Genomic DNA, 234,319 nt, shown 5'->3' with positions numbered 1-234,319 from the left:
CATGGGTGTGAGTTTAATTGATTTGAATTCAAAGTTGTTTTCTAACAAACTTTAGTCGAATCCCATCGTCATCAGCATTTTTTTTTGCATTTTTGAGCCCTTTTCACAGTTCCGAGCTGTGTTGGTGTGCTAACACGTTTCTGTTAAGCGATTCGGTAAAGGAACGAATCCAAGGGCGTTCTATCTAGAACACTGTAAAGCCGTTGCTGGCCACAAGACCACCCCGTCCCGCCCATCACTTAGCCACTAAACCCTAACTAGATGCCAAGGGTCACAAACGTCAACCACGCGGACAACATCTCCGCCCTCTTCATCCTCAACCGTCCCTGAACGTTATGATCTGGTGACACTTCTGCACGCTATTCTTTATGGCAAGAATATAGATGTCTTCACGTTTTCCTCCTTGATCGGCGCGTGTTCGTTTCCTTTCTTTTGGGTCCACCTCCAAGATGTTTGCCACGACTCGACATCCTCGGATTGGCTTCCTCCTGCTTTGGATATGCGGAGTACTCTTTGCCATTGGCACTTCTGGGCATGTTCTTGAGCGAGGGGGAACTCAGAAACCGCTCTTCGACAGCGAGCAGAATCCTCTGCCAAGCAAACCCGATTCTGCTACCCTCCCCGCACTGCTAGATGCGCTGGACGTTCTGCAAGGAGATTATTTTGCAATCTGGCAGGGGATTTGGCCAACATCAATCGATTGGACATCTGCTGTAATTGGCACGTATCTATCTGCTGCCCTATCTACCATCTCGGCGTCCTTTCCGAATCTTCCCTCCGAGAAAAACGCAGAGAACATAGTCAACAAATACTTCTCGCAGTTATCAGCCTCATACTTCGGACAGGATGCTTTCGCTCTGCGTCAAGAAGCATACGATGATATGTTATGGGTGGTGCTGGGCTGGTTGGAAAGCATAAAGTTTATTCAACTTCATTCTAAGGGCCATTATGCCGAGGCAGAGAAAGCGGGGTCTTGGTATGGCGAGGGATGGATTCCAGCGTTTGCACATCGGTCTAGGATATTCTGGGAAATGGCATCTCAAGGTTGGGATACTGAGCTTTGCAATGGGGGCATGATCTGGTCTCCATATCTTGTGCCCTACAAGAACGCCATTACCAACGAGCTCTTCATTGCGGCCTCCATATCGATGTATCTATATTTCCCAGGCGACAACAACAGCTCTCCGTTCGGATTCTCTTCGCCCAATTTCGATCCGGTGGATCGCCCTGGCCGAGCTCGTGATCCTCAATATCTTGTGGCTGCCATTGAGGCATACAGATGGCTCCTCGACAGCAACATGACAGATGCAAAGGGACTTTTCGTTGATGGATATCATATTTCTGGGTGGCAACGCGAACGACTCGATAAAAATCGCACAGGAAATACTCGCTGTGATGCTCGCAACGAGATGGTGTACACGTACAATCAAGGCGTCCTTCTCTCTGGCCAACGTGGACTCTACGAAGCCACAGGGGTGCGATCGTATCTAGAAGACGGCCATAAGCTAGTCTCGGATGTGATTGCCGCCACTGGTTGGGATCTGAAGCGTGGAAACTCGTTCGACAAACTCGATGAACCGGACTGGCCAGGGAGAAAGTTGGGTAAATGGCATGGGCTCGGCCGTTCTGGTATTCTTGAGGAGGCATGCGATGCTCCAGGCTACTGCTCCCAAGATTCACAGACCTTCAAAGGCATTTTCTTCCATCATTTAACCGTCTTCTGTGCTCGATTGCCAGACCACCTTATTCTCGATGGAGTGTTTGTTGGGAAGGATGTCGATACCGGGGAGCCTGGTAGCATTGAGGAAGTACGGAAGTGGCACGATGAGCAATGTGCCCGCTATGGACCTTGGATTAAGCACAATGCGAAGGCAGCTCTGACTACCATTGATACAGAAGGCCGATTCGGGATGTGGTGGGGTGCTCCACCACACACGAGCGCAGTGCCAGACGTTGATGTCGACTTGCCTGCTGAAGCAGTTGACTACCGGAACCATGGCGTGCCACAGCAATGGAAGAATAAGCCACGATATCAGCGAGATATCCACGACGGAAGTGATGACATAAACGAGAACTCGGCCAGAATTGGAATTATGGATTTGAATGATAGAGGAAGAGGTCGGACAGTTGAAACCCAAGGCGGGGGGATCAGTGTTTTGAGAGCACTGTGGGAGATTGTAGATACCCGATGATGAGTAACACATGAATGCATGGTTGGATGATGATTGGGGTTGGCTTTGGGGGACTACCGGTATTTCAAGCATCTTATATACAAAGGCGTTTTATGGTTGGTAGATACATGGAGCAATTCACACCATCCCTCCAAGCCTCCTGGCTGACGTTGCCCTTGCTTGCGTTCTTTCCGCTTTCACTTGAGCTTTCCCTGAGTATTCAATTACCTCACAGTTTGCTTGCTTGCCACACAACAACCACCACCACTCCGATTCCTAGGAACACTGGGTTTGATCGCTCTCAACCTTTCATCTGAGGGGCATTGAATTCACTCCATCGCTAGCTGGTGTCTTCGTTCTTCAGCTTCTTTTTCCGCTGCCCTCTGTTACCCTTCCTCGTGTACCAACTTCGACCTCAACATCACCATCTCATCTACTCCGCCCAACCCCACCTCTACACATCAACGTATTTGCTTCTCATTCGCATTCATTCCAATACAAGACTATCACTCGTCATTAGCCGTTCTGGATAACCTCGTTCACTTTGGCTTTGCTAATTTTGCCGCCTGGATCTTTCAAGACTACCAATACCAGTTTTTCTCCTCACCTTCGCACGTTATACGCAAGGAAACCGGTACAGCCTTGGCCGTGAGGCGACAACTCAACTCCCTCCTTACGCTCTTACACCTCTGAACTCGATAAGCTCTCCATCTGCCAAGATGAATCAACCGGCAACAAAGAAGGTGAAGACCGACAACGAGCCCAAGAAGCCACTTATCTTCACCTCACCTGGAACACAACCTGATGTTCGTCTCCGCGTTTTCGATCAAGATTTCCTCGTTTCCTCAGGCTTACTCAAGATCAACTCCGCCTTCTTTCGGAAATTCCTCGAACCTTCTGGCGGAAAAGTTCCAGGTTCTTCAGAGATATATCAATATGAGTGGTACACTTGCATTGATGAAAGTGATACCAATTGCTGGTCTCTCAGTAATGACACAAAGGTAAAGTGGCACATTCTTCCTTCTAACAAATGCTGACTCGGGCTTCCAAGTTTCGTGATGCCGGCACCTCCAAATTCACAGGCTCTCCTTCTAAACAGCAAGAGACTTTTCGGAAGCTCCTTTGCGCTGTATTTAGCCGGCCTTATGATATTGGCCATGTTTATGATCTTCAGGTCATGACAAAACACGCTGAATACTACTGCTGTCTACCCATCGTATCGCACTCCCTATGGGGTCCCTTGGTCAACAGCCCTAAACTCGTCCCAAGCATTGGACAAAGTCCTTGCCTCACCCTCGTTGCCGCTTGTAAGCTGCGACACAAGCAGCTCTTCAAAGACAGTTTTATTCATTGCCTCGGTCCCTGGAAGAATCCTGAGTACAAGCGGCTTGAGGAGCTAAAAGAACTCAAGTTGTTTGCAATGGCAGAAGGCGCGCATATCAAAATGTGTGCCAAACTTCTTGAGGTTCAACAAGGCATGGTTGACATTTTCGCTGACGCAGACGACTGTTTTAAGGACACGGGAAGGACTATGGTGGATCTAGCCGATCAAGCATTCGACGATAAGCATAAGGTACTTCTGCCTCGGTACTACCGTTTATGCCACGACCATGACTACAAGAGCGAAAAGGGCGCGGCAGCTGTCAAAAAGCTTTTGGGCCCTCTTCTCAAAAAGAACCTGGTTCTGGATAAGAGTAAGAATAGTTCCGGACAAGGCGAGTTCAGGGACTTTTTTCTATCTTACCAAGTCAATTCCTATCCCTGGGATGACTCTCAAATTGATTGGTAAAGTACGTAACTGGAATTAAGTTCGATTCAGCTCTACTAACTTTTAATGAGGTAGCCCGAACAGCTATTGATTCCATAAATACTGGGTTTCAAGTGGTTTCTCGACGATTGGGCTAGAACCGAGCTCTCGAGATCTGACACATATGGTTCAAGAATTCGGTATTTGGGGGGACGAGGCCTGGTTTATTTGCATATTGAACACGGGTATCTGTGCCTCAGCACAGGACATTTTCATTGATTTTAAAAAGGAGCAGATGGCGCTCCGGACATGGGTCTATGGGATAGGACTTCGGCATCAGGGTAATACCGGGAACGCGATCAAAAATGCGAAGAAGTTTCTTGAAACGAAGGTCTACTGAGCTCTTCCGCTCCTCCGTTGTAACTTCAAGCCCACTAGCCACCCGCATTTTCGGCAGGTTTTTTCTCCCAATTTGCTCTTGAGGTTCGCAGCAACTCCCTATCCTGGAGTTCATTCTGCATTACTTTTCAGTTCCACCTTAAACTCGGCTCTCTTTACCTTTACATGATAGCCCGCATTTTGGCTTCTCTTACCGTCCCTTGCCAAAGCGTTCTGGCCAGATCACCTTCAAGTTCACATCTAGAGATTGACTTTCATCCACCTGCTCGTTAGGGAAGCTGTAGGCACTGCCAACTATTTTCTCCCTCCCATGGTTAACCCTTTAGCCTCTTCCCTGTTTTTCTACCTCGACGTCTCCGACACCTTCACTGCACTTCCTCAATCTCCAACCTACTTCTGTACATTGACTAACCTGCCTCTCTCTACAGATTCGGATAATCCTCAACTTTGAAGATTTATCTGCAAGACGAGTTGACCACCTACACCCCTTCCCTACCTTAAATTACAGCTTCTCATACTTTCGAAATCCCAGTACACGACAACAGTGCTACCTGGCCAAGGAGCTGTCAAGCACAGTACCTTCGCCTTTGGCTTTCCACATCTCAGAGCCCCAAACTCCAGAATTAGGCCCCATCCTTCGTCTTCCCTCTTCCACTTCAGTCAACCTGCATCGGCATACTTCAACTCCCCCTGCTTCTTAATTCCTGCAGCCAAGATGGATCCGCCACTAGCAAAGAAGCAGAAGATTAATCCCAAGAAGCCTATCACCTTCAAGAGTGCCAGCATGAAGCCTGATATTTACTTCGAGGTGTTTGGTCAAGAATTCCACGTCACCTCTATGGTCTTGAAGCTCCGCTCTGGCTTCTTTCGAACCTTCCTCGACCCTGCTGGCGGCAAACTCCCAAAGTCAACCCAGCCTGGTTTCGCAAGTGAATGGTTCACGAGAATCGACGATGATGGAGCATGGGAGCTTTCTTCTGACCACCAAGTATGTGACAAGAATATTGCTCGATTATTGTTCAGCACAATGCTTAACTGGAACTGATAGTTCCGCACCATTACTCTTTCCGAATTCAAGGGGAGCAAAGACCACGAGGAGTTGTGCTTTCAGAAACTCCTCTGTGCAATCCATGGACGAGCATATCAGCTCGAGAATGCCGATGAACTGGTTACTATGACGGATATGGCACGTTACTACCAAGTTCGTCCTGTGGTCTCTCCAACCGTTTGTGCAGCTACATTCAAAACCCCCAATTTCTACACCACCATTATGAATGACCCTTGCTCAGTTCTGACGTCTGCCAAGACACTGCGGAATGATCTCCTCTTCAAAGATAGCCTCCTTCTTTGCCTTGGCCCGTGGTCAGAACCAGCGTTTTTGAAGCTCTCAGACCCAGAACTGCGGAAGACTGCTGCTGCGGCACACGCTAGGATCTGTGCCAAGGTTGCCAAAGTCCAACCAGAGCTGCTGTTGGTAAATATCAAGTACCAGCCGACTGGGCAGACAAAGGAGGCGAAGCAATCCTATCAAGATCCCGCTAGGGTTCTTGCAGATGTGGCCTACAGCTGCCGGGGCATTCGACAGCTTAGCAAGGACGGATGTTGGCATGACGTCCTCCTTCTACCAATTTACTATCGGAGGTGTTCGGAAGTTGGTTCACAATCTCGCGATTGGACCACCGCTATTCGAGAAGCGGTTGCTCCTTTGCTTACCAGCGATCTCAGGATGGCATCAAACGTATTGGCAGGAGTTGGACAGTTCAAGGATTACTTCCTCTGTAAGTCATTTTCTTACTTTAAAATCTTTTTCGAGGCAGAAGTCTCTCCACGATCTACCGCAACCGCATCTATTTTACGTGAACACCTTCGAACAATTAAATAAATCTTGATCTCTGACTTTTGCCAGGTCTTGATTTTGATGATTCTGATCTTCCTTGGGGCCCTGCCCAATACGAGTGACACATCTAGGGTGAGTTCTTCCGTGCTTGTTGTATCTTCATCTAAAAGCGTATTGATGGGAAATAAACCATTGGAGGCTATCAATTGCCAACTTGATGCAATTTCTTTTTGAACGGTACATCCGAGTTTTTCTTTTCCATTAAATGTGGGTTGGCAAGAGGGTTTTTACCTTGGCGGGACATCTTTTGATCTGCTCGGGTTGTGCATAGTGGTTTTTTCTCTCGATTTTCCAGTTAAGCGCTGAAGCAGAGTTGAGCGACGCACTCCTCTGCTTTTGACTCGAGCTGAGCGGGAGCTGTTGCTACAACGTTCTCGAAGCTAGGATCAATAATACAGAAATTCTCTTTCAAAATTATGGATTCCCCAAGTTTTTTGCTAAATTTTTGTGGCTTCAATTTGACTATCACCACAAATTCTGACTAAGACTTTCTCATCTTCAGACAGTCTGCAGATTCGATGCCTGGATACAACCCCTTTTCATTTAGCGAGCACGTGACCGACCATCTCAAAAGTAAACAAATGCTGACATCTCGCTCACCCTCGAGCGTCTTGGTGTACATGTTAAAGCATAGCTGTTTAAGTTGATTAAGGCTCTAGTGATTACCTAGTTCATAGAAGAAGAACTCCTAAATGAAAGCACTTCAAGCAAAGTCTGGCATTGTCTTACTCAAGAGCTCAATCAGAGACATTCAAACAAGGACACATCTAGAGAATGCTAGAGTACGCGAGAAAACATATGAAATCTTGGCAGCAGAACAGGAATTATTTATGTGAAGGGGTGACGCTGAACATGAAGGTCGTTGTCACCCAGGAGGCTGCGGCTGCCTCTCGTTACCATCACGTTAAGCTAGAACACCACAAGGCGTGACACAGCACGAGGCTCAATATCAATTATCACATCTGCAGCATTTGGAGAAGGACAGAATTATAGAAACTTCCCGCCCGTGCTTTTGTGCTTCTTTGAGGCGGGCCGGTGATATGATTCTATTATTCCTTGATGGTGCATTGAAAGAAGCATTTTGAACCCCCAGAATGAGACTAGCTGCGGAAAGAGAAGCACGTAGCACCACATTTCCAGTTTATTTAAGAGAAGTCCCATGTAATCTTTCCAGACTTTCAGTTTGGGTTCCATCTGCTGCACGTGTCCGTCTGCCTGCAAACCTAGGGTCTTTCCCGTGAGAACACTTCCCACTCTCACTACAAAAGCCTCCACTCGGCTTTACATTGAAAATTACTACTCCACGTTCTTCCATCTCAACCTGGGATATCCGGCGTAGCCGGACTCTCATATTGCCCCAACATCATCACTAAACATTGGCAATGTCGGATATTCCAGCTCCTGTGATTTCTGACACCAAACCACCAATTGTTTTCAAATGGCCTGGACTGAAGCCAGATATTTGCCTCAACGTCTTTAATTAGGAGTGCCACGCTCATTCGGTGCTTCTCAAACTGCACTCAACCTTTATTAGGGCTTTCCTCGGCTCACCAGATAAGAGAATCTCATCCGAGATTTCTGGAGCAAAGCCATCTCGAGGATTTCGATACGAGTGGGTTACGAAAGTGAACGAGGACAAAGCCGGCACTTGATTGCAGCCCCAGACACCCCTCAAGTATGTAGATACCTACCGCTATCAGAGTGAATTGAGCAATGCACAAATAGGTGGCATCGACTAACTTCGTGCGCCCGGAGCCATCTGACTTCTCTACGGCCGAACAAAGCCCCGGTGTTGAACAAGCGGCATTCGAGTTTCTAATTTATGCAATACACTTGAAGCCATACGAACTCGACGGCGGCAGCGACTTGATTCTTGCGACTACATTCACTGATTACTACATAGCCCTTCCAATACTGTTCGAGAGTCTGAGTGACACATTGTTGCAAGGCAACAGCGCTGTTGCTGCCTGCATATTAAAATTATGCGGAAGAGCTTTTCGCTATCCCTTCGTCCGCTGAGACATTGCCACATTAGCGGACGAAGGGATACAGTAACCAAAGCTACGACTTTCCAGTCTGAGCCAGGACCCCTTGCTAGCGTGGACTATGTCTCGCCAGACGAGGGGATACCGTGGGTTCCTCCAAGGATTGGCAAGGTGGGTAAGGCATTCCCTGAACAACATAGAGTTTCTCGGCTTCAAGGCTACGCTCCCCCCCTAAATAAATGTAATAGTGGGTCCCCAAATCCAGCCTGGCACGGTCCAGTTGCCATACCAAAAAACCCCTGCACTTGGACCCACTGTTACATTTAATTAGGGGGGGAGAGAGTAGTTATTCGTTGCATTTTCGCCCTGTGCCAGGGCCCCTTGCTAGCGTGGACTATGTCTCGCCAGACGAAAGGATAGTTTAACCTTTTGTCCGCTGAGACACCTAAAATATACAACTGTGCGTTTCTCTCCACTCGTGACCCCGTTGGTGTCACGGCGCCTTACATTGCAGCGGGTAGAGCCTTGAAAAGGGCTGCACGAGGGGACACATGCAATTTTAACAAAAGACACAAGTAAGGGCGGTACAACCAAGATCGACAGAACACTTGAACGTCTACCTTCGCTCACACAAGGTCGAGGTATAATAAAATTCCATCATGATCCAACTTCTGAGACTCACCATCTGCTTCTTACTCTATAGTATCAACTTTCAAGATGATTTTGATCAAACTCTTTCCAACCTTGTGGGCCTTCACCTCACTCATTATCTGTCTAGACGCTTCTTCAATCCTCGAACAATCTAGGAACCATCCCAGGTCTCACCCCACTGCTGGAAATACCCGTGATTCTTTCCTACAAAAGATCTTGCACAACTCTGCTGATTATGGAAACTTCTCGGCGGCTAGTCCCAGTAAAGTGCCACTTAAGGTGGGCATCATTGGTGCCGGCGCTGCTGGTCTCTATTCTGCAATACTGTTGGAAAGCTTGGGTATTGATTACGAAATTCTTGAAGCCAATACTCGCATTGGGGGGAGAATATACACGCATCGATTCGATGAGGCAAGATGGTTGAAATCCAAGCCAGGACAGTCAGACTACTACAACTACTACGTAAGCTTAGTTCAAAATTCGGGAGGTGAAATACTCACAATTCTACCCAGGACGTGGGAGCCATGCGTTTCCCAGGAATGGCATGGATGGACCGAATAATTGGTACTCAGAACAGCTCACTCGTTTCCTATATCAACGCCAAAGTCAAATCATCAACAGACAAAGTAAAACTGATTCCATATTACTTCCAAGCCAACGACACTTTTCGGCTTTACAATGACAAACTGGTATACAACCAAGTAACTCCTTCTGCCAATACCTTCGGTGTTTCGATATCAGAAGGGGGTACGATCTCCGATCCGAAGTTTTCTGCAATGTCTCCTGGTACGGTTCTGGATGATGCGTTAAAAGACTTGTTGACAGCTTTGGTCAAGGACTTCGACACGGGATTCGACAAGTTGATGGAATACGACCAGCTTTCTGTCCGTGCATTTTTACTCAAGCAAGGATATACATCCCAAGACATCGACTGGTTGGAGACAATTGACGATGCGACAGAGCATTACGATTGCGGATCACTGTCACAAGCAACACTTGAGGCCTGGATCTTTGACGAAACGCCTCTAAACAGCTGGCAAGCTGTTGAAGGCGGCATGGATCGTATCATCAATGGGATGGTTAAGATCCTCAAGAACTCGGTGGTGACTTCCAAGCGTGTCACAGGGCTAAAGCCAGGGGCTAATGGCTCGGTGACTGCTGTCATCGATGAGACAGAAGAAAGAAGCTACGCGCATGTCATCAACACTCCTCCACTTGGAGTAGTCCAAACAATGGATATGACAGGATTGAATCTCGATTACGCAAAGAAGTCAGCAATTCGACAATTGAGGTATGATCCAGCTGGAAAGATTGGAATGACATTCAAGACCCGATGGTAAAGTACAAACTAGTTTCCCAATTCCCGTTCTATGTTGACTGGGTATCGAGGTGGGAAAATCTTCCGGGCAAATTCAAAGGGGGACAATCCTTCACCGATTTGCCCCTCCGCCGTGCCGTCTACCCTAGCTACGGCGTCAATACCACAAACGCAGCAGGTGCCATGATAGCATCCTATACCTGGGGTCAAGACTCAGCACGTCTTGGAGCATTCTATGGAGACTTTACCAGCATTCCCCACGTCGTCTCCACCACAATTCGAGACCTTGCACGACTCAACAACGTCACCCACCAGTTCCTTCTTGATCAGTTCGTCGACTACCACGTATGGAATTGGTACGGACATGAATTCAGCATTGGAGCATTTGCTTCGTTTGCCCCTGCTCAGTTCTCAACTGTCATGCCGGCGCTGCTGCAGCCTGCGTATTTTGGGAAAGTCCACTTTGCTGGGGAAGCCCTGAGTTCTGGCCATGGGTGGATTATAGGTGCGTTGAATTCTGCATATAGGGCTGTGGCTGAAGTTCTTGCTGTGGAAGGCTTGGCAGGTAAGTTGCAGGAGCTGGTTGACACCTGGGGTTTGGTTGATGAAGTTGATATGGGATGGTACAAAATTGGTTGATGCAGAAGCGGAACTTCCAACAAAGCAAGTATGAGATTGTGACAACACGTGCACGGAACGAGTTCTTGTTGATAAATCAAGCTTGCTTAATTTAATAATACCGGCTCACTTTCAATGAAATCCACTCCTCTTGTCGTTCCTTGTTCTCGCCGCGTGAGTACCCAGCAGCTGGTGACTCCATTAACCACAACTTCAACTCCACTTTCTCTTTTCTTCGCAACCATTCCATCATCCAGATCTTCAACATTGCTGCGCTGGTGATAGCCCTTCTATCACCGCACATACAACACCTTTGATCTTCAGATTCGTCAGGGAACACTTCCAAGGTGGCAACACCAACACCCGCGAAGAGTCAGGAAGCCTCCAAACCCAAAGTTTCAATGGTCTTCAAACAAGCTGGATGTTCATTCAACTCTTCTGAAGCTCTATTCAACATTCTTCAGGAAGTTTTAAGATTCCCCTGATAAGGCGAATGCAACCAGAATGAAGGCCTTCAATCTCATTATACTCTGAGGTTTCGGAACAGTAAGGAAAAGCATACGGACTGAAGCAGACACAAATAAAGGCACCGCCACTCGCAAGCACATTCCGTTTCAGTCCATAAAGCATTTTACGTCCCGCCCTACGAGATCTACGATTGGGAAGAATTGGAGAAAACGACGTGACTGGCTGATTACTACTGCGTCTTACCTCTGTCTGTTGCCTACATTGGACAGAGCGCCACCAAATTCAAAGCTTGATCCGCTCGCTGGGCTTTTAGCTAGTTGTCAGGACCGTGGATTTTTCCATGGATACGAGTTGGAGGAGGATTATTCCGCTCTCGTACGTCTACCAGGTGGCTCTCGACCAGGGAAAGGTCATTTAGAAGATCGGTTCCTTTGCGCACATGTCGACGATGAGGATATTCCGTGAGATGTCAATGAGATTGGCTGGTGAAAATACGAGGCACGAAATTGGATATTGAAAAAAACTCCACTGGGTTGGCGGACGAGCTGTGTAGACATCCTACTGTAGAATTGTACCCAAACTACCTGTACTTCGCATATTGAAGCAAGCTTCCCTCTAGATGCACCAAAACCTTTCGAATATTGAGACAATATCGCCTCACTTTTGAGATTGCCATTCTGGCGCATTCAATTCACTCAAGATTCTGCTTCCAAAATCTGGAGTATTTAATACCGGTCTTGGCCTCGTCTTCCCGCCGCCACCACTCCTCAACTTTAAACAACCTCCTCTCCAGCGAACTGGATCAACCCACCAACAACGGTACATTAACCAGTCACATTGTTCCCAGAAGCTCAATACATTGACTTCAATCTTCCCTCTGACCAAAGATGGCACCGCCGGCCAAGAAGCAGAAGGTCAACAACTCAAAGTCTCTCATAGTCTTCCAATCACCCGGTCTCAAGCCAGATGTCTCCCTGAAGGTCTTCGACGTTGAGTTTCACGTCAACTCAACCCTGCTGAAGCTTCATTCTGCATTCTTTCGCACGTTTCTTGATTCGGCCGATAAGGTTACCTCAGCTTCGACCAATATCACCGCCAATGCTGATTCCGGAAGTGGTTCAACTTCTGATACTACCCCGCCTGAGGCCTCTGCTACAAGAGAGTCTATGGTTTATGGTGAAATGAAATACAAGTGGGTCACGAAGGTTGACGAAGGTGAGAAGGACAAATGGCATCTCGTCGCGGACAATCCGAAGGTATGTTCAGATATCTTGCGCTTCGCATTCAATTGTCTAAAAGAAAGTCGCAGAATGAGCCTCTCGATCTTGAGATCTTTACTGGCAATAAGAAAACCTAGGCGGAAATGTTCGAGAAACTTCTGTCCAGCGTCTATCTTAGGCCATACAGCATCGATTCCATCCTCAAACTCACGGACTTGACTGATATGGCGGACTATTACCGGATGCTACCAATTGTCTCTCACACACTCTCAAACGCCCTCCTCGACAGCCAGGAGTTTATAAAACAGATAAATACAAACCCCTGTGTCGTTTTCAAAGCTGCCGCTAAGCTGCGCCACAAAGTCCTTTTCAGAGAGGCTCTCGTCTGGGTTGTCGCTGACTGGAGGTTTCCGGCTTTCAAGGAGGATGGAGAGCTTCTCAATCCCAGACTTCGACAAGTTGCCAGATGCGTTTATGGTGAAATAGCCACAATGGTTTCAAGATCTACCAGCAAAATTATGGATGGCTTTCTTGCCGCTGGATGCACCGAATGGTTGGAGAGCTTTGGCAAGGGAGTCATTGACCCACAGAAAGAGGAGCATTGGGACGCATGTGACCTGTATCTATCCGATCGACCGGCTTTGAGTTTGCCAAAGTTCTTCCAAAACATAGTCTACAATGATGACTTGCCATACGATGTCTCGATAGATCCATTGTATCTCTCCGACCTGCTTCGGAACAATCTTGTTCTTGACCAGGCCGGAAGAGTGGCTGGCGAAGGAGACGAGAAAGACTGCTTTCTTTGTGCAAAAATTGAGGATGAGGACCTGCCATGGGACCCCGAAGAGCATGACTGGTAATTGTTCGGGAGCATATTGGAACATTGAGAAGCTTGCCTCTGGTAATCTCCTCGTGGTGATATTGGAACATTGAGAGGATCGAGTGGAAAATCTTCGGGCGGCATTGAGAATCTGAGGGATGAATTGGGCGAATCTTCGTATTGCTGCTGGTATTTTGAGACGACTTGACCGGGGAATCTTCGAAATGCCATTGGAACATTGAGAGAATCCACTTGGAGATTCTTTCAATAATCATGGAAACAATAAGGGGAGAAAATAGTAGACAGAAAAGCATTTTCAGAATCACACAATAGATTCCCATAAACGAAACAAGTAGTTGCCGCACTGTTCGAGCTATATGTGTAATCTGTCTTTGAGATATTCACCTATGCAATTAAATGATCCTTTTTCAAAGTGAAGCTAGACTTTGTGATCTTTGTGGACGCAGAAAATTCACTCTGGTCCTATTACTAGCGTCATTGGCAAGGTCTCGCTCACTCAACTGGAACCAACTAAATTTCCCACTCTATCTGTGACCCCCCGTTCACATATCTTTCCTCCAACCACAGCAAGGACAACTCTGCATTGTACCAACGAAAATCGGTCAACCTCGCAGAGAAGGGTCTGGTGAACATCGCGACCTGAAGAGTCCACTTCCGGTCGCTCTCCACGATGGCAACAACCAACAAGGCGGACGAGCTTCCTCAAAGCCCGATCATCTTCAAAGCACGAGGTATCGTTTCTGACGTTCGTCTCAATGTCTTCGGCACATCGTTCCACGTTCACTCGAGCATCCTGAAGCTCTATTCCCATTACTTCTTTTCCTATCTCGATGCTCCGGGCAGCGCGACTGCTGTCGCCGGTACCGCTTTCAAGTATGACTGGACTACAAAAGTGGTCGATGCAGGAGGAGATTGGCAGCTTGTAAGCAATAACGAGAAGGTAGCGTTCAGTTCCTCTTGAGATAAGACTAAAAGTAACGCCAAAGGACAGGCTGGAGACATCAACGTCAAACACTTCAAAGGCAACTCCAAGATCCAAGCCCTTACGTTCTATAAGCTCATTTGCGCAATGTACAGCTTGCCCTTCGTACTTCGGGGCCCCGACGAGCTGATCTTATTGACGGCGATGGCTCGATTCTACACTGCCCTTCCGGTTCTTTCGAGATCACTCCTTAACGCGATCATGCGAAGCCCAGATTTTCTGTCCAACATGCAGAACAGGGCAGTAGAGCTACTGATTGCAGCTAAGGAATTGAGACACCCCGAGCTTTTCAAAGACTGCCTTCTCTTGTGCCTTGGTCCCTGGGGAGCCCCTAAGTTCAACCAACTCGAAGATCCCCAGCTTGAGAGCGTTGCCATTCATGCGAGAAACGAGCTATGCCTTAGTGTATATGAAGCACAGGCACGCATCGTTAGCGCGATGGGTTATGGCAACTATACGGACAGCACTAAAATTGCGCTTGGCTCTGTGGAGTTTAATGCAGCTAAGAAAGTCTGTTTTATCTGGGATGACATCCACCCAGGGGGCGATCAAGTTTGCATGCCATGCTACTACCGCGAATTGCTCAAGGCCAACATCTCATTTTTCCAACCCTTGATCAAGTCGAGCTTTGAGCCGTTGATGGAGGATCGACTAAGCCTCATCAATGCAAACAATTTGTACAGACGCAGCTGCTACTTCCTCGGACTCGAAATTCGTGACGAGGATCTTCCTTGGGACCAGACTCAAATGGACTGGTGATCTCTTGCCAATTACCCAACAGTAAGCTATATAATGAGTCCTATAATTTCTGTCCCTGACTGGAAACTAGAAGCGATCCAGTTTGCACGCGCGGTTGGAGGATCAAAGTTCCTGCAGCTATCGAATATTGCATTCGCATCCTGGCTGAAGCATCAATGTTCTCATGCGCATGGGACAATGAAGACACGTTTCAGCACTTGCCGTTTACTCGACTTCTTTCCACTTGTCTACTCGGCTTCTTTCCACTTGCGCAGCAGTCAACTCCAGGACTCCTTCCTCCTCGAATTTCTTTCTTATTCGTCTCGCTTTGCCTAGGGCCTTGGCCTGAGGAGGGCAGTTCACCGAGCAGCAAGTGACGAAGAGGCACTTGACCAACCCTCTGCACCCCCTTGCGCTCACTCGAGCCTCCTTTCAATTTCACAAAAAAAAAAAAAACACCCCCCCAGCAAATAGTTCCCCTTCAGACTTCCCTTGTCAATCATTTCGGGTTGCGCAGAACATTGGGTTAAACAGCAGAGGCTCCGTTTGGCTTTGCTATTCTTGGCAATCTGCTCACTCGGGGCTCGCTTCTCGATTTCACAACAATTTGCGAACTCAACTTTTTTCCCTTTCTCTTCTCTTCAGCTTTCCTTTCTCGTCCATCTTGATGGCGCCAACATTGCGAATGAGCATTGGGAAGTAGCAGCATGGATTTCAACTCTCCGGAGGGAGATCGGTACATTGCGCTGGGTCGGTATTATGCACGCCGACTGGCGTTTGGAGGAGGGGTTTCCCATTGGCTTCGGTGGACTGCCTCTTTCTCGTTCTTTCTCTTTTTCAGCATATTGCAGAGTCGGGCACTTACAGCAGCTCAGGTTGGTAGCTTAGTAACGAGCTAAGTCTTTCACACGTCACCTCGTGTCCCCGTGTTCGTGATCATTCCTTCATCATCCGTTGCATTAGTTCGTAACCCCTCTCAACGCCATAGCGCCCAAAACCAGATTCTCCAACTCCTTCCTCTCATCCCCATTCCTCATCCCCACCCCATTGACACTCAGCCCCTCGATCCCCCCATTAACCTGCCCATTTCTCTTGGCACCTCCGCCTCCACCACCACTATTCAACTTGTAAATCTTCTTTACACGTGGCACATCTGTCATTTCAGCTAATACAGAGTCCTCGAATGGGACTTGTTCTCCTTCGATGGAGGATGTGAGGTGGGCTTGGACTTCCGAGGCGGAGGCTGGCGAGGATGGCGTGGAGACTTTGATGATTAGGAGGGAGGTGGTGCTAGTTGTTATGCCGAAGCGGCGGAAGGATTCTGCTATCTGGGTTGGAGTGAGTTGAAGGATACGAGGATCAAGACACAGAAGGATCAAGACAGAGAAGCTATCCCCGCAGGAGAAGCCAAGTGTGTGAGCGAGGGAGTTGGAAGGAATCGGGAAGCGACTCCGAAGCGGTGAACATACATTATTATTCGGAGACAGGGAGAACACAATTTCGGAATGGACATTTCGACTCCGCAATCTATTCTCTAAAAGATCGCTGACCGCCCGATAAGCGGCAGCTAGGGCGTGTATCTTTGAGACAACCTATCCACGCATCAGTGACGTTGAACCATATCACGTGATGGAACCGGAGAAGGAAAATCTTTTAGATGTCAAAGGCGCAAGAAAAAGCAAGGCTGCGGCAATACTTACCACGCCAGCATCAATGAGCGCATACTCAAAGTTCGTATTCCCATCTAGGAGCTGCTGCTGTAGGAACGAGGCATTTGTGATGTCTCGATATAGCGCGATGTGGATCTCATGGCTGTAAGGGAGGTGCTCGAGGCGAACCGTTTGGAGGAGTGCCATGGAGTCGGTGAGGGCCGCGACCAAGCGGGGGGACACTTGGAGACGTTTGATTCAGGGTGATGAAGGAACGTGCTGCAGAACAGGAACAAGAACAGGTACTGTACAGTAGTGTCTCATTCACAGCCTTGTGGTGTTGAAGAAAGACCTTCCTGGGCCTTGGCAGATGATATGAGGGACGCAGCCAGGGACGCAGCCTTGTGGGCTCCGCGTGAGGCGAATGTGATTGGACGGGGGATGCGTTGCGCTAGCTCCGGAGGCTTGCAGCTTCCCACAGGAGGGAGCGTGCGGCTGGGAATCGGGAAGGGATCGACGATTCCCAGTGGTGTGGCCCCGGTGGGTGGGAGGACGGAGTCAAGGTGGCGAGGTGGTGAGGCGACTGACAGCTGCTCAGCAACTTCAGCTTGCTGCAGAGTTTCGTATTTTTAGCTCTGTTCCTGACAGCTGATCTCGTGTTTTCCTCTGTTTTGGGGCGATTGGAGGCTTGGAGGCTTTCGAGGGCAAAAGGAAGTATTGAATGAAGCCCTTCGAGGCTTCGACCAGCTGTTGCGCCGCTGCCCTGCTGCCCTGCTACCCTGCCTTGGGGTGAAACGGGCGGGGGAGTTGAGGGAAACTCAAAACGAGTGAGGCCGAAATAGTGTGTAGTGTGCAGTGTACAATGTGCAGTGTGCCCTGTGCCCAAGTGCCGAATCTCCAACCTGCAGTATCTACCCTTTTAAATGGAGGGGTTTCCAGGCTGGCACAGACCAGAGAGACAACAGCACGAGCTTTAATTGGCTTGGAATGCCTGTCTGTGGCTGTCGCGCTCCATTGAAAAGGGGAGAGACGGTGCAGCGATGAAGCTTAATTATCTGCGAATCCTGGCCCTCGGGAGGCGAGGCAAAAGCGTGCAAGAATGCTTGACAGGAGAGCGCATTGAGAGCCAGCCGCCCCTGCCGTTCGTTGGAACTTGGATGCCCCTCGCAGACAAAGAGCACGCCACCGGGTGGGAAACTCCTATCAGAAGTCAACCGTGACAGTCAGCTGCAGCTTGCTTGGTTGCGGGGTGGACAGGTGGAAAAGGGTGGACACCGGAGTCTGGAAAGGATTGCCTGCCAAGAACATGGGAATTCCCCGCGATCCACTGGAGGCCTGAGGTTCGGAACATTGGCCCGCGGCCGGCCCTGCGCAGCGGAAAGTACAGTAGTACAGTACGTAAATCGAGGCATGGGCATCTGGAAAAGCATTTAGCCTTACGCAGTAAGCGGGCACTGTGCTGCAGTACTGGCTACTGTGCTACTGTGCTAGTACTGTGCTAGTACTGTGCTACTGTCCCACTGTCCCACTGTCCCTCTGTCGGTCGCTAGCGTCATTAAGCTCATTTGAGCCTCTGATGTCTCATCATTTCATGCTCCCTCCCACCCGCCGTGGAGAAGGAAGAAGCGGGACGCAACGAATCTTGGATGCCCGCTTGCCTGGGCTCAACGTCCAGTCACAAGGCCGATGCCTCTGCGGGCCTAGATGTGTGGATCAGGCCCAAGATTCTCTTGATATTGGCTCTCTGCTGCGCGTGTGCCAAGAACCTTTGCACCCTCCGACAATACTCGTGCTGGGCAGTCTGCGCCAGGGCATCCCGTGGGGGATTGGATTCGTGGAAGGTGACGACCCCGTCGCCCATGCAGATGGTCGCCGACGGCGGACCCCTTGATCTTGGCTGGGGAGGGCAGGCCTGCCGGGCCAGACCCCCAGGAATCCAGGATGAGCATGATGGACCCTGGCAGACATCATTTTCCCTTGTCTAAAGGTGGATTTTCCAGGGCCCGGAGATACATCTTCTCCTCTATATCCAACGCTGGCGGAATTCTGCAGACGAAAGTGCCTTTTCGATTTGAACGTTTGACGGTCACGAATACAAGACGAGGCGTGCTTCTCCTTCCCCCGTGGTCCTCAGTGCCGCTGCCAAACGGCAGTCGAGAATCCTAGGCCCAACGCGGCTTAGTGCCGAGGCCAAGCAGCAGCGATGACCTTTCACGGCGGGCACGATTTCTCGTCGCAGTATCCTCGAGCACGCATCAAAGAGGAGAGCCACCCTCTCGCGCTATATGCGACACCTCCCATCCAGGACCTGGGCGTGGGCGCTGTCGGACCAACTTCCCAGTTCCCAGAAACTCACATTCGAGGGCTTGAATATCGAACGGCTTCTTCCTTCAACACCACCACGGCTTCTTCCGGCGCATTTGGGAGAGTTGGATGCGAGATGCCTCAGAAGAGATCAAGTCCTGGAGAGGCCAACGGCACTCCTGCAAAGGTTGCTAAAGCTGAGCACCCCGAGGAGTTCTCGAATGCTGTCAAGAAGAAGTTGCAATCCTCGACGAGGACGGGCCAGGCGTGCGACCGGTGCAAGGTGAGTTCGATCTGTGGACAGACACGACTACGACCACCCACGTGCATTGCACAAGAGCTGATCTTTCATCCCATGTATATAGGTACGAAAGATCAGATGCGATGGGCTTCCCGGAGGATGCTCGCCCTGTCTGCAGAACAATACAGAATGTCGTACGACCGACAGAATCACTGGTCGCGCGACCTCACGAGGCTATGTCGAGGGCTTGGAGCAACAGAACCGCGACATGCAGCACCGGATTCGCGAATTGGAGCAGCGATTGATACAGGGAGGTGCAGATATTAAGCCTTCAAATGATTATCATGATGGTGCAGCTTCGAGTTACGACTACAATCAAACTTCTACTGCGCAACCTCCTGCATGGAACGCCGGAGCGCCTTCTTACACCCCGCCCAATAGCAATGGCAATGGTATAGCCACACAATCGCAGGAAACGAACATGTTTCGAGCTCTGCCAGCTTTTCGTGCGGGGTTCCCGGGAGACAATTACCTAGGTGTATCTCCTGGTAATTCGAACTTAAGCTCCATCAAAGGAACTGCACTGTCCATCTTGGGGATGGAAATCGATATTGCTGATTTCGACTCTTTGGATATGGACGAGCCTGACCCTTCAGTTTTCCACCCTCAGCTATACAACAAGTCGTACCAGGCCTTTTTACAGTCCGCATTGAACATCAATCCGAGAATTGAGAAGGTCGATTTGCCTTCAAGAGAGGATGGTTTTACCTATGCCGACTGGTATTTCCGTGTTATTAACCCGTATCTGCCTCTCCTCCATGGACCAACCTTCTTCAAACTGGTATGCTTCAAACTCTCAATATGCACCACAAATACTGATTGGAATAGTTGACTCGATTCTATGATGATCCCTCTTTTAGGCCAACCACAGCTGAGACGGTGATTGTTCATATGGTATTTGCCACCATGTTCTTTCAATACGCAGCCCGAAATTGGGAAGATGCAGCACAACAAGCAAGTCTGACCAATTCGTCAAACATGCACTACCATTACTCTTTAGGCATGTTCTATCAGCTCTCCTGCAGCCATACACTCCAGGATGTCCAGGCTCTGACCCTGATTTGTTCCCATTTGCGAAATTTCCCCAAACCTGGTGCTAGCTGGATCTTAACACAAACAACCATGTCGATAGCAATCGAATTGGGCCTACATCGTTCGGCAAGGAGATGGGCTTCGGATACTGTTCCAAACCATCTGGATATCGAGATGAGGAAACGAACTTTCTGGGCCCTCCTTGCCATTCACGTCACTCTCAGTGGCAAGCTCGGGAGACCAATGGCATTCAGGATCGAAGACTTCGATGTCGAGATGCCAGAACCCGTTGATGATGAGTTACTCACCGAGAACGGATTAGACACATCTAGACCGGGCAAGTGTGACCACAACATAGGCCTGCAGGCTTTTCGTTTCCTGCCCCTCTTTATGGAACTGTATAGCACTATCTATGCCGTTCGACGTTCCCCCGAGAATTACATATCAACGATCAACAGATTGGAGGCAAAGTTGCGGGCTTGGCGAGAGGGATTGCCACCGGATCTCGTCAGAGGCCAAGCGGGCGAGAATGAACAAGAGGGCCGGGTGTTCGCTCTCTACGTTCAGATGTGGGTGCTCGAATTCCGACTCCTCCTTCGGCATCCATCAGTCTCGGCCACCACCGACGAGACTTTCAACGCCGAGAGCATGAGGATCTGCGTGGAATCTTCTCGTCAAATGCTCGGCGTAGTACGTCAACTGCAGAAGTTCAGAAGTCTTGATACTACGTGGTACAACAGTGCTGTCTATGTCTGTGCGATCACTACAACTCTCTTCGCACAGTGGGACAAGCGGAATGAGGCATCAGCTACTGATTTGGCAGCTCTGAGAGAGGAGATGGACATCTGGCTTGATATCATGAGTGATGTTGGGTCTTTGCTAGGTATGTAAAAGAAATTGTGCTCCCAAAAATTTTCTAAATAATTTTAGGATCCGGAAATCGTCTTCGAGAGGCTGTCCGAGTCGTTACTGATGGGACACTCAACCACTTAAGCCGTAGCCTAACTGGCAAAACCACTGCCTACGTTACAAATAATAATGGTACCGTTGAAGACACCAAGCCATCCGCACCGGCACCAACTCCCACAATTGCCTATAGCACATCTACGACTGCCCAAGGTTACCCTTACTCGAACAGCCCTCCCAAAAATGGAACGAACAACTCATCATCATACATGTCTCCTGATGATGCCCCACTACATGACAGCACACCGTATCCTACCGCCACCCAGTACTCTACATATCCCGATTCGGCCCCATCCGTTGCATACACGCCGTCACAACCTCCGAATACCTATACTGCATATCCTCCTGGTAGCGACCCAGTGGAGGCACCTCTTCTGGCAGCCTTTGCCGCACAAGCTTCCCAAGTTCACGCAAGCCAGAACCCTGCACAATGGCGTACTCAACCAAATTCTGTGAACTCAACCAGTCAATCTTGGCAACAATGGACTAGCACCATGGCAGGAAATCTTGAGGCTCAAGATTGCTACAGTGCCAACGCACTGATGCAACTGGGTAGCCGAGACTTAGCTGACGGAACATCTGGAGCAAATGGGCAGGGAGGAGATGCTCAGACAGGTGTGGGAGTCGGCCAACTGGATCATGGTCATTTGGGCACATCGGTTCCAATGGGTGGAATATGGCCTCTGAATGTCTTCGACATCGGACAAGGACAAGCAGGGTCATGATAACCCGGCGTTCTATGGGTCTCAAAAAGGCGTTTCTCACTGGCTTTGGCTCTGGCGTTCCACATGAGGGATGGATGGCGTCTATGTTTATATTTTCTTGGGAGGGAAGCCTCCTAGCATACTTCTTCGGAATATCGGAGCTCATGGCGTAGAACCAATTGTATCGACTTCAGCAGCTCAACCGGAAGGGAGAAGAACCTTTGATCCGTTGTATGATAGGTAATATCGTGTTATTATCAGAATCTGCCCAACCTGTTTTGACCTACGTGAAGAGACTGCCTGCCGGATGCACATTTTTCATCGCTCTAGTGAGCTATTTACATCCAGCCAACTTTTCCACTCTTTCTTTCTTCGAACATTTCTTATCCTTTATCTTGCCAAGAGTATCTGTCTCGCTGCTGGTCCGTGTAATTTCTGATCATGACAGTGAACTCAAAGAAAAACTAGCAGTGAGCATTGTGGCTGATCACGACAGTTGTCCTGCTGCTGCGAGTCCCTCCAAACATAATCCAATAATCTGCCCAGTTCCTCTCGGACGGTCGGTGCGTTGCAATAGGATATCTATGCATGGTGGATGGCGTGACCCCTTGGCAACCCAACGTCCTTGGGCTCGATAGCATAATGTCAACAATGAATCAAGATCCATGGAAATAATGTAGCGGTATCTGATTAGGATACACTCACTGACCATGCGCATTTTGCGGTTTGCCAGTAACCGACACCCTTTCCATCTAGTGGATTCCATTCCTATGTGTTTAGCCTCGAGCCTCCACCCTACCTATACACACGCCGATTTGATGAATGCCATGTCGACAGACGAGGTTCTCACATTGAGAGGATACAAAAAACACATATAGCCTCACTATCTTCTCGGACGGCTCTTCTATATAATGTGCTGTTGAATGCGCTTCCACAAATGAACGTGCACGAGAGCGCATACCCAACATATACCCTAGTCTTCAGCTATATTCGGTAGGCATAGTAGCCCCTCAAGTAATATTTAGACTATCACCGGCACAATTCCGTGGTCTTGTTTGCTCTATCGAAGAAGGCCCGTACTCTCCTATACGACGTGGCTCGGCCAACAATGTCTACGTAATTCCCACCCCTATTTATCTCACTACTCCTATGCCCACACTCTCCGCAGTTGCATGCTCTTTCGTCGCTGCCTGGATGCTAATAAAAAGATGGGGTTGTGTCATTGAAATCAATTGGGAGACACGCCAGGGAATCTAGACCGGGTTGAGGAGTCGATCAAAGGTACGTATGGCACTACCATTGAAGGCACGAAAAATGGTTTATGTCATGATTAGAAGACTCTGGGCTCTTTCTAAGTTTCATGTGTGGGCCGCTTTGGCACTCATTATTCTTATCGTCGGCGGGAGTAAGTTCTTCACTGCTCAAGTGAGGTATCCAAATGAGCCTATGTCTAGTATCTGTAGGTAATGGCGTTGCCTTTGTTCTGATGGGTCCAGATCGCTGATAGAATTTCCCTGGGATGTAGGCGAATGGGCTCCCGTCGTCGGGACAGGCTTTGCTGCGCTGGTGGGATTTTTTCAGGGTCGTTTGAATCAAAGGGAGAAACATCGAAATAGGATACTGGCCTAAACCAGCGAGCTGTCCAATCGGGGCGGGATTGCGGAGACGGGTGCCAGTGCCGTGGGTGGCGAACGACCTTCGAGCATGCCAGAACTAAGGGTACGAGGAATCTCGAACTTTCTTTTTCCAAGGGAAAAATACTAACAGAAATCTAGGAGCACCCATGGGTGACAAAGAATGGGACTGGTTCTCTATTGTCTGAAGCAGAGAACCTTGAATATTTAGTGGACTTCCCTTCTCAATCAAAGCCAGCCATTCTATGACGCCTAAAATAAGAAACCTTGGAAGCACAATCCCTCCACTCATCCGATTTTTCCGAGGTAATGGGATAGTGATTATGACATAGATGAAAGTTGTTGAAAAGTTCAAGAGTTTGTTGGATAGAAGATCTCAATCGGATTGAAAGGATCCAACACCTGACACTCCCACTAAGTTCGGAATTTCTAATCTGTTTCGGACTAGAGCCCATCACAAAATTCCTCGAGGTCGTTGTTGGCCCTGCAGAGACTTCTGGACAAGTGAAAGAGTCAGGTTGTTCGGATGTCTTCCTCGAGATACCGAAGACCAGAAAAAACCATCTCGTGCAGGGTCCAATTAATCGCGATTCCCACTGTACATTGACTCAATGTTTCAAGGTATTGAATGCTGGAACGTCGATGCCGGGTTGCCAGCTCCAACCAGCTTGTGAGGCAATGCTGCAATTTCAAGTGCTAAAACATTAGCTCTAGTGTTGGTTCAAAGCATCAATGGGTAGCTAGTAAGGCTTAGACAATTAAAATTTTGAAGAAAGCCACTTGGTGACGAGAACACGCATAAAACGATGCTTCAACCTGGCTGCTAGTGGATTATGGCTCGCGCGGGAAACACCATAGGTCACCTATCGCGGTAACCTATTGCTTGTGGATTAAGGAGCCTTCAGTCAAGCACTCCCTCTTTTCCATCGGTAAAAAGGAATTTTATAAAATTGTAAATTGCTGTTGATGTTGGAAGGCTGGGGGAGGGAAAAATGCAGGCTAAGATTGGGGTCGGTTTAGAGTTCGCCGAGCCTATCAATTGATCCTTGCCGAAAACGGCCACGCTAGTCCCGGTCACCATAGCAACGCGACAAAACTTCAGGGACCATCAACATCGTAATTGCAAACCGACTTCTTGTTCACGCCAACCTGCGACAACGACACAACGACATCACATTCTCTGCTTCCTTCTTGTATCTATCATACCATCCGAAAGTTCTGCTTCGATACATATCACGACGAGCTACGACGTCCTCGCGTACGTTTTGTTTGCGCCGCGTTTGCTGAAGAGGTGGATGAACATAGTTTGAGGATCATTCACAATGGCCCTCGCAGATGCAGGAGCATCTTCAATCTCGGTCACTGGTAGGGGCGCTCTCAGTCAGAGTTTGCGGAAGCTAACAGCCATCAGTTCGTGTTCGACCTTTCACAATTCGAGAAGCCGCGCAATTGTAGGTCGTCTCGCTCCTAACCAACAACAATGCACTGACAACACAGAACCAAATGCGATGATGGCACACTATTCCTCGGTGATGGCTCCCTTGCTGGTGTTCCAACACCAAAGCTTGGGCAAAAGGGAATTCGACCTGTGATCAAGGTCCTGGACGACAAATGCCTGTATGTTTCCTCGCGGCGTCTTGGTCTTCGCAAACTGACAACCTCAGGATCTTTGACCCCCCGGAAGACAATCCAATCCAACGATTCTCGCGATCAGTAGTACCAAATATGGGCAAGAGAGTCAAAGACCAGACGTTCGGCTTCGATCGGGTGTTCGACGAAAACACAACACAAGCGGAGGTATACGAAGCCACAACACGAGGTCTCTTGGATAGCGTGCTTGATGGGTACAATGCGACTGTTTTTGCATATGGTGCCACGGGCTGTGGGAAGACACATACCATCACTGGAACCGCTCAACAACCTGGTATAATCTTCCTGACCATGCAGGAGTTGTTCGAGAAAATCGCAGAGCGAAGCGACGAGAAGCAAACGGAGGTGTCCCTGTCGTATCTTGAGATTTACAACGAAACAATCCGTGACCTTCTCGTACCTGGAGGAAGCAAACAAGGGTTGATGCTCCGCGAGGATGCCAACCAAGCGGTGTCAGTGGCCGGTCTCTCAAGTCATCATCCTCAAGATGTCCAGCAGGTCATGGACATGATCGTCAAAGGAAACGAGTACCGCACAATCTCACCAACAGAAGCAAATGCTACCTCTTCACGATCGCACGCGGTTCTTCAAATCAACGTCGCCCAAAAGGATCGAAATGCGGATGTCAACGAACCTCATACGATGGCCACATTGAGCATTATTGATCTGGCAGGCAGTGAACGTGCCAGTGCGACAAAGAACAGAGGCGAGCGACTTCTCGAAGGCGCGAATATTAACAAGTCTCTCCTCGCGTTGGGCAGCTGCATCAATGCTCTCTGCGATCCCCGAAAGAAGAATCACGTACCCTACCGGAATTCCAAGCTCACACGACTGCTCAAGTTCTCTCTGGGTGGTAATTGCAAGACAGTAATGATTGTCTGTGTTAGTCCTTCGAGTGCGCATTTCGACGAGACGCAAAACACTCTACGATATGCGAATCGAGCGAAGAACATTCAAACCAAGGTTACTAGAAATGTATACAACGTCAATAGACACGTCAAGGACTTCTTAGTCAAGATTGATGAGCAGATGGCCTTGATCAATGAGCTCAAAGCTCAACAAAAGGATGCAGAGGGTGTTGCATTCATCAAGTTCAAGAAACTGACTGAAAAGCGAGATGGCATTGCAAGGGATGGAGTTACGCGGATTCGAGCAGCGTTCGAGAATTCCGCTGCTGAGAGACAAGAAAAGGTCAACAACATGAAGAAGCTTCGGCAAATTGAACGCCGGATCGCCCTTCTATCTGCATGGATCGCAGCCTTCGACGGAATCTGCGATTCCCGAGATGAAGATGACATGCCACCCAGTCTCACAGCAATGCGTAAGACAGCTCAAGGAATTTTGCTGGAGCTTGAGAACAGCAGACAACATTACCATCAAAGACTGGATAAGATTAACTGGGAGCGCGCGATTGACTCAGCGCTGCAGAACAGTATCCGTTCACTCACCGAGGTCGACGGATCAGCGGATGGATTAGAGGTTGCAAGTTTAACTAGGGAAGCAGAGCTGTTGAAAGCCAATGCAGGCCGAGAAGCATTACGAGAGGTCATGGAGCAGGAGAAAGGTGGCAATGCGGGTCTTATGCAAGTGCTGCTATCTGCCCAATTCGACATAATTTCTTCTCTCAACGACATTCTCAGTATGAGCGAGCATGATGCGATCCAGCACGCAAAGAAGGTTCTCACACGCTTGCTTCAGACTTGCTCTACAGCAGCATCTCAAATTGTCAAGCCGGACGGCTCGCTGAACATCGTCGACGCGTTCCCTCCGACGAAACGTGGGACACCAAAACGAAAGAAGCAGCCAAACTTCACGGACTCAGCATCTCACCCAGTTCCGGTTATGCCATCTTTAGCAGCGGCAGCGCCTCAAGTATTCGCTTCGCCAATGAAATCATCGCCAAGACGACGAAAGGCAGTAGTGGGCAAGAAAGGAATATCATTCACGCCGAAGAAGAAATCTCCATCCAAGAGAAGTGTGAGGTGGCGGGATGATACCGAGTCTGGAGCTTTGGCAGAATTCGAGAAAACTCCTCAGAAGCAGCTTTCCACACCAGAAGTTTCGTCCGTCGAGCAAAGCGTCGTGCTACCAGTGCTACCTTCCTACCTTGCTGGTGATGTCTCCAACGACTCTATCGGGTCTTCGCCAATTCCAGCCGCCCCAGAGCCGTCGATCGATATCAAGCCCAAAGTGAATCGCTTCCAGGCTGGCTTCCTCTCGAAGAGGTCTGAGGGTTCACCGCCTCCACCAACAATTACCAATCTCTCTTCCTCCGATACTGATCAATCCCCTCTCCGTACCATCGATGCCAGCAACGCGGGAAATCGGTCCTCGTTACAAATTATGCAAGCCGTGGCAAATGACATTACTCCCACTGATAGCGGCAACAATTCTTCTTCGGAAGGTGAAAACAGCTGGCAAGCTGACCGGTCAGACAGCGTCAGGATTAACATGGCCTTGAAGCGCTCTGGGTCTGTTTCTCGAGCATCAAACGTACATGACTCCGCAACCAGAACCCACCGACGTGCCAGAAGCCCAACTGCAGCGACGATGGCAGGATCTCCTCCAAATGAAAACAATCTTTTTACAGCTAGCCATGCTCGAAGAATGGTCAAGAGCGAGAAAGACACTTCATTCCAAGCCAGCGTTCTCAGTCCTCGGACCGCCCCTGTCATGAAAAGCAATCGTCGCACCACCATTGGCGAGGGCAGACAGGTCAGTGGCAGCATGTCGAGCGGAGCTATCCGTCTTACTGGAACCATTGGCAGTACACCCAAGGCACGAGAGAGTGTTGTTGGTTTGATGGGCAAGGGCAGTTGGCGTTAATAATGCTTGGAGACTGTTGCTACTATTGGGTGTATGATTATTCGTAATTCGTGTATTGTTCTTGTGAGAGCATTGCATTGGAGCGCTGCATGATGATAATGACTTTCTTACATCTTTCTTCTCCTTTACAGAGTCTCAGTTCGGCGTCTTCTGTTAGGCGTTTGGCTGGCAAGAGATTTCATAGTGGGAGGACTGTACTGTATTATTGTTTCGAATCAAAAGACTTTACAAACTAGCCTCGAAATCTGGATTGTGTCCAACGATATATCTAAAGTTTATGCAATGTCTATCTACTGATTTCTTGAAATTCAAGCACTGTGCTGGAAGTCTCCAGCCTAATCAACGCTCTCTGGATATGTGTAGACTTCGTCGAAAATCAAGCTCTATCTTCCGCGAACGATGAAAATGAAAGGCCCTCCAGAAGGCCATGAGTGTGGTAAACAGCGCAACTCTGCCTTGGGAATCGGCACTATCATGACTCGCCTTGTTCAAAATTTTCCTCTTCCACCACGCTTGTTCTTCTTCTTGGAAGAGCCTTCGCCTTCGTTTCGACTTCTGTGACCCCCTCCACCGCTGTTTTTCTTCAGATTAGGCATTGCAGTCTTGTCTTCCTCCATCACTCGCTGTGATAATGTTCCTCAATAATCTGAACATATTGCAAAGCCTTTCCCCATACATCGGGAAGCCAGTAATTGTCGTTCTTATCCCAAGTAGGACAGAAGTCTCCTAATTCCAAGTGCTGTAAGGTAGGAAGCTCATTAACGACATTTTTCACTTATCTGCTACCCTCTCCTCGGCCGACTTTCCTCCGTTGCTGAGCGGGGCCATCGGGTCAGGTTAAACTAGTTTTGGACTTGGGATTACTAAACTGTCTGTAGCCTGAGGACTCATTGGTGTTCACATGCAGCATTCGGACCTTGGTGCAGACGTTGCGGATGAGAAATGTGCGTGTAGTGAGGAAGGATTTGGCAAAGCTGAGGCACTTCACGATTGTTGGCCCGTGTTGCGTGGGCTTTCTTGTTGTCTTGAATTCCCCTTCTAATTTGATGGAGGTGATTAGGGAGGCATTGCGGCGACCTGTGGTGTTGAAGAACTTGCACAAGGGGTCGTCGAGGGGGTCGGTCTCTTTTACTTGCTGCTCTCCTTTGGCGCAATGTTCATCTGTTTGAGCTCGGCCATTGCGCTATTGAAGACAAATTTGTTGTGCCCATAAAGAATTTCGGTGCCTTCGGCGTGGATTTGCTTGTTCGTGTACTAGAGGTTGATTTCGATGAAGACTCTGGTGAGAATATCTTGGATGTTGACAGTCTCAACGATTCCAGCGCGGTGGTGGATGCGGTGCTGAATGTTGCTTCACTGTGGGATGTTGGTGATAGTGTTAGGTAGCTCAGTGGCACCACCGTTAATGAGTCGCTGTTGTTCGGCCGTGGGACTGACAGTCTGGAGAGATTCCCGAGGGCATGACAAAGAGGAGTTGTAGACCATGTCTCGGACCTCTCGAGGCTGATCGAGGAAACGGAATGGGGGTATCCATTCTTGATTGTTTGAAGTGGTTGATGCCGAATAGGAGCAATTAAGATTTGATTTATTGCAGGTGTTGGTGTCGAATGGGTGTGTTGGGATGCCTTTAGCTTCCATCTGATTGAACTTTTGTTGTCATGTACATGAGCACTTCACTTTATGAATGTACCAATTCTGGTACGAACATTGAGATCGATTGCGTTCACCTTCAGTCTGGTGCGAGCCTTTGTTATTAAACAAAAGCAAATAGCTTTTATGAATGTATCGTTTCTGGCACCATCATTTAGTTGGGTTATGTTCAACTTCCCCTGTGGGGGTACCTTGCTGTAAGAACGTACCACATGAGACACGAATAATAACGCAGATTAAGAAATAAAAACTAAAAAGAATCGAAAAGTTGGATTCCGACTACCCAGAAAGCTCGAAGCCCCTCAGGAAAATAAGTTGTAGGTGAGAGTAAGGGGCTCAAGCGGAGAAGACAAGAACGGTGGGGCTCACCAAGTCAACAGTGCCACATGGAAGAAGAGGGTAAATGCGGGAACCATTCGAGTGTTATCTAATTAGCCATCCAACGTCACCAATCCCACCTTCACCTTTAATCTCGCGTTATTGTTGTTGGTGTTTTGAACTGGTGGACTTCTTAGATTACTCATACGTAGATGTGCTTCACTTGTTACTGTGCTCTATGTTCTGAGCTACTTTGAGACCATACGCAGTATTGTCCCGACTCCTGGCTCAAGTACTTGTCTATTCCCCCAACTTGCCCCGATTCACAGAATCTATGGAAATGCAGGAATGATTATAGGTCTTAACTGGCGTCACATGGAAATACGGTCAACTTTGAATTGCAGAGCTTTGGAGGAAATTAATATATTTCGAAAAGAAAGGTTTGCTAGAGGGGACTTTATTATTGAATGTCCCCTCGAGTGTCATTGATGGGCGAGTTTCTAACCTCCGCAGGAAAATTCCGTGATAGTGGGAACATTGAGTGTTCAGCCAATGACTACCTTAAAGAGGGGTCGGCGAACCAATCCTAAAGGAGGCTTTAGCTAATCGTTGCCTAAAGGACGGCTCAACTAATAATTATTTAAAAGGGGATTCAGAGAATCGTTCCTTAAAACGGATTTCCTCCAATAATTGCAAGGAAAACTCTGAGCACATGACTAATAGAGATTGCATTACTTACACTGCTTTCTTTCACGAGGTATCTGACTAATGACTGTCGTTCTAAGATCCGAACGCAAAGTCCACGTGCATTTCGCACTAAACACAATGACTCGCTTGCATACCCGGGCACTAAATCCAGTTTTTAAATAAGGTAGAAATATCTGAGTTGCTTTTCGAGAACGTGAGATAAAGTTAAAAGGGGTTTTGGAGAGAGCATGCAAGCCAGTATGAGACAAAAGAAACCAGACAAGAGAACGAAATAGCAGCCCTGTGCGAGAACTTGCACGGTCAGTTCGCTTGGAAAAGATTCATGTATATTATAGTACATAGGTAATATCAAGTTTTAAGGAGCAATTAGAGGAGAAACATTTGAAATACTTGTGCTGAAGTAAATAATTTTGAAAGCACTCTGAGCCTTTGTTTACTTCGACCCCTTTCGGAAGCATGATTAAGCGAGTATGAAAGGGGTGAGGATCAAAGAGAATTTAAGAATGAAATGAGACTGCCATTGCCAAGCAAGGCTAACAGATTAACTCAGGGATATACCGTGATTCCTCGCAAACCTTGCGCCCCCAGAATACCAAGTTGCCATGAGAAGAAGTTGAAAATCACGTGATAAACCGCAATTCGCCACTTCCGCCGACGTTGCTTTCTTATGTTTTAGATGTTTTTGACACTGCTCATTACTCTTCAACAATAGGTGGGCAGAATCAATTCGAAACGTCATCCAAATCCATGATAAGGAAGTTTCCAGAGCATGAAAACAAGTATTTGGAATATTGTGTTGGAATCTCACTCTTTGGAATCATCGACTGTGGCTGAAGCATCCCTGTCCTCCCATTTGTCAGACCTGGTGGACCCTCCATGACGACCTAGATGTGAGAGCTACAAACACAGCCTTCTTCCCTCTACAAGCTTCAATTGCTGCTTCATCAAGCTATAAATCGCACGCTTCTTCCAAGTCAACTCTTCAACCTCACTAACACAACGGATCAACCACTCAACTTGCCATTCTTCAAACTACGCACTCTCTCCCTCGCCATCCTCGTCTTCCTCATGGCCTTCACAATGCCCAGCTTCATCTCCCGGCTCACACGCCCCTTCACAACCACCACCCGACTCGGTCTAAACCCCGAATCCTCAATCGCCTCTCCAGAAGGCGCTCAGAAAGCTACCATCGCCGCAGGATGTTTCTGGGGCGTCGAGCACATGTATCGCAAGGAGTTCAATGGGAAGGGATTATATGATGCGAGAGTAGGATATATTGGAGGTAATACTGATAGTCCGAGTTATCGCGCCGTGTGCTCGGGACGCACTGGCCGTATGGTTCCCCTTCCATTCATAAAAATCAATAGAAATATGGGAACTGATTGCTAATGTGAAATAGATGCCGAAGCCCTCCAAGTAACCTTCGACCCCGCACAAGTAACCTACCGCCAACTCCTCGAATACTTCTACAAGATGCACGACCCCACAACGTCCAACCGCCAAGGCCCAGATACGGGATCACAGTATAGGTCAGGGATCTTCTATCATAATGCGGAGCAAGAGACAATTGCAAGGGAGGTGACGGAGAAGGCGAATGAGAAATGGTGGAAGGGGAAGATTGTTACGGAGATCTTGCCGGCGGGTGAGTGGTGGGATGCAGAGGATTATCATCAGAAGTATTTGGATAACAATCCGGGGGGGTATGAATGTCCAAGTCACTTTTTGAGGAGTTTTCCACCGCTAGATTAGAAGAGGCGTGAGGGTGGTGAGGGCGGCGAGGAAATGATTATGGTGATGATGAGATGACTTAGAGTGTAAATGGTATTGAAATTAATTGCAGCCTTGTTTTTCTTGGGTCACATTTTGGCCAGAAGATGGTCTTTCGATGTTCATATTTGCAATTCAGGTCATTGCTTGACCGTGGTTTCTCATTACAAAAGAGAGGAGACTTTCCACGTCTTCTTTAATAAAACAGACCCATCCCCATTGCTCCGGAACTACCAAATGTATGCATTCTCACAATTCTCATTCCACTCCTCTACTTCCTCCGACCTTGCTGCATCATCAAGATTTGAACCATCCGGATGAAGATGTTCAGGAAGTCCAACTCCAAGCTAATACTCTCGTTCACTGCGTCCTTCTGAATAATGCCTCGCTCAGCCAACCGAGCATGCATGAGCACCTTCTGGACATCATAAAGAGTGAAGCCTCCGAAGACTGCCAAACCTCCCCAAAGCCAGATATTCTCGGTAACAGCTAGTGTTCGTACAGCGGTGGCGGGAAGGACAAGTGGAGCGAATCCAGAGACAGCGACGAGTGCAACTCCTGCAAGCAGAGGCCCGCCGAGGTAAAGGTATTTCTCTTGCTTAGCAGTAGCCCCAACAAAGGAGATGGAACCCATCATTGCCAACGTGTAGAGACCGGCGCGTGCGATGAGGGCGGGAGGAGCCATGAAGAGGAGAGGCGCAAGGAGGGCGCCCTGGGTGGCGTTGAAAGCTCCCCAGAAAGCGTATTTCTGAACGTAGTTGTCCAGGCTCGTAGCTCTAGTTGCCATCATTGTACCAATACTCAATCCAAGACCACCGATCATTACAATCCATGGGTTTGTCGCCATCATTCGATACATGAACCCGCTTTGAAACATAGTTCGAGCAGAAAGTCCGATGATACCAATTCCCAGACCAGTGTGCATGAAAGTGTCGTTCAGGTAGGCCCGCTCATATGGTGGCATTCCTCCATCTTCTCGAGTTTCCCGGTTGAAGACTAGATTTATTGCGACAAGGGTTCCTCCACTGTAATCGAATTAGTACGGTTACTTCCTCAAGCAAATCCGAATCGACGTAAGACTTACAACAATGCCCCTCCAACGACAAGCTTTTGAACCAAATTTCCACCGCTTGGAGCTGCCGCAGCAGGTTGCTGATAGTTTCTTGACTGTCGGAAGGCATTGCGAGCTTTCGCGAGAGCGTTAATGGGTGTGGTGGTCCGTGAAGTAAAGAAGTTGGTGGCGGGTTTGCTGTGGAATGATCGGATCGCAGGGGACCTGAACGCTGTCTTTGAAGCTCCCATCAGAGCAGAGGTGAGCCTGAACGGCTGGCGCATCGAAAAAGCCATATTGAGACGATATTTGGTGGTATCAATCAATGATGGTTGTCGACACGGACTGAGGTTTTATCCTTTGGAGGAGGCGATGATGTCGACGCATCTCGGATTTAAGTGGCTCGAAAGCTCCAGAAGCACCAAGGGAGAGCTTTTGCTTACATATCCCTGCAAGTGCCACGTGATCATTGGCCAGGCAAGACCTGATTAAAATTCTTACGCAATCGGAAACGAATCTTTGACTTTGCTTGAGCCCACGCTCATCGACGACGACCAGTTCGGACCTGTTGCGTCTCTCGACATGGTGATATTGACTGTATTTCCATTTTTTTTGCTTGAAAGCCATCACTCCAGGGTAGGTTTGGATTACTGATGATAGAAAATCTCATAAGCAAGTGGATGGAGAGAGGGCGGGAAAAGTAACCTACAGCACCACCCTAGCGCAATCCACCACGCGCCCTTCCTCCCATCTAGAGCCTCCTGATACACGCCCGTATTTTCCGTATCTTATAGTCCAGGCCAGAGATAATAGACACCTACTTTTTGGAGGGGTGGGACAACCATTTGTATTGAGAACTTCTTCCCTTAGCACGTGAGTTCAGCAATGACTTGTGATCCAATCTCACGTGTTGGAATTGCGCGGTTTTACTTGGTGCGTTCCAGCGGAGAAAATACCTGCTCGATTAACATGAGGGGGAGGGGGACAAACCAAGCAGCATCCTCACATCCTTGCCGAAAAAACAACATATCTAACCAGAAGTTCACAGGAAAGATCTTTATCTTCCTTTCTTCATCACGACAATAACAGAACGGAACGAATGTCGTTTCGAAAGGTCTGTGCTACAGTACCAAGAATGGAAAGGGAACAAAACACATGCTGTTCAAAAATAGGGAGCGGGAAGAGAAATACCTTTTAACTCATCCTCGGCTTATTGGACTTCTGATATGAAGTCCCAAGATACAATAATGTCAGATCACTGGGCGTTTTTGATAAATGATTTGGAGATGTGTAGAAGGTAATTAAAAGGAGGGGGAGCGGTTGGTGGGAGATGTTAGGGAAGGAGAGGCAAGCTTTGTGTTTAGCCGTGGGCGGGTTTGAGAGCCGGGCGTGGCTGTTTCGGGTGCTTTCCCATCGAGCCGAAATCTGGGGATGGATGGCGGGGACGTGACTGGGTGAGATGAGATATGGATTTATTTCTCGACTGCGGATGAATGGGGGCGGGCGATTGAGCCTGAAGTGAGCGGAGTGTGTCTTTAACTTTTCATTGAATGACCGTTCCTCGTACAATATATGAAAGCATGTGGAAGTTCAGTGTACTTCCTCGAATCCTTCGAAGGTTTCCACTGGGCGGAGATCAGCGACCCTTTTCCCTTCTAGAATGATGGTGCTCAGCTCCAATCTCGAGCATCTTCTCTCTAAGAAATCGTGGTCCAAAACTTCCTTCATGGATGCTCGACAAGGCACCGAGTCAGTCAGACAAAAGGACAGAAATGACTTCAGCTCCTTACTCCACTTGTCAGGTTGTTTGAGAGCTGGCGTGCCTCGCCTTGCGATTATTTTCAGAGCTTCGAGCGGCTCTTCGCTCAAGAGTGGGGGCTCGCCTTCCATCATCTCCATGGTCATGATCCCGAGAGCCCAGACATCGACTTTGAAGTTGTAGGTTTGGCCTTTGCAAACCTCAGGAGCCATCCAGTATGGTGTGCCGATCATCGTCTTGAACTCCTCTCTGTCCTCCTGGCAGAATCCAAAATCAGCTGCGAAATGTTAGCTTAGTTTCAAATATCCGAGTGGAAAGAGGGCAGACCCACCGATTTTAACAGCCCCGTTACTGAAGAGGAGGATGTTATCACTCTTCACATCCCTATACACGACGTTCTTGCTGTGGAGATACTCGAGTCCTTGAGCAACCTGCTATTGTTAATGATCTATTTTGAAGTGGTATAATCGTCTTCCTAGACAGATTGGCCCTGGGGCACTCACCTCCTTGCAGAACGCGGCCATGTGGTCTTCTCTCAACGTAACACGGTCAATCAAGTCCGTCAGGTCCCCGCAATTAGCATATTCCATCACAATCCAAGCTTTATAATATCCAGCCTCCCAGACGGCTTCGTGGAATCTGATGCAATTTTCGTGATTCAACGTCTTCATCACTTTGACCTCCTTAATGAGTGTCCTTCTGTTGTACGGCTTCGATTCTGAAAATACCATTTCCTTCAATGCAAAATACTCATTCGCACGCTGATGAAAGAGAGGAGGAGAGGCGTTTACTTTCATCGCTCGATACACCTTAGAGCAGGAGCCTTTGCCAGCTATTGCGCACTTGCGGTAGGAGTAAGCTGTTGGATAGGCATCAAATACTTCGAGCATCTGTGCCTCCTCTTTAGGTGTCAACTTATCGTTGTCCAGTGGTTTCAGGGGTATTTTGCGTTTTGCGAGCCATCTTCGCTTCCAGGATAGCAAGAGGTAAGCTACCGAAGCAACTTGCCAAAATGAGACGTCCCCGGTCAATTGTACCGAAATCGACTGGCTGAAGTCCAAGAAGAACGACAGCGATGTCTTCGATGAAACGGAGATTTCGTGCCCCATCTTAGTTTGGCAGACTTGTTTTGCAGGGCAAGAGTTGCTGTCTCTGCTCTCAGGATGAGTGTCAAGTCTAGATATTGAGCTTCTGCTTGTTAAATTTAGAAAGTATCACAAACAAGAGTAATTCAAATTAGGACTCACATCAAGTGTTCAACACCGGTCGCCGTTGGCAAGTTCATCTTCTCAATCTCCATGTTGATATCCGAGTGCAGCCGGGATAGCTCTGGTTTACACCATTGTTCTCAAGAGCTTCCACACATTGAAAGGTCAACCGGAGAGCTTGGAGGTTCTGAATGAGACGCTGGCACCCAGCTGAGGCGCTATCTTGGTTATGGAGAGCCCTGCCGATGTTCTTGATTGAGTCAGGGACGGCAATGAGGTATCATATTTGTGTCCTCAAGGTAGCAGTTCTAACAAATGTGAGGGAGGGAAAGAAGAATGAAGTCGAATTGTTGGGGTTGGAAGCCTCGTCCAGCGTGTCAATGCTCCGCGCCGCAATGCTGCGGGGTCACAGTTGGTGTTCCACGAGGCTGCATGGAAATCACACATGATTCTCTTTTGGACGCGATCGAGGTGCATTGATTGGATATAAGGATTGGAACGCTTGGCACAAGAGAACTTTAAATCTGATATCTGAGCTTCGAAGAGTTTGCTCGATGGGCGTTTACTTCCAAGAAAGGGTATTTCCGAGTCTCAGGAGTCGATAATCCGAGTTTTCTACTGCTGGCCACAACAAACTTGTAGCTACAACATACAGGGGTTCGCTTGAAGCCTGCACCTGATGTTACCTATTCTCTTTCGGCCCCCGATACCCGACCCCCTTTTTTACCGACGACTCCTCTTTTGGCCATGACTCACTCGAACGCAGCCTTGTGAAGAGTGACTCTGAGTGGTTGCTGGTGGTACGGCTGGGCCATTCTGTGACAGGTCCAAAGCCTTGTGATCCCGGCTGCTTACCTGCACAATTTGAAATCACCGACGGGCCGGAGATAAAAAAGCCCATGCGGTTTTTGCGGTTCTGCTTTGGATTTGGGTGAAGCATCAAAGAAAGAGAAGGGCTGGGCGTCGGGGTAATTGGAGATCAGGAGATCATCAAGACGTGGAATGACTTGATTTTATAGGAAGTGAGCCGCGATAGTGGATGTAGAACCACTACGACGCGAGGGCGAGGCAGATGGTGGTCATTGATTAGTAACCAAGAAAGTTGATGGCGGTTGGCGCCAGACGTGCATATCCTTGTAGATAAACCCGCTCCATAGACATAAATGCCTCCAGCACCAACAAGGCTTAATTTAATGCCGAATTCGTTATCTTAGGCCTGGAGGCAGAAGTTCTCCTACCCTTCTTCCTGTGGTCTTACCCAAACACCACCAAATCGAGACGCATCTCCATGACAGAGAAGTGAACCCACGAGGTATCAAGCACAATGTTCGCGACAGAAAGGCCACCTGCCCCGCAGGCAGCAGCAGCCCCAGCCTCAGCCTCGACGGACACAGCACACTCTTCACCAAACCAGAGTCCCATAGAGCGGAAGGCGTCGGCTCCCCATGGCCTGAATGCAAGGAGCTGCGTTACTTGCAGGCGGCGCAAAGTGAAGTGTGACAAGCAATTTCCTTGCTCGAATTGCTCGAAAGCTGGCCAGCAATGTGTGTTCCCAGCACCAGGTCGCGCTCCCCGAAGACCTCGAACTGGTGGTAAGGTGGTTAGCGAACGCGAGGCTGAGCTATTGAAGAGGCTGCGGAGGCTGGAAGGCGTGGTGGAAGAGCTGAGTGGACAAGTCGAAATCGAAGCCATCAAACATTCCCCATCCAGCGACAACTCATCCTCACAAAGAGATGGGGATCCATCGACCGATACAAGCGGCAAAGGCACGGTGCGAGTTGTTGGCATGGACGAAGGAAGTGGAAACAGGCGAGCTTGGATCACAAGAGCATTCAGAGTTGGGGATGGCCCACCGAAGACAGCCTTCAGCGCGCATGAACCCAATAGAGCCGGGCGGTTAGTTTTGGAGGAGGGGAAGAGTCGTTATGTGGCATCTCCATTCTGGGCATCGATAAACGATGAGGTCGAAGAGATTCGTGAGATGCTGGATGATCAGGAATTCGATTCGGACTCGGACACACCCATTCCTCCTTCTGATGCGGTCACTGAGCCAAATCACCAGAGTTTCATCATGGGATACAGCAGCAGTGATGTGGATCTAAAACCTCTGCATCCATTGCCTTCGCAAATACCCTTCTATTGGCAAACATTTCTGGAAAATGTTCAACCGCTCGTCAAATTACTGCACACACCGACCATGAGCAAGGTCATCAAAGAGGTTCAAAATAATCTGGATAGTCTCAGCAGGAGTACCGAGGCTTTAATGTTTGCAATTTATTTTGCTACAATAACATCTATGAATGCTAGTGAGGTAAGCTTTAAAGCGGTTCTGCGTTGGAGCTTCCTGTTGACACTTTTTAGGTTCAAACCAACTTTGGGATTGAAAAAGAACATCTTCTCAAGCGGTATAGATTCGGGGTCGAGCAAGCTTTGGCCAAAGCAAGCTTCTTGAACACAAACGAAATCGTCACAGTTCAAGCTCTCGTGTTATTCTTGGTCTGCGTTCGAAGACACGACGATACACGCTTTGTCTGGTCATTGACCGGGCTTACTTTGAGGATTTCTCAGTCTCTGGGTCTTCACAGGGACGGATCTGTATTTGGACTTTCCCCGTTCGACACTGAAATGCGCCGACGTCTGTTTTGGCAATTGTGTATACTCGACACACGAGCGTCCGAGGATCATGGCTCAGACCCTTCAATTCTTGACTACTCCTTCGATACTAAATTTCCACTGTCAATCAACGACAATGACCTCGATCCCAACGCCACAGAACCCCCTGTTCCTCGAGAAGGAGTCTCTGAGATGACTTTCTGCTTGATTCGTTATGAGATTTGCAACCTGACTCGGAAGTTGACCTATACCCCACCAGGCGAGACGCCATGGAAAATTGCAGGAAAGCAGCCATTATCGCTTGAAGAAAAGGAAGAGATGATCAGAGATTGTGCCAGACATTTAGAGAAAACCTATCTCCGATACTGCGAAGATGCTGGACCGTTATACTGGGTTGCGGCCACGGTTGCACGACTCATCCTTGCGAAGATGTCTTTAATAATCTATCACCCATTGACACAGCCCGGCAAACCAAATAGTCTCTCACGAGATATCAAAGACCGCCTCTTCATGGCGTCTATTGAAATCATCGAATATTCCCGTATCCTCGAATCAGAAGCAAGCACAAAGCAATGGGGCTGGCTCTTCCACACATGTAACCAAACTATTTCTTTGTCCTATATCCCTAGCTCCTTACCTCACTGGTCAAGAGGATGTTTCATGCTTCCGTCTCGCTCCCGACTCGCTCCCAGCTCTCTCCTCCCTAAAGAAATACATTGCTAATTCGTTGGTAGATATACAATGGCATGCCATAGCCTATATCCTCGGTGAACTCTGCCAACGGCCCAACTCCGCCATCGTCGAGCGCGCATGGCGCGCCGTCGACGTCGTCTTCAGCACTTGGGACGGCGCGATAACACACACCAAGTCTGGCATGCTCTGGCAACCCATGCGCAAGCTGCTCGCCAAAGCCCGCCGCAAGCGCGAAGAGAACATGCGCACAGCAGCAACAAATGGCAACTCGACGCTAGACCTTGGAATCGATCAGAAGTACATGCGTCCTGAAGCGACAGCGTATTCCTCTATAGGCTGCAACAGAACCATCGCCCAAGATCGCCTTCTGCCTCACATTACAAACACAACTATGGACCGAGGGCCCAGTAATCCCGGTGCCCAGGCCCCCTCTTCAGAAGCACCTGATGCCAATACTGGTATGTACGTGGATGATTCCTCCATGATGCAGCCACAGGTGGTAGGCATGGGTATGCTGGCCCCTGATCAGATCCAATTGCAGCTTCAACAGCAGCAGCAGCAGCAGCAGCAGCAGGGAATTCAACAAACGCCTTGGCTTATGGACAACAATGCGTTGTTAGATCTAGATATGAATGCCCTGGATGGAGATGTGAATTGGGAGGGGTGGGATGATCTTGTAAAGGACTTTCAGATGGAGGTTGATAACCAGCCTGATAGGGTTGGCCCAACTCTTGGGGGGGTGGGGAGTTGGTGGTAATTTGCATTCGTTCATCTACGGATGTGGAACTCGACATACGAGCGGGTTTGACTGGGGTTGGATGCGGAATTGCGGGAGCATTGGAACTGGTTTATAGGAAAGGAGAAATGGTGTTTATAAGAATTGGCTTTGGCCTGCTTTGGTTGGAGCGTGGATGATTCGCATGCAATTTACGAACGATCTTCACTCTGGAGGTTACATTACACTCTACTACGAACGCGCAATTATCTCTCAATCGGAAGCACTTTGTGAGTTATATATTTCCAATCCCTATGGTATTTCCTATGATAGTATGGTATCTACAACAAACTGTGCCCTCCCGTCCCAAACGCCATAACGCATGCTCCCATCCAAATGCTCTTTTGTCACATTTATACTCGTCTAATCGTTCGCTATTGTCACCATCTCACACCACAATGATATTCCCCACCACCAGCCCCTGACTCTCAATATGGTATCTTCTCCTCAGCCCTATACTCCTAGTCTTTCGAAACAGCTCCTCAAGTTCATCTCCGCCTCCAACCATCACCATGCAAATCTGGTGGTGTCGCACTAGCCCGCTAGGGGTGACTTGCACCTTATCCAATAAGGGCCTGAACAAAGAAGACCCACTTCCCGCAGGCCACCCTTCCTCTTGCCATTGATCATTCTCATCGGTGACGCCCGAGATGAGGATCACCAGTTTCAGCGATCGAGTGGTGGGCGTGAAAGATGGAATATTAGACAGCTTCTCCGAGAATGTACAGCCTCCACGTCGCATGACTATTATTTCGTGCTTCTTCGCTGCGTCGTCGGGGAGTTTGGTGCGGCAGCCGTCACCGGCGAAATAGATGTTTGACCATATGAGGCTTTCTGACCTCGGTTGGCTTGGATCTGGGGCGTCTGGGACGTCGATTATGGGTGCGGCGCCCATACCTGTGGAGGCGATGGCGGGGAGGGTGATGAAGGGGTAGGTCTGTGGTGTCTCGGGTTGTTGCGGGAGGAGCGTTGCGGCTGGATCACGGAGAGCGGATGTTACGTGATGGAGGAGGGATGAGAGCATGGTTCTGTATTCGGCTGCGAGCCCAGCGGAGCTGATTTGTTCCTCGAAGACAAGGTCAGTACTGGAGTCCTCTAATATATCTTGTTTAGAGTCGGAGGACGAGTCGTAGAATTCTTCAACGCTGCCAGGAGCGCTTGAATTGGTGCCGATGGGGCTCTCCAGTTGAAGGACAATGTCAAACATCACGGAGTCCCGAACTCGAGTAAAGGAAGGGTCGGTCATTTCGCCGATCACATCTCTGGGGATGAAGATTTGCTCGTCTCGGCCCAGAGCCATGTTGGCGATATTCCAGACGCGCCAGGACTCCATGAGCGGGCCATCAAGTGTTCTAAACGGAGACGGCGATTCAAACACCATGCCCACCTTCAATCCGGATAGGCTTTTGACAAGAATACCTTCGTTCAGTCGAACAAGCCCTTGTGGACCGAACACGATAAAGTTGGATTGAACGCCCTGGGGAGTCTGTAACGGTGTGCTGACGGGAAATTCGATGCTAAAGGTATGTTTCATTGGAAGACGGGCGCAGGTCCCATTTACTGGCATGAGTGATTGTGGCAGTGTCCAGGGATAGTAGGTATGATTTGTGACTATATCAGGTTGAGATTTCGTGTTGGCCGTCCTCCCCGTCAATTTGGCCGGTTCTGCTTCTATTACGTGATGATTTTGAATGAGATGCAGGCCTATCAAGCTTGCTGCATGGAATATATCAGGCCTAGCTGCGGTTGCAGAGATTGTGAATGGAATTGGTGGAGGAGGAACTGGGCAAGTGTCTCGCGGTTCCTCGCCAGTATGAGGTTGGAGTTCTTTGCTAGCAGATCGCTTTCGCTTGATGACTAGATTTGTCTTTTCTTTAGGGATGATAAGAGGATGTCCTTCGGTGGTGAAGACATACGCAGCGTCGAGTGAGTTCAGCGGATGGTCCGGGTCCAGTAAGAGGTACAAGTATTTCGCTGTCTCCCCCAGAAAGAAACTTTCCATTCGATCGCTCATCTCGCCCGTGCGAACATCTTGAAGCCCTGACCAACCGCAAGGAGTCCAGCATCTGCGTTTGATGTCTTCTAATACCATCTCACCCACGTGAAGATACCAAGGATCTCGAGTCGCTCGATAGAGATGGTAATTCGACTCAATGAATTCTGGTCGTCCAGGCCACCATCCAAGGCCTCCTTCAACATGACCGTCCCGGACAGACCATCGTTCTGGGAGTGCTGAATATCTCGTCCATAGGGCTGTATACAGCAGATTTGTCTCAATAGCTTCCTCCACCTCTCCAGCTAAAGTCAACAAACCAGGATAATATGCGCCAAGACTGTCGATCCAATAAGCTTGCGGTGATCCAGTAGCCAAGTGAACATTAACGTAATGTGGATGATGAATGCCGCTATACAGATGTCGCTTGACAGCTGCATGTGCTTGCTGCCAGGCTGCCAAGAAGGCTTCGGGAGAGTTCTGTTCTTCCGTCAAGGGCGTGTAAATGGCATTCGGATCCAGCCATGATTGGTGAGGCTCCTTGAAAGGCACCGTCAGGTTTGGTTGGTCGTGTCCAGAGAGTAAGATATGCGTCTTCAAGGCATATTCAAAGAAACTGTCAGTGCCTGCACCAATCCCAGCATACGGCCCGATCCACTCGCCATTTTCAGCATCAACTCCAGCTCCAATAAGACCAATAGAGCTTCTTCTATTCCAAACTGCCCAAAACGCTCGTTTGGCTAGTTGTTCAAATCTCGGGTCATCCGTAAGTCGACTCAAAACCGTAAATTCCAAGACCAGACTTCCGGCTCCAGCACTGCAAGTCTCCGTGATTTCTGGTGCACCTTCTTGAACGTTTTCATCCGAGTCCGGATCCTTGTTCAAGGGAGAGTTCTGGTAGAACGGGATTCCATGACGCAGATTGACCCTTGGATACGGCATACCAGTTGCAGTATAGAATGCGGGGAGCAATCGTTGAGCGAGATCCAACGCAAGTCGTAATAGTTGTCCATTATATATAAATCCATTGGGCCATGCAATCCCCGGAATCTCACCTTTCTGAAGTTTGTGCTTTGTAGCACCTTTTGCTCGGCGAGGTGTGTATCCTGTGATGGGCAACTCCCCTGCGGCAAATAAATGCGCACTCAGCAATCCACCCACCCCTCTTATTACGGTTTCGAACACTTGGACCTTGCTGTCGACGTCAAAGCCCCGCCCTCGTAATCCTTTCCCGGAAGGTCCGCTGGTCCCATCCCCATATTGTAGAACCAACGAAGCAACCCCGTTTTGAAAGTCTTGAAGAGCTTTAGCCCCAGTTGCAGCAGTATCCAGTGGAGCAGATGCGAGGATAGCGAGCGTAGAAAGACTATCAATCAAGGTGAGAGAATAGTTGCCGAGGACATCATTGAGTTCGACATTCCGCGGGTTGCGCGAGTCTCGAGTCAAGGGAACACAGGTTACAGGACGCAGCTATGAAATTATCAGTAAAGTCCTGCTTCACCCTCTGCGGCGACTTGCCTCGTCTTCCGGAAATGCGACGCGCATGTAATTATCGAAGCCGTGATAGAACATTGCAACCGTTTCTTGTCGCAACTCTGCAATGCGGACCTGCGTCATGGCATTGGCGGTAGCCAGCCAGATTGTCGTAAGGGCGAGTAGAAGCCATCGTGACTGGTACGCTGCTGTCGAATGAGTGCTGCAGGACATACCCATCAATCCTCGCCATCGCAGTGGCATCACCGATAACTATCTTCCGGAAGGCATGTGAGCTTGAGAAACACAAGGTCGTAGCCTCGGGAGAGGTTCCTAAGTCCGAGCAGAATCCCCTCGATATCCCTCAACGGAAGAAGCTATTGTACATTCGTGTAGAGAAAGAGAAGTGAAGTGGGAAGAGTTGGAAGCTTATAAACCCCACGATCTGGCTGAAAGCTGGCCGCATGAGACCCCCCTGTCACCGAGAAAAACAGCCACCAGAGCTTTCTTTTGTTGCACACGTGACCATTACATCAAGCTTCACTTCATCTTCATCGTGTGCTTCGATACATCATCACTGTTCAAATCAGCATCATCAGTTCAAATGTTCAGATGAAGCCTGAGGTCGAGTTTCTGCATTGATACAGCTATGTGGCCAGGCTTGCAGAGTTTGTGGGGTCACAACCTTTCCCTCGTTCCCAAATGCAACTGCCTCCCGCTCGAATGCAGATCAAAGGGAAATGCCAGCGAAATACCCAGAAAAGAAAAAGTACAAAAATATTCAGATCCAGCAACCCTCTGTCTGTCCCTGGAAGTTGATCAGAAGCCAAAAGAAAATCTGATAGCCTTGTCAGCAGGTTACACTCATCGAAGTTCTCCCGTACTGATCCTCGCACCATTCCCCTCCAACCAGCCAAGATATCAGCTTCGGATACACCATCGCTGTATTCACAAAGACTCGGATCATTTTCGTTGATGAACCGGACTAATGCCATGGAAGGATCGGTCTTGATTAGTCCAAGCGACATTCGGAACCCCCTTTGCTAGCAGGACAGTTGTCATGGTATCTCGGCGGCGATGTAGAGTAATCGCCTTGATCTCCCAAACGCTGCTCGATCCAAGCCCTCCTCTCTGCTCCTTTGCTGGTCGCTCTAGAAGGGTCGTTTTTCGAACTCGTTGGAACCACAATATCTGTGGTGGCTATTTCGTTTAGTATTTGAAAAGCCTGGTATACGGACCTTACTCACTCGAAGTTCCAATATGAGATCCACTTCGGTGAGAGTAAAACGTACTTGATGCAGTTTCGGAAAGAATTTGGGCCTGCATTTGGACGATGCTCCTCGCTCATGACTATGGTAGTCATTGCCTCCCCGCAGCGGCCGCAAAATACGTCTTGTTCAACACACATTTTGCTGTTAAAGTCCATACGCTTCCTGTGATTGTGTTGTTGTGGGAGTTGGTTCCTGGGGTGTTGATGTGCGTGTTTGTGATTCCTTTTGTCTTCGCGGATGACTGTAGATGGAAGAGGGGGTCAACTCAGAATAGATGCGAGTCAGATTCGGAGAGGATGTCTTGACAGGATGGAAGTTATGGAAATCTTGAGGAACATTCCGGAATAATAACAAATCTTTGTCTGCTTGTTAACAGATCCTCGCAAGTGAGAGGGGTCTGTTGTCAAGGGTCTTGAAAAATCCGTTCCGAATTTGCGAGAAGGAGCCGGAGACGGAGAAAAGGGGGTGTCATTGTTCACAAAGCACGAGACAGAATCCGAAGAAGGAAACAAGAGGCTCTTTGCAATTTGTAGTTCTATCTATCAAGTAGGATGAGTTTCGTGCCTCGGGTCCCATAGGTCCTATACCTATCGAAACGGTCATCCCGAACGTTCTACTTTCCGGTATCTGGTGGAGGAGCCCCCACCAGTCAATCAATTTGAGAATACTTGAAGTACTGGAGCTTCTTACGATACAGGGCAGTCATGCCTCTTGTCAAATGTGTCCACCGCCACATCAATTTTTCTCCACCTTGAGCATTTCCTATGGCTGTCTTCCTCCCCCTTTTCCCTGCGCTCTCATCTATATATATTACATATCACGATCTCTGTCCAGGTGATACCGCAAAAGCTGTAAGTGATTTCTGTTTCAAAGCATATTCTAATTTGTTGAAAGTTTCTTGCCCTGGAATGTTGGCAGGATCTGAAAGGCCCAGGTGTTTCAATTTGTAAAAGAGGTATAAAACTCTTGAGTTTGTTTCGAACTCAGCATTTGATTCAAAGCAGTGTCTACAAGCTTGCTGGGGGGTCCGATTCTTTGTCGACTAGTAAGCTATTAAACTGATGTCAATACTCACACTCACTGGCTACACAGTTCTCCAGCAAGCGCTTCCATCCAGAGATTCGAAATCTCTTATTCAACCGCTATTTCTGGACTGAATATAAGGCGAAATCTCAACCGCGCCTGCAGATAATGTTGCACCTGCTACTGATAACGAGTGACCCAGCGTGAGGTTCATTCCTTGGCTTTGTTATTCCATTGAACTGTTGCTAACACTCACCAGAATTCCTCACGAGAAGATCGTAAAGATCCATGTTGGCAAGGCTCTTTCCACTAAGACTTTCATCATCCACGTCGATTTCCTCACCAACTGCTCCCGGTTCTTCTCCGCTGCATTCAATGGAGAGTTCATCGAAGGAATGACGAAGACCATGACCTATGAAGAAATGACCCCTTTAGCCTTTGGTTTGTTCATTAACTGGGCATACACACAAAAGCTGATAAATAGTTGCAGTGTTAGGGCGGTATCCGAACTATTCAACTTGAGGTGGGAATTTGAGATTGAGTGTCGAGACTTCTCCGGAGAGATTCCAAAGAGGCAAAAGGAAATGTGGAGTGCATTCTGACTTGCAAGCTCAAAGACATCATATATTGCTTGAAGGGACCACTTAATATACCATAAAAACACAAAATAGGCCTTGACTTCAAACAAAACAAAAACACCAGGTACGAAACTGCAAAAATACGAGCTTCATAAACCATAGCAAAGCACAGCTTCAGCTCCAATTCAAGTCACCACAACGTCGCACCTACCAACCAAACTGCTCGCAGTGCAAGGTGACACTCCTTCCAGAATTCGCCACAAGGTCTCCAACAACTCCACGAGTTTCCTTCATGAGGCTTTCAGGGCCACAAGCAGAGACGATTGTCCTCTCATGTTCATCAATTGCATCCACAATAGTCCGAATGGTAGCACTGATATCCGGACGGCCCAGCATGACAGGCAGAGTCGATTCCGAAGCAGTCGGGGAACAACTGCCTGGGGCAGATTTCTCTGGGTCAGCGATATGAGCGCCAGACTTTTCAAAGTTTGATGCTTGAGTCATTACTTGATGGGGAATTTGTCTCTCGCTTGTTGGGGTCCTCGCGTTGAAGGTTCGTGTTACGTAGATGGTGAGCTTCACCAGAGGAGAGAGGCTTAATTCAACGAGCTCCTTCTCGAACCAATTTTTCATTTCTAGAATATTTGTTAGGGTGGTCTAGGATGAGTTGTTAGGGATCTTACCGTGGTCCTGAATGACCCAGATGAAATGAATCAACGGTTTCCCTCCGCTTGAAGGGAGCTTGTGGATGAGATTGAGGGCGACACCAATAGTGAAAGTTGCCCCACTACCACCAGCGACAAGAACAACATGTTTGAACTTTGCGAAATCGGGAAGGGTACCATATGGGCCATCGCAAGAAGCTATAAGCAGATCACCGGGCCTTTTAGACGCAAGGGAGAACAAGTCTCTCGTAAATCCATCTTGCGAAGAGATGACAACTTCGAGAGAGCTTGTTGACAGGATAGTGAAAGGGTGAGTCTCCATCGCTCGAACCTTGGGGATCCAGAGAAAGATATGAGTGCCAGGGACTGACCGCCATGGTGTACGTCTCATGACAATGCGAATGCCACCTTGTGGGAGGGGGTAGGCATGTACGCAATTCCCGAAAGCATGCACGACCATTCTGAGACCTCGAAGTAACCTGTCAGATCCCCAGATACAAGCTGAGAAGATGATAATGTAGATTGCCTTCATCTGAAATTCTGGCCGATGCATACCAACGGCGATGATAACAAGCATAAACATAACGATATGGACAATGTAGAAAGCCTCATATCGAATGCGTCTGAGTGTTAGCGCTGTCGTCAACATAAACAGCATGGCGAAGCCAGCGACAATGCCCATAATTTGCTCTGGCTCGAGCAAATCTGAGAGTGAGCCTAGTTTTGTGTTCGTCGTAATGTACAGAACAGCATGGAGCATTGCGAAGAGGACTGTGCAGTAGCCCGCGGCTTGATGTAAGATATTCAACCGTTCGTAGGAATATGCTGTTAAGAAAGCCAGAGGGGTATTTTTCAGAGCCAAGAAAGTGATGAGAGCAATATTGCATGCCGTGATCCTGCAATGATATGAGTTAGCTGAAAGGTACGCAAAGTCGAAACCATCTTACCATCCCATTCTTGTGGCCCAGTTCCTGCGTACACTGAGGTCAAGATATTGAAGAAGCAGAGTGATGTTGATGGTAATGTAGGCTGTAAAGACAAGTGCATGGCCCAGACTAGGAAAAAGTGGCACCTTGCGGAGAAGTCCGCTTCGGACAATCCTAGATATCCCATTAGATAGTTCTAAACATGAAGAACATGAAAGTACCGTGCTTTCTTGATGAGGTTTCTTGCCAACATTCCACTGCCATTTGGGTTGGAGTTCATCAACAAACCACCGATAAAGTGTGCAGCGGCAAGAATAACACAGAGACCGGCGATAGATGCTGCGAAGTAGACAGCAGTCCTCTCATTTGCATTCTGCGTCTTGGCTCTCATCGATGCTCGAGACATTTGGAGACTATGTGCAGCACTCATCCTTGAGTGGCAGTATTGAAGCTATTGGAAATCGATTGTTTACAAAAACAATTGCTACAGGATGAAAGAGGTGATATCTGCACAATATATCGGCAGTTCCTCTTACATTTGGGAAGTTCCCACCACAAGATCAGCCATGGCCAAGGGAATGACCAGTTTCTGTCCAATCTTGGTTCACTTGATAGCGGGCCCAGCAGCATGCCATTCAGAAGCAGGGGATAAGTGCAAGAAGCAAGATAACCACACTTCGCATCCCGCACCTCCATAATCTGTCTTCACCCTGGTATGGAATCTTCAGAGATAGAGATAAACGCTACTTGGTGCAGAAGCACGCTTAGTCGGGTGCCATCAACCTCAACATGACCTATGCCTTTGAACAATTCCCGGTCCAACCATTAATCCGAGCCCAGTTCTAATAACGGAGATCAATAATGTTGTAGGTCAGACATGATTTGTTAAATTGGATTTCTCGGACGACATCTTCTCACACTTGTGTTAAAGCCAGTCAATCTTCGCGTTGTAAAGGAAGACTAATAAATTTTTGGAGATAGCTTCCACCTGAAAGGTTACATTGAATGAAGTGACATGATGCAGCAGTCGAAACCGGAGTTCAACCCGAGGAGGTACAGTCGCAAGGGTCCCCTGGAATAGGCAGGCGGGTGATATTGGAGTACATCAAGCAAAGATCGGCGAGGACAATTGCAATCAACTTAAAGGGGAGAGATTCCCGTGCGGAATATCACTCGTTTTGAATTGAAGGTGTCCAGACACTGCAAAAAGCCGAACAGTCCTAGTTACGCGGCTGTTGAGTCTGGCATGGAGACAAATCTGGTAGGTCACTACGAGATAGCCTCAAAATCCGCTAGGGGATCGTGGCACTTATTGGCACCTCAACTTCGGCAGTCGTGAATGTCATGCATGCGCCCAGGATGGCTTATCTGTACCTTATTTGAACAACCTTCTTCTTTGTGCAATGGTCATGCGTTCTTGCCCAGCCCCGCCATACAAGTAACCTAGAAACAAGGGGTTGCTCGTGGCTTGAACCAGTAGCACTATCGTGGTTCGGTCGCTCGGCTGGATCACCAAGAACATTGAAATTCACCCGGCTTGCAAATGCGCTGTTATTCACATGCAATGAATCCCATGTGTCGAGACGGCCAATGCACTTCCTTGGATCATATTCATGATGATTCAATTGGATGGGCCACCGTCAAGGACTGGTATCCTCACCAATTCACACCTTCCAGAACCGACTCTACACCCGTAAGGAAGCGACTTTGATCCCTGAATCTAGACGGGGTCATAATCATCAAGGGGCTGGATTGACTGAACGTTGTGGTAGCTGACAGGAATCCGGGGCAGATTCTTGACCCTCAAATGAATTGACAATAGCAGACCAAGAGCACTGTAGCTTTAAGAAACTAAGCGCTGACAACAAAACTTCCCAGATGACAATGTTGGTTTTATTTTTGATAAAAAGGTAGCCCGTCTTTCGCCATCCAAGGACAGCCATCGAATTGGACTTCCGTAGGGAAGAACCTGACTAGGTTAACGTCTGGGTCTGTTGCTGAGCACATAAGCACTCATCCCATGGTCGATTTGAAGAAAGCAGAGCCTATTGAGTAAAACATTAACCAAGAGCAACTCGCCACCCCAGACCAAGGCTGCCTCGGCCAGTCCGTTCTTGCTTAGTTCGCGAGCTTGAAGGTCTCTATTCAACAATGATACAGTAGAAACTCGTAGATACAGGCAACTTTGCCGATTCCAGTTTTGGGAGGTGAAAGTAGAACCGTTGCCAAGACAGAGAAGAAGAGAAACCAGAATTCAAAGTCAAGGTGCGTTTGAAAGGATGCGCTACTTGGGACACTGAGGGTTCAATGGCGCCCAGGGGGAGTGATTCGTGAAATAGGGGGAATCGTGATGTTCGTAAGGGTATCGTAATCATCTATCGCATCTACCATTATCCATATCCATCAACCTCACTCCTGTGGCTGCCAAAAAGCCGCTGAGTCGTTTTTCTTCGTCCCCAGGTCCTGGAATCCAGCAAGGACATCTTTATCCACGTTTACCACCCAATCTCTCTGAAATGCTTCCTCTCCACCACAAATGATAACCATCTGTCCCAATATTTCCTTCACGAAATTAAACGTATGGATGGTATGGACCGGGTCACGGCCAGCATGAAGTCTTCTCCGCACGTCTTCTGGGCCTTCGAATTCGTTTCCTTCATTGGCAAGCCAAATGAGGTTATCACCACCATCATCTCGGCCGCCAATCATCTCACTGATGACAGACGCCCACATGGCAAAGTAATCTTGCAAGCGCTCAAGAATAATGGGTGTCATAGGTGGTGATAATTCGAGAAGACGAGTGAGAGCCAGACACGAGAGCTTCTGGCGATCGATATTTGCCATGCTGTCGAAATGGCGGAACCATTCTGTGCTGAGCCATCTCCAGACTTCAGTAACATCTCCAACAGATGACATGACGGTGACGAAGACCGATGGATCAGCGAGTGCTACGCGTGCAAGGATGGTAAAGTAGTCGGTTTCGACAACATCGTCAAGCTTAGGGTATCTCCTACCAGGTCCAATTGTTTGATGTGCTTCCCAGGCATCTCGGAGACCTTCGAAAATCTTTTCGGTATAGCCGCTTTCATGGAGATCTTTAGCGACCTGTGTAACACCGTTCGAGCCTCCTAATGCCTCAGCTGTCCGAACCATGTTCTCGACAATTGCAGTAACCAGACCAGCAAGCTCCCTCTTGCTAACCCCAAGCAAATTTGTCATATAAGCGAAGAGTCTTGGTCGGACAGCATTGTCTAGCATAGCTTCTGGAGCAAGCAGAATATAGGAATCAACTATATTCAGGACATTTCGAAGGTTGTCTGATCCGATTTCCAGTAGAGGAAATGTACATTCGGCTAGTGTTAACACCTCAGGACTGGCAGGGGACGGCGTCTGAGTGAGGATGGTCAACCACAGATCTAGTGCTTCTTCCATGAGGTAAACCTGCATCTCCGAACCTGGCTCGACGGCTCGCTGAATAAGGGGTAGAATCATTGCGTGGTACCTCTGAGCCTGTTCCTTCATGGCTGTCACTAATGTTGACATGAGGGTGAGAATAGCCTGCTTGATAAGATGCTCTTCGCCAGAGCTTTCCCAGAGGGATGGTAGTATCGAAACAATCTCGTCGGCGAATTGAGAGATTCGATGCTCCAGGCGCACAGCGATAGCTCTGATTGTGTCAAGAATCGGCATCCTGATTTCAGTGGTCACCTCCTCCATTAACTGCAGAAGCTTATGTAAGATATCTTGAGCATATGGAAGAAACCCATCGGGGTCAAAGCTGAAGTCATCGCAAACAGCTTTGAATTGTCGCGCAGCGGTGATACGAACCACATGATCATTCGTCTCATCTTCCCTCTCCAACAGGTGCTGGAAAATCTGGTACACAAGTGGTCGGTTCTCCTCAGAAACTTTGATTGTAATCCACTGACCGAGAAGAATCGCGATTCTTCGACGCAGTACCTTGTATCCAGGACCTGTCTGCTGAACGTCGTTGACCAGAGTTGACCTGAGGAACGAATCGAAATCGAAACTTTGGAATACAACAGGTGCCGAAAGACCCATTGCAGTGTAGACAGCATCCTTGGTGACCACCGTGCTTTCATTGGTCCTTGCCACAGACTGGAAGAACGAGAGCAGGGGCTGGACCAAGAGATGCTTGAAGTTTATGACGAGGTCCATGAACAGTTTTTCTGAGCATGGTCTGACTTCGAATTCCCAAGTATCACCACCACCTTCCTCTCTGACCTCCCATTCGTCTGCATCTTCTTCCCAAGCTTCTAGATCAACTTGGCGGAAGACGAAAAACTTTGTCACGATCACGCTTGCCACCTGACCAACGAGCTCATCAGTGAGAAGCTGCGTCTTGACTAACGCCACAGCCTCTTGTTGTTCTACTTTGACTTCAGGCGTCTTGTACTTGAACGACTGCACTGGGCTGAAGACCATCTTTAAGCAAGCTCGCAAGATATTCAGACCCTTCAAGCAGAGCTTCTCCATAACTGGTCTCTCATCTTTGTCCGTGTCATCTCTTCGAGTTTTGGAGCTGAAATCCTGGCTTTCAGATCCATATAACTGTCCAAACTTGGCCACTAGACCCCAGTATGCTCGCACCAGATCCAAGGAGCTGGGTAAAAGCGCAAACGCCGCAGGATGAGAGTTAGCCATCTGAGCATGTAGCTTTGAGAACTGGACTAGATGTTTCTCCACCAAGTCCTTTGCGGGGGATACCAATACCGGGGGGTCATGTGAGACCATGTCCAGAAATTGTCCAAACTGATGTTGAGAGTGTTCCCATAGCTGCTGAACGTCCTTTGAGTGATTGGGATACTCATAGCCAGCAATTAGAAGCCTTCGAAGAATCTTGATAGCAAACAAGCTATTTTCCATGGCGTCCATAGCTCCTCCTTCATCATCTCCATTCCCATTGAAGAACCCGACCCAAGTTGCAACTTTCTCTGTATAAATTTCATTCAGTAGGAAGACGATCTCAGGTGCAACAGATTGTAGACGGATCTGGGAAGTGCGTAACCGCGCCGTGGACAATTCCTTGATTACTTGCAGCAAGATTAACATGCCCCTTCGTAGTTGTAATTGATTTGTATGGTTGACGGTTCGCAGGATTTTGATCAAACTCGTCAGAACGTCGGGCCAATCCAAGGGATAGTCAATGCGAACAACCTTGGCCACGACCAGGGCATTTTGCAGAGCAAGATTTGTTTCGACCTCTCTTATTCCGCCATCCAGTAATTGTGAACGCATCTGAGCCTTTTCTTCCGGTTGGATAGCGTTCGTAGCAGTTTTTCGCCAGTATTTGTCGATGCCATTTTTCAGTTGGATAATGGCTAGGTATCGGATTTCAGAGGGCAAGGTCTTGTCGAGGTAGACTGCCTGTAAAGAATATGTCAGCTTCCGTTCACTTTTTGGGGACTTAGGAAGGCAGCATACTTGCAACAGAGGGTAGTATCCCCTCTGTGTCTCCCATGTCTGAAGCTGTTGCGTGCCAGTCTGGATGCTGAGCTGTTGGGAAGAGCTGGCAGACTGGAGGGCTAAATAGACCTGCTGCGGCGTGAGAGGAGCTGCCTCCCCGGGCACTTCGATTGCAAAAGACATGGCTGAGCGTGTCCCAAATGAGCGAATGAAGTTGAGGTTGTATATTCTTGGTTGTGGTGTTGTCAAAAAGTATCTGATGCGAGACACGCGAGGCTGTGGACAGACCCACTTCTTTTACAAGGGTCTCAACCTTGTTTCCTCCCCGGACATATTATCCACATACGAGATTCAATGGGGGCAAGTTATTTCAATTCGAAGCTGAGTGTAGCTCATTCGACTTCTCAATCTTATTACCTCCTATTCAAAATGGTTCTGCCAATGATTAATAAGGCTCTTCGTTTCAGCAGCCTTGGCGGTGACTTGGAGCTCTTGGAGAAGGAAGTACTTCCTCTCCCAACGAACGAGATCCTTGTCAAGGTTCACGCTGCGTCAATCAATCCTTGTGATATCCAGCTATGGAGATCAGGATTAATTGCCGTGGTAGCAGGAGATAAGGGGATGGGGAAAGATTTCTCAGGTACTGTAGTATCGGTTGGCTCGGGCGTGAAAGGATGGGCCGAGGGCGATGATATATTTGGTTTACTGTTCCACGTTGTGTGTTCTCGTTTTATGCCGCAAGAATTTTACGATTGCTAAGCCTCTTAGTTCGGTCAAAGCACTTTCAGCGAGTATATCAATGTCGACCCATCAACGGACCCAATTGCCAAGAAACCCGGTTTCTTCACCCACGAGGAGGCAGCATCGATTCCTCTGGTAGCTCTTACAGCGTATGCTTGTCTTGAATGGCTCCCTCCAGCATCAAATACTCAGAGGAGAGTAGTTATCCGAGGAGCTTCAGGTGGTACAGGTACTTGGCTTGTCCAGTGTAAGTCTTCATCCTCCCCTCTTGCACGTGACAATGGCCCCTCATAATTTGATCTCTCAGCTCTCTGAGTACTTTGGCTAGCCCCTAACTCTATAATATTGAGGTCTTTCTAATTCCCAAACAGTAGCAAAAGCAACCTATAACTGCCACATAACAGCCATCTGCTCCTCCAAAAATGCAGAATTCGTCGAATCTCTCGGCGCGGACGAAGTGATCGACTACACAACCCAAGACATCACTCAAACCCTCTCATCAAATATCTCATCCAACCAAAAATATGACCTAATAGTCGACTGCGTCGGCGGAAAGGAGCTGTTCTCATCCTACGAGCAACTCCTGCACCCCAAAGGCACTTACATAACCATCGTCGGCGACAAAACCAATGTCCGTTGGCTCAGCGGGCCCATTACCTACCTCTGGAGCCCCACCCAAGTCCTCCGATACCTAAAAGGCTATATCTGGGGTCCACGCTACGCATGCGTTTCTTTCGTTACCGATTCCAGTTGCCTAGAGGCCGTGGTGAGGCTTGCGGAGAGAGGAGAAGTGAAGGCTGTTGTGCAGGAGGCTATCCAGGGTTTGTTCGATGAGAGAGAGGGGTGGAGAGTAGCCGTCAGGAAGATGGAGGAGGGCAGGGTTAGGGGAAAGGTTGTGCTTCCTATTCCTTGACGTAAATATTTCAGGGAGAGGAGTGGAGGAGCAAATAAATGGAGGAAATGGTGTTAAGTGGCCCAGTGGTATTCTTGGTACCTTGCATCAAGCCAAACTGCTGGTATACCGACTCTGGACTGTTTTCCTAAAGAGGGTGTACGGGTATTGGGGGTACCCGGATATTTGGAATTCCAGATTACATTCCTGATTTCGGCCAGTCATGTTCCTTCGTTCTATGATCAGTGGAGTGTGGGTAGCTGAATGCAGCTTAGCAGTACCTCCGTCTCCGAGTGTGGTAATCAACAATGTGAAGTTTCTTGGCATTGTGGCAGGCAAATCCAAATATATGAATCTGCTTCCCCGTCTCCCCTTCAAGATTCACGGAAGCTCTTATGTCTGTCATAGAATTTTGAAAGGTGTTAAATTTTTCATTTGAGAACGATTTATCACAACCAAGCTTTTAAGCTTTATCTGTGCCAAATATTCCTTCAATCCTGACAAAACTAACAAATTATGGAAAGAAAGCAAATCCAGTCCATTCCCAAAGCCTCCGGATATCAAATTTTATATTCCCAACAAAACGCCAACCCAAAACATCAAACAAATTTTCCACACGAGCCGTTATCACCCACTTGCATCGTCAATCCCATGCCAAACCCCCTGCTCAACGCCATTAAACAGCCTCTCATAACTCACCTCCTCCATCCCCGCCATCCAATCCACCGCCAGATCTGTCACATCCTGCACCCTTACTTCCGGCTCCCAAATCTTCAGTCCACCAGGTGGTCCAAAAATTCCCGCTCTCTCCATCCCGGGCCTAGGCATCGCAAAAACAGTCCTAGCAATCTGCTTCGTCTCCTTTTCCGTCCGTCTGCTAACCTCCCAGACCTCGCTGAACGTCTTCAAACATCCGAGTCCTAACCGAATCCGATCTCGTGTTCTGTACCATTCTGAGCCGGTGAGGACGTATGCGCAAGCGGAGAGGTTGGCGAGGGTTGAAAGCACGATGCCGCAGATTCCAAGGGGTGTGTGGTTGATGATTGAGCAGGGGAGGGCGTACAGATTTACCGCAGCTTCGGCAGCTTCAAGAGTCTTTTTAGTGTGTAGCCAGTAGGATTTGTCTTCGTTGGTTGTGGTGTCGTGGTCTGGGGGTGGTGGGGCGCAGTGGGAGATCTTCTCGATTGGAGAATGGTAGAGGCGGGAAAGGGGGCGGTGGATGTGGACAAGAAGTATTTGGAGGAAGTTGTGGGCTTGGAAGAGTATTTCGTCAATCTCTTCGTTTTTGTCGACGACGCTTTGTTTTTCTTTTGGGAGGTGGAGCTTCCAATTGACGAGCATGGCATCTGCATTGGCTACAGCAGATTCTAGGTATTCTCTTGGCGTCGTGTCCAAGGGAAGAAGGGAGCCCGAAATCCGGACTAGGTCGATGAGGTACGCATATGAAGAGAAGACTGGCGTCTCGTCTTCAAAATCTCGAGATTCGTATTCGTCCAACGTTTTGGATCGGGGGATTATCCCCTCGTAATCACATTCTTCACACGGGATCTCGACATCTGCTTCGATGGAATGTAACCTGTGCATCTGGTTAGTATCCCGCCATTGTTCCAAGAATATGTTAACATACGTGAACATGGGAGCCCTTCTCATAGCCGCAAAATATGCATCCGAGATATACAGGCCCCAGAACGTCCTCCTCCATGATTCCGCAAGCACGGGATCTCTCTCCATAGTTGCGAATGCTCGGGACTGCATTCGCAGGTCAAGAGCGAGATATATGGCTCTATCTAGAATAGCACGGCCTTGTTCAAGTTCTCCGTCGCAATGAACAGCAATAGCTGTCAAGAGCAACATCTGAACTGTGAACCCATTCGGAGGCAAATTAGGGACATCAAGCTGGCTCATAGCCGCAGCATAGAGTTCTACCGATGAGACTTCCAAGGCATACAAAGACCCAATGTACTGCATGATTGGCAAAAGATGCTTCAGAGACTCCGGGTCAGAATGAAGTCGGTTGCGAAAATGGTACTGAGGTAAGAGATATGGATGCGCTTTATGGAAGAAACTAATCGGAATTAGCAAAGCCCCATTCATTTAAGGGATGCGGGTACGTTACTTATAGTATAAATCTAGTAGACGTGCTGTGCTTGACCCTTTGCCGCTCAATCTCGAGATGGAGCTTGTAGGGCTCAAAGAACCATCAGAAGGTGGTCTGGAATAAGAAGCGGTTGAAGAACCTCCGTTAGAGTAGATGCCACCATGGCCGCCACCGTAAGGAGGACCACTTCGTGGACTTTCTCTACTAGTCTCACGCATCGAAGCTCGTTTTTGTGGAGCATTTTTATCTCTCATGCCTCTGCGAGATTTGGCATAGAAGCATGGTTTGTCGTCTTGAAGACATCTACTGCAACTGGGAGTTTCCGCTCCACATTTCACATGACGACTTCGACACTGATAAATGGTCAGTCGACTTTCGTTTGGTACCTTTGTCAAGAGGACTTACTGGTACACACGCTAATGATACTCTGACGCCGCCTTTTTGAACTAGCTCTTGGCTCTGACTTTGTCCACTCGATGAGTCGTGCGATGGCGTCGATCCTGTTGATCCAAAGTCGAAAAACATAGACATTATGTCCTCACTTTCGTGTGACGAGTATCTGTCAGATCCCGTGCCGCTGGAACACCTGCCATCCATTCTAAATTGATGTCTGGACAATTGCCTTGGCCGCAAGAGAATGCTGAGTTTCCCGGTGTAAGCTACGCCGTGGACCGAGACAAGATTGCTGTGTTAATCACAAGAATATTTATTAGTCGCAGCGGCTTCTCTAAAGCTCGAGTGAGAGCTTGCAGTAAAGGTGGAAGTTGAAAGAGATTTGAGAACAATGGGTTGGGTGTTAGAGGCAAATGCAGTTGTTGTATAGTTTCCGCTGCTCCGGTACTAGCCAATCAGAGCCACTGTTCGGCAGGTTTCGTCTCGTCAGGACTTCGTACAGTCAGCGAAGACTAGTCAGCAGAAGGGCGGATGCTTTGAAGCTTGTTTTGGATTCAACTTTTGATCCCTGGCCTGGCATCCGAGACCTACCGGGCTCTCCGCACTACTAACGTTGTGCAACCGGGAAGGTTCTGCACAGGCCTCAAAACCTTCTTTTCTCAGCTCCTCCATTTTAAAGCCGTTTCTAGAGCATCCATTCTCCCCTGTGTAACTTTGAAAAGCGATTACTCTACGACAACAAGATTTTACTTGCGAAGAGCGTCTTTGATGATGTCGACTATCACATCGTGCAATGGCGGGGTCTCGTCTCGCACCCCATGCTTTCAACCACGGGTCTCTATCCTCAAGGTCCAAGAAAATGATAGCGGCATCGGCCGAAGATTTTACGAGCCCTCCAATATCGCCTGTGACTACCTGATGTGGCTCTCCGGTGGGGCAACAGAGCTTTGTGGGTTGGAACCGGATTGCAGGTACCTGCAGATGCAATATGACTGTGTTCGAACAGGGACGTGGCAGTTCTCGGAAATACCGTAGCTGCTGTATGCATACCATCGTACACATGCATCCCTGATCTTGGCTTGAGGAAAGATTAGACAGATGCACTTGCAACTTACCGGTAGTTCTACTACTTACTTTTGGTCTACTTCCAAAACCCTTCCTTTCTTATTGGCATGACTTCATCAAATAAGTTCGCCGTGTTTATCTACGAGGCTGTCGACTTCAGAATGTAGGCATTCCCACTGCTTTCTCGCACCTCAACACAGATCTGATTTTGCGGCCCGACTTCTCTTAGAGCTCCAATCAGAGGATTCTACAGTCAAACAAACTCATCGCTAGCAGGGCTGAGATCCGATGGGGGCGACCGTCTGCTTTGGGGCAGCGTCGCCTCTCTGTCATAGTAGAGGAAAACCGCGAACAGATTTACGCGCATATCGGAGATAGATAGGAAAGCATCTGAGAAGAGGAGAATTTGATTGGAGATATGTGCGAGGTGCGATATTTCGCCCCAAGTTGAACATAGACACGAAAGAAAGAGCAGCATACCGAAACAACCCCGACTTCTACAGCCCCCAGCTAGTATGCTCCCGAGTGAAGAAGCGGTCAACTAGGAACTAATCAATGCGAAATACCAGCAAAAAGAGGTCTTCGTGTCACTAACATCGAGAAGAACAGGGGTATTGGCGGCTGTTCGCACGACTCTCACACCGCGCTGACACGGGACACTTCCGATGGAGCAAGAGCTCGGAGCTTGAGAGCTGGATTCGACGTCATTGTCTCAATGCTTTCCCAAAATCCGGTCCATCAGAATCTAGCCAGTTTCATTCGACGCGTCTTCGTTCTGTTGGTGGGTCGGGTACTGCACCGGGTATTTGAACCCTTGTGCAGGATTTGGAGGATGGTCGTTGGCCGGGACCCAATCATGAGCAGAGTCGTATACGGAGGTACAGCCCATAAGTATTACGACGCCACTTGCAGGGATCTCAATTTTACCACCTAATGTTACAACCACAACGCACCACCAAAGCACAAAAAATAGATTGATGTATAGATCCCCTCTTAGGGATCATTTTAGTGTTTAAATAAAGGCTTTTGGTTGTGTATAGGAAAAGTTTGAGTGTTGAAATCGCGTGTGGCGTTCAGACCCTTGTAGTGGCGTCGTAATACTTATGGGCTGTACCTCCGTACAAGTCCGCCTTCCGAACCTGCATCCGAAGATGCTCTGGCCAGGCTCTGGGATCGTCGGGGGTGGCCACCAATGTGCTGCAGATGGTTGACTCATCTTCTTCCCAGCATCCTGAGGAGCAACGTGAATGAGGATCCCCGCGGGGCCAATGCTTGGTAATCCAAGAGCAGAACAGTTTCCTTCTGTTCGTGGGGTAAGTGGCTAGGAATCCGAGACTAGTCCCTTCTCGAGCATGGGAGAGGCGTTCGCACCAAGTGCCAATCAATGCAGCGTGACTGGGTGGCAAGGTTGAATGAAGTTAAGGACACCTGGCAACTGACCTGGCTGACTGTTGAGTCCTCCTCAAGTTCTGGGACAATGTTCAAGAACTGAAATGAGGCATGTGAAGTGGCTTGAACTGAAGGCTGGTTCAGGCTAGGGGTCGCGAGTCGCGAACTTGTGAGCCTTCCATCGCTCTCGAACAATGCCAAATCCAGACTAGTGGCCTTTGAAATAACCTCGGCGCAAATCCGCAATGGCGTAGCTCTCCATGGGCTTGTGAGCGCGTTGGTAAATTCTTACACTTCATACCGAACCAGAGCCTTCTCAATGCTCCCTCGATGACGTCCAACGATTTCGCTCTCGCACAGCAGAGGCTCGCAGCACGACGGCAAGCACGAGAGGCTGAAGCACAATCTCGCGTCGCCGCTCAACAGCAAGTTTCACGAGCCTCAGACCAACTGAGCCGATTACCCTACCCTTTAGGACGACTCGGTCAAGCTGGAGTAGCAACATGGGACAGCATCAGAGGAAGAGAGGGCACCCGGCCAGCGTTCAGGGTTGGGCAGGTTGACGCCGAGCTCTTGGATGAGGAGCTGCTGTCGCTGCTAAAGGCACAAGTTGGAGAGGCGTTGAAATATTTCGGATCACATTTGCAAGATGATTGGTCTGCGGAGATTATGCTTGCCCTGAGAGCAGTGCTGTTCAAGCTCACTGTCTGGGATCATGATGCAACATACGGTGCCGCATTGCAGAACCTGAAGTTCACAGATGCGAGGAAGAACGGTCCAGTTTTGGTCTCACCATCCAAGGTGCAGAAGACGCTTTATGGACTATTTACCGTTGGTGGGAAATATGCCTGGACGAGATGGGAGAACTGGCTTGTCGATAACGACAATGGCTATGATCAGCCAAGCCCCACCCTGCTCAAGCTATCACGAGTATCAGACGCCGTCTCAACCGTGCACTCCACAGCAGCTTTTACTTCATTCCTCGTATTCCTGGTGAACGGAAGGTATCGAACGCTTCTGGACAGAGTGTTGAGGCTACGGCTGGCTCCTCCGACCAGTCAGGTCAGCCGCGAGGTCTCGTTTGAATATCTAAACCGACAACTGGTGTGGCATGCATTTACAGAGTTTCTGCTCTTTGTATTGCCATTGGTTGGAATTAGTAGATGGAGAAGATGGCTTGCCAGAGCATGGCGGAAAACGAAATCTATCATGAGGAGTGGTGGCGAGGATGAGGAAGAGATCAAGTCAGGAGAATTTGCTTTCCTACCAGAGCGAACATGTGCCATTTGTTACCAGGACCAAAACGCTACATCGACGTCCGAGGCTGAGGCTATTGCTAATTCTGGAGCATCGGGAATTATTGGCTCAGCTCAGACAGATATCACAAATCCCTACGAGACCATCCCGTGCGGCTGCATTTATTGCTTTGTCTGCCTAGCTGGTCGTCTGGAGGCTGAAGAAGGAGAAGGCTGGACATGCTTAAGGTGCGGACAAGAAGTGAAGGAATGCAAGCCATGGAGTGGGGACGTGATCGAAGAGGTTAAAAAGACAGCAACTTCGTCAAAAACGGTTGGGTTTTCAGAAGGGCCCAAGGAAATGGCGGAAGTTGAACCGAGTCCAGAAGTAGACGAGATAGCCCACGATGTAGATTCGCAGACTTCAAAAGATGACGACTCTGCCTCCCAGTCCTCGGAACTTGGCGAGAGCGAGGCTTATGATGAAGAGGAGGAAGGGGCTATGGATGACGACGACGAATGAGTTGATGCTCCAGTCACATTGAAGCTCATGCAGCCACAGCATAATCAGTATTATCAGGCGTTAGAGATGTTTGAGGCAAATGATACCACTATCCATTTCACTGGGCTTCTCCGCGTTTCGCCTTTTCAAACTAACTTAGGTGAGTCAGGAATGTTCCCCCATATCCGGTCAGATTGCTATCGATCACCCAGACATTTGGTACTCATCATTGTTTGTGTTCTGTTTTCTTCCAAATGTCGATGCTGAATATCACGTGAGCCCAGTGACCTCATTGACCCCCGGACGGCACTTGAGTAATACACTAGAGGTAGCGTCTGAAATCCCCATAAACCTTATTTCTACCTGCCTCCTCTGAAAAATATAGTGACAAGGAAGATTAATACCATTCAGATTCATTGAGAAGTCTGTTTTTGGGAATGCTGGTCATTCCATGAAGTTGGCAGACTAGAAATGAGAGGAGGGAAAATCTAAAGAATACAAGACTACGGCCGGAACGATTTGATAATATCGCGACTTCGGGATGTGGTCACAATTGGAACCTACGGCACCACATGTGGCCTACTTGACTCTCTCTATGTTTCTGATCATATACGCTCTGTTCTCGCTCTTCATCAGAAATGTATTGCATCTCTCTGAACCACCTTGTGAGTCTCTTACCCGAACTGCTCATTCTTTGACCTCCTTATATCACAACCGCCACCTCGCCTTCACTGGAAATTCTGGACTAACCTCATGTCAGTGGCCGTTCTCTATGGGATCATACTTGGCCCTAATGTCTTGAATATCGTAACGCCCCGCCAATGGGGAATGAACGACCAAATTCTCCAAGAAGTCACTCGCATCATCGTTGGAGTTCAATGCTTCGCAGTTGGTATCGAGCTACCCAAACACTACTTTAGAAGACACTGGCCCTCTGTGCTCTACTTCCTGGGCCCAATCATGACCTTCTCATGGGCCATAACAGCCTTCTTCGCCTACTTCAGCTTCCAAACCAACTTACCAACCGCCTTAATCATCGGCGCCTGTCTAGCCCCCACAGATCCTGTGCTCGCAGCAAGTGTCCTCTCGAAATCACGCTTCAGTCAGCGAGTTCCCAAGAGGTTGAAACACCTCCTATCCGCCGAGTCAGCCTGCAACGACGGCATCTCCTTCCCATTCCTTTATATCGGCCTCTGCGCTCTAAAATACTCCAGCACAGACGAGGCAGTCAAAGAATGGATCCTAATCACCGTCCTCTGGCAATGCGTCTTCGGCATCACCCTGGGTCTCATAATTGGAAATTGTGCCAACAGACTCCTCCGTTTCTCAGACCAACGAGGCTACATTACCAGACCATCCTTTGTTGTATTTTACCTCCTTCTCGCCATCCTTTCCGTAGGCGTCGGATCGTTCCTCGGCAGTGATGACTTCCTGGTGGCTTTCGGAGCAGGTATAGGATTCGCCCACGACGGCTGGTTTGCCAAGAAAACAAAAGAACTGCCTTTCCCAACAATCATCGACCTGGTTCTCAACAGCACTATGTTCGTGTTCTTCGGCTCCATTATCCCCTGGAAGAAATTCCTCCCTAGCCACGTAACCCCGAATTGTGGTATCTGGCAACTCGCTCTCTTCCTGATTCTCGTTCTAATCTTCCGTCGGATACCTGTTGTGTTGGCGATGAAGAGATTCATCCCTGATATTAGAACCTATCGGGAAGCGCTCTTCTATGGGCATTTTGGCCCGATGGGAGTAGGAGCTTTGTTCCTTGCGATGGAGGCAAAAGTGGAACTGGAGCCGGGGGATGGAGTGCCATCGCCGCGTCCCGAGCACAAGCATCCGCTTGGGAGTAAGGACAAGCCAATATACCTTGTGTGGCCGGTAATCTGCTTCGTGGTGTTAGGGAGTACGATTGTGCATGGATTGAGTACGGTGGCGATCAGTCTGGGTGGAAGTATCGCGAGGAAGAGTGGTGAGAGAGCGCCACTGTTGGGACAAGAGACGGATGCTCTGGAGCATATGGACCATGGTGTTGGCGATGGGGGTAGTGAGCCTGATGTCAGTGGGACTGACGAAGACTGAAGTCTATGCAAGTATTGCAGCACTGCGCGTTGGCGAGGGGGCGTTCGGAATGAGAATATATGGCAATGCGAGATCCGGAGCCTTCCATAGAGAGAACCGCCTATCCAATAGACACACTTTTATCCTCCAAATCCGCAATCTCCTATTCTCCGCTGGCGTGGTTGCGGAAATTCCGCCCCGGCGTTCGGAGCGAATTATTTTTCGGCTGGCTGGAAGCCCTTTAAAGTTTTAAATAAGCGGTTTTGTCGTCGCTATTGCTTCACGGCCAGTTAGCTGAGCACACTACACCTGGAGCTGTCTCTCCTAAACACTGCTAACAGTGACGTTACCGTCGGTGACGACTTTGGGGTAAGAAGGGGTCCACTCCTTCTAATTACCGTGCGATAGCAAAACCTTCGAAGACTTGTCTTCAAACCAATCTTTGTAACCCATTACGCATTACGCGTCAAAACTCGAGTTTAACTCAATCTTTGGAACCCACTACGCATTGCGCGAACCCTCATTTTTTTTGGTATTTTTTTTTTTGAGTATATCTGCAAGCGAGGGATCGCTTAGCAGGACTGCGAATCATCAACACTTCACGTGAGCCAGCCTTGGACTATCGTGAAACACGAAAAAGTTATAGGTCGAGATCTAACAGTTCGAAAAAATCCAGTGCTTTAATCTCATTGAGTTTCGCCTTCTCAAGGCTGTGATCTTTTGAAGTGTTATGCTTGACTATGTACGCTGCATTAAGGGGTAAAGGCATTCGGAAATGATGCCACATAATCAAGGATCCCAGCGCTATTTTTGAATATTGCAAGATTGGAGACTGCGTGCATGTGAACCAAATAGTCCCATTTTCCTACCACTCCGCCGTTCCCTTCGATATCAGCAGGCTAACACCACAAAGCCAAGAACTAGGTTCCTTCCTCCCATACAAACTTCGGTTTCTTTGAAATCTCTCGCAGCCACCTTCGAAACTTTCCCATTCTCGACTCAGCTTCGAATGTCAGCCCTACACATTCGCGACGAAAGAAGTAATCATTCCCTCCACCAACAATCGTCGAATGGACATGAACAATCTTAGAAGAAAACCCCCGCGATCGACCAGCTCCACCAAAGGCGAGAGGGAACGGCTATCATTGCAGAGTAAACCCAGTTAATGAGCACCATTGCGTCAATATCCTGAAGTTGAGTATCTCCCCGCAACACTCTTGTTTATGAGAGAGCTGACTTGGAGTTTAGTGAAGCCTGAATTCTCTCTGGCGCTCTCCCGGATGCTTTCGTCTCTCACGAAGTTGTGGTGTCTTTCACATTCAAATATAGTTTCTTTTCATCCGGTGTCCGAGAAGCAGGCATTCGTCGTAATCGTAGGTGCATTTATGGAGGCTCGAAGCCTGAGGTGCCTGCCTTTGACTTGCGTGATGTTCATTGGGCAGATCTGCGATTGGTTACATGCACTATCACGGTCTATATGCAGAACTGTCCCCTTTGTACCTGTCCCCGTCCTTCTTCTTCAGGTTTCAATCCAGAAAGGAATCATCACGCCCACTCAAATCAAGAAGTAGCTAGCAGAAGTGGTGCACCGAGCAAACTTCATTGTTGGAGTCCTGCCTCAGGTCTGAGAACCTCAAGGTTCAAGGTAACCTCGGAAGGGATCATGGTTGGGTGGGGTGAAGCACCTGAAGACTCTACTGCTTATAACTTCTTCTCGAATTGAGGCTCGAGGCCCTGTCTCGGCTTCGTTGTTGACTTCGGACAAGCTCCTAGGAACAGGTGGAACGGAAAGGAGAACCGCTATTCAGCAGTGTCTTGGCCCTCTCGCTGGTAAGGCATTCAAAGTCAGCATTCCCGTCTATGCGAACGCATTCCTATATCTCGAAATGAACACCTACGAAGAAAATTCCAAGAGCAGACCTGGAGTGGGCCCTTCTGCCCGTCGGGGATGGACACGAAGTCAGTCCAGCCGCTTGGGTCGAACAACAAATAGCGAAGTCCCACAAAAGATCACCTCATCTTGAAGGTAACAAAACAGAACCCCACCGCCCTCAACTCGGAAAGAAACCACCGCCTTACAGTCGGTCCTGTAGACCGACTATTACCCTTGCAGTTTCAGTACAGGGACTAGCAAAAGTGTCCACATCACGAGTTTATTACGTTTTGAAACCTCGCCTCTCGAAGTAGGCTCTTCGCCTCGCGACGACGAAGGGAAGCGTAGGAAGGGAGCGTGACTGAATATGTGAATTTTTGAAGGGGAGATGGCTCTTAATGATTTGGGGGGAAGGGCGGGGGAGGACGGGGTGAAGTTTAGCGGAAGAGAGAAGAAGAGAAAAGAGGGAGGAGAGTTGAGGAAATGGGTGAGAGATTACCACGGAAACTTAGGAGGCTTTTGGGGAAGGGGCGATGTTGGGGATAGTGGGAAGATTCAGGGGGAAGGAGCGACTCGAGTGAGCCATGTTGCATCTTCTCAATTTCCACACATCCCTCACTGAGTATACGCTGATGTACTCGGGAAGACAGCCCGTTCAGCTGACAATCCAGTGAGTTGATCCCAAAAATGCAGCCTTGTCCGAACCTAAATTACAGCACTCGGGTTTCACTGGCGGCAAATCGTAATGTGCCTTCACCACCGGCACTATTTTCTACTTAAGCCGTCGAAAAGCATTTTTAGCCTTCGTGATCAAGTCTTTCTTTCTTTGTGCCCATGGCGGACGTCATTCCGTTACCCCTTTGTCTCACTCGGAAGCGAGCGCGAAACGGGAACCCTAACAATAGTCCCCTTTCTACCCTGCCTCACTTTGATATTCACTTTCTCTCTCTCTTCGCCTTCGATCCCACCTAAGTTGATGCACTGTTTCTCTTGACCTATCACGTGTTTTTGTTGCACGACGTACGGTATTCAGTCCCACGAATTGAAAAGAAAGGCGATCGACGAACCGACGATTACAACTTAACCCCTCTATCCCTCCTCCCGCTCCCTTGCACTCCCGCACTGGGCTCAAGAACAAGGCGGTTATTTATTCAATACTCGTATTCGCACTTATCAAAAGTTAGAAACATCCTTTTAATTTCTTAATCTTAATCTTCGCCCCCTCTACTTTCTTTATGCGTCTCCTCTTTGTCTTCGACCCCGCAATGCCAATTCCCAGCATATCACTCTTCACGAAATAACATTGAGAGTGAGGTAGGAATTGCATCTCAATCAATTCGCTGTTCTTTTCTGCATATCAGGTATTGTGGTTACCTTTGCATTGCAAAGGTTCTATGGACGGAAACGAAGGCGAAGGTCATGTCGATTGAGCATTCGGCGAATCGAATCGATATGAATTGTAGGGTCAATACAAAAAGTGAAGCAATGCGACTTAAATCCTTGAACTTTCCTTGCTTTATACCCACCAATGACGTAAAAAATTTATGAAATAGTAATTATTATTCTGAGATATTACCTTTAATACATTTCCACTCCCATTCCCAACGTGTCAGATCAAAGACGAAGTCGAGTGTGTCGACAAAGACAAAGCGACAAAGGAAATCGAATCTCCACTACGGGCGGTGAGCGCTAAGTGGATGAGGCCGCATTTTCTACTCGATAGATCGTATTGTTTGAGTTCTAGAGAGGTAGGCTAGAAAATATGATTGAAGTGGATTTTGAAGCAGGGAGGTTGGGGTTGATGGCGGAAAAGACCCGAATAACCTGATTAAGGTTGTCTTGGGTTGGGTTGTGCTTGAAATGGATCAGCTGTACAAGATACTCGGGGCTGATATCCGATTAATGCAAAGGATAGAGAGGGGTGCATGCAATGCAAAATTTCATTAACGAATGGCAAGAGAGCAGACTCGGACTCAGTCCTTGAACGTGATAGTTTTCGTCCGCATCCATTCCTCCAAACCAATTGCTCCAAACCTCCCAAATCCGCTCGCTTTCATACCTGCAATCATCAATCATCGTCCAGAAAAAATGGTAGGTGATTGGAAGGTGAGGGGAAAACTCACCACCATGCGGCAACGCCGTCTCATCATGCACCGTCATGCCATTAATATGCACCGCACCACTCTCAATCCCCCTCGCCATCCGCAGCCCCCTCAGTAAATCTCTCGTGAACACCGCAGCCGAAAGTCCATACTCGGTATCATTTGCCAGCTCCAACGCTTCCTCCTCACTACTCACCGTCATGACACTAACCGTAGGCCCAAAACTCTCTGTGTAGAACAGATCCATGCCCTTCTTCGTCCCTTTCACCACGACTGGCATCATCTTCGTACCCTTACCCTCTTCATGATTACCGTGGAGGATCGTAGCTCCCTTCTCAACGGCGTCTTTGAGCAAGCGCTGGTTTTTGGCGACTCCGGCACTGTTGATTAAGACAGGAGGCTCTGCCCCCTCAGGCGCGAACCCAGCTGCTGCTTTCTTGAACTTTTCTTCGAATTCCTCCGCAATCTTCTCGTGGAGGATGATTCGCTCGGTACTCATGCATATCTGCCCACTGTGCTCGAAACTTCCTACAGCGCACTCCTGCGCCGCAAGGTCGAGATCGGCATCTTCCCATACGATAGCTGGTGCCTTGCCTCCCAGTTCCAGAAGAACGGGCTTCAGGGTTTTCCCGCAGAGCTCGGCGATGATCTTCCCGACTGCTGTGGAACCGGTGAAGTTCACTTTCTTAATGATGGGGCTTGAGATCAGGTGTTTTGTGATGGAGGCTGCGTCTTCGGGGCGGTGGGCGAGGAGGTTCAAGACTCCGGGTGGGAGGCCGGCTTGCTGGAGGGAAGTGACGATGCCGGTTGAGCACATGGGTGAGAATTCTGGGGCTTTCAGGATGGCGGTGTTGCCTGCTGCAAGGGCGTAGATTATTGCTCTGATGCCTAGGATGTAGGGGGCGTTCCAAGGAGCGATGGCGAGGATGACTCCGTATGGTTCTTTCAACACGAGGGCAGATACTCCTTCCGTCGCTGTTTGAGGGATTGAGCCAGAGATGGAGGAGATTCTCCCAGCAACATCGCGCAGGATCTCAGAGGCGAGGTTGAGGTTGAATGCTCCCCATGGTGCAGAGGCTCCCGTTTCGTCAGCCATATATTTGGTCAGTTCTTCGCGACGAGAGTCCATAATCTCGGCTGCTTTGATGAAGATATCGCGTTTCTTGGAAGGAGGAAGAGTCTTCCATTTTGGTTGGGCGGCTTGTGCTGAACTGAGAGCCGCATCGGCGTCGTCGATTGAGGCGGAGGAAAAGTGGTGTAAAAGTTTACCTGTGGCCGGAGAGTAGACGGGGAAGGAGTTAACTGTTGGATGTGGTTTGTTGGATATTATGAGAGGGTGGGTGGGGACTGGTGTCCCGTTGGAATCATGGGCGTGGCCGTTGGTGAAAGACATTCTGATGCACAGTAGGATACGATTTGGAAATGGATTGAAACGTCGAAATTTGGAGCTTTGTAGTTGTGGAGATAAAGCTATTGAAATGCCCCACTTGACAAAAACCAATACTGTTTGAGTGCTCAGAAGGGATGGTGCTGATAAATAAAAGCCTTTGAAGCATTGCACCTCTCACTCGGGCCATTGACCTTTATCTAAGCATCTGTAATGGTACTTCCGACGCCGTTGAGTTTTCGTGAACGATCAAGTCGCAACTTGACCTGTTGGTGGTCCCGAACAGCTCCGGGGTGGAGGAGGGTTCCGCAGCGGGGTGTTTCTTTCTTCTAAACGTAAAGAGGCGAGCTAGTCCTATTCGGGAATCCATCGCGGCAATCCTCTACGGGAGAGTTGGATGGATATGAATATGGGATGAAAATATTGGCGAAACGAAGAATAGGAAAAAATTGAGAGTACAGGTGTAATAGTCGTTAAGTTTAACTGAACGGGACGGGTGGTGAGTAATAAACTTGCAGATCCAGGTGCCGCCAATGAAGAAGCTCGGAAGGAAGATCCACCAAAATCTGACAGCTTGGCTTGACTGGTGACAGACTTATGTCATGGGAATTTTATCTCTTGTGGACAGCAAGGACTGGGAACGACGCTTGTCCAGATGAAAGGAAGATAGTGTTGCATGAAAACATCTGTACCATGACATCTCGTTCCGATTTTGATTCTTTTCTTCATTCATCCCCAAATAACATTAGCTAATAAAGCTAGCTCGATTTTCGTGATCGTTTCTAATTCTAGAAGTGAAGATATTCCTCTTCTGCCTTACTCAAAGGGAAGAGTATCCGCTTTATGTTCCCAACCGTCATAAAATCATCATATATCCATACAATAAAAAAATATACACATCAACTCTTCGTCCAACCCGCCAGAGACCTAGCTCGGAACCATGCAAGCCGCCCCATCACACTGAGGTGCGAACTTCCTAGATGTAATGGGCTGTGGAATCAACTTATTCGCCAGCAGATCTTTGAAGTTCCACTCCGGTGCGCTCTCCGTCTTCCAGCACCAGAAGATCCACCCTATATGAGCCTCGTAAGCATCCAACTGCGCCTCGACGAAGTATTGTAAGTTTGTCTTATCGACCTGCTTCATGGTAGCTACAGTGCCAACGTCCTTTCCAACGCAGTCTCCAATGTAATAGCTCCCTCCAGTCCCGGTGAAAGTACCGTCATATCGAGCTCCGGTTCCGAGACCATTCAACCACTTCGCGCAGTCTGTTTGTGCCCCTGTCCACTCGCCGACTATGGCCCATTTGTCTGTGCCAGCCAATTTGCCCTTGTTCGAACATGCGTTCGCCACGTGCTCGCAGGGCGTCCTGGAAAGTTCGCCCGGAGTGAAGACTTGATAGATGTGGGTGTCGAGCATGACGTTGCCAACTCCTGTTGCACTGTTCATGAAACCGTTCCAGTATCCACCGATATCTTTGAACGCGTCGTGGATGACGGTAACAGTATTGGGTGTCTTGTCGTGGATATATCCATACCCATCATAATAGAACTGTTTGGTTACGTCCATCTTGATGTTTGGACTGAAACCTGCAGGCTCATTGAGAAGTTCGATCGAGGTCACAATATCCATGAAGTTGTTACTCACGGCCCAGTCAACAAGGTTGTGGATAGCAGTCAACGTTGTCTGTACAGTATTGCCCGCTTGCCACTGGATTGGGCCAAGGCGCCCGCTGTTGTCGAAGCCGTTTTGAGATCCAGGTGCTGTAATAATAATGTCAGAAGACTGTTTACTTCACTTCTGAAAGGATCCTACCTCCGTGCAAATCGAGTAAAACCTTCAGGCCATGGTTTCTCGCCCACCCAAGGGCAGTCGCGAGGTACGGTAACTGTCCCTGTACGTATGGGTCACCGTCTTGCGGAGCAAGAGCCCAGTAGCCAATTGGGATTCGGACTGTATTCAAGCCAGCAGCAGCAATCTGCGCAAAGTCGTCTTCTGTGATCCAGCTGCCCCAATGTTGATCCAACAAGGTTTGGGTTGCGCTCTTCCCCAGACTTGCTGAGAGTGTGTATTCGTCAATGACTCCACCGCCATTCGCATACGGTTCGAAGATAGAAGGAGTTATCCATGGCTCCAGAACGAACCATCCACCTAGATTGACGCCTCGGATTATGTAGTTGTTGTAGTCGATGCCGTCTGTGGTTCGTTCTTGTCTGCTAACGCGTTAGTAGCAAGAGGGAAAGGGGGTCTGGAAACCCTTACAAAGGTGACGCTGCCACCGTCAATGACAGACAAGCAGCTGCAAAGGTGAGATCTTTGAAAAAACCCATTTTGATCATCGTGTGCTGAGAAGATTCATGAGGGAGAGTATTCAGAGCAGACGTTCTAACGAACGGCGAGGAAGCAGGGGCCAAGCAAAAAAAATCAACTTTGATATCAGCCTGAAGCTTGGATGTGGCTAGTGAATGCCTGTTGGGATGGGAGCAAACAGGGCGACAACAAGCTTAAGTAGAAGAACAGCGGGGCTTTACGAAATGCTTTCCCCGCAAAAGTAAATAGACCGAGAGCCAAGGCCCGGGAGGCGCGAAGCCAGGCTGATCGTTGCTGCAAACGGGAGGAGACTCACCGTCAAGTTGGCGCGAACCTGTTGATTTGGACCCACCATATATCACGTTCACAGTTCATATCACTTGAGCCGGAGGGCGCTGTCCCTGCTTCTGGATCGCCATTCATGAGTCGATGACTGCAAGATGTGCTTCTTTGGTGCCAGCGCAAGTGCAAGAGTGTCGTGCAGCTGATGCAGGTGCTTCTTTCCCAGGGTCCAGGTGGCTGCAGTGCGGCTTTGAAAGTGGGCTTGGCATGTGTGCCAGTCAGGAACACGCGCAGGTTGAGGTGCATTCCCCCGCATTCGTCTGATTGGTTGCGTGGCCATGGTTCCGATGAGATCCAGTTATCGCAGCCATTAAGAGGGCTGTAAGGCTGGCTAAGGGGAGATCGTGTCTCTATCTGGTGACCTGAGCATGGGGAGTCAAATCGATGCAAAGTTGCACTCCGAGTTTTCGAGCTAGTCTCAACTTGTACCATAGTAACGCGAGCTGGTGGATGACATCGCTTTCAGCGCCTGGGACTGGTGCGTGTTCATCCTGGTTGAGATCGACAAGAACTGGCGTCATGCTCGTCACGTTCCTATGCGAACTTCAAGTTGGAACGCCCCTCACTTCGGCTGATCATAATTTTGTCGCTTCTGCATGGACAATGCCGAGGCGTCAATCAACGGCGGTGGCGAAGCACGGTCCAAGGGGCGTTCAGCGTTCTGCAAGAAAGTCGGTGATACTACTGCATGTACAGTGAAGTGACACAGTATTGGTACTTGACCCCGCCAGCTTGCGTTCCTAAAACATCTTGATACCTTGACAACTTGACATTGAGGCACAGTGCCGACCCTCAGATACCAATGCGAGTTTTCCATGGGGCAACCTTGTAAATTACAGGCAGAACATATTGATATTGATAAGGCACTCTCCGATGCATTCGGTACAGTAAGGGTCTTTTAATAGCTGCTGAGGTACAGGAGCTGGCACAGCAATAATAATGGGGGCATCGTCGCACAGGAGCTAACCTGGTGGCAGACAACCTCCACTCCGAAACACGAGCCTTTCCGAGGCTGACTAAGCTAAACCCCCACAACGTTCCTGCTACTAGGAGCGGCCGGCCTATACTTTATTTGCATTGACTTCAAGATTGACGTTTCATCTGACTCTCAGGTAAAGTCAGTGAAATGGTCTAAGGACCATCTGATGATTTGGTCAGCCCCGAGATCGTCTCGCAGGCGGCGAAATCACGCCTCTCTCTATTATCTTGGGTCTCAACACTTCCCTCGTAAACCTCCATGCAATCGCAACAAAAGTCGGCAAATCCCCAAGATCGGCGACCCGAGACAGCATCGAAAACTTTAAATCATCCTTATCGACTGCGCCTGTTTCACAGTTTATTTGTAGCACTCGAGATGCGTCTTGCAGAGACTGTGCGCCGTTACGAGTGCTCAGCCCCTTTTGATGCCTTCGCAAAGCCTCCCATAAATACAGTACCCAGATCTTCAATGCCATTCCTCTCGTCATTTCTCCAATGCCACAACACTTGTGGAATCTCCTGAAAGGATTCATGCTTTGATTGCCGCGGAACGTTGGGTACAAGCGCGCTTGCGCCTCTCGCTGCTTTGCACAAGCGGGGTGACAGAGCCGCCTCCTTCCCTCGAGATCCGTCCTTAGGGATGTCACAGATCATAAATCTGAATGCGGATCAGACTTTGGAAGGGCCAGATCTTATTTAAAGTTGTCCCTCATTCGATTTACTTAATTGGATTTGGAGCTGCCACCATGCCGTGGGTCGACGACGGAAGGACACGGTCACGTGATATGGTAGTGAGTTGTGTTTCCGTTTTATTTCACGCTCCTTGAGAGGGTCCTGCTTCTGATTTCTGTTTCTTCTCCTGTTCGGCCTTCCATTGTTTCTCCGCTTGGACTCGACGTTGTATAATCGACGGGTCCAGGAAAGGCTTTGGAGTTTGAAAGGAGAACTCGATGACTGGTGCCGAGTGAGTAAGAAATGGACTTATGAGTGCATGGACTCACCTGGAATATCAGGTTCTTTGCCTGTTCTCACAGATACTTCGTCCTTTGAAGCGGGCTTCTGCGTATATGATGTAGCTCGGAGTTGAGGCTCTGGAAGACAGACCGGGCCTTTGAGTAGCTCCCTCTTTGGAGCCATCTCTCCTCATCTAGTATTGCAATTGATCAAAATGTAGTCAATGATTCGTTGAAAGATGAGGTAAAGCAGGGTGTGGTATATATTCACCCCTTTGATGATGTTTTCATCGGGGAAGACTTTCCCTGTTCCAGCCTCATTACTTTGGCGGTCGCGTAATTAGCGCCGAGAAAAGCTCTCCACTTGAACTCGAGACCCCTCCTTCGCGATATCGGGCACTCACATCAACCCGAGCGACACCGGACACCTTCAGTGCAAAGCAACGCACTTGCGTGCCTTACTCAGGCTTTGCAATCAAAAGCAAGTTCCGCGGCAGTACGGAGTGCCTCTGACGCCCCGCATGGAAGCTGGTCAAGGAGCCATGGGTGGTGGGGCTGCGAGCCCAACGACGAGCGTCCGTCCAGGCACAGGAGGGAGCTACAACAAGAGGAAGAGGAGCGGCGCCGAGTTCGAGAGCAGCCCTGGCTCTGGCGGAGACGACAATGAAGATGAAGGGGAGAGAAGACGGCAACCTGGTGTCAAGAGAGCTTGCAATGAGTGTAGACAGCAGAAGGTGAGTCAGAAATGAGAATCGTAAATGCGACTCGACGACGACCCCAGCCATTGGGAATCTTTCAAAAACAAGACTGATTATGTTCATCTATAGTTGCGCTGCGATGTGATCCAAGATCCCTTCACGACTTGCTCGCGCTGCAATCGATTGAAGCTTGAATGCAAGATTGAGTCAAACTTCAAGCGCGTTGGCAAGAGAAGCAAGCATGCAGAGATGGAAAAGCAAATTGAACGGCTCCGACAGAGCCTACAACGCGCCCAAGCTATGGGATATGTGATTGAAGATGAGGAAGAGCTTGATTCCCCAATGGCGAATGGCGTATACTCGAGGAATAACCAATCGTTCATGGGCTCAGACGAGGCTGTCTCATCACTCCTACATCTGAAGCAAGGCGGATCTTACAACATGCCTCGAATTGCGCGGGAGATTGAGAATGTAGGATTGACGGAAGATGCTATCAACCACCTCTTCAATGAGTTCTGGTGCTATTATCATCCGTACCTCCCATTCCTCTCTCCTCAACAAACTCCTGATCAATACTATCAACAACATCCTCTCCTATTCTGGACAATCATTGCAGTTGCAGCTCGTCGCTATACTGCTGATCCGGGATTGCTCACTTCGCTCATTGGCCCAATCACAAGATTACTCTGGACAACTGTTGGTGAGGTCCCAAGTAGCCATTATGTCGTTAAGGCGTTGTGTTTGCTTTGCACATGGCCCCTCCCTACAAGCACTACGTCTACAGATCCAACACACATCTTGTGTGGTGTCATGATGAAGACCGCCACTGGAATTGGACTTCATAGACCGAGTCATACCCAAGATTTCTCCCGCGTATCTGTCGAGCTCAACAAGGAGCAATTGCATGATCGAGTAACAACTTGGGCTGTTTGCAACATTGTCGCTCAAAGCATTGGTACTGGCTATGGTCAACCAGCTTCTACACTCTATGACTGGACTCTCGCCATCAGACCCGGTGACGACGGACCCTTCGTTCTGTCACCAGAGCTTGAAGCACGTCTACAAATCGAGCGATTCTGCGACAAGGTCTCCAAGGAGATGTACAGCAACGCAACTGATCCGCGAGGAGTGGCGGGTGATGAGCTAAGAGCCATGTTGACTCGAGTATACCGACGAGAATATAATGAGCTCCAAGTCTCAATCATGTCAAGACAGGATCTATCAGCAATCGTCAACCTTCATCTGAAAGCTGCTGGCTTGCATCTCCGCCTATCTGCTTTCTTTGACTCAAGCACAACTCCAGGATACATGGATGACCTAATGGGCCTATGGCGCGCGGTCCTTGCGTTCTTGGACCTCGTCTTCGAGCTCGAGTCGCCGACGGCAGATAACATGAGTGGAAACATTCTTCGTTTCGCTTCGAACTATATCTTACAAATGATCAACGCAGCATGTTTCGCTCTCTTGAAATTACTTAGCTCGTTCTTCTCTCGAGAGATTGAATTCGAGCGAGGCCGAATACTCTTCCACCGTACCATTCAAGCAATCCGAAGCATGAGCGTCATCAACAACGACCTCCCATGGAGACTTGCGGAGTTGATGGTCCAAATGTGGAACGGAGCTCGCGTCGAGCAACGGAGCCGACAACAACAGATGTCCAACAACGGCAACGGCAACGGCCAGGACGCCCGAGCCGTCATCGACGACAGCCTCCAACTCAAAGTAAGATGCAGAATGAGCATGAGCCTCGTCTTCGACTCGATCTGGCGATGGCGCGAGGAGTTCCAAGCTCAAGGTCGCGGAAACCTCGAAGGTCAGCTCTCCCCGTTTCCCCCGTGGTGTGTGAGAAGTGAGAAGCAAGCTTACGCCTATTCCATAGCAGCCATGAAGAACCCTACAAACCCCGACAGCGCAGCCGAGTCCTCGGCGTCGTCGACACACATGGACGCAACACTCATGCCTCCGGCTCACCAACTGCAGAACCACCTCCTCGCCGCGGCGGGTGCCGTGACTCCAAACCATGGCTTGCCGAGCAGTAGCATGATCAGCGGCAGTGTCGGCTACAGCGAGAGCAACTACGAAGTCTTCGACCCGCTGAACTGGATGCTTGACGGCCTCGTCGATTTCCCATACTCCTACGCCGCTATACAAGGCTTGGAGGCCAATGGAATGGGTTAGACGGCTCTTTCTCTCGCATGACCCTGCTACGCCAGACCAAGATTGACGAAGCCATGAACAAAATATATGGCGGGCTAATTGACCACGAACATGAAATGAACGTGCTCGGTCGCTGTCGCACATGATCACAAATTGGCTCGATCATCGCGAATTGCTCCCGTTTTTCTTTTCTTCTACTTACATATGAAAGCGTACACAGTCGCCTTGCTAATACACCACACGCGAACGATAAATACGCGCTGGCCCTTTTTTCTTTCTTCTCGCGTTGCTTTGCTTTGATTTGGAGGATGAATACCCTGATGGATGAAACGCAATTTGCACGACCTGAGATGAAACGGAGGCAATGCATGTTGAAGGCTGAATAATTTTTCTTTTCTTTTTTTTATATTGGGATTCGTTTGAGTGTGGATAACTAAAGTGGTAAGGTAGCTAGCTAGCTACTATACTACGTAGGGCTGCATTCAATCATTGGGCTGGGATTTGATGGAGTCATGATTGGAGAGGCGTTGCTGGCTTTGAGTTTGATGGTTGGGGTATGGGAGTAAATAAAAAAAAGGGGAGAGCGGAGAGTTGCGGAATATCAGGGGGCGAACGGAATTAAGTCAATGCAGCCAAAGATGTAGCCAAAACAATGAGATCAGATTTCTTGTGCAGGTGGTGGGTGCGTGTTTTCCTTTCTGCGTTTGATTAGAGGTAAGTCTTGTGGGTGTGAAAACTGCGGGTATGTGGCTCGTTGAGAAGAGGCTCTGCTGAAGGAATGGCACCGAGGGACAGTGGGTGCCAATCTATTGCATGTGTGATGGATAGTGGTTGCCAAGTCGTGCCTGCTGTAGGCGGTGTATGGGGGGTTCGGGATTGGAGAGAAGGAGCGTGTGGGGAGTGAAGGTCGTAGTCGTTGTCGCGTGCGAGTTGGTGGAGGATATGCACAACGTGAATTTTGCCCAGGGCTGCAGAGTTGCTTGATTGATGGTGCTGTCATAGCATGGCCTCGAAAGGGGCTCGCCGCTGGAGGGTAGCTGATTCGGCTGTTGGTTGGCATGTTGTGGGTTTGTGATGAAGGTCGAGTACCGGTCTGCCGTGCGCGACTGAAGGCCGCTGTAGAACTCACAGCAGATCGACTCGTGGCAAGCTTGTGCCCTGCGGCGAGAACGTCGCGAGCGTGTTTTGCCGACTTTTAATTGTTTTGATGTGGCCAAAATCTGTGTTGTTTTCGCTCGGTTTGGAAGGTGGCCGTGAGATTTGGCTAGTAGGCTCGCGCGGGTCGACTGAAAGGCCTTGTTATGATGAGCCGGTTGAGCCACATTAATATGAGCTTTGAGAATGGCCTGTGGTATAAATATCGAGGTGTGGTGTCATGATTGTTCTTTGGCGATTGGATCCTTTCCATTGCTCATCGTTTGTGTCTGAACACTTTGGCTCGGGATCATTCTAGAACATTTCGCCTTTTGGGACGGGAAGTTCTCCGTGGTGCCGTCTCAGGAAGGTTATGGTGTTGATTTGTCTCCATTCATCGGGGTAAAGGTGATCGGCGCGGTCAGACTCTTTCGTGTTGAGCGTTGGGTGTTCGAGAAGCGGAGCTGTGATGATGTGCGAGAAGGCCAGAGAGATAACGGCAGACTGGCAGTCCAGTAAATCGCCGGAGTGATGCAATTGACATTCATCTTGTTGCTTTCTTTTCCGCCGTGGGTATTTTCCAAAGTCTACCAGCCGCATGATACTCGTGTCGCGCCGTGTCGTGTCGGGTCGGCGAGTCAAGTTTTGTTTGCAATTCATTGTCGTGGGAATTTCCATCGCCATCCGTCATTTCCATCGAGACACATGTATCTAGCCGATCTTGATGATGTGATAAATAAGGCTCGTGTATGCAATATTGCGTGTCGGATTCGATAGCGCCTCCCAGACTTTGTTGTAGGTGGTAGTTGCGATGCAATTGTCTCGTTGAAGGGGTTTTACGCCAAAAACCGAAGCCAATCTCGGTCATGGGTGAATTGCGCCTCGTCATGCAGGTACTCTTGTTTCGTCAACACTTTGCTAATCCGAATAGAGCTGCACAGAGGTCATCACAACTCTCGACGTGATCGTAGTTGGGAAGGGAAAGTCTCTGTCGGCAAGATAGGAGAGGACCTCACCCAGATGCACGGAACCCACTTCAGCGTTCGCACTCTTCTTCTATTCTCGGAATACTTCTGATGTCTCCTATTTTGAGGTTGGTTGTCCCCGCACGCCTCATTATTGTAAGGTCAAGGCTGATATCCGTGTACTCTATCCGCAAATCCGGGATCATACTGGCAAGGCACAGGATCTACCTCGTCACCATATTGGCCTGACTCAACATGTGAGGCTTCCTTTGGTCGGCAATGGGTTAGCCACTGCCTTTGCCGTTTTCCGTCCCGCACCAAGTGGTACCTGCAACATAGGCGCCCATGTTTTGTTGTCTGCGAATCAGCCTGGCTACTACGCCAGACCTCTCCACACACCTGCATCGAGGGGGCCATAGCCTCGGTCAAACTCCAGGTCTCGCGGTTTTGAAAAGGTCGCAGTTGCATGAATTCAATTTGGATGAGAACTCAACTTACTCCCAGGAACCCAGAAAACCCAGGAAAGCGTTCCTCTGCTCCTTCCATGCGCAGTCGGCCGTTTCGGAACTCTGAACTGGTACTCGAAGCTGCAGACCCAATTCCCAGCAATCTTGGTTGACGCACAACGACCAGGCACTCGGCTCGAGTGTCATGCTCTCCCTCGTATGCCGATCTCATCGGGGCTAGATGCTTTTCCGCACAGCTCGGTGCTGCCCGCGTTCATTGGATTCTTTTCCGAGCAATGACATGGTGCTGGTTCCTACAGAAGGTGTTTCCCTTGGGTATTTATCCACGATGTTGATTTTCCTGGATAAGGAGCTGCTTTTAGAATTCCTAATGAATGACCAAGACTCTTAATCAATTTCACACCTGCGCAGTGGCTGAGTCTGCGGACTTCACTCCATTTGAGAGATGGATCGTTGCCGATGGGACGATCCCTCGGGCTCGTCCCGCCCCTCCGTATAGCGACAGCTCGGAGAGTTAAGTGCAGCCCGGCTCATGGGACCCAGGCGGGCTCGGTGGACAATTTACCCGGCCTGCAAAGCCCTGCATTCGTGATTGGTGTGCCGACGCTTCAATGAGATTCGTCAGATGGGGGTCCAGCATGAGTAATGGGCGCTGCCAAAGAATCATGGGGCCTTGTGGCATCGACCACTGTAAGGGGAAGGCTGCCGCAGCTCGATGGGAGTGTCTGCCTTATTGGCTCGGGGGCCAGATGCAGACCGCGTGAAACGGGTTTTCTGCGAGAGCCAGGTGCGCCCCCTTTTCCACTTGATCGACGGTACCGCATGAAATGGGCATCATGTGCTCACGGGCCAATCGGGCGGCGGGATGACGTTTTTTTTTGGGGGGGGGAACCCTCCTCTCGAATTGCTTCTGTAATATCTGTTGTGCTGGGCGATATCCGGACTGTCCGATTGTGTTCGGACGAACGTGTGTGGTCGAAGATACGATTGCCGCCTGTCCCCGCTGCAGGTCGGCGTCAATTGCGCTTCTGCTGGCCTTTTCCCCACCACGCGCAACACTTGCCAACAGTGTGTGCTACGCGGCATTTTGATTGAGGGGGGAGGGGGGGGGCTGAAGTGTTCCTGGATGGCTTGAGGTGAAACTGAAATCCCATCCCAGCGTTCTGGGCGTGCTTCGAGTCTCAACCGATAAGGCCGAAAGACGTCAAGGAAGGATGGGGGGGAAGCGCTGTGCAGCGTCCTCCAGGAGCCTGCTCGGATCGCTCAAGCCTCATGCAGCCCCATCACAACATGAGAATGCGATCGCGCTGCTGGGAACAGCATCTGCTGCGATGTCTGTGTGTCTGCGGTGTCTGCGAGGGGGGGGGGGGGTTGTCAGGCATCCAGGTCGGCTGGGCGGCGGCCCCAAGGGCAGGGTGGGCATCAAGGTAGTCTGACTGAACTGCCACAGTTGGAAACAGACGAGTCATCGCCGCGGTCGCGCGGGAACAAGCGCCAGAAATACCTCGACTGCTGCAGCTCTTCCCGCATCGAGTATTTACACCCTGCAACGACCGCACGCACCTGGCTGGATCCAGCAAAGGCCCAGCAAAAGCCCAGCAAAAGCCTGCCAAACGCCCGCCAGCTATCGCGTTAATTTTGCAGGGCTGGTGTTGGTCAGCATCGACTAAACACCGGCAAAGCTGGTGTGCTGGTGAGCTGTGCCGCGACTGCAGGAAAGCACAATATGGAGCGAGGGAGCGCGCGGTTACGAGGACGCCACGCTGCTCGCAAGGCTCCCCCGCCCCTGCCGCCATGCACCAGCTGCCGCTCTCATTGGCCCGTGGGGCTGCTAGTGACCCGACAGCTTGGGGGGCCAGGCATGGGGTCGACCAGACTGTCGGGTCCGGGGACTTGGTCCTGATCAATCACCGCCCAGCCGTGCACACCACCGCGCCGAAACACTCGCTGCAGCCCCCAAGGGTGCCCGGGATTTCCTGTCGCTGCCTGGGTGCCGCACTGTGCGATTCGATCGGTCGAGTCGCTCCAGGTGAGCGATCCGTCCTGAGTTCTGACAAGGCTGATGGCACCGTTCACGCGTTGCGTACTGCGTACAGTCGCGGGCCGCATCCAGCTGGCCAGACAGCCAGACCGCAAGACCACAAGACGGCTAGATAGATAGACCGCCAGACCGCCAGAGAGCCAGAGAGCCAGACAGACAGATAGACAGACAGACAAATAGGACTTCGGCCTTCGGCCTCGCCGTGCCGTCGAGCTGCACCAATTCCCGCAACTCTGGTCCTTGCTATGATGCCAGCCGAGTCAGGAGAGCACTACCAATCGCTGTCGATTTAAAGACTGAGCATCAAAGGCACCTACCTGCTACCTACCTACCTACCTACCTGCCTACCTACCTGCCTGCCTATCCATTGCACGTAACTCTGCTGCTCTCTGCCCGTTGCTCAGCTGCCCGTCCCGGCTGCGCTTCATCGCCTCTCGCCTACACAGCCACTCCCCGCTCGTCAACCAACGCATATTTGGCGCTGTCACACACGCCTCGCACCCCTTCGACTCGACCTCCATTCTCCCGCACGGCCATGTGGTGAGTGGGTGGTCGTGCTGCCCCCTCGCTGGTCTTGCAAAAGTGCCGTGCCCAAACTCGCTTCTCGGCCACCAGTAAGAGCACCCGGCGCCTACCTGACAGGGCCATCCTTGAGGCGACCAGAGGGTAGACCAGGCCACACATGCTCAAGCACCCTTTCCTCACTGCCCACCTATTTCGGCCGTTATTCAAAGACCAGGGCTCAGGTTGCTGTGCCCCGCCTCTGGGATAAACTTATAGGTCTTCAAGGCAGCTCTGCAACTCAGACTCCTTCGCCCTAGCAAAAACGGCCCTTTCCGTCGTCTCCAGGATCTTCTCGCGAGGCAGTGTCCTTCCTGGAGGATGTCTATATAATTTTATCGGCTCTTCTTCATGGTTCGATGTTTGTTGATATGAGCAAGAGCTCCTCCTATCTGCCTCTGATTCACCAATACCGATTCTGTTTGGATATTCTCAGCTCGGGCATTCACCTCTTACGCAATTCCTGACCAGCTTCCTCGATTTTCAAGCTCATATCGGTCTGTCTGGTCGGCATTGTGAGTCAGCCAGGCAGCTTTATCATGACCATGTCCGAACATCTTTATCCGACTCATTCGGGAAGACCACAATCGCAAGCCCAGGACTTGACCCCATATAGTGCTGTATGTCTTGAGGAGTGCTACTCAAACCATTGGAAACATCTGCAACGAGCCTTGTCTGACTCGAATAATCAGGTCTCATCTTTCAACCTTCCGGCCCACTACGACTCTACTCTCATTACTCCCGTGTCCCTGACCTCATCTCCATCTATGCCAACCAAGTCAGCTCCAGCGATGAAGCAGGGAACAGAGATCAAACTGTCACCAGCAACTCTGTCTCCTCGTTATCATCTGTTTTGCCCGGATGATGACTTCGCAAGTCCCCGCTACAATCCGCCAATGAAACTCAAGGACCCTTCCGGCATACTTCAGATCTCGACAGCAGACAGTTCTTTCCCTGCATCACCATATGTTTGCAACTCTCCCTACTATGGATCGTTTGGAGTTTCCGCAACCCCTCATTCTGCCAGAACGACAAATTCATCACCGGTTGTACACACCAGTCCCCATAGACACTCTGCCGGCGGTCTCAGCAGCACTGGTGGTCATCATTCCCGCCAGCAGACTCCAGCAAGCTATCGAGCCAATTTTCAAGCTCCCATATTGATTGCCCCCAGTCCTGAGACTCTCCGGCCGGCAACGAACTATGACCGTGGACCCTACCGACAGGACTCGCTTCAGTCACATCGATCGGCGCAGTCACCTCCCCACTCCCAAGGACCTCCAAAAGGGCCTTTTACACAGAACTTGAGTCCCATACATCCACGAGGGAAAAAGAGAAAGGAGCCTCCTAGTGATTACGATGAAATTTTGCGCTCTGGCGACATCAACGAGGAAGAGAAACTCCTACTTGAATTATCTCGCGGCAAAACACCATGGAAGGAGGTCGCTGCCAAGTTCGGCAGAATCACCGGGCAAACCAAACGAGTTGCTGCTTTGCAAATGAGGAAGAAACGGTTGTTGGAAAGACTTCGGGTATGGTCAGACACGGAGGTAGTTTCCTCACCCCGTACTACCTCCTGGGGCCTATTTGAAACAAGGCTAATCAAACAACAGTTAAAGGCTCTGAAGCTTGCGCACGAGGATCACGAGAAAGGCAAGTGGGCTTCAATCTCCAAGGGCATGCTGAAGCATGGTACCCAAGAGAGATGGTCACAGGAAGCAGTGCAGAAGAAATGGAATGAGATGTACCCAGACCAGTCCTCGTTCAGCTGCCCTGAGTACGAGATCGTGCCGAGGAATTGCCATCGAGCTTCTTCGGATCTCTCAGTTGGCGATCTCTCGGCAGGCAACAGCTGTTGGTCTGACGAGGGGGACAGCAGCACTCATAGCCTGCACGAGTGTGATAGTGCGACATTGTTGTCAGCACTGTCCCCTGCCACCATGGATGAGGTACGGACTCGAGCTCTGAGTAATGCGAACGCTCAAATTCAACTACAACAACAGCAGCAGCAGCAGCAGCAGCAACTGATATTCGAGCAACAAAACCCACATCAGAATCAGCATCCACCGCAACATCCAAATCAACATCATCATCAGAATGGTTGGGATTCAGGACCTTAATGTCCACACCACTCTTTTCAGTTACGTTCGCTCGATTATGAGATATCTTTTTGCCGAGGGAGTTTCTTCAAAGACATATTTGGTAGGGAAAGGATTAAGAGAACATTGAAATGGCGCTGGGAAGATACCAACTGGGCGGTTTCTTTTTTGGGGCTCACAGTCAGCCAGCATACTTTTCATTGTATAATTATTAGGGTAAAATTCATGAGATATGACTGCTTTGAATACAACAAAAAATGGGATCATCTTCCTATTTCGACTCGGTTCATTCGCATGCCTCAAAATGTTTCCCCTGAAGAAAAATCTGCAAATTCCACCAAAAAACTAGGAAATGGGTCAAACGGTTTGCTCCAATGACCGCGTGAGTTGAGCCGCCCGGCGCCAAATTTCTGTGCCCACGCTCACCGCGCCAGAACGGCCGAGTCATCACACGCCTACAACAAGGTGCCTTTCATGGGCGCTTATTCCCATGCTTGAGAGGCGTTCCAACTTTCCCTCCCCACAACGGGTGGAATGCACGACCGGGGTTCTTCCCTCAGAGTGTCTCACTGCGAGGATCAGCTGTTAGAGTTTGTGGGCAAACGCCACCAAGCACAACCTAATCACTTTACGATGATGGGATAGCATGCAACTTTGCCTGACCAGCTAACAGTCAATGTTCTTGATGCAAGTCATCTATCACCACCTATCAAATTCCGAGAAACAAGAGATAAACAACAGAGCTTGATAGTGCCTAAATTTCCTTTTCAGCGGGAGGGAATTGTGATCACTAGGCGCAGCAAGAGTTCCGAAAGTAGGTCTTCTCCGCTCTCCCCTGTCACATAACGGTTTCTCCAAGTCCCAAGAGCTGGGGGCCGTCGTGCTCGGCACTGGGCCTGAAGTTCTCCGTTGGGGGGAGGCTGCCTACGCGACGTTGCTCCCCCTTCTACCCGCACGGCGCAGCTTTTCTCGCCTTCTAATTCGCATACTGAAGACGGAGAAAGCTGGAGGTACCGAGATACTGGTTTTCATTTATGATTTTGGGGCTGCGTGTTAAGTTTGTGCTCGGCAACCTTTCCCTTCCTAAAACCTTATGGGTGTTGGCCGTGAACTGGTCTGTGACTCTGTCCCCCTTCCGCCTCCCGAACCTTATGCATCCGCCAGCTTCTGAGCACACCAGACTCTGGCAACCTATGAAGGAGAAGATTGGCTCTCTCGAGCCCTTTCCCATCCTGCAGTTTCTTCCGGGGCCACTTCCGTCTTGGGAATTGGGTTTTCCCCCCATCACAACAGAACTACAAGGAGAGAGACCCGAGCCAGGATTTCAAACGGTAGCTTTGCTTCCGGTCGTCTTCCTGCTTCTGGGAAATGACGAGGAGATACAGGAAGAAAATGTACCGGGGCCACTGCCTGAAATGCCGTCCCTTGCCCTGTTCTGCAGTCTCTGACTTGACGTTGACACATCACATCTGGGATTTAAACCTCGGGAGGCAGGAATCAAGTGAGCTCGAATGACACATGACGAAGACGGTCGCTTGACGAGATATACAACAACCGTTTCCCTCCTCCACAGTACCAAACATCCAGGCACCCGCAGTTCAGAGTCACAACCAAGGTTAGCATGGAGAGGTAAACCGGGTGTCTGGACTCTCAGGCGTGCTGCACTGCTGCGTTGCAACGCTCATACCGGCCGATCTCAAGACCGACCTCGCCTCTGCATCGCCGCTCGATCGATGTCCTGATCTTGTGGCTTCCATGAGTGATCTGACCCACCTACGTAAAAGATGTACTTGTGTGTAGGACAAAAAAACCGCTACCCTGAAGTGTGTTTCTAGCACGTTCGCCTCCACGAATTCCAGCTCTCTTATTCCCTAGTGCCACGTCTTGCGGCGTCTGTGGATCCAGACAGGGCATGGGTTTATTTACCTCAAGTCACCAAGTACCGGTACAGTGCTGTATCACATCCAGGCCGGGCAGGGATCCGGCATATTGTTCCGCCCAATCGAGCGATTTGGCGCTTGCGGCTGTGTGGCCATGAGACATAAGCTTTCTTTTCGAGGGTGGGGGGCCCGCTGGAGGAGTGGTGATCCATCCACGACCTCGCCGAGGAGGCAGGCAGCCATAAGGGCTAGCGTGCGGGGTTTATCTTCCGCTGGTTTGAGGGTTCCAAGTTTTCTTGCTCTTGCAGAGTGAGGGGAGGGCACGAAAGAGCTTTCTAGCGGGGATGTGTTGAGAAAAGGGGGTTATTTTAGAGAAGTGTATTATACCCGCGTCTTGTGAAGCGGCCTGAGAATCCCAAATCGTGCTGTTGACGATGCTTTGAAGGTCTTGGCGAGGTGTTTTTCTGAGGGTAGAGGTATGGTGATGGATTGTGATACCGACAGCTTGGAAATTGGTGTGATTTCAGAGGCAGGTCGGCCTTAGGGGCGCACCCAGTCAGAAGCAACAGAACACGAGCAATGCCTCAGCTGGATTGCAAGACCCGTAACAAGACAAGCTTGCGAATGTGATTGTAAAGTCGATATTCATATTATCTTCGGAGTCCTGATGTCTGCTATGAAGCTTCAGAGATAGACCTTGGGAACCTTTATATTTGGATTTCACTCTGGCCGTTTGCCAAGGACTTGTTTCTACTTTTAGAATCCAGCGCAAGAAAAGAGGTAGCCGGTTTTGACGTTGCTTCCTACTCCCGATCGGAAACAAAGATGCTGAGGTCAGGACAAGAAGACAGAGGTAGACTGGAATCGTGGCCTCGAGCTTCTTCTCCATACCATGTTTGCAGCCTTCTGAAGACATCCACGGGTTTTCCCCCATTCCAACGAGCTACAGAATTAAAGAATCCCTCTCTAACGAAAGTATCTTCCAATCTCCAAGCCCCCGAGAGAGAACCAGTGTAGCGAGTCTCCTAACATTATGTTTTCTGCTCACTAGTGTCTTGGACGGCGATAGCTAACAGAATGGTGAACAAGCAGGATCCGTCTTTATCCAACAGCCTTATATCTTCTACGATGCTCGTCCCCCTATCGGTAATGCGACACACAACTTTTTCCAAGGTGTAATGCCACGAAAGTTACTATGTCGCCTCTTCCTTTTTCACCGACCCACCGAAGCACGAACCTCCATAACACTTCAAGATTCCAGCACTTTATTGGGACGGCGATACTCCAGCACTCCCACACCCAACTAGAGAATCTTCAGCTACAACTGCCCTTCTTCATCGCTTCTATAACAGGCTTTTGTGCGATGCTGCAACCAGAAGCTCCTATCCATATTCCGGCCTTCGCCCGAGCATCCACTTCCTTCTCCATTACCTCCTCGACAACACCCGCCGAACGACCCTCCGTGCATTTAAGAGGCACAAGACATCATATTCAGAGCCATAATGGACATCGTGGAGGATTGTTGGCGTTCTACGGAGCATACGGTTCTAATCGCTCTTGCGTCCGCAACTTGGAAGCCGTCGAGCTTCTAGAGTTGTATCTTGTGCTTGAAGTCACCATTAGCTAGAGGGAATAGCGTACATATAATTGAGTATCTGATAGACATCCTGACGGTGTGTCAGCTTGTGGGAGTGCTTTACAAGAGAGAAGTGGGCTTAATCTCAGTGTCTCAGATGGTCGAGAAAGGCCAACCTAGCTACAACGCAGTGATTCCTTCCGTGACATGAACTCAATTTTGATCCCATATAGAAGTCTACACCATTTTAAGCTTTTGGCAAGGGGTGCAACAGAGTTGGCAGATAGCCAGCAACAACCTCGAGCATCGCTCAACTTTCACGTTCCTGCCTTCTACGGAGTTTCGCACAGATTTCAGAAGTCGGGGGCGTCGAAGAGAAGCGCTCATACCACCGCCGGGAGCACAAAGCACTAGAGAAGGTAGTAGGCTACCAATTTATCCTCTTCGACAACGCTGTTTGCGAATTGATTCACTTCCAATTTTCAGGCAGGAATCAGGCATCAACACCCCCCCTTTTTCTGTCCGAATTCGTCCGTGCACTACTTCGCTTGTGCCTGGCCTCGCCTTCCTCAATCGCAAACCACGACCACTGAAGTATTAGAATGGTTTGTAGGAATTCGAACTGCACAATATCAGAGGTTCCAGTCATTGACCCGAGTACCGAAGAAAAACAATGTCGTTCCTCGTGTCCACCCCTTTGTCAAAGCCAGAAACCCTCGCAATGGCCCTTGGGAAATACCAAAACAAATCCCGATATTTAGCAGTGGAAATCAGATGAAAGACTGTCGACTTTCATCCCAACTGCAAGAACAAGCTCTTACCGCAGGAGCACATTGACGTTTTGAGAAAGAAAGGAGAAGCAGCTTAGCGAGCTGACCAATCATAATTGAGAGATAAATCATGCCCACCGCCTGCCTTTCATGGCCTGGTTTCTGCCCGGTTCAAAGCCCGTCCCATGTGGACATGAACCCAGACTGAACGTGACTCGTCCTCGAGGATGCGCACATCCAAGATGGCCTCTCCTTGAAGGCCAATATGTCCTCCAAGATGAATACAAAAGGGAAGATTATGAGGAAGCTGCTTGGCCAGCCAACCACGACCACTCACGAGAGTATCGATACGAGCAACGTCGACTCGCCCCAGCTCCGACCGAGCGCATCGCAGAATACGATCTACCCCGCAGGTGCACCCATCACCTGCCTCGATCGGTCCGCGGATGGTCAGCGAGCAGTGATAGCAGGACCCAAGGTCTTTAAAATCCTCAAAATCGATGGATCAACTATCACCCAAGAGCTCGACCTACGAGCCATTATCTCCTCCTTCGCAACAACTCACGACCTTTCCGCCGCCACCTCAGATCAACTCAACATAAGGGCAGTGACATGGTCGTATGGAAATCTCGAAAATATAATAGTCACAGCTTCTGGAAATGGAAGAATTACAGTATATGATCTCAATCGCCTAGGAGAAGGTCTCGAGGTTGGGCGCATTCAGGAACATGCGCGGCAGGTTCACAGACTCGCCATTAGTCCTTTCAAGAACAATTGGCTGCTCTCTGCAAGTCAAGATGGAACCGTGAAGAGTTTTGATATCAGGACTCCAATTCTGGGACGCAACGGCCCAACTTTCCGAATGCTGCAGTCTTTCAAGTGCAATGCGGATGCCGTCCGGGACGTCAAATGGTCGCCAACAGATGGGATGGAGTTTGCCTGCTGTACAGACGCTGGAGTGGTTCAGAAATGGGATATCCGGAAGCACAGCGCCCCAGTCCTAAAGCTCCCTGCTCACCAGAGCTCATGCTTCTCCATATCATGGCACCCGGATGGAGAGCATCTCGTCAGCGGGGGTCTAGATCAACTATGCCATATATGGGACATGTCGAAGAAGGCCGACAGGAATCAGAAACCCCGATATACTTTTGCAACGCCTGCTCCGGTTTCGAGAGTATCTTGGCGGCCGGCATACTGGTCTGCTACGGCACAAGGCAAAAGAGCAGCCCAAATTGCGGTGGCCTATGATGATGCCAATCCGGCCAAGAACCAGACGTCGAATGTGCACATTTGGGATCTTGCGAGGCCGGCTATGCCGTTCAAAGAAATTGAACAGTGGACTAGTGCGCCGTCAGGCTTAATTTGGAACTCGAGAGATCTTCTGTGGAGTGTCGACAGGGAGGGCCACTTTACACAAACCGATGTAGCTTTCGTGACAAAGCTCATAGATCGCAGGAGTCTATCAAGCTTCTCCATTTCACCTACCGGGCATAGTCTTCTGCTGCTGGAAGAACGACTATCCCCGCGGCGGGCTCGGCCATCTATCACGTCGCCAGAAGTATCACCAAACTTTCAACATGATGGAAGTGGACCTATTTTGAGTGTCAGCAGGAGTGATTCTGAAGAGGATGTTGTTGGTAGTTTCTTGGGCCCAAGGCTGCGGAAAGGTCATCGAAGGCGCAATAGTGGACGATCAGGTCAAGCACTGAGCACAACACCTCCTAGCAGTACCGGGATGACAGAAAATAAGATCATGTCTCTGAGTGATGCCGTGGAAGTGACTGGGATCTACAAGCCTCAGCAGGTTTCGGCTCTTGGGCATGCACCATCAACTGCGAAGCGAGTCACATACAAATACTTCACAAATCGGTATCTGTTTCCGCTTGCTAATATGTCCGATGATCGGTTACTGAATGTCCGGACGACTTCGATCACGGAAGCATACGCTAGGGCTGCTGAAGACATTGGCCATTTCCGTCTAGCCCAAACCTGGAGACTTCTGGGCTATACAATGAGTCTGCTGCTCGTACGGCGCGCCGAGCACCATCGTCAGGCACGACTAACCGTTCAGAAGCCTGAATCAAAGGAAGGGCACCGGGAAAATCCTTCTTCCGCCTTGCCAACTCCTTCTCAAACACTACGAGGGGAAGAAACGCCTCGAAAGCTACCTCGAGCACAAACTCCTGTTGATAGTCCGGCATATCGAGGTACAATATCGATGATTGCTGAAGAATTGGAGAGTACCTCGAATGTTGCAACTCCGCTTGTTCGCCCCGTCCGCGATTCCATAGCTAATGAAACGCGGGAGGCTATGCATACTCCTATGATCGACGAGGAAGACGATCTCAAACTGCCTGATGCCGTTTATCCTTCTACTCCAAGCCCAATACCTGTCCCTGGAGCTAGGCAGCCACCTGAAAATTCGGCGCCGAGTGTTGAAGGTTACGACTTCTATGGCATAGAGTCTTTCGCGCCTCCATTGGAATTTGGCGCTCCTCCAAGAAAACCTCCCCTGAGATTGGATTATCCGCAGCCCAGTCACCCGCCTCGAATCCAACCACAGCGCCATGATTCTGGAGAAAGTTTCCAGATGTTTTCAACGTCGGGAGATTCTGGGCATGGCCAATGGATGAGCTCCTCTGGTAGTGAAGGCCAGAGTGCCATCAAAGAGCACGGTCGCTCTTTGCGAGATAGAGTAAATAGCTGGGAGAAGAATCTCTTGGCAAGCTCGAAGCATCGATCAAGCATTGACTCCGATGCTCCCACACGATCCGAGATTTCGGACGGACATTTCACTCCCCATTCAAATGGATCTTACGAGTTTCTCGACGGGAAACACCATGGCTCGTCATCTCCTCCAGTCTTGCGCCTGCATGAAGTATCTACACGACCGGTCCAAGACAGAACACCCTCCAAAATCCCAACCAGAACAACAACACGCAGTCCCTCCATATCTGAAATGACATCTGAAGACCCAAACCTAATCAACTCCGATTTCCTCCCTTGGCCAAATGACCCCCCTTTCCTAATTGCGCCAATGGACCCCACTCCCCTGATCCAGCGGACCTTGAATTTCGAGTCTCAAACCTCGGCCCTCAACGCCGCAGTCATGGTTCTGCTCCTCCGACCCCTCCTCCCCTCCTCCGCAATTGACGAATTCCAAGCCGGCGCAATAATAAGACAATACCATCAACGTCTCACAAACCTCAAACTTTTCACCGAAGCGGCGCTGCTGCGTAATCTGTGCATTCCTAATTATCCCACAGTGTTCGCAACAGCACAAGAAGATATCAAGATCGGCTTCTTCTGCACGGATTGCCACAAACCGCTTGAAAACGACCCTCTGGTCCCAGGCTCGGAGTGGAAATGTCCACGCTGCAAGAACGAGATGGCTCCCTGCGTCGTCTGCCTGAACCGCGAGCTCGAACCTGATGTAGAATTTGAGAAAGCAGATGTTGGGTTTCAGTCAGGCGTTTGGTGGCTATGTCCCGGCTGTGGGCACGGCGGCCATAGTTCTTGCATGCAGGCCTGGCATTCGGGGCTTGAGTTTGGGGAGGGAGAGAAGTATAGTGGGGGATGTTGCCCGTTGGAGGGCTGCTTGCATCCTTGTTTGCCTGGATGGTGGAGAGAGAAGAGGGCGGAGGAGAAGAAAGTTGCGCGGGCGAAGGAACTGGACTTGTTGGTTAGGGAGAATAGCAGGCAGGGGAGTGGGAGGGGTCCGGTTGTAGGTGGCAGGGGGCAGGGATTGGTGAGGAGGGATAATAGGGAGGTTAATCAGAGTAAGGCTGTCGAGGGTGCGAGGGTTACTTTGAGTGCTGGGAATTTGTCGGGTGGGAGTGGGAGTGCGGGGACGGGACCGGAGAGGAAGAAGAGTGTCAAACTTGTTGCCCCGGGCGAGGAAGGGTTGGGTGATCATGGGTTGTAGATGAAGACTTGGATAGGAAGGCACTTTTTGAATTGGCGTTGGAGAGATGACTGGATGATACCCGTCGACGTTGTTGCTTTGCATGGCGAGGCGTTTGGGCAGAGTCAATGTTGGATATAATCACGAATGTATAACGATGCGTCAACGATGTTAAACGATCATGGAACTTGTACATTGGATATATGCTGTGTTCAAAACTTCTTCCTCTTTTTCACAGGCGCCTTGGACTTCTCCTCCAATTCGCGCTTCAGTTGAAGGCGTTTCTTATCCGCTCTCTCTTCCGACGTCTCTCGAGGCGGAGGCGTCTTTTCTTTCTCAGGCTGCACGCTTGCTCTTCCCCTACTCTCTTCTGCCTGCGAAGGACTACCTTCCTTCTTTGTTGCAGGCGGCTGGTGTCTATGCCCAATTGCACCGAGTTTTCGGTTTGGAGTTGCGGAGGTCGAAGCGTCAACCTGTGGCTGGGCCTCCTCGGCAGGAGGTGGCGTCTCAGCTCGTTTCTTCCTCCCTCCGATCTGCCCAAGCTTCCCTTTCTTTGCTTTCGGCGCTTCTGGGGCTGGAGTTGTCTTTGCAGGCGGTGGAGAGATTTTTCGTTCGGGCTCTGGCTCTGGCTCTGGTGGTGGTAGCTCTTTTTTCCCTCCGATCTGTCCCAGTCGCTTTTTTGGCCGGATTACCTTTTCATAAACAGGTGGTGGTGTTGGAGAAGCTGTGCTTTTATCGGTATTCGCTTTGAGGGGAAACGAGGCCTCACCTGCTGTGTCTTCTTCGTCGGGAGGGTCGATTTTTGCGGCTGCCTTTTTGGATCCGATGGCGCCGAGTTTCTTAGGCTTCTTCGGCGAGGGATCGGCTTGAGGTGGAGAAGCTGGGAAACTGTCTGGTATCTTTGACCTTTGAGTGGGTGCATCAAGGCCGCCATCGTCGTCAGTTGAGTCGTTTATTACTGGATTTGAAGCGGCACGCTGTGGTGACTTGGTGAGGTGCGGAGGCGTTGCTTGAACCTGGAAAGCGTCGTCTTCGATGGTTTCCTCTTTTCTCAGGGGTGGTTTTGATCTCAGTGGAGTGTTGCGAGCTCCTGATGCACCGTTGGTTGAGAATTTGCCACTATCAAGATTGATCGTGATACCTTTGATAGACTCCCACCAACTCTCTTGGTCCTCAGATCCAGCAACACTGCCCGCAATCCCGAAGGTATCCGCGCTATCAGCCGCAAACATATCTCCAACCAGCGCTGCAACATCCCGTGATATCTCGTGATTTCTGCTCTTCTGCCACGTCTCCAGGTCGAACTGCCCCAACCCTTTGACCCTGCCCTCGGCACTTTTGCGATCCACCTTCCGTCCTATCCTCCCCGCTGCCTGAGGGAAAATCTGTCCCAATTCAGTCCCTTGCCCCTCCAGTTTGTCTAGTAGTTTCTGTATTACATGATCCTTGTCCTTCAGCACCTCAACTAAGCTGGCCACATCCTGCGTCTTCGCATGCTGTGCCTTCAGTAACGGGACCATAAACTGACTTGTCATTATTGACTGCGGCGCGGCGGCGAGCTGAACAGGCCATTGCAGCGGCGCAAGGCCTCCAGGAAGCTTGACGTTGATGTTGAGAGTAAGAGAGGGACGGTCCGCATCGGCCCTGATCGTCAGAGCTAAGGTTGTGTCCTTCCCGCCTGCAAGCCCCAGCTTTATTTTCTCTAAGAGAATCTGCAGCTGTTCGTTATCGCTGGGGTCGATGCTTGTGTCCTCTGCACGGCTGCGTCGGATGATATCCCGCCGGTCCAGACATTCGCTCCAGATGTACGCAAGGTCTGTCAGGTGGACCGTGTAAGAGGCGGCCGTGAATGCTTCGGAGATCAAGAGAGCCGGCAGATGTGCGCCGGCAGATGCAGACAGGTGGAGAGGCTTCCAGGCCATTGCGTAAAATAACCTGTAGATTTAAAGGGTCTGCTGTGTTCCTCGGAGATCAGAAGATCCGTGTCGTTGCCTCGCGAGGCTGTGGTACGTTCGGGGCGAAGGGTTGGGAAGATGTTGAACGAAAACGGTCTGAGGGCGGCAGACTACATTTATGATACACCACGGACCAGGGTGATGGCGTGCATTGCATGGTAGCACACAGTGGTAGAGATAATGTGGCCACGCGGTGTTTTGAAGGTTACATGGCAACGTGTTGTTGATCTTCATCAAGGTTGCAGCCTTGGAATTAGAGTAACTAATCAGCCTCGTATCGCGTATTTCGAAACGGAGTTTGCCATGTGACGAGGACCTTTGGTCTTCTGCTGATCTGGCGAAAGGCGAAAGAGTTATTATATATGAACCGGTTCTTCTTTGATACCAAGTTCAGCTAGTATCAATAGTTGGGGGGATGGTTTTCAATTTCAGATCAGAGAGGTGGATCACGTGATATATTAGAAAAGGGGTAGCTTCAGGGGTTCAGGTCCGAGATGTTTAGCGATGACTTAAGATAGAAAGTAATGTATCATGCTATCATAATTTAATACATCATACTTTCCAATAATGCTGCCCGTTCCCTAAGCTTAACGTAAAATTGATCTCGTTCCAAAAGCATCCCTCATTGCTCCCGGCACATCTTATCCGCCGTCTAGAAAACGAATGTCAGAGAGGGAGACGTAAGATTTGAAGACCATACTCACATAAGAAGACGGAGTCGTGTTGACATAGGGTGGAACATTCAAAATCCTTTTCGCAACCACCAGCTTCACCTCCGGAACATGTCGTTCCTCAGGCGTAACATTCTTGTTCCTGAAGTCTCGCAAATCCCTTTCCGCTCGCTCCAGGGGCAACAAGTCTTGCGGATGAATATACTCAACTTCACCATCGCCCCCATCTTCAAGTTCTGGGCTTGGTTTTCTGTTCTCCCATAATCCAGAAGTTCGATTCGACCAGGATCCCGATCAAGTCCTCCATCCGCGCCATTATGACTTAACAGCACCTCCTTCAAGCTTTTGAACTTTGCCAAGTCCCTTCTCAGCCGATCTCCACTACTCTCGTTATGGCGTTGGTCTCCATATCGACCGTAATCATAATCAGCCCATCCTTCAATGTATTTGGTTCCCACTCACTCGACTTTCTCCAGATCGGCCATGACTTCCGGTCTCAACGTATGACGCGTCCAAGTACCACCAAGAGGACAATTACACCATTCCCAAAAGGCTCTGATATCGAAACTGTACCAAGGGGCAAAAATAGATTAACGGGTTTCAAGTCCGCATAGACATTTGGCGTCCCGAAAGCATGACCGGTAACGCTGCAGCGCAATTTTCGGTGACCCTCGACAGACACTCAATGCTGCCGGATTCGGTGTATGAAGATTCTTTGGAAAATACAAGACCGCTACATCCTCCGCCCAAAAATCACTGCTGTTTTGCATTTTTGCCGGCCTGGACACAAAGTCCGAGGTCCTGGCAAGGAGTACTCCCAAATTCGATTTCTCAGCTCCATTGGTATTTTCCGAACTTCCGGAATGGAACAATAGCAACCATTCTCTTTTTCTGCTGGACTTCAAGTCTGCGCTCGAAGTCAAGAGCTTCGACTTCAGCGGTCTTGCGTTCCTCGTCGGCTTGGCTTAATCGACAGATGAGGTCGTATTTGGTTCCCTTGTGATCCAGCCTTCGATATTTGCACTCCTCTCGGAGGTCGGGTGCTTTCTTCCAGTCATGGCTGGCTCCGTCGAACACCATTAACCGTAGATTCTGAAGCGCATAGAGGATTTAGGGAAATTGTAGAAGAGGAGAGGGCGAAATTCGTGAGGTTCACGGAGACGCGACTCGTTCAGAATGTCCCGTTTTCTTCGCCTCGCTCGCTTCAAACCTGCGCTCAAAAAAATACAAGCTCAAAAAACATAGAAAATAGATTTAGCAAGCAAAAGGCCAGGACCCTCGGGGGGTCCCTTAGAAAACACTCATGGTACTTTTCAAGTCGCTCCACCTCAGAGTCGAGTACTGAAGTGGGTTTTCGTGTGTGATGTTGGTAACTACTGGTCTAGACCTATCAACCTTCACTTTGAGTTTGTAAAACGTAAGTTCCCACACCGGTCTACACTTAACCCCCTTCTCAAAGCTTGTTGTGTCCGAAAAATGCTTATTTGAGTGTGTTAGGGTGGGTCCGCGAATTGGGAGAGCACACGTGATGCTTTTCTACAGAACACTTCCTCTCGCTTGGACAGTCAAAGGAAAGGGTTTCTTGTCATTATACATATTACTTTCAAAACTCTCCCAATAGCTACTTTTCATCTTAATTAAATCCCAAATATTTCGTGTTGCAAGTGACATCCAAATTCGCCTGTGGAACATTTAAGCAATACGCCTCATCCGTGCCGTTTGGACTGACAACATTAATCGCACTGGCCACAATATTATTGCAGACCGTTGAGCTTGAGCAAGCAAATGTGCCAATCTCAGGTTGGTATTTCTTGCTCGTCTTGCCATTGAAGTTCTTGAAGAGGATGTCCGTGATGGTGAGCGGAGATGGGAATTGGAGGCAGAGAGTCAAGTTGGATTGCCCGTAGCATTGATCAACCTCGATTGCGTAGTCCACGTTATCGATTATCATGGTGTCGTAGGTGATATTCTTGACCATGCCTGATCCGCCGCCGCCTTGGAGATCTCCACTCAAGGCTGAAGGAGTGTTTGGCCAAACTTTGATACGGGCTCCGTCCTTTTATTCTGTCAGTATTTGTTTCTTTTATTTAGTGGACGGAAGACCTACAGTTGCGTTGTGCAGCGATGTATTGAAAACATAGATGTTTTCCACGATGTCAAACTCCCCCTTGTATTGCCCAAGAGAACCAACCGAGATGCCGTGGGAGCCGTTACACCACATATTCTGCACCAGCATATCGGTACTGTTGGGCTTGAAAGACACGCAATCTCGAAGGTATTAGCAAAAGAGTTTATCCAGTCAGTAGTACTTGCCGTCTCCATTGTTCACCACAGAATTTTGGATCACGATATCTGAACTACGATAGGTATCCCAGCCATCCGTATTTTTCGCCACATTGGCGCTGATACTGCGTCCAGCGATGTTGATATTGTCAAAAATGACATTGCTAGAGTTGGCAACGAAGTGGTAATATTGAGGCGAGTATCTCAGCACCAAGTTGCTGAGGATTGAGTTGTGGAGACCGTCGATGCCGATCAAAACCGGCCGGAGAGTGTAGACGTTTGCCGCATAGAGATCGTACCAGATTTGTCCGTTCCCGTCGATGGTTCCGCCGCCATAGATGTTGACATCGTTACCTCCAAGCTTGAAGAACGTGGTCACGTTCTGAAAGCCGAATCTAAAGGAATTTGCCTGCCAGTACACGGTGTCGTTTGTAAACTGGATGTACGATTGGATATCTGTAGAACTCGGTCAGCGGATGTCCTAGACAGCGGTGATTTAACTTACCAATATCAATGTGGTTGAGGAAGGTGAGGTCGAGGGCCGTGCCGATTGTATATTTCAGTCCCTCAGCAAAGACAACATGACCTCCGTTGTTGCAATTATGAAGGGCATCGAGGATGTACTTGGAATCATCAGTCACACCATCATTGTGACTCTTCACATAGCAGACCCGGTTCCGTGGAGGAGGAGATGGCGGAGGCTTGGAGGGATGAAGCGGATGGCACGAAATTGAAGGCCGTGATGAGGTATGCTCTGGAGCCGACTTTCCCCCAGCTCCTTTGGCCCACTGCTCAAAAGCAGCCCACGTTGGGCTTGCAACTGCCACTGTTGCCGACGCAATAGCTAAGATTGTCGTGAGCTGGAACCGCATCTTGACAAGTTGTACGGTAAGTTCAATGCAATGTCGTCTTGGGAATGAAGCTGCAGCAAGTCGTAGCTGGGGTTATCATGTCCTATTTATTTCTATTGGTATTGCTCCATGGTAGCTCCGCGACGCAGCAGCGGCGGGCTGCAAACTCTAGGATGCGGTCTTGGATATTTTTCCGGAAGGCATCCTGTCCCCAGGAACGTGACGATGGTGACCAGGATCATTTACCACTTTCAGCCAACCACCGCATCGATAGCTGTGGAGAACAATTACTGATGCGGCCGGCTGGGTGAAGAGCCTCGACCCCGCATGGAGATTTCCATTTAGACACCGTTTCATTTGATGCTATTCGTTGAGAGAATTTGTTGCCAGGTACGGAGGAGGCTACCCTTGCAGATCGTCGAGCTGGGAAAAAACGTCATTGGTGGAAGTTCGCCAATGCTGGGGACCGACAACCCGAGCTGCTGGACCTTGAGGGGTTCATGAGCCACTCCGAGGAACAAAATGAGACTTCAGATTGTGCTTGCGGTCCATAGAAAATTTGTTCCGAAGAAGAGGACTGTCGTGTGAGCGGATGTCGGCCGGAAAATCTGACGATCGATACTATCCCCCCTTTCAACGTTCTCGAATCTCGATGGGTGGGTATGGATGATGGATTTCATTCTTGGATTGGATAATATCCATGGGTGGTTTTTATAATCTCAATTTTAGGGATATCTAAAAACTAATTAATACCCTGGTCCTCTTAGCCTTTAATAAGCTATTTTAATAAGAAATTTTTTATTTAACTTTTGTCTTCACGAAAAATTCTGGCCTGAATTCTAGAAGGCAGCACAAACCATCCATCCATTGAGAACGTCGCCCCCTTTCATTAAATGTAGCAGTGGGTCCTCTTGACTGGGGTCTGTATGGTAGAATGTCTGTGCTCTGTGGACCCACTGTTACATTTAATTAAGGGGGGGAGCATAGTACAGTGGACGACGGGATTTCGACCTCCGAGGAGGATAAACTTCGTATAATTCGTTTACTTTGTAGCAGGCACAATAATTCCAAGACACAAAAGATCTGCTTTACTTTAAGAAGTACTATCTCAGCAAGATCCAAGAATTCTATTAGCTGGTTTCCCTGTTAGGGCAGGATCTTCCGGAAACTGTTTTGGAACTATTACGCCGAGGGGGAAGTAGGAATTATAAAGTCAGGAGTAGACCTAGACCATTTGGCATATGGAGTAGAGGTGACCTCTCTCAACCGCCCCAGTGTGGGGTTGAAACTGAAGCAGGTTTAAGCGAGCCCTCGGTTCTCGGAATAGGGGGAATCTCCGTAGATCAACAACTCGGATAGATTGCCATTTGGGTCACCTGATCTTGAGAGGGATCGAGGAATCCCCAGACCCCAGACCCCAGACCTCCTCCACTTTATCCCCCAACCACATCCCGGCAGGCTGGAAGGGAAGCAAGGCAAGGGCACGCGGTTAGTTCAAACGCTGCAGGCGCCTCTTTCCCTGTTTAAGCGCCACCCAACAGTGCCACCACCCCTACTTCAACACCTATCCGGAATTCTCTGCATGGCATCCCAGGCCGATCCCGGGACGATTGCATCTGCACCGCAATCGGTGACCAAGATCCCAGTTGCCAATAGCTCTCCCGAGCCAGCGGGTGAAGATCTCACAAGTGATTCCTCAGTTTCTTGGGAGCAAATCGAGAGTCTCCAACCGAGGGGCCGGGTTCGGAGAAATCCAGGAATCGGGGAGGCCGGTGAGGGTCAAATAGCAAACCAGCGCCAAGAGCGGCCGGACCATGCTTGAACATGGTACCAAATGCGGACCAGGGGTTCTTGAGACTCAGCCTTCCCCAAACGTGCAGGAAAACAGGCTCCGGCCCGTCCGTGGTGCTTGGTATCGGCCTGCTGGTGTCGAAACGCGTTGTCTCGGCCGTCTGAAACTGCCGGCAAGTGCAGGTGGCTGGCAATGGCCGAAGATACTCGGGAATGACAAAACTGCCCAGGGCGCCGCTTGTTTCTCATGTCGGGGTGAAACCCGAATTGGAATAACGTGGGGAAGTATACGAGGTGCAAATCCCCGATGATGCGATCCAATTTTTGAGACGAACATCCCTTGAGATCACTTTCCTATCAACGTGGCACAAGATCTTGATAGTGTACCAGAGAATCTAAAAGTTTGTGATTGAGACAAGCTGTCGAATGAAGGACTGGAAGGTTTTAATCCGAGAGATTTGATCGTGGGGTCCTTCGTACATTATTGCATGATGCCTGGTCATAAATATCGGCTCTACAATCCTTGTCAGGTAAAGCTGCAAGTCATTCCATTGATCGATGGAGAACACCGCTCACCTGGTGTTCAAGAACAGAGGAACGAATTATTTCAAAGTGTGTCAACACGTTTTTCATGGACCAGGATCTTAGTCTTATATTGGTTCAAGGATTGATATTAACTCTAGCGCCAGAGCCGTGAATTGTTACGGGTGAGCACTGTGAGCTCTTGCCGTCCCGCACTTGCTGAAGAAAGAGGGACCCTCTAAACGTGGGGCGGGAGGAGTGATCATCCAATGACCAAGAATGCCAAAATCCGCCGCCATGCAAATGCCATGCGGCGGAAGGCTCCCCGACAGCCGGTGGCTTGAAATTGTGTTACACTGCGCTTTGTTTCGCCCCAATACAGACGCTCAATAATCCGTGGTACAAAAGCTATGCAATGTCCAATACTTCCGATGCTCCATAAGGCTGCCGGTGACTTCTTCACCGCTGTTAGACTTGAACCTGTAAATGCTCAAGCTCGTTAGCTGTAGGCATTGCGAATACTGTTTGGCCGCTGGCATGGCATCCATCAGGCTGAGAGCCAACCAAGTTTCTACCCACACCCACTTGAATCACTTGCATCTGGTTGAACGACCTCGCAGGAAACGATCTATCAAAAAAGAACATTATGACTGTTATCTGCCGATCATGCTTCACCTCACTTACAGCTACCAATCCTCTTCAAACACGTCCTGCGGACACATCAAATTAGATCCTGCATTCTCGAACCCTAGAACACGGAACGCACTCCATACCCTCAAAGAACCAAGATCGCAGATCCACGAACCAAAATTCAAAGTCACAACGATCAACGCATAGCCCAATTATTCCATGTTCCTGCTCAGCATCAATGACCAAAAGCAAAATGCGTCTATCGTCTCTCATAGCAGACATCCTCCACTGTACACGTCGGAATACCAGATGATCCCGCCCTCCCGGACCTTGATTCGGCTTTGTCAGTAAGGATGATTGGACATCGGATGCCCACTGTGGAAGTGGGGCTCCTGGCCGTTACTGAAGAGCGGGCCGTCATCGATATAGACACCTTGAACATCTTCCAAGCCACCAATCATTTCTTCGAATGGCACCTCGGGCTGTTCGAGCTTGGGGAAGAAATAAGGGGGGGAGAACACAGGCTCTGGGTGTGGCGGCGTCAATGGTGATCTTTGTCGTTGCTGAGGAGCATGAGGTCCTCTTGGATACTGCATGTTGGAAGGCATTCCGACGCCAGGAGTTGGTCGTCGCGAGACCGGTCGCTCCTTAAACCTTTGCCTCCCGTGTCTGGCGTCTCTTAGGGCGTGGCTTCCCTTTCGTCCTGGAATTTGCCGTGCGGGTGCTGGGGTATCCATCTTCATGAACTTCTTCGTGTTCGTCCCCTTTCGATACCTCGTAGTAGATTGAACACCATCTTTAATGGCGAAGTCTTCAAGAACCCATTCTGTTGACTTTTTGGTCTCGTCTCCAGGAACTTTTCGCTCAGTTTTCTTGAAAGCCTGGAACCCTGTAAGCACTGTAGAGAGAATAGCACCATATGTAACGCCTTACCGCGTTCATGGACAAGTTGTGTCGAATACTGTTCATCCAACCCTTCGTATCCGAGCTTCCTTTAACTGTGTTCTCTCGAAACCATTGATATATCTCCTGCAAGACCATTGAATGATTTGATTTACTCATGAGTGCCCGATAGATCAACTTGGCATAGGGTTCATCGGTGGTTGGCTCTTCACCCTCAGTGGCTGTCATCTCCCGAGAGCTGTTGCCGCCATCTTCAGAAGTTTCGCTTGATGGCAGTCTGAAAGGGGATGGTTTATCGAACAGTATGCTGCCAGTAACGACGTCATGATCTATCACTCCCCTTGGACTTGTGCTGATGCTAAGCCGGGCAAAGTCTCGCGAGTTGTCTATAGTATTGAAGGCAGTGGTTGATCTTGCGGATGACAGCAAGTGAGCGCCAGGCTTACAGGGTGGATTCACCGTGTAGAGGGAAGAACGCTCATAGCTATCATCCAAGGGCATGTTGTGGTCGTTGTGGATTCCCATATCAGGCATGCAGCGCGGTGTGTCGTCGAAGCTCATTCCCCGTAGGAATTGCGCATCGTGTATGTTGCTGGTGATTGTTGGTGAGTAGTCGTAGTAGCTATTGGTATTCACATCATCGAAGTTACAGGATATTTGATTCGGATCACCCCACTGAAGCGAAGCTTGAGATATCGACATCTGGTTGGTGAGGCTGTAGCTGCCAGGGAATAGGTTCAGTGCTGACGAAGGATGGGGAGTCATGAAGCTTTGATCAGACTGTGTTCGAGGTAGGCCATCAAAGGAGAGCGGTCGATGGGTTGATTGCAGAGAGTCGGGCGTCTCGGAATACTGGAAATTCATTGCGAGCCCGTTGTCTTGAGGTCGGTGGTAGTACTGCCCCGGATTCATAGTGAAACTGAAAACACAACTCGCCGCTTGTGATGTGGCTAAGAGATGAGTTGGTCCTTTCACTTGGATTGCTGAATTTTACTGTACCACTGAGACAGCGATCGAGTTCGGAGATTTCGAATAATTAGGAATAGCAAAGGAAACCGATATAGATATTCAACGAGAGTATCTGAATTCGGCACTTACCCGAACAAGGCCACAATGACAGGCATGCAGGAGGGCGTGCCAACACATGGACACAAGCTCCTGAAGTGTGATGCAAGCCTCGTTTGTTCGGAATGGAACAGGAGAATATGCCGGAGAGACTGCCCACCCCTATCACCTAGGGGGGTTTGAAGCAATCGCTTGCCATCTGGTCAGCACAAATATAAGGCACTAAACTCTGCACGCGGTCTTGTCTTGTCATACGCTCGGCAGCCTGCAGTTTACAACGGGTAGATGAATCAGGAGAGAGAAAGGTAAATTCCTGAGCTGGGAGAGAAGTGGGGTTACACGACCAGCCTCGAGCAGGCTTAGCGCAAGCAATTGTTCGGCCGTTTGAGTGGCCTACCTCAATTGGTGCATTCGCTTCTGGCGTTCTTCTAGAAGTGTGTGGCTCTCCTATCCCTACCCATGCAGGAGAAGGCATTGTCAAACCATGCTCCTTGATAATTGGTTGCTGCAATGAGAAATGCTGCTAGCAGCGGGGACCTGGGATTTACCTAAGAAATTGATGAAGGGGGGCACAGGGTAGCCACATCTACAGCAGGGAGGAATTCCACAGCGGCCCAGCTGCATTAACAAAGTCCATAAGCCAGGGGGCGCTGTTCGATTTCTGATAGAGTGTGGGGTTGGCCGCTATTATCTCGCGGTTCTTACTCTCTTGGTCATCAATGTATGCACAAGACCATGGCGTGGCTCATCAGGAGCGGGATCTACCTACCATGCCAGAAGCGTTGCTTCACAGGGTTTCTTGTGTGACACATAACACGTGCGATTGGTCTGGGGTATCATTTTAGTCAGGAATTGTATTCTGACTCCTAAAGGATACTTTTACTTCCCAGATAAATGTTTCGAAGTCTGTTCCTCAAGCAGACTTCAAACAATCACTTCCGATAGTATATCTAAACCATGAGTCAGCAAATACTGGATGGATCTTATATGGTTGATGTTGACGAACCTTTTTGTATTGAAAGTGCAATTGGAGAATGCCCTACATGCCATGTATCAGTTTCCAGGATCAGGGAGAGAAGTGTGTGGGGCTCATCTGAGGGAGCTTGAAGATCGTTTGTGGAGGACAATACACTTACCTTGTCAAAACTGCTGCGAAAGCCGCGATCTCTCTTCGCACTGTAATCCCATTCTTTGTCCACTATACGGAAAGCAATATCTTCGTAAGGCGGTCCTGCAATGAAACGAATCAGACAAGTATCTTCCTCTCCAGCTGGGGCAAAAGATTCTCCACGTCTCCGACCATGCTCTCTGATGATCTTGAAGGTTGGTGCCTTGGATTTGTCAATCAAATCGGGATAGAAGATATTGAATTTGTATCCCTGAACGACCTTGGGCGGTGGGTTGTCGTGATCATAATGGGTTTGATTGTATTTGTTCCATTCATATCCCATCTGCACACGATTGAAGTAGCGAGGTTTTCTTGGTCGGTATTTGTCTGCCCATTGGGGTGTCGATGCAGTTGTGACAGCTTCTTCTGCGGTGAAGATTTCCTCATCCTCGTCGATTCCACGAGCAACCTCTCTCTCATACAATGCTTTTGTTGCCTGAGAAAAGTCTTCGTTGACAATGGTAGAGAATCGCTGGGTTCCTGGAGGTGCAGAACTCGTAGCTGCGCTAATGGATTTACTACTGGAGCTTGTACCTTTTTCAGTAGGTGATCGTCGCAACGGAACATAGCCAAGTTTTAGGACTCTGCGACGCTCGGCAACAAGCTTCTCAAGAAATACTGATTCATCAATAACCTCGTTTGACTTATCTTCAGAATGTAGTTTCAAGAGTGGCTCGGGATCATATTTTTGGGAGTACTGAAATATCGGTTGTCGTCGGACAATTGGTGAGACATTCGCTGCGTTGTCTCGGACATCAGCGCCTTCTTCGACAACATTGATAGGTCCAGCTAGCATCTCCTGTAGCCTCGAACGAACGCCTTCTGCATCCTCTTCTTGTTGTTTTCGGAGTGTGTCGAGTCGACTGTCGAGAACTGATTGATAGACCTTCTTTAGCTTCGCCTTCGCTTTGTAGATGAGGAGATTTCGCAAAAGTTGCTCCCAGTAATCAACATCGATTGGTTCGTTGGATCGGAGCTTTGCGCGAATTTGTTTCTCCAAAGCCTCCAACTGCTCGTATGTCTTTGGTCCCAATAGCTTGTCAACGTCTGCTGCCACTGAACTCACGGCGCGTCCTTCACGGCCTACTGGCTTAAGCTTTTCACGACGATCGTTGCATATGATCTGCATTGTCTTCCAGTAATCTTGATTCTTCTTGTTCGTTTCCAGAGCAAGGTAGGATGCGATGTTCATATCCAGCTCGACCAACTGTGCGTCATTAAGACCCTCGAACACCCCCTCCGGATCAACAACATCGTGCTGAACTTCCTCTTCGTCATCATCCAGGAGATCTCTGTCGGGGTCTATGACCCGGAGAATGACTGCAAGCCAGTCGATGGGTTTTGCTCTTCCTTCTCGAACTCGGATATCTGCCTTCTTCTTTGCCTGTTTCAAGACGAAGCTATCTTCTTGTGATACCCACTGCCGTGTTTGCTCATCTTCCGTCTGGTTGTTTCGAGGAGGCCGGACGTCTGGAGTTCGGCTTCCTGAGCCCGTTGGTCGATTCGGTTTCGAGACGCGGGCGTTGTCGTCTCTCCGGGGGGCTGTGACATCTCTTGCTGGTGATTTCCGACCTGAAATCATGGCTCTCCTTCCTGGATCCATGATCGCTGCTTGGGATAGAGAATACGTTAGGATTGATACCGAGAGCACGTAGATCGAAGTCCCAAGGCTTTTTTTCTGAGTTCAGCTAGCCCCGCCTATGTAAGGACACTATTTTAGCGCCAATCTAAAATCGCGTCGCCTCATTGGCTTTCCTCCACCCCAGGCCGAGCACAGACAAGGCTGTAGCCTGTAGCCCACGGACCACACTTTGTTGAAGACCATATCAGCTCCCTCCAACAACCTCTTCTTGGCCTCCTCGAATATTACGGCACGCTGATTTGAGCGTACGACGACACGTCGATACCGCTGAACGCACTCGCCCTCCTCGAAGCTTCCGTCTAACAATGGCGATTCTGCATGGCTGCCCCGGCGTCAAGGTGACCATTGTGTCGAATGGGCAGGCTCTCAACGAATATCCTGACGAGGATATGGCATTCAACAATAAAGACTACTCTGCCCCACTCTCTCGACGGGCCATGGCATATATTGAGTGTACCTCGGACACTGAGTTTGGAATTAAGTGGGAGATCACTCCCGAGTACAAGCCGGAGGTTCCTCACACGCACCTTCGATTCCGCTCCTTCCTTGATGGCAAGAGAATTGGAGGTGACACCGTCAGAACATCCCCGTCTAGCTCTTGGAGCGCTACGATGTCTGATACGTGTGATCGTATCAATGATCACGAGGTTGTTTTGCGCAAGTTGATCTTCAAAACTATCAAGAAGGGTAGGTAGTCCTGCATTTTGCAGAACGTGCAACTTGGCGCAGGATAGTCATATCTGATGTGTCTTAGTTGACGATATGGATTCTGCAAGAGTCAAAGCCGACGCTAAGCTCGCAGATGGACTTGGTGAAATTCTGGTTGTTGTCCACCGCTGCAACAAAATAGGCTCCGTACAAAACTCTCGTCGGCACAACCCTGCTCCGAGAACTCAAACAACGACTGAAATTGCAGAGAAAGCTCTCAAGGGCCGAGCGATTTCGCATGGCGTTGGGTAAGTAATACTGCGCTTAGTTGGCCGAGTTTCTAACCCGATGTTCAGCTTTGGACCAGATACGCGGGTTCATAGACCCCAACACGCCTCAGCCGCAAAAGTGTCATACGTCGATGGCGTGCAACTCCCTCTATGTATTTTCAGATTCAAGTATCGCTCCCGAGGTACGCTGTATCCTTTCTGCTTCGCTACTAGTATACTTACTGGGACTCGCAGAGGCTCTCCAACAAGAACTCATAATTCCTCGATCCCCTTCGCCAGATCTTGTTATTGGCCCTCTCAATCTAAGAAACGAGAATAATGCCAATGCGTCTCTCTCAAAAGAGGAACGCTTGGCACAATTGAAGGTGAATAGCCGCACTTACTCTTTCCCTCCGCCATGTTGACTTTATGCAGCGAGAAATTGAGGAGATAAAGTCCGAAGTGAAGGATGAGGAAGGAAGCCAAGCACCCCGAAAACGGGAACGAGATGCTTCTGGCGAACAGGCCGGGGGACGGGCCAACAAGGCTAGTCGACATAGTCGTGCCGAGCCCATTGAGTGTATTGACCTAACAGAGGACTGAGGGTTGCTGTCATACATGATGCGTTCTACTTTTTGGACTGCTCTCGTTTGTTTCGTTCTGGAGTTGGCTTTGCAGTTGTTCTCACAGTCGTAATGGGCTTGTCTAGGCCAATGGGGAATAGGAGATGGTTCTTGCTTTTACAGATTTCATACGATACCCAACAATTAGCCCATCGGTCATCAGTCGAGCCTAGTATTTTAATTGGCTTTGCTGCTTTTTCAATGGGATAAATACTTCCCACAAAGCAAGAGTCAATTCGTGCGAAAACCTTGATTTGATACACTCGGATTACGAATGCTACATCATCCCAGGACCCATATGTGAACATTATGACCGAGCGCCAACCAGATGCAACGAACCAGATAGCCAGCCACCCATTCATACAATTCATGGTCTCATCCAACACTGAGCATCACACACGCTAAATCGCCACACAAACACCACACATACATAGCATCATTTGCCGACCCATCCATACATAACCCCGTGATTCCATTCACACAGATCAAACATGCCTTCCTCCTTCCCTCTTGTCAACCAAACAACAATCATTGCTCGTAAAATCATCACCTCAAACTCGGCTCCCTCAAACTCCCCTTCTTCGTCTCAAACACCAACCCCTTACGCCCATAAACCCTTCTACTCCTGTCTTCCCCACCGCCATCCAACCACTTCTGCAAATTCTTACACTGGCTAACATCAAAGCTCTTCAACTTCGTGCAGCCCTCTACCACAGCTTCAACGCCCACACCCGTGACTCTCACACATCCGCGAACAGACAATTCCTGGAGCTCGAGGAGATGCAGACCGATGCTGCGGAGTGAGGAGTCTGAGACAGCGGAGCCGCAAAAGGAGAGTTTGAGGGAGGCGAGTTGAGGACACCCGAGGGAGAGGACTTCGGTTGCAGTGTCAGAGAGGGCGCAGCAGAATGACTGGATTGTTGTTAGGACACACTTCACGGAAGTCTCAAGCGAGAATGAAAGCGGGGGCATACCAGATCCAACTCCCGTAATCCCTTGGCAGCATTCGTCAAGTACACAATAGCGTTGTCCGTCAAATACGTACAATCCGCCAGAATCAACCTCTCCAATTTTGCGAACTTGTAGATACTCCAGTGCTGGAAACCGCCGTCTGTGATTGTAGTACAACGCGTAAGATCGATCGATTGTAACCTCGTGTGAGCGTGAACAGCCAAATGAGCCATAGAGCGATCAGTGACATGCTTGCAATAACTCAACGTCAATCTTTTCAAATTCGGACACCCAACGACTGTTCCCACGGGAGGAGAAGCCGTAGCCTGCTGCACCTGCTTTAACCTTGCATTTGCCTGCTGAGCTGTACTTTCCGTAACAACCCAGCCCACGATCCGCGCAAGCAGGTTATCGCTGACTTTCCGACAGTTGGAGAGATCAATTTCTTCCAAATTTTTCGCATTGTTGGCCATTTCGAGCACGGCGTTGGCGGTGATATCCCATACACTTTTCATTTTCCAGATGTGCACGTTAGAGCCGCATTGTGAGGAGAGGGTGGCGAAGCCATCGTCAGTGATGTGGAAACAATTGCTTATATCTATTGTTTGAGCGCGTTTCCCGACGAAAGGGCATATTGCGTCGGTCAGGGCTTTGTTGGTTACTTGGCGGTTGAAAAGGGAAAGGTCGAGAGTTTTGCAGATTTTGGGTGAAGTGGTGAGAAGTTTGGACCAGTGGAGAGATATAGATCGTAGCCGCATAAGCTGGTAGATGTCCAGATAGGAGAAGATGAGAATCAGGATTCCGTCCGGTAATATACCTCTATTATACTGGCTTGGCCGCCGTTGAACGATTTTCGGTCTTTTCGGACGAAAGCTGGAATCAGGAGGCGTGATTACGTGAGTGGATTTCGTGGCAGGTGTTGGAGTCTGTGTTCTTGATCGCGTCTTGGGTCCTGGGCTGGACTCTTCTGGAGGAGGTGTCTCTGGGAGTGGAGGTGCCATGGAGCCTCGTCTCCCAGATCTTGCTCTCATGTTGTCCATGTCAACACTCAGGAAGGGGTCTGGATCCAGAGGTTCCAAGACCTCTTTATCCTCTGCGCGACTTGGCTTATGAGGACTCGCCGGCTTCGAGGGTGTGAACGTGACTTTGGGGAGAGCAGATCGAACAGGAGTCGATAAGCGGTCGTCGATTTCCAGCTTGTTGATGGACGGTGAATCCGCATCAATCATTGTCACGTCTTGGTCATCTGACCTTCCAATCCGCATCTTCGCAGTTGCTTCGACCTGTTTCCGTATATCTGGTGAACAACGTCTCCAAAGCTCCTCAAGCACGTCCCCACTGATCATGAGGCATTCAACGGTGGTTATAGCTCGCACTGTTGCCGTTCTCCTCGGGGCCAGGGCCAAGCTAGCCACTTCTCCAAAATACTGGCCTTGCTTCAGCCTTGGTCTGATAAAGGACAGCCGAGAGCCCGGATTGAAAGGTTGCCCATTCATACTCTCGTGAATAACTTCTGCTTCGCCGCGAACTATGAAGTAGATCTCGTTTCCAGGCGAGCCTTGCAGAATGATATCCGTGAAAGGCGCGTATGTTCTCGGCTGAGCATTCAATCCGAGAAAATGGAGAATCTCGGGGGGTAGTGTCGAAAATAGAAGCAGTTCCTTGAGCGTTTTTCGAACGTTGACGAAGCCGCTTCCCAAAGCACTTCCGGCAGCCGGATCCTCAATGCCTTGAGGACTGGGTGATTTTCGCTTTTTCGTGTTTATCGCCGCCCCCTTTTCAATCACCCCAACTTCTCCGGTTGAGACTTCGCCTGGGGCCGCCTCGCGCGCAAGCTTTCCACCTCGCGAAGGAAGGGTAGTCGACGACACCACCTTTGGACCCCATCCGCTTTCTTTCCTCTTTTTATTCAGGATTGTCAACCGCTCTTGGGCTTCTTCCATGATCGCTTGTTCCATCTCCGGGAAATTCGGCAGTTCTGCCCGGAGATCCTCCTTCTTCAGCACGACCAAGAGACATTTTGTTCTTGCGATTATGGTCGCCGTTCGGGGCACATCCATAAGGATTCCAATTTCGCCAAAGAAAGCTCCCGGCCTCAACTCCGCGTACGTCGCTTCCCCATCTCGAGATGTGACCGCCACCGCACCCCGCACAAGCCAGTACATGGCTTTCGCCTCATCTCCTTCAGTGAGAATGACATCGTGTGGCGAGTGAACCTGGGGCCGCAAGTGCTTGCCAATAGCAGCCAGAAACGAATCTGGTGCAGAGAGGAAGAGGGGAAACGATCGGATACGATCCACCAAGTCAAGCGGCATATCAGGGATCGTTGACGCCGTCAGAGGGGACGGGCGCACAGGACGGGCCGGGTTCGTTTCGATATTGAAAGAACGGATCAGGGACAGCGAGTCTGGGATTGGAGCTCCATTTGTTCTGAATGGAGAGCTTGGCCCTCCCCGATTCCGGCGCATGGCGAAAGTATGTGTCTCAAAAAGGGTTCTCTCCGCCGATTCTCAGATGTGTATTCCACGGCCTGTCGGCCGTCTTGCCGTTTGGCCTACCAGATTTGAAGGCCAGGTCTGCAGACAGACTTGAAGATATTATGGAGCTTTCAAGTCTCGGCGCGCTTGAGAGAAGATGTGGTAGATTCGCAAAGTTCGGAGTCGAATTGTGTGCAATTTTCTCTCGACATGTACAGAAAAAGTTTCGCAGAAAGGTCGTCTCTTTGTCTGGTCTGTTTCCAACACACAGGGGATCGTGCGCCGCGTCTGCGAAATATTGTCAGCGATTTCTTTTTCAATATGCGGGGATTCAAATGCAAGAGCTCAACGTCAGAAGAGGCTGAGGGGCGTAGATGAACGCACATTGTACCGGCTGAGGGGTAACTGGGAATCGCTGAGGTCTGGAGAGGGCCAAAAGTCTCCAAACAGCCAAGGGGTTGCCCACGAAGACGGTGAAGTGTGTAGAACTAGATGCACGGGGCACTCTATGGTTGAAGGGCTCCAGAAAGTTTAGCACGAGACGGACCGGTCTATCAGCCTGCAAATGGACTGGGCTTGGCTGGCGAGACGAGCTGCGGAGCTGCTGTCTGCGGGAGCAAGCGCTATGACGATTATGGTGTATCGTGATTGACGAACATGTTTTCTTTTTTCATGCATTGGAGTCCCTCAGCAATCACGATGCAGCAGAAAGGAGAGCCTTCGGTCCAGAGTCCCTTTGCAGCGCAGCAATTGAGGCTTAGCTTAGCATCGTGGAAGCCATCTTTTTGCCTCCCCCCCATTTATGCATTTTCCTCAGCTTCTGAATCAGCATCTCGGCACCCAAATCGTCGATTTTCCAGGGGTCTGCTTCGCTTGCGCACTCCCACGCGCTGAACGTGCCCGCCAGCAGATTGGCTTCTTCCATTTCGCTTCTAGAAGGTGGGTATGTCATACGCAGCCTCCTGATTGGCGACCGACCGAGGCCACGGTTCGGTTCCCCCGGTTAATGGCAAAAGTTGAGACATTCCGGGAAGTTATAAAACAGAGTATTAAGAGGATACAATTGCATTGATCATTTTGTTGGGCGAGCAAAAGTTGGTCAATGTTCAAGGTCGTGTCAGTGTTGGAGTGCCATGATTGGTAGGTGAGAAGGCTGAGCTTTTCAGGGGCTCAAACCGGTGAACTTCGCACTTCTGGAGGTTTCTCCTGTGTGGCTGACTGTGGCGAAAGTTCTGAAACATTTCGGTTTCTGTGAATATCTTTTGTTACCCCAGATTAGCTTGAGCTGGGATATAAAACTATAAATATCGCCTCAAACTTTTAGGTACCAGCCGCGAAACGAGGGGGCTGTTGGAGCTATCATGGTCCAGTTTCCCATTTCTTACTGCTTGTGAGAGCTTGGCTGATAGGTTTCCATGTTGTGAATGGGACACAGACGAGTTGGTGTAAGAAGTACGTATCTGTTTCTCAATTCCCAAAGGCATGAAACTTGGGGCAGTGTTGACATGAACAGCAAACCCGAAACTATAACGCGGCGATGAAGTTCACGATGACGGATGCTAAAGCCGTGACTGCGGGGGGTCCGACGACTTGCACAATTGCTCAGATTGTAATGGAGGGGCCTACTGCTGGGAAAGGGGGAAAGGCAGAGGTTGACGAAGACTTTCGGAGGGGCTTGTTCGGGAGCCTGGATGTTTTTTATTAGATGAAATTATGGATTCTGTGAGATGGATAATTGAAAGATCGTATTTCCCTTGAGATTGCTGATCATTGAAAGCATCAAGTGATAGTCTCTTGGGATGGAGGTGCTTTTGAGAATTTGAGACGCCAAGACATCGAGAAAAATTCGAACGCGAAGCCCAAATATGGCCAAATCAAGGGATCTTGATCAACTTAGACGTCTGAGTATTGTTGAAGCCATGGAGAACAGCGCCAGCTATCTCGTGAACCTTTCGCATTCCTTAAGTCAACAGAGGAAACGTCATCTTCTCTGAGAAGTCGCCCTTGGGGACAGTCGCGTTGCCAACAAGGGGAAGCTCATCAGGTTGGCATATTGCCCCGACTGGTGGCAAGTCGCCAGTCTGGAAATAGTTGCAGATGAAACCATAAGTACACACTGATGGCGATTGTCCAGTGCAGTGCTGAGACAGAGGTTAGCCTTTTCACGTAAAGGAAGCACATCAGCTTAAGAGGTAGACTTACTCCTTCAGAATTCTGCTGGAGGACAACGGAGCCGCGGAACCTTTTAGACATAGCATGCGCGCTGTATATCCCGTTAGTTCTGTAAGAGTGAAAGTTTGAGAGATTTACTTTGCCACGGGGGTAACAGGATCTAAAGTATTCCCAACCCACAGAGAATTGGATGTAATGTGTTATCCTTGATTTCATCTGATCTCAAATAAGTTTGGTTTAAACTCTCGGAGGTAAGGGTCTTACCCGCTATGATCCTCCACTTTGGTCTAACCTTCCAATGACTACAAGGCATAGTGACTGACGACCAAAAAGTCCAAAGTATTTGCTTTGCTGATAAAGTGCTGTGATATTCCCTTTGAAATCCACTTTCATGGAATTAGAAATATCCCTACCATCTGAACAAAGTATAACTCTGGTTACCTCTTCGCCTCCTGTCGGTGGTTGGCATGAGCTACCTCCGCTCTTCTCGTCTTTGGCATCAGTCAGCGGGCAAGTTCGCTTGTAAGCATTTTGCTTGTACACTGCAAATGCGGTACCGTTGCCATGCACAAGATCCGCCAGAAGCTCCGCCATCTCTGGAAAATAGTGTAATGGTCGGTATAGCATTGTTCGAAACATCGACAATACGTCCAAATAAGTGACGATCGCAGGACTTCAGGTAGAATTTCCGGGGACAGAAATCGGATCCTCGTGGAGAGACGAGATAAGTGACTCCACTAAATTCTGAATATCGGATGATGATGAATTGCCGATGTTCATGGCACACTTCTCTGGCCTTGCTTCACTGCAATACTCGTAGAATTTGGACATGATTTTATCAGTGTCGTTGAGATTCCGCATCCACCCTGTGGGGTAGTAATCGTATGCGTCTGCCACACCATCTAAGACCATTCGTCCAACGCGTTCCGGGTACACGGCGGCGAAAGTTGCGCCAAGCACCGTTCCGTAGGAAAAGCCCCAGTATTGAAGTTTCTCGTCGCCCTTATACCGTTTCGTTCTGTCGAGCACCGCTTCCCAAGCAAAAAGATCTCCATTTTCCTTTCTAGAGGTAGTCGACTTTCCTTCCTTGCTGGCAAGCCACAATTCCGCTGGCTTGTTCCTCCACTCGGCATGTCTGTCGATTATTTCAACCATATCCCTGACTACAAGCACAGTATTCATATGCTTCGCAATCTCGTTACCCTTAGCACATGTTTCCATCAATGCCTTCCATCTTGCCCATGCTAAGGAGAGCGAGATATCAGAGGTGTGATCAATCCCACCAACTTCCTCCTGGTATCTCCAGAAATCGTAGGACAATGCATCGTGGAAGCATTCCAGATGAGGGGTAGTGTTGTTCACACCACGAGGATCCCACGAGATGAGGTCGAAATATTTGCCCTCTTGAGTTGTCCCAGCAGATGAGAGCGGGTTGACGGCTTCGGAGATGTTGACGGCTTCTCGAAGCATGAAGTTGATCCCGGAGCCACCCGGACCTCCTACTTTACATTAGAACGAATACACTTAACATAATACTAAAACGAGTGTGAAGCTACCAGGGTTGAGCAAAATCGCGCCACCATATCTGTAATCAGTGATAGGGACTGGAGCTGGCATTTTCATAATAGCAATTGCGACTCGAGATCCGTTAGAGCTCGTTGAATTCCAGTCTATTGGTACACTCAGGCGTGCGCATTGATAAGTGCCAAAACAGGATGTATAAACAAGACTTTCCGAAGGTTTGATCTGTTGATGTTAGCGTCTGGTGTGAAAAGGGGAAGGAGCCATTGACTTGCCTGGCTCCAACTGAAATCATCGGACTGGAGCGGTGAATTAACAAAGGGTAGCCACCTGCTTCCCTGACCTCGATTCATATACCAAGGCAATCCAATGCACGTAAGAAAGAAGAACAATCCCCATTTTGGAAGCTTCCGAGTCCTGCGGGGTTGGGGGTGGGTCGCTGTTGAAAGCTCGAGCTTCTCCATCTTCAAATCTTCTTGAACTTGAATAAAAGAGTTCCTGAGATCTTTCTGGAAGCCCACCGTGGAAGTGTGGTTTGTCCGATAGAAGGTTTATCCCCAGGCAGATGGATTGACGCGGCAGGCCATGACGTCCGAATATATTGAGCCACTTTGTGTACTGAAGATGCCTGGATATCTTCCTGCAGCGAGCTCAAATAGGCAGGTTGCTTCGCTTAAGGCGGCTTGGGGGAAGGGGGGAAATCCTACCCACTTAAACTTCACTTAAGACTCGACGCATGTGTGTATTTTCTTCCGCAAACAATTCTCTCTCATTCAATCAATTATCCCATCGTTCCATCATTTATCATGCTCACAGTATCTCTTCATCATTCTACTCGGATCATGTAGCGCTTGCGGAGTATCTACAGTATATGTTAATTCGCCTCGGTCCAGTTGGTGCTCCAGTTCCAGTTTGGGGCAAAATGAATGAAATTTATAACCCAAAAACCGCATGAAATACGGTTATGAAGTCGAATCAATTATCTTGTTCGGAAAATGGAGAGTGTTTAGTCTCCCGCTCCCATTTCGAGGACCTAGTGGAAGGAACGAATGACCTTTTCGACAAACAATTTCGACCCAGAGAGAAGAGACTAGAGGACATCTTGAAAAACCAACCCCGGTGACTTTTCACTTGGGTACACCACCTTTTAAAGCTTCATCCTCAATTTTCTCGAGAACAAGGAACGTGTGGGGAATGGCGGAGGCATTTTGTGTGAACTTTGGTCCACATTCAGCCAGAGCAAATACGGAAGGACAAGTTGCGCAAAGAAAAGTAAAAGGCTCGTAATACGGTAATACCAATTAAGTAAGCAAGCAAGATAATCCTCGTCGGATCCGTCGCTAAGAAGAACCAATCCCCAACAGCTCAACCAATGAGTTAATCTAAGATCCAGCTGCAGAAAATGAAACTTGCACCTAGAGACGTGTGCAGCAAGTTTTTGCTCAAGTTATCAAACGTCCAAATTGTAGCCCTTCCTTGTGGGATGTCAGGAGAAGAGCCTCGCTAATGCCTCGGCGCCAAAAACACCACGGCAAGAACCACAAACGACCCCAAACAACACCCGGCCCACAACTTCGTCCAGAGCAACCCTTCGAACCCAAAAATATTAACAGCCTGCAACACCGTCCCACGAATAGGATCCCAAAAGCAACTGGGTGCTTCTCTGCCGGACTATTCTCAAGCGTCTCAATATCTGACCAAGCCGACAGCGAGCTCGTTGCCAGTTGATCAGCAGAGCTACTTGACGGGGTGAGTTCCCATCGAAGAGGTGCATAAAGAGGGAAAAGAGCACTTCGAGGCGTCGGCTACACACATGAAGGGCGAGCTGCGGGAGGGGAAGAGGAGGCTGGATTGTGAGATTGGTGTCGAGGCTCGAGGTTGGGTCATCGTGTTTAGTGCTAGGAGGATGCGGCCGAGGAAGGCGCTTTGCCAGGAGACTGGGGGGGTGATGGTGAAGGAGTTGAGGGGATGTCTTGAGGAAGCACGTGGGCAATGGTCCCAGCCTTATTGGGAGAAGCTACCGGGATCTGTAGCGAGCCCGACTGGTAACGTTGCTAACGCGATTACAACAATACATATGTACACAAAGGGAATCTTGGTTGATGTTCTGTTGAATCAAACTTGACACTGGCAGGAGAGATCTTTCGTGGGATGTCAAGGAAGTTTTGGAGGCTGAGCCAGCCACGACGCCACCCACTTCAAGCGGACCAATGACACATGCTCTCCCGCAGTCCACTGGCAGGTCGATGTGCTAGAGACTTGGAAAGCAAAAGCAATCGTGATGATGAGTAAGCTCTTGAAAGAAGTAGTCAGACGAGGTGAGGTACATTTAATCAACGTCTCCACTTTTCTGCCTCTAGAAAAGGGGTTCGCTTCGCTTAGCCCCCCTTTCCCCACAAAGCGAGATCGGGCTGGCAAAGCCATGGCGTTTAGGGCTAACCTAAATTCGGGGAGTCGAGCGTGAGACTTGATCTGCAAGGATTGGCGGGGCTTGCCTCGGAACCTTTTTGCTATTTTAACCTTGGGATAGAGAATGCTCGACTAAAGGACATCTCTTCTTTTTAAGCTTGTTTTAAATACACTTTTTGTTTGTTTGTTTGTTGACTCGCTTAAGACAATTAGCCTCCTTTCGGGGTGCTTACAGTAAGCTCAGACAAGTTGACTCCTTAAAATTACAACATAGAAAACTCTTTCCGAAAAGGAGAAGGAAATCCGGACAATTATCCTAGACACCGACACCTAAAAGCAATGTACCAATTTGCGACTGCACAAGCAATATCTGGCTACCACTTTTATGAATACTCCCACACTCGCGAATGGATACTGCGATATTCTCGCAGCTGTATCCTGGACTTGCCTCAGACCAAAGTAACCCGCGTGCTCTCAACCCCATCACACAAGGTTTGAACCTGGTTTGAGCCAGCACAATCACAGACATACCCAACCCTCTCGAAGTTCATACCACCATCAATCTGTCTTACCACCAGCAAGAGCGGAGACCATTTTGGCATGTCTCGGCGACCCGGAACCTCTGGCAACTGCTTCTCCTTGAGCAATATACACCAAAACACTTTATCCGTTGTTACCAAACCGCTATCGTCGGGAGAAAAGACGTAGCAGATCCTGACCTCTCCTTGCCGCGAAAAGAGCTTGCCATTATTTCCCATTTCGTGGTCTTTATCGATCTGGAGCTCTATCATTCTTCCCTCCAAGGAGATGTAACCCCCTTTAACTTGCCCATAAACATCATCAGATAGACATTCGATACCATAATCCAGAACCCGGACGTCCCAAACGAGCTTGCGCTCACTAAAATAATCGAACCAATCGTAATCCACCCAGCTGTTTTGAGACGCCCAGGACCAACTCGGGGCCTTATATGGCGTCACTTTGAAGCTCTGTATCATACCGCTTGCCCGCCAGCAAAGCCTGCAAGGAAGATTACCGCTCCATAGGCCAGCAAGGTAGCGATCTTTTGTGCGAGACCCAAATCGAGCTGCCAGGCCTGAGATTGGTGGTAATTGTCCTTTGCGAGGCTGAGTTCCCTTCTGGAGTATGAGATTACCATACCATGCCACAACTTCATTGCTTCGATCCACAGATCTCTGGTGAAATCTTCTCGTCGCAGTTGAGAGGTGAACTTTAGTTTTGGGTTGCTGTCTAATATCCTTCGTTGGATACCAAGGTCCGGGGTCGTCTCGAGGCGACGAGTTTCTCGACATTCAAATGTGACTTGGGATTGACCAAAACTAAGAGTCCGTGGAGCCAGAATTTCCTCTTGGTAGCACCAAGCTCTACGCGACAGCGTGTTTCTCCCCAAAGAAGAGGAGTCACTGTCAGCTCTGGGTCGAATCCAGATAGCATTGGAAGGTGACGGATGTTTCTCACCCACTTGGTACATGTGGGGGACTTGAATGGATATTGGTCGGGTATTTAAAAACAACTCATAACCGTTCGCAGCAGACGTTGCTGCAATATTGAGTATGGCGTTCCTGTAGACAGAGCACATTTTTGCCGACTCTCGAGTCTGGTCCGAAGGTGAGTCTTGAATGATACAGAGAGAGTCGATCCAAAGGTATTGGAGACCGAGACTTCGCGTCACGTTGATGGCATCTCTAAAAGTCTGGTTCAAGGAAGAGAGGGGGATTGATCGCTTCCGATAGTTCAAAGTATTCATGGTGGTTTGATTGTGTTGGGTCCCGCCCCAACAATGACTTAAAGTTGCGTAACGTAAGGATGTAGGAGCCTCTTCTGTTTGACCGGTTTGAGGGTTGGTTTCCTTATGAGAATCTGGGGGGATGCCAAGTAGCCGATCAAATGGCAATTCTCCAGCCTCTACGAAAGACAGCTCTTTCAAGTCATCCTTGGGACCAACATCAATGTGTCTGGTTGGTGAATACCCACCCATCAAGGTATGCCTACATTCCTCGTGAGAGTCCAAACACTCTTGCACCCACCTCTCCATGATCTTGCCCGTACTTTCGGACAGTGTATAATCACCCAAGTGCTGGCGGCTTATCCATATTCCCGTGATTGCTCTCTCCGCATCAAATGCCTCCGGTAGATCGGGATCCCCAAATTCGTACAATTCAAATTGCGTGCGCAAATTCCAGTCTTCACCACTACAACAAAATCCCCAGCAACAGTCGCTATCCAAGCTCAGTTTGAAAACAAATGGTCTAAATTCTGAACCCTCCTCGTCATATTGCAGCAGAGATTTCTTTCTTTGCCACGTACTAGTGATCATTTTACACAACGAGCATCCATCGTTGGACGCCCTACATAAATCGGCAGGAGTCTTGTGGTGGGAGAACCTCAGGTCCGGGATTTTCAGGTACTTACCGACCCCAAACTTACGAGGGTGGCTGAAGTCCTCTGCCACTGATAGAATAAAGGCCTCTTGCACATTGAGCCAAGTACCGAAAGACTGACAGGAATTGCAATACGAGATATCGCAACAATCGGGAAGAACTTGGGATTGGCAGGACGAATGATCTGTGCTGGATGTACTCGTGAGCCAACCCTCGCGACCCTTTGAGATTCCTCCCTTCGCTCATCGGTAGCTGCAACTCCAGAGTCCCACAAACTTAGCGAGCTGGCTCGATCCAGCAGAGGAATTGGCTGCGAGTGTCATGTTGATTCTGCGAGTGCGATGCGATATGTGCTTCGTGATCTAAAGTGTTCGGCGAGGCAGCTTCGGGCGCCGCCGGGAAAGAAGGGACTCCAGGCCTGCACCACTGGAGAAACTTCTAGCTTTATCTCAAGAAAGGGTTGCCCTTAACTTAAAGGGCCTTGAAGATTCATTTCGGTTCTCATGTCTCGATGCCTAGAGTACCCTGGCTCAAAATGTGATCTACAACTTGACTACCCCCAAAAAGCGCCACATCCGTGGCATTCAAAGCGAAGTGAAGGGCGAGTAGGAGGGGCAACGCTTCCATTACACCACAGCCTCGCGTGCTCCCCACTCGGAAGGCTTTCAGGGAGAGCTTGAAAATTCAGGGGACGAATGTTTCCATGTTTATGGTACAATATCACTTCTGTAAATGTGATATTAACTGTATTGTGAATATTGAAAAGGACGAGGCTACGTCAGGCCGCAAGATACAGCCGCTTCATTTGTTCTTTCCACTCGGAAGGTCTGCTGAGTTGCAGGGTGGTGGCTTTCTTTGTAGCCGCGAGGCTCTTTCCCTTCGCCGCCGGAAAAAGTCGTTATCCCGCAGCAAAAGATGTGATATTAGAATATCATTGGTTCGTGCCCAAATATGAACATAGAGAACACAACTCTCCTCTAGTCCTTCACCCATCAGAACGCCGTAACATCCCAAGACCGTTTGCTCCCTCAACTCATAGCGGAGCAATTAACCCACCGAGCCATCAAGACAACCCAATCAGGCAATCGGAGCGCCCATGTCCTCCATCTCCTTAACATACTTCTCCCAGTTCTCAATTGTCGCCCCATAAAACTCCACATGCGCATCCGCCAACGCCCCAAACTGGCTCTTGAACTCAATCCTCTTGATGCGCTCGAAATCCTGCACTTCCTTCACAACCTCCTCATCGAAGGCCTCAGTAGTCTTCTTCGCCTCTTCGACTTCGCGAGTCAGTTCTTCTATTCTGAGTTCGAGACGTCGGAGACGTTCGCGGCGGGATTGTTCGTGGTCGACGCCTCGCACGTCTTCGATCTTGCTCCGAATGAAGCCGCTTGGCCCTGTGAGGCCGCCTGCGCCATGGGTTGCGGCTAGGACATCTCTGTCGGAAGTCGATTTGGTGAGGTATTCGGTGAGTTGTTCGAAATCGAGTTGTTTCTGCTCTCGGGCTTTGAGGAGGTTCTTGACTGCTGCGCTGTATGCCTGCATATCTCGTAGACTGCCGAGGTAATCCTGATCTGTGTGCTCCTTCAACGTCTTCATTCCTGCGGAGGTATCTTCCACGCTGGCTGCGAAGGCGTGAACTGATTGCTCAACCCCTTGCTCCATGGTAATCAACTTTTGGAATTGCTCTGCGAGATCTTTGTAGTCTGTCTCCAGATCTCCTTCTCGTCGGGCTACCCGAGCCACAATCTTCTCTACATGGCCAAGATCCTCATCAAGCTTATCTGACTTCTCCCGGACTTCAATGAAACGCTTGTCTGGCTTGTGTACTTTCGTAAATGCGTTTATGAATGTATCTGTGAAGTTGTCGAAGACGCCTACTGGTCCTTGCTCCGAAGCTGATAAACCTCTCTGCTGGCGTGTTTTCATTGTTGCATTCCAGTCCACACTTTCGAGGAAGATGGTGAGGAGAGCAGCTCTCCGAAGAACGGGATGGAGCGCTAGTCGTGTAAGAAATCGTTGAAGGGAGTTGGCTCGACGGTTCATAAAATCGGGTCCGAATCGATCGCCCCGGACATATTCCATCTTGTGCTTGTCGGGTAGGGGAGGAACGGCACTCGCTGGATATTCTTTGCATAAGCACTTCCACAAGAAAACGAAATCCGTAAATCGCCGGCGAACAGTCGTAGTTGGCTTCTGGAAGGTGGGGAAATTCGTCTGTCCATCTTGTCAGTGATGGCCTCAATCTTTCCACAGAGGACAAACGTATGTAGTAACCAAGTAGGATACATAAGCGTCCTTTGACCCATCATTTTCCTTATTGGGACTTGAGACTGTGCATTCGAGAACCCCCCCCTCTACTCCAGCAAGATCCATCGGATCAGCATTGCGCCCGAGTTGCCCTCCGCTCTCACGTCTCTTCCCATTTGGGTTCCCTGGCCCAATATTGTCACTTTCGTCTCTAGGGCTTGTAGAAAAAGGTGCAGCCCCTCGACCGGCTGGATTGTTCTGCCATGAGATGTTTGCGAAGTCGTCGCGCTCCATCTTGGCGATCGCTCTGCGGGGCAGCTGGAGTTGGTTGGAAGCCTTCCTTGGGATGTTGTAAGTCTATGGGGTAGGGGAATTGTCGATGGAGCCGTTTATGAGGCTCTAGGTGCCATTATTCATAGGAAATTTAAGAAGCAAACAAGGTGCTGCAGTCTTGGTGAATGCATGCTCCAGATGCGAGATGGGGCGGCGTCATTGTCGGCTTGCACCTGCAGTACGGAAATCCATTCAGGCAACCACGTTGTTTGTCGAATGACCGTTGTTCGCTTGGTGGCTTTTGGCCAGCGGATTGTCTCACAATTTCTCAGGTCTCTGAGATCACAATTCACTCTCTGTCAAGGAACACTCCATATGTTTGATCTTGAGTTGAATCTTTTACATTGCTGAACTTAAACGCCCAGCCATTCTAGCGAGGTTCTCTATGATTCGTCCTGTCCCTTTATATATCCACATTCCATGCATTTGACCCAGTCCCAGAATGCTTTAATACAACAAAAGAAATGTGCGATTTGACGCATCCCGATTATCGGATTAAGATGGCTTCTTGTCAGAACTTAAAGCCTCCATCTTCTTGACCTCAGCTGGTTCCTTCTCACCTTCGACAGCTTCGCTGGCTTGGTCATTGTCAACGTTCTGGGCCTCTGCCTCCATTCTGCGTTCCTCTTTCTCATCAATATCTTCATCATCACGAGGAGTGGCTCTCCCAGACTCCTTGTTTTCCTCATCCTGCTCATTCTCTTCTTCAATGAGATCTTGTTGCTCCTTGAGAACCTCAAGACGCTGCTTGTTGGTAGCTGCACCCTCTGCATTATGGACTTCCAGTTCAATTTCGTGGAACAACTCCTCAGGGATAGATGACAATACACCAGTAAGCGCGTCAATCTGGGAGTGGAACTCGGAGTCGCCCTTGCCTTGAGAATACATGAAAGCATTGCTCAAAACCAAAAGTGTAGATGGTACTCCATGCTTGAGTCGTAGGTCCAACCAAGATTGAAGATCATCCCGTAGTTGGCCAGGAGATACCCCGTGGGTTCGAAGTCCACGGCTCATGCAGGCAATTTGTAGTTCTGGGACTGACAAACTGTCGACACCTTCGTAGCTGATTGCGCGGTCATCCCTCTTGATCTGCCTCATACGATGGCGAATTTGATATCGGAGCATCATATCCGTGCCGAAAGTGTTGAGGTTCATGTATCTACACATACCAACAAGCTGAGGTCGAGACAGATTGTCTAAAGTTAAATCATCCTTGAAAATCTTGCAGACTTTGATGACTTCCTCTGGTGTCGGTGATTCTCCAGTTGCACGGACTTTCCTGAAGAATTGTGTGAACTCCTCCTTCTGTGCATTTGCTGGGGTCAATGGCAACCCAGTTTCCTTCAAAGTGTTCTGAAGGAAATTGCTGACTTCTTTTCGGGTGGCTCGAAGACTGGTGGCCTTCTTGTCTTTTGATGTCTGACCTTCGTAGGTGCTAGGAAGAAGATTGGGGAACAACTTCAAGGCGACTGGAAGCAAAAGCTCAGCGAATGGTACCAAGACGAAGACCGAAAATGGAACTAATCGGGCAATATCCTGAACCGTTCTTTGTAACTGTCTGTGTTCTCTCCGACTGAGTTCGTATCCAGCGGCCATTTTCAAGGCCAATCGCGTACTAATCTTGACCTCAGTTGCCAGCAACTTTGTTCCATCCCAGTAATGTTGTGCCTCCCGTTTGACCTTCTGCATCAACGTCAACTTCTTTTCTTCTTTCTTGCCATCCTTCTGCTCGACGGCCGTTGCCTTCTTCCCTGCTAACTCCGACAACGTCAGAGCCTCAGTGGCATCGGTTTTCGGGACAGCAGTAGCCGTATTCGCCGGAATCGGATCTATCTCATGCTTTTCCGCCTGTTTTGCAGCGGCTTTCGAGGCCGCATTTGAAGCAATCTCAATGTCCTTGAGTGGCTTCTTTGCCTGCTCAGCGTTGAATCCTGGCGGCGGACCAGCCGGAGGTCCTCCACTGGTATGTGTATCCGTCGATACTCCACGGCGAGGGATCAAAATGGCCAGCGCTGGCATCTGGGATGGGAGATTTCGAGCATTGCGACGCAGGAATGCTGTGTATGCAGAGGATGGACCGGATCGAGGAAACGCGCGTGCTGTACCTCATCAGTTTACAACATTCTCCTAGAGAGACTCTCAACAAGATATTCCGCCTTACCTCCGGTCATGAAGGATGCTTGGGCCGCATTGCGGACGACGATTCTGGAAGAGGCGCTCATCGTTGACAGTGAAGTGTCGTCAACCAGGGGTTGAATAGGGCCGGCCTAGAGTCGCAAAGGTTCGCAGCAGATTGTGGTGGTTTAATGTTGATAGAAAGGTCCGACTGGGAGCATCATAGTGATGGATTTTGCAGAGGGGTGCTTACAGACCCGAAATATGGATCTTCGAACATGTGTTTGGCTGCCAATCGATTTCGGGCGGAGTTGGGGTTTTGCCTCCGAGGCACGTGATGGAAATGGAAATGCAGCCAGAACGTCATTCCACCGTTTTGAAAATGTTGAACAACGAGTTCAGGGCCATTTGAGTTTGAGTTCTCTCTAGTTATGTCTTGACCGCCTTACTCCTTTTTCGAAGCTGTTCCTTTTTGGATTCCCAAAAAAGACATTCAGGTACAACAGGGGTCTCCGGAGTCCGGACGCTCGGGGATCTCCACTCCTCAACGCGCGGTCAAGGCGCCATAAGCCCAGCCCGCTTCTCAACAGCTCGGTTGCAGGCGTCATTAATCACTATCCCCCGCTTTCTGCCATTTGATATCGCACCACAACTCCTGCAACGTCTCCTGTTTCCTCCCTCCCATCTGTCCCTCCCTCCCTCTTTCCTTCATCATCATTCTCTGGAAGAGTCATTCACTATGGATATTCTCTAGCGCACTTGAGAATAGCTGATTTAGCTTGATTGTCAACAGCATTTGCCTGCCGGGAGCAGGATATTCGACTGCGCTCCGCGCGACTAAACTCCGGACAAAGGGGATCGAGATAGGCAGCACGACACCATCTTTGCTTGTACGATTATATTGGGTTATCATCCAGGAAAGCAAAATGAGGTTATCAAAAGCAGCGCGTATTATTTTGGTCGGCGCACCCGGCGTTGGGAAGGGCACACAAGCAGAACGGCTCCTTCAGCGATTTCCCCAACTCTCCGCAATTAGTTCCGGAGATCTGCTCCGCGATAATGTCAAGAACCAAACTCCGCTCGGTATTCACTTCTTTCTCTTCTACTAAGGTCAAGCAGCTAATTCGATTCACAGGTATCAAAGCCGAAAGCACAATGAGGTCCGGCGCTCTTGTCCCAGACGCCATGATTCTTCGATTGATCCTCCACGAACTCAAGACCCGAGGTTGGCTCTTCCCACCCGGTGGCCCTACGCCAATGACACTCTCTTCAGCATCCATGTATGCGGCTCAAGAAGACTTTGATACTGATTCCTTCGTTGAGCAACCATCTCTTGCATACATGAGCGCCCCACCACAAACGTCCGATGACCCTTCAGCATCCTTTATCCTTGATGGGTTCCCTCGAACAGCGGGCCAAGCTTCGCAACTCGATAATCTGATTCCTATCAACTTGGTTGTTTCTCTGAAGACTCCGTTTGAGGTTATATTGGAAAGAATTGCAGGAAGATGGGTCCACGCTCCTTCAGGACGGGTTTACAACACCACCTTCAACGCGCCCAAAGTGCCCGGCAAGGACGATGTCACCGGCGAGCCATTGACGAAGCGGTCTGATGACGATGAGCAGACATGGAAGACGAGGTTAAGGAAGTTCGAGGAGACCAGTGAGCCTCTGCTTGAGCATTATGACCGGAAAGGCGTTCTATGGACTGTCGAGGGGAACAGCAGCGATGAGATTAGCCCCAAGCTGTATGATGAGTTTGAAAGACGGTTTGCTACTGGTGCTTAGAGGATAGAGAGCGATTGATGGGCTTGGCGTTGATTTTGGGAATTGGATTCGGACAGCGGTGATCTTGTAGCATATTTGTAATTTTGATTATGATCTTCATCTTCAACTCTACCATTGTTTCATTATGAAAGGCTAGGAGATGCTTTCTATATTTACACTACTCTGTACGGCCAAGTGAATGTCGGCTCAGCCAATCGAATGATTTGATAAAGACCATTGGTCAATGTAGTTCCATTGTTCAAGACGTACAAACCAAAGCCAGTGCTTCTATAATCCATTATGTTCTAGAGTATTCAAAGCTTTTAGTACCTTCACAACTCTTGCAACCTACAAATCTTTGGGGCATTAAGGTATCTCTTAGTCGCTCTCCTTTCGTTCTACTGACGCTGGGACTGTGTGGCGTCGAAAATTCCAGGCTACTTCGAGTCTAATTCCAAGCTCGTCAAGCACTGATTCAACTCCTCTTAATCAGCCTAGCCTACATAAGGATTACACAGTGGGTTAGCAGTATTTTGGCATTGCGCCGCCGCGCTGCCATACAATCTAGTCGAGGTATCATAATCGGGAACAGTTCCCAAGGCGTCTTATCTGGTGTCGTCCGTAATGATGCTGCATTGCCTGGTGCTGATCTGGTAATGGATCGCTGCGCAGTTGAAGATGTTGTCGCAGTAGTTGAGGCAGCCGTCGAAATCGGTGCTTGGGATAATCTCCTATAGTCCGTAGAAGTTTACGTACGGACTGCAGCAGGCAATGCTCTAGTGGCGACCGCAATAAACGTTGTATGGCCCGGAGTTTGCGGAGCCGCAGGGGATGGCACATGCTTCCGGTTAGTCGTGATACACCGAAATCTGGGCCGAAAATCAAACCCCCATTACTTTCTTTAACAGCCAGCACACTTAGGTTCCCTTAAAAAATAACATCAATCAATGTGCATTCCATGGGATTACCCTCGATAAAATTGTAAAAACTTGATTGTCATTGCTATGGAAGTTAATATACAAACATTGATTTTCGGTCCGGATTTCGGTGTATCACGACTAACCGGAGGCGCGTGCCTAGATTTCTGCCCAAGGATTTATAGTCGCTACAGTACTGTAGGGCCTCCGCGTCTCTTCTTTCCTCAAATTATCCTTCTCTGGTAACACAGCGGTCTCGGTCAATTGACTATATTACCTTTGATCCGTGATGATTTACCGATGAACAAGCAGCATTTTCTAGATATAGAAGAGTTCTAGACCTCTGTATCGTATGCTAGCTTTTTCCTTGCGCCCTTCCGACTCCCATAAAGCTTGACCGCCAAAAATACCAGTAAAGTCACAAATATTACAGGTACAAGCGCAACAAAACAGACCCAGATATTCAGACCAGAACCGTTGATCTGTTGAATATTCATCCCAAATATACCCGTGACGAATGACAGAGGCACATAAATAAATGCCAGAAACGTGAGCTGACTCCCTCGCCGGGCTTGATCGATGCTCAGACTAGACTGTTCGATGCTCAATCGACTGTCTTGTACGCTGACAGAGCTCATGAATAGCTGGAATGTCTCCATTAGGAAAGCTTCGAGCTTCGTAGCTTCCTCGATCAGGCGTTTCCAGTTGTCGATTCGGATTCGTGACGACGAAGTCCACAGTGGATGTGTTGCAAAATACTCCTTCACTGTTGCCGGAATATACATTTCCGTCTCAATTAATCCTGCCTTGATGTGGGCAAGGTCTTCTCGTCTGTCATGCAACTCCGAGTTGATCTCCAGTTTAGGATTCCGGATCTCCCTAAAACTGATCCGCTTGATTTCCTTGTCAAGATATCTCAAGTTTTCTTCCCACAGACAGCTTACTAAAAGGTATATCAAGGGATGACAAGGGAGAACATCCTGACTGGCATTAATCTTGTAATGACCTTTCCTGTGCTCTCTGTAGTCAAAGAGAACCCTAAGGTGCCAACTATGCTGGCAGAAAGTCTTGAGATTTTCAAATACACTGTATTGGTTCTGAGAGACATGATACAGCTGCGGCATCTCGACCCCTCCTACTGGTTGAATTCATGAATCTCAAAGTAGGAAGTGATCGTGAATGAGTCTCGAGAATATTGGAAGGGAATTTGATCGGTGCATCAACAAGAAACAAATCTGAACAAGGATGCTTATTAAGGGAGATCTGCCGTGTCTGGAGGGGAATTACTTACACATCGACATAGTAGGCTGACAATAAGAAATCCGAGTATTCGATTGCATTGGCCATTTCTTGTCCTTGAAGCAGTGGCGATAGATGAAGTTCGGAGAAGAGTTCAGTTTCTCAAATGCTGAAGGTTCAAGGCCTGGGATCTCGTTGTGATATTCGAATACGCCATCCAAGTGCCCAGAACTATCTTTTAGAAAACATGGTGCTCTGGATGCCAATAAATCCTTTGGGGCAGAGGACTCATCATCACCTTCAGATGATGAGTGGTCTGGCGGGGGCCAATCCCACTTCTTCGACCACCATAGTTTGTCCTTGTCCGGATTTGTGGCATGCTCAATAAAGAACATTGGGTCAATCCCCCATTCTGTACCAAGCGCTTCAACATATTCCGTAGATATATTCTCGATAATGCAAATACTCGGCTTACGACTTTCTTTCAAGCCTGCTGATTGTGCAATAAGGTCTTCCGGGCTAGTGATCGGGTAGTTTTCAAGAGTGTTTGTGTATGCAACTTGAGTCAGACATGATCCTTTAGACTCAAGTGACCATTTGATGTGAGGGTGTTCGGCCAGGAGGCTCTTGATTCTGGAAATGTATGTTTCATGGACTTGTTTCTTATGTGAGAAAGTAGGAGCCGGCTGCAGATTGGTCGCTGAGTCCATCGCCATCGTCTAAATCTTGAGAACTGCAAATGATTGTGGGGTTGTTGCTTGAAGACACTTTGAGACTTGGGAAATTAGAATAAGCGTCAAGTAATAACAAACCTTATTCGCAATCCTGAGGTGAAGAATTATGAAGGCACGGTAAGTGTGCGGCTGAGATGTGCTGTCAATTGCCATACACGTGATTCTCCCCTTTTGGTTAGCTCAGCTGAAGAGGCATAAACCCTCCGCTGAACCGCACTTCTTGTACTTTAGACATCTCAATTTACATCAACTTTACCCTCATATTTTGAAGCCTAATTACATGCCAAATACTGCCTTGTTCATGCAATTGTCATGTGCTGCCTAAGTAGCCAAAATCAGGAGTCAGGATAAGACCAGCGAAGTGAAGGTGGGCACGGGTGGGTGCCTAATGAGCCCGGTTCATTAGTGTGTGCGCACAGGGCGCATTTTCCTAATCGATAGGCTCTTAACAAAACACTACCGCTTACTTCGTATGCCTCTCAATACTGTAAGTCCTCAGGCAGAAGTCTACACTGACTGTGCAGCAAGGTTGCTCACTAACGCAGGTATCTAGGAATAGGCTAGCCATAAACGGTTGGTGTCGCAAAAAATGTGGGTCGAAAAAATATTAATGAGAGTTCAAAACTGAAGTCGATTTCGAACTTTACTGTACGGTGCTTACTATTTAGGTGGTTAGTTAGCCGATGGTGGTGGTGACCTCGATGGTGAGGGTTGTGTATGCTGTTAATTTGCTGGCCGCCGACACGGTTTACTCTGTTATAGTGATGCTAACTGCTTCTATAGTCACCGTTGAAGAGACACAAACGATAGAAGAGGTGATGGTAACGGTAACTGTTGAGGGGGACGGCGTGACGGTGTATTCGGGGAAAGAAGAGAAGTCAGCTTTGTGCGATGACACTGTTGCTGTACCAGCGCCAGTCCCAGTTATGGCACGTAGACAATTGTCCTCTATCTGTCTTCTCTTTTCCGGTCCTGGGAGAGCTTTTGTACGTACCGCATTGCACACCGGAACAGTCATAGCAGACACAGAGGCCCCGGTGAGGGTCTAAACAGCGGCCGCGAGCCTCATTGTACAGTAGAGGTGAAACAACTGGTGGTTGGTACAAGAGTATACTTCATTACTTTCCGCTCCCAGAACATTCGCGAGATTATGTTTTTATAACTTTTATTTTGGTCGGACCCAGGAACGACTAGGCGCAGCGTTTACAGTCATTTGTTTGGAGTAGAGACTGGGCAAATTGAGATGCTTTCTAGTGCTGAGATCTCCTTTACCTCGCTCAATCGCCTTCGGCTCTCGTGACAAGCTTGAATGTCAATTATTCGGGTTTGATACTCGCCCAAATTGGATCACTCCCCCTATTATTGGAAGGTCTATGCCACGTTCGGTGTCGACTAACGAAACGCGGTACTCGCCTATTCCACGGTCTGGGAACTATTGTGGGTGGGGACTAGAAGCTAGAATCCTTACCCTGCCTTTCAGCTGCACCAAACATGATCCTTTGGGTCTCCTATCTCGTAATAAGTTGCAAGATTACTTGAGAATGCACGCGAAGCGCCTTCGATATCAAATTGTGCCACATGTAGGTTGGTATGCTCCCTTCGGCTCGCGCAGGCTCCGGTAGGCCAGCCCCTGAAATAAGCGAGAGCTGATGAGGTCGAAGGTGTGCGAGGAGCTTCTTCTAAGTGGGAAGGTATTGTAATATAGGCCCGAGCACAGCACTAATTAGTCAGCTCTCCTTTTCTTAGATCCAGAGGCTCTCTACGAGCTTCTAATCAGACAACCATTTATGCAAATCACTGTTCCTTACTCTCTGCAATAGAAGGGATGCTTGGTAAAAGTGCAATATGTTCGAGCGAAGGCGTTGGTTCTGCGAAATGGGACTCTTTGGGTTGAGGTGATTAAATGCGCAGTTGAGAAACGGCGGATTTGAAAGCCCAAGAGGATCATACTTCCTTCCTCTTTAATGGGTTATCGTATTCCCACTTGGTACATGCTGGGTGGTGAAGTGAAGAGGTAGCTAGGATTTCAATGTACCGAAGAAAGTGGTAGAATGAAACTCTTCACTTGCTCATAATCAGAGATTCAATACCATGGCAATGGTCAAGTAACTAATACAGAATCTTCGATGCAAATGCTCCTATTTAAACGCCTAGTCACTAATCCAATCCCAAATGGCGTTCTTCCCAAGGGCTTATACACAGCCGCCTACTTCTGCAATAACTTCCGTTCCGCCTGCGAGGTCTTCTCCTTGCCGGCCTCTTCTTCATCTTCATCGTCCCCGATCACATGCCTCCCCTCATCGTCACTGTCCTCATAGAGCCTCTTCTCCTGCTCATCACCACCCTCGATACCGTCTACATACTCTCCCTCACTCTCGTCTTCGCTGCCTGCTGCGAAAGCATCGTACAGCTCGCCTGCTCTTCGCTTGCCTCCCTTCTTGCCACCAACTTTGCCGCCGCCGTTCAGGCCGTCTGCTTCGTCTTCCTCGAGCAAGTCGAACTCCCATTCATCTCTGGGGTTGTTGCGTAGTCTCTTGCGACGGGCGATCCAAAGGTAGATGCCTATGGCGGCCCCGAATATTGCTATAAGAGCTGCGGAGCCATAGATCCAGATTTGGGTCTTGGGTGAGGCCCCAAATGTTGGGAACAAGGATGGCAGCCAGCTGGAAGAGCTGGTCGTTGCAGCGGGGTTACCGGTAGAGGTAGGAGTATTTTCGTCCTCGGTTGTGCCCGAAGGCTTTGAGTTCACAGGTCTGTCTGGGTGGTCCGTAGGATTTGCCATTAGGTTGGTCTGGGTACTGACAGGAGCCAGTGTTGTAGTAGTCCCTACGATGGTGGTGGTGGAGATGACTTGATCGTGGTTGTCATCATCATGTTCGGAAGGCATTGGGAGGGGAGTTGCTTTGGAGGCGTCGATGGCTTCACCCCAAAGTTTGAGATGCCAGTCAACGAAGGTGCCATTGAATTCGTTAACAATAGTGTCTTTGACAACAATGGTCCATGTACCGATTCCAGATTCACCCCTATGAAGTGTTAGTTGCAGCAAAAGTTGAAATCTCGAATGACTTACCAATGAACAACCGACATGAACGTCCAGTCATCATAGCCTTCAGCAGCGGTATCCAGTTTACGCGTTGCAGAGAGGTGGCTGACGACTTTGTCGGGACTGACAAGATCGACACTTAGATCTCCTCTTCTCGTGTGCGCCACATTCATCGTGACAGTGACATGTTCAAGGCGTTCGAGATTTGCTGCTTGTAGCATTTCGGGAAGAACTTCAAAAGATACTGCCAACCCTTCTAGTCCTTGTGGGATCGCCTGGTTGACGTGAATCCATGGAGAGTAATACCAAGCTTGTGGCTTGACATTCTTGAATGTCTTGGCAGCTTCAATTGTTGCCCAGCTATCGATTTTGCCATATCCAAAAGTATGGCTATACTTCAGTCCAATACTGGTATCTTGCCAGTCTCCTGTCTCCAAATTGACAGGCAGAGCAGTTTGCATAACTAAATATTGCATGTCTCTCCACGTCAAATCCGGCCGGATTTGTAATACCAGGGCGAAGATACCAGCTGCTAAAGGTGCAGCTGCTGAAGTGCCGCCATGTCCACTGTAGCATGCATTGGCACCGACATCAGTGGTGTGCTAAAGAGCTGTTAGATGAAACCAAATGTATATGAGGCTTCGACTTACGATAGCGTCTCCACTTCCACTGCTGTAGGTTACGACTAACTGTGCGGAGCACTTCTCGGAATAGTATGGGTGAAGGCCTTTTCGGTCAATAGCACCAACGGTAATGCTATAAATACTGTTCGTGTACCCATCGAAATTGCAGTTGTCCTCGTTGCTGGCGCCATTTCCAGACGCAAAAACGTAGATGGACCCTTTTCCTGCTCTCCCATTCTGGACAGCGTTGAGCATTGCTCGCTTGATGAGTATACCAGGGGCGTCCATAGATCTTCCATCATCTGGAGGGCCCCAAGAGCAGGAATAAATTTGATTATGCTGGAATGCGTAGTTCATCGCCACAGCTTCATCCGCATCACTGATCATCTTGGAGAGAATCCGAATGCCTGCGATTTTCGAGTTCCAAGCAACGCCAACCCCGCAGACATTGTTCTTCACCGCGGAAACCTCGCCAGCACAACGTGTGCCGTGCCTGTCGTCTGCTAACCGGGGCTTCGGCTCCAGAACATTGTCGTTGAAGTCGTACGACCCCTCTGCAAAATAGTTGTCTTTCAAGTCGTCGCTATACATGTCCAACCCATCGTCGACTATCGCCACAGTTGCGTTGTGTCCTGTGATGCCCTGCATCCACACATCCGTTACGTTGACATCATGACCGACTTGCACCGGGTTGAGGAGATGCCATTGTTCGTGGAATATAGGATCCTGTATCCCCAGAGCTGCCGCAACGGCAGCTTGCTTTGCAAGGACAGCCTCCGCCGGTGATTCCTGTCGCTCTTCAATCGGCGCAGCATATCCCGCAGGTGGCGGAGGTAGCGGTCCCCTCTTCTCCATTCGAGCCTTTATCTTCTGTTTTTGTGCAAACTTGACTCCATCGAGGATGTCTGATCCACCAATGGATCGTTTTCGCCGCCTCCGCTCTTTCAGTGCTGTATGTACAAGATCCCCTTCCTGCTTATGACATGAGAATATGTGATGATCTTGTAATTCCCCAAGCTTGCCCTCGTACGTGAAGCCTAGCTGGAGGGCTACCTGCGAAGGTGGAGTAGTCGAGTCGAGATGGAGAACATAGTAATCTTGAGCGTCGTAATCCCGAGTTCGAAGATTCGAGGCAGATGCCAGGTAACCCAGACCGATGAGGCCCAGAACAGAATGTAATCTCATGGCGCGACGACGAGCACCAAAGAAGTGTGGAGAATCAGGGTCCAAGGAGAACCTCGAAGGTGCCGAAGGAGGTTTTTAATAGCGAGGTGTCGAGGTTTGCGCATGGATGGCGGGCGGTTTCAATACGGTGAACCGGGGAAATCACCAAAACGGGTGCCTTCTAAGGTAATGAATTAGGAAGCTGGTACAGCGGGCTGTGCCACATCGCCCGTTGGCTGCAGAATTGAGAAAAGAGTGAAGCTGGCAGATTTGAGGAGATGTAACAAGTACCGTGTCGAGGATGTTCAATTTTTCGATGTTTGGGGTGGATGGAGGGTGGATGGATGCTGGACGCCCAAGCTGAGTGGCCTTGGCGGTTTCACGAGTGCATTCGACGCTCCCGAAACAAAGCGGCCAAGACGCTCGGAATAGCTGCACAGCCACAGAAGCCACAAAGAGAAACTCCTTCAGCTAATCCTTGCACAGCTTTGCTTTTCTTGTTTTATTGCTTTCCGTACGTCGACTAGCCTGGTGAGCCAGACGAGCGTGCCAGCGCACAGACGCCGCCGCAAATACCAGCCTCATATAATTTTCTGGGGGAACCAAGCTTGACCAACCTCCTAATATTGCAAGAGGCACTGGATCTCTGCACTTGTTGCAGCCCCAACTTTCTGGGTTTGCTCTCCACTCTACCATGAGCTCATCATGCATCTGCGAGGTCGAATTCCCAACTATTCGCTGTGAATCGTCTTCCTTCCGTCCCGGCGCAATAGCAACGAAAGTGTGATGATCCATGACATTAGGTTACAAGTTTAACTGCTAAAACTCGACAGCAGATCCAAAAAAATCCTCCAGAATAGTTTGAACTTCACCAATTTGAAACGGTAGATTTGCGAGAGTTTCTTGAGCCTCACACTATCCAATTCCAGCCCAGACTCGAATAAGCGCCATCGTTGTCGTTCGCAACCAGCAGCTGCCAACAATGGCGGCTCCATATTGGGGGAAGCTACCACCGGCCAAAGTCACTCGAGGAAACTCACTTAGACGAGAAGATGAGCAAATGCCCAAAGGAAACAATCACCTTGCAATAGATACAAGCGTGGCCGGCGACCGTCTTTCGAATCGGTACTCTTTCCAACCGCAGACTCAATCCAGACAGAACAGGTACTCAACACATACCGACGCACCCACGCTATCTACACAAAGCCCTTTTGCTTCACCGATTGCTTCAGAGTTTCGTGGAGAAGGGCTAGCACCTCGGCCTCCATCATTTCAAAAGGGCGTCTCGGAAGCACAATACAATAGGGACTATCTTGAGAAACGGCGACGTCGAGAAAGTCGAAATAGAGACGAAGTTTATGACGAACCCTCCGCTATACCCCCACCAGCTGCGCCAGATGCACCGAGACCTCCCCCTCCAGTCAGTTACAAGCAACCGTATATCAACGGCCCCCCTTTGGCTCAGTACGCAGCCCCCACGCGAGTAAGATCCACGAGAAGGTCCGAAGGACCAGTGAGCCCTGGCAAAGCCGCACCAGAAGAATACTATCGATCACATACGAGAGAAGAACATAAATCTGTTGATGAGGAGGGTGTACTTTCTAGAAAGGTGGAACCGAGCAACGGAAAAGCTGCTGTGCGATCTAGTGGCAGTCAGAGAGAGAGGCCTGAACGTCTTGATTCCTATGATTCCCAACCGCGGAAAGGCTCTCTCTCCGAGGCGGACGCAAAACGACGTAAGCCATTCCATACTTCTTTTTGGTTTCTTCGGTCATCATCTCCATCCCTCGTTCGTTATGGGACATCTGCAAAGTTACGATATTTGAACTTGGGACGGCAGTCAGCTTCCAATGATACCAGGACTGGTTTAAATCATCACTGAAACGATAATTACTAGGAATGAAATAATCAACGCTAACTTCACCTAGGCAGAGAGTGGGCACCGGACAGGTCTCCTCTACAGAGGCTAGAGCTGACTCTTGACAGCATAACCAAAGAAGAAAAACGTGCGCGTGTCGAGGAGGCCGAGCTTCTTGCAAGGGAGGCGAAGGCAGGTCGTGGTGGTGAAAAGGCGCATCAGAACTCCGTCCGATTCAGAAATAGACCTGTAGCAAAGGCACCTGAGCCCGGTTCCCAGTCGCCACCCCAAAGTCTTCCGGAAGCAGGACTTGTCCGGAATCTAAGCACCAAACAGAAAGATCAATTGCAACGGAGTGGTACGATGGAAAAGAAACGGCCGGTCGAGTCTGATATTCCCTCATCGGGTGATGCCAGCCGAGGGTTTGACTATGAGCCAGGGGACGCGAAACCAGCAAACTTAGGGAAGGAAACTGCCATAACATCGACTCTTCAGCGTGGACCGAGCTTTCGCGATCGATCCTATCTTCCCGTGGCTGCGGGATCTGCTGTAGCTGCAAGTGCTGCACTGAGTCGCAGTGGGAGCAATAAGCTCAAGAAAGCTCCGCCTGGTGATCCATGGTTACATCGACGTATGGAGGGCGAGAAAAAGTACGCAGAGGTCACTGCACCACGGCAACCTCACCCTTCAGTCAGTGACCGTCCGCAAACATCAACTTCAATGGCTGGACCCTCACGAGACACTGCCTTCCGAAGTCACCCTCAGGTCAAGGAGAAAGAACTTCCAACAATACCGATCGAAAACGGTAAAGCTCCTCCTCATGCACGTGAGTTATTTTTTTTTCATGTCAGATCTCGAGGCGTGATCACATATTGGGAATTATCGGGTATTAGAGAATATCTCATGCTTGCTTTTGTCCCGATTATTCGCCGGAAATACATATTTCCATTTCGGGGGCATGAACTAACATTGTCATATAGTTGACTACCTCGTAGGGGACGAGTTAGAGAACAAACCCGTGCGTCGTGGAACTTTAAATAAGATTGAACAGCTTACAGGCGAAAAGCGACCTATGCAGACCTCAACATCTGCTCAGCCCGGGAAAGAAATCCGGACAGAACTTGTAACCGTCAATGGCATTCAGTATGCAGTTAACCCAACTGGAGACTCAACGCAACCAGCAGCACAACCAGCAACACGCCAGCCGCCGACCGCTCGCCATCTCCTCCCAGATCTCCTGCACCACAGACACGAACAAGCACATGGCCAGGGCGTCTACATGCCATCAAGGCGCCTTGATGAATGGAAAAAGGGTGGCGTTGCACTGCTGGCAGGGCCATTACTCGACCTTGACGTAGTTGATCAATCTGAAGCAGAAAAAGACAAAGCATGGTGGGAAGCAGGAAACACTGGAAAGAGGTAAGTCCCTACTGAGCTTAAGCCGTCTACCATTCGCTTCTTATATTCAGGTGCGGTATCTAAACCCTGTCCTAACTTATTCAGACGACGGAGCTCGACCAGTCAACGGAAAGCAGAAGCATACGATGGCGAGTACGATGATACCAGTGGTACGCCCTTCCAAAAATCTTATTCGAGCGACTGTGCAAGGTGTATCTTCGAGCGGGATCAAGCGGACAAGGCAAATCTTGACACGGTTGAGACCACTCTAGGAATTGAGGGCGGATCAGCTGGGAACTCTCCTCAAGTTGAAACGCCCGGCACCCTTAAAGCCAAAGCTTTTACTTATTTTCATTCCCCCAAATCCAATCTACCTCCTCTCAAGCCCCATTTACTGACGTGTCCACTGCGGTCTATCCGCGCTCGGCCTGATATAGCTCCCACAAGATTCAAGCCACCTTTGTTCCTCAAGAGCGGGCCACTACTGCGTTACTGTGGCTTGCGTCGAGATCGGCCTAAAAGTCGATCTGGGCGAAACCACGTGCAGCCAGAGCGAGAGATTTGGAGGGGCAGCGTCATGATTGTCACCCAGGATGCTCACTCATCATACGAACTTGCTCCCACTCTCAGACTGTTTCTCCAGCCAATGGAATTATTACCTCCTCCACCAGCGCAGGTAGATGGCGAAATTGATGAACTGGCTCCTGAGTATATCGATCCAATTGCTGGACTTCCGAAAATCGGAAGAGATGGACGAACTCTCTACATCAGACCTGTCGACCACTTAGATGAAGCAAAGGATTTGTCTCGGGAAGACTCAGCTGACGGTCTCTACGAAATCAACAGAAGTCCCGTCGATGGTGCTACTGATCGCAAGCAGACATTGCAATATGACGGGGAGAAGGCTGGAAAATACAAAGAAGTGCGCGGTTTCCGTCTCCATGCTGAACAGGGCGTCACTTTCTGGAGGTTCAACCTGGAAATTGAGCTTCGTGACCAGCAACAAAGGATCGCATATCGCATCAATCGAGGTCCAGCAACTGGCTTCTGGGTTCCTGCTCGAGATCAAGCTATGAACATCATGTTCCACAGTTGCAATGGCTTCAGCCATGATGTCGACCCCGATCTATACTGTGGGCCAGATCCGATGTGGCGCGATGTCTTGAATACGCATCAAACTCAGCCATTTCATGTGATGCTCGGTGGCGGCGACCAAATTTATATGGATCGCGTCATGGAGGACACGAAGTTGTACAAGGAGTGGGCAGAAATGCGGGACGAACACCACAAGGAGAAAGCTCCGTTTACTCCTGAACTTCAGGCAGAGCTTGAGGCATTCTACCTGAATCGCTACTGCCTGTGGTTCTCACAAGGCCTTTTCAGTATCGCCGTTTCTCAAGTTCCGATGATCAATATCTTCGATGACCACGATATCATTGACGGGTTTGGCTCTTATCCGGACCAATTGATGAGCTCACCCGTATTCTCGGGCCTAGGAGCAATCGCCTTTAAGTTTTATATGCTGTTCCAACATCAAAGTAGCATTGATGAGGGTGAAGAAACTGAACCCACTTGGGTTTTGGGAACACAACCAGGGCCTTACATTCAAGAAATGAGTCGGAGCATTTTCACCCATTTGGGTCGAAGCATCGCCTTCCTTGGTCTCGATTGCCGAACTGAACGAATGAACGATGAGATAGTCAGCGCTGAAACTTATCACAAGGTCTTCGCTCGTCTTGGGAAGGAAATTACCAAAGGCGAGACCAAACATCTCATCGTGCTAGTCGGGGTACCGGTTGCATACCCAAGAATGGTGTGGCTTGAAAACCTGTAAGCATTGTTCCCATCCAAAATAGTATCACTGACTGACATCTTGTAAAGTCTCACTTCGAGAGCCATGGAACCCATCAAAATGCTGGGCAGGGCAGGGCTTTTAGGTAAAAGCCTCCTCAATCATATGGATGGTGGTGTGGAAATCTTAGATGACCTTGATGATCACTGGACTGCAAAACACCACAAGGTGGAACGCAACTGGTTCATTCAAGAACTACAAGATCTAGCGGCCGAGAAGTCTGTTCGAGTCACAATCCTTGGGTATGTCACACCGTGCTAAATTGTCCTTTACAAGCAGCTAACTTGAATAGCGGTGATGTCCACCTCGGCGCAATTGGTCAATTCTATTCGAATCCAAAGTTGGGCCTCCCTAAAGACCGTGATTTCCGGTACATGCCCAATGTTATCTCTTCAGCAATTGTCAACGCTCCGCCGCCAGACACGCTTGCCGATCTTCTAAACAAACGGAACAAAGTCCACCATCTCGACGGCGACACGGACGAGGACATGATACCGATTTTCACTCATGATGTCAATGGAAAACCAAGAAACAACAAGCGTCTGCTTAATCGGAGAAATTGGTGCTCCATCCGACAATATAACCCGGAACTGAGTCCACCTCCTACACCGCAGACAGATGGAAGTCCCAGCCCTCCGCCCAAAGGAGGATTGTTCCGGCGTCTTTCAAAGTCTCGCGGCCCAAGTTACCGTTTTGATGCTGCACCAAGCGCACCACCTCTATCCAATCCAGGTTTCTTCGGGAGAAAAGAGTCTACTTCACGACGTGGCTCTGTCGACTCTCAACGTCCAGGGGTCCTGACAAGAACTCTATCTCTAACTCGCAAAGATTTCATGCCAGCTACACTGTTCCGTCGAAACAGCAAGCGGAGACCAGATGATGGTGGTATCAATGGGTATGGTGCCGATAGTGACGACGATATATCCCATTACCAAAACAGATCAGGAATTAGAGGAGGGAGCGGGGGCCGTGACGATGATGACGGCTACTTCCCAACTATGCCGGCACCAACCGGACGAGTAGCCGAGCATCCTGTCGAGAACGCCTCAACCTTCGTTGCTGGAACTCCGGTTCTGAAAGGGCTTGGTAGAAGCCAGTTTCATCGCACGCCTACTGGGTTGTCCCAGAAACAGTTAAGGAACGGTGACGTGCACGAGATCAACCTTGAAGGCGGATTGGATATTTGCTTGAACATGGAAGTGAGCCCTAAGGACCCCGCTGGAATCACAATGCCATATCGATTACTAGTTCCAGCACTTCGGTACGATGAGGAGGAGGAGAATTTTGATCAAGAAAAGATACATATAGGTGGTTTGAAGAGACTCTCTTCAGTGATGAGGAGGAAGAGGTTAGACAAGGGGAAGGAAAGGGCAGAACCAATGTGAACAACCTTTTGGTTGCTGGTCATTGTGAAGACTCGACGAGATGATGAGCTGAGGAAACATATGGAAAATATGAGATGATAGATGGATTGATATTACGATTCAGCGAGCGTGCTCTCAGGCATTGTTTGAATGAAAAGATACTGCGATTCAGCGAGCATTCTTTCAGGCATTGACTGGCTCTGTATGAACTATCCTTCTCCTCCTGCAGAGTATGCCCTGTTGTACAGTACTTCAGGATACGTAATTTCGTAAATTCCCACATGTTCGTTATGAGCATTCAGTGCGAGTGAGGCCCCCTACTTCGTACTTGGCTACCTATCGGGAGTATGAGGTGAGACTCTGGATGATCTGCTGTGCTCCTGAAACGACGAGCTTCCTAATTAAGACTTAGCCGGATCTTAGTGACATCCTCTCAGTTTCGCAAATACAAATACAAATCCCCCATCGCGAGTCGCGGCCCGCATTCTTTTACTTGACTTTCGGCCGGCTCATGGAGTTTGGAGCAGGGATATATTTGTCACCTTGGCGTAAATATAAAAAGAGTGCCCGCTCTTGATCGGAGAATTGATCCCCTCCGTTTGACACTCTTCACGTATATAGATAAACTTAACAAAGCCGACATAACACCCTCGTTCAACGCTAACTCGATAACTTAAGCACAAACATGGCTCCAACAATAAAAGAAGGAACCGTCCCATTCGATGTCCCAGCTGCCGGCAAGCCATGCGAAACCTGGTACAAGATCGTGGGTGAGCTCTCCTCCCCCCGTACTCCCCTCATCACGATACACGGCGGGCCGGGAATGAGCCACGACTACATGATCCAACTCTCTGAACTCAATGAACTCTATGGCACCCCAATCGTCTTTTACGATCAGATCGGCTGTGCTCGATCTACGCATCTTCGCGAGAAAGCCGGAGACGAGACTTTCTGGACCGAGCAGCTGTTCTACGATGAATTGAACAATCTCGTCTCAAAACTAGGCTTAGTGGAGAAGGGATACGATGTGCTTGGTCACAGCTGGGGCGGCATGGTAGGTTCGACGTGGGCGGGCACTAAGCCGAAAGGCCTTAGGAAATTGATTCTGAGCAATAGTCCGGCGTATATGACCGGCTGGACGGATGCGTATGCGCGGTATCTTGAAGAATTGCAGGAGCCGGAGAAAGGCATTATCAAGAAGGCGGAAGAGGAGAGGAGATTTGATGGCGAGGAGTTGGAGGAGGCGATGATGGTTTTTATGAAGAAGCATTCTGCAAGGGTCATGCCGCCGGAGTTTTTTAAGAGCTTTGAATTTGCGAAGGAGGATGATACTGTGAGTGATACGATGTGAGTATCCTTCTTTTGCGTTTTAAAGGATAAGGGAGATGGCTGATTGGTGATTAGGAGCGGAAAGAGTGAGTTTGTCGTCAGAGGTGGCTTGAGGGAATGGACCGCGGCGGAGAAGTGCAAGGGAATTGAGGTTCCAACGTTGGTCATTAATGGAGTCAATGAGGGAGCTAGTGATGAGGCTATCAAGCCGTTCTTGGACGGGATCAGGGATGTGAAATGGGTTAAGTTCCAGAACAGCACCCATATGCCGTTGTACGAGGAGAAGGAGCTGTATCTCAAGGCGGTTGGGGACTGGCTGATGGGAAAATAGAGCTGTTCGTTCGTGAGTAATGAACAATTACGAGGTGTAGAGTATCTTGCTCAAGTGGCCGCCGGAAAATAAGAATTCCAAGTGTTCCATTAAAAGATGTAGTTTCCAATCAAGGAAATGAGAATCATAAAGCCCAAATGGCAGCATCCGCTTCTCTCATAGTCCCATCAGTCTCCAATTTATTCTTTGTCAACATAGCGGACTCCTTTGCGAATTTCAACTCGGTAATGGCCGTTGAAATCTCATTAATTTGCTCTTGCAAGGGCTTCTCCCCACCACGTTGAGCGGCAATCGCATCTTTCAAATTATTGAGCCTGTCAAACAATTCAAACACCGAATCTTCAGCTAGACCCAGGAAGTAATGGTAATGAAGATGAAATGGTTCTAACACATCTGGACGGAGAAGTGGTTCAGGCTTGTTTCCTCGGAAGGTTGCGTCGACCTCCTCGAGCAATTTGCGAAATTGAAAGGGGAAACTTTTCCGGTATGCTTTCTCTATTCGCTGCGTGTCTGTCTCGAGAATCCCCAGGCTCACTCTGAGCATCTTAGCATGTGATTCGGGATAGTGCTTCTCGTTGTCGACGTCCGAGAGATAGCTTTCATACAAAATTAGGGCCTTGGCGTTGAGGGACTCCTCAGATGGAATATTGAATAGTCGAAAGAAGGGTTGGAGGATGCGAATTTTTGATAACCAGATCGTCATTGCAAGCATTTGCATTTCGGTCGTCAGGCTTTCGGTTCGACGAGCCACCAAGTCAACGGCCGATATGATCCAAAACTCGCAGTCCTCATAAGTGCCGGCAGCCATATTCATGTCGCCCTTGTAAAGCTCCACCCATTGGTGCAAGGGGACAAATGGGGAACCCGAATAGGCAGAGGTAGATTCTCCTCCGAAATTTATATCGTCGGACCTTCCTGCAGAGGACGAAGCATTCCAGAAAAATGGCATCGAGGATTTCCAAACACAGTAGTACAATGCACCGATGCAGCTGAAAGCAACCAATATCAGAAGCATTCGCTGAAAGGTTGACCCGTTCGGTAGTGCTTCAACAATTGCGTCAGAAATTCTCTTCAGACCTTCCGCGAAGGCATCTTTGAGAGCGAGCATGTCTTCATCGTCCTCGTCGGGTATCACCTGAGGATCCAACTTTCCGTGTGCTCGAAAGGTCTGCTGTAGTAGAGTTTTAAGTCGAAGTCGCAGATGCGGGTCTATCTCGGGATTCCCAGGCAACGGAATGCGTGGAAGATCCTTTATTATTACCAGAGACAATGCACGGACATCGCCTCGGTTTAGAGGACCCCCTTTAGCTAGGCGAATCTCATCAAGCATGAATCTTGAGGAATCATAAAGGTTCGTGAACTGAAGTACTGCACCGACTGGAGGAGTATAACCACCCTCGGCGTCTCGTGGAGCCTCGTAATAGCCATTCATAAGGTGGTCAAATTTGTCTTGCGAGCCTTGATTATGAAGGGAATGACCACCGTTGTTTTTGCCCCATTCGAGGTAGTTGAGAGCTGCTATCGCGACGTCGAGTTCATTGAGAACAATTTTGGCTCGAATAGGGTTCTGTAAATATCATTAGTTCGACATGGCTTGAGGCAACAACGGATGCCTGCTACGAACCTTGATCCGACACCGAGTTTTCTTTCCAACAGATGATTGGACAATAGGAGAAGATTTGGATGTATCATCTTGTGTCTTCTCGTCTTGTTGCGGCTCCAGTTTTTGGGGGTCTCCTCCGGTGACCCCACTTTCCGGCTTTTTGTCGGCTAGCCTCTCAACAGCCGGTTGCTCAACGTTAGGTGTCTTAGCTCCCGATCCACTATTTTCTGTCTTTTCTTGTGCCTTGTGATCTTCTGTATTCGTCACTTTCTCTCTCTTCGATAAGGTATCTGCTTGGACTTCCTCCCAGCTCTCAGGTGAGCCGCTATCTGCCTTGCTGTCCGCAGGCATCTTGGTTCGCACTTCATGAGCGGCCGTGTTCGAATGTCCAATGCTCTGTAAATGAGTCAACAACGATCCATCTGTAATAGGCTTAATATCCATACCCCGGCCTGGATGCCTGAAGTGCCCTCTGCTGGAATCGCTGTGTCGGGCTGACTATTATCCTTCACAAGAGATTTCCCTCTGTCACGGTACTACTTCTCCGGCATGATCGAGTGTAGATGCTGCATGGATAGCTGTGCTAAGTCCTCTGGCTGCAAATTAAGTGGTGTATAGGGCATTTATGCCGAGAATGTAGATGTCAATAAACAATTCGTCCAGGAATGTACACTACTGGGGAGAGGAAAACTTAGGAGATGCCATTGTTCAAGCCCTTGCTAAACGTTCTAGAATGTTGCAAGAGTAGTCTAGATGTTGTAGCGGTAAAGTCCATGCACGCCGGTGAATTGGATCACTCTTCTTTATTGACACTGCGAGATTATGCAGCCCCTGTCTTTGGAGCGAAGCAGCCATTACGTACCATTAAGCGAAATCTTGTAATGAGTTTCACATATTCAACATTTTTGTTGCCAAGAGATCTCCAGTCGTAAACTAAAGTTTCTAGACATACACTTTCTTCAAAATTGTTTACGTGGTGGTCTTCTACCAAAAAAGAGTGAAGTGCAAGTCTTTTTGCATCCTGAGCTTAAGCGAGAGGACTTTGTAGATATTCGAAGCAGGGCAGCTTACTGTAAACGAATCTCCATCAACTAGAAAATGCTGCTGCTCAAATACTGGCCAGAGAAGCACCTCATTCAATCGGAAGGCAGGGGAGGCAAGGTTATATTGTACACCGGAGGCGATTCACATACAGCCTCGATTACTACTTGTCAGCTGCTTATTCTGAGTGATGAAAATGAAGACACACTGGGCACAGGGCTACTCAGCCCATAACTTTAATATGGCATACGGCGAGAAGATCGGCACTCGCCAAGGAGGTGATATTTGCAACTCGATACCAGCAAACGTCTCACAAGCACGTGAGGAGATCAAGTGTGAAACCTTTGAGTAGTCCATGGAGCGCCTGACAATAATCTCACACCACGTTTGCGCTTGATTCAAACCAGAGGATAGGAATTGCCTCCCAGGAAGCACCCAGAAGCCTCTTCCATAGTGTGCTATCTGTACCTTCAAATATGCCAAAGCGAAGCGCTTAGCTCTAGCTTAATCACCATGACCACCGACGATCTGAAAAGTTTCTATCAATACCTCACCGAACCGGGTGCTCCGTAAAAGGCCTCTCTTGAAAAGTTGGTATCGCAAATAGAGCTTCCTGAGGCAGGCTCCTTGGTGGTATATGCGGAAGAAGGAAATGTTATGGGGAAGGTCCTCACGTAAAAGCGCTGCTTCTTCGTGTCTGAAGTTTTTACGGATGGCTCGCTCCTTCTTTGCAGGTGTTGCAGAGGCATGTGAATCCGAATTTCCCTCTGATATGGGCTGAGTGACATCGGCACGCGCCACACCCATAATGGATTTCCCTTCCTGCCACGATGTCGCCGATGATGTTCTTGCCCGTGTCGAACCAGCGGCCGAACCCATAGTTGATGGTGATTTCCTCTCCTGCATTGATGTTTCGGATGAGGCGGATTTTGCCATCTTGCAGTCCATGATCCCACCAGTATTCGGCGTTCGGAACACAGTCATGATTGATCAGACCGATGGTGGGAAAGCTCGCCCAGAATAGGTCTCCAAATTCGTCCATAGTTGGAAATATATTCGATAAAGCGCCTTGCTCTGGGGTCTGGTCCGCGACATCCCCTTTGTTTTCGTGAAGCCTGAAGAATTCATCACTCATCGTTGGGGGGTTTGTTAACAAGGACCAAATGTTCGCCAGGGCCATATCAGTAGGGAATCTGTGGAATGGGTGTTCGGCGATGATTCGAGTCCCTTTAGGAAGGTTTCTAATAGCGACTAGACCAGCCCCTTTCCCCTCAATGTACTGGACAGCTACGAACATCCAGAAAACTCCCTGGAGGCCCATAAAGGACGGTATGGTCATTGGAGGGTGCTTTTCTGCCGCGACACTGCAACAGGGAATCATGATAGCTTGAACAATGCTGCCCCCAAAGTTTTTGCTTGAAAGGTATGCCGATGTGTTGCTGTGTGTGTTTTGATGCAGAAAAGAAAAGCGACACAGAGACAAGTCTTCCTAATTGCTAAGTGAGAGATAACAGAAGGAGCTACTAGCCAGGAGTTTTGCAGACCTTGGCTACCATATGAGGAAGGAATGACTGAACATGGCACCTTCCGCTCTCTTCAACGCCAAGAACTCCATACCTCGCAATTTAATGCAGTAATGATAAAGAATAAGCCCAAAATGAAAGCAGGAGACTGTAACCACGGCATAAGAGTGATCCCTGTCACCAAAGCCAAGAATATTATATCATTTTCGCAAAAGCGCGATTGAAGAGTCTGCAGTGAGTCCATCTACCGTTTTTATACATAGAAACTCCCATAAACGAAAGGAAATGCCAAAAAAGTGCATAAATCGCACCTTCCTCGGAAGCCCAGAATCTAGCTCAGGTAATCCAGTCCTCGAAACAAATTCATCCACAGACAGTTCCGCCTGGAAAGTCGCTGGCTTCGATCCTTGCAACGAGGAGGGGCTGATAGTTGCTGGCCATGCTGTAGTTCCGCTGGCGCATCTAGAAGTTCTAGCAGGCCTAATCCGTTTGTAAGCCCAAGCCAACGACCTTCAGCAACGAGATGCTGAATCCAAGTTCGTTCAGCGTTGATGTGAATGTCCCGGAGTACACTCGCGCAGGCTTGGCTCCATACTTCTTCTCCAACTGAACTGCAATCTCCATAGTGATGGCTCCCAGCTCGAGTCCACTCAGACCCTCGAGATTGTTGACCAGGAGAACCAGCTCATCACCGCAGCAATTACCGAGAACGAACGGTCTTCATCGTTCCAGTCCAGAAGTTCTTATGGCATGGTTTCCACAATATCGAGCAGGCCCATCTCAAGCTTGTGAGATCCAAGAAGCTAATGTTCATCAAGTCCGGTCCCCGACCCGAAACGTTCTGTGGCTAAAAGTTCGTCTGACTGCTTGTCTTGAATTGGCTGATTCGGTATTTTGACGTGCGAGATAGCAGAGCCAACAGAGAGAACCTGATCAGCAGTCAATCCGGCAACTCGGATGTCATCATCCAAGGTTGCTCTGGGCAAGTATAGCAGGGTACTCAGACAAATGGATGATTTAAGAAATGTTACCCAGTAGCAGCAAAAGCTCCGGCAACTTTTAAAACCAACACTATGCCGGCAATTCCGCTTCCTTCATGCTTCTGTGCCCTGATTCGTCCACGGCCAACACCATCCCCGACAACCACAAGCTCTGTCCTGATCCCAGAAGTTTGAACTTTGAGATGGCCGCTTTGAAGTTGGTAACATTGCCTTGATTGCTCGTCATCAGATTGATTAGATAGGAAGATGAACAATGAATTACTCGATGATTCATAATAATCGCAAGAATTCCGTGCTTTGCATCCACCTTAGTCAAAGCAACTTCGATCTGCGCTTGAGAAGAGGTTGACAAAACCTCCCCAGACATAGTAGCCGCAGCAAGCATTCCTCCGCCTACGTGACCTGTGAAGGAAGGTCCATGGCCGCTCCCGCTTCTAGAAATAATGGAGACCTTTGGAGGATAAGCTGACAACTTTGTTCTTGTGTCAACAGACAGACTCGGGACTGTAACTGCAACACTCCGCAGCCCACTGCCGATAAGTATCGCCTGATTGATGATGAAGTGTTCATCTACTTAAGGATCAGTCTTGTGGTATTTGGAGTTGAGATGGGGACGAACAGCCAATGCTTCCTGTTCGGGTTGAGATCCCAGTTAGTGGTTCAACATACGGGTGCAGCAGCGGGTTGATGGTTGGCATTGTTTTGGCGAAAATCAATAAATGCCTGGATTTTCAGTATCAAATATAAGTCTGCTGAGACATTGGACCAAAGGGGGATCTGTGGCGGCCTTTGTACGCATAGCGTTTTCGGGCGAAGGATGACATGTTGAGCACTTCACAACTGTCAGCCCACTTCAACCGACTGCGCTCGCAGCTTCGGCTTTCGCAATGTTTGAGCTCTTTCCAACAAAAATTCACACAACTTGAGAATTTGCACGTGATATCTTTGCGTTCTGGCTTCCTGGTGGATATTTGACCTGCTGTCACATGTCCGCGCTCACTGCGCAGCCACGAGAGTGCGCTTTCACACTCAAAGGTTGAAAGGTTGAACAGCATGCGGTCAAAGAGGCTGCATATCGAGACTGCCTTGAGGATGAATCTGGGATCTGACCTGCTCACTCGATTAGAGGATTCGGAATGTGATGAAAATATATGAAAGAGAAGAAGGGTTGGCGGTAAGGTCAAATTAAAGCTCCGATAATTAACCTTAGCGCCTTGGTAAAACACCACCTCGCGTCTCCCAACCTCACTTCATCACTCCATCGCCAGCGTTGCCGTCAAAACGAACATGGGATCTTACTCTCCGAGATCCTCTCCTTATGTACAGAAAACGTGTTCCCGATTGATCTCAGCTTGTCACAATATTGGCTACTAGCCTCGACTCTCGTTCTCTGCTCCCCCTGACATCGCGGGGCCGGGCAGGGCGCCGATCGACTTTAGTTTAAGTCGAAGTCGAATTTGTAGGTATCTAAAGGTATTTGGAGGTGCTTATCAGATTTTGCGGATCTAGCAAGAGGAGCAATCGTATCAGCAAGTGCGGATATAATACGCAGTTCTGATCGCACAAGTCTGGTGAAACAACAGCGATGCGTCACACAGACTACGTGGGGTTTGCTGAGACCTCTTAAATACTTTCCGAATCGTTTGAGCAATCCCCGCCTTTAGCTCTTCAAGACCCGACTTTGTAGCTCAAGACAGCTTCTTCGACTGAGAGGAGAATGCAATTTGGCTTCATTTCTAGCTCTTGTCCAGGAGTTCTTTCAATCGTTGCAGTTGTGACAGCTTCACGCAAGGCACCACGAATGACAGCACAGCTCGGCTATTAAGCTGGGTTCATATCGAGGGTTGAAGATCGACTCTGCAAACTATGAGTCTCAGGGACCAGGGTCGTCCTTCTAAACCCAGATATTTGAAAAAGGAAGGAGTACCGCCCAAATGTGCGCCTCATTGAGATCCAGCTTACTATTTTCATGTCAGAAGGCCTTCAAGCGTTTGCAACACTCCAGTCGTCTGGTATCCTGGTGCATTTGCCGGCCGCGACCCTCCACCAAATCCTCAAACCTGGAAGATGCGGGGTACTGGGACGATATAGACCAATCAATTCTGCTTTGAGAACAAGATCACCGGTTTAACTTGATTTTTGAATTGTCATTCTATCAATTTTCGGGACCTTTCACGCCATAAACGGAGAGTTGGTAACAACAGCTGTTGTTTTTACACCCCTGAACGCGGATGTCTCAGCCGCGCCGTCATCCCTCCCGGGGTATCAACATTTTCTCTCATTTGCCAAAAGGTATATGATGTGTCGTAGGTCGCATTACTCAAATGAATTTCAACTTTACACAAAGTGGTCACAATCATAAAATGGTTTCAAAAGGATTCAGCTTTCGGTCCATTGGGATAATGAAGCCCGAGGGTGTTCCTGGCTCCTCAGCTACTGCAATTGGAGTTGGCCTATTCGTTGCCTTCGGTGGCATATTATTTGGGTGAGTATCTAAGTATTGGCAAACTTCTGCTCCTGTTAATGGTTGGGGTAGATATGACACCGGAACTATTGGAGGTATCATTGCTATGCCGCACTGGTTGAAGACTTTTTCGACTGGCTACATCAATCCCGATACCAAAGGTCCCGGGATCACTGCCAATCAATCCTCTCTGATTGTATCAATTCTCAGTGCGGGAACTTTCTTTGGTGCATTAACTGCAGCACCCACGGCGGATTTCACGGGAAGAAGGATGGCTCTTATGATTACACTTGTTGTTTTCTGCTTTGGTGTTCTCTTGCAGACGATTTCGGTTGCGATCCCTCTCTTCGTGGCCGGTCGTTTCCTTGCTGGGTTTGGTGTTGGCCTGATCTCTGCATTGAGTAAGTATCCATCACTCGAGGTGTTTGAAATAGGACTAATGATAATTTAGTCCCTCTTTATCAATCAGAAACTGCTCCTAAATGGATTCGAGGAACGGTTGGTAAGTACAAGATTCATCTCAAAGCATGCAGCGCGTCCTAACGATATATAGTCGGCGCATATCAACTTGCCATTACGATCGGTCTCTTGATCGCAGCAGTCGTCGACAACGCTACCAAAGACCGCGCAGATTCCGGCTCGTATCGCATCCCGATCGCCATACAATTTTTTTGGGCCATCATACTTGGAGTTGGCCTCCTTTTTCTACCCGAGACACCTCGTTATCTGATCAGAATGGGCCGTGACGAAAAGGCAGCCAAATCACTATCTCGCCTACGTCGACTCCCAATTGACAATCCATTCTTGATCGACGAACTCGCAGATATCAAAGCGAATTATGAGCACGAGTTATCCTTGGGCACATCTTCATACAAAGATTTCCTGACCTGGCACACATTGGGCAAACGTCTGATGACTGGCTGCCTCCTCCAAAGCCTTCAACAGCTCACCGGCATCAACTTTATATTTTACTACGGAACTTCGTTCTTCACGAATTCGGGAATCCAGAACCCATTCGTTACGACTATGATTACTTCTGCGGTCAACGTTGCGTCTACATTCCCCGGCCTCTATCTCGTCGAGACGTGGGGACGTCGTCGTCTGTTACTCTTCGGTGCGATAGGCATGTTTGTATCACAAATGATTGTCGCTTCTGCTGGAACAGCATTCCCAGGCACAACGAACATGTCTGCACAGAAAGCTCTTGTTGCTTTTGTCTGTGTCTACATCTTCTTCTTCGCCTCATCCTGGGGACCAGTTGCCTGTAAGTCCGCTTAAGCCAGCTTCCCACTCTCATCCCAATCTAGTCCTCAGACCAAAGCTAAGTCGCATTCTAGGGGTTGTTACCGGGGAAATCTTCCCTCTCGGTGTCCGGGCAAAAGGCCTGTCTATGACCACAGCTAGCAATTGGTTGCTAAATTGGGCGATTGCCTACTCCACGCCCTACCTTGTCAATCCTGGCCCAGGCAACGCAAATCTCCAAGCAAAGATCTTCTTCCTTTGGGGTGGATGCTGCCTCGTCTGTGCGTTCTTCGTATGGGCTTTAATATATGAGACCAAAGGACTCAGTCTCGAAGAGGTCGATGAGATGTATGAGAAAGTTGATAAGGCGTGGAAGAGCAACGGGTTTGTTCCCTCAAGGGAGTTCAGGCAGGAAGACAAGAACACTGGAGCAGTTGGAAGTGGCAAAAAATTGAAGGATGATGTGCCAGTGGTTGATCACTCATCTGAGCATACGGAGGTCAATGGTGTGACTACCGAGTCCTCGGAGTAATCGGACGAAACGGTTCCGATGGGAGATGTTGATAACGTGTTCAGTTACTAATGACCTTATGTACCAGTAGTATCAAAGAATTCTTTATCATCGAGATATCAGTCCTGAGATGAATAATTGCACCATGTGCCACCAATGTTCCGTGGGAGCATGGTACAACTAATTCCCCCGGTTCACCAAGTCCTGCTTATCACGTGATTGTCACCTCTGTTTCTTGGGCCGAAGAACTCTCCCACCCCATCTTTGCAGTCTACTGCAACGATTAAGCTCTTGTCCCTGCCCAAGAAAGTGTTCTGCTATAGATTCCATGACAGGCCGACACCCAGAAGATCTCCAGGTCCCCTATCACGTGAAACGGAGTGAAGCGAGGAAAATAAAGACCTTACTTTTCAATGACAGTGGGTCATCTTCTCGAATACTTCATTTTCCAGCGCCGCAAAATCGTTGCAACGGGTTCCGATACGACATCAGGCCATGTCATATGTCAATTATCTCGAGACAAGCGTCTCGTACCATCTCCAACGTGTCATTGACACGCCACCTTTTGGGCCTTTTAGTGGCCTCGGCGGCGTCAGGGTCCCCAAGCCCGCATGCATGAGCCCCGCCATCCGTCGCGCTCTCAACTTTGCGCTGCACATGGGCAATCGTGATCAGACAAGAGGTAGACAGAATCTCTTGCGCGTGTTGCATGTTCGGTGATCGACCCTATCCACTGCAAACAACGCTTCTACCTCAACTAAGCAGGGAGCATGGGGATGCTCTGACTGCATCATGATCTTGTTGCATCTTTTCCTGCACCTGGACTGCTCGACTCGGCCAGGATCGCCTCAATAGGTTCTTCGGCAAGTCATCCCATGCCAGAAGTCACCCCATAAACCGAGGATCGCGGTATGCTCGTTCAATCGAGAAAACAATAATCCGCTGCGGTGGGTAAGTACCTGAGTTCCAGCAAAATTGTCTGCAAATATCAGACCACCTCTTACCCATCCTGCACGACTGCATGACCCCTCCAAGGACTGATAGCTAAGCTAACCCCTCCCAAAATTTCATTCATAAGGCGAGAGCTGTCCACTGCCCATTCCCTTTCAATTCCTTCAAGCAACTCCCTCTCAGTTATCGAACTATCAAAGCTGCTCAAGCTTAATTATCGAAACCGCCAAACAGCATTTAAGGCTGTGAAGTGAATACCCTCACTTCCAATTACCCCGCCATAGCAATTGGACCCTAAACAACCCACCAACAACAGTTTCACCGAATCATCCGAGAAGCATGGACTCAATGCCAACAATGGTGGCACCAGCTGCTCAAGAAATTGAGCCTGCTGCAAAAGATGTTGAGGTCAAGAGCATATCTCCTTACGGAGTTGCTCGCTCAACAGTTTCCGGGAAGCCCCTCGACGCTGAGGAAATCCGCAAATATGAAGCTTGGTTCAAGGCCAGCATGTACCTATGCCTTGGCATGCTCTACCTCCGCGAAAACCCCCTCCTCAAGGAGCCTCTCAAGGTCGAACATCTCAAAGCTCGTTTACTGGGCCACTGGGGATCTGACGCTGGTCAAGCTTTCACATGGATGCACTTCAATCGTCTTATCAAGAAATACGACTTGAATGCACTCTTCGTGTCCGGCCCAGGTCATGGAGCTCCAGCTGTTCTCTCACAATCATACCTCGAGGGTGTCTACTCGGAAGTCTACCCAGACATGGCAGAGAATGAGGAGGGCATGAGGAGATTCTTCAAGCAATTCTCATTCCCAGGTGGAGTCGGATCTCACGCCACGCCCGAGACCCCAGGTTCCATTCACGAGGGTGGTGAACTCGGATACTCAATTTCCCACGCTTTCGGTACGGTCTTCGATAACCCGAGCTTGATCACATTGACGATGGTTGGAGATGGCGAGGCTGAGACCGGCCCTCTTGCTACCAGCTGGCACAGCACAAAATTCCTCAACCCAATGACTGATGGTGCAGTCCTTCCAGTACTCCACCTTAACGGCTACAAGATCAACAATCCTACTATCCTCGCACGTATCAGTCACGCAGAATTAACGGCACTGTTCGTTGGTTATGGTTGGACACCATATTTCGTTGAGGGTAGCGACATGGAGAGCATGCACCAAGCAATGGCAGCAACACTTGAGCACTGTGTGTTGGAGATCAAGAAGTGCCAGAAGCAAGCTCGAGACTCCAAGAAAGCATTCCGCCCCCGCTGGCCCATGATCGTCCTTCGAAGTCCTAAAGGTTGGACTGGTCCAAGAAAGATTGACAGCAAGCTCCTCGAAGGTTTCTGGCGGGCACATCAGATCCCAATCCCCGATGTCGCCTCAAATCCCGCACACTTGAAAATCTTGGAGGACTGGATGAAGGGCTACAATGCAGATGAGGCTTTTGGCAAGGATGGCAAGTTGATTCCAGAGTTGAAGGCTCTTGCTCCCACTGGAAATGCTCGCATGTCTGCCAACCCAGTCGGCAATGGTGGACTTCTCCGCAAGCCTCTGGACATGCCAGACTTCCGCAAATACGCCCTTCCCAACATAGAACCTGGTATTTCGAATCTCGGCAGCATGGTCAACATGGCAAAGTTCCTCCGAGACATTGTCGCAAAGAATATGACCAACTTCCGTGTCTTCGGCCCAGATGAGACTGAGTCCAACAAGCTCGGCGAGATCTATAAGGCAGGCAAGAAGGTCTGGATGGGAGAATACTTTGAGGAAGATTCAGATGGAGGAAACTTGGCAATGGAAGGCCGTGTGATGGAGATGCTGAGTGAGCATACCTGCGAAGGCTGGATGGAAGGCTACGTTCTCTCAGGACGACATGGTCTTCTCAACAGCTACGAACCCTTCATTCACATCATCGACTCTATGGTCAACCAACACTGCAAATGGATTGAGAAGTGCAATGAAGTCGAATGGCGTGTCAAGGTCGCCTCCCTCAACATCCTTCTCACAGCTACCGTCTGGAGACAAGACCACAACGGCTTCACCCATCAAGATCCTGGTTTCCTCGATGTTGTCGCAAACAAGAGCCCAGAAGTCGTGCGAATCTACCTCCCACCTGACGGAAACACTCTCCTCTCGGTCACAGATCATTGTCTCCGCAGCACCAACTACGTCAATGTCATCGTTGCCGACAAGCAAGACCATATCCAATACCTCAATATGGAAGAAGCAATCGAGCACTGCACCAAGGGAGTCGGAATATGGGACTGGGCCAGCAACGACCAAGGTGAAGATCCTGACGTCGTCATGGCATCCTGCGGCGATGTCCCAACCCACGAAGCCCTCGCCGCTACCGGACTCCTCCGCGAACTTCTCCCCCAACTGAAGATCAGATTCGTAAATGTCATCGATCTCTTCAAGCTCATCTCATCTGTGGACCATCCCCACGGCATGTCAGACAAAGAGTGGTGCTCAGTCTTCACGCAAGACCGCCCCATCATCTTCAACTTCCACTCGTACCCATGGCTCATCCACCGCTTGACCTACAAGCGACCCGGCCAACTTAACCTCCACGTCAGAGGCTACAAGGAGAAAGGCAACATCGACACCCCTCTCGAGTTGGCCATCCGAAACCAGACTGATCGGTTCTCGCTGGCGATGGATGCCATTGATCGGATCCCGACGCTACATAACAAGGCTAGTGGTGTGAGAGAGAAGTTGCTGAATATGCAGATTGCGGCTAAGACGCAAGCGTATGAGAATGGTATTGATCCGGCATATATCACCGCCTGGAGATGGCCGCATCCCCCAAAGGAGTAAATCGGTAGATGGCGGGCAAAATTGCAACCTTTTGATACCTGTGGATAGATTTGAGGTGGTAATGAGGACGAAGCAACGAGGCGTTTCTGGGTACATAGCTTTGGAAATTGAGAAACTTTTGCATCATCGTTCTGTGTGCGTGCTTGCATCCTTCTGTTCCAGGTGCCTACAATATCTGTACATCTCTTCTTCCACCTCACTCGTGGTGTATTCTCTGCTGCTTTCCATTTTCGCTTCACCAAGTGGCCCAGTCCACCTCTGTCCCGAAAGCCGATCCCCAACGATTTCCTGTCCTTCCTTGTTGCACATCACAAAGCTAGGAATGAAACTAGGAATGCGGGCCACCTCTCCTCTCAAGCTGGTCTCAACTATTTGAAGTCTATTTCCAATCTTTACTTCCTTGTGGCACATCCAAAAGGTTCTTTGTCCCAAACTCTTGGAAATTAGCTTCCTCTCTTACACATAATCCCTTCTCGACCCCGAACATTCTCCAAATCTTTCTCCCTTTGTATATTATCTGATGCGTCGAGAAATGCGAAGATATGATGGTATGCAGGGAAATTCGCTCCTACCCACGCCATGATTCGAGGAACGGCCCGTTGAAAGTTTCCCGCATACAACTCCTTAGCCTCCGCTACCATCCCCTTATTGCAGAAGCAAGATCTAAAAGTTGATGACGTCAGAATCCTCCCACAGTCTTAGCGGCTATTCAGTGGTTTGTTATTATACATTTTAGAACCAAACCGTTGAACGGGAACTAGGTAGGCAGGGAGGGGCGCTTTAGTTCGGCACCACGGATCCTGCCTCGCCTCAAGTTCTCTCAGGCGATATACTTTCTGCTTTTAGTATATTGTGTTTAGCGACAGGAGACCCGGTAGTATTTGTGTGTAGGGGTTCTATACTAGGCTTCCAACTGAGAGACGAGCAATCTGATTCTTAGATTTCTTGCAAACTGCAAATTAAGCGAGATGCCCCTTATTTTCAATCCGAGGTCGCTTTTTCTTCCTTTGCATATTATACTGATGTAAAAGAATAAAATCGTTGCCGCTCAACTTTGAGCATCTATCGGACATATACTCGTGTATCCAAAACTTAAATATTATTATTTTCAATTGACTTGGCTTTATTTTGATCATGGCCTGGCCCCTATCCAATCAACTGTACGCGAACTCAAAAATTTCAGCTTGCAAAACGGACGCCAAATCTCACGCACACCTAGATGGCCCCATCTGGCCGCTCGGAAAATGGATGCAGGTGAGAGAGCACGGACCCAGAGCTAAGTACACAATGCCTCTATATTCGTTCTGAAGCCTTTAAATTCCGGATCAACAAAGTACGCCCTGAACATCGGATGTCATTTATGAAGCAGCGTACATTGCCCAGGGGTTGTTCCGATTTCAAGCTTAATGTCGTAACAAGATTTTCTCGCGCTGTTCAATATCGTGCGTGCAAAACATGACGTTCCGCCTCAAGTTCTAATCAAGAGAGACAATGATAGCAAGGTCAAAACAATGCTCATGTGGTATCATTACTATCAGCAAATCATCTCTTGATATTCTCCCTCAATCCCCTCGTCCTCAAACTCTGCACATGCGTATCTCTAAATGGCACACTCGCCATATTAAAATCTCTGTTCCCTTTGCCAACATCAAGCTTCACACCTTTGGCTTCTGCACTGCCATTCTCCAACGCCTTCCTAACAGCCTCGCTCTGCGCCCCTACAATTCCGGAATCCGCACTCCCCCTCCGACTCCCGATCTCGACCTCCCTCCCAGTTATTAGCCCCCTTATCCCGCCTGCTTTGCGAGCAGGTAACTCGCTGCTCCCTGCACTGCATACATAAAGTACGTATTTGAGATTCGGGAGCGTCTGTCGAATATCCATTACTTTTAACCCTTGGCTCTCGGCTAGCCGTTCAATGTTCTTGTTTAAAAGGAAGACGCCGTAGTCGAACCGGAAGCGGACTGTGCCCTTCATGTACAGGGGGAAAATGCGCTGATTGTCCTGCAGGATGGAGATGGAGTCTTGTATTATTGAGCGAGAGCCATATGAAGTTATTGGGTACGGAAGCGGGACTGAGAGGTAATATTGTAGCAAGTCTACCAGACGGGCAACATAGCCAAGGGCTGCGGAGATGATGTCTTCATCTGCGTCTTCGAAGATGGAGTTCGGGAGGGGAAGGCCGCAGATGGTGAAGAGGAGGGTGTGGGTTGTTGCTTCTATGGGGTAGATGGCGAGAAGCTCTTCGCATATTCGTCTTCTCTGGCCATGAATTTCGGATGTGGTGGTTTGTAAGAGTGTTTTGCAGTTCGAGAGTTTGTCTTGGGCGTTGTTTATATCCTCCAGATATTTCAGTTGTAGTTCTTTACCGGTCTTAATAGCTTCCGTGCGTGATGATATTGAGGTTTTGAGCTCGGCACGCCTGCGTATGGAGTTTTTGAGCAACTTGCGTTCAGAAGCTACGTAGCGTGATGCAAGAGCCACCTCCTCCTCTGCTTGTGGGGATTCATCCACAGGATTCGAAAGTAGAATTTCGTTGATTTGAGCAGCTAATTCTTCGCGGGTGGCGAGAGCATCTTGAATCGATTCGTCAAGATTGGACAGGCGCATGAGCGCACTATATGATGATGTGGGTAATGAGGGAGCGTGTTTCGGGTTCGGTGGTTTTGACGCGAGATCAATTGTGTAGATTCCATCGATGAGGTGGAACAGAATACAATTCGGTAGAAAAGGGTGGTTTTCCAGAGTCCCAACAAACTGCAGCGACTGTAGACTGACTTCTTCTTCAATAAGAGGCACAAAGTCTTGTCTCTTGACCCATAACCTGATTGTAAAAGTATCGAGTCTCGTCGTCGCGGGCCCAAATCCGGAGAGATCAAAGAATCGAAACGTAGGATTCATAGCCCTTTCCACAACCTCGCTGATGTATATCGGGTCCTCCTGTCCCTTCGCATGCAGTGTAAAGAACGTATCGGCTGTCCTGCTGTCGATGACATCTTCGAGCTTCTTTTGCCGCAGATCCGGGCTGGCACCACTCCAATTCGTACTTCTCCTTCGCAGTTTCGGTGGTCGCAGGTCTCCTGACGATTGCGCATGGTGGAGCTGTGGTTCGCGCAGAGCTTCGAGCTTCTGAGGAGTTTTATTGAGAGCTGCGTCGTCAATTGTCTTGCCGCGTGGCCGGGAAAGAGTGAGATTCCGCAGGTATATCCCTTGCAGATGCCGTAATTTTCGATTCTGGGGCAAGAGTAATGGCCGCGATAGTTCGGAGGCCATACTGTTGATGAGAGAGGATTTGAAGTGATGTTGCCTCGATCGAAAAAGGTTAGCTGTGTCGGAGAATGAAGATGCCGAGGGTCAGCCTCGTCTCGTGAGGCTTAGAATTTGAGATGGATGGAAAGTGGTTGATCAGCAAAACTCGCAAGCAAATCTGGATGACGAGATTTCTCATGTTTATTTAAAGGTCTGGTCGAACATCGCAGGAACATTCATTATAGGAAAAATTTATATTTTGAAATATCAATAAAAAGCCTGCCCTGACCCCTCATGATTCCCATGCCACGCCAACTCATTCATCTCCTTCCAATAATCTGCCTGGGCTTACAGTCATCCTCCACAACAGGATGCAGCATGATCTTATTAGGAAGATCTGGTGTATTAAACAAATACCCCTTACTCCAATCATAGCTAACTGCATAAGCAAAGAGCTTTCCATTCATATTAAACGCCGTCGCAGAAATCTGTCCCTCAACACCTGGATACAGGTTCAGCCTGCACTTAGTCTCATTGTCCCAGAATTGGAAGGTGCCGTCAGAACCGCACGTGCTGAAGGTACCATGAATTGGATGAACCGAGATATCGTTGATGGTCCACACGTTCGTTACATTGTCGGTTGGTTTGTCTTTTTGGCGGTGGCATTTGAAGGAGTAAGATTTGCTGACTAATGTTAGTTGTGAGTATCATTAGAGAGCTTGAGAGACTGACTTGGAATGGTCTTGATCAGAAGTGTACTGGAACGAAACTCTGCCCTCAATACTTCCAAGGGCAAAGCCAGACCCATCGAGAAAGCATGTGACGACCCTGCTCTGGTGGTTGAGCGGACTCTGTCTTGTTCTCCATATCGCACCCCAGTGTTCTAGATTCACAAAATGGTTTTGCCGATCTGCAGTTACAACAACAAGCAGCTTGTTCCTCGCATCCAGAGCATACACCCATTCAGGAAGAGCTAGCTGCGCTGCTGGGGTTGCTAATCTCAGGTCCCAAAATTCAACTGTTCTATCCCAACTACCTGTAACCACCATAGGGGCATTGGTGTTTGGCGCATCGAAGAATCGAACAGATCGGATAGGAGCGTCATGGGCGGCAACTTGTTGCGCGGGAGCTCCGTTCGCACCGAGATCTAATATTCGAGCAGTTTTGTCTGCGCCTGCTCCGACAACCTTTTGACCATCCTGACGAAATACATCATCAGATTTTGAAGGTGAAGAGAAGAAGAACACTGACTCCTGACCAGTGGCAACTGAGCACTGGTCCCCCAAATTCAATTGCAGCTGCAACGACGCCAGTCCGGCTTTTCGTAATATCGTAGATGCGGACTTTGCAGTCCCAAGATCCAACAGCAAGGTAATTCTCGACTGGTGACCAAGCCAACGAGGATGTACTGTCGTCTGGTGGGGAAATAAGTTGTCTATCATTGCTCAGATCACCGGGGACCTGGCGGGGGCAAAGCCATATTGAATCTGAGATGTAAGAAGTAGAAAATGTCTCGCCTTCGACATGATTAAGGATGCAGGAACTCGAGCAGGTTCCTCCCTTATAAAGAATTTGCGTTCGATCCTGCCTTGCAGGGCGTCAAATCGAAGATTCGCATTAATCCCTGTCATGAATGCTGAACCGCAAGCCACAAGTGAGGAGCGATGGAGCTTCACGTGATGAACTGCTTCGACCCCACTGGAGATGTTCAACAAAGGATTTTCCTGCTCTTCAACTGACATTGAAGTTTTTGAGGTGATACGTGCCACCACCATGTATTGGTACATGGATGTAGGTCAAAATAGCAACTCTGCTATCATGTTCCGACTCCTGATCTTCCCTGCCGTATGGAGAGCCTACCTTGGGAACTGTTGAATGACCCATGACCCATCAGACTTGAAGCAAACAACTTTTTGAATGAGCTCTTTGCTATGTGCCCCGCCAAGCCAGTGGTTGAGTGCAAGCATTAGAACGCTCCTGCACCAAATCCTCGATGCCTCAACATATGTACTTCCTCCAAAGTGGTATCTCGCCCATTATAATTCGTAAAACGCGTCGCAGGTAGAGGAGATGCTGTAATGCAATGCTGTCTATGTTGAATGCCGCCCAAACGCCAAAGAAACCCAGCAACGAAGTTCGAACGGTGGTGTTATTTGCCCATCATATCGTCCTTGAGAAGTGTGACTACAGGAGCATCGAGTTTGTCCCGTCCCTTTAAGAAATCGAGTTCGAGAATGAATAAGAATCCGATCAGATCACCGCCCAGTTGTTTGACGAGATTACCGGCAGCTTCAGCGGAACCACCTATTGACTTATGTTAGCTCATATACTTACCCACGAGGCGGCATGTCTCGCAGGACAGCGCTCTTACCAGTGGCAATAATATCATCAACCACCAGCACCTTCTGCCCTTTTGCTACAGCGTCGCTTTGAATTTGAAAGAAGTCCTGACCATACTCCTTCTCAAACACAGCCTCCTTGGTGGGACCGGGGAGCTTTCCTCGCTTGCGGACTGGTGCAAAGCTGGCACCCAGTCTTAATGCCAGACTGGGACCAAACAAGAACCCTCTTGCATCAAGGCCGACGATAACATCCGGTTTGACACTATTGTTGAAGAGGAGGACTTGTAGTTCGAGAGCGCGGATGAGTGAGGTGTGAAGAGAGTGAGACGCAAAGAGAGGAAGTATATCAACGAAATCTATGCCGGGGATGGGAAAGTCAGGAAATTGTCGAAGAGCGGCCCGCAGGCTTATCTTTGTACTGGCGAGTTCGGAGGCACTGGTGGCAGAGGAGGTGGGCTGGGACTCGAGTCTCGTGGCATTGTCTGTGGTAGCTGATGTGCTTGCCGGAGGTGCAACGTGAGGTTGTTGCGTGGGCATCGTGGAGAGAGAAGAGAAGCGGCGGGAGGAGAGGTGAGGTCGGTAGTCAGATATGCAAATTGACAAAAATTTCCTGGGATGGGGAAGGCGACGGTCGTTCGGGGGTTTCTATTTGGCTTGGATTGGCGAAGGATAACTCTGATAGTGGGCTACCCCTACCAGTGGCAGGGAGAGGCTGGAAAGAGCAAATAAGGTAGGTAGCAGCGCGCTGCTGGATGGGGCAAATCTGAGCCGTAGTGCGCCGCGAGGAGTGGATGGCTGTGGCCGTGGCCGTGGATAGGGTCCGGATGAGAAAGGGCCAAGAGAGCAGGGCAGCGGCGACAGCAGCCACCTTAATGCACGCTGAATCGTGGGCGATGGGTGGTGAGGTGATACCCGTTCGCGGAGGCGGAAACCGTGCTATGGAGGGGAATGGCTGCGGAGGGCTGCTGTGGAATGGTGGTGGTTGTGAGAGGAGACGGTGTGAGCGTGGAGGGGTTTGTTGCATTGGAGCGGCAAAGCCCAGAGCTTCTTTAGTTTTTTGCCTGACTAGTAAAAAGTCTGACAACGCATATCAACTGCATGCACTGTATCTCAGCTCAGCTCTCTCTTGCTCGTATCTCACTGTACACTTCAAGAGGGGCATTATGGGTGCAATATGCACTCCACAACAGACTCGTCGTCCACTCCACCCCCTCAACATGGCGCAGAGCCCAGATATAAAAAATATATACCAAGTGACACATTGTCTCACCCAAAGCCCCGATCCCCACTACAACACCGCATCAGCTCCCCGAATTCCGGCTTCCATGTCGTGGAAACAAATTTCTCGAGCAGCCAAAAAAAAAAAGCGTTGAGCCGATGAGGTGATTCTGCCATTCTGCGCCTCTGCGCCTCTGCGGCCAATCACAGCTGTGAATCCAGTCTTCCTCAACCTCATCCTTCCCATTTATCCCCTTGGTGGATGCCGACGCTCTGCCCCACGTCGTGGCTGACAAGCCGCCAATTCCTAAGAGTCATCCGTTTTTCACATGTCCCTTTTCCCGCCTGCCCTATGGGGCTGATAAGCATCGAGCACTGCACGCTTTCTTGCACTCTTCTTGCTTTTGCTGAACGAGCACATCGTGGTTCCACGTGGCGGCCTCGCCGAAGCTGGGGGTATGAATGCCCAAAGTAGCACAGAAAACAAGAGCCATTCTACAGGCGTCCAGGGCCGTCAAGGAATCCGGCCCAACATGCCTGTGTAACGAGAAGACTCGAGGCCCTTGAGCTTGGGCTTGGCCGATGAGGCACGACATTGCTGGTCGCATAATCGTTATCGATAAGTATGCATCAGGGGGGAGCCCGAGCAAGCCACGCATGATCCCCATATGCAGCTTCCGATCGGAGAAGATGTGATAGAGTTTCATGTACTATGAGGTAAAAAGACGCATAGGGGCGGGTATGGCTTGAGACTGAAACTCTGGTTGTTTTGATAAATGCGCTCATTCTGTCTGAAATTCGGTTCGAGCTCTTTGCGAGATATCCCGTTTATCATCACGTGAAAATGGACCTGTTCGAGACTGTTCTCCCCAGTAATGTATCCGCTGAAGATTGACATTGCTTGAATAGTCCCACCCGAATCACATCCTAACTAGGTCCATGCTCGGCACCATCGAGATCGGTTATTGTACTAATTTTAGAAATATGTACAAAGAGAGTAACCCGGTAACCCCTGAGCAAGTCCATTGACTATTCACGGAAAGAAAACGTTTCTTCTTGTGTCTGACCGTGCAGTTTCGTTAATTTTACAAGGAAGATTTGACAGTTGAGACATTTGACAAGTCGAATTGAAATGTGATCAAGTCGGTCGGGGTTTTTTTGCAACGTTCCGATCCGATAATCTACCTGAGCCTTCATCCCACCATGGCCCCTGATTGTAGTAACTCTGACTACCATATACTCCGAATCACCCTCTTTTCAACATCAAAAATTCCTTGCCTCTACCAACACACCTTCGAGAAGGTGGAAATATCATAGCAGACGCTGACCTCACTATAAAATCTGGGGGCTGGACGCCTGAGATGCCGCAACGTGGGGGTCGGGGTTGTCGTCGTTGGAGTGGCCGCCACTGTTGATGGTGATACTGGCTCTGGGGAATTTTTCGAAGTAGGTGCAGGATTGTGGGGGATGCTGGAGTGGTAGACGGAGTTGCTGCGGATTATGAGCTCGAAGATGTAGGCGTTGTAGAGGATGCAAGGGGAGATTGGAACGTCGGTCACCGGCAGCACCGTCGATTGAGTACTCTTATCCCCCCATCGGAACACGGAGTCAAGGTCCCCTTGCACGTTTATCTTGGTTGGTCTTCTCGGCCCCATACACGAGGTATATCGTCAAGTTCTTTGAAAACGGAACTACAATGCGAAGGCTCCTCTCTGAGGCTAATGACTTCTCATTGACCGGCAAGGTCTCATGAGGTGGAAACGACTGTGTTGACATGATAACGATGGTATGATTAAGGGTGGAAATCATCCCTGTGCTGAGGAGAACCCTTTGAAGTATCTCTCTGCATGCACAACAACTCGACGTCTGGATTATCAAGGACCAATTCCTCCGCTGATGGCTGAGAGATTAGATTTATGACCAATAAGAAACGACTGACATCTAAAAAGAGAAGATGAGGCTGAGGATGCAATCAGAACAAGAAACACAGCTGACTGAAAAGAGTTCCGTGGCTGCACTTGGCAACGGGAGAGAGCTGTACTATAATAACGAAGGGAGGCAAGGAGAGAATCACTTTTCAGTTTGGAAGCTAACAGTGGCTGGCAATTCAACGGCAACATCGCTTTGCATGATCTTGTCTCTGCTATTGCAACGATCTGAGAACTAGCATTTATCATGATTAGTATGAGACAGAGGCGGCTGAGCTGGGTTGTCATTCAGGGAAAAGCAAACACACGCGGCCGCTTTCACGTGTCGCGCGTCATTGGTACCGGGATTTTGCCGTGCTTCACAGCTCTGACAAAAACTCTCGAACATTACAAGGTTTCACTCCACTCTTGCTTTGATAAGACGATGTTGAGATACGCAGCGCGAACTCATACATATAGCCAGAGCAAGCAAGTCGAATAATGGAATGCCGTCCTTCTTTAACTTCCAGCAAGGTTCTGAAGCGCGCGGGGGACTGGGCACTGAATCCTCCCCTTTACTCGGACGCTTCCGCGCTGTTCCGGATGCTCAGAGAATAGGGCGGAGGAATAGCTATAGGAGCACTCTGTTTGGGAGCTTTGCTGGCCGAGGATTTGGATACTCGCGGGTTTTTGGCGATGGAGATGAAAGCGATGAGGGCGACCTTCTGGAGAATGAGGATATGGGAGCTTTGAGACGATGGGGAAGAGCACAACGAGATCTATGGCTTGAACCGAAGCAGGCAGCGGTTGGAAAATTGGTGGATAAGTGGTGGACGAGATGGGCAGTGTTGGTCATCCTGCCGGCTGCGCTGGCGGTAGGCTGGTGTGCTCTGCCATTCCCACAATACGATTTACCGGATGAGGACGGAATGCTATTCAAATTTGATGAAGGGCACAAAGTACCAGGTCACGGAGAAGCCCGCGTCGAAATAAACTTCTGGAATTTCTTGTTTGTCTATTATGGATTCTACAACATCACGGCGTTGATGTGGATCACAAAAGTGTTCAATATCTACAGTCTCAACTGGTCAGTCTTCCCGATTGCCCATGCTCTAAGCCCTTACTGACTTTAGAAGGTGGCCAGAAAGTTTTGGTTTCCCGTTGACCGTGTCGATCATCGCCGTCATCTCTATCGCGACGCCGATCCCGATATATTGCGTCCCTGAAACACGGTGGATCACATCGCACAATACGGCTTGGATTTGTTGGACATTCTTCACCATGGCGATGCCCTTGATAGTGGCTTCTGTGATGTTGCTTTATCACGAGCGACACCTCAGTCTCCGCACGTCACTGTCAGAGACGCAACGCATTTTTACATCCTCTTGGTGGACAGGGGACACAGAAACAGTGGCAGCACGAGACAGACCTCGCAGGGCTAACGTCCAGCAAGCCGCTTTCGACCCAAATGCTCCTCTTGAAGTAGCCTTAGCCACAGACAACGTGCACCGGACTCGCGCTCAAGCATTAGCTTTGCGGAAAAGATGGCTACCAGCTAGCTTTCTGAGGTTCATCTGGTTCTGCGCAGCGCTTTTTATTGGTATGCTGGCGTACGTAGTGGGAGAAGCCTACGCCGAGACGTATTTGAGGACCTTGCCTCATAGTACCATACAAACCATCGTCTACGTGTATACATGGGTCATCACCGTTCATTTACTGGATGGGTTGACAGGGTGGATATTAGGAGGAAATGAGGGTGAGAGAGTGGGAAGTTATCCTTTGGGTTGGATCTTCAAACTGTATGTTCTCCTGAATGCTTGCATAACTACACCAGCTAACCCAGAAAAGCTATTTCTCTCTAACGTACCAAACCTACGTGCGCGCACTGTACGCCCGTCTCCGCTCGCCATCACAATTCGTCTACCTTCAAATTTTATCTTCTTCGTTCCTCATCATTCTCTTCCCGCTCACTATGTCCAAACCTTACCACTACGTCCTAACGCTTCTCTCCATCAACAACCAAAGTCTTTCGGCTTATCAGAAGTTTGCAGCGAGGAACATCTATATCCGTTCTCTTGCAGAATGCGTGTCTATGCTCGCCTTCCTAGGCGCAATTCTCGTATTGCACTATGGGGCCAATAAAGATGTATATCCATACTTCGCCTTCGACCAAGTCATGGATGGTCCGGGCGATGGGCCACTCAGCGGTGACGGATACGATTTTGGCCTCACATTTTACGCCTCAATCGTCACCTTTGCCTGTGAATTGGTAGCCGCGTGGATTGTTAGGAGGATTCTGTGGTATGGTTGGAAAATGGACGTGACAGGAGAAGCCAAGCAAGATTTGGGCATGTGGCCAGAGCTGCTACCCACAGGAGTAGTGGTGATGGTGCACGTGCTTCAGAATATGTTCTTTTCGATTGTTCGTTTGAGATTTCATTGATTGCATAGCTTGCAAGAAGGTTTTGGGCATTCCTCAGCGTTGGAGTTGGAGGAGATTGTTTTCGATGCCCGAGCGCTTTTTGTCTTGGATGCCGTTTCTCTATACCCATTGATAGTTGTAATTCAGGAGTAGTTTCGATCCCCCGCTGTTGTGATTCTTTTTGTTGATTTATATATTATGATCCACCCGGAATCTCAACACACACGGGTGTGGTGCCTTTGGGGAGGTGTTTGGCGATCCAATCACCCCTTTTGGAACGGGCCCTTTACTTCGTACTTCCTTTCGCCGCAATACTTCCGCTTGGCATGCGGGGCTCTCCCCTCAGCCGCCTGATCAGTCAAATTTATCAGAGAACCTCGATCCTTGTGACCTCACCCCTGCCGTCTCAACTTCTGTCTTATCCGAATGCAATGTAAGGGCTGCCTAACCTTGAGATTTGTTTTGATCGTTTGGCACTTCCCGCCCCTTGGTGAGCCCCTTTTCAAGCTCGCTTCCGATGAAGCGGCCGCGGACTCATGACTCAGTCAGGTCAACCCTTTCTTCAGATGATTTTCCAAACTTCTCGTATGCTCCAAAATTTCAACCTCACATCCATGACGGCCATGGAATCATGATGTGTTTCCATCTCAACTCAGCCTCCGTTTGCTTCTCCCTTGCTTTTAACTCATCTTCCCTCTTTCGCTCAGACTCCAGCTGCCATTTCGCCATCTCAACCCCTTGAACCAACTCGGCCTTCCTCTCGTCCTTCACCTTCCTCTCATACTCCACCTTCCTCTCATACTCCACCTTCCTCTCATACTCCACCTTCCTCTCATACTCCACCTTCCTCTCATACTCCACCTTCCTCTCCCGAGCTGCGCTCTCTCCAGCAGCTTTTTTCGTCGCTTCTGCCGCTGCCTTGGCTATTCTTCGTTGGTCAGCATTGAATTCGGCTATGGCTCGCCTTTTCTCCTCCTCTACTTTCTTTTCCCATGCTGCTTTATCCTCTGCTGATTTTTTTTACAGCTTCTGCTGCAGCCTGCTCGTCTCTTGCCTTCCGCTCCTCGATTTGTGCGGTTGTTGCCTTGAGCACGAAATCTTTTTGTGCCTTCTCAATCTTTTCCGCCATCTCCGCTGCTTCCTTCTCAGCTTTATTTGCCGTCTCTTTATGCAGGTTATCATATTCCATTTAAAGGGTGGTCGAGCAAGGTGTTCAGGATGGTAGTCATTCTAACCCTACTTTGCGGCCAACTCAACTGACAGCATTGAAGGGCTTCTTCTATGTATAATTGAAGCATCGGGAAAATTGTGAGAAATCTGTTATGGCGTGTGTGTGCTAGAGTAATATGACAATGAGATTGCGTTCTTTTGATGGCGCCGTCGTGTCGTGCCAAGTTGAAACCATCAGTGTTCAGGTGAATGGTCCCTACTTCAATAGACGATACCGAAGCGCATTCTCGAGTATTCTCATCGTGGGTCTGGCGGGTCTTTTCAGTGTCTCTCAGAATTGCTTCTTGCTCTGCGACTGCAACGCATTGCGAGCAGCTCCCAATTTTGTATTTTGCGGCAGCAAAAATCCCAAAGGAGTTGCACCATTCCGGTAGGAGCTTAGCAACTTCTCGGGCCTTCACAATGGCTATCAAAGAAGTCGGCTAAGCGACCAAGGACCTGTGGTTGCGAGAAGAGGCATACCTTTGGACGTGGAGAAAACATTGCCTTCGACGCGAAGCTTCGACGATTTGTCGGCCAGATTAATGGCAAGGCAAGTCAAATAATTGGAAAGTAGGGTGGCGTTTGTTGGAGAAGGAAACCGTGCTCTCCTGAAGATCTTTATGAGATTAGCTCTCCGAACGCGCTCTAGCGACTCACACGCGAGATCACATGATCAGATCCCCACTCCCTTGGTGCTCCTCAACTTTTTTCCCCTTCGCCTTCTCCTTTCAGTCTTATTTCCTTTGCTTGCAGTAACGTTGGGCAACACAGCGATGAGAAGGGGTAGTGGGAGGTAGAGCCGACATGGGCAGGATTTCCGCACCCTCAGGTCAGAGAAAAGGGGCTCGCTTATTCGTTAGTGCAGTACTCTGTTAAGCAGCAATCCCGAACATCAAAATCATCGATTTCAATAGATCCTCTATACGGTCATATCTTTGGTTGGTCCAGTAGACTGCCAGGCCTTTCAAGTAATGAGACTTTTAAGCAAAGACTCCTACGCAACTTACAGCCGGCATCGAGGCTCCCTTTTGACGCGAGGAGCGATGACGGAGGTCGAGGCCTGCTCGATGGGGGAGACAGACCGAAGATGGGATTCCCATCTGACTCATGATGAGTTTCCTTAGTCTGTCTGTCTTCAACACATGTGGAAGAGACTTGGAAGCGGCACGCTGAATAATTTCATGCTTCCTTTACTTCAAAATTAAAGATAGAATAACCACTGTCTGTACGACAACTGGCAATTCGTATTCGCCAAGACCCTCCAAACTCCAATATATTGCACATGAAAGGCTTTAGACGTATGGTTCGCCTTGCAAAGCCAACAAAGCAAAGTGCCCTCCCACCACTGGCCGTGCAACGAAGTGATTATCCCTACCCTCAGTGGCATAACTGTCAACATCTCAGCATTCATACACAGTATCATTGAAAGCTGGCTTACTCTCCATTACGCGTATCATACAAATCCGTACATGCGGTGTTTGTCGGGGTCTCATTAATCCACTTTGCCAGATCCTGAATTAACATGTTTCTCGTGCTCTCACTCGAAATGGCCGCGGCCCACATCTCCCAATCGCTTTTCGTATAATTATGTCTTGTGTCAAGCGGAATGCCATATTTCTGCTCAATAATTTGGTAGAATGCACTTTGCATTTTGTAGATGGACTGTGGGACGAGGCTGAGGTTGAGAAGACGGTCGGAGTACAGGTTGTAGAGTATACCATGGGTGTCGTTCACACCATAACTCAGGGTGGTGTGCGGTGGTTTGGCATCAGCGGCGATGCCAAGGACTTGCCAGTTAGAAATGTAAGAGTGAGCTATGTTTGCGAACCTAGCCCCGTCAGCCGCGTTTCCTGTCAAGTTAGCGATTGAAGCCATGGCTTCGATTCCAATAATTCCTTTCAGAGCTAAATTCGTTTGGTTTGAGAGCCATCCCGCGAAGTCGTCCGTGGACATCTGGTAGGCGGGATAGAGGGCTTCCTCAATGAGGTATTGAGCCCATTGGTTGAGTATCTTATAATGCATAGTAAGGTAGGTAATATCATTTGTTCGTTGAGCGTAAGCCAAAGTCATTATGATCATATTCCCACCTACAAGCCATGGCATCAGCATTGCCTCGGGGGAGAGAATTGCAAAAGACAGTGTCTCGTGAATAGCCTACTCTCAAGACATAACATCGAGAGGATAAAGAGCTCGCAAGACATTCGAACAAGGAAATAATACTCCGAAAAGTTGAGACTTACACTCTTCAAGGGGCTGCCATTCGTCCTGGCCGTCAGTATGGCCCGTGGCATTCGGCCAATGATAACCCCTGTGTAGCGAGGTAGTTAGCAATTACTCGATATAGATTAATCTGGGGCAAGTGTGGCATTGTATCGAGAGGATATCTTGTGACTGCTCAGAATAGGAAAGGGTTTTCTCTCCCAACACCTACAGATCATGCATTGAGTAGTTCTGTGGAAATTGTCCAGACTCTTGATTCTCAAAGAGAGGGTCAAGCATGAGCTTTACCATCGATGGCTCAAGATAGAGCAGGATTGGAAAGAATGGGTAAATGACGTCCACAGTTTGGATGTTCCCATCAGAGCTAAGTTCCTTGATGAACAAATACTGGTTTGTCAGGTTACCCACCAATTGCGTTGCTCCAAAAGCCTGTCTAGCAGAAAGGGAGGTGATGATAACGTAGTCATGACCTCCAGCAATGCGAGAATCGTTATTGATTTTGTAATCGAGAGCCGTGGCCGTAGCATTAGCAGTAGTGAAGTCGGTGTAGAAGAAGGAAAGCTTTATCCGTTAACGTTGCCTGACCTGGTAAGGCTCACTTACAGCATCGGTCTCACTCGGGAAGTAGCTCTTCCACAAAGAATTCAGAGGAACGTTGCCTGTCTGGCCATCAAAGAGAATGGCTTGCTCCTGGGTGAGACCCAAGGCGAACAGAGTGCTCACAGGAGAAGTGATAGAACCTAGATCAATGGAGAATCCAAATACAGGGAAGTCCTTGTTTATGGGTCGAAAATGTGTATCTTTCGTGTTTGCCAACTTTCCGTTCCTCTGGAAAGCTCCATGAACTGCTTTATCTGCGCCAGATTGAAATGTCACGCCATCCACCTTTTTCGTCGCCCAAAACCAATGACCCCAGTCCGCTTGGTCATTGGTCTCACTGAAGAGTAATTGTGTCTGTCGATATACCCTGTGATATGATATTCCATCGTTGGTGGTGTTGAAATCCCATTGGGCGACACTCGAATGGTCTCCGGCTACCCATTCTTGGGCAGAATCAGCTGAGGTTTACAGAAACATCGGTGAGGTCTTACCAGCAGAAATATCTGCGTAAAGTTGGACATCGTGCGGGTTTCCATCCTGCGACTCAACGGTGACCTCGAGATAGGAGAATACCAAAGACTGCCGCTTCTGATCGCCTGGTGTGATGGGCGAGAGAAAAGTAATGGTCATTTCGACTTTCCCACCAATATCCATAGAGAACACACTCTTGGTCGAAGAATACCAGAAATGTTTTTGGGTGACGGTGTGGGTTCCTGCACCAATGGGGTCTCCCATCCAAGTATAAATCGTGTTATCCACCCTGATCATTCCATTCCATCCAAGTGTCTGGCCCCTGATTGAAGTCAGATTCGGCGGAACCATAATCTTGAAGTCACTTAAGCCCAAAATGTAGGATACTGCCCGGCCAAGTAACCACCATTTCCACAACCAGCACGTTGGACAGCGTTCAGGTAAGGAGACTTGACGGCAAGAGGAATGGCCGGAGGCCTTGCAGGATAAAAAGAGGATGCGTATGTGAGGCCCAGCAACAGCAACGTGGCACACAGCGTGACAATTGTCTGGCTGATAATCTTCATCTTTTCGAGAGCTGAGAAAAACGGCCGACAGAGGGAACACACTTGACTTGAGAGGTGGAAGCCTGCTCTGTTGGAGTACGAAAACAAGACCCGAGAAATAGGCTATTGAAACAAGAGAAGTGAGGCTGAAAACGTTATGTGCAGCCGTATGAAAGCAAGGATAGTAGTAAAGAAATGATCGAGAGGTGGCCGTAGAGTTGGCCATAAGGAGGAAGGAACCTTCAAGGCGCAAAATGAAAGACTGGCTCGGAGCCAATCCACCACCCAATCCGAGGCAGGAACGACATTGAAATCATTATATGAGGCTAAAACGGAAATGACTGTTGTCTTAGCGTCTCTCGTCGGAACACTTATATGCTGGAAACAGAAGGATATTAGGGAATTAAGGAATGAGGACAAGCCGTGACGATGCAGAACCCAATTGCTTACGGGCGGCTAGTCAATGGACTGCGATGGTGTCTCTGACGGCATCGATCGGGCATCTCTGGGCCGAATCATGAATGAACGGGCGAATTGCCATTGCATCTGGGCAAAAGGTGTGAAGAGAGAAGACGGAAATTGTTGTGACATCGAGATAGCTCACTTATGGCAAGGCTTAGTGAGCTCTCCTCGTTTCCCCGCCCAAAAACGTTGTAGCGCCGGTATTCCAGGGGGCGACTGCTAATTTTCAGGGGGCTTGGCGCTGAAGGCTAGCCTCCACATCGCTAAATCTAGGACCTGAAGCCTAATAAAACTCGCTAAAGCCTCACTTCTCCAGCCCCCTTTCCCTGTTCTTCGCCACCTCCTTCAACCTCTCACCCTCGCCCCTCGACCACTCCAGATAAATCTCAACACCAAGCACATGAATCACCAATCCCAAAAACGCACAAACACCATACACCAAACTCAACATCGAGAAGATCTCCTCCGGCCGCATGATATTTAAGCTCGCATTAACAGCAACAAACACCTCTCTCCCACCTTTCTCTCCGAGCTCCGCACACGACGGATACCGTGCCAAAAGTCGAGGGAGAGAGCGAGTGAAGTTGCATGACAGCGTTTCATAGGTATGCAATATCTCTGCACAAGTGCTGACCGTTTTGTAGCGGTCGGGAGAGACCTGAACGATCGCGAAGGAGAAGACAGCCATCAGTATCCTCAACGTCAGGACCTATTCATATCAGTTTAACACCTCCCCGCCTTCCCTCTCTAATTCTCAAATTTTACTTACGGAACAGATGTGACACCACGCCCTCAACATCCAAACCCGATGCCGATCAACCCTCCCTGCCCGAATCGCCATCCAAGCTTTAAACATCGAGAACGAACTAATAATAACCAATGTCCCAAACGAAGTCTGAGCAGTGATCGTCCCGCCAAAGGAGCGACGGGTTGCGATCATACCACCCACGTTCCCCAGGCTTACGCCAAGGATCAAGAGACGTCCGAGCCAGCGATGGAGCGCTGGTGTCCTCGCTCTCAGCCGGGGGAGGAACTGGAGTGGAAGGAGTATTCCCACAGCTTCACGATATAGAATTATCGTTACTGAATTTGACTAAATTGGGATAGAAAGGAGAAGGGACATACGAATCATCACCCAAGCATGCCACCTCAGCCCCCACCCCAACCACCACGTCCTCTCAAACCAGAACTTCCCTCCCGGAGCCTGGGGACGCATCCACGTTGCCTGGCTCATGCTAAACAAGGCAAATACACCAACTGTGCCTACAAACAATACAAAGCTTTGAACACTTGTGAAGCCGGTCCATTGCAACGATGCACGTCTGAAGCGTGAAAACAACATTGGAGGCGGAGAAGAAGCCGAGCGAAGAAAAGAGTTTGATGAGGATGGTTCTGATTTAGTCTCCATTGTGAGGTTTGAATAAAGGAGAGTGGGAGGAAGATGACTGGAGAAGATCACTTGATTAAGGGGATTAATGTGAGGTTAGAGGTATGGCGTTTTGGTGGCTTGATTGTTGCTGTTTTGGGGATGTGGCGCTGTGATCGAGGTAACTTCCATGGATGAATTCCTTGGCTTTTGTACATTATTGATTGGCAATAAGTTGCATTACTACTTAATGAAGCACTTCATGGCATCATTTCTTGCTCTTCCATTGAGTTTACGTGCTTTGAAGGTCGAGGTGTTAAGGTTGGACACAGTCCACTTGGTACCCCATACATTTTGGAACATACCGCCCATTACTACAGAAGCCATAATCAGCATGTCAAATTCATGAAAGAAGTTGGACATCGCAAAAGACCGTCCCAATGCATTCTTTCTTCCAATTCCTAACTTCCCATTGCCAATACAATGACCGACTCCTGTCCTTCTTTCCCCAGCCCCAATTTCCCAGACACTCTCACCTTTCACTATCCAAGTCTTGCCTTAGGAAGACCTCCTTCCCTTAGCCCCCTCCAATGTTAACGGTCAATAAAACCGGACTCCCATCACTGACTGCACCACTCTGATCCTGCCCACCACTTGGTCCCACATCATCGTACGGAAAAGCGTAACCCCTCGCATCCGTATTCGCCGCATGAACAATCCTCGAATAATGATTCGTGGGCGCCCTCTGATAGTAACTGCTCTCAACTTCTCCGTTCGGCTGCTGAGAGTTAATCAGCAATGTGGAACGATTGAATGCTGCCGCGAGGCGAGCAGTGATGGCTCCCATTTCTGCTGTGTTGTCTTGGGAGGCTGCGAACGGCCCCGTGCTGCAGGAGAAGATATCACCAGCCGAGGGCTGAGAGAATGTTCCCACGCCGGGGAAAGTGAGGAGGTTGTTGGTTACGGTGCCTGCCACGGTACCCCATTGAGCTTGAGTGTCGACCATTAAGGGAGCGCTGGTGTATTGTGACCAGACTGCCTGGACGTAGTTGTTGTAGTATCCTGAGAAGAGACTGGGGTTCATCACAATTCCGGTGTTTGGACTCAACGCTCGAAGATTGGTGCCGTTATTACTGACGATGAGTGTGTCCCAGCCAGCGCCATCAGCTGCATTTTGTGCCTGTAGCCCGGCACAAATGGTTTCGAGTCCATTTGGAGGAATGCCAGTCACATGCTGAGTTGACCCGGAAGAATTTAGCAATAACAGCGATATTGGGAGGCAGACGAAGTCGACGTAAGTAATATTTGCAAAGAGCTGATACTGATTGAATGTGAACTCGCAGAAGTCCCAAGTCTTCTTGAAGTTCGGATCAGACGGATTCGAAACCGACGGTTCCACCAAACCTGGACCTGGGTTGAGGAGGAAGGTAAGTTTGTCGTTGACAGAGAACCAGAGTCGGGCTCCTGCGAGTTGAGGCACGGTTATCGTGGTAGTCGAGCCTGGAGGACCAAGTGAAATGTCACAAGGGACGGCTAGAGGCGAGCCGTTTGAAGACGGTGAGACCGGGTGATATGCTGTTTGGCCATCGGCCTGGAGTATAAACAGGAAGTAGTTGTTATTGATATCCTGCCCGGTAACATAGGCGTAGACATTGCTAGACGTCGTTCCGTTTCGCAGAGCAATATTGAGAGTCTGGGGATTCGACATGTCGTTTAAAAAAGTGGAATAGAGAGGCGATGATGTTGAATTAAGGGTACTCGTGATGGGCGACGGCAATTTGCTCACTTGGATATGCCAAGCACCTTGGTAAAGAAAAATCTGAGAGCGACCCATTACTCTGTAGTCACTTATCTATAGTCTTTCAAGTCATCGGCCGGCAAGCCACATGTTCAGTTGTGTTGTCTGTCAACCGGAATGTTTGTTTGCTATTTACCAAATAGGAAAGGGCTAACATGGCTGAGTAGTAAATGAAGCTACGACAAAGAACAACCTGCGCCGCTTCAGTCAAGCTCGATTGCCTTCTGACTACACAAAAACGTAACGAAAAGTATCATAAAAAGAGAAAGTCGGGCTTCAGTTGGCCCGTCAAGCGCCAAATCTGCACAATGATAACATTTCCGGCAACTGACGCAAAATCGCGATTGCAAATGCACGTCACTTGAGACATGCCGATGGCGATAGGGTATAAAGATGAAGGTTCAGAGTCGAAATTGGCTTGTCAAAAGCTCTTTTGTCTCAGTGTCCATAGTCGTGTGATGCATGGGGTGCATGACCCGGTCGGCACCCACAAGGTCAATATAACGGCCCGAAAGAACGATCAACTGTCTCGCCAATGGCCCGAAGCACCACCTCTCGGTCAAGGTGAAGGAACCTCTCAAAGTGGGGTTAAAACACCTGTTTCCCTAGAGAGCACGTGACTCCAACCCAGCCCTGAGGTAAATCGACCAGAGACTTTCTCGTCTGATCTGGTAAGATTCATAAGGTTCAGAAACTTGCAATACTGCAGCTCGCAGGAGACTTGAACATCGGATAATCTTGACAGTCGGCTGTTCTCAAACTTTCAACCCCTATGCCATGAGCAACACCAGCAAAGTCCAAGCCGAAGTCACAAAGCCTTGACCAAACCCAGCAAGTCGACTGCGACAAGCTTTAAACTCGAGCCACCAAGAACCAGAGTTCCATCGAGCACTGCAAACGAAATCAAAGACGAACCCAAAAGTCGACAGGGAAAGGAGTCGAACTGCCTCTACAACATCGAAATATTTGGCCCCAGCGCAAGGTAAAAGCCCGAATCGGAAGACTACAAAGCCACCCTCACACCAAACGACTTCCACGAAATCCAAGGTAAGGCTCAAGGTTTCAAATAGTAGAAGAAACAGTGTAAAGAATAAGTGAGGCCCAGCCGAAAAGCAGCCACGATTGTAAGGGTCAGAAAAGATCGAGGAAACAGGATGCATTCGAGACGCAATAGAGGTTTGGAAGTATCGTGACAATCAAAGCCATGGATCACGAGATATCGGATATCCTTTGCCCGCCTTTCAGCCTAGAGATCAAGACCTCACAGCTTGCCGGAGAGTTCCTGTTTCACAAGAATCAAGCATGCTTCCTTGGTCATCCGGACCATTCAATTTGGACAGGTGGATGACGGGCGCGGGTGGTATCCTGAACTCTTGAGTAGTCACAATAGAAGAGAAGCCGTGATATTGAAATAATATAAAAACGGAGTCCGCAGTATATACATCGTCGATTGCGGATGAGTGAAAGTGAATGCGCAGCCTCCCGGGCTGCGAGGAGAAAACTCGGGCATTCGGCGAAAGTGGGGCCGTCGGGACACTCAACGCCTCCAGCAGCAACACACACCCTATACCACCCCTATATAATCACAGATCCACGATATCACTCACTCCAATGCATCGACTTGCAGGCTGGTTACACTAATCTTATGATCTGCGTGCCCTGGTATTTATCCAGAGCTTAAATCAACGACAAACATGCTTGCTAACGTCGCATTCGTTCGTGTTCCCATCGTCAGTCATTTACTCATATCCTTCCATGATTCGTGGGCCGTTATATGAACGCAGCCTTTTGTCCACCCCTTCCATTCCGTCTTATGCACCACCGACCATTGAAAATATGAACCTATTCCGAGCCGCCTATGCCTTTTTGTTTTCGTGCCCCGCCGCTCTATGCTTGTGTTGTACTGTACAAATACAAAGGCGGTAAAAGAGATTATTAGGAAGAGCCGTGCAAAGCTTTGAAGCCAGCTGATATCAAACTCCGAGGGCCGGGGGGTGCATCTGCGGTGCCGGTCCAGTAGAATAACCCCTGTTTAGTCAGCTTTGCCTGTTGCTAGAAGAGAGAAATACAGCTTACTCCTAGACCCTTTTCGATGCAATAGTTTGCTTTTAGTTTGACTGTCTCGGGATTGTCGTAGGTTATGAAACCGCCATCCTCACCGGTACAGAACGCAGCAACGACCCGAGTGTTCACGATTTCTTCTGTGCCTTGGCGTGGTAGCTGTTTGTATTCGAAGGTTCCTTCTTCGCCTCCGTGCCCGTTGAAGGGTTGTCCTGGGCCAGTTGCACCTAGGAAGGACCGTCCGTAGACAGGGACACCGAGGAGTATTTTGGTGGCCGGAAATCCGGTAGAGATTACGTAGTCAACTGCTACAGAGCCTGAAGCTTCACCAGGATTCCCAGGGAACAGCTGGGCATGGTGTCCTGATGTCTGTGACCATGGACCTGTGAAGTCATAGGCCATGAGATTGAGCAAATCAAGGTAATCCTGGGCTTTGTAAAGGTCGATGTGCTGCAGTGCCCACTGCCCGGCTGGTAGAGCCGCTGATAGGATGTAACGGTCGTCTGGAAGGTGAAGTCGGATAGCAGCTAGCAATGCAAGGAAGTCTCTGCCTTGCTCAGGGTTGGAAGGATGTTCCCAGTCAACTTATGCGGTGTCAGTAGAAGCCTCGAGAGGTAGTGATGCAGACTCACTGTCTATGCCATCGAAGCCGGAAGCTTCCACGAGCCCTTTGGCAGACCTTCCAAAGCTGTCTCTTGTAGCGGCACTGGCAGCCACGGTCACGAAGTTTTCACTAGCAGCTCCTCCACCGATGGATAGAATCAACTTGAGATAGTCGTGTTCCTCCTTCAGACGCATGAATGATCCCAAGCACCCAGTTGCTCCATCAACAGGCTTTTGGCAGTCGGCCCATTCGTCACTGAGCTGGCGGTTCTGTTAGTTTCGAGATCGAGATCCTCGGAGGAAAAGACCAGCTTACGAAGACGCCACCGTCAGGAGAAACGTGAGCAAAGGCATAAAAGACGTGGCTAATGCAGTTGTAGTTCAACGATGCTGGTGTCTCATCCCGATAAACCCGATAGCTCGGATAGTACACGGCGTTCTTGCGTGTAAGGTCAGATATGCTTGCGTCCAGAGACGGCTGGGAAGGCCTTCGTGGTGCGTTCATTGGAGGTGGAACTGGTCCATGGTAAACCCCTGTCATCTTGGAGGTATGAAGAAATGTGCCGCCAGACGAAACGCTTCTAAAATCGTCTTTTGCTTCGAAGGCCACGCCGAGAAAATGAGGGAAAGGGGTTGTATATTGGCATTCTGGATATTGACACTTCCAAATCGGGCAGTGGGGCTATGCTTTGTTATGGTCTGCTCCTTCTTCAAGTTGGTAGAGAAAGGAGGACCCGATTCGTCCGCGAGGCTGTATGCAAAGATCAACCAGCGAGGGAAGAAACAAGGACGGTGGAAACTTCGTAGTGAAGGGTACACAAGAGAAAGTCCCCATATGCAGACTTATACATGAACCGGGATAGTCTGCTCAATCAACTTTGCTCACGGTCACCGCCGAGCGGGCCGTCGATCTCCCCAGGGTGGTGAAGTGTGGCAGCATCGACTGGAAGTCTGGAGACGGTGGGTCAGTGAGGTGTGTGTGGAGAGTCTAAGGTCTCAGCAACATTGTCGGCCAAGAGCGTTGGTGGGCCAAGTAAGATCCGAGGCTGGTCATGCCGAATGCTCTCCTGAGTGCCTATGACGTGCCTGAACTGAAAAGAAGTGAATTTGCGTTGCAGGGCAACACGAACATGACAGTCCGCCGGGAGTCAGCAACGGCTTCTTGCTCGATTTGCTTGATACTTCTTGGTCCGGGCCGAAACGAGACTTTCTAGAAACGGGGCTGGTGGGGAAAGCAGAAGCTGAGGCGGGCAACAATGGAGGCTGCGTTTTCGGAGTTGGAGGCGTGCATTAGCAGCATTGTCCATGCGGTGTCCATGGGTTAGTCTAGTTGAGGAAATCCTGAACTCCCTTGGATGCTTCGTCACGTTTGGCCAGGAGGGCCTCGCTGACTCGCTCATCCGTGGCTGCAGACTCCAATTTTCTATGCCTGCGATATCAGTTCAGCAGCCGGGAGGAAGCCATGACACCGCACCGCACCGCACCGCACTGTGCAAAGTCAATATGGCCACTTAATATGGCTGAGCTGAGCTGCCACCCGGCTGTGGACGACGGTCAGCAGGGTGTGAGAGTTGGAGACCGAGTGAGACAGTTGAAGCGGGGTCAGTCATGACAGAGGCAAATTTTGAGGCCAAAATCGATGTGGTGGTTGTGGCCTCCACAGCGGACGCGAGTGGGTCTCCAAGGGGGCTGTTCACGACTCAGGAGCTGCTGCTCGGCCCTCTCCCTCACCGCAGGTCCCCCAACTTTGTATTAATTGACGTGCATGATGAAGTGACTCGCAGCAGCCTCTCGTCATCTGAATGTTTAGACGAGGCGGCGCGTGCTGGCCGGATCAAAGCTCCAAAAGCGAGCTGCGGAGCCCATGGACTGGCCAAAGTTTAAGTGCCGTGAACACGCCGGGGTGGTGACGGCGTCTCGGTTCCACGGTGAAGGCGAGGCGCTTGATGAATCAGGACGGGGAGGCTGTTATGGACAGGGAGCGGATGGTAAGTCAGAGAATGCTTGGGACGGAGGGGTGTGTCCTGGGGCTAATCAGCACTCAGAACTACCTACCGCCTCGACACGCTGGCAGCCTGGCACGGCTCCTTTACGCCCTCGCACTCGCAGCCCTGCGCCTCCAACCCAGGCGCAAAGGCGTTGTTCGGTGCATATTCCGCACCCCTCTGCGGCGCTGTGGGACCGTGGGAGGAGGACCCACGCCTTCGGAACGCAGTGCTGCTGTGATTGGCGCGCAAGCCAGGTCGGCCAGGCTGCTCGTCTAGATTGCGGGATGCCCTTTTGGAATCTGCGAGCGTGTCTGTACTGTTCTGTTCTGTGTGCTGGGAGATGGGGACACGAACGAGCTTGCAGATGGAAGGCGGATCTCCTCAGCCGGCAGGATTAGTAAACGGAAGAAGGAGGTTCGGAAAGGGGGAGAAGGCGCTCGCCTCCCACAAGGCTGCCAAGGCTGCCGTGCCGTGTTTCTCGGTACCAGATTTCAAAGGAAACGTGGGTGGGACCTCCCGTATCCCGTATCCCGTTGACACCTTCGACTGAACCTCACTTTGATCCTGCACTTGTCAACAACTCGCCCGTCAAACCTTCCATCTACGTCGGTCTGCCAAACTCCGGAAGTAGCTCTCCAACTGTCGTCTGGCCTCGTGACACATCATCTCCGCATTCTTGGCCACCTCACCACCCCCTGCAGCGACCAGCATTGTGCAGACACGCATAAAACATCCACCACCGTGCCCCAATCCAGCATAAACTTCACGGAGTCTCGCAATTGTCCTGCACCATCTTGGACCGGTCTGTCGTCAGACGCGGGCCTACTCAGGGGCGGTCTCGACCAGGCGCGGAGAAGCCGCTGTTTCGATCCATTTTATCAACCAGCGCATCAAAACAAACGTCTCTCCATTCCCCACAATGGCTGGCGTTCTCTCGTTGGGTCCGGGGCCGAAAGACCTCGCGCGACAAATTCTTGAACATCAAGCTCCAGAATACAAGTTCGCGTTCTCGCCCTTCCTCCTCCAGCAATATCAACACGGCCTTTCACCAAACCGTCCAACATGCAAAGCCTACCTTCAGGGCCACTGCCCATTGGGCTCGGCCTGCCCAGACAAACACACTGCCGTGAACAGCAACTCGAACTTCAACAACCTCGTCTGCAAGCATTGGTTAAGGGGGTTGTGCAAGAAAGGCGACACTTGCGAGTTTCTACACGAGTTCAACCTGAGGAAGATGCCGGAATGTAACTTCTTTGTTAGGAATGGGTACTGCTCTAATGGTGGTATATATCCCCCCTTCCATTTCTCAAACAAGAAGCTGACTATTATTGAAGAGGAATGCCTTTACTTGCACATTGACCCCTCTAAAAAACTACCTCCATGTCCACACTACGAAAAAGGATTCTGCCCTCTTGGACCGAATTGCTCGAAAAAACATATTAGGAAGACTCTTTGTGAGTTTTATCTCGCTGGCTTCTGTCCCGATGGCAAGAACTGCAAGAAAGCACACCCCCGCTGGCCAACCGAGCTGCCCAAGCCGACCGTCAGGGTAGAGCGTGATCCCGAGGAAGTTGCCGAGGAGCAAAGAATATTGAGAGAGAACGCCGAAAGAGAGGAGCAGCTCGAACGTGAGAAATACAATGCTGGCGAGGAAGGTGGTGGTGGTGGTAGAGGAGGTGGACGAGGAAGAGGACGATGGCATGCATACGGTGGAGGGAGGGGCCGAGGACAAGGCCAGAATCGGAGAGGAAGAGGTTATAATGGTTAATGCCTTTCCGTCCTCTAGCATCCCACGACAACGGAAACATCCAGCTCGGCTTGCATGAAGCCTTGTGTTCGGTAAACCACGTGTTTTCCCATCAAATTCCCCATTGTGCGCGCATATCCATATGATTCGCAACGCAGACGCCTCAAACCTGCAGGAAAAGTCAGGTTAACGCCACAAAACGAAACGCATGAATAAGAAGTTCGATTAAGCAGCATGTCATCGCGACAGCTTCAATACAGCCCTCGCAAGCCATGAGCTCGAGCGTGCAAACAGAACACATAAATCTCAGCCCCAGATGAATAAGCCCAAGCAGATGTCTATTTTCATAAGCGAGATGGAAAAGGGGACGACGGTCCGGATGTTTGCCTTTCTCCATTCCGTCTCCCGATCTGTAGGGAGGGAGGAACACGCCCTATCGCGATTGCATGTGGTTTCCCGAGATGCGTTTTGCTGAGTAGTGGGCATTTACGAGGAATCGTAGTTGAACTCGGGCCGAGTTACCGGAAAGCCTCTCGGCGATGAAAAGGGTCACGGAAGCGAGATGGCGTTCTGGTTTCCGATAGCTTCGACCGTATAATGAAATCTCATGAAATTCGTCGCTTCGCTCTGCAGATTGTGATAGATATCCTTGACGGCAACTTATCACCTAGATTAGCACCAAAGTGAGTCCCAATTGACCACTGGTGGTTCCTTAAAGAGGAGAACATTGTGTATATTGTGTCGCTCTCGTAGAGATGAGCTGTCATGAATGGAGATTCCCTTCCCATCTACCCAACCTAAATCGACCTAACCTCCTAATTTACTTCGACTCTTCAACGCCTAAATCTCAATGCTCGCAACCCGGTAAACAAGGCTCATCCCGATGCTCCCCATAAACAGAAATATACTCGCTCTCTCCTAGCTTCAAACCATGCACATTCCCATTTCCACCATTTGAACTGCTGCCGGGGCTCGTGCTTCTGCTTCCTAAGCCCTCACTAGTCCCAACGGCGCGTCCAAACTCCTCCTTGTCCCCCACGCCTCTAACACCCATCATCCATCCTACCAACCCACTAGGAACCCATCGTCCTACAAATCCATAGACTCGACTCCCCATTCCAACCCTCACCACACCTCCCTTCCCCCAGATCATCGCATCAAACACTGCATTATTTAATTCCCGCAAACTGCTGCCCTTACCAACTACACCTCCCCCACCAGTCTTCGAGGTGACGGTAGCGTAATTCTTGCCATATGCGTGCCGAGCACTTTCTTCCCATTTTAGCATCTCTGCGCGCTGGGATGAGACTGTGAGTTGCCGGTTATGTGAGGCGAAGGGTGAGGTGTCAAAGGTTCCTAGTTGAAGGTGTGTAACAGGTATTCCAAGTGGTTGAAGCTCGGAGGAGAGAACAGAGGTGAAGGAGGAGAGGGCGGAGACTATTGCTGATTCTGGGAGGTGGAAAGCTGGGTTGAGGTTCGAGATTATTGAGGGTGTGAGGACGAGGACTGAGGGCTTGAGAAGAGCTGCCGATGGGCCGGTATGTTGGTGGGGGTGTGAGAGGGGGAGGGTTTGTAGGAGTGGGAGGAAGGTTTGGAGGGTGAGGATGGGTGTTAAAAGGCGGGTGTTTAGGAGGTCGGAGAGTGCTGAGGGGGCCAGAGTAGCTATCGGTAAAGAGGGGTAGTTCGGTGTTGGGATGAGAATCAGGGAGCGGAAATTTAGATAATGTAACTTTATGCCTTGAGCTACGGCGTGTGGTGCTTGAAGAAAGGCTGTAAAGCGGTCGATGGATCCGCGGGCGCTCTCGGACTGATGCTTTGTTAGTGATGTCCTTGAAACAAATGGAGATGAGTTTACATCTACGATATCAATCATCAGCGGTTTGATATCTGGCCTTGATTCGTTTTGGACGAGGACTTCTTCCTCGATTGTATTGCACACAATGTAGACAATAAATCCTCTTCGCTCTAGATCTAGAGAAATGGACCGAGTAATCGGTTCAGATGGGGATCCCGCAACGACCACGACCTCGACTCTTGCACCATTAGGAGCCCTCTTCGCTCTCCTTTTCTTGCGGTTCGACTTCCTTTTTATAATATGATATGTAAGTCCTCCAGCGGCGATCATAATAACAGTCGTCAGGATCTTGTTCTTCAGAACCCAGTCGTGAATTTGAGAATATGTTGAAGCGGCACATGGGAGTGTGGCCGTCCGCGGAGGCGGAGGAGGTCTCGGCCTCGCATTCTCGGGGATCCATTTCGATGAGGATAAAGCTTCTCTCAATGTGTTCGCAACCTTCTCTAAATGCTTGTCAACGTAGTCAGCCACGTCGTTCGAGTATCGACGTATGTCATTGGGAACCGAGGAGAGCTGTGGAGGAAAGCGTTGTTAGATTCCTCGAGAACCAAGATGGTGGGGTAACTAGCTACTTACTATATCGAGGAACGCTTGGTCGTCTGCAGACATGATGTTGAGTGTAATCGTGGTGGACATGTGTTGCTGCTGGAGTCGTGAAGCTCGAGAGAGCTGTGAGGCGGGGCGGGGAAGGCGGATGTAGCCCGCTCGGATGCCGAGAAACTCGTGACCAACCCCATGGGATTCACCTCTCTCCTTCCTCATCTGTCTGTATTCCATCGAAATCTGTCCTCAGAGTGCCCATCTATGGGCAGGGTGACCCAAAGCATGTATTTCACTGGCCGTAGATACTGGGCCATATGTAAGCATGAACCACTCTCAGACCTTGAAGGTCCCGTCCATGTTTGAGACTTCTCTTCCATCTTCACTCCTTTGATTTTCTTCAATATCCACAAAGATGTCTGATCAGGGGAAACCAAAGCTCAAGGTTTTTATCAAACCTCAATTTGACGAAGCTCATGAACCTGTTGGCCTCGATGTTGTTTTGTCTATTGAGTCTCCGGACCTTGCAGAAGGCTCCCCCATCGTTTCATTCCTATCGATTGTCAAGCCTGCTATTAAAACAGGTGGGGTCAAATGTTCTGATGAGAAGGGAGAGCTGCCCGCCACTTACAACGCTTTGGATAACGGTGCCGGTCTTAGTTGGACTGTTGGACGCCAAACCTGCGGAGAAGTGAAGCTTGAGTACAGTGTCTTGCCATCATCTGATAAGACACCACTTGGCCTTTGTTGCGATCAAGGAGGATTGCTAGGATCTGGCTTGGCGGCCATTCCCACTCCTCCAGCAGGCAAGATCTATCGCAACATTGTTGAATGGGATCTCAGTGAGGCACCTGATGGAACCAGAGCTGTGTGGACATTCGGAGAAGGTCCAGCACCAGTGGAAATAATCGGGACTGCCTCTATCTTGAGCGACTCCGTCTATATGGTCGGCCCTATTCATAGCAACCCGCCGACTCCGATAGCTGGAAGTATTTCAGACTACTATGGTTATTACTGGTTTGGAAACCTTCCGCCTACTATCAAGGTCATCAAAGACATGCATCACGCCCTCTTTTTGAAGATATGTGACTTCTTCGAAGAAACGCCCTCAGCGAGCAATCCCTATCGGAGCTTTGCCCGAAACACCGGGCCACGAAAGTCTTTCAATGGCAGCAACTTCACCCGCAGCCACATCTTCGACTATGACGACCAGATCGCAGAGGCAGAAGATTACGATCTTGTTCGCCGTCTAGCCTACGAAATGGCCCATAATTGGCTAGGACCACCGGTTACTGACGGGATCGACTGGCTTTACGAAGGCATAAAGAACTGTCTATCTATCTACTTCCCTTTCCGCAACAAGTTTCGAACTGGGCATTACTTCCAAGCAACTATTAACATGCTCTGCACGAGATATTAGACCAGTCCCCTTATCAACCTCCCTCATGAGGAGCTCCTGAAGCTTGTTCCTACGGATGAGTCTGCGAAAGAGTTGTTGCTAGCACGAGCTTGGGCATTCGTCGTTTCGATGGATATCCGCACACGGTGGTTGGCTGTTGGTAAGATCATGCGGCCCATTGAAGATCTCGCCATCAAACCATTCTCAAAGAGGCGAGCAACTGGCGAACCGCATGGAATTGATGAGTGGATAGAGCTGTTACAGCCGCTGTTGGGCGAGGAGACGAGAGAACGGTATGAAGACATGCTCGCCGGGAAAGTGATCCTGATTGATGTTCGGCTTTTCGGTGGTGGGGGATCACATATTTTGAAGCAAACTGATATGGAGTTTCTTGATTTTGGGATGGATAGGGAGAGTTTTGAGGAGGGCGTGGTCAGGGGACTGAAAGCAGGTAGTAGAGCCGAGCAAGCGGGTTTGAAAGAGGGGGATAGGATTGTAAAAAGTTCCTATCTTTGGAGGTGCGTGGATCACTTTGAGGAGAAGATTACGGTAGCGGTTGAAAGGGAGGGAGTGGAGATGGAGATCAGGTATTGGCCGAGGGGCTGTGAGATGGCAAAGAGTTGGCAGATGGTCAAGTGGATGATGAATGATCTCTGTACTGAATTCGAGAGCGATTTAGATAAGGAAAACTCAATCAACACCCCTGCAGCACAGATTTGAAAGTGTGTAATGGCTGGTATACGGTTATATTAGGAAAGTTAGACTTTTAGATTCGGTGATTCTTATTCTCTATTAATTCTGCAGCTCAAATTCTCGACTGGAGATGATAGTTTCTACGCATGCTACTGGAACAGGGTATTGAAGCCTTCTGAATATTAAGGATAAAACCAACTCCACATTAGAACACCACATGACAGTTGGATCAAGGATTATGAGACTCAAGAGCTCGTTCCAACGAAAACGACTAGAACAGCTGCGTACGCAGCCACTGCTGCCAGAAGCGTCCCAGTGGCTGGCGTAGAGAGGATTGCCATAGCCAAAGCAAACGGAAATACTGACAAAGTAGTGAGAAGTGACGTTAGAAGGTGTTTGTAGAGTACCATGATAAGCATAGGGGTAATGGCAGCAAATCCACCAAATATGGCCATGTGTAGTCTCTTCCAAAAGGCGCCAACTTTGATTTCCTTGACATGAGGTTTCCTTGTCCGACTAGGTACCAGTGGGAAAATTGCTTCCCCCGAATTAATGGCTTTGTTCATTAACTCAAGATCGAGGGGTCTCGTAGAAGTGATGAGGAAAGGGTCGAAGGAGCGGGTTTCCCAGCCTTTTCAGAATGTCCCACCATGTGGTCCTATCGCGAAGAGAAGCAGCTATCTCCAACGACCAGCAAACCAGTATTCCTTGCATGACCAATCAGTTGTCATTTTAAAAAACCCCTTACCGTAACTACTCAGCGCGGTCCTAATTCTTGAAATTTAGTCTGTATCAACAGTGTCCGTTTGTTTGATCTTTGCGACCTCTTCCATAATCTCTCTCTGGAGTGAGTACATCGTCATCCTGTGCAAATTTCCAAGGTTGATAATCCACTCCTCCTGATCTCGATGTAGGTGTGACCGTAGGACTTCAGTGGTACTAACCGGAGTCTCATCGATGATGTCAACCACAATGTTGTTGTTGTGTCTGAAGCATTACCGAGTTTGCGTCCGATTCAAAATTTTATGCGGTACCCGGGACTCTTGGACTATATGTCGCAGATCACCCGTACTTGGACTGCTTAGAGAACTTTAAATTCACTATATTTTGAATTACGTTAGGTACAGGAAGAGCTTGTGGATTACGTGGTTAGGAGAGAAATAATGCTTCTGGAATATTCCAGTTACGCTTTGAAATCATTTAGTAGTAGTAACATAGCTCCAGGCGTATAGTATATATACATTACTACCCCCAAGCCCCTCTCTATTCAAGTTATAATATGATATATAGTATGAACTATGAAGTAGTTAAGTACAACAGTTTTTGACGTCTGGAAAAGCCTTCTATTTTAAGTGCCCTACGCAGCACTAAGCAGCAAGTACTCTTTCGAATAATTTCTGGATATTGTGTGAGACTCATCTAGACAGTGGGCCTTCATTGCAAAACATTCCTTACAAATATCAAAATCTCCGCGATTACAAATACTGCAATGATAATAAGCATCTTTCTCTAAGATACCTAAATCACAGACGTCGCACCATCTAGTGTTTTTATCGGCAAGGACTGAAATCGTGGTAATAGGCAGGCCGTCTTCTTCAATAAATATGCCATTTTCCCTATACTTTTTAAGGAGGAGGTCGGCGATTTCAAGATATCCGTTCTTTTTGGCCCACCATAATGGTGTCCGACCAAAATTATCTTCGATATTCAAGGCATGGCCTTTGGTTAGGAAGAGCGCTACTACGTCCCCGTGTCCCATCCTTGCTGCGATTGATAGCGGTGTCGAGTTATAATAGTCCCTTGAATCAACGTCAACTCGGTTTATAGCGAGCAGCAGTTCAATAATAGCCTTGTTTCCATTCTTAGCCGCGTAAAACAGTGGGGTCCGACCAGTTCTATCCTTTAAGTCTGGTTCAACACGGTCTACTGCAAGCAGGAGCTTGACGACATCAACCTTCCCGTTGCTTGCAGCTGAGATGAGTGGCGTCCATCCGTGTTTATCCGCAACTATCACGTCGGCGCCCTGGTCAAGGAGTAGCCGGACGACCTCGACGTGCCCGTTCCAAGAGGCACAGTAGAGCGGTGTCTCTCCCTCAGAATTAGCTACTGTAATATCAGCGCCCCGGTCGAGAAGTAGCCGGATAACCTCGATATGCCCGTTCAAAGAGGCACAGTAAAGTGGCGCCCATCCGTCAGAATTAGCTACTGTAATATCGGCGCCCCGGTCGAGAAGTAGCCGGATAACCTCGATATGCCCGTTCCAAGAGGCACAGTAGAGCGGTGTCTCTCCCTCAGAATTAGCTGCTGTAATATCAGCGCCCCGGTCGAGAAGTAGCCGGATAACCTCGATATGCCCGTTCCAAGAGGCACAGTAAAGTGGCGCCCATCCGTTAGAATTAGCTACTGTAATATCGGCGCCCCGGTCGAGAAGTAGCCGGATAACCTCGATATGCCCGTTCAAAGAGGCACAGTATAGTGGTGTCCATCCGTCAGAATTAGCTGCTGTAATATCGGCGCCCCGGTCGAGGAGTAGCCGGACGACCTCGATATGCCCGTTCCGAGAGGCACAGTATAGTGGAGTCTCTCTGTCAGAATCAGCTGCTGTAATATCGGCGCCCCGGTCGAGGAGTAGCCGGACGACCTCGACGTTCCCGTTCCGAGAGGCACAGTATAGTGGTGTCCATCCGTCAGAATCAGCTGCTGTAATATCGGCGCCCCGGTCGAGGAGTAGCCGGACGACCTCGACGTTCCCGTTCCGAGAGGCACAGTATAGTGGTGTCCATCCGTCAGAATTAGCTGCTGTAATATCGGCGCCCCGGTCGAGGAGTAGCCGGACGACCTCGATATGCCCGTTCCGAGAGGCACAGTATAGTGGAGTCTCTCTGTCAGAATCAGCTGCTGTAATATCGGCGCCCCGGTCGAGGAGTAGCCGGACAATCTCGATATGCCCATTCCAAGAGGCACAGTATAGTGGCGTCTCTCCCTCAGAATCAGCCGATATAACCTTGGCACCCTGGTCAAGCAGCAGCTGGACGACCCCCTCATGCCCGTTCTGGGCAGCCCACGACAGCGGCGTCCGGCCATAGCTATCATTTGAATCAGGGTTGTTGCTACCAATTAGGAGTTGTACCGCGTTGTCGACTCCAAAGTATGCTGCTAAGTGTACCCCAGTAATTTGCTTTGGACTTCTTTGACTATATTCCACTTCATCTGACCATCGCTTTATAGCTATTAATGCTTGACTTGATGCCTCGACTTGGGCTCGCTTCTGAAGAAATTCTATAACGCCTTGATACAAAGTCGAAGCCTGCCGGGCATGATAACCCCAGTAGTGTGCAGCATAGTCGTACAACTTGTTTAATTGAAGCCGCTGTTCAAACTCCTCGTCGTTTTGGCAAATCCCACTCTCGAACTCGTCAAATGAGAGATACGTAACGCAGATTGTCGTAATATTAGCCTCTGCATTTGGAAACCACTTTGTCCGTGTCCGGTCAAAGTATTCCTGAGTCGTGTAATGAACCAAGCGGATAATACTGCTTTCCTCATCAACTGTGACTAATCCTGCACACACAGATAGTATGTCTTCGACCTCTGGAAGATTATCTTTATCAAGCTCAGAGTCACCAACTTCTATAGCAAGGGCGTGTTGGAGTTCCGAGGTGGTCAACGGTCTCTTTCCACATGTAATCCAGGACAGGACTTGTTTGGCGAGCTTTTCCTGGTCTTCTAGTTGCCCATCGATGCGGTCCATTGCGTCCTTATATGCACAATCATATACATTCGTTCCGGTCGGTAGCTTTGCAATAGCGGATCGAACGGCTTTAGGTGATCTCTTTCCAATCAGGGAATCGAGATAGAGCTGTGCAAGGAGGAACCTTAAAACATGTTAGCGCTTCGGCTTATATACGGACATAGGGAACCCACATTCCCTTTACTAACAGCACAATCCCAGTCTTAATCTCCTCTTGCAGGTCCGGGTTACGTCCGACGAACGCCGGGAGTCGAAACATGTGACTATCGAGATATCGTCGCACGTCTTCCTCACTAGCACGAATCTCTAATGAAATGCTCCCTTCAAACTTCTCTATAACTTCGGGCATAAATCTTGAGGTCGCAAAAATGTTTGCTCTTGAATTCGCTTGAGCTAAGAAAATCTCTGTCAAGAGTCTTGTTCGGCAGCCATCAGTAGTTCGACACTCATCGAGTGCATCAATAATAATAAAGACTTTCGAAAATATTGCGGTCACAGACTGGAACGTTCTCGATATCTCGTCAAACGATGGTCGTGTTCGTTTGTCCCTGTGTTTTTCATGGAGGGTCTTCACACTCTCTGGTAAGAAAGTCCTCTCCTGGCTCAATTGTTTCAACAGGCTTGCGAGCAAGTCATCGACCTTCTGCTCATCTTGCCGCCGGAAGTTGCAATAGAGGTACGCAATGCCAATGCTCTCATCATTGCGGAAGCGAGTAGTAAGCTCCTGTACGACAATGGATGTGAGAATTGTCTTCCCGGCCCCAGGAATTCCTGGACAGAATAATGTCTGCTTATCGGTCTCTAGCCATGCCTGGAATTCTGCTGAGTCTAGAAGCCATTGGCCAGTTCCTGCCTGTCGGCGACTGACGAAGTCGTGCTGCTGAGCAGTGTAATCGGTAGGGGTGAGCCAGGTGAGAATAGACTGACGCTCGTCACGTAGTTGCCTGTCTTCCTGTTCTTTTCTTACTCCCTTGACCTCTTGATATGTTGTGCCCCCATCTTCGCGTAACCTTTTTAAACTGGTTGTCGTCTCATCCTGCCAGTCACTAGCTTGTTTGAATTGTTTGTTCTGCTCTTTATCTAATCCATCTAGCTTCGCTTCGTTATTTTTGATGACGACGTGGATATCTCGAAGGTCTTCTGCTACGTTGCGGACGTATCGTTCTACTCCGTGGAGAATTGTTCTAGGCAAAAGATAATCAGGAACGGGAGAATTAGGTGGAGTGTGGGGAATACCGTTGGTCGGTGTGCAAAGCTAGCACAAATAGCTCCTTGGCTCCGCCCAAAGCCTCTAGCGACGTCTTTACCCTATAGTCAAACTTCGATCCCATAACGTGCTTCCCAATGAAGCTGCTTTTCCCCACAAAATCTTCGATAATATGTAGCGCTCCTTCGCACTGTTTGAGTACGGGCTTGAGGGTTTCCAGACTGCTGAGTCGCGCTTCGTCGTCATCGTAAATCTCGAGGTGTGTTTGGAAAGTTTTCACTGCTCCAATGAATCCATATAAAGCAGTTGTCATAGAGGCTAGGCTAGAGGAACCGAATTCAGATGGGCCTAGAAACTTTCTAGAAAGCTTTAGACATGATCCGGCGAGTTGGATGACAGCGATGACGCTGGCGGCAAGGCTGAGTCCGTCCATGTTTCGTCGACGCTGGCTAGCTCTAGTTGTGATGTCAAACGCAGCTCTGCTATCCACGGGGAAGCAGGTTGAGCGAAAATGATGATGAAAGAAGATTGCTTGCTGGCTTCGCAGATGTCGTCCGCACTCAGCCTCACGAGGCTGAATCCAACCTCCCAGGCAGATTGGGGCTGGACGCATTGGCCGCATCACCGGGCCAGGTGTAATCGTCAACAAATTGCGGCAGCGACTGACCCGACACATTCTTACCGCCAACGCGAGTATCTGAGGTCTTATAGAGCGTCTACTATTGAAATCCACCCATTTCTATATACTCAGGAATGATCCAGATCGAAATTAGAGAGGATGGGGATTTTTTGATGTGGTTGCTCGGGCTCTTGGACTGTACTTTTTCTGACGAATGAGAGCCGTTCCAGAGCACTGCTTTACTCCGTATGCTCAGAGACAGAGACCAATGGTAGCACCATCGGGAAATGCCAGCTTTCGATTACTGTATTGGGGAAGCAAGGCTCCGGTTTTTCACCGTGCGGCAGTCCTCCTTGAGGAGATGAGCACAAAAGTGTACTTCTTTGAACTTCAACACCTCCCTTAACATCTCACACACAATCACCACTCGGTGGATGCCGCCTATGCATGCGCCGAATATTCAGGTGTGGCGTTGGAGGGACTCTTGACAAATCATTCGCGAGATTCACAGCCAAGCCATAATAAGAAAGTCTGGGTACAACTGATAGAGGTATTGGTTAAGATTCTCAGCAAGTTTTCAACATTCTCATCGAGTACTTGTTTTTGAAGCAGAGGAGAAAATCTGGAGATGTCAGGTTTCCCCCGAAACGAGATTAAAATAGCAACTTTTAGCGAGCGTACGCGCTAACACCCGACACCCGAGAAAGGCAGCACTGACACGTCTTCAGCCTTGCCTTCGTGATTACAATTCGTCCAGCCCCAACTTCATTCACGGCGCAGGCATTCTGGAGGATTCTAGACAATCACATTCCTTCCTTGAACAAAAAGATACCCCCTCCTATCTTCCTCATCGTTCTGGGAGGTTTTCTCGAGTCAACAGGTCTTCCGCCACTTTCCCCGAGTCCAAGACCATCAGCCTTGTTGGCACGCAGGCAAAGATGCCGCCGGAACACGACGCGCTGATCTCTCAATACTCTCACCTGAACACCTTCCCTCGCCAAGATGAAGCTCTTCACTCACTGCGAAAGATCGCATCACTGGTTAAACCAATCATGAGAGTGCGCAGCTGGAGAGTAGGCACATTGACAGAATTTTACCCCGACCAGACCAATCTTTTAGGTGAGAGAAGTGACTTCTGTCATGTGCTAGATGCTGATTCTGCTAGGACTTAATGTCAATCATGGAGAAAAGATATGTCTTCGACTACGATATCCTGGAGACAAGAACCAGTTCCTTCCTTTGGAACAGGTCGTCGATACCATGCTCCACGAGCTCTCACACAACGAAATCGGCCCGCATAATGCTCAGTTCCATGCTCTTTGGGATCAACTCCGAAAAGAGTATGAAGGTCTAGTTTCGAAAGGATACACCGGGGAAGGCTTCTTGTCCGAAGGTCATAGACTCGGTGGCCGGCGTATTCACCGAGACGAAGCTAGGCGGATTGCTCGTGCGGCCGCCGAGAAGAGACGCACGCTCTACGCAGGATCCGGCCAGAAACTTGGTGGACGACCAGTCGCAGCCGGAACCGACATTCGAAAGGTCATCGTCGACGCGATCGAGAGACGGAACACGGTCCTCAAAGGATGTGGTTCTGGGAATAAGGACGAAAAGGAGATCAAGGACCTTGCCGATGCAGCCACAAGGAACGGATTTAAGACGAAGGGCGAAGAAGATGAGGCGAATGATCGGGCTATTGCTCAAGCCCTCTGGGACCTTGTTCAAGAAGACGAGAAGGAGGAATATGGTGAATCATACGTCCCTCCGACAGCATCGAATCCAACAGGCAATGGTGGCGGAAAGGTTGGCCCAGAACAAGCCATTAAGCAAGAGCCACCCTCTAAACCCCCAGCTCCTGCCCGTACAAAGGCACCTCCTATTAGACAACATCCTGATCGACCTGTCAGTCGTCTAGTCTCCGAACAGACAAACAAAAGACCAAGAACAATCCCGAAGAAGTCGGATACCTATGCCTCTTCCTTAACCTCAGCATCAGCAACCGCAACCGCACCCAAGCCAACATTTGTTGCAGCTCCAGATCCCCCTTCACCCGAGCCATATCTTGATGGATGGACCTGCCCAGTCTGTACCTTACACAACCCCATCAGCTTTCTTGCCTGTGATGCGTGTACCTTGGAACGCCCACCAGAAATCACCAAGCAGATAGTAGAAGCGGACCGCAAGGCAGTCACAACGACGAAGCCGCCAGGCCTACAAGATTCTTGGAGATGTTCGAGATGCAGCACGATTATGGAAAATAAGTGGTGGACTTGCTCGACTTGTGGGAAGTTGAAGGATAAATCATGAAAAGCATTTATTAGATTATGAGACCACGAGAATACGAATTTGGTGCGGAGTTTGGCATCTCCTTGCATTTGGGAAAGGAAACGGGAATACCGGTATTGTGAGCGCTCTGCTTTCTGCATTGAGCAGCGCGCAATGTGTACATGTGCTAGGTAATTAAACTGATTTGCAACTCTGCTTATCCAATCTTTCTATGTTTTTGTTTCTTGATTAATCTCCTGGTCGCTGAATCAGAAATCTTATTCTGGATCTCCTCCACCTTCGAATTCCCATTCTCTCTACTATCTGTCACTCAGCATTTCACGAGTTTGTGAATCTTGAAAATTCCAAGCAAGACCTTCGTTTTCTCCGGTATATCGACTATTATTTCCAGAGCATGCAAATTACTACTTCTTTGCTAACTATGCTTTCCACTAACAGGAATGTGAAGTACAAAATTGTTTGCTGCTCCAACTTGACGTTTGCTATCAACCGTCGGAATTCCGCTCAGCGTGGTGGAGTGGGTGGGGTAGTGGGGTAAGTTAGACCCCGCAATCGGACTAGGGTGTAATCAGCGTTCCTTTTATACAACATCTCCTACACATCCCTATCCTGTTTCTGCAAAAGTTTTATCATCTATTTTCAATTTCAAAATGGCAGACCTAAAGCCCCCACAAACGACAGCTTCAAGGCTCCGCGCTTTGCTAGCTCAAGAACATGGAATTGTGGTGTGTCCAGGGGTTTACGATGGCTTCACAGCTCGACTTGCCCTTAATGCCGGGTTTAAAATTTTATACATGGTATTACTGTTCTTCAAATATTTGCTTTGCAAATGAGAACTGATCTAAGTAGACAGGAGCAGGCACCACCATGTCACGTCTTGGGATAGCCGATCTGGGCGTTGCAACTATGAACGATATGCGTGATCACGCTGCCATGATCGCCAGTCTTGACCCTACAGTCCCTTTGATCGCAGATGTTGATACAGGCTATGGCGGTACTACCTCCGTTCCCGGAACCCTGAGCTCGAACTAACAATGACAGGTCCTCTTATGGTAGGCAGAACAACAGCCGCATATATCAATTCAGGAGTCGCTGCTTTCCACCTCGAAGATCAAGTGGTGAACAAGCGTTGCGGCCATCTGAAAAACAAAGAGCTTGTCGATGAGGATACCTTCACCTCCCGGATCCGCGCTGCATCAAACATGCGAGCTCAGCTTTCCAGAGATATCGTGATTATTGCACGGACCGACGCTCTCGCTTCTCTAGGTTATGAAAGCGCTCTTTCACGATTGCGGAAAGCCGTGAAGGCTGGTGCTGATGTTGCGTTTCTTGAAGGCGTAACGAGTGTTGAGGAAGCGAAGAGGTTTTGCGCGGATATGAACGGTGTGCCGTGTCTTTATAATTGCGTTCCTGGGGGCGTGAGTCCGGTGTTAAATGTTAAGGAGGCGAAAGAGTGTGGGTATAAGGTTCTTATTACGCCGATACTGGGGCTTGGGGCTGTGTATGAGGCGGTTAGTAAAGCGTACAAGGGGCTAATGGAGGATGGGGATACGAAGGGGAATGGGGTTGCTGTTAGGACGTTATTTGAGAGTTGTGGGTTGGATGAGGCGGTGGAATTTGATGTGAAGGCTGGTGGGAAATTGTATCAGAATGGTGTATGAGGATCAGCGAGAATTCATGTCTCTTGTTTTCCGAAGCCACGCGATGAAGCAATGATAAATTATCTTTCCCCGCTGAGCAGAGCTCGAGGGGGAGGATTTCACCAAGTTGATCAAAGTGATTTAATTGGGGCGGGATGACGACGTTGCTGCCATGGAACTGCGTGCTGTCTTTGGAGGATGCTTCAAGTTGGGAACAGTCGACTGGATCTTGGAAACGCAAGCAAGTAATTTACCAGCCCTGGCATACGTAACGGCATAGCTTGGTCATAGATGAGAAGCCCTTTCCATTCTGGGAAATCCAATGATCTCGGGAGGAAGTCACAACGTGAGGATCATCAACTCAGATTTGAATTTAATAATTATCTGACTGTGTCATCAATGCTCCCACTCCCTTCGCGCTTGCCTCCAAACCTCCCACCAATCGCACCAATCCCCCCAAATCCACTCACTGCAACGAATTAGCAAGATATGTCTTTGGAGAGTAGAGAGCCGGGAGCGAGCTGGGAGCTTGTCTCATTCTCCCAACCGATGGATTAGGGAACCTGGGGTACGGAATAAAGAAATATCTTGCTTACTGTCCCTTCTGAAGAACTTTCCGATGCTCTTCAGGTTCCCTTCCACGGTTGCTTTAGCATCCTCACTCATCGGACTCCCCACCCGATCACTACCAGTACCCATCCTCTCCACTCCATCCCTCGCAGCACTAAACAGCTTCTCCCCAAAACTGGCAGGATCGAACCTCGTCTGCAGATTCGAGACGCCCGATGCAGCACCCAGTGCTGAAGCTGCACCGATTCCTAATCCTCCACTTCCAATACCACCAGAATTCATCAGCGGCGTCAAGAGAGGACTCATTGCCACAAGCTGCCCATTGGTCTTCCCATCTCTATGCACACCAAATAGTTCAACGAGAGAGGGCTGATCTTGCTTCCTTACACCTTTCAGCTCGAGGATTTTGCGGAAATTCGTATCGGAGCGATCACTGATGTGAATCAGGTAGGCTTGCACGAGACCCTCGGGGGGCGACGGCCGGACTTGAAGGGTTTTGAGGAGAGGATCGAGACGGCCCATGCTGTGGTTTACGCGCTTGACGAAACCGGCTTGGGTGGTGGTGGATGATGAGGCTGCTGTGGGTGAGTGCGAAAGAAGGGTTGTGAGACCTTTCGTGAGCACATATTTATCTAGAAGCATCTGTGACCTGTCAATATATGTCATGTGAGAGTAAGAGAGGGGCACCAACCTGTTCTGCGCCAACCTCTGACACCGGCCGGCATTGAACAATATTTGCGATATATGTGGTTGCCAGGTGCTCCACAAGATTATCGCAAAATGCTCTGGCATACTGCTGTTTCCCGACCAGAGGCAAGATCTGCTCCGCTTGAGCATTGACATGCTTCAGTAGCTCAGCAACGTAAGAGCTTTGATCTCCCACACTTTCCATCTTGCTCCAGTTTGTATTCCTCATTTCTCGCCATGAGGCTTCACAGTCGACTTCCACTCGATGCACCAAAGCTAGCACTGCAGCACTTGCAACGCCCATGAATGCATCTGATTGAGGGGATAGGTCAACCTTCGGTGCGAAGTCGCTGTCTATTCGCTTCTTCAGGTTTTCCTCCAGCTGTTGGGAGTTTGCGTGCCAATAATCCGCGGTGTTGAGCACTAATATTGTGTTCTGGAGACTCGGGCCTCCAGGTACTTGCAAGAAATGCAGAAGAACCTGTTGAGCATATTCGTCGAGGTACTTAGCAAGCGTTTTTGAGAGGTCCAGTAGACGTTCTCCAGTAGATAGCTTGGCACATTGTGCCAAGGTCGTCTTGTAGAAATGGAAAAGTTCGATCGACGACGGTATTACAGCTTGAGGAGAGAACTCCTCGTCGGGTGGAAGTAGAGGTTGATTCCGGTATTTCGGAATCATCGACGCCAATTGCTTGTCTTGAGAATCAACCCACAGACTGAGATATGGCTCGAACGCCTCCGAAATCGAACGATCAAAGGTGTGAGGTTTGTCTTCGATAGAACTAAGTGTATCGATACTTGCTCTAGGCTCGCTGGCGAATCTCTTCTCCAGGCTGTGCTCGAAATCCATTGTCTCTTGCAAACAGCTCAGCAGCAAGTTGACATCGATTTTCGCACCATCCGCCCGCCTCATACTTCTTTCCAAAATTCCCTTAAAATCATCTCTCGTCCCTTCACAGAAGGCGTTCGCCAGCACCTCATTGACCCTCCACTGTAGTGGGAAAATACCGGCATGCTCATCCTCATAGGTCTTCAACATCCTCCGGAACCAGCTGTACCTCCTTCCAATATTATCCAAGCTGCCAGCCTCATCATTGCCCCTGAAAACCTGTCTGTATTCCCGCAACTGCGTATTGACATACCAGGTCACCAGTCGCGCCCTGGCATTTTCTCCAAGTGCATCCATAACAAAGCAAGCTTCTCCTAACACACCCTTCTTTGTCGCAACCTCCCCCTTCGCAAACGCCATCTCAAAGTCCTCACAAACCTGCTCCAGCAACTCCCTCTGCAGCTCCGCCACATTTCGGCTCAGCGTCGCAATCTGGTCAATACTCCTATAGCTGTTAAAATGCTTCATAAGCTGCAGCACAGCTTGTAGCAAGCTTGCACAGTCCCTGTACTGCCGTGACTTCGCCAGCCCTCTCAGTTGTTCGTAAGCTGTCGTAAGCATCTGCAGCCGCTTCAAGGCCGTCATAGATAATGTGAGGTTCCGCTTCGTACCATCTAGTCGTTTGATCTCTGCCGTCATGGATGTAATTGTTTGCTCGGTCTCGAAGGCTCGCGTTCGCACCGATTCGACCTTGCGGAAGAGCTGGGCGAGCTCGTCTTTGGCGGATTGCATGCGCTGGAGGCTCGAGTCATCGCTGGAGGCTTGCGCAGCCACGAGGGCGGATATGGAGGTTGAGAGGTCATCTTGGTGGGCTTGAAGGGCGGACGCGGTGACGTTTATGGAATTTAAGGTGGACGGATGGGAGAATATTGTATTGAGGTGTTCAATTGGATCAAAATCGACTTCGTAGAGAGATAATCAGCATGGAGTTGTGGTGAATGACAAAGGTCCAGCTTGAGGGAAGGTAACCTACCAGCATCTAACGACGGCGCTGCTGATGCACCGTTCATGCTGCTAATCCTAATTCGAATAGGACAAATAAATGGCACGGCCTGCTCTTAAGACACATAGATGACGTCGTTGGAGCTGTAGCAGTCAAATCGTTGTGGCTCCGTGTTGAATTCCGGTGGTGAGGTTGAGATTCGTGTTCACAGAAAACTCGCATAAACTTGCATAGTTTTATGAAGAATAAGCCCCTTTCCCCTTTCTTGCAGCCAAGCGAACAGGACAAATGAACCACAGGCCGATATCATTTTAGAAATGATTAGATTTCACTTCAATATCTTCCACTGATACGAGAGCAACTGTGTTCTCTATCTCATTAAGGAGTAAGCAGTCTTGTGAATTACTCGTAGTAGGAGCCTGGAAGAATATAATGTCTATCATCTAATCTATCTTTGTTAAACATACAACTTATCTTTCTTCACTTTCGTTGTCTCTTCTAGCCGCGCAAAAGCTAATCTACCAATATCAGGGTGCCCTCCCTGGGCATAACTGACATCCCCAAGTCGAACCTTCACTTCCTTCACTAGTCGCGCCTTATCCATGCCATCCATGTTGACACCAACATCCGGCATCCGTATCCAAGGACTCTCTTTGGCCAAACTGGAAACGAATCCCAGGTAATCCGGAACGATAGTCTTCCTCGAGAAGATGACTCCCGTAATGGCACCAGCCAGCATCACAACCGTTGAGAAAAGGAACACTCCAAGCCAGGGGAAATAACAATAATAAACCTGAGCATGAGTCGTCAAAACAGCAGGGACCGTAAATGCGGCTGTTTGGTTCTGAATCATGGCGGCAAGTTCAGCTCTACTGGCTGGAACAAAACTGGCATTTTTGCCGCCAAACAGGTTTCCTTGCATGCCTTCAAATGATTCACCGATGAGGAAGACAGACGCATTCCACGTACTCCCGTACACAAACGCAGTTAGTATCTGGCCAAGCCGAGTCCCGATGTCGCTCAACTCAACTTCAGAAAGAAAGTTCGGCAAATCTCCTGCCCCGAGAAGAAGCGAGTTATCGTGGTCAATCACATTGATTGGGTCCATTGGATCATAGACAAGGTAATTCTGGAGCTCGTTGGTTGCATCGTGGATAGGAGTGATGTTTTTGAGAAGGGAAGACATGCCTAAAGCCACCAAGGGAAAGTTGAGGTACGTGATTTCCGGTGGCATATGGGGGAGGATGGAGGAGCGCTGAGCAGTCACCTGACATTGCCGAGTATTTTCTGTCTTCATACAGAAGACCTTGGACTCAACGTACTTCTGATATGGGTTGCAGAAAACGGTCGTCGCGTCGCCGGGGTCTATTCCATCAAATTCCTGGAAGGCAATTGTACCCGCCTGGATTGTCTGGCTCATAAAGTCTGGACTTAAACAATCTGGGCAAAACTGTGGAGCCACATAGGCGCCTTCACTGGTGCCGTTGTAGGCTGTAATGTCCACCCCTCTATAGCCTATAATCCAAGGGTCGGTAAGATCCGGATCCTCGGCACTGAAATAAGGGCCTCTTGTCGAGACGAAGGTTGAGTTGATACGTGGCCCACTGGGTCCATCAGGTCCTTCCAAACTCTCGAAGGTCTTGTTGGTGCAGGTTAATTCCATATAAGTTGACTCGATATTGAAAGTAGTGTTTCCGTAATTAATTCCAACGACCGGAATTCCGAACAGGGAGGACCATATAAGATTACCATTGGCTGTTGCATTCAACGAAGATATTTGCACCCAACCTTCACTATCTGGGGCAATGCCAGAGGCAAGAACGCCGGACTGATAGGGAATTTTGACGTTTCCATTGATGTCCATTGTGCTTGCTTTAACTTCGGACGGGGCAATCATCATCGAGCCCATCTCAATCGCTAGAGAATTGAACCATTGCTGAGGAAAGCTTGAACTCGAATGGGGGTTAGAATAACTCTGCTGACGTGAATTGACGTAAGCCACACTGGAGACGGATGAGGTAGCCTGCACAGGCGTGTATAATATATGCAAAATGCTTTGGGCGCCGATCGGTGAGAGTGACCAGATAAAGATGATGAGAAATCCAACTATGTTGAAAGACCGAAGTTGTACTTGGGTTGTAAATGCGCTTGCGACGGTCCTGCTTCCCATCAATTGCTCCAGGACACCAATCGTGGTTCCTTGCTCGAGCTTCCATGTCGCGTACTTAATCGCTGCTCTGCCAGTGATGGCTGCAAAGCAAATTGGGAACAGAGTGGTAGCCTGTAGAATACAAATGAGCCGAGATTCATTTTGAAGAGCCTGCCAGATTAACTTGCCCCTTTGATAGAATGGTCTAAGATAGAGAACTGTCCTTCGTCGACCACCCTTCCGTTAACTGCTACCACTGCGGCTGCGAGAACGAAAAACGGGATAGGCAGCATGACCTGCACCCCGTCAAGCGCTAAGTCCCACCACCTCCAACCTCGGATGCCTTTGTAAAGCCGCTGTGGTCGAGCCGGCCATGGTTTTGCTTGTAAACTTGAGGGGCTGTGTGGGCTCTGAATGAGTAACTTTTCCGAGGGCGTTCCAGACTTTGAGAAGAATGTATCTGTAGACTCCTTAGGAGAGGCCCCTTCGATAGTAGAGGCCTCATCTGGAAGCTGTTCTTTCGACATCTGGAAAACAAGCACAGTCACAAGGACTGGCGCAAAGAACGAAGTTTCTTTGGTATAGTGTTCAGTCTCGAGGAGGGGGGCAAAGCAAAGGCCACCCGTTTAGATATACACAAGATAGTGCAGGGTGGCAGCCGGAATTTCGAAACCTTATCGATGGCGCACAACCGTTTGAGCAAGTACATCGGCATGTCGTGGCGGAGTGGGATAGCAAAAGCACGCAACCTTCAACGACGGTCCAATGCCTGTTACCATTGCCAAATATCAAGCTTTTTGAATGCTGCTGAGCACTCATAGATCGCCTTAACACGGCCTTCTCAATTGAATCACTCGATCCCAAGAGTCTCGTCAATTGCTTAAGCAGGAAGTGAGATAAACTGCTTTCGCCCTGTAAGGTTTGTAGAGCTTCAGATCTCCGCACGGACCGGTTCCGATCTGAGACGCGCATCGTATGGTGTGCATGGCAATCCTCCAATCTGCTTGCTGAAGCAAATCAGGCTAATTCAAACCTGGGGGAACAATCAAGGTTCGGGATTTACCCTGAAATGCACGGTTTCTTGAAGGTCGAGTGCACCCCTCCAAGCCGCATCTCAATCTCCTATGCAGCTCTCAAATCGAAGCATCTTGTGTCTCTGTCCGACTGCAGTGGTACGAAGTGACCTCGGGGGGACTCTCTGCCAGCATCCAGTTTTCAGAGGGGCGAGAACTGGCTGGAGCGACAGCTTCGTCGATGGGGGTGGATTGGAAGTGTCTGCGAAGAGAGGGGTGGTTGAGAGAAGCTTGGTCCCCCCTTTTTGCCCCACCAAATTTGATCCCAACTCGCCTCGCGGGTAACGGCCTGCTCCCGTCAGCCTGTGCTTTTTAGGCTCGTTTTATCGCTTAATTTTTGCTCCTTCTTCAAAAGGCGCAGTTTAATATTAAGTAGTACGAAAGGACAACTTAATAGAACCTTGTAGAATATAGTTCTCTGCGAAAATTATACTTGATGTATTTAGGCTTTGAATTTAGAAACAAAATCCCTGGAATTGAGAAAGTTTAAAGTTCCTTCGGGGGGCTTCAGGCCTGAAAAGCACAGACTTACGGGCGCAGGCTCGTAAGGCGTCAAGCCCTTGCTTCGCCGCAACATCTGTCCGAGCAACTACAACTGCAACTGCAACTGCATGACTGCAAGGCATGAAAGAAGAAAGCATATTTTTGGTGCAAGATACGAGCAGTTCAAGCACCGTTGATGTTGACATTTGATGTCACGTGACCACTCGTACCCGGATCTCTTTCAGCTGCAGTAGGCTGATAAGAGACCTCGAACCTCAAATAACTTGTCCTCGGCATCTCTGAACGCATAAAAGTTGAAGTTTGATCCATCCAATCAAGTAACATGGTTAAATGTGCCCAAGCTGGCTTTTCTTGTAGGCATGCAACACTGTACAATCTGACAGGAGAAGGTAGCATTCGTCGAACCACAGCGCCATCCAAGCTGAAGATAAATCCAAATATATGTGCATTTCCAGGGCATTCCTCAGACCAACTTTGACTGACATGATACAGTCAGATCTCGCGGAAACAATCTATACAAAGTTGATTCCCTTGCTGCTTATGGAGTTGGACTCGAGTTCCGTTAGACCCGAGAAGGACCGTTTCATGCGCTGTACCTTTGTGGTCAGGCTGGTCGACGAGATGGTGTACAAGTTGTGTGAAAGATCAGGGTAATGATGAAGAAATTTATGTTTTGCCGTCATATATGAGAGTGCTTGTGCGAGCTTTAAGGGCCATTGTAACGTTCTTGTATTTGAGGTGGGAATAGACTTTTAACCTTCCGAAATCAGGACTTCGAATGAGACAGAAGTCCAGCGGTTTTTCGGAAACAAGCCACCTTTCTAGGTTTTGATGTCCACAAATTGCACACAAGCCATGCTACAGCCTGCACTTGCACGGGTTCATGAAATTGCTTAATGGTGCTCGGACTTGCGAAACCATAGCTCTCATGAACAGCGGTCCTGGTACTTGTAGACAGGGTGCAGAGTCCGTACGAGGAGAGTCGGACGAGGGGCTACAAATCTTTCTGTCCCCGTGCTCGAAGCCAAGGTGGACCAACTCGGGCCTCAGTGGCTAGAGAGAAGATTCAAGATTCAAGATAACCTCAGCCTCAAGCACATGAAAAATATAGACCCACTGCCTGGACAGGGCCTCGGCGCTGTCCCAGTATTTGAGTTTGCTGCTGACTGATCAGGATGGCGACAGCCACCAGAGCGAGGCTGAGTGGGGTTGGCCGCTGGGCTGGCCAGACCGCCTGGGTTTGGAATCACTCGCGTTCCTGGCGGGAGCACGAAAACAACACGACAAATTAGAAATCAACCGCACACGAGAACGTTCTCCCCACAACAGAAAACCACTCGATTCCTCATCCTCAACTTGCTCTCCAACTACAAATGCGCGACACTGCGTCATTACGAGACTCGTAAAGGAAGAATTGACGTTAAAAGACGACAGAGAAAAGACGGTCAAGCTGTTTTCCTCGGCGCTGAAACGAACTTTGCGCTCTGGTGCCTCGGGACTTTCGATTGCGGCTGCAGCGAGTATACAACAGAAGCCGGTACAGAAGAAGAATAGTGCGAGTCTCCTAGTCAGGAGCGCGGAGAGAAGGATGCACAGCAAGGTTGTTAGTGAGTTCTCCCTTCAGCTGGATGGTCTTCCAACGAGGCTGCGAGTGGCCACAAGGCTGCCGTGAAGCTAGACATATACTGACTGGTTTGGAATAGTCATTGGCTCCGGCCCTGCAGCACATACAGCAGCTGTGTACCTATCGAGAGCCGAATTGAAGCGTATGTTGCCCTTAATTGTAGTTCACGGAATGTTACTAATAAATAGACAGCTGTGCTCTACGAAGGCTTCCTTGCAAATGGCATTGCAGCAGGTGGACAATTGACAACTACTACGGACGTTGAAAACTATCCTGGCTTCCCAGATGGCATTGGTGGGGCTGAATTGATGGTAGATCTCCCCCAAAACTGTACCGTATGTTGACATACTAACATTCACAGGATGCCATGCGCAAACAATCTGAACGATTCGGCACCCAGATCATCACCGAAACCGTTGCCAAAGTAGACCTCTCGAAACGACCTTTCAAATACTGGGCCGAATACGAAGAAGACAAAGAACCCCATACCGCGGACGCGATCATCATCGCAACAGGAGCCTCAGCTCGACGATTGGGTCTCCCAGGAGAGGAAAAATACTGGCAGAATGGAATCTCCGCCTGTGCAGTCTGTGATGGTGCTGTTCCGATTTTCAGAAATAAGCCCCTGGTGGTGATTGGTGGTGGGGACTCGGCCGCTGAAGAAGCTATGTTCTTGACGAAATACGGATCGCATGTCATTGTTCTGGTTAGAAGAGATGTGTTGAGGGCTTCGAAGACCATGGCGAAACGATTGCTGGCGAACAAGAAGGTCACTGTGAAATTCAACACTGTTGGTCACGAAGTCAAGGGCAACGAGAAGGGATTGATGAGCCATATGGTTGTTAAAGATGTGAAGACTGGGAAGCTGGAGACCCTGGAAGCGAACGGGCTGTTCTATGCCGTTGGCCATGATCCTGCGACGGCGCTGTTCAAGACCCAAATTGACACCGATGAGGAGGGATATATTGTGACAAAACCGGGAACGAGTTATACCAACATTGAGGGAGTGTTTGCTGCAGGTGATGTGCAGGATAAGCGATACAGACAGGCTATTACCAGTGCCGGTAAGTCCCCAGACTCTATCTCTTTTACATTTGCTAACAAATATAACAGGTTCAGGATGCATAGCAGCTCTCGAAGCAGAGAAATTCCTCGCTGAGCAAGATGCCGAAGTCGAAAACGATCTCGACCAAGAGAAGAACGCTGCAAAAGGCAATAACGTTGTCGTACCGGAGTACAGATCCAATCCTCTTTTGTAGAGCATGGTTTCATGATTTGAATTCTTGATTGTTTTGATGGCATATGTTTAGAGAGACCTTGGTCATAGATTTATACTTGGGCATGGTTTGCATCGAAGAATAGAATCTTCGAGTCCTAGCTTGCTTTCTGTTTGTTTGCTATGTCCCAATTTGATTTGACTTTGCCCAAAGCTGGCTCGTGAGCCATTCACAAGCCCAAGTGGTGCTGCTTCTCGATCCCTACGGTTGTAGCTTGGCATCGCGACAAAGGATTGTGGCAGTGTCTTAAGGAAGTCTGTCTGATTCAGCTCATCGCGAAATCACACGAAGGACAAAATTAAGAAGGGTCCTCGCTGCAGCTTACTTGTAAATGATAACTGGCAGGGCTTGAGGGATCCAGGACTCCGGACTAAGATGGACGGAGATGAGAGAAGAAGGCCCTTAATCCGGCTGGGGGAGCCGTCTTGATCACCTCCACATTGATATCCTACTGATATAAGCAACTTTCCACAACAATTTCGGCGGCAGTCACTCCTGGTCTAAAGAAACGCATAATACCGAGATGGGCCAGGTGATTCGTTTGCTGAAGATTTCAAGGGTTTCACCGTGCCTATTGAACCCAAAGGTACTTCCAAAACTGTGCCCCGAAGTCATTTCTAATCAACCTCAAGAGGACATATAGTATAAATTCTCTGAATGTCTAGTCAGGAAACCATGTAGTTTGAACTCGAAAGAGCAACAATATTTCAAAGAGGTGTATACAAGATTTCAAGAGGCTGAGAAGATGTATGGCCAACAATGTATGTAGATATCTTTCTCATTTCCCTAAAATTTCGAGTACAACGACATTCGAAGCACGAGAACAATGATGCTCCAACTTCGAGCACCATCAGCTGCGATTCATACTCAGTGTGTCAAATGATTTGATTTGATTAGATTAGAGCCTCCTAATTAAGTTAAATCAAGTCATATAGTCCCTCACCAAATCATACTTAATAATTATAATCAAATATAATTTAAGTATATTTAATTATTTGTCATGTGTTTAAGCACGTGACTTCTCAACCTAAGAAGCGGAAATAAGACAAAAAAAAGGTTAGGGCTAGCCGTATTTAGGGCCGCTTAAAGCTATCCTAACCGAATCTAGCCTAGCACCGCTTCGTAAGCGAAGACGAAGGCGTTAAAATATATTATTACACGTGCCATGGCTATCACGTGTTACTTAGACGCAATATGCTAGGCTATATCGGGCTTGGCTATTTCGCATGCTCACCTAATATGACGGACAGTGTCACATGGTTATTTTAGGCTAAGTTGCAGGCTATCGCATATTATACCCGCTACCGAGGATATAGGATGTTGCAGTAAATGCGGGTGTATGTAATATAGTTATTTCAGATATCGATGGGAGAGAGAGGTGTGGCACGGATTGTCAGAGCTAAATACAGTGGGTATTATCACGTGATATATTCCCACGTGACTGGAGTGCAGTGCCATGCAACATAGAAGCTTTAGATAATGTGACGGCGGAGCGGAGCAATAGACGTATGGCATAAAGATCTTTTTTCCTGCGATGCCTCACTCTTCCCCTTCTCTCTTTAGCTTTAGATTCTACAAGACAAGAAAAGAGATCTTTGTGCCATACGTCCATTGCTCCGCCCTGCCGTCACATTATCTAAAGCTACCCGTCCGTACATTCTTCCACCAGTGGAAACTGGACGAACGGGTAAAGAAAGAGAGATGGAGAGGAGTGGGCATGGTAGTGGATAAGTAGGTAAGACCAAAGCCACTAAAACGCCGAGCTTAGCCTAAAGTAGCCTGAGACCTAGCCTGAAACCACCATGTGACGCCAGCCGTCACACCTGCGGTGCGCACCTGTACGAAGGACATACTTCTCTTCTTAGTTTAGTATTCTCGGAATAAGAACCCTTTACCTTGCTTTCTAAGCCTAGAGCCAGGCCTTATTACTTAAGAAATTCATAAGTTTTTACTTTCATGTGATAATTATAATCCTAATCGAATCAAATCACAGAGGGGTTCGGTTGATGCTCCTATTGTCTTATGGGGTGATGGATTATGAAATGCATAGCATGGTCTTACGGAGTTTTGTTGACTTACATACCCAGCGTGGCGTTTGGGAGACCATTTAATTACAGATATGAAAGCTTCGCCTCAAAACAAAACGAAACGAGTATTCAGGGATGAGATTTCCAAAATCTTTGCATTTTCCTGACTGTACTGTACTGCACAACCCTATATATCACAGCATCCTTCGGATCCCCCTCAAAAATTCTTCTTCACGCCCCGCTCACCAGCAGGAAACGCAATGAAAAAGCCTCTAATTTTCGCATCACCTGGAAACAGTGTAATACCAGGGACACACCAGGCTCACTCCCTGCGCAAGCACAGAGACCTCGCCCTCTAACAAAAAATAGGTAATCCGAAATGAACGGTACGTCGCAATGCGACGGCGCCAGGGATTAAGCTGGGCAGAACAGATACTACATTTGATCTTAGCCTTGAGGGCAGAGAAGATGAGGAGGAAAAGGCTTTTGGAAGAGGAGAGGGGGTTTATATAGGAGAGGGGGGAAGGGTGTTTGTCTTGTTTGCATTGTGAGGAGAGGGAGGGGGGTGAGTCACGGGCAGTGCGCAGTGCTGCCTAGCAGTGACACATTTATGTTTTTGAGTCAGGATTTGCGACGCGGAATACATGATGCTTCGTGTTGCGAAAGAAAGAGGTGAGCAGTAGTTTTACCAACAAATATGTTTTGGTAAAAGGTGGCGTGGAGGGGGGTAATGTGGTTGTCATGAGGAACGTTGAGAGATTGTGAAACCCTGGAAACGGTGATTTTCTTAAACAGTACTTCCTCAGAACATTAGAAAATTTCGATCTCGGCTGAAGAATTCTAACAGAAGACACCTGAGAAAATAGACAGCCTAATCATCAAATATGATTTCATATCCTAGCCCTCCTCCGTCCTGGGCACCTCATGAGGTCGACCTTATCATACACGTACCTTATGCGTTGTTTTACATATACAGACTTTCCAACTTCTGTGGTTCTCCAAGATGAATACATTCGTCCAATCTGTCTTGCCTGTCCTTCGAGGCAGACCAGGCAGTTGAAGCAGTCAACCACAAATGCCGCGAATCGAAGCAGACGCCATACCCCAACCTCTATCCTACCAATGTCCAAGTCCCAAAAAATATACTTTCAGCGCTTCAGTTTTGTGATGCTGACAGCCTGAATGAACCCCAAGCCGTACCGGATGTCCCCTCACGCCAACCCATTTTTCATAGCCGACTTCCTCAACTCGCCCAACTTTTCCTCATTCATAACCTCCCCATCCCACCCAATCCCCGGCCACCCATTCGGCAGCGTCGAGAAAGGCGGAAACGGCCACCTCTCCCCACACTTCCCCTCCTCACTACACTCCAACCCACAAAGCCCATAAACCTTACAATAACACAGCTTCGCATTCGGGCAATGCACAGCAGGCCGACCGAAAATGATGTGCCAGCTGTACTCCAAAACCCTTCCGCTGACATGATCATCCAGATGCGTGTTCATAATCCAGTTCCTATACCTGTGGTAGTCAGAGATCGGCCGTTCGCGGATCTTTTGCCGAGTTAGAGCGAACTGGGCACAGCATGCTACGCCGACCACGTCCGGGAGGTCTTCGCCGGGAAAGAGCGCTTTGAAGGCGGCGGGATAGGCGATCTCAGTCGTTTTGGCAGACTTTGGGTCTGAGGGAGCTTCCTGAGGGAGCTCGGTGAGCTTCAGCTCGGAGGGACAGCCTAGGGTCCATACGCAGCGGAGGTTGGTGTAGCCCTGGGAGATTAGGTACGGGAGTTGGAGACTCTGTAGTAGTGGGACTCCGTCTAGTATATATCAGTTTTAGACGTCTTGGAGATTAGGTGACGAGGAGTGTACCATATATTGGGTCGTCGTTGTGCCACTGATATCTTTCGCTGTGCATGAATACCATGACGTCAGGAAGTTTATCGTAGTGGTCAATGATATACCTGTAAAGCATGTTTAGAATCCATCATGTATAAGCCTTGAGTGTAGACTTACGTTAAGTATACCATAGCCTCGCGACCCTTATTTTTAGGCACCGTGTACTGAGCCTTGGGGTCATCGACCACATATCGAATGAGATTCCAGCCCGGAAGATGTTCTTGAATCCAGTTGGTATCATCACTCTTCATACTTGCAACAACAAATGCTTTCGGGCCTGAGGTTGAGATGTCTGTGATTGGGGAGTCATGTGGGCGAAGCCAGGAGGCTCTCAAAACAAGACCGATGACAACGAACGCCCCGAACCCAAACAGGACACGACGCAGCCTCCGTCGGCCGTACAACGTAAAGATGCCCATATCATCGCTCATGACGGTTGTTGATCCCAATCGGCATGAAGGCGAGGCGTGAGGTAGGCCGGTCAGCTGAGGTGTTGGGTCTGATGTTCTTCTGCAGCCTGCTTCTAGACCACAAGTCTGGCCAGCCCCTTGAAGGATGGGGCGCAGTTTACTATTTTCCGGGATGCTGAATAACGGATCACGCGAGGCTGTGACTGGCGGCTCTCGGCTCTCGGCTCTCGCAGTCTAACCTTAATTGCTTAGCTCCCAGTCCTCGTACCGGGGACCGACACTGGCCAATTGTATCTATTAGCCCTGCCGGAGACAACCAAGACCTAAGGCCAAGATGAAGAAGTCCACTTCGCGCTGATGCTAGTTCCAAGCGCGACGTGAAAACAAGATGAACGCCGGCGGCTAGCCATCATACGGAGCTCAGCCTCTACAAGCGCAATCACTGAATTATGAATCCTTCAAGTTGGAGCATTTCTTACCGCTGGCAACTGTGGGCCAGAGTTGAAGGTAATATGCACAGTTATGTAGTTTCGAGGGCAGAACTGTCTCGCGTCTGTTCGAGGCTGCGAGGAGAGAGAAAGGGGTGACAGATGATCTTCGTTTCACTCTGACACCTGCGAACCCAACGAGAACGCAAAGCCTACGGCTAGTGCTGACTTCCCACGGAGCCAAGAGCATATTTGGAGTCTAGTGGCACAGATTCTCGCTACTTCGATTGGCTGGATCTGATAGCGAAGACTTGGGCTCGATATCGAGGCTTTTTGTATGTGCTGTGCCACTTACTACCACTGGGGGGAAATTCCACATCCGGGTTGTCATTGGGAATCTTAAATAGTCTGGAGCGCAGCTGGACCAACAGTCTTCTGTTTTTGAAATTCCTTCTTCGAGTCTGCGTTGTGATCTGAGGTGCTGTACAACTTTAACGATGCAGGTTCTTCGGATTCAATGCGCATTTGTGCTTCTTTTTGCAGCGCTATGCTGTCTGGTTACTGCCATGGATGGATTGATTGATGACGAAGAACAGTATGGAATAATAATGGCGAGGATGCCTTTACTGTACCAAGAGTGGGCTTTGACAAAGAGGGATGTCTGCGCTGATGCCATTCCCGGGACGAAGACCTCGATATGTACGCCAGGAAATACACTCTGCTGCACACCCAACAACACAAATTCCGCCTTTCCGCAATGCCAAACAATTCTGGGTTCAGGATACTGCTGTTTATCTGCAAACGGTTGCTACATCGATACTCCGTCCGATTGTGCCGCATCCAATTCAGTTCCTTGCAGTAAGTGAAGCATTGCGGTCTGTGAATGCAATTGACCGCTAACATCATCATAGCAATGCTCGCGGCTGGCACGACCGACGCGTGTTGTCCGCCTTTCACAACAGTAATGTTTCTTGAATATATTGCAGATGAAGGAGTACTCACATCTCAAAATAGTGCCCCGCCAATTTCAATCAATCCTCCACAGTTCGATGCAACCTCGCCCAAAATGTTGGATCCTCATCCACGTCCTCGACGAGATCCTCAACAACGTCCTCGAGCACGAAATCATCTTTCTCTTCTGCTACCAGGTCCAAGACCACCTCTCAAGCTTCCGGCACCCTCAGTCCCGTCAGCGCAACAAGCAACGCTGCTTCAGCCACCGGGACCATCACAGCCTCAAGCAGTGGTCTCTCACCCGGCGCAGACGCCGGCATAGGTGTCGGCGTAGCGATCGTCGTTCTCGCCATCGCAGCACTGGCATTCTTGGCATACCGGCGGGGAAAGAAGAAGGGAGCAGCAGCCAGAGCAGCAGAAGCACAAGCTGCGCCTGGCACGCAGATGTCACCAGTAGTGGGACAACAGCAGTACTATGATCCGGCGAAATATAGCGATGCGCCACCGTTCCAGCAAGGGTTTCAACAGCATGAACTCCCAAGTCAGACGACGCATGGCCGTCCTGCTGAGTTGGGTGTCGACCATGAACAGCATGAGTTGCCGTGATAGAGCGGTGGGAGTGGAGGTTGTATATAATACTCAATAAATCGCTCGCCATTTTGAGATACCATTTGTTGCGTTGGAATCGGCCGGATTTGAATGGGAAAGGGTTATTAGAGTTTGGACGATCGATGCCAGATGGGAGGATTACATTCAAGAATTTCCGCCTCAGATTCAGATACACTGTTACTTTTCTAGGGCAGGATTTTGATTTTTGCCAAGCAAAGAAAACATGGAGTTGGTTTACAGATGAGGAAGGGTTAAAGGCGTTCGGTTGCGCCGCTAAATTGCATTTGTTGTACCTCTGGTACATTTTCCCAGCACCGTGGGATCGGATTGTAGGGGTGGCATGGGCTATTATGCCTTAGGAACAAGCTTTCAAACTTGCTTTGCCTTTCTCTGTGCTTGTGGTGGAGCATTGCGATTTGTCGAGTTTTGCCAAGACGTTGACTTACTTGAAGAGCCTCGACTCCAGACCAGCAACAAGCAACGTCGATTATGCACATCTCAGGGGAACTCGAAATGTTCTTTCAAGACTTGCCGAGGGCGACGCTGTGGAATCGGGTCAGTCTGCACAACAGCCGTCTCTCCACCCTTTCTGATTGGGCAGCCCTAAACCATGGCTCAACGTCAGGCGATCTCCTCGCAGACCTCGTATGTTAGCTCCCACCTCTCTCTCTATATCACCCCAGCTTCACTGTCCAAAGTTACTATTTACTTCTAAAGGTCCAAAAAAAAATAAGACATCTAAGCCCACTCACCCATCATTGCTCAAAATGAAGATCCTCCTCACAGACGCAAGCGGCTTGACCTCCCGTCAAGTCTCCACGATCCTCTCCCAAAAGCACCACCAGGTCCACGTCCTCTCCCCACCCAGCTTCCTCCTCCTCGCAACCCTCACCTCCCACACCACAAAATCGCACCCCGTCCCCGCCTTCTCCGCCTCTCCTTACACATGGTTAGACGCCACTCTCCAGGTCCTCAGAGACGAGAAATTTGACGTCCTGCTCTGCACCCAAGAACAAGTGTCCATCATCTCTGCTTCCTCTCCTCTTCTCGCCTCTACCGGAGTCAAATTCGCAGTCCCGGAATTCGAAAGCCTTAGGAGAGTGATGGATAAAGTATCCGCTTGTCAGGCATTATCTGATGCCGGGCTCCCGCAACCGGAAAGTGTGGTGTTGAATTCGAGTTTAGAGACGTTGAGCCAGTGCGAGGCTTTACTTCCAGTGTATGTGAAGACACCGATTGGGACGGCGAGCACGGGTGTTCGTCGTGCGGCAAATTTGGATGAGCTGGCGTCGATTATTGCAGATTTCGTTGCGAAGGGGTGTTTTGATGATGGAGGGGAGCTAGTGGTGCAGAAGGAGATGCAGGGCAGTTTGTTGATGGTTTCGGGTGTTTTTGAGCATGGCAGACTGAGGGCTTGGCATGCTTGTGTGAGGGTCAGAGAAGGGGTCGGAGGGGGCGCGAGTAAGAAGGTGAGTTTGCCGTTAAAGGCTGTGGGGGAGCACTTGCAGGGCTTTGGGTGGTTGTTAAGTTGGCATGGGGCGTTGAGTATGGATGCGATTTTGGAGGGAGGGAGAGCCTGGTATGTGGATGTTAATCCGAGGATTGTAGAGCCCGTGAATGGCCTTCTTGCTGGTGTTGATCTGGTGGAGGAGCTGTTGCAGGTCAGTCTAGGGGATAAGGTGGAGGAGGAAAGGCCGCCTAAGCATGGTATTGAGGGCGTGGAGACCCATCAGCTGGTGCTGGCGATGATGAAGGCGGCGGAGGAGGGGAGGGTACAGTTGTTGATGGAGGGGTTTAAAGCGCTTATGGGGTTTCACGAGTATGCTGGGAGTAGGGAGGAACTCACACCATTGGACAGTGATGTTGTGTGGGGGTTTCTGAGTCTTGCAGGACTGTTTCTGGGACTCCTTTTGGGAGGGGCCTGGGCGGTGGAAAAATTGAGGGGAGATACCATCAGAAACTACAATTTAAGTGCAAAGGGGTGGAAGGAGATCTTAGAGAAGGTAGACTCGGGGAAGGAGGAAAATAATCCATAATGTTATCGATCCCGTCCTCTCTCCTCTCTCGCTTACGGATCCCCACTCTCGTATGGTGCTTGAAAATTGTCAAGCGATATTAAGAGATACCACAGGAGAAATTAAACGACACCAATATCCCAGGTAGCTGCCCCTTCTAAGTAGAGGTCCTGCAGAATATTCAGTCACGACGTTGTCTGACACGGAGCTGGAAATCTGAAATCAAGGCGCAAAGCCTAGCAACTTGATTGACCCAAGAACGTAAAGTGCTGGAAGTGGCACTGTGCCATGGGGCAGCAGGAAGTAAGCTACAAACAAGCACTACAGACTCCTTAGCTGGAATTTATCCATCGAATCGTCCCAAGGTATCTATATCAGCATTCCCGGCATCCTCACGCAGCGGTCTTCAGCCGAAAGTGTCTCCCCAAGCCATTGCAAGGCATCCACCCAGAAGAGCAGCCCAGTCATTGCCACACAACACTCTCCAGTCGAAAGAATCTCCCCTAGTCATCCAGGACCATCCATAAGAGTAGTCCACGCACATTAAACTCTGCTTTCCCCTTCCCTGGAACTGTGTATCGCGAACCTCTTTCATCTGCTCCTTCCCGTTCTCCAGGAGCGCGTTGTTTCGGGGCTCGAGCTAACTCCACTCATCTGGGCTTCGACAGTGTTCTTAGCTGCCTTCTTCTTCTTGCTTCCACCCTTCTTCGGCCAGAAACCACTAGGGCGAGGACTACCCATCTGAGCTGCAGTAGTCGAAGTATCCAAGTCAGATGAATCCCCATTCAAGCCGCTGTCATCCTCCATCGTCAAATCATCGCCCATTGTCCCACCGTATCCAAGAGTCTTCTCAATATCCCGAACTTCGCGGAAGATACCAACACTATAGCCCATGGGCGCCCAAATCGTTACAATATTCTCGTTGGAGGAATCGTCGTGCTTCTGCAACGCGTTTGAAATCGTCATTTCGTCATGCTCAGCCTGTCCAGCCGAGGCCATTGCTAATTCATTGTTGTCAAAGATGAATGAGGAATTGTTGGGCGTTTCGTTTGTTGACGAGAACTCGAAGAGGGAATGGTCGTAGGACATTCTGAAGCCACTTCCCGAGGTTGATAGAGGGGGTTGAACCAACTGGTCAAGGAGCTTGGGTCCTTTCTCAATTGGATGTTGGAAGAGAGGACCTGGGAAGGTATTCTCTGACACCATTTCAATGCCTCTGCCACTCTCGGACTCCGATGCCATGGAATCCATTCCAAGAACGAACTTCTGCGGGGACTCCACTCGACTATGCTCCTTTCCTTCCCATCGTCTCGTATCGGTGTCATACTGAGCCCTCGGCTGCTTATCGTTTGGTCCGTATGGAAAGGCGTGTGCTCGATCGAGTCGCGACTGTTTACAAAGGTCAGCTGAACTTATTTCTACATCGTCGGGAATAAGTGGCAGGACTTACTTGCTGGGCTCTACGCTGACTACGAGAAGCCATGGTACCTTAACCACCTTTCTCAAATAGAGGCTTTGGGCTTGATGCTCGTCCACAAGGGTAAAGTATTCAAAATAACAGCGCTGGCGTTGACGCTGTTCCAAAGATGAAGAACCTAGCCCCCGAAGCCATTACCGACTTTTTTGAACCACTCAACATCGCCTTTCTAAATTTCCTAAATTTGTAAATGTGAATGACACTCATTGACGTTCCACATTTCTGCCACGCTTCACTCACGTGCCTCCCTCGTCCATCCCGCGATATCAACACATGGTGTGGGGTGAGAAAGAGAAATAGTGAAGGCACTTCCATTTTCTTCTGAAGTTAGAGAAATCGTTCCTTGTACCAAGAAATGTGGAGCATTCGGATGGAGTAAGATCAACGTTGAGACATTTTATGAACTAGCTTCTATTAGAGATCTTTGAGCCAACTTGGCAGTCGTTAGCTTACTTGGCTGAGGGAGGGGGCTGCACTTGGGAGCGTAAAGTATTAATTGCACAAGTCACATTCACATGAAACATTAATCACGGCGAAGGATACGGCTAGTTCGCAGACAACAAGGAGACTTTTATTAGGTATTAGCGGAGGGGTTGCCCTAGTGGCAGATTGCAGAAGGACAGTCTGGGTATAGGGGTATCAATACGCAGCAGAAATGCAGCGCGACCAACGACAACGACAACAGTAATGCAAAAAAATGAGAGTGGTATCAATCAATCAACAATCTTGGGGTATTTCAAGGAGATCCGTTTTCCCGACGACAATGAACTCGTTCCTCCATCACTGAAAACCATGCGATTCGAAAGGTGAGTTGCGAATTTATGCAGAGGCGGCAACCGGGGCAGGGGTCTGCTGGACAACTGGGACAGGCTCAGAGACAACGGGCTCTTCAGCAGCTGGAGCTGGGGTGGCATCAGCGGGAGCGGCGGTCTCTTCCTTGGCGGCTTCGGCTGGCTTCTCGGCCTTCGGAGCCCTGGGAGAGGTCTTGCCCTTGACAGTATCGCGGAGCTTGGCGAACGGGGACTTTGGCTTCTCGACCTCCTCGTCGCTGGTGGCTGGCTTCTCCTTCTTGCTCAACCATGGGAGGGACTGCTTGCGGGTCTTAGGAGCCGGGGTCTCAGTGGCAACCTTGGTCTCCCCGTTGGTGGTGGGAGCGGCCTCGGTCTCGGCGACGACGGGTGTCTCGCTGGTCTCGACTGGGGGAATGACGGGAGCAGTCTCGCTCACTGGCTCAGCATCCTTGGGAGGAACGACTGGGGCCTCAGTGGAGGCCTTCTTCTCCTTGCCGAACGAAGACTTGAGGCTTCCAAAGATGCTGTTGCGCTTTGAAGGAGCTGGCTTGGTCTCGGTCGGAGCAGCGACAGGCTCGGTTGCTGGGGCGGCTTCAGTGGTCTCTGGAGCAGCAACGACAGGCTCAGCAACAACGGGCTCAACTGGAGCAGCAGGCTCCTCAGTGGTTGGTGCAACTGGGGTGTCTTCCTTGGCAACCTCAGGCTTCTCTTCCTTCTTTCCAAGCCCGAAGCTACCAAAGATGGAGTTGCGCTTGCGGGATGCGCTTCGGCTCTTGCGAGCCTCCTTCTTTTCTTCCTTCTTCTCTTCCTTGTTCTCCTCCTTGGCCTCGGCCTTCTCCTCCTTGACGTCAACGCTCTTCTTTGGTACGGCAGCAGCGGCAACGACTGGCTTCGTCAACTCGCTGTGGCTCTTCTTGTATTCCTCGGTCTCGGGGACGGTTTTTGCAAGTTCCTTGGCCTCCTCGATCTTTGTTTTCAAAGCGACGAGCCAGCTGTCACGCTCAGAGAGGGTGGTTGCTTGGAAAGTGTGCTTGTGTCCGCCAAGGCTGAATGAGAAATCGACAGTGCCATCTGGGGTGAGATCGGAAACTTCGGACTGGAGAAGGGGAAAAGTCAGCGCATGATCTAGTAAGATTACTCATGTTCAGCGGGAATAAACATACCAGGTTGATGATGCCAGCTGGAGTGGCCTTCTCAGTGGGCTTCTTGCTAAAGTACAAGAGACCCTTTCCGGTATGTGATGACCAGGCAGCGTTCTTGTTGGCAACTTCTTGCTGCTTCTCGCCGCGAAGATAGCTTGCAAGAGACTTGTGCTCAACAGGCTCAGTTCCGAACCAGAAAAACTTCTTCTGGAAGATGAAGCTCCTGCAGCATAAAATTAGCCCACGGTCATCAACAAAATGGTGTCATATTGCGCGGAGATTGTGCGTTAATGAGTTGGTAGCGAGCAGCGACGTAACAACTGCCGTGGAGCCGTGTAAATAAACAACCAAGGGCAACGAGCTCCAGGTTGACGAATAACTGGAACTCGAAGCGGGAACCGAGCAAATAAAGCTTGTTGCTGCGTAGAGTGGAGATTGAAGCAGGCAAACAAAAAAAACTTACTTGAGCAGGCCAGGTCCCTTGTAGCCAAGAGTACCGTCCTCCGCAGGCGGCTTTGCCTCCTCCTTAGCTGGGGCAGCAGGAGCTTCCTCCGTCGTTGCTGGCTCAGTGGCTGCAGGTACTTCAGTTGCGGCCTCTGTGGTCTCAACGGGAGCAGCCTCAGCAGCTGGAGCTTCGACAGGAGCTTCAGGAGCAGCAACAGGCTCCTCAACAGGCTTTGCGACTTCAGACATGTTGATGGTAGGTCAAAGGGGACTGTTTGGATGAACAAAGGTGTTTGCTGATGGGATGGAGATGGAGATGGAAGAGTGGAAAAGTCCTGTGATTTTCAAGAGATGGGATGGGATGGAGGAAAAAGCTGGATGGCGGCCGGCGGGAGTTTTTATTGCTTCGTAGCAAGGGCGCCGCGCTAGGCGAAATGAAAGAAATGAGCAAGCACGATCAGCGAGAGGCTGGAAGACAAGCGACGGCAGGCCAGACAGACAGGCTAGTGCCAGGCGAGGAAATGCCAGAGCAGAAAGGCTGCGCTCGCTACGCTGATTGCCGCGCAAATGGAATCTTAACTCTACTAGTTCAAGGACGGCCAGTCTGGCTGCGGTCCCCAGCAAACACAATCAAAGCCTCACAGCTTCACACTTTCACACTTCCTCCAGCCGCGATGACGGTGATCTGCTGATATAAGATGGGTCCTGCATGAACAACACGAGTCTGCTCTCCCCTTGGGTGTGCATCCACCGTTGGCGAAAGTATCTCGAGTCGTCCCCTCGAGGTGCCCACCACCAACACGCCATCGAAGGTTGCAAGATCGTCACGACTGATCATGCGAGCACTTTGTTTGAAATGCAGCAACGCCTTGTTCCGCAAGGCAGACCCGGCGCCTCATTGGCCTGCACCGCCAGCCAAGGGATGATTCCTCCCACCCTCTCGAAGCACCCCTCCATGGCGCTGCATGATGGCCATAGGCAAACGTTCACATGCCCCAGGACCTCACACTAAACGGTACAACACGACCCCCGTCCTCGCCCCCGAGATGAGAGCAACGACTAACGGGCCTGACTGTCAGACTTTCCTACGCCGATGGAATCTTGCTGACCCAACAACCGCGGCCGAGCCAGGAATTCGAGCTCCCGAACGCCAAAAGAAGAGCCTGCGAAATTTGACGCCACCAAACAAGATAAGGGCCGTGTGGCCCGAGCAGTGCAGCTCTTTGTCCGCCCCCCTCTGACACCCGTGACTTGGACGATGTCTTCAAAAATACCTGGGTACGGCAATCTGGTTTACGAAGCACCAATTGTCCATACGAGACGGTCTGGCGGCGGCGATTCGGGGATACGCCACAAGGAGGAGGGGAGGGACGCTGGAAGTTTCAATGGCACGAGTCCATTACTCCGTAATTCAGGACCACACGGCTCTTGGCAGGCTGGCAAGCTGCTGCACGCATTAATAATAGAAAGGGTATTCGCGGTCCTCTGCGGAAGACGGGGCGTTTCGTTTCAAGAAGAGCAAGTGCTGCGAACCTCTGGCCGCCCTTTGGCCACCATGCAGCCATCCAGCCTGCTTCTGCAGGTTGCGGAGCTGCTGTTGGACGGCTCTCCTGGGAGCGGACTCGCGAAGGCGTTGCTGGGTCGTCTCACTGGCGCCTCTATTTCAGACCTCAATTTCCCTGCATCAGCGAACAACCCCGTGCACCCCCTACAAGGGCCCACAACGGCCCACAGGTGCCCACAGGTGCGTCCAAGACTCCAAGTCCCGGCAGAAGCAGACGTTAGTGCTCGAGCAGGCATAGCGGCTGCTAGTCATCCAATCTTGCAGCGCTACTTTCTCCGCTAACTTCGCCCGAAGCAACCCTGAATCGACGTCCACGACTCCACGCTCCTCCAGTTATCTCAGAGATAAGTTTTTCATAAATCTGCGGACCACCGCTCCACTCGATTTCAACGAGACATCTGCCTCCTCTGCTCCGACCCTCCAAGAAGCGTGTTCAAGCAGCTTTCCAGGATTCGACGCATCTCGACCTGCACTCAAAAGCAATTGTTTCAACCTCCAACCTCCCGGCCAGCCCTTCGGCTCTCGCTTCAGCACTCTCGAACGCCGCACCGTTTATCGCGGGGTCTGCATTTCGATTGTCTGGCAGATCTACCAGGGTCATGTCATAATGCATCTCAAGCCAGTTATTCGAGTCCATTCGCTGCAGGGCGGTCAACGGCCAGCATGAGCATACGCTCTGGTCTCGACTGCCGACACGACATGCCTGGGGAGATGGCGACAGCGTATCAGGAGACGGGAAAATATTAAGGGACATACGGAGGTTCGTAAGGCCGCTGACCGACAGATAAGGCGACTAGGTCTAATTGGAGATCAAATCATCAGGTTCTCAGCAGATTTGGATGAAAAGAGGAGAAGAGGTCAACATGACTCGCTTTTCACTGAGTTTTGCCTCTTTTTCGGTTATTGCAGGCTTGCTGTTCTATTTCTCTTCTCATCACAACTGTCCTTGGTTATTTCTAAACACTCTCCCCGTTTCGTGAAAAGAATTACTTCCAAGTATCGGTTGAAATTCGGGATGGAACGTCCCATCAAACAGAGGTTTTCAATGAGTTGTCTCGACATCAAAGCGCTTGGAGTCCAAACTCTAGATGGATAGGGGGGTCGACTTCAGCGCGTGATTTCAACCCCTCACCGCTAGATTCCGACTGCGTCCCGAATTTGGTGGGTAGATTGATCGGAACGATGGACCGACGCTGTGACGAGAGAGACGAGCTGGCCAGTGAGAAGCCTCCCGTCCGGGCGGTTGAAGAAATCATGCTTTTTTTGTCTGGGCTGCGGAGAAGACAATTTCCTTACCCACTCTTGATGAGACATGGGTAAAACCATCAATTCGAGTTTTGTCATCATGTTATTGCGAATAGAGGGAACTTCTTGATTGGGAACTTGAAAGCGTAACTTGCTCTCAGCGGGCACATTCATTGAGAAATATCATTTTCGCGCGCACGTGATTCGCCCCCCTCTTTCTCGTTTAGGATGCTCCTTACCTCCTGATGAATCGCGTTTTCTCCACCGCAACTGGCTGTGATCGACACCAACTTTCGTACCAAAATTCGAGCTCCATGTTGAACCTCGACTCACCCTGACGTTCAGCAATTCATCTACACACCCGTCTGCGTTCCAGTGGGAGCTCCGTCAAGGACGGAAGTCGCACGGTAAGGGTGTCTGTAAGCGGAAAGAATCTTCAGGGATACAATTTCTTCAAGTCCAAGATTTTGGATTTGGCGTACATGTTCTACCCTCGCTCTTTTCTCCGTCCATATCGCAATCCATCACTTGACAATCCACTCAAACAATTTTCTCATCATTACACTCCTTACATTCCAAGCACATTCACATACACTTCAACATATTTCATCATTAAGTTCACACCGCTCGTTATTCGCTTCGCCCTACATCATCCCACACATTCATCTCTCAAAGATCCACGGAAGTATCATCTCAAGTGCTCCTTTGATTCCACCCAAGAAGATCACCTCTAGATCCAACCGGTCTTTCGTTGCTTCTCCGAACCTCAACAACATTCGGCCTCTTCTGATTTCATATTAGCGGCGGGAAGTTTGAGCACTCAACGAACATTGATTCAGATTCAGCTGTGCGCGGCTGCCTTCCTTCGACGTCCACACTCCGACTCTTCCATCTGCTCTTCATCCGTAACCAAAACTTTCAACAATCTCGATTTAGAAACCGACACTCGAAATTCGACAGCATCAGACTCTGCCCAAGGCTTGGATAGTCGATGCGTGCCCATTTCGATTCTAGATCAAAATAAACTAGGGCTCGCAACCCCGAATCCTTCATTTCCGAGTCCACCTTTCCTGCCTATATCTTACTCTTCCTCCATTTCTCGATAGCAACCTCACCATCCAAAAACCACATCACATTTTGATGTCGCCTTCACCGAGCGTGTAGCTAACACCTGGAGCACAACATCAATCTCGATATTCGTTCATCTCGCTACCACCATTTATCCCATCGAGGATCAAGTTCGACTATTCGAGAGGACTATCCCGAGATTTGATATCTCCTCTTTCAAGCTTCTAGGTTCATACCACTGCATCTCCTAACAATTACACCTCTTCGACGAACTCCTTCGTCCTTCCGTAAAATAATTCTCTCTTCAACCACTATTCCTCGTCGATTTCATTCTTCCACCACGCCAACATTTTACCTCGACATCTACTTCTTACCTCGACATCTACTTCTTACCTCGACATCTACTTCTTCAACAAACCCTTTTCTTCACAAAGTAATCGCTCATACAACTCAACCCTATCCAAGCCCTGCCGTCTCGCATCCGTGCCACCTCCACCGAATACTCAGCGCACTCAAGTTGAACTAACATTCAATATCTCCCAAACCTATCAAGTCCGTTGGAATTCTCAGTGATATTCTTTCACTCACCTTGGGTACGTGTATGCAATTTCTTTACTCCCCATTTCCTCTGCATTAGCGATTCTAGATCCTAGATCTGCTCTTCTCAGGTCGTAATTTGCAGCTGCAGAAAGAACGCCAGCCAGTGTTGTGCATTTCACAAAGAATTGTTAGTGTACTTGCAAAATGGGCTTCCTAAATCAGCCAACCGCAAGGTTCACTGTGTTCGAACATTGTTCACTTTCGTAGTCGGACATCGTTCACTCTCGTATTCGGGCATCGTTCACTTTCTCAATTGGACATCGTTCACTTTCGCTTTCTGCTCAATTTGGGATACCATTCGTTTGCCCCTTATCCTTTACGTTTGCAGCCGCCTCAGTTTAGAGGAGTGCTCGCTTCCTATCTTTTCCTCTTGTACCAGCCCAATGCCTTAATCTGGAGTAGTGCTCGCCTCCCCTTATCTTTCTCTTTCATACTCGCCTCAATGCTTATATCTAGGTTATGCTCGCTTTCCCCTTATTATTTTCCTTCACACCCGCCTCAAAGTCCTAATCTGCGGTTGTGCTCGCTTCCCCCTCAACTTTCTCTCGCACCGCCTTGACTCCTTAATTAGTAAGAGTTCTCGCTTCCCCTTTAATTTTTCCTTTGCACCTGCTTCAATGTCTCAACCTGTGGTTATTCTCGCTTCCTCTTATTTTTTCCTTCAAACATTATTCGTGCTTAGCAGAAGACTTTGGTTATTTCTCTTTTATTCTAATGGCATCGGCTTGTATTTCAGAACCGCCCACTCGCTCTTTACTATTGGAGATTCTCACAATTATGAGTGACACGGCTGTCCGCTTCCAACTCTTTCATTTCGCATGCATTTCTAGTGCTTGCATAAGAATCAAAGGCATTGGGATTGCATCCGAGCCTTGACAAAGTCAACTCAAGTAATGATATCTTGCTATCAACTGCCCATAGAAAAATCTTCTTGTGGATCTCAAACATTCATTACATATATCTGTCCCTATTAAAGGGGTTTGTCCCCTTGCTTCTAGTAGCATATGCCTCTTTGGAACTCAGGATCCGTTAGGTTAATGGCTTATGTGAGCACATGCCGATTATTTTGTCCAGTTCCTTACTTGGCTTAGTTATTCGTTGCTGTAACCGTTAGTCCGCCCACATCGTTCATGTGGATTCTTCGGATTGTATTAAATTGCTGGGTTGCACTGCCAGAACCTGGTTACAGAAGACAGGCACTAGCTCTCCATAACCTTCCGTCTCAGATGCTTCTTCTAGCAATACAATATAGCATTTATCCTTATTTTACCTCGCGCTACCTATTAGCCTCTTCCTTTTACTTCTATTTTCAAGATAGCTTAGCCGTTTACGACTTTGATAATTTCAGAACCCTCTTCCTTCCCCTTCCCCTTTCAAGATATCTCAATCGTTCACTGCTCTGATATTTTCAGGTCACATAGCAGGATACTAACTTTTTCAAAGTCCTAATCCAACAATTCATCCTGGCCACCATTGGCATTACAATAGGAACGGCTTCGTCTACAAGCTGTTCCTTCTTTAATAAAAGCACCTCTCCTAATCATCTATCTCCTCGTCAACAATCTCTTTATCAATCAACTCTTCGTCACTTCCACATCAAACAAGGTATGTTTAAGTCTCATAATCAGACCTTTGACCCCCCCTTCACATCATTAAGCATTTTTCAAACAAGACTCCTCATAAATTTGCCACAACCCTTGCATCGCTCACCTTTCCTGCTATTCTCAAACATCTACCCACTTGCATAATATTTTTCTTTACATTACCTTCTCTGTTGTTTATCAATACCCTCAATAACATTATTTAATTTCCATCAGCGCACCTCCTTCAGTATTTCTCCGCAACCTGAACTCCATAACCTATCTACGTTTTGTTCCGGCCAACGTAAATTGACTTATATTCAGATCATTTGCACAATGGCTTGCGATCCGACAACAAAGAAAGCTAAGAAGCGTGCAAGAGAACACGCAGCTGCGGCAGCAAAAGTTTTCAAAAACCATGACCCGTTGTGTGGGAAGACTTGGGCTGTCACCGAAGAAGAAAAGCAAGCTGCAATTGATCGGGGATTGGCCTGGGGCAACGAAAATGGGGCCATCAGAGTTGCGCATGCTCCAGATTCCCAAGCTAATCCAGCGGTCTTGGAGGGAGGTTGGGGAATAGGTGGAGTGGTAATTTCCAAGACCGAGCCAACTGGATGGCCGGACGGTATCAGCACAAAATACGAGGAGGGGAAAATTCCAGAGTGGATTGACACTACCCCGCCTAAGACTGAGGCAGAACTGCTCAAGGAGAGAGTCGACAAGGCTTTGGTTGGCTGGCCATGGAAAGGCACTCCATCAAAGTTGGCCTCCACGGTAAGAACCAGTAGTTCTTGTTCTCAGCCTGAGACTAACATTTCCTAGGCACCTTACACATTCAACGAAAATGTCCAGTTCACACTGCCAAAAGCAACTCAAAGCTCCTTTTTGTTTGTCAAGCTATTCAGTAACGATGTTGTTTTGGAGAAGGTTTGCCATCTGCTTTTCCAACATCATGACGCTGCCTGGAAGTTCTCTGCGACCTGCAAGGAAGCATGGAGAATCATGAGATGGAATATAGTAAGTTGTCTTTCGGGACTTTCATAACCACTCCGCTGACTGCGTAGGATACGTGGGACATGACTGAAGGTTACTTTCATAATTGTGAAAGGCCGAGAACTGGTGAGGCCGCACCCAAAGATCCATTCGACCAAGGATCGGTCGCCCCAATTGTTATGGTTACTCCAGTCAGACGCGAGACCGGCCCGGCAACATATGTTGTGCAAATGCAAAATCTTCATAAGTTGTGTAAGTGCCCCAAGTCTTGAGATTTATGAGGCACGCTGATTGGTCAACAGGTGTATCCATCAACAATTTTGCCGATTACTTCCAGAATCTCCAACTCCATCGAGTCCCTTTCCTAACCACAGACCTTCTCAGTCTCCTGATTCCTAAGATGAGGAATTTGAAGATCCTGGGGATCTACAAATGCCAGTTGGTCCATGTTGGGGAGACTATGAAGCTTCTCGATATTATCAAGACCGATAGACCCCTAGAGCGGGAGAACCAAGTATCGTTGGACTTTTACCCCAACTTCCACCTAGGTCCAGTCGAGGAACCGGGCAACCCATACTCCGTTGGAGCTTATGGTGTGACCTGGGACAATTGGAACTTTGACACGACTCGGGCCGTCTGGTGCCTAATAATTCAGATTATTCCCAAGGCCCGAAGCCAAGGCATTGATTTCGAAAGCAAGCACAGCATGTTTCGGCAATGGATGGAGCATGGCCCTTGCCACGAAATTGAAGAGACAATCGCTGCATTCATGACTCCCCTAGCACACGACAAAGATAAATCAAACGAGAAGGCCATGAATATTGAGACGCTCAAGAAGGTTGCTGCTATGGTCAACTACCACCGAACAGGTGGGAAAATTGAAAAGCTGAAGCAAGTCAATCGACTAGGAGGAGGTTCCTTGGGAAAGGTCAAGCAAAAGCTGGATAAACCAGGAGAGGCCGAGATAGATCCAGCTCTCTGGTAAGTGTCGGGGTCTTTCAGCTATTCTATTAACATTGCTGATGTTCTTTCAGGGCTATCACATCTCATAAGTGTACCACCTGTAAAGAGAGTCTTATGGGAATCTTCTTCTCATACACTCACATCATGGAACGCCAGACAGGTCTGAGCCCACACATTTCCTGCGCCGGCTGTCTACTCAATGGTGTCCTTCGCATGGAAGCCGACCACTACAAGCAAGAAAAGAGAGATATCATGCGGTCTTGGCTTGTCGGTCCTGATGGGTTGAACAAAGATGATCTTGGCAAGGCGCTTGCAGACTACCACAATCGACAAATCGTACTTCAAGCCAAGCAGCTTGCTGATCAGCACATGACGGATTCGACAACTGGCTCTGACCCATATGACAAAGAATTCAATGAGCGGCAAAAGCCTATCACTATGAAGGAGCGAAGTGGAAGGACAACCGCACTTCAAAGGTCTCCAGAAATTTATAATCAGGCACCCGGTACAGGCTATGATTACATCAGAGTTGAAAGATACGATGGGCATGGCCTTGGCCACTGAGCTGGTGAAGAAGGACCGGGTTGAGTTTGCTTTATGAAACTGCCTTCTAAGCTCTCAATTCCTAAACCTCAATCCTTACCTCCTCTACAACATCCAGATCTCCCGCTACAGCCCCACTTCTTCCACTCCTGCTTGATACACATATCAACTTCTCTCGATCTCCGACACTGCCATTCCTCATAATATCCCCATATTGCGTTGATTTCTTTATGCTTTTTGCAAAGACTCTTCACACACACCACACCTCAACACCATGGCGCACATGTCAACATCTCGACTATCTCATGAATACTTTGATTCTTTCCAATTCCCTGTGTGCCACCTCATTACGTCACAAACATAGCCTAGAGTTCCTGATGAAGATCCCTTATTTTACATGGCACATCTCAGCACATACCAGCACATACCAGCACATACCAGCACATACCAGCACATACCAGCACATACCAGCACATACCAGCACTTAATGAATAATTTCCCCAAATATCATTGCGATGGCTTTCACAGATGGCTCTTGGTCATCACGCAGAATAGACAAATAAACTCGCGTTGACTCTCCCAAGAATTTCCAAGGCACCTTTCTGTGACACACTCGTGGCTTCAAACTCCGCCAAGTACCTCTCAGACTTCGCAAATTCACAAAAAGAATGGAAACACACCTCACAGCTTGAAATCTCATCAACTGATGCACCAGGATGTTTTCATATGAAGGAGATCACTAACCCCTTCTTATACACAAAAAAGAGAAGAGACCCAAACCCAAGACTAGCTAGGATAGGAAATTAAGACACGGTATTTATCATCAAAGCATCCATCATACATTCCATTTCACTCCTCCCAAAACCGTGGACTCCTCTTCTTCCACCTCCCCTCAAATATCTATGTCAACAATCCACCCTCATCTTCAATCCTTGTTCGTATCACTCAGCGCCATCGGCTCTTTCCCTCCTCCCCAGCCCTCAACGGTAACTGCCTATCCAGCGTATTGAACGCTAACGTCCTTGGGGTATACGGTTGTGCAGGAGTGGCGTTTGTTGTTGGCAGAACACGCTTCATCTCCCATTCACGGTCTGAGTTGTCGGAGAGCGGGGAGTGCTTGGTTTGCATGTCATCGATTCCGATTTTTGACGCTGCGCGCTGGGAGGCGGTGGGGATTAGAGACCAGATTCCGAGGAGGAGGTTGAAGAAGAATATTGTTCTGTGGAGTGTTAGATTTGCATTTTGGGAGGGGGGAACCGGGGTAAGGGGGGAAAACGTACAACATAACCACAGCCACGGCGAATGATCCCTTTGCTTGCAGGCAATACCCATAATTCCCAGACGGCCTTGCATACGAACAGCTCTTCGTGAGATACCATGCTATGTTCGAGGGATGCTTTGGATCAGAGTGATCGGGTCCCATTTGGCCGTACACGGAGACTGCCCACAAGACGACGATTGGCAGGTTGGCGAGCGTGCTGAGGATTGGATACCAGATGTGGAGGATGAACATCGCGGATTTTACGAGCAGTACGAACATGGAGAGCACGGAGACCGCGACGTTGAAGTCTGTTAATCTGGTTTGAGTGTTAGTGTGAGTTTCTTGAGCTGATTGAGAAGACGGAGGGTCATACGATTGTGACCATACGAAGGGGATCTTCGGTATAGGACGGTAGTTTGCGTAGGCGTATAGGACTTGTAAAGGACTCGAATTGAAGCCGTTGTCGCTCCCTATCCCCCACAGCTTCGTGCGGTATAGATTAGGAGATGCTATGCCGAAGAGAGCCAATGCCGGCACCGTTCCTGCGAGCTCAATCACCATCAAGGCGATGAGCACCTTTGGCCACTTCCATCTCCGCTGCAAATGGGGTAATCCGAGCCTGGCCATCGTGTCTGTCGAGGTCCTCGGTCAACCGAGGGGACGTGACGGGACGGACGAGAAGGCTTGCGAAGGGAAGAGAGGTCGAATGTCGCTCGCTCTGCTGCTGCTGTCGTCGAAGTCGACGTCGAGCTGGTCGTTGAAGCTTCACATTGAAGAGGTCGGAAGAGGCTTCGTTGAGGGCCGCCGCCTGGTATTATGGAGGGCCGCATCTCGACAGGCCAGCGCAGTGCGGGCAGCCCGCAAACCGCCAATGGCAGCGCCGTGGTGGGAGTGAGCACACATGCAGCGCTTATGTGCAGGTTGATTTGCCCCTGCCCGGCCAATCACAGCGGTCCGTAGCCTCCGGAAGATTGGGCATCTTCAGCCTAGGGCCGAAAGGGGCTCCCTAACCGAGAATTTTGGCCTCCCCCTCTCCACCCCTCACTGGCCATCACATTTTGCTGCATCAGAAATGTACCGGCCGTCGTATCACCATCTCACTCAGCGCCTGCTCCAACTTCTTACGTCGTTAATGTCGGGGCAAAGTCACGTTTTTGATATTGCCCGTTTCCAGATCCGGGGTGCCTCCTTTCCAATGGCGCCAACGATGGCGATACGATCGCTCCCGGTTCTATGGAAATCCATGGCCGAGGACGCCCTATCAAATGCCGAGAGTCGTATGTTCTCGTGCTACGTCGATTAGTGATAAGGGTTTTGGAAAGTGTCAGCTTCGGTTGTTCGAACTGGTTCCCGGCGCTGACTGCATAAATAGAGACGAGATATGTGGAATCTCGGGGGCGGTATTTTTGTCGAATCGCTGCGAGATGATGTCTTAATCTGCAGGATCCGAGTCTCACTTCCAAGCCACAAAGATTCATGCTCCAAGTCCCTCAAGTATTGATCATCCAAGGCACGGATTGAAACCGAAGCATTTTTTGTGGTAGTTTATGAAACAATATATAAAGACCTTCGGAGGAGGGATGTGGGTTGCGTGAGTTTCAAGCTACAATATCTCATCCTTGGTGCAAGACGAGACTGCGGAAGCTCAAAAATCCCAAGTCTTTATACTTGTGGATTGTAGGGACTAATGTGCTTAAAGAGGATCTCACCTTAAGGCGAATGTTGAGATCAAGAATTTTGATACATTCGTCCAATATCCTAAAATCATTCTAATATTTAAAGAGACGACTGCCGTACAGTATATCAAGTTCCATCTGAAACCAAGATGGAAAGAGATTTACTCTCATCTCTACTTGGATGATTGGCTGCATGTCGCAATCAATGTATCAGAGATTTAGGTACACTGAGACCTGAACATTCATTTCGAGTGACTCGAGAGGGGCCGAGATGACTGGGGAAGTTCTTCAATTCAACCCACCTCTGCAAAAAAAAATTGGAATGCATCACAAGCGATGCCCTCAGCTCGAAGGACCTACACTCTCTTCTGTCCCAAGTAGAAGATGTGCTGCTATTTGTGCGCTGTGTTGATCTCGTCATGTAGGATCTTCAGTCCAATGAAAAGCAATGGTCTGTCAGATCAACACCATGAGTGATGTTCGGCAGTGCAGTGACTGGGTAATGGTTTAATACATACATATTAATAATGGCTGGCACTCGCTCTACCCAACTGGCTAGATTCTGTGCGCCTAATATGGATGCATCAGTGGTATATCCTAAACTTACGTCTTAATTTGATGTGTTTCGTAAATGCAGCAAAAAGCCAAGGCATAACAGCCCTTCCGTTAACCTAACGCCGTCTGCCTCTCCTGTGTCTTGTGTCCAACGCCACATTTCTATATATGCACCCAAACTAAACCCGAAAATGCAAATGTAGTATAACTAATTCATTGATTCATCATCGGACTATAATGTGTTTGAAGAGCCCAGCTGGGGCTCTGTCTTATCTGTCGTTTTAGTTGTAGGAGCTTTTGTTGAGTTGCTTCTTGTTACGAGTTCGTCGATTTTGGGGACTAATTCGGGCATGCGGAATGGTTTTGAGACGATGTCATCCTGGGGTTGTCAGCATTGGTATAGAGAAATTAAACAGAAGGGCTTACCATTCCAGCAGATATTGCAGTCTCGATTTGCTCTAATCTTGCGTTTGCAGTGACGGCAATAATTGGGACATGCCTGACTATTGTACCATCCGCTTCGAAGTCTCTGATTGTTCGCGCGCAGGTGAGTCCATCCATGACCGGCATCTCGAGATCCATCAGGATAACTGCAAGTTCGACGCCAGTTTTCTCCTGGCCTGACCAAAAGGTGGAAGTCTTCAAGAAGTCTAGCGCCTCGCCGCCGTGGTTTGCAAGCTCAGTCATGAAACCCAGGTTTCGCAGCTGCTTTTGCAAGACTCGCTGGTTGACAAGGTTGTCCTCGACTATCAAAACCTTCAACTTGCTGTGATCGAGCTTGGAGCTTGGTGGCGGAGATGGTGAAGAGGCCGAGGTAACAATGGGGGTCTTCTTATGACCAGTGGTGTTCGAACGGATAACCGGTTTCCCAGACGAGTTCTTCCTACTTTCCAACGTCACAGCAGAGTTCGACGAATTTCTTCTCAAAGAGTTGATAGTCGTCGCAATCGGTGTATCGGCAGTAATACCATCGACCTTCCTTGCCTTCACGTAAAATGCGAATGTACTGCCAACGCCACGTTCGCTCGAAACGCCAATCTCCCCTCCTTGAAGCTCAGTAAGCTCTCGAGAGATGAAAAGGCCAAGACCTGAGCCTCCATATTGCACATGTGTTCGAGGCGAGGCTTGGCTGAATCTCTGGAAGAGGAGGCTCTTCTCCTTTTCATCCAACCCCCGCCCAGTATCCTGAACCGCAAAATGCAGGTAGAGCTCTTCGCCATCGCCCCATTCAGGATCCTCGGTAAAGAGGTCCTTACGTTTAGAACGACTAGGAAAGTACGCCACATCAGAGTCATTGGCGCTAGGACGCTCTTTACTTGCACCAACACTGACAAGGATAGCGCGCTTGTCTTGGCCTTGAGTGAACTTTATAGCGTTTGTCGTCAAGTTGATGAGGACTTGAAGAAGTCGCGTAGGATCCAACTTGACCCAGTCTATGCTTAGATCGAGGTAGGTTTTTTTCATCCTAAATTCCATGGCAATGTCATTAGTAACCAGTTCGCCTTCGAACATTTTAAGAGCTCTTTGGACAACAGCAACCTTCTCGCTGGTTAGCAGGCACTCGATGGGGTGTTTTTTTTCTGGCTTTAGTTTAACTCACCGGCTGCACAGCAACAGGGGTAACCATTAGAAGTGCCGAGTCTAGCTTAGACAATGTGAGGATATCATCCACGATGCGTTTCTATTTCAGAAATCGATTAGAATAGTTCACAGTGTGAAAATTAACGGGTACCTGATGTTGAGCACAGAGAGAAATCGTCTGAGCGGCGTCAATACTGCCCTCCAGGATGTCAGACAGCCTCTGGCCGGACTTGGCTTGTTCCTCTAGTGAACGAAACTCAGAGAGGGAGCTGGTGATCTCATCACTGCATTGCAATATTGCCGAGAGTGGGTTCCTCATTTCATGACTAGTAAAGTTAGACAACCAGAAAGTATACAAAAAGTTGGGGGACACTGACGAAGTCATGTCAATGAAGTTCTCCTGTTGTCGCTTCAGCTCGATTGCTCCCTCCATTCGACGTTTCTGGAAGTCCTCGGCCCATTTCTGTTGGCTAATGTTGGTGATACTGCCGAAAACACTCTTCAGTTGCCCTTCGCTATCTCTCTCAGGGTAAGCGCTCATTAGAACCCATGTGTCGCCTTGACTGCCGTTACGATCTTGCCAGGGCATTTTAAATCGGAACTCGTGTGTGACAGCAGCCTTTTTATTGACCAGAGTCTTCCAAATGGTTTTCACGCTTTCTCTATCCTCATCTTTAATGCTGTCCATCCAACTTTGTACACTATTTTCAGTTCTTGGGTGTCTCGAAATCTCCCCTACAAGTCTTTAGCATTGCCCCATTGCAATTGTGAAATGCTCGATGCAGCAGTAGTTGCGGAGAGAGACTTACACCAGGTGTCGTTGCTATAAGTTATTTTACCCGTGGAGTCCGCAATGAACATACCGACAGGGGCGAATTCGGCCATTCGTGTGAACTTAGTTTCACTCTCTACAGCTTCTTGTGTACGTAAGTCAAGTTGTTTCGATAACTCTTGACGATCCAAAGCAGCGAGACGGGCAGCTCTTTGCCCTCGTCTGATTTCGTCCTCAAACAAAACCACAGATGCCATGGAAGTAGCAAGCTGTCGGCTTAGCAACTGTATGAACAGACTGTAGTCGTCATCGTAGGGTCGCCGAGGGTTGATCCCCATGACCAGAAAGCCCAGAATATTGTCGCCAGTCGTGGGATGAATGGAGCAAACTACTGCGGACCTGCAGGGGTCGCCCCAGCCTCGCCATTCCAAGCCTTCTATTAAGTCGGATGATAGGGTGTTGTCTTCGGTCGTCAAGAGGATAGGCTTATCAGTCTTCATTGACTCTCGCAGATAGGGCGCAAACCCTTCATCGCTCGTCTTCAGATCCAGAGGGCTGACCGCCGCCTTATGACCTTGCGGAACTCCTAGAGTGCCTTCGAGAACTAATTGAGGGGCCTGGGAGAGTGACCCTGAGTGCATCGAACTCATATCGCTATCTGTTTCTTCGCTCACCGAATAAAGGAAGACGAATGGCACATCGTACTCTTCTTCAAGTTAGTTTCCAGCTTAATATGATGACGCCGAAGTATCTTACCGTTGTACTCCAAACCCTTAATCACTTGACCCCAAAATCCCTTCACTTCTCGAGCAGCGGCTGTCTTCTCACCAACTTCTCTTAAAGTGAGCATCCTTCGCTCGGCTATTTTGCGACGAGTTTTCTCAAATGCCGGATTGTATAGTCCTGACACTGAGCCATTGTCGCCCACAAGGGGGATTATCGACCATGAGAAGTACGACTCTTCCAAAAATCCGTTCCGTCTCAGGAACAAGCAGTCGTCATCTTTCATCGTAGATTGGCCCGACTCTCTGGCGCTTGAAAAGACCCCTTCAATTTCAGGCCATATTTCAGGCCACGCTGTTTTGTAACTTTGGCCCTAAATGGAGAATTAGCTGAATATAAGATCGATATCGTATCAGGGTTTAATACCATTAAATGCGGATGTTTCTGTCCAGCCAATAGAATATAGCTCTCATTGTAAATGGCACTTTGGTAAGTCAGTTTGTTCTCCTGTACTACGTCTTAGGGATGAAGACAAGTCCACCTCGTTGGGCTGTGTCGGCAATACACGAGGTCAAACAAACGAAACATGGCATGATTCTGGAAGTCCACTTACGTGTACTCTTCACCCCAATGCATTGCGGCAGGATGAGGGCTTCCCATTATCAAATTGCACATTGCTCTCAAATCAAAACCCCAGTTTTCCATAGGACCAAGAGGCGTAGCAGCCCAGTCAACATTTTTGGCAAACTGAATATGCCTGGGTAGAGCCGCCGACATTGGAAGTCGTGTCCAGTCAAAGGAGGAGCTTTCCGGGTATCTCGTTTGCATCATCTCAGTGGCTAACACCGTGCTTTGAGCAGCTATCATTGTTTGCTTCGGAGCACTGCCCTCCTCATCCTCTTCAACTAATGGGCTGGATACAATCTGCAGTGGGGAGGAGCCGGCTGTAGATATCAGTGGAGGAACAGCGTCTCCAAAATAGTCGGATGGTTCGAATGGCTCCGCCAGAGGAGAACGAAACAGAGTCTGTAAGGTAGGACCTCGGGTCCGCTCACTAAAATTTGATGAGGCGCTCAAGGCTCCATTCGAGCTTCCTGATGCAACTGTAGGAAGGCTGGTGCCGCTGGCACTTATTAGGCGAAGTCTTCTTCGCACGGTCGAACAGGACCAGGTAACGCCTCTGTAGGAAAATGATGGTAGGCAAATATCCAACGACTTGCCATTCTTGACAAAGCTTAGAGCCCATGCTTTGAACTCTGGAAAGTCATTCGTAACAGCAATGCCAGGACTATCCAGATCAGCCTTCCCAGTGACCATCTCCAGTATCGATTCATAGGCGCGGAGTGCTGCATTCGCAAAAGTAATCTGCAAAGGGCCAGGGCTGAAGTTCGCAGGATTGGCTACGTCGATAATAAATGTTGGCCGCTCATCCTGTTCTAGGAGTTCAATAATGCCAACGCTACCCAATATTTGCATCCCAGCCGACGGCCTTGCCTTCGGATCCGGACTTCTTGGTATGCTATATCTTTCAATGGATGTCCAACTCCCAGGTGTACTTGTTGAACGTGGCGGAGACGCCGTGCTAATGCTGCCCCTCGCAAGCTTCAAAGTCGTAACGCCTCCAGGTTCATCTCGCGCCCTGTTCAGCATTGTTGCAGCAGCTTCGGAAGAGAAAGTTGGCGGCAGAATTGGACGTTGTCTCGGACTGTGAGAGAAGAATAAGGGTGAAGGCGGGGAGGTCAGCTTCTGACTAGGGAAAATGTTATGAAAAGTCTCGGCGTCGAGTGTATATTGCGGGCTCAGTTTTGGACGGCGTCTTTTCGATGCCGGCTCTGTCCCTTTATCCTCAACAACTCTTGGGTGCTTCGAGGCATGCGTCGTTGCGAGTTGACTTGAGGGTAGGTCTGGCTTTCGAAAGCTGTTTCTTGTGCTTTGTAATTGGCCTCGTAGCGCTTCATCGGTTGAGATATTCTCTGCAGTGACTTCCAACGACGTGCGGGAAAGTGAGTCTCCCCCTCTGCCACCGATTGTATCAGGATTAGCCTTTCTTCTGAGATGTGCAGTCACTATCGCCTCCTCCTCTGATTT

At 49.3% G+C, this 234,319-nt stretch overlaps 85 protein-coding genes across 85 annotated transcripts; 36 read left to right on the top strand and 49 right to left on the bottom strand.

Annotated features, from left to right (window-relative positions):
* The first annotated feature begins 299 nt into the window (after nucleotides 1-299).
* K444DRAFT_611740 (glycoside hydrolase family 76 protein) lies at nucleotides 300-2,347 on the top strand. The gene has a single exon (XM_024880000.1). The coding sequence runs from the start codon at nucleotides 450-452 to the stop codon at nucleotides 2,190-2,192; it is 1,743 nt and encodes a 580-aa protein (XP_024738399.1). The 5' UTR covers nucleotides 300-449; the 3' UTR covers nucleotides 2,193-2,347.
* Nucleotides 2,348-5,032: 2,685 nt separating this feature from the next.
* On the top strand, nucleotides 5,033-6,346 carry K444DRAFT_719839 (uncharacterized protein; the record flags this gene model as incomplete). The annotated part of the gene is made up of 3 exons (XM_024888467.1): nucleotides 5,033-5,305; nucleotides 5,366-6,095; nucleotides 6,224-6,346. The coding sequence occupies 3 exons, from the start codon at nucleotides 5,033-5,035 to the stop codon at nucleotides 6,274-6,276; spliced, it is 1,056 nt and encodes a 351-aa protein (XP_024738398.1). The 3' UTR covers nucleotides 6,277-6,346.
* A 2,570-nt stretch (nucleotides 6,347-8,916) lies between these two features.
* On the top strand, nucleotides 8,917-10,807 carry K444DRAFT_527129 (flavin-containing amine oxidase; the record flags this gene model as incomplete). The annotated part of the gene is made up of 3 exons (XM_024874611.1): nucleotides 8,917-9,312; nucleotides 9,363-10,186; nucleotides 10,240-10,807. 3 exons carry the CDS (start codon nucleotides 8,917-8,919, stop codon nucleotides 10,805-10,807), a joined length of 1,788 nt encoding a protein of 595 aa, XP_024738397.1.
* Nucleotides 10,808-12,141: 1,334 nt separating this feature from the next.
* K444DRAFT_719836 (uncharacterized protein) lies at nucleotides 12,142-13,334 on the top strand (the record flags this gene model as incomplete). Its single annotated transcript, XM_024888466.1, has 2 exons — nucleotides 12,142-12,510; nucleotides 12,612-13,334. 2 exons carry the CDS (start codon nucleotides 12,142-12,144, stop codon nucleotides 13,332-13,334), a joined length of 1,092 nt encoding a protein of 363 aa, XP_024738396.1.
* Nucleotides 13,335-13,774: 440 nt separating this feature from the next.
* Nucleotides 13,775-14,540, top strand: K444DRAFT_611737 (uncharacterized protein). Its single transcript, XM_024879999.1, has one exon. It carries the CDS (start codon nucleotides 13,986-13,988, stop codon nucleotides 14,274-14,276), a length of 291 nt encoding a protein of 96 aa, XP_024738395.1. The 5' UTR covers nucleotides 13,775-13,985; the 3' UTR covers nucleotides 14,277-14,540.
* On the top strand, nucleotides 14,256-15,308 carry K444DRAFT_371656 (uncharacterized protein). The gene has a single exon (XM_024872283.1). The coding sequence runs from the start codon at nucleotides 14,385-14,387 to the stop codon at nucleotides 15,054-15,056; it is 672 nt and encodes a 223-aa protein (XP_024738394.1). The 5' UTR covers nucleotides 14,256-14,384; the 3' UTR covers nucleotides 15,057-15,308.
* A 686-nt stretch (nucleotides 15,309-15,994) lies between these two features.
* Nucleotides 15,995-16,891, bottom strand: K444DRAFT_642522 (CGI-121-domain-containing protein; the record flags this gene model as incomplete). Its single annotated transcript, XM_024884749.1, has 3 exons — nucleotides 15,995-16,363; nucleotides 16,505-16,627; nucleotides 16,736-16,891. The coding sequence occupies 3 exons, from the start codon at nucleotides 16,889-16,891 to the stop codon at nucleotides 15,995-15,997; spliced, it is 648 nt and encodes a 215-aa protein (XP_024738393.1).
* Nucleotides 16,892-18,220: 1,329 nt separating this feature from the next.
* K444DRAFT_371635 (uncharacterized protein) lies at nucleotides 18,221-18,819 on the top strand. Its single transcript, XM_024872282.1, has one exon. It carries the CDS (start codon nucleotides 18,331-18,333, stop codon nucleotides 18,667-18,669), a length of 339 nt encoding a protein of 112 aa, XP_024738392.1. The 5' UTR covers nucleotides 18,221-18,330; the 3' UTR covers nucleotides 18,670-18,819.
* Nucleotides 18,820-18,887: 68 nt separating this feature from the next.
* K444DRAFT_628516 (uncharacterized protein) lies at nucleotides 18,888-22,012 on the top strand (the record flags this gene model as incomplete). The annotated part of the gene is made up of 4 exons (XM_024882920.1): nucleotides 18,888-19,271; nucleotides 19,354-20,070; nucleotides 20,118-21,204; nucleotides 21,252-22,012. The coding sequence occupies 4 exons, from the start codon at nucleotides 18,888-18,890 to the stop codon at nucleotides 22,010-22,012; spliced, it is 2,949 nt and encodes a 982-aa protein (XP_024738391.1).
* A 3,111-nt stretch (nucleotides 22,013-25,123) lies between these two features.
* Nucleotides 25,124-28,101, top strand: K444DRAFT_525986 (kinesin-domain-containing protein; the record flags this gene model as incomplete). The annotated part of the gene is made up of 2 exons (XM_024874506.1): nucleotides 25,124-25,242; nucleotides 25,290-28,101. Coding segments are annotated over 2 exons (2,931 nt in total), but the record flags the coding sequence as incomplete, so codon positions are not given.
* A 1,261-nt stretch (nucleotides 28,102-29,362) lies between these two features.
* K444DRAFT_371610 (uncharacterized protein) lies at nucleotides 29,363-29,841 on the bottom strand. The gene has a single exon (XM_024872281.1). It carries the CDS (start codon nucleotides 29,737-29,739, stop codon nucleotides 29,455-29,457), a length of 285 nt encoding a protein of 94 aa, XP_024738389.1. The 5' UTR covers nucleotides 29,740-29,841; the 3' UTR covers nucleotides 29,363-29,454.
* A 1,791-nt stretch (nucleotides 29,842-31,632) lies between these two features.
* On the top strand, nucleotides 31,633-32,526 carry K444DRAFT_662542 (PMSR-domain-containing protein; the record flags this gene model as incomplete). Its single annotated transcript, XM_024886717.1, has 2 exons — nucleotides 31,633-32,110; nucleotides 32,177-32,526. The coding sequence occupies exons 1-2, from the start codon at nucleotides 31,846-31,848 to the stop codon at nucleotides 32,524-32,526; spliced, it is 615 nt and encodes a 204-aa protein (XP_024738388.1). The 5' UTR covers nucleotides 31,633-31,845.
* A 289-nt stretch (nucleotides 32,527-32,815) lies between these two features.
* K444DRAFT_642518 (uncharacterized protein) lies at nucleotides 32,816-33,891 on the bottom strand (the record flags this gene model as incomplete). Its single annotated transcript, XM_024884748.1, has 2 exons — nucleotides 32,816-33,569; nucleotides 33,629-33,891. 2 exons carry the CDS (start codon nucleotides 33,889-33,891, stop codon nucleotides 32,816-32,818), a joined length of 1,017 nt encoding a protein of 338 aa, XP_024738387.1.
* A 1,294-nt stretch (nucleotides 33,892-35,185) lies between these two features.
* On the bottom strand, nucleotides 35,186-36,085 carry K444DRAFT_525883 (Pkinase-domain-containing protein; the record flags this gene model as incomplete). The annotated part of the gene is made up of 3 exons (XM_024874494.1): nucleotides 35,186-35,631; nucleotides 35,686-35,785; nucleotides 35,858-36,085. The coding sequence occupies 3 exons, from the start codon at nucleotides 36,083-36,085 to the stop codon at nucleotides 35,186-35,188; spliced, it is 774 nt and encodes a 257-aa protein (XP_024738386.1).
* A 1,801-nt stretch (nucleotides 36,086-37,886) lies between these two features.
* Nucleotides 37,887-40,625, top strand: K444DRAFT_525855 (uncharacterized protein; the record flags this gene model as incomplete). The annotated part of the gene is made up of 3 exons (XM_024874491.1): nucleotides 37,887-38,873; nucleotides 38,924-39,770; nucleotides 39,910-40,625. 3 exons carry the CDS (start codon nucleotides 37,887-37,889, stop codon nucleotides 40,623-40,625), a joined length of 2,550 nt encoding a protein of 849 aa, XP_024738385.1.
* Nucleotides 40,626-41,031: 406 nt separating this feature from the next.
* Nucleotides 41,032-44,343, bottom strand: K444DRAFT_642515 (glycoside hydrolase family 47 protein; the record flags this gene model as incomplete). Its single annotated transcript, XM_024884747.1, has 2 exons — nucleotides 41,032-44,106; nucleotides 44,155-44,343. The coding sequence occupies 2 exons, from the start codon at nucleotides 44,341-44,343 to the stop codon at nucleotides 41,032-41,034; spliced, it is 3,264 nt and encodes a 1,087-aa protein (XP_024738384.1).
* A 2,670-nt stretch (nucleotides 44,344-47,013) lies between these two features.
* On the bottom strand, nucleotides 47,014-49,589 carry K444DRAFT_652192 (uncharacterized protein; the record flags this gene model as incomplete). The annotated part of the gene is made up of 5 exons (XM_024885771.1): nucleotides 47,014-47,616; nucleotides 47,665-48,542; nucleotides 48,594-48,746; nucleotides 48,794-48,985; nucleotides 49,573-49,589. 5 exons carry the CDS (start codon nucleotides 49,587-49,589, stop codon nucleotides 47,189-47,191), a joined length of 1,668 nt encoding a protein of 555 aa, XP_024738383.1. The 3' UTR covers nucleotides 47,014-47,188.
* A 1,220-nt stretch (nucleotides 49,590-50,809) lies between these two features.
* K444DRAFT_559541 (ARM repeat-containing protein) lies at nucleotides 50,810-54,224 on the bottom strand. Its single transcript, XM_024876871.1, has 2 exons — nucleotides 54,018-54,224; nucleotides 50,810-53,960 (listed from the first exon to the last, which is right to left on the bottom strand). The coding sequence occupies exons 1-2, from the start codon at nucleotides 54,180-54,182 to the stop codon at nucleotides 50,982-50,984; spliced, it is 3,144 nt and encodes a 1,047-aa protein (XP_024738382.1). The 5' UTR covers nucleotides 54,183-54,224; the 3' UTR covers nucleotides 50,810-50,981.
* A 143-nt stretch (nucleotides 54,225-54,367) lies between these two features.
* K444DRAFT_559539 (reticulon-4-interacting protein 1, mitochondrial precursor) lies at nucleotides 54,368-55,998 on the top strand. The gene is made up of 3 exons (XM_024876870.1): nucleotides 54,368-54,716; nucleotides 54,768-54,987; nucleotides 55,112-55,998. The coding sequence occupies exons 1-3, from the start codon at nucleotides 54,429-54,431 to the stop codon at nucleotides 55,651-55,653; spliced, it is 1,050 nt and encodes a 349-aa protein (XP_024738381.1). The 5' UTR covers nucleotides 54,368-54,428; the 3' UTR covers nucleotides 55,654-55,998.
* A 261-nt stretch (nucleotides 55,999-56,259) lies between these two features.
* Nucleotides 56,260-58,261, bottom strand: K444DRAFT_628506 (uncharacterized protein; the record flags this gene model as incomplete). The annotated part of the gene is made up of 4 exons (XM_024882919.1): nucleotides 56,260-57,208; nucleotides 57,260-57,697; nucleotides 57,749-58,083; nucleotides 58,136-58,261. 4 exons carry the CDS (start codon nucleotides 58,259-58,261, stop codon nucleotides 56,260-56,262), a joined length of 1,848 nt encoding a protein of 615 aa, XP_024738380.1.
* A 222-nt stretch (nucleotides 58,262-58,483) lies between these two features.
* On the bottom strand, nucleotides 58,484-59,280 carry K444DRAFT_371317 (uncharacterized protein). The gene has a single exon (XM_024872280.1). It carries the CDS (start codon nucleotides 59,183-59,185, stop codon nucleotides 58,640-58,642), a length of 546 nt encoding a protein of 181 aa, XP_024738379.1. The 5' UTR covers nucleotides 59,186-59,280; the 3' UTR covers nucleotides 58,484-58,639.
* Nucleotides 59,281-60,907: 1,627 nt separating this feature from the next.
* Nucleotides 60,908-62,335, top strand: K444DRAFT_527144 (uncharacterized protein; the record flags this gene model as incomplete). The annotated part of the gene is made up of 1 exon (XM_024874612.1): nucleotides 60,908-62,335. One exon carries the CDS (start codon nucleotides 60,908-60,910, stop codon nucleotides 62,333-62,335), a length of 1,428 nt encoding a protein of 475 aa, XP_024738378.1.
* An 85-nt stretch (nucleotides 62,336-62,420) lies between these two features.
* K444DRAFT_611723 (Na(+)/H(+) antiporter-like protein) lies at nucleotides 62,421-64,525 on the top strand. Its single transcript, XM_024879998.1, has 2 exons — nucleotides 62,421-62,979; nucleotides 63,075-64,525. The coding sequence occupies exons 1-2, from the start codon at nucleotides 62,856-62,858 to the stop codon at nucleotides 64,391-64,393; spliced, it is 1,443 nt and encodes a 480-aa protein (XP_024738377.1). The 5' UTR covers nucleotides 62,421-62,855; the 3' UTR covers nucleotides 64,394-64,525.
* Nucleotides 64,526-68,161: 3,636 nt separating this feature from the next.
* K444DRAFT_587580 (putative salicylaldehyde dehydrogenase) lies at nucleotides 68,162-70,154 on the bottom strand. Its single transcript, XM_024878028.1, has 2 exons — nucleotides 68,369-70,154; nucleotides 68,162-68,304 (listed from the first exon to the last, which is right to left on the bottom strand). The coding sequence occupies exons 1-2, from the start codon at nucleotides 69,738-69,740 to the stop codon at nucleotides 68,219-68,221; spliced, it is 1,458 nt and encodes a 485-aa protein (XP_024738376.1). The 5' UTR covers nucleotides 69,741-70,154; the 3' UTR covers nucleotides 68,162-68,218.
* A 507-nt stretch (nucleotides 70,155-70,661) lies between these two features.
* Nucleotides 70,662-72,064, bottom strand: K444DRAFT_628502 (glycoside hydrolase family 5 protein; the record flags this gene model as incomplete). The annotated part of the gene is made up of 3 exons (XM_024882918.1): nucleotides 70,662-71,497; nucleotides 71,550-71,947; nucleotides 71,997-72,064. The coding sequence occupies 3 exons, from the start codon at nucleotides 72,062-72,064 to the stop codon at nucleotides 70,662-70,664; spliced, it is 1,302 nt and encodes a 433-aa protein (XP_024738375.1).
* Nucleotides 72,065-72,222: 158 nt separating this feature from the next.
* K444DRAFT_371216 (uncharacterized protein) lies at nucleotides 72,223-72,999 on the bottom strand. Its single transcript, XM_024872279.1, has one exon. The coding sequence runs from the start codon at nucleotides 72,816-72,818 to the stop codon at nucleotides 72,363-72,365; it is 456 nt and encodes a 151-aa protein (XP_024738374.1). The 5' UTR covers nucleotides 72,819-72,999; the 3' UTR covers nucleotides 72,223-72,362.
* A 1,038-nt stretch (nucleotides 73,000-74,037) lies between these two features.
* On the bottom strand, nucleotides 74,038-74,589 carry K444DRAFT_371198 (uncharacterized protein). Its single transcript, XM_024872278.1, has 2 exons — nucleotides 74,366-74,589; nucleotides 74,038-74,318 (listed from the first exon to the last, which is right to left on the bottom strand). Exons 1-2 carry the CDS (start codon nucleotides 74,499-74,501, stop codon nucleotides 74,179-74,181), a joined length of 276 nt encoding a protein of 91 aa, XP_024738373.1. The 5' UTR covers nucleotides 74,502-74,589; the 3' UTR covers nucleotides 74,038-74,178.
* Nucleotides 74,590-74,838: 249 nt separating this feature from the next.
* Nucleotides 74,839-77,653, top strand: K444DRAFT_719774 (uncharacterized protein; the record flags this gene model as incomplete). The annotated part of the gene is made up of 2 exons (XM_024888465.1): nucleotides 74,839-75,051; nucleotides 75,145-77,653. The coding sequence occupies 2 exons, from the start codon at nucleotides 74,839-74,841 to the stop codon at nucleotides 77,191-77,193; spliced, it is 2,262 nt and encodes a 753-aa protein (XP_024738372.1). The 3' UTR covers nucleotides 77,194-77,653.
* A 2,513-nt stretch (nucleotides 77,654-80,166) lies between these two features.
* On the top strand, nucleotides 80,167-80,927 carry K444DRAFT_371078 (uncharacterized protein). Its single transcript, XM_024872277.1, has one exon. The coding sequence runs from the start codon at nucleotides 80,384-80,386 to the stop codon at nucleotides 80,831-80,833; it is 450 nt and encodes a 149-aa protein (XP_024738371.1). The 5' UTR covers nucleotides 80,167-80,383; the 3' UTR covers nucleotides 80,834-80,927.
* A 1,952-nt stretch (nucleotides 80,928-82,879) lies between these two features.
* K444DRAFT_642506 (uncharacterized protein) lies at nucleotides 82,880-84,460 on the top strand (the record flags this gene model as incomplete). The annotated part of the gene is made up of 3 exons (XM_024884746.1): nucleotides 82,880-82,960; nucleotides 83,033-83,890; nucleotides 83,954-84,460. 3 exons carry the CDS (start codon nucleotides 82,880-82,882, stop codon nucleotides 84,458-84,460), a joined length of 1,446 nt encoding a protein of 481 aa, XP_024738370.1.
* A 4,482-nt stretch (nucleotides 84,461-88,942) lies between these two features.
* Nucleotides 88,943-92,590, top strand: K444DRAFT_526078 (uncharacterized protein; the record flags this gene model as incomplete). Its single annotated transcript, XM_024874514.1, has 2 exons — nucleotides 88,943-91,485; nucleotides 91,570-92,590. 2 exons carry the CDS (start codon nucleotides 88,943-88,945, stop codon nucleotides 92,588-92,590), a joined length of 3,564 nt encoding a protein of 1,187 aa, XP_024738369.1.
* Nucleotides 92,591-92,781: 191 nt separating this feature from the next.
* Nucleotides 92,782-94,491, bottom strand: K444DRAFT_526936 (XLF-domain-containing protein; the record flags this gene model as incomplete). The annotated part of the gene is made up of 1 exon (XM_024874593.1): nucleotides 92,782-94,491. The coding sequence occupies one exon, from the start codon at nucleotides 94,489-94,491 to the stop codon at nucleotides 92,782-92,784; it is 1,710 nt and encodes a 569-aa protein (XP_024738368.1).
* Nucleotides 94,492-96,772: 2,281 nt separating this feature from the next.
* K444DRAFT_662526 (glycoside hydrolase family 28 protein) lies at nucleotides 96,773-98,593 on the bottom strand. The gene is made up of 4 exons (XM_024886716.1): nucleotides 97,984-98,593; nucleotides 97,509-97,934; nucleotides 97,303-97,463; nucleotides 96,773-97,251 (listed from the first exon to the last, which is right to left on the bottom strand). Exons 1-4 carry the CDS (start codon nucleotides 98,348-98,350, stop codon nucleotides 96,829-96,831), a joined length of 1,377 nt encoding a protein of 458 aa, XP_024738367.1. The 5' UTR covers nucleotides 98,351-98,593; the 3' UTR covers nucleotides 96,773-96,828.
* Nucleotides 98,594-101,547: 2,954 nt separating this feature from the next.
* On the bottom strand, nucleotides 101,548-103,288 carry K444DRAFT_371000 (uncharacterized protein). The gene is made up of 2 exons (XM_024872276.1): nucleotides 102,206-103,288; nucleotides 101,548-102,153 (listed from the first exon to the last, which is right to left on the bottom strand). The coding sequence occupies exons 1-2, from the start codon at nucleotides 103,085-103,087 to the stop codon at nucleotides 101,617-101,619; spliced, it is 1,419 nt and encodes a 472-aa protein (XP_024738366.1). The 5' UTR covers nucleotides 103,088-103,288; the 3' UTR covers nucleotides 101,548-101,616.
* Nucleotides 103,289-104,172: 884 nt separating this feature from the next.
* On the bottom strand, nucleotides 104,173-106,011 carry K444DRAFT_642502 (uncharacterized protein; the record flags this gene model as incomplete). The annotated part of the gene is made up of 3 exons (XM_024884745.1): nucleotides 104,173-104,190; nucleotides 104,247-104,279; nucleotides 104,377-106,011. The coding sequence occupies 3 exons, from the start codon at nucleotides 106,009-106,011 to the stop codon at nucleotides 104,173-104,175; spliced, it is 1,686 nt and encodes a 561-aa protein (XP_024738365.1).
* Nucleotides 106,012-106,355: 344 nt separating this feature from the next.
* Nucleotides 106,356-107,570, top strand: K444DRAFT_628493 (uncharacterized protein; the record flags this gene model as incomplete). The annotated part of the gene is made up of 5 exons (XM_024882917.1): nucleotides 106,356-106,737; nucleotides 106,805-107,006; nucleotides 107,055-107,170; nucleotides 107,223-107,353; nucleotides 107,403-107,570. 5 exons carry the CDS (start codon nucleotides 106,356-106,358, stop codon nucleotides 107,568-107,570), a joined length of 999 nt encoding a protein of 332 aa, XP_024738364.1.
* A 478-nt stretch (nucleotides 107,571-108,048) lies between these two features.
* K444DRAFT_370891 (cyclic nucleotide-binding domain protein) lies at nucleotides 108,049-111,294 on the bottom strand. Its single transcript, XM_024872275.1, has 2 exons — nucleotides 108,565-111,294; nucleotides 108,049-108,502 (listed from the first exon to the last, which is right to left on the bottom strand). Exons 1-2 carry the CDS (start codon nucleotides 111,007-111,009, stop codon nucleotides 108,137-108,139), a joined length of 2,811 nt encoding a protein of 936 aa, XP_024738363.1. The 5' UTR covers nucleotides 111,010-111,294; the 3' UTR covers nucleotides 108,049-108,136.
* Nucleotides 111,295-112,979: 1,685 nt separating this feature from the next.
* On the bottom strand, nucleotides 112,980-115,110 carry K444DRAFT_652179 (uncharacterized protein; the record flags this gene model as incomplete). Its single annotated transcript, XM_024885770.1, has 7 exons — nucleotides 112,980-113,159; nucleotides 113,221-113,281; nucleotides 113,483-113,863; nucleotides 113,912-114,272; nucleotides 114,393-114,689; nucleotides 114,747-114,936; nucleotides 115,069-115,110. 7 exons carry the CDS (start codon nucleotides 115,108-115,110, stop codon nucleotides 112,980-112,982), a joined length of 1,512 nt encoding a protein of 503 aa, XP_024738362.1.
* A 2,771-nt stretch (nucleotides 115,111-117,881) lies between these two features.
* On the bottom strand, nucleotides 117,882-119,841 carry K444DRAFT_370835 (HET-domain-containing protein). Its single transcript, XM_024872274.1, has one exon. The coding sequence runs from the start codon at nucleotides 119,456-119,458 to the stop codon at nucleotides 118,115-118,117; it is 1,344 nt and encodes a 447-aa protein (XP_024738361.1). The 5' UTR covers nucleotides 119,459-119,841; the 3' UTR covers nucleotides 117,882-118,114.
* A 388-nt stretch (nucleotides 119,842-120,229) lies between these two features.
* Nucleotides 120,230-122,250, bottom strand: K444DRAFT_611700 (uncharacterized protein). Its single transcript, XM_024879997.1, has 2 exons — nucleotides 121,788-122,250; nucleotides 120,230-121,739 (listed from the first exon to the last, which is right to left on the bottom strand). The coding sequence occupies exons 1-2, from the start codon at nucleotides 122,064-122,066 to the stop codon at nucleotides 120,600-120,602; spliced, it is 1,419 nt and encodes a 472-aa protein (XP_024738360.1). The 5' UTR covers nucleotides 122,067-122,250; the 3' UTR covers nucleotides 120,230-120,599.
* A 170-nt stretch (nucleotides 122,251-122,420) lies between these two features.
* K444DRAFT_611698 (LETM1-domain-containing protein) lies at nucleotides 122,421-124,653 on the bottom strand. Its single transcript, XM_024879996.1, has 2 exons — nucleotides 124,267-124,653; nucleotides 122,421-124,204 (listed from the first exon to the last, which is right to left on the bottom strand). Exons 1-2 carry the CDS (start codon nucleotides 124,325-124,327, stop codon nucleotides 122,601-122,603), a joined length of 1,665 nt encoding a protein of 554 aa, XP_024738359.1. The 5' UTR covers nucleotides 124,328-124,653; the 3' UTR covers nucleotides 122,421-122,600.
* Nucleotides 124,654-124,848: 195 nt separating this feature from the next.
* Nucleotides 124,849-126,300, top strand: K444DRAFT_611697 (adenylate kinase). The gene is made up of 2 exons (XM_024879995.1): nucleotides 124,849-125,303; nucleotides 125,356-126,300. Exons 1-2 carry the CDS (start codon nucleotides 125,147-125,149, stop codon nucleotides 126,006-126,008), a joined length of 810 nt encoding a protein of 269 aa, XP_024738358.1. The 5' UTR covers nucleotides 124,849-125,146; the 3' UTR covers nucleotides 126,009-126,300.
* A 699-nt stretch (nucleotides 126,301-126,999) lies between these two features.
* Nucleotides 127,000-128,107, bottom strand: K444DRAFT_370798 (uncharacterized protein). The gene has a single exon (XM_024872273.1). It carries the CDS (start codon nucleotides 128,026-128,028, stop codon nucleotides 127,240-127,242), a length of 789 nt encoding a protein of 262 aa, XP_024738357.1. The 5' UTR covers nucleotides 128,029-128,107; the 3' UTR covers nucleotides 127,000-127,239.
* Nucleotides 128,108-128,958, bottom strand: K444DRAFT_370797 (uncharacterized protein). Its single transcript, XM_024872272.1, has one exon. It carries the CDS (start codon nucleotides 128,857-128,859, stop codon nucleotides 128,188-128,190), a length of 672 nt encoding a protein of 223 aa, XP_024738356.1. The 5' UTR covers nucleotides 128,860-128,958; the 3' UTR covers nucleotides 128,108-128,187.
* Nucleotides 128,959-131,134: 2,176 nt separating this feature from the next.
* K444DRAFT_494247 (uncharacterized protein) lies at nucleotides 131,135-133,728 on the bottom strand (the record flags this gene model as incomplete). Its single annotated transcript, XM_024873260.1, has 3 exons — nucleotides 131,135-131,900; nucleotides 131,948-132,522; nucleotides 132,571-133,728. Coding segments are annotated over 3 exons (2,499 nt in total), but the record flags the coding sequence as incomplete, so codon positions are not given.
* A 581-nt stretch (nucleotides 133,729-134,309) lies between these two features.
* K444DRAFT_662514 (uncharacterized protein) lies at nucleotides 134,310-140,622 on the top strand. Its single transcript, XM_024886715.1, has 7 exons — nucleotides 134,310-134,488; nucleotides 134,544-135,443; nucleotides 135,636-136,391; nucleotides 136,546-136,984; nucleotides 137,069-138,793; nucleotides 138,845-139,057; nucleotides 139,108-140,622. Exons 2-7 carry the CDS (start codon nucleotides 134,690-134,692, stop codon nucleotides 140,198-140,200), a joined length of 4,980 nt encoding a protein of 1,659 aa, XP_024738354.1. The 5' UTR covers nucleotides 134,310-134,488; nucleotides 134,544-134,689; the 3' UTR covers nucleotides 140,201-140,622.
* A 242-nt stretch (nucleotides 140,623-140,864) lies between these two features.
* Nucleotides 140,865-141,839, top strand: K444DRAFT_525953 (proline-specific peptidase; the record flags this gene model as incomplete). Its single annotated transcript, XM_024874503.1, has 2 exons — nucleotides 140,865-141,526; nucleotides 141,584-141,839. 2 exons carry the CDS (start codon nucleotides 140,865-140,867, stop codon nucleotides 141,837-141,839), a joined length of 918 nt encoding a protein of 305 aa, XP_024738353.1.
* Nucleotides 141,840-141,868: 29 nt separating this feature from the next.
* K444DRAFT_370771 (uncharacterized protein) lies at nucleotides 141,869-144,044 on the bottom strand. The gene is made up of 3 exons (XM_024872271.1): nucleotides 143,889-144,044; nucleotides 143,464-143,838; nucleotides 141,869-143,406 (listed from the first exon to the last, which is right to left on the bottom strand). The coding sequence occupies exons 2-3, from the start codon at nucleotides 143,791-143,793 to the stop codon at nucleotides 141,964-141,966; spliced, it is 1,773 nt and encodes a 590-aa protein (XP_024738352.1). The 5' UTR covers nucleotides 143,794-143,838; nucleotides 143,889-144,044; the 3' UTR covers nucleotides 141,869-141,963.
* A 1,037-nt stretch (nucleotides 144,045-145,081) lies between these two features.
* K444DRAFT_611692 (SET domain-containing protein) lies at nucleotides 145,082-145,796 on the bottom strand. The gene has a single exon (XM_024879994.1). The coding sequence runs from the start codon at nucleotides 145,778-145,780 to the stop codon at nucleotides 145,190-145,192; it is 591 nt and encodes a 196-aa protein (XP_024738351.1). The 5' UTR covers nucleotides 145,781-145,796; the 3' UTR covers nucleotides 145,082-145,189.
* Nucleotides 145,797-146,990: 1,194 nt separating this feature from the next.
* Nucleotides 146,991-148,169, bottom strand: K444DRAFT_370553 (uncharacterized protein). The gene is made up of 2 exons (XM_024872270.1): nucleotides 147,627-148,169; nucleotides 146,991-147,577 (listed from the first exon to the last, which is right to left on the bottom strand). The coding sequence occupies exons 1-2, from the start codon at nucleotides 147,703-147,705 to the stop codon at nucleotides 147,078-147,080; spliced, it is 579 nt and encodes a 192-aa protein (XP_024738350.1). The 5' UTR covers nucleotides 147,706-148,169; the 3' UTR covers nucleotides 146,991-147,077.
* A 1,201-nt stretch (nucleotides 148,170-149,370) lies between these two features.
* K444DRAFT_587546 (general substrate transporter) lies at nucleotides 149,371-151,340 on the top strand (the record flags this gene model as incomplete). The annotated part of the gene is made up of 5 exons (XM_024878027.1): nucleotides 149,371-149,492; nucleotides 149,544-149,872; nucleotides 149,923-149,973; nucleotides 150,025-150,735; nucleotides 150,809-151,340. 5 exons carry the CDS (start codon nucleotides 149,371-149,373, stop codon nucleotides 151,243-151,245), a joined length of 1,650 nt encoding a protein of 549 aa, XP_024738349.1. The 3' UTR covers nucleotides 151,246-151,340.
* A 1,192-nt stretch (nucleotides 151,341-152,532) lies between these two features.
* K444DRAFT_526925 (putative phosphoketolase) lies at nucleotides 152,533-155,001 on the top strand (the record flags this gene model as incomplete). Its single annotated transcript, XM_024874591.1, has 1 exon — nucleotides 152,533-155,001. The coding sequence occupies one exon, from the start codon at nucleotides 152,533-152,535 to the stop codon at nucleotides 154,999-155,001; it is 2,469 nt and encodes an 822-aa protein (XP_024738348.1).
* Nucleotides 155,002-156,415: 1,414 nt separating this feature from the next.
* Nucleotides 156,416-158,277, bottom strand: K444DRAFT_611688 (UV radiation resistance protein-like protein; the record flags this gene model as incomplete). The annotated part of the gene is made up of 1 exon (XM_024879993.1): nucleotides 156,416-158,277. The coding sequence occupies one exon, from the start codon at nucleotides 158,272-158,274 to the stop codon at nucleotides 156,544-156,546; it is 1,731 nt and encodes a 576-aa protein (XP_024738347.1). The 3' UTR covers nucleotides 156,416-156,543.
* Nucleotides 158,278-158,527: 250 nt separating this feature from the next.
* On the bottom strand, nucleotides 158,528-159,938 carry K444DRAFT_611687 (WD40 repeat-like protein). The gene is made up of 2 exons (XM_024879992.1): nucleotides 158,983-159,938; nucleotides 158,528-158,934 (listed from the first exon to the last, which is right to left on the bottom strand). Exons 1-2 carry the CDS (start codon nucleotides 159,690-159,692, stop codon nucleotides 158,571-158,573), a joined length of 1,074 nt encoding a protein of 357 aa, XP_024738346.1. The 5' UTR covers nucleotides 159,693-159,938; the 3' UTR covers nucleotides 158,528-158,570.
* Nucleotides 159,939-160,399: 461 nt separating this feature from the next.
* Nucleotides 160,400-161,129, bottom strand: K444DRAFT_526121 (PRTase-like protein; the record flags this gene model as incomplete). The annotated part of the gene is made up of 2 exons (XM_024874516.1): nucleotides 160,400-160,554; nucleotides 160,622-161,129. 2 exons carry the CDS (start codon nucleotides 161,127-161,129, stop codon nucleotides 160,400-160,402), a joined length of 663 nt encoding a protein of 220 aa, XP_024738345.1.
* A 127-nt stretch (nucleotides 161,130-161,256) lies between these two features.
* Nucleotides 161,257-162,063, top strand: K444DRAFT_370474 (uncharacterized protein). Its single transcript, XM_024872269.1, has one exon. The coding sequence runs from the start codon at nucleotides 161,384-161,386 to the stop codon at nucleotides 161,963-161,965; it is 582 nt and encodes a 193-aa protein (XP_024738344.1). The 5' UTR covers nucleotides 161,257-161,383; the 3' UTR covers nucleotides 161,966-162,063.
* Nucleotides 162,064-163,575: 1,512 nt separating this feature from the next.
* Nucleotides 163,576-164,106, bottom strand: K444DRAFT_370436 (uncharacterized protein). Its single transcript, XM_024872268.1, has one exon. It carries the CDS (start codon nucleotides 164,024-164,026, stop codon nucleotides 163,685-163,687), a length of 342 nt encoding a protein of 113 aa, XP_024738343.1. The 5' UTR covers nucleotides 164,027-164,106; the 3' UTR covers nucleotides 163,576-163,684.
* Nucleotides 164,107-164,128: 22 nt separating this feature from the next.
* K444DRAFT_559478 (uncharacterized protein) lies at nucleotides 164,129-166,519 on the top strand. The gene is made up of 3 exons (XM_024876869.1): nucleotides 164,129-164,804; nucleotides 164,854-165,516; nucleotides 165,566-166,519. Exons 1-3 carry the CDS (start codon nucleotides 164,224-164,226, stop codon nucleotides 166,158-166,160), a joined length of 1,839 nt encoding a protein of 612 aa, XP_024738342.1. The 5' UTR covers nucleotides 164,129-164,223; the 3' UTR covers nucleotides 166,161-166,519.
* A 226-nt stretch (nucleotides 166,520-166,745) lies between these two features.
* On the bottom strand, nucleotides 166,746-167,268 carry K444DRAFT_628474 (uncharacterized protein; the record flags this gene model as incomplete). The annotated part of the gene is made up of 2 exons (XM_024882916.1): nucleotides 166,746-167,123; nucleotides 167,164-167,268. The coding sequence occupies 2 exons, from the start codon at nucleotides 167,266-167,268 to the stop codon at nucleotides 166,746-166,748; spliced, it is 483 nt and encodes a 160-aa protein (XP_024738341.1).
* A 1,375-nt stretch (nucleotides 167,269-168,643) lies between these two features.
* Nucleotides 168,644-171,208, bottom strand: K444DRAFT_719720 (glutaminase GtaA; the record flags this gene model as incomplete). The annotated part of the gene is made up of 7 exons (XM_024888464.1): nucleotides 168,644-168,740; nucleotides 168,790-169,438; nucleotides 169,592-169,659; nucleotides 169,783-170,132; nucleotides 170,175-170,614; nucleotides 170,663-170,964; nucleotides 171,030-171,208. 7 exons carry the CDS (start codon nucleotides 171,206-171,208, stop codon nucleotides 168,644-168,646), a joined length of 2,085 nt encoding a protein of 694 aa, XP_024738340.1.
* Nucleotides 171,209-171,816: 608 nt separating this feature from the next.
* K444DRAFT_370422 (uncharacterized protein) lies at nucleotides 171,817-172,890 on the bottom strand. Its single transcript, XM_024872267.1, has 2 exons — nucleotides 172,419-172,890; nucleotides 171,817-172,358 (listed from the first exon to the last, which is right to left on the bottom strand). The coding sequence occupies exons 1-2, from the start codon at nucleotides 172,587-172,589 to the stop codon at nucleotides 171,954-171,956; spliced, it is 576 nt and encodes a 191-aa protein (XP_024738339.1). The 5' UTR covers nucleotides 172,590-172,890; the 3' UTR covers nucleotides 171,817-171,953.
* Nucleotides 172,891-173,248: 358 nt separating this feature from the next.
* Nucleotides 173,249-174,723, bottom strand: K444DRAFT_652166 (glycoside hydrolase family 64 protein; the record flags this gene model as incomplete). The annotated part of the gene is made up of 1 exon (XM_024885769.1): nucleotides 173,249-174,723. One exon carries the CDS (start codon nucleotides 174,721-174,723, stop codon nucleotides 173,593-173,595), a length of 1,131 nt encoding a protein of 376 aa, XP_024738338.1. The 3' UTR covers nucleotides 173,249-173,592.
* Nucleotides 174,724-176,441: 1,718 nt separating this feature from the next.
* On the bottom strand, nucleotides 176,442-177,982 carry K444DRAFT_587526 (glycoside hydrolase family 18 protein; the record flags this gene model as incomplete). Its single annotated transcript, XM_024878026.1, has 4 exons — nucleotides 176,442-176,841; nucleotides 176,890-177,458; nucleotides 177,507-177,738; nucleotides 177,794-177,982. 4 exons carry the CDS (start codon nucleotides 177,980-177,982, stop codon nucleotides 176,749-176,751), a joined length of 1,083 nt encoding a protein of 360 aa, XP_024738337.1. The 3' UTR covers nucleotides 176,442-176,748.
* Nucleotides 177,983-180,077: 2,095 nt separating this feature from the next.
* K444DRAFT_719705 (uncharacterized protein) lies at nucleotides 180,078-181,233 on the top strand (the record flags this gene model as incomplete). The annotated part of the gene is made up of 2 exons (XM_024888463.1): nucleotides 180,078-180,748; nucleotides 180,800-181,233. The coding sequence occupies exons 1-2, from the start codon at nucleotides 180,385-180,387 to the stop codon at nucleotides 181,231-181,233; spliced, it is 798 nt and encodes a 265-aa protein (XP_024738336.1). The 5' UTR covers nucleotides 180,078-180,384.
* Nucleotides 181,234-181,860: 627 nt separating this feature from the next.
* On the bottom strand, nucleotides 181,861-183,716 carry K444DRAFT_559468 (DUF1776-domain-containing protein). The gene is made up of 3 exons (XM_024876868.1): nucleotides 183,644-183,716; nucleotides 183,068-183,580; nucleotides 181,861-183,019 (listed from the first exon to the last, which is right to left on the bottom strand). The coding sequence occupies exons 1-3, from the start codon at nucleotides 183,701-183,703 to the stop codon at nucleotides 182,060-182,062; spliced, it is 1,533 nt and encodes a 510-aa protein (XP_024738335.1). The 5' UTR covers nucleotides 183,704-183,716; the 3' UTR covers nucleotides 181,861-182,059.
* Nucleotides 183,717-185,174: 1,458 nt separating this feature from the next.
* K444DRAFT_526506 (uncharacterized protein) lies at nucleotides 185,175-185,726 on the top strand (the record flags this gene model as incomplete). The annotated part of the gene is made up of 1 exon (XM_024874546.1): nucleotides 185,175-185,726. One exon carries the CDS (start codon nucleotides 185,175-185,177, stop codon nucleotides 185,724-185,726), a length of 552 nt encoding a protein of 183 aa, XP_024738334.1.
* Nucleotides 185,727-187,326: 1,600 nt separating this feature from the next.
* On the bottom strand, nucleotides 187,327-187,770 carry K444DRAFT_483924 (ankyrin; the record flags this gene model as incomplete). The annotated part of the gene is made up of 1 exon (XM_024873062.1): nucleotides 187,327-187,770. A coding segment is annotated over one exon (444 nt), but the record flags the coding sequence as incomplete, so codon positions are not given.
* Nucleotides 187,771-188,514: 744 nt separating this feature from the next.
* K444DRAFT_485289 (ankyrin) lies at nucleotides 188,515-188,676 on the bottom strand (the record flags this gene model as incomplete). Its single annotated transcript, XM_024873092.1, has 1 exon — nucleotides 188,515-188,676. A coding segment is annotated over one exon (162 nt), but the record flags the coding sequence as incomplete, so codon positions are not given.
* A 471-nt stretch (nucleotides 188,677-189,147) lies between these two features.
* On the bottom strand, nucleotides 189,148-190,381 carry K444DRAFT_485637 (uncharacterized protein; the record flags this gene model as incomplete). Its single annotated transcript, XM_024873099.1, has 2 exons — nucleotides 189,148-189,574; nucleotides 189,624-190,381. Coding segments are annotated over 2 exons (1,185 nt in total), but the record flags the coding sequence as incomplete, so codon positions are not given.
* A 118-nt stretch (nucleotides 190,382-190,499) lies between these two features.
* K444DRAFT_370133 (uncharacterized protein) lies at nucleotides 190,500-191,399 on the bottom strand. The gene has a single exon (XM_024872266.1). The coding sequence runs from the start codon at nucleotides 191,331-191,333 to the stop codon at nucleotides 190,665-190,667; it is 669 nt and encodes a 222-aa protein (XP_024738330.1). The 5' UTR covers nucleotides 191,334-191,399; the 3' UTR covers nucleotides 190,500-190,664.
* Nucleotides 191,400-192,214: 815 nt separating this feature from the next.
* Nucleotides 192,215-193,580, top strand: K444DRAFT_526553 (WLM-domain-containing protein; the record flags this gene model as incomplete). Its single annotated transcript, XM_024874552.1, has 2 exons — nucleotides 192,215-192,395; nucleotides 192,442-193,580. The coding sequence occupies 2 exons, from the start codon at nucleotides 192,215-192,217 to the stop codon at nucleotides 193,578-193,580; spliced, it is 1,320 nt and encodes a 439-aa protein (XP_024738329.1).
* A 629-nt stretch (nucleotides 193,581-194,209) lies between these two features.
* Nucleotides 194,210-195,220, top strand: K444DRAFT_525976 (isocitrate lyase family protein-like protein; the record flags this gene model as incomplete). Its single annotated transcript, XM_024874505.1, has 3 exons — nucleotides 194,210-194,356; nucleotides 194,409-194,553; nucleotides 194,601-195,220. The coding sequence occupies 3 exons, from the start codon at nucleotides 194,210-194,212 to the stop codon at nucleotides 195,218-195,220; spliced, it is 912 nt and encodes a 303-aa protein (XP_024738328.1).
* Nucleotides 195,221-195,476: 256 nt separating this feature from the next.
* Nucleotides 195,477-198,479, bottom strand: K444DRAFT_370118 (uncharacterized protein). The gene is made up of 3 exons (XM_024872265.1): nucleotides 198,319-198,479; nucleotides 196,461-198,247; nucleotides 195,477-196,411 (listed from the first exon to the last, which is right to left on the bottom strand). Exons 1-3 carry the CDS (start codon nucleotides 198,353-198,355, stop codon nucleotides 195,734-195,736), a joined length of 2,502 nt encoding a protein of 833 aa, XP_024738327.1. The 5' UTR covers nucleotides 198,356-198,479; the 3' UTR covers nucleotides 195,477-195,733.
* A 206-nt stretch (nucleotides 198,480-198,685) lies between these two features.
* Nucleotides 198,686-201,287, bottom strand: K444DRAFT_370115 (uncharacterized protein). Its single transcript, XM_024872264.1, has 2 exons — nucleotides 200,626-201,287; nucleotides 198,686-200,569 (listed from the first exon to the last, which is right to left on the bottom strand). Exons 1-2 carry the CDS (start codon nucleotides 200,962-200,964, stop codon nucleotides 198,746-198,748), a joined length of 2,163 nt encoding a protein of 720 aa, XP_024738326.1. The 5' UTR covers nucleotides 200,965-201,287; the 3' UTR covers nucleotides 198,686-198,745.
* A 2,315-nt stretch (nucleotides 201,288-203,602) lies between these two features.
* On the top strand, nucleotides 203,603-204,897 carry K444DRAFT_642478 (putative thioredoxin reductase; the record flags this gene model as incomplete). The annotated part of the gene is made up of 5 exons (XM_024884743.1): nucleotides 203,603-203,621; nucleotides 203,718-203,780; nucleotides 203,831-203,949; nucleotides 204,000-204,702; nucleotides 204,752-204,897. 5 exons carry the CDS (start codon nucleotides 203,603-203,605, stop codon nucleotides 204,895-204,897), a joined length of 1,050 nt encoding a protein of 349 aa, XP_024738325.1.
* A 3,256-nt stretch (nucleotides 204,898-208,153) lies between these two features.
* Nucleotides 208,154-209,088, bottom strand: K444DRAFT_642477 (uncharacterized protein; the record flags this gene model as incomplete). Its single annotated transcript, XM_024884742.1, has 3 exons — nucleotides 208,154-208,758; nucleotides 208,811-208,902; nucleotides 208,955-209,088. The coding sequence occupies 3 exons, from the start codon at nucleotides 209,086-209,088 to the stop codon at nucleotides 208,154-208,156; spliced, it is 831 nt and encodes a 276-aa protein (XP_024738324.1).
* A 961-nt stretch (nucleotides 209,089-210,049) lies between these two features.
* On the top strand, nucleotides 210,050-211,560 carry K444DRAFT_369820 (uncharacterized protein). The gene is made up of 3 exons (XM_024872262.1): nucleotides 210,050-210,533; nucleotides 210,587-210,636; nucleotides 210,690-211,560. The coding sequence occupies exons 1-3, from the start codon at nucleotides 210,173-210,175 to the stop codon at nucleotides 211,233-211,235; spliced, it is 957 nt and encodes a 318-aa protein (XP_024738323.1). The 5' UTR covers nucleotides 210,050-210,172; the 3' UTR covers nucleotides 211,236-211,560.
* A 193-nt stretch (nucleotides 211,561-211,753) lies between these two features.
* Nucleotides 211,754-213,288, top strand: K444DRAFT_611670 (uncharacterized protein). Its single transcript, XM_024879991.1, has 2 exons — nucleotides 211,754-211,793; nucleotides 211,840-213,288. Exon 2 carries the CDS (start codon nucleotides 212,006-212,008, stop codon nucleotides 213,272-213,274), a length of 1,269 nt encoding a protein of 422 aa, XP_024738322.1. The 5' UTR covers nucleotides 211,754-211,793; nucleotides 211,840-212,005; the 3' UTR covers nucleotides 213,275-213,288.
* Nucleotides 213,289-213,364: 76 nt separating this feature from the next.
* K444DRAFT_662492 (uncharacterized protein) lies at nucleotides 213,365-215,204 on the bottom strand. Its single transcript, XM_024886714.1, has 2 exons — nucleotides 214,704-215,204; nucleotides 213,365-214,642 (listed from the first exon to the last, which is right to left on the bottom strand). Exons 1-2 carry the CDS (start codon nucleotides 214,734-214,736, stop codon nucleotides 213,845-213,847), a joined length of 831 nt encoding a protein of 276 aa, XP_024738321.1. The 5' UTR covers nucleotides 214,737-215,204; the 3' UTR covers nucleotides 213,365-213,844.
* A 148-nt stretch (nucleotides 215,205-215,352) lies between these two features.
* Nucleotides 215,353-217,716, bottom strand: K444DRAFT_611668 (uncharacterized protein). The gene is made up of 3 exons (XM_024879990.1): nucleotides 217,127-217,716; nucleotides 216,685-216,886; nucleotides 215,353-216,617 (listed from the first exon to the last, which is right to left on the bottom strand). The coding sequence occupies exons 1-3, from the start codon at nucleotides 217,354-217,356 to the stop codon at nucleotides 215,550-215,552; spliced, it is 1,500 nt and encodes a 499-aa protein (XP_024738320.1). The 5' UTR covers nucleotides 217,357-217,716; the 3' UTR covers nucleotides 215,353-215,549.
* Nucleotides 217,717-217,897: 181 nt separating this feature from the next.
* On the top strand, nucleotides 217,898-218,587 carry K444DRAFT_611667 (uncharacterized protein). Its single transcript, XM_024879989.1, has one exon. It carries the CDS (start codon nucleotides 218,073-218,075, stop codon nucleotides 218,346-218,348), a length of 276 nt encoding a protein of 91 aa, XP_024738319.1. The 5' UTR covers nucleotides 217,898-218,072; the 3' UTR covers nucleotides 218,349-218,587.
* K444DRAFT_369836 (uncharacterized protein) lies at nucleotides 218,083-219,028 on the top strand. The gene has a single exon (XM_024872263.1). The coding sequence runs from the start codon at nucleotides 218,366-218,368 to the stop codon at nucleotides 218,951-218,953; it is 588 nt and encodes a 195-aa protein (XP_024738318.1). The 5' UTR covers nucleotides 218,083-218,365; the 3' UTR covers nucleotides 218,954-219,028.
* A 4,066-nt stretch (nucleotides 219,029-223,094) lies between these two features.
* Nucleotides 223,095-225,789, top strand: K444DRAFT_369754 (uncharacterized protein). The gene is made up of 6 exons (XM_024872261.1): nucleotides 223,095-223,189; nucleotides 223,489-223,938; nucleotides 223,987-224,181; nucleotides 224,229-224,409; nucleotides 224,460-225,138; nucleotides 225,192-225,789. The coding sequence occupies exons 2-6, from the start codon at nucleotides 223,501-223,503 to the stop codon at nucleotides 225,682-225,684; spliced, it is 1,986 nt and encodes a 661-aa protein (XP_024738317.1). The 5' UTR covers nucleotides 223,095-223,189; nucleotides 223,489-223,500; the 3' UTR covers nucleotides 225,685-225,789.
* An 819-nt stretch (nucleotides 225,790-226,608) lies between these two features.
* On the bottom strand, nucleotides 226,609-227,551 carry K444DRAFT_526494 (uncharacterized protein; the record flags this gene model as incomplete). Its single annotated transcript, XM_024874544.1, has 3 exons — nucleotides 226,609-226,882; nucleotides 226,944-227,240; nucleotides 227,298-227,551. 3 exons carry the CDS (start codon nucleotides 227,549-227,551, stop codon nucleotides 226,609-226,611), a joined length of 825 nt encoding a protein of 274 aa, XP_024738316.1.
* Nucleotides 227,552-229,072: 1,521 nt separating this feature from the next.
* On the bottom strand, nucleotides 229,073-233,779 carry K444DRAFT_559430 (uncharacterized protein). The gene is made up of 10 exons (XM_024876867.1): nucleotides 233,153-233,779; nucleotides 232,845-233,062; nucleotides 232,658-232,715; nucleotides 232,265-232,604; nucleotides 231,546-232,214; nucleotides 231,114-231,471; nucleotides 230,888-231,062; nucleotides 230,756-230,836; nucleotides 229,582-230,694; nucleotides 229,073-229,534 (listed from the first exon to the last, which is right to left on the bottom strand). Exons 1-10 carry the CDS (start codon nucleotides 233,705-233,707, stop codon nucleotides 229,388-229,390), a joined length of 3,714 nt encoding a protein of 1,237 aa, XP_024738315.1. The 5' UTR covers nucleotides 233,708-233,779; the 3' UTR covers nucleotides 229,073-229,387.
* Nucleotides 233,780-234,319: the final 540 nt, after the last annotated feature.

Source organism: Hyaloscypha bicolor (assembly GCF_002865645.1).
Source record: "Hyaloscypha bicolor E unplaced genomic scaffold K444scaffold_56, whole genome shotgun sequence".
Lineage (NCBI taxonomy): Eukaryota > Fungi > Ascomycota > Leotiomycetes > Helotiales > Hyaloscyphaceae > Hyaloscypha > Hyaloscypha bicolor.
Note: the sequence above shows the minus strand (reverse complement) of the source record. Positions and strands in the feature narration are given on the sequence as shown.

What these genes read in the sequence shown, in the direction of transcription:
- K444DRAFT_371216 (XM_024872279.1), bottom strand. Translation starts at nt 72,818, where the DNA reads ATGGTACAAGTTGAGACTAGCTCGAAAACTCGGAGTGCAACTTTGCAT.
- K444DRAFT_370891 (XM_024872275.1), bottom strand. Translation starts at nt 111,009, where the DNA reads ATGCGCCGGAATCGGGGAGGGCCAAGCTCTCCATTCAGAACAAATGGA. An exon ending in GATTACGGGAGTTGGATCTG is followed by an intron (nt 108,503 to 108,564) that starts GTATGCCCCCGC and finishes ACAACAATCCAG; the next exon opens with TCATTCTGCTGCGCCCTCTC.
- K444DRAFT_370133 (XM_024872266.1), bottom strand. Translation starts at nt 191,333, where the DNA reads ATGTGTCGGGTCAGTCGCTGCCGCAATTTGTTGACGATTACACCTGGC.
- K444DRAFT_371000 (XM_024872276.1), bottom strand. Translation starts at nt 103,087, where the DNA reads ATGAATCCGGGGCAGTACTACCACCGACCTCAAGACAACGGGCTCGCA. An exon ending in ACAACTTGTCCATGAACGCG is followed by an intron (nt 102,154 to 102,205) that starts GTAAGGCGTTAC and finishes ACAGGGTTCCAG; the next exon opens with GCTTTCAAGAAAACTGAGCG.
- K444DRAFT_611737 (XM_024879999.1), top strand. Translation starts at nt 13,986, where the DNA reads ATGGCAACAACCAACAAGGCGGACGAGCTTCCTCAAAGCCCGATCATC.
- K444DRAFT_611667 (XM_024879989.1), top strand. Translation starts at nt 218,073, where the DNA reads ATGATGGCCATAGGCAAACGTTCACATGCCCCAGGACCTCACACTAAA.
- K444DRAFT_370798 (XM_024872273.1), bottom strand. Translation starts at nt 128,028, where the DNA reads ATGCCGCAGCTGTATCATGTCTCTCAGAACCAATACAGTGTATTTGAA.
- K444DRAFT_370436 (XM_024872268.1), bottom strand. Translation starts at nt 164,026, where the DNA reads ATGACAACCCAGCTCAGCCGCCTCTGTCTCATACTAATCATGATAAAT.
- K444DRAFT_369820 (XM_024872262.1), top strand. Translation starts at nt 210,173, where the DNA reads ATGCAGGTTCTTCGGATTCAATGCGCATTTGTGCTTCTTTTTGCAGCG. An exon ending in ATCCAATTCAGTTCCTTGCA is followed by an intron (nt 210,534 to 210,586) that starts GTAAGTGAAGCA and finishes ACATCATCATAG; the next exon opens with CAATGCTCGCGGCTGGCACG. An exon ending in GTTGTCCGCCTTTCACAACA is followed by an intron (nt 210,637 to 210,689) that starts GTAATGTTTCTT and finishes ATCTCAAAATAG; the next exon opens with TGCCCCGCCAATTTCAATCA.
- K444DRAFT_559430 (XM_024876867.1), bottom strand. Translation starts at nt 233,707, where the DNA reads ATGCAAATATTGGGTAGCGTTGGCATTATTGAACTCCTAGAACAGGAT. An exon ending in AACTTCATTGACATGACTTC is followed by an intron (nt 231,063 to 231,113) that starts GTCAGTGTCCCC and finishes TAACTTTACTAG; the next exon opens with TCATGAAATGAGGAACCCAC. An exon ending in CCCCTGTTGCTGTGCAGCCG is followed by an intron (nt 230,695 to 230,755) that starts GTGAGTTAAACT and finishes ACCAGCGAGAAG; the next exon opens with GTTGCTGTTGTCCAAAGAGC.
- K444DRAFT_369836 (XM_024872263.1), top strand. Translation starts at nt 218,366, where the DNA reads ATGTCTTCAAAAATACCTGGGTACGGCAATCTGGTTTACGAAGCACCA.
- K444DRAFT_371198 (XM_024872278.1), bottom strand. Translation starts at nt 74,501, where the DNA reads ATGGCTCCAAAGAGGGAGCTACTCAAAGGCCCGGTCTGTCTTCCAGAG. An exon ending in CAAAGAACCTGATATTCCAG is followed by an intron (nt 74,319 to 74,365) that starts GTGAGTCCATGC and finishes ACTCGGCACCAG; the next exon opens with TCATCGAGTTCTCCTTTCAA.
- K444DRAFT_370771 (XM_024872271.1), bottom strand. Translation starts at nt 143,793, where the DNA reads ATGCCTGCGGACAGCAAGGCAGATAGCGGCTCACCTGAGAGCTGGGAG. An exon ending in AAACTCGGTGTCGGATCAAG is followed by an intron (nt 143,407 to 143,463) that starts GTTCGTAGCAGG and finishes TGATATTTACAG; the next exon opens with AACCCTATTCGAGCCAAAAT.
- K444DRAFT_371078 (XM_024872277.1), top strand. Translation starts at nt 80,384, where the DNA reads ATGGGCGCTGCCAAAGAATCATGGGGCCTTGTGGCATCGACCACTGTA.
- K444DRAFT_587580 (XM_024878028.1), bottom strand. Translation starts at nt 69,740, where the DNA reads ATGTCTTTCACCAACGGCCACGCCCATGATTCCAACGGGACACCAGTC. An exon ending in GACGGCGTTGCCGCATGGTG is followed by an intron (nt 68,305 to 68,368) that starts GTGAGTTTTCCC and finishes TGATGATTGCAG; the next exon opens with GTATGAAAGCGAGCGGATTT.
- K444DRAFT_370835 (XM_024872274.1), bottom strand. Translation starts at nt 119,458, where the DNA reads ATGATCACTAGTACGTGGCAAAGAAAGAAATCTCTGCTGCAATATGAC.
- K444DRAFT_611687 (XM_024879992.1), bottom strand. Translation starts at nt 159,692, where the DNA reads ATGATAGACAACTTATTTCCCCACCAGACGACAGTACATCCTCGTTGG. An exon ending in TCTGATCAAGACCATTCCAA is followed by an intron (nt 158,935 to 158,982) that starts GTCAGTCTCTCA and finishes AACATTAGTCAG; the next exon opens with CAAATCTTACTCCTTCAAAT.
- K444DRAFT_611723 (XM_024879998.1), top strand. Translation starts at nt 62,856, where the DNA reads ATGTGGTCACAATTGGAACCTACGGCACCACATGTGGCCTACTTGACT. An exon ending in GCATCTCTCTGAACCACCTT is followed by an intron (nt 62,980 to 63,074) that starts GTGAGTCTCTTA and finishes ACCTCATGTCAG; the next exon opens with TGGCCGTTCTCTATGGGATC.
- K444DRAFT_559539 (XM_024876870.1), top strand. Translation starts at nt 54,429, where the DNA reads ATGGTTCTGCCAATGATTAATAAGGCTCTTCGTTTCAGCAGCCTTGGC. An exon ending in TTGGTTTACTGTTCCACGTT is followed by an intron (nt 54,717 to 54,767) that starts GTGTGTTCTCGT and finishes TAAGCCTCTTAG; the next exon opens with TTCGGTCAAAGCACTTTCAG. An exon ending in AGGTACTTGGCTTGTCCAGT is followed by an intron (nt 54,988 to 55,111) that starts GTAAGTCTTCAT and finishes ATTCCCAAACAG; the next exon opens with TAGCAAAAGCAACCTATAAC.
- K444DRAFT_611698 (XM_024879996.1), bottom strand. Translation starts at nt 124,327, where the DNA reads ATGAGCGCCTCTTCCAGAATCGTCGTCCGCAATGCGGCCCAAGCATCC. An exon ending in AGCATCCTTCATGACCGGAG is followed by an intron (nt 124,205 to 124,266) that starts GTAAGGCGGAAT and finishes GATGAGGTACAG; the next exon opens with CACGCGCGTTTCCTCGATCC.
- K444DRAFT_611740 (XM_024880000.1), top strand. Translation starts at nt 450, where the DNA reads ATGTTTGCCACGACTCGACATCCTCGGATTGGCTTCCTCCTGCTTTGG.
- K444DRAFT_559468 (XM_024876868.1), bottom strand. Translation starts at nt 183,703, where the DNA reads ATGTCCACCACGATTACACTCAACATCATGTCTGCAGACGACCAAGCG. An exon ending in ACCAAGCGTTCCTCGATATA is followed by an intron (nt 183,581 to 183,643) that starts GTAAGTAGCTAG and finishes TTTCCTCCACAG; the next exon opens with CTCTCCTCGGTTCCCAATGA. An exon ending in TGATGATTGATATCGTAGAT is followed by an intron (nt 183,020 to 183,067) that starts GTAAACTCATCT and finishes ACAAAGCATCAG; the next exon opens with TCCGAGAGCGCCCGCGGATC.
- K444DRAFT_611692 (XM_024879994.1), bottom strand. Translation starts at nt 145,780, where the DNA reads ATGTTCGTAGCTGTCCAGTACATTGAGGGGAAAGGGGCTGGTCTAGTC.
- K444DRAFT_662514 (XM_024886715.1), top strand. Translation starts at nt 134,690, where the DNA reads ATGGCGGCTCCATATTGGGGGAAGCTACCACCGGCCAAAGTCACTCGA. An exon ending in ATGGTGTGGCTTGAAAACCT is followed by an intron (nt 138,794 to 138,844) that starts GTAAGCATTGTT and finishes CATCTTGTAAAG; the next exon opens with TCTCACTTCGAGAGCCATGG. An exon ending in GTTCGAGTCACAATCCTTGG is followed by an intron (nt 139,058 to 139,107) that starts GTATGTCACACC and finishes TAACTTGAATAG; the next exon opens with CGGTGATGTCCACCTCGGCG.
- K444DRAFT_611700 (XM_024879997.1), bottom strand. Translation starts at nt 122,066, where the DNA reads ATGGAGCGCGACGACTTCGCAAACATCTCATGGCAGAACAATCCAGCC. An exon ending in CCTACTTGGTTACTACATAC is followed by an intron (nt 121,740 to 121,787) that starts GTTTGTCCTCTG and finishes CAAGATGGACAG; the next exon opens with ACGAATTTCCCCACCTTCCA.
- K444DRAFT_370118 (XM_024872265.1), bottom strand. Translation starts at nt 198,355, where the DNA reads ATGAACGGTGCATCAGCAGCGCCGTCGTTAGATGCTG. An exon ending in AGCGCCGTCGTTAGATGCTG is followed by an intron (nt 198,248 to 198,318) that starts GTAGGTTACCTT and finishes CTCTCTACGAAG; the next exon opens with TCGATTTTGATCCAATTGAA. An exon ending in CAGAGGTTGGCGCAGAACAG is followed by an intron (nt 196,412 to 196,460) that starts GTTGGTGCCCCT and finishes GACAGGTCACAG; the next exon opens with ATGCTTCTAGATAAATATGT.
- K444DRAFT_611670 (XM_024879991.1), top strand. Translation starts at nt 212,006, where the DNA reads ATGAAGATCCTCCTCACAGACGCAAGCGGCTTGACCTCCCGTCAAGTC.
- K444DRAFT_559541 (XM_024876871.1), bottom strand. Translation starts at nt 54,182, where the DNA reads ATGTCTTTTGCAATCGAAGTGCCCGGGGAGGCAGCTCCTCTCACGCCG. An exon ending in GATACTACCCTCTGTTGCAA is followed by an intron (nt 53,961 to 54,017) that starts GTATGCTGCCTT and finishes TATTCTTTACAG; the next exon opens with GCAGTCTACCTCGACAAGAC.
- K444DRAFT_371317 (XM_024872280.1), bottom strand. Translation starts at nt 59,185, where the DNA reads ATGTGTACGATGGTATGCATACAGCAGCTACGGTATTTCCGAGAACTG.
- K444DRAFT_611697 (XM_024879995.1), top strand. Translation starts at nt 125,147, where the DNA reads ATGAGGTTATCAAAAGCAGCGCGTATTATTTTGGTCGGCGCACCCGGC. An exon ending in CAAGAACCAAACTCCGCTCG is followed by an intron (nt 125,304 to 125,355) that starts GTATTCACTTCT and finishes TTCGATTCACAG; the next exon opens with GTATCAAAGCCGAAAGCACA.
- K444DRAFT_371656 (XM_024872283.1), top strand. Translation starts at nt 14,385, where the DNA reads ATGTACAGCTTGCCCTTCGTACTTCGGGGCCCCGACGAGCTGATCTTA.
- K444DRAFT_371635 (XM_024872282.1), top strand. Translation starts at nt 18,331, where the DNA reads ATGCCCGCTTGCCTGGGCTCAACGTCCAGTCACAAGGCCGATGCCTCT.
- K444DRAFT_559478 (XM_024876869.1), top strand. Translation starts at nt 164,224, where the DNA reads ATGCCGTCCTTCTTTAACTTCCAGCAAGGTTCTGAAGCGCGCGGGGGA. An exon ending in AATATCTACAGTCTCAACTG is followed by an intron (nt 164,805 to 164,853) that starts GTCAGTCTTCCC and finishes TGACTTTAGAAG; the next exon opens with GTGGCCAGAAAGTTTTGGTT. An exon ending in TTGGGTTGGATCTTCAAACT is followed by an intron (nt 165,517 to 165,565) that starts GTATGTTCTCCT and finishes AACCCAGAAAAG; the next exon opens with CTATTTCTCTCTAACGTACC.
- K444DRAFT_662492 (XM_024886714.1), bottom strand. Translation starts at nt 214,736, where the DNA reads ATGGCTTCTCGTAGTCAGCGTAGAGCCCAGCAA. An exon ending in GTCAGCGTAGAGCCCAGCAA is followed by an intron (nt 214,643 to 214,703) that starts GTAAGTCCTGCC and finishes CTTTGTAAACAG; the next exon opens with TCGCGACTCGATCGAGCACA.
- K444DRAFT_370474 (XM_024872269.1), top strand. Translation starts at nt 161,384, where the DNA reads ATGGCTGTGGCCGTGGCCGTGGATAGGGTCCGGATGAGAAAGGGCCAA.
- K444DRAFT_369754 (XM_024872261.1), top strand. Translation starts at nt 223,501, where the DNA reads ATGGCTTGCGATCCGACAACAAAGAAAGCTAAGAAGCGTGCAAGAGAA. An exon ending in CATCAAAGTTGGCCTCCACG is followed by an intron (nt 223,939 to 223,986) that starts GTAAGAACCAGT and finishes AACATTTCCTAG; the next exon opens with GCACCTTACACATTCAACGA. An exon ending in GCAAAATCTTCATAAGTTGT is followed by an intron (nt 224,410 to 224,459) that starts GTAAGTGCCCCA and finishes ATTGGTCAACAG; the next exon opens with GTGTATCCATCAACAATTTT.
- K444DRAFT_662526 (XM_024886716.1), bottom strand. Translation starts at nt 98,350, where the DNA reads ATGCGGTTCCAGCTCACGACAATCTTAGCTATTGCGTCGGCAACAGTG. An exon ending in CCTCAACCACATTGATATTG is followed by an intron (nt 97,935 to 97,983) that starts GTAAGTTAAATC and finishes CGAGTTCTACAG; the next exon opens with ATATCCAATCGTACATCCAG. An exon ending in CATCGCTGCACAACGCAACT is followed by an intron (nt 97,252 to 97,302) that starts GTAGGTCTTCCG and finishes ACAGAATAAAAG; the next exon opens with GACGGAGCCCGTATCAAAGT.
- K444DRAFT_611668 (XM_024879990.1), bottom strand. Translation starts at nt 217,356, where the DNA reads ATGTCTGAAGTCGCAAAGCCTGTTGAGGAGCCTGTTGCTGCTCCTGAA. An exon ending in AAGGGACCTGGCCTGCTCAA is followed by an intron (nt 216,887 to 217,126) that starts GTAAGTTTTTTT and finishes TTTATGCTGCAG; the next exon opens with GAGCTTCATCTTCCAGAAGA. An exon ending in CAGCTGGCATCATCAACCTG is followed by an intron (nt 216,618 to 216,684) that starts GTATGTTTATTC and finishes CCCCTTCTCCAG; the next exon opens with TCCGAAGTTTCCGATCTCAC.
- K444DRAFT_370553 (XM_024872270.1), bottom strand. Translation starts at nt 147,705, where the DNA reads ATGCCAACCATCAACCCGCTGCTGCACCCGTATGTTGAACCACTAACT. An exon ending in CCGAACAGGAAGCATTGGCT is followed by an intron (nt 147,578 to 147,626) that starts GTTCGTCCCCAT and finishes ATCCTTAAGTAG; the next exon opens with ATGAACACTTCATCATCAAT.
- K444DRAFT_370115 (XM_024872264.1), bottom strand. Translation starts at nt 200,964, where the DNA reads ATGTCGAAAGAACAGCTTCCAGATGAGGCCTCTACTATCGAAGGGGCC. An exon ending in TAGACCATTCTATCAAAGGG is followed by an intron (nt 200,570 to 200,625) that starts GCAAGTTAATCT and finishes TGTATTCTACAG; the next exon opens with GCTACCACTCTGTTCCCAAT.
- K444DRAFT_370797 (XM_024872272.1), bottom strand. Translation starts at nt 128,859, where the DNA reads ATGGCGATGGACTCAGCGACCAATCTGCAGCCGGCTCCTACTTTCTCA.
- K444DRAFT_371610 (XM_024872281.1), bottom strand. Translation starts at nt 29,739, where the DNA reads ATGGAAGCTAAAGGCATCCCAACACACCCATTCGACACCAACACCTGC.
- K444DRAFT_370422 (XM_024872267.1), bottom strand. Translation starts at nt 172,589, where the DNA reads ATGATCGCAACCCGTCGCTCCTTTGGCGGGACGATCACTGCTCAGACT. An exon ending in CGTGGTGTCACATCTGTTCC is followed by an intron (nt 172,359 to 172,418) that starts GTAAGTAAAATT and finishes TGATATGAATAG; the next exon opens with GTCCTGACGTTGAGGATACT.